The sequence below is a fragment of the Gorilla gorilla genome, chromosome 1 (assembly GCF_029281585.2).
Source record: "Gorilla gorilla gorilla isolate KB3781 chromosome 1, NHGRI_mGorGor1-v2.1_pri, whole genome shotgun sequence".
NCBI classification, from domain to species: domain Eukaryota; kingdom Metazoa; phylum Chordata; class Mammalia; order Primates; family Hominidae; genus Gorilla; species Gorilla gorilla.
The window spans coordinates 150699294-150979163 of record NC_073224.2 but is presented as its reverse complement, the minus strand read 5'-3'; the positions used below and the strand labels follow the sequence as shown (position 1 = coordinate 150979163).

General features: G+C 39.0%; 7 protein-coding genes and 3 long non-coding RNA genes across 25 annotated transcripts; 3 read left to right on the top strand and 7 right to left on the bottom strand.

The window, feature by feature from the left end:
- Window positions 1–6197: 6197 nt before the first annotated feature.
- GBP3 (guanylate binding protein 3) lies at window positions 6198–30505 on the bottom strand. Of its 6 annotated transcripts, none has more exons than XM_063697215.1 (11): window positions 29736–29925; window positions 27599–27810; window positions 22328–22455; window positions 21588–21697; window positions 21118–21320; window positions 20220–20462; window positions 18783–19063; window positions 17940–18152; window positions 16439–16541; window positions 16015–16208; window positions 6198–6749 (listed from the first exon to the last, which is right to left on the bottom strand). In XM_063697215.1, the coding sequence occupies exons 2-11, from the start codon at window positions 27786–27788 to the stop codon at window positions 6726–6728; spliced, it is 1689 nt and encodes a 562-aa protein (XP_063553285.1). In that variant the 5' UTR covers window positions 27789–27810; window positions 29736–29925; the 3' UTR covers window positions 6198–6725. The 6 variants fall into 6 exon arrangements, with proteins under 6 accessions (XP_063553285.1, XP_063553290.1, XP_004026146.5 ...); XM_063697220.1 differs by having other exon boundaries at window positions 18864–19063; XM_004026097.5 differs by lacking the exon at window positions 6198–6749 and adding an exon at window positions 13747–14919 and having other exon boundaries at window positions 29736–30505.
- A 31597-nt stretch (window positions 30506–62102) lies between these two features.
- Window positions 62103–75645, bottom strand: GBP1 (guanylate binding protein 1). Of its 2 annotated transcripts, XM_019026669.4 has the most exons (11): window positions 75021–75645; window positions 72892–73100; window positions 70049–70176; window positions 69171–69280; window positions 68701–68903; window positions 67852–68094; window positions 66630–66910; window positions 65792–66004; window positions 64894–64996; window positions 64466–64659; window positions 62103–63255 (listed from the first exon to the last, which is right to left on the bottom strand). In XM_019026669.4, exons 2-11 carry the CDS (start codon window positions 73079–73081, stop codon window positions 63142–63144), a joined length of 1779 nt encoding a protein of 592 aa, XP_018882214.1. In that variant the 5' UTR covers window positions 73082–73100; window positions 75021–75645; the 3' UTR covers window positions 62103–63141. The 2 variants fall into 2 exon arrangements, with proteins under 2 accessions (XP_018882214.1, XP_063553279.1); XM_063697209.1 differs by lacking the exons at window positions 69171–69280; window positions 70049–70176; window positions 72892–73100; window positions 75021–75645 and adding an exon at window positions 69029–69131.
- Window positions 75646–76052: 407 nt separating this feature from the next.
- LOC109026919 (uncharacterized) lies at window positions 76053–89697 on the top strand. Its single transcript, XR_002005974.3, has 4 exons — window positions 76053–76147; window positions 77066–77126; window positions 78528–78664; window positions 86850–89697. It is a non-coding gene; the product is annotated as an uncharacterized lncRNA (long non-coding RNA).
- A 6402-nt stretch (window positions 89698–96099) lies between these two features.
- On the bottom strand, window positions 96100–96932 carry LOC101131514 (prostaglandin E synthase 3-like). Its single transcript, XM_055351833.2, has one exon. The coding sequence runs from the start codon at window positions 96882–96884 to the stop codon at window positions 96402–96404; it is 483 nt and encodes a 160-aa protein (XP_055207808.1). The 5' UTR covers window positions 96885–96932; the 3' UTR covers window positions 96100–96401.
- A 3253-nt stretch (window positions 96933–100185) lies between these two features.
- On the bottom strand, window positions 100186–120571 carry GBP2 (guanylate binding protein 2). Of its 6 annotated transcripts, none has more exons than XM_055351789.2 (12): window positions 120150–120571; window positions 118061–118260; window positions 113955–114161; window positions 113318–113445; window positions 112354–112463; window positions 109734–109930; window positions 109150–109392; window positions 106172–106452; window positions 104632–104844; window positions 102323–102425; window positions 101836–102029; window positions 100186–100410 (listed from the first exon to the last, which is right to left on the bottom strand). In XM_055351789.2, the coding sequence occupies exons 3-12, from the start codon at window positions 114142–114144 to the stop codon at window positions 100294–100296; spliced, it is 1776 nt and encodes a 591-aa protein (XP_055207764.2). In that variant the 5' UTR covers window positions 114145–114161; window positions 118061–118260; window positions 120150–120571; the 3' UTR covers window positions 100186–100293. The 6 variants fall into 6 exon arrangements, with proteins under 6 accessions (XP_055207764.2, XP_055207739.2, XP_055207746.2 ...); XM_055351764.2 differs by lacking the exon at window positions 120150–120571 and adding an exon at window positions 118974–119725; XM_055351771.2 differs by lacking the exon at window positions 120150–120571 and adding an exon at window positions 118773–119650.
- LOC129524789 (uncharacterized) lies at window positions 111079–113465 on the top strand. The gene is made up of 3 exons (XR_008668716.1): window positions 111079–111481; window positions 112320–112465; window positions 113336–113465. It is a non-coding gene; the product is annotated as an uncharacterized lncRNA (long non-coding RNA).
- On the top strand, window positions 120265–172051 carry LOC129524788 (uncharacterized). Its single transcript, XR_008668713.2, has 4 exons — window positions 120265–120890; window positions 140833–140922; window positions 141577–141791; window positions 171578–172051. It is a non-coding gene; the product is annotated as an uncharacterized lncRNA (long non-coding RNA).
- GBP7 (guanylate binding protein 7) lies at window positions 123987–168289 on the bottom strand. Its single transcript, XM_019027091.4, has 11 exons — window positions 168180–168289; window positions 163999–164207; window positions 156981–157108; window positions 144919–145028; window positions 144518–144714; window positions 142579–142824; window positions 141537–141817; window positions 139808–140020; window positions 133766–133868; window positions 125504–125697; window positions 123987–124649 (listed from the first exon to the last, which is right to left on the bottom strand). Exons 2-11 carry the CDS (start codon window positions 164186–164188, stop codon window positions 124431–124433), a joined length of 1881 nt encoding a protein of 626 aa, XP_018882636.3. The 5' UTR covers window positions 164189–164207; window positions 168180–168289; the 3' UTR covers window positions 123987–124430.
- Window positions 172052–174348: 2297 nt separating the features above from the next.
- GBP4 (guanylate binding protein 4) lies at window positions 174349–191241 on the bottom strand. The gene is made up of 12 exons (XM_019027006.4): window positions 191096–191241; window positions 189407–189601; window positions 187594–187721; window positions 185588–185697; window positions 185189–185385; window positions 183544–183789; window positions 182316–182596; window positions 180859–181071; window positions 179290–179392; window positions 178623–178816; window positions 177526–177758; window positions 174349–176164 (listed from the first exon to the last, which is right to left on the bottom strand). Exons 1-11 carry the CDS (start codon window positions 191133–191135, stop codon window positions 177543–177545), a joined length of 1923 nt encoding a protein of 640 aa, XP_018882551.4. The 5' UTR covers window positions 191136–191241; the 3' UTR covers window positions 174349–176164; window positions 177526–177542.
- On the bottom strand, window positions 191128–266558 carry GBP5 (guanylate binding protein 5). Of its 5 annotated transcripts, XM_063697191.1 has the most exons (14): window positions 266187–266558; window positions 264670–264958; window positions 262974–263081; window positions 261586–261794; window positions 260952–261079; window positions 259638–259747; window positions 259178–259374; window positions 258572–258814; window positions 256913–257193; window positions 255962–256174; window positions 254909–255011; window positions 254446–254627; window positions 210250–210327; window positions 209219–209503 (listed from the first exon to the last, which is right to left on the bottom strand). In XM_063697191.1, exons 4-13 carry the CDS (start codon window positions 261773–261775, stop codon window positions 210283–210285), a joined length of 1692 nt encoding a protein of 563 aa, XP_063553261.1. In that variant the 5' UTR covers window positions 261776–261794; window positions 262974–263081; window positions 264670–264958; window positions 266187–266558; the 3' UTR covers window positions 209219–209503; window positions 210250–210282. The 5 variants fall into 5 exon arrangements, with proteins under 5 accessions (XP_063553252.1, XP_063553256.1, XP_055207793.2 ...); XM_063697182.1 differs by lacking the exons at window positions 209219–209503; window positions 210250–210327 and adding an exon at window positions 191128–191241; XM_063697186.1 differs by lacking the exons at window positions 209219–209503; window positions 210250–210327 and adding an exon at window positions 191128–191241 and having other exon boundaries at window positions 264670–264858.
- Between the last annotated feature and the right edge of the window lie 13312 nt (window positions 266559–279870).

Genomic DNA, 279870 nt, shown 5'->3' with positions numbered 1-279870 from the left:
GGCAGGACTACATTTTCCTTTATCTTATAACCCTACAGTAGTACTAACAAGGACTACTCTAGAAAACAAGACAACTAAGTGTGGGGTTGTAAGTTCCTAAAGACTTTTCCACCTTATAATCCTGCTCTAGAGAATTATGTTCAGTTTTCAGTCTCACGTAAGTATTTTAAATGCAATATTTATGTGTGTGTATTAGAATATTAAACTAATGTTTCCTAGCCAGATAATAATAGCTATACAAACATTAGTTCAACTATTTCAAGAACCGTAATAGAAATTGTACACTTAACCCATGGAAAGGCTGATCAGAGTAAATGTGTGTCTCATTTATCTGTTGTCTGTCTATTCACATACACGTTTGGCTGTATTGATAGCAACTTAACTGTTAGAATTTGTGATTTGAATCAGTCAGATAGTCTTTACAGTCTTTGAACAATTTTTAAAAAGGGAAAATGAATTTTGACTTTACAAATCAGTTTGGCAGCAGAATATACATTCCTCTCCTCTGCACATGGCACATACTCTAAGGTTGACCACATGCTCAACCATAATGCAATTCTCAACAAATTGCAAAAAACTGGAATAATACCAGCCACACTGTAGTACTACAGCACAATAAAAATAGAAATCAATACCCAGAAGATCTCTTAAAACTATAAATTACATGGAAATTAAACAGTGTGCTCCTGGGTGACGTTTGGGTAAACAATGAAATTAAGGCAGAAATCAAAAGTCTTTCAAACTAATGAAAACAAAGATACAACATATCAGAATCTCTGGAACACAGTTAAAGCAGGGGTAAGAAGAAAGTTTATAGTGCTAAACGCCTACATCAAGAAGTTAGAAAGATCTCAAATGAACAACCTAACATCACACCTACAGGAACTAGAAAAACAAGAGCAAATCAACTCCAAAACTAGCAAAAGAAAAGAAATGACCAAAATTGAGCAGACTGAATGAAATCGAGATGCAAAATCCATACAAAAGATCAATGAAACCAAAAGTTGTTTCTTTGGAAGAATAAGATTTAAAGACTATTAGTTAGATTAATAAGGAAAAAGAAGATCCAAATAAACACAATCGGAAATGACAAATATGACATTACCATTGACCTTACAGAAAAAAAAAATACCCAGACACTATTATGAACTCCTCTGTGCACACAAACTAGAAAACCTGGAAGAAATGGGTAAATTCCCAGAAACATATAACCTCTCAAGAATGAACTAGGAAGAAATTGAAATCCTGAACACATCAATAATGGGCTCCAAGTTGAATCAGTACTAAAAAACCTACCAACAAGAAAAACCTGTGGACCAGATGGATTCACAGCAGAATTCTACCAGATGTATAAAGAAGAGCTGACAATAATCCTACTGAAATTATTCCAGAAAAATCAAGGAGGAGGGACTCCTTACTAACCCCTGAGGTCAGCATCAGTCTGATATCGAAACCTGGCAGAGACACAGCAAAAAAACAAAACTTCAGCCGGGTGCAGTGGCTCACGCCTGTAATCCCAGCACTCTGGGAGGCCGAGGCGGGCGGATCACGAAGTCAGGAGATCGAGACCATCCTGGCTAACACGGTGAAACCCCGTGTCTACTAAAAATACAAAAAAATTAGTCGGGCGTGGTGGCGGGTGCCTGTAGTCCCAGCTACTCGGAGGCTGAGGTAGGAGAATGGCCTGAACCCGGAAGGCGGAGCTTTCAGTGAGCCGAGATCGGGCCACTGCACTCCAGCCTGGGTGACAGAGCAAGACTCCGTCTCAAAAAAAAAAAAAAAAAAAGAAAACTTCAGGCCAACATCCCTGATGACTACAGACACAAAAGTCCTTAGCAAAATACTAACAAATCAAATCCAGCAACACCAAAAAGCTAATCCACCATAACCAATAGGCTTTATTTCTGGGATGCAAGGTTGGTTCAAAATATGCAAATTACACGTAAAAACTACAATGAGATATCATCTCACCCCAGTTAAAATGGCTTACATTCAAAAGACAGGCAATAACAAATGCTGGCAAGGATGTGGAGAAAAGGGAAACCTCGTACACTGTTGGTAGGAATGTAAATTAGTACGACTACTATAGAGAATAGTTTGGAGGTTCCTGAAAAAAAAAAAAGACAAAACAACAAAAACTAAAAACAGAGCTACCATATCATCCAGGAATCCCACTAGTGGGTAAATACCCACAAGAAAGGAAATTAGTATATCAAAGGGGTGTCTTCACCCCCATGTTTATTGCAGCAGTGTTCACAGTGCTGGCCCAAAGTTAGTGCTACATGCTTCATGCCAGTTAGATCCCCTAGAGCAATGTTAGGAATATTAATCAACACCAGCTTTTCTAGGTCTTTAAAGAAGGGATACTGATGAAATCCTTTGTGGGGAGTAGAGGGAGAAGATTCTATTATAAATAGCACAAGAATATAAATAATTATCAAACTGGTGAAATAATCAATATGATGTTTAATAATTGTAAACTTTCAGGGAGAAGTGTTAGGAATGGAGTTGGGATAATAAAGTGTATATAAGATGTTCATTCATTTAAAAAAATTATTTATTATATGTATATGTGCCTGGCAACCTTTCTAGACTCTACTGATGCTGTGAGGAACAAAAAAGACAAAGACCCTGCCCGCTGGACCTTATTTTCTAGTAGGGAGGGGAGACAGGCAGTAAGTTTGAACAAACTCATCAGTAATGTAAGGTAGTGATTAAATATTGTGAGGAAAAATAAAAATTCTGGCCACTAGATGGTGCTCATTGCTTTCTTAATTTCTTTCACTTACCCAGTTCATTCAACTGGGTAGGGATGCTGACTGCATGTTGCTCTATTAAAGTTGTGTTTGGGGCCAGGTGCAGTGGCTCATAACTGTAATCCCAGCACTTTGGGAAGCCAAGTGGGAGGATCGCTTGAGCCCAGGAGTTCAAGATCAGCCTGGGCAACATAGCCAGGGCTCATATCTATTATTATTATTATTATTATTATTATTATTATTATTATTATTTTGAAATTGTGTTTGGGTCAAAGTAATAGGTTCTTTTCCTGTCTCCCTTCTCCCAATTTTGATTTGTTTAAATTTGTTTTTTATTTTTTAGAGACAGGGTCTCATTGCTGTGTTGCCTAGGCCGGAGTACAGTGGTGGGATCATAGCTCATGGCAGCCTCGAACTCCTTATTTTTATTTTATTATATTTTATTTTCTTATTTTTAAATGGTTGAAAAAGAAACTATTATTTGGTTTTGAAGGCAGAGTGAAATTTTTCTACTGTGAAGTTTTTTCAACAAAACAGCCTTCCAAAGTGCTGAGATTACATGCATATGCCACCATGCTCAGCTTCCTTAGAGATTTCCAAGGCCTTTTTTTTGTTTTGTTTTTTGTTTTTGTTTTTTTTAAGAGGCAGGTCTTGCTCTGTTGCCCAGGCTGGTCTCGACTTCCTGGCCTTATGCAATCCTCCCTCCTTAGCTTCTCGAGTACCTGGGACTATAGGCACACACTACCATGCCCTACTGGATTTCTCTTTCTTTCCTCCCTCCCTCCTTCCCTCCCTCCCTCCCTTCCTTCCTTCCTTCCTTTCCTTCTTTTCTTTCTCTTTTTCTTTCTCTCTTTCTTTCTTTTCTCTAATTAACTGATAAGGTGAAATAGGGCTAAGACATACTAAAGAGCTGTGTGAACTATCTTGTTATAGGGGGATTAGATTAACTCCTTCCTAAATCATAGATGTGCTCTCCCCTCAATTTCCTGGGTATTTAATTTTCTTTCATTTGTTTAATATATGTATTCAGCATAGACTTTTAGCTCTTTAAGAGAGAAACACAACCATTTTTCCTAGTCCTTGGCGGAGAATCTTGTAGATAACAAATATCTTGAATGAATAAATTCCTCTAGCCTAAGCAATTGCTGTTTTCTATGTAGTCTTACCTAACTTCCTAAAAGGACTGTTTTAGAGTTAGACCGGGGGGAAAATCTATATAATAAAACATGGGAGAACATTAAAGTTAGTCTTTGTTGAGGCTAACTCTAGAAAGAAGGTCTTGAGCCTTCTTTTCTATTGTGAGTAGAAGGAGCATTATAAGAACTACAGGGTGATGGAATCTAAGGAGATACAGGAATTGTGATCCATCCTGACAGTCTCTTGGTCTTAGAGTAGTTTTAATATACAGATCCTGTTCATGCTTTGTTAGATTTATATCTATTTGTTTCCTTTTTTTGTAGCTATTGTAAATAGTATCATTTTTAAAATTTTGGTTTCCAGTTTTTCTTTGCTTATATACAGAAACTGTTGAAGGTTGATTTTTGTGTGCTGACCTTGTATGTTTTGACTGTATTAAATTCATTTATTAGTTCTAAGAGTTTTATTGTAGATTACCTGGGATTTTCTACACAGGCAATAATGTTGCCTGCAAATAAGGACAGTTTTATTTGATCCTTTCTGATCTATATGCCTTTTATATCCTTTTCTTCCCAAATTGCACTAACACTTCCATTGTACTAACAATTCCGGTGTAATGTTGAATGGGAGTGGTGAGAGTGAACATTCTTGTGTTGTTCCTAGATCTGAGGGGCAAAAGATTCAGTGTTTCATCAAGTATGATGTTAGCTGTAGAGTTTTTGCAGATGCCCTTGATCGGTTTGAAGAAGTTCATTTCCACTTCTATTTGCTGAGTTTTCATATGAATGACTGTCATATTTTATCAAGCTTTTTCTTTATCTATATAACCGTGTGATTTTTTTTCCTTCTTTAGACTTTTAGTGTGGTGAATTACACTAGTTGATTTTTGAACTGCTTTACATCCACGGGATGAATCCCACTTGATTGGTGTGCACTATTTTTCTATATTGCTGGATTTGATTTGTTAATAGTTTGTCAAGGATTTTTGCATCTATGTTTATGAGGGTAATGGTCTGTAGTTTACTTTTGTACTGTATTTGTTTAATTTTGTTATCAGGATAATGCTGTGCTCATAGAATGAATTGGGAAATGTTCCCTTTTATATTTTCTGAAAGAAATTATTAAGAATTGGAATTATTTAAAAAATGCTTAGTAAGATTTGCCAGTCAAGAGAACTATCTGGATGTGGAGATTTGTTTTTCAGATTCTTAACTTTTTTACTCCATTTCAGTTTCTTTAGAAATTATATGACAGTTCAGGTTATCTATTTTAACTTGGGTGAGTTTTAGTTGCTTGTTTGTGCTTTTTTCAGAAATTAGTCCATTTGTCTGAGTTGCAGAAGTTATACACATAGAGTTGTCAGAATGTTGAAATGTTGATTTTTAGTTTTACTATTTAATGCATCAAAGATTAAAAGTATTTCTTAAATCTTTATGTTTTTTAAATTTTTTTTGGTAGAAACACTTTATTTGGCTTTGTTAATTCTTGAGCCTGGTCATTTGTAAGACTGATTGGACAGGTTTCACTGAGGGATTTCTGCTTTTTTTTTTTTTTTTTTTTGTCAGGATCTCAGTGTTTGATGTGCTCCTTCCCTGTAGATCAGAGGAGCTTGTATTTCCTTTCACTAAACTCAGAGAAGGAAAACTAGCAACTTATTACTTAAACAAGAGAAGAAATACTTCTGTAAACTGAAAATATTTTTGGCACAGAGACACATACCATACAGGCCAGCAATTGTAGGCCTTAAGCTATGGTAGCTTCAGCAAACAGACAGGAAATGAATAAGGGAAACCTGAAGCACCTTGTCATATAGATAGTGAGAAGGCTACAGGGTCATTCCAAAAGGATTCCAGAGCCAACTTAATCAGGCTCCCAATGGCCAGTACTCCTGGTTGTAGATCCAGGAACAATGTAAGAAAAGCATAGCATTGCATTGCCATTTTCTTGTCATTGTTGCACTCAATGACACTCTCAGACCTACTATGTCAGAAAGTCAGAGGAAGGGTAGGGGCCAGGGAATCTTTATACTTAATAAGGTGATTTTAATGCATATCAGGATTGAGGAGCACTGGTGAAAGCAACATGCCTCCTTGGATAGTGAGCTTTATTTGATTCCTGGAGATATTAAAGAAAAGCACTAAATCAGAAGTCAGATGATATGGATTCGGGTCAGGACATCGATGCTACCAAACTAAGGAGGAAGTAACTTAATTTTGCTGAGTTTCAATTTTCTTATTTTTAAATGGTTGAAAAAGAAACTTTTATTTGGTTTTGAAGGCAGAGTGAAATTTTTCTACTGTGAAATTTCTTCAACAATAAAAAATGTATTTTATTTAATCCTTTGTAACAATGCAGCTTGAAAAAGAAAATACAAAGTATGTATTAGTCCGTTTTCTTGCTGCTGATAAAGATATACCTGAGACTGGGAAGAAAAAGAAGTTTAATTGGACTTACAGTTCCACGTAGCTGGGGAGGCCTCAGAATCATGGCAGGAAGTGAAAGGCACTTCTTGCATGGTGGCGGCAAGAGAAAATGAGGAAGATGCAAAAGCGGATACCCCTGAGAAAATCGTCAGATCTCATGAGACGTATTCACTGCCATGACAACAGTATGGGGGAAACCGCCGCCATGATTCAAATTATCTCCCACTGCATCCCTCCAACAACATGTGGGAATTATGGGAGTACAATTAAAGATAAGATTTGTGTGGGGACACAGCCAAACCATATCAAAGCATATCTACAAAAACATACCATCTATATGTTGTGGTCTTTACTGGTCCCCTATGAAGTTTCAGTTCAGGTGAAGAAATACTGCTTGGCAGCACCATGCTCAACTGTGAAGAGGCATTTCCATCTGATGGGAGAGGAGGGAGTTCATGATTAAAAAGAAAAAAAAAGGCCCCAAAGCAATCAAGAAAGACAGTTATTAATGTGGATTGAATGGCATAACTGCTTTCCTGCTTTTTTCTCATCATGTCATATTTTTTTTTTCCATAAGTTATTTGGGTACAGGTGGTATTTGGTTACGTGAGTAAGTTCTTTAGTGGTGATTTGTGAGATTTTGGTGCAACCATCACCTGAGCAGTACACAGTGCACCATATATGTTGTCTTTTATCCCTCACTCCCCTCCCACTCTTCCCCCCAAGTCCCCAAAGTCCATTGAATTATTCTTATGCCTTTGCATCCTCATAGCTTAGCTCCCACATATTAGTGAGAACATATGATGTTTGGTTTTCCATTCCTGGGTTACTTCACTTAGAATAATAGTCTCCAATCTCATCCAGGTTACTTTAAATGCTGTTAATTCATTCATTTTTATGGCTGCATAGTATTCCACTGTATGTATATACCACAGATTCTTTATCCACTCGTTGATTGATGAGCATTTGTGTTGGTTCCACGATTTTGCAATTGTGAATTGTGCTGCTATAAACATGCATGTGCAAGTGTCTTTTTCAAATAATGACCTCTTTTCCTCTGGGTAGTACCCGGTAGTGGGATTGCTGGATCAAATTGCTGGTAGTTCTATTCTTAGTTCTTTAAGAAATCTCCACACTGTTTTCCATAGTGGCTGTACTAGTTTACATTCCCACCAGCAGTGTAGAAGTGTTCCTGTTCACTACATCCATGCCTACATCTACTCTTTTTTGATTTTTTGATTATGGCTATTCTTGTAGGAGTAAGATGGTATTGCATTGTGGTTTTGATTTGCATTTCCCTGATCATTAGTGATGCTGAGAATTTTTCCATATGATTATTGGCCATTTGTATGTCTTCTTTTGAGAATTGTCTATTCTTGTCCTTAGCCCACTTTTTGATGGGTTTGTTTGTTTTTTTTTCTTACTGATTTGTTTGAGTTCGTTGTAGATTCTAGATATTAGTCCTTTGTCAGATGTATAGATTGTGAAGATTTTCTCCCACTCTGTGGGTTTCTCCCACTCTGTTTACTCTGCTGCCAGACAACCTGCCGGATCCGGAGGGGTAGAAGTCAGTGGCGGGTCTGCAATGGCGGTGATCAGCAGTGGCAGACGGTGAGCAATAGCTCAGCTCGAGCTGGAACAAACATGGACCAGAAGAATGTGCAGTTGCAAGATTTAACAGAGTGAAAACAGAGCTCCCATACAATGGTAGGGGACCCAAAGTGGGTTGCTGCTTCCTGCTCAAATGCCTGGGTTTATATGCTGATCATTGTCCCTCCCCCGTGCTCTCAGGAGATATGTGATTTGACTATTTCTTTACCTCCTGCTTTAGCCTAATTTGTATTTTAGTGAGCCCTCTTTACTATCTGATTGGTCAGGTGTGAGCTGAGTTACAAGCCCCGTGTTTAAAGGTGGGTGCAGTCATCTTTCCCAGCTAGGCTTAGGAATTCTTAGTTGGCCTAGAAAATCCAGCTAGTCCTATATCTCAATATTAAAAAGACAATCCACCATGATCAAGTAGGTTTCGTACCAGGGATGCAGGGATGATTTAACATATGCAAGTCAATAAATTTGATACATCACATAAACAGAATTAAAAGCAAAAATCACATGATCATCTCAATAGATGCAGAAAAAGCATTCAACAAAATCAAGCATCGCTTTATGATTAAAACTCTCAGCAAAATCAGCATACAAGGAACATCCAGTGAGGCACCCATTGCCGCTCCCAATCAGGCTAGAGGCTCGCCATTGTTCCTGCATGGCTAAGGGCCCAGAGTTCGTCCTAATGGAGCTGAACACTAGTCTATTAGAAGCGTGACCCATGGCTTCTAATAGAGCTATAACACTCAACACATGGCCCAGGGTTCCATTCCTTGGAATCCCTGAGGCTAAGCAACCCAGGTCATAGAACAAAAGGTTTGCCACCATCTTGGGAGCGGCCTGCCCAATCTTGGGAGCTCTAAGAACAAAGATCCACCCGTAACAACATGTTGGATTCGGTTAGCTAGTATTTTGTTAAGGATTTTAGCATCTATGTTCATCAAGGATATCAGTCTGTAGTTTTCTTTTTTGGTTGTGTCCTTTCCTAGTTTTGGTATTAGGATGATGCTGGCTTCATAAAATGAGTTAGGAAGGGTTCCTTCTTTCTCTAGCTCTTGGAATAGTGTCAAAAGGATTGGTACCAATTCTTGTTTGAATGTCCATTAGAGTTCTGCTGTGAATCCATGTGGTCCTGGACTTTTTTTGTTGGTAATTTTTAAATTTCCATTTCAGTCTCACTGCTTGTTATTGGTCTGTTCAGGGTATCTTATTCTTCCTGATTTAAGCTAGGTGGGTTTTATTTTTCCAGGAATTTATCCATCTCTTCTAGGTTTTCTAGTTTACGTGCGTAAAGGTGTTTAAAGTAGCCTTGAGTGATCTTTTGTATTTCAGTGGTGTCAGGTTTAATACTGCCTGTTTTGTTTGCTAGTGAAGTTATTTGGATTTTCTCTCTTCTTTTCTTAGTTAATCTTGCTAATGGTCTATCAATGTTATTTTTCTTTTCAAAGAACCAGCTTTTTGTTTCACTTATCTTTTGTAGTTTTTTTAATTTCATTTATTTCTCTGATCTTGGTTATTTCCTTTCTTCTGCTGGGTTTGGGTTTGGGTTTGGTTTGTTCTTGTTTCTCTAGTTCTTTGAGGTGTGACCTTAGATTGTCTGTTTGTGCTCTTTCAGACTTTTTGATGTAGGTGTTTAGGGCTGTGAACTTTCTTCTTAGCACTGCCTTTGCTGTATCCCAGAGGTTTTGATAGGTTGTGTCATTATTGTCATTCAGTTTGAAGAATTTTTTAATTTCCGTCTTGATTTTGTTTTTGACCCAATGCTCGTTCAGGAGCAGGTTATTTAATTTCCATGTATTTGCATGGTTTTGAAGGTTCCCTTTGGAGTTGATTTCCAGTTTTATTCCACTGTGGTCTGATAGTGTGTTTGACATAATTTTAATTTTCTTAAATTTATTGAGGCTCATTTTATGGCCTATCATGTGGTCCATTTTGGAGAAAGTTCCATGCACTGTTGAATAGAATGTGTATTGTGAGGTTGTTGGAAGAAATTTTCTGTATGTATCTGTTAAGTCCATTTGTTCCAAAGTATAGTTAATCCATTGTTTATTTGTTGATTTTCTGTCTTGATGACCTGTCTAGTGTTGTCAGTGGAGTATTGAAGTCCTCCAGTATTATTGTATTGCAGTCTATCTCATTTCTTAGGTTTATTAGCAATTATTTTATAAATTTGGGAGCTCCAGTGTTAGGTGCATATATGTTTAGGATTGTGATATTTTCCTGTTGGACAAGCCTTTTATCATTATATAATGTCCCTCTTTGTCTCTTTTAACCACTGTTGCTTTAAAGTTTGTTTTGTCTGATATAAGAATAGTTACCTCTGGTCGCTTTTGGTGTCCATTTGCATGAAATGGCTTTTTCCACCCATTTACTTTAACTTTATGTGAGTCCTTATGTGTTTGGTGAGTCTCCTGAAGACAGTGGATAGTTGATTGGTGAGTTCTTATCCGTTCTGCAGTTCTGTATCTTTTAAGTGGAGCATTTAGGTGATTTACATTCAATGTTAGTATTGAAATGTGAGGTAATCCTTGCGTTCATAGTGCCCTTTGTTGCCTGTGTACTTTGTTATTTTTTTGTTTTTGTTTTTTGCTTTTGCTTTTTACCTTGTATTTTTGTTTTGTAGGTCCTGTGTGATTTATGCTTTAAAGAGGTTATGTTTTGGTGTGCTTCCAGGTTTCGTTTCAAGATTTAGACCTCCTTTTAGCAATTCTTATAGTGGTGGCTTGGTAATGGTGAATTCTCTCAGCAATTTTGTCTGAAAATGACTGTTTCTTTCCTTCACGTTTGATGCTTAGTTTTGCTGGAAACAAAATTCTTGGCTGATAATTGTTTTGTTTGAAGAGGCTAAAGATAGGGCCGCATTGCCTTCTGGCTTGTAGGGTTTCTGCTGAGAAATCTGGTAGGTTAGTCTGATATGTTTTCCTTTATAGGTTACCTGGTGCTTCTGTCTCACAGCTCTTAAGATTTTTTTCCTTCATCTTAACTTTGGATAACCTGATGACAATGTGCCTAGGTGAAGATCTTTTTGTGATGAATTTCCCAGGTACTCTTTGTGCTTCTTATATTTGCATGTCTAGGTCCCCAGCTAGGTTGGGGAAGTTTTCCTCACTTATTCCCCCAAATATGTTTTCCAAGCTTTTAAAATTCTCTTCTTCCCCAGGAACACCCATTATTCTTAGGTTTGGTCATTTAACATAATCCCAGACTTCTTGGAGGATTTGTTCATATTTTCTTATTCTTTTTTCTTTGTCTTTGTTGGATTGGGTTAATTCAAAGACCTTGTCTTTGAGCTCTGAGTTTCTTTCTTGTACTTGTTCAATTCTGTTGCTGAGACTTTCCAAAGCATTTTGCATTTCTAAAAGCATGTCCAAAGTTTCCTGAATTGTGGATTGTTTTCCTTTAAGCTGTCTATTTCATTGAATATTTATCCCTTCACTTCTTGTATCATTTTTTTGGATTTCCTTGCATTGGGCTTCACCTTTCTCTGGTCCTTCCCTGATTAGCTTAGTAACTAACCTCCTGAATTCTTTTTCAGATAAATCGGGATTTCTTCTTGGTTTGGATCCATTGCTGGTGAACCAGGATGATTTTTGGGGGGTGTTGAAGGGCCTTGTTTTGTCATATTACCAGAGTAGGTTTTCTGGTTCCTTCTCATTGGGTAGGCTCTGTCAGAGAGAAGGTCTAAGGCTGAAGGCTGTTGTTCAGATTCTTTTGTCCCATGGGGTGTTCCCCTGATGTAGTACTCTCCCCCTTTTCCTATGGGTATGGCTTCCTGTGAGCCAAACTGCAGTGATTGTCGTCTCTCTTCTGAGTCTAGCCAGCCAGTGTGTCTGCCCAGCTCTGGGCTGGTATTGGGGGTTGTCTGTACAGAGTCCTGTGATGTGGACCATCTATGGGTCTCTGAGCCATGGATACTAAGGGAGGAAAACACCCCTCATATTGTCTTATGCCCAATTTCTGCCTCCAAAGAAAGAAGAAGTAAAAATTAAAAGGCAGAAATGAAATCCACAAGCAGACAGTTAAGCGCCACACCCTGAGCCTGGTAATTAAAGATTGACCCCTGACCTAATCGGTTATGCTATCTATAGATTACAGACATTGTATAGAAAAGCGCTGTGAAAATCCCTGTCCTGTTCTGTTCCGTTCTGTTCTAATTACCAGTGCATGTAGCCCGCAGTCATGTACCCCCTGCTTGCTCAATCACGACCCTCTCATGTGGACCCCCTTAGAGTTGTGAGCCCTTAAAAGGGACAGGAATTGCTCAATCGGGGAGCTCGGTTGTTGGAGACGTGAGTCTTACCAAAGCTCCTGGCTGAATAAAGCCCTTCCTTCTTTAACCCAGTGTCTGAGGGGTTTTGTTGGTGGCTTGTCCTCCTACAATACCAGTGCCTGTTCCAGTGGAGGTGGTGGAGGGTGAAATGGACTTTGTGAGGGTCCTTGGTTTTGGTGGTTTAATGCTCTATTTTTGTGCTGGTTGGCCTCCTGCAAGGAGGTGGCACTTTCCAGAAAGTATCAGTGGGAGAGGGACTGGTGGTGGGCAGGGTCCTAGAACTCCCAAGATTAAATGACCTTTGTCTTCAGCTACCAGGGTGGATGGAGAAGGACCATCAGGTCAGGGCGGGGCTAGGAGTGTCTGAGCTCAGAGTCTCCATGGCTGGATCTTGCTATGGCTGCTGTGGGGGATGGGGGTGAGATTCCCAGGTCACTGGAGTTGTGTACCTAGGAGGATTATGGCTGCCTCTGCTGAGTCATGCAGGTTGTCAGGGGAATGGGGGAAGCTGGCAGTCACAGGCCTCACCTAGCTCCGATGCAAACTGGAAGGCCGGTCTCACTCCCACTGTGCCCTTCTCCCTGCCAAAAGCTCTGAGTCTGTTTCCAGGCAGAGGGCAAGAGGGGCGGGCTTAAAATTTGGCTGAGGCTTTCTGCTCAGCCAAAAAGAAAAGGACTTTAGTTCTTCACCAGCCTGTGAAGTTTGCATGTTGGATTTGTGCCCTCCCCGAGTTCTGGCAGGAGGCTTCTCACCCCATTCACATTGTTACAAAGTTTGGTTGGAGAATTCCTTCTTTCTGTGGAGTTTTACCTGTTGCTCCTCTGGCTGACCTCCCAATAGATCCCTGTGGTGCCAGGCAGGAATGGCCTGCCTGGGGACACAGTGAGCTCCCAGGGCCTTCCAACTGCTTCTTCTACCCCTGTATTTTGCTCGGGTCTCTAACTTGACTCAGCTTCAGGTAAAGTAGGAAACTCCTCCTGCACACAAACCTTCAGCTTCTCCAGTGGGGGTGTGTGTTCCAGAGAGGAGGGTCTCCCTTTCCCACTTCTGCAGTTGGGGCAGTCAGAATATTTGGAGTGTTTCCTGGGTCCTGCAGGAGCAGTCCGCCTCCTTCAGAGGGTCTGTGGGTCCTCTCCGGATTCATCGTGTAATATTTTGAAACACTACATAATTATTTCAAGATTCTAACATATACAATCTAATCCTTATGATTCTTATAAATGTAAGTAAAATAAGGCAGGTATATAATGAAACTTTGACCAATGTTTCTATAAACAAAGGTCTGCAAACTATAGCTTGTTTGTGCCACCTGGTTTTGAAAATTAAGTGTTATTGGCACATAGCCCCACCCATTTACTTATGTATTGTCTATGGCTGCATTTGTACTATATGCAGAGTTTAGTACTTGAGACAGCTGACCTGCAAAGCCATAAATAATCACTATCTGGTATTTTACAGAAAAGTTAGCCAACCACTGCTATAAAGACTCAAACCTTATTATTTGGTGAAAAACTAAAAAAAAAAAAAAAAATGGAAATAAAAAAACCAGTGAAACTTATTTTATTTCTAGTTTAGTTTATTTCTAGTTCAAAAATAATCTGTAATTGCTGTAAGAAATATCAACCACTTACCTAGGATGTTTGACAATTGGGATGAAGTCTACATATACTAAGTAATAGCAAGACAATTATTTTATTGCTCAAAAAAAAGTCAAAAAAATTCCATATTCCCTTTGGGGAAAATTGGCAGGATTTCAGGTATGACCTTTAAGAATCAGGAAAAGACCAGCCTATGCTTTAGGATTAAAACAATCAAATAGTTAAATTAGTTCAATTTTCTAACATAGTCTTTATCTTCAGTTAAAGTGCATCATTGCATGTTATACATTACTAAAATTACACAGTGCATAATTGTTACCATGTGACTATTTAATTCAGGGTCAACTGTCTAAAGGTCTAAGGTGTCACATTAAGGTTATAATCTAGATGAATTGAACAAGAAAGAAAAGATTTCTTCATTAGCCCATTTGTTTATGATTCAATTCCTACTCATGCTAATGATTTCTTTACCTTCCTATGGAAAATATAAGATTCTAGATCTCTGTATAAGATGGTTTGCTTTAGCTTGAGATCCATCAGTGAGAATTATCCATGGGCAATGTCCAGAAATCACATTATTGCTCATAGACCTTGTAGCCTTGATATAATGGAGAACTGTACACTGTCTTCCCTAGGAAGCTAGGATGGTTGTTTCTGATATTGGGACCCATTGTACGCTTGGCCAAACCAGTGCCCAAATATGTCCCAAGATTTTTACCTAAGACTTTCCTCAGTATCCACTGGTCATCTGGAAGAATAAACTTCTGAGTGGCAGCAACTCATGATCCCTCCTCTGTTGGTACAGAGGTAAATGCATCTTTGTTGCACAATTTACAATCTTTTTAAGGAAAAAACATGATTTTGATAATTGAACTGCATGTTCTTGTAAACTTTTAGAGTTATGATGCAAGATCTAATTATTATCAAATATAGTGACACTTGTTCCAAATTCTAAAATTGTTTCAGTTATGCCTTGGGTTAGGGTGACAGAAAAGCTCTGTTGTTTAGATCTTTAGCTTATGGGACATATATCTCTTGGTTTTTTTTTTCAGGGTCTTCTGTAGCTTTTGTATCTCATTTTGAAGTTGGGTACTTTCACCTTGGCATCTCTCCTTTAGTAGTCGGGCCTGTTCCTAAAAAGGGACAAATGGAGGCTAAATAAGTGTAGCATTAAGTAAATCTCTGTAAGCTATCTAGTTTCCACATGCATTGATTTATTTAGTACTTAATTTTTTTCTTGAAATTTTCTCTACCCTTGATTTTAATTATAGTTTTTCTTGGGCATTTGGGCTATGTGATTATTTCTCCTGGGTTTTCTATAGCCAAAAGAGTTTCAGCATATGCCTTCTGCTCTATTGATGAAGGTCGTGCTTTTTTCCCCCTATTAATTATACAAAACCTTTGTGGGAAATCTTAACAATATATTTGACTTCAAATCTTCCCTATGCATTATAGACTTTTTAACACACCTACCTACACACATATTATTATTATATACACATAATACAGAAATAAGTTACTCTCAAAATCTGATTAGGTATATGAATCTTAGATCAGGAAATTTGATCTAAGTCTCTACTCCCTGTTGGCAGGGGTAGCAGAAGATAGGCAAGGAAATCCGAGTGCCAGACTTACCATATAGAGTTTCTGCACATAGCTCTCAACTCAACACAAACTGTGAGTAGGGCACAGAAAACAGGCAGGAGTGGTAGACTACCCTACAGGTGTGAGGGTTAGGGAGTCCTTCTGCTCATAAAAGTTCTCTTAGAGCCAAAGTCATACTAGATGGGATAGAAAAAATATTACTATGGATTCCACTAAGTGATGAAGATGGGTCAGATATTTACTAGCTGTGTGACACTATAAAAGTTATTTAATATTTTCTGAACCTCTGTTTCCTCTCCTAAGTAATAGGGATAAAGTTCTCGCTTCATATGGTATTAAGCAAGAGATATAGATAAGGCATTTTTATGATGCCTAGCATATGACAGCCATAAGTGGAAGGATACACTAAAACAGGACTGAATGTGACACCCTGCAAATAAACTTTTAGTGACCACATGTAGGCAGTGGCCATTTCAAGTCAGACAGACAGAAACAAGAAAGTACAAGTGAGCAAGCAAAATCCTTCCCCTGGGCTTTATGTTCTCTCTGTCATACTAAGTTTGTGATCAGGAAGAACAGACAGAAAACAGAAAAACGAACCACAAGGTGATGCATTTGGATACCTGAAGTTTACTAGTGAGGGTCTTCTCTTGCTCTTCCAGCAACTGGGCCCTCTCCCTCTCCATCTTCTCAGTCAATTGTTTCACATGTTCTTGATAACTCTTCTCTTTCTCTTCCATCATCTGCTGATACTTTATTTGCATTTCCTCCACCATTTTTGCTGAAGCCTGTGCAGATTCAGCTTTTACACGTTCCACTGTGGAGGAAAAGGAAGAAGAAAAATTTGTGTGGAGTTATTTTGTTGCCTCATTCTTAGTTATACACTTACCCTCCATTGTTGCTGCTGACTGCATATGCCCTACTCAGAGATGACCTCAACAAGTAAGACATGTCTTGCTTTAGTTTATGGAACTTAGGTTTATCCAGTCAAATTATTTAAAATTTGAAAAGCTTTAGGATAATCTGATCCTTTGACTTGCTCCTCACCTTCAATCTCCTTTTCCTTTTCTGTGAGAATCTGGTCTGTCTGTAGAATTGCATCAGTCACAGACTCCTTGGATTTCAAGTATGTCTGCAGAATCTCTTCAGCCTTAGGACCCAGAGAACACAGAGTGAGAAGTAGGAAATGGCTGTAAGCAGGTGTTCCTGTTCGTCTGCCCACCATCTTTTCTTCTGAGAATTCTTCCTCTTGGCCCTGGTGTGCCTGGTGGTCAAGATTCCCTATCACAGGGCCAGATACATGCTCCAAGCTGGCCAATCAGATTACCCTCCTTAGCAGAGTCTTATTTAGGAGGATGATACAGATACTGGGAAATAAGATTCCCTGTCCTTTTCAAATTGAGGGCTCTAAATTTGATGCTGCAGTTCCATATGGGCTGAGCTGAATGGAGAATGAAGCCCTCCTTGAGAGAGCAAATCAGAGTGATTCAGATAGAGGGAGGAAGAGAGGGAGAGAACTGTGGGGATGCAGGGAGGATATTGGGCAGAGAGACAGAGCATGACATTATTTGAAATCTTGGATCCAAATGTCCTTTAAATCCAGTTTGAAACCTAAAATGATGAATTACCATTTTTTTTAAGCAACCATCATTGGGTTTCTGTCTCTTGGAACAGAAAAAAATCCAGCTGTAATGATCATGACAACAACGTGGTGGTTAATCTGATAATTGAATTTATAACTCAATAGTTAATTGACTGCACTCTCTAATTAATTAACTATTTTTTTTTTTTTGAGACAGAGTCTTGCTCTGTTGCCAGGCTGGAGTGCAGTGGCGTGATCTCGGCACACTGCAACCTCCGCCTCCTGGGTTCAAGTGATTCTCCTGCCTCAGCTTCCTGAGTAGCTGGAATTAAAGGTGCCTGCCACCACGCTCAGCTAATTTTTGTATTTTTAGTAGAGACGGGGTTTCACCATGTTGGCCAGGATGGTCTTGATCTCCTGACCTTGTGATCTGCCTGCCTCAGCCTCCCAAAGTGCTGGGATTACAGGCGTGAGCCACTGCGCCCGGCCTAGTTAACTAATATTTGAAAGACAGAGTCTGGCTCTGTTGCCCAGGCCAGAGTGCTGAGGTGCAATCTTGGCTCACTGAACCTCCCGGGCTCAAGCAATTCTCCTGCCTCAGCCTTCTGAGTAGCTGGGACTACAGGCATGTGCAACAGTGCCCAGCTAATTTTTATATTCTTACTAGAGACATGTTTCACCATGTTGCTCAGGTTGGTCTTAAACTGAGCTCAAGCAATCTGCCTGCCTCTGCCCTCAAAGTGTTAGGATTACAGGCTTGAGCCACCGCACCCGCCGACTGCACTCTCTTTGATGAGCACCTGGGACATATCTGATGTAACAGTCTCCCTGCATATGTTATTGAATGAAAGCATGAATGTTATACAGACAAAAAAGCACATCTGTGTGCAGTGAAGCTTGGTCACTTTGGTGTTCGTAGGAGGTAGGTCAGCAGGTTTCCATAATCGACAGATGAATCTTGGTTACCTGTATCCCCTTCCTCGGTTCCTCATAGTACTTTTTCTCCAGGTCTTGTAGCTTCTGAATAAAGAGACGATAGCCCCCTGGTTTCGAATAAATTCCCGCCTTCACTTCTTCTTCTAGAGGACTGAAAATGACCTGAAGTAAAGCTGAGCAACGATCTGATGATGCTTCTTGATTCTGTTTACAAAAGTCATCCCGCTTTTTGTCTAGCTGGGCCTTTAATGTAAAAATAGGAAGTAAAAAGAGTAACAGGGAAAGGATGTTAGCTTGACCTCAGAATTTTGGGAAAGACTTCTGAAAGTAAACAGTCAATGATGCCGGAGAAACTGACAGACTCCTCAGCAGGACCACGCTCTTCCTCCTGACCCCACTTTCTACTGAAATCGCTTTCTCTTTAGAGGTGAGGTTCAGGGCTGAGATTGACAGCTTTATGTCAACCGTTAGAGGAAAGCTCTGCTTTTGCATATTGGACTAATTATTTCATATGGAATAAATGTGGCTGAACAGAAGCCTGCTCAAAATAAATAAGATGAAAATTTTCTTTGCATTTGGCTAGAATATCAAATCAGTCTGAGAAGAGTGGGCATGTAATTTCATTAGAAGCTCTGATTGTCAGTTATACGAATTTAATAAAGGGAAGACCATTTATTGATAAGCAATGTTTTTAAACTTTGAGTCTGAAGTAACAAAATTGTTTTTGTCTGATTATTATGATTACCAAGAACTAGTTGTCACCATTTTAAAATCTAGAATAATTATTTCTGTCAAAATAAATACCAATTTCATTTCTTAGTAGTACTTTGCCTTCCAAAATCCAAATCCATGTAAACGTGTTAGAAAAATTACCGCTAATTTCTTTTGAAACAGATGGTCCACATCCTTGAAAGAGTTCTTCATAAAGACTTCAGTGGCCTCCCTCTCACTAACCCTGTGCAGGTCCAGCAGCTCCTGGAGGGTTTCTGTGGGCAGCTGCACCTTCTGGCCCATCTGCTGGTCATAGTGGGCAATAGCCTTTTGCACTGCGGCTGAGTTCTCTATCTGGGCCAAGGCCAGGACTGCGTTCTCCATGCAGGGCAGATCCCCTCTGCTGATAGCATCGATATAGGTCAGCACCAGGCTCTCTAGACCTACATACAAAGAAGAAATGATAATGTTTCTTATACTAAAGAAAACTCTCTATTCTGTGTAATTCTGAACATGTCAATTTCCACCTATTTTCCTCACAGCATCAAGGTCCTCAGAATCACCTGGAAGCTTGCTGGAAATGCCTATTGTTAGCCTCCGTCCCAGATCTACTGAATTAGAGTTTTCTCTTTGGGTAAGATCCCTAGATGATATGTATGCATATCAACATTTGAGAATCCTTGTTCTAGATGACCTAGGCCTGTGTTAGTTGAATGTTTGCATCCATTTCAACCCCAAGCACCATCAGGAAAGGAACCCATAGCTATTCCATTTATGACTGTTTCCTCAGCTTATTCACAGTAGCATTTGATCAATACTTATGGAACAAATGATACTCTCCTAATCAAATGGAGCCCTCCATTTGGTTTATTTTAGCACAGCATTGTCCAAGAAAACTTTCTGTAATGGTGGAAGTGTTCTGTATGTGCTGTTCAGTATGCTAGCCACTAAGTACATGTAAATATAAGCCTCTGAAATATAGCCATGTGAATTGACCTTTAATTTTTCCTTATTTTAATTAATTTACATTTACATTTAGATAGCCCCACTTGTCTAGCGGCTACTGTACTGTACAGTGCAGGCCCAGTTTACTGTGGCAATTTTAAGTAATAAAACTTTTTTCCTTTGCTTTTCCTATCTTTTCCCACCAAGAAGGTTGACCAACAAAATCTATTAGAAATGTTGGTGTCATCTAGAATTTAGCACAAATGTAGCAGTAGATTGGGATTTTTCAATGCTGATACTAGGTGGAGTTATTCTATGCTCCTTTCATATTTTTTTTTTCCTCTGTCACCCAGGCTGGAGTGCAGTGGCGTGATCTTGTCTCACTGCAACCTCTGCCTCCCAGGTTCAAGCAATTCTCCTGCCTCAGCCTCCCAAGTAGCTGGGATTACAGGCATGTGCCACCATGCCTAATTTTTTTTGTATTTTTAGTAGAGACATGGTTTTGCCATGTGGGCTAGGTTGGTCTCAAACTCCTGGCCTCAAGTGATCTGCCCTCCTCGGCCTCCCAAAGTGCTGGGATTACAGGCATGAACCATCATGCCTGGCCATCCTTTAGTTTTAACAATGAGTGGAAGTACTAGGAAGGGGACTTACGAGGCCCGTTGACCTGGATGCCTCCTGAAAGAGTTTTAGTTTTGGAATTGCTAAAGATGTAGGAACAGAAGTCTGCTACTTGTTGCACAAATTCAGGGTCCAACTCTTCATCTTGTAGTTTCTCAAGCTGGGCAAGCTTCCTGTGGTGAATGGGCAGATCGAAGACAAAACATTTTTTCTTTGGGAAGAACTTCCGGATACAGAGTCGGGGCAGATTAAAATTTTTATCTTTTTCACTGGTACCTAGAGAAACATAATAAAGAAATTTGCCTAATATAAGTGTTTCCGTAAAGGGTCAAATAGTAAATATTTTAGGCTCTGCAGGCTAGGTGGTCTCTTTTCCAAGTACTCAACTTTGTTATTGGAGCATGACAACAGCTTTAGACAATATGTAAATGAATGGGCATAGCATTCTTCCCAAAAAACCTCACTTAGAAAGACAGCTGGCAGGCAGAATTGGCCATCATTTGTCTTAGGCTGCAGTTCGCCAGCATTTGGACTAGTACACTGTTCATGTTCAATCTATGTTCTTTAAGTAAATATCCATTGTCCTTCATATTTTACAGGTAAATACAGAATCACGAACCCTACATAAGGAGATAAAATTTACCTAAATTGTAAAATAGGAAAAAATGAAAGAAAAAGAAACTTGTTTTAGAACACAGGAGAATATAATTTAAAATCTAATCTATTAATTTAGATATTCAGCAAGCATTCATTCCTTTTTTCCTTTTTTCAAAAAACCTTTTCTATTGCTAATAGCAAGCATTAATTCTTAAGAATAGCAAGCTAGAGATATAGAAAACTGTAAATGTGAGGAAACTATCAATAGTAAACTAAAAAATGATAATTTCTAGTGTTTTGTCGTCCTCATTTATCAATGGTACGTCCCTGTTACCTTGTGTTAGCTTCAGGGAATACTCCAGGTACTCATCTGCTGTGAGGGGTTGTCCATCTGCTTCTAAGTCCAGGGAGAAATCTCTCAGTGTCCACACAAAGTCTGGGAAGAAGCTCACAAAGTCAGCTGAATCCTCAACCTCATTCTCATTCTCATCAGGTGAGGATTTTGATCGGATTCGATGTGTCAGCTCTGTCACATAGCTGAGTAGCTAACTAAGGAAATGTGACAAAATGAACAGGAACCTCATCCCATATTAGTTCAACACATTCCCAAACCTTCCATTTTCCTTTGCTCCTAACCTAAGTGTCAATTCTAAAGTGGATACATGGGATCTCTCCTCTGTACTTGCATTATTTTTTGTTTTCTCCTTTTGAGCTTGATTCATCAGGATTCACAGTCAGGCAGCTGGTGTATGAATACAGGTGTCCCCTCTGACCTTGGTGCTGTTCTGGGTCACAAAAGGATACTACAGTTGGTCCATAGCCTGCTGGTTGATGGTTCCCATGCTATTGTACACGAAGGTGCTGCTCAGGAGGACGGCCAGGGCGAAGATCCAGGAGTCATTCTGGTTGTCACCCTGGAAGTCAAGACACACTGGAGTCAGGAGCAAGTTTCATCATCACAGCACTTTCCAGAGTGACAGTAGTAAAAGTATATCATAAGTTAGAGTTTTCTTTTAAGACTAATGACCTATGAAAAGAACCCAAATCCAAACAAAATGATTGTTACTCAGCTGTGGAATGTGTATAGTTTTTTGATTAGTGTTTTTTGGTATACGCTGATTCTCACCAGGTCCTCTTATGATCATTGGCAGACAATTGCAAAATAAACGTTCAAGGTTAGTGGGCATTCTAAGGCCTGAAGTATAATTTAAACTTGCTCAGGCTACTGAATTATAAGTTCTTTGCAGGATAGGACTCGTGACATTGGGTTTATCTGTGCTCCCTTTATGCATCTGTGTTAACTCACATAGCTTACAAACTATGGTTAGTAGAATACTGTGTGTTCACCACCATGCTTTGCTAGGATTCTGTCTTATGAATATTTTTCTCACTTCTGGTTGCTAAGTTTGGCCTTATGACATGTACACAGAAATGAAAAGACAAATTATAGTTAAATGCAAACTCTTCTTTAAGAAAAAACTAAATGGTGCTTAAAATATTCAGAGATGAGGGGCTTATTTCAAAATTGAATCTTTGACCCTTACCTTCTTTACATCTCCCAGGCCCTCAGTGTCAAGCAGGACTAAGGTGTGTTCTGGCTTCTTGGGGTGAGGCACACACCACATCCAGATTCCTTTGGTGTGAGATTTCACTGTGGAGCCCAGAGAGAAGCCTGTAAAGGAGAGATGGGATAAGAAGGGCTGGAGGTTTAATAGCAGGTACTTCAGGAAATTGAGGCAAATGTAGCATCATGATGAATGTTAAGAGAGATAACCAAAACCACAATCAGTACTTACGTTACTTATAATCAGAAAAATAGAAAAATTTGAATATCCAGTACATAAATGGATTCAGGACCTTTCATGATAAAAACAATCAACAAATTAGAAATAGAAAAAAACTGAGGCAGGAGAATCACTTGAACCCAGGAGGTGGAGGTTGCAGTGAGCTGAGATAGCACCACTGCACTCCAGCCTGGGCAACAGAGCGAGACTCTGTCTTAAAAAAAAAAAATAGAGGAATAGAGAAACAGAAAAAAATTACCTCAACAAAACAAAAGACATACATGAAAAATCCACAACCCGCTTCATACTCAATGGTGAAGACTGAAAATTTTCCTCTAATATGGGAACAAGGAAAAGATGCCCACTTTTGCCACTTCTTTTCCACAAAGTACTAGAGGTCCTATCCAGAGTAATTAGGTGAGAAAAGGAAACAGAAAGCATCTAAATTGGAAAGGAAGATGTAAAATAATCTCTATTCACTGATGATATGATCTCTGCAGAAAACTTTAAATATTACACAGAACTGTTAGAACTAATAAAAAGAATTCAGCAAAGTTGCAGCATACAAAATTAACATGCAGAAATCAGTTGCATTTCTATACAGTAGCAAAGAACAATCCACAAAGGAAATTTTGAAAGCAATCCCATTTAACATACTACCAAAAGGGCAAACTACTTCAGAATAAAATTGGCCAGGCACAGTGGCTCACGCCTGTAATCCCAGCACTTTGGGAGGCTGAGGCAGGTGATCACAAGGTCAGCAGATCGAGACCATCTGGCCAATGTGGTGAAACCCTGTCTCTACTAAAAATACACACACACACACACACACACACACACACACACACACACACACACACACACAATTAGCTGGGTGTGGTGGCAGGCGCCTGTAATCCCAGCTACTCAGGTGGCTGAGGCATGAGAATTGCCTGAACCTAGGAGGTGGAGGTTGCAGTGAGCTGAGATTGTGCCACTGCACTCCAGCCTGGTGACACAGCAAGACTGTCACAAAACAAACAAACAAAAAACCCAAAAAACTTAACCATAGAGGGGAATGACTTGTATAATGAAAATTACAAATTTTTTTTTTTTAGAGACAGAGTCTCACAGTGTCATCCAGGCTAGACTGTGATCACTGCTCACCGTAGCCTTGACCTCCCAGGCTCAAGCAATTCTCCCACCTCAGCCTCCCGAGTAGCTGAGACTACAGGCACGTGCCACCAGGCCCGTCTAATTTTTGTATATTTTGTAGAGATGGGGTTTCCCCGTGTTGTCCAAGTTGGTCTCAAATTCTTGAGCTCAAGTGATCTGCTGGCCTCAGCCTCCCAAAGTGCTGAGATTACAGGTGTGAACCACTGTGCTTGGCCAACATTCTTAAAAGAAATTAAGGAAGAGTTAAATAATTAGAAAGACATCCTGTAAAAGTGACATACAGATTCAATGCAATCCCTATCAAAATTCCAATGACTTTTTTTATAAATAAAAATATCAAAAATATCCACACTAACTTTCATATGAAATTTCAAGAGATCCCCAAATTGTCAAAATAATCTCAAAAAGGAAGAAGAAAGTCAGAGGCTCACAGTTTCTGAGTTCTGAAACTTACTACAAAACCAGGATAATCAACACAGTTTGGTATTGGCTTAAACACTGTTATCAACCAATGGAGTAAAGTAGAGAGCCTAGAAATGAACTCTCACATCTATAGTCAAAAAATTTTCAACATGGGTGCTAAAATCATTCAACGCAGAAAGAGGAGTCTCTACAACAAATGACATTGGGAAAACTGGATATTCACATGCTCACATGCCAAAAAAAAAAAAAGTTGGACTGTTAGCTTACACAATCCAAAACGTAACTCAAAATGGATCAAAGAACTAACCATTAGAGCTAAAACTATAAAACTCATGGGAGAAAACAAAGGGGAAAAACAGACAGTAAAAGGAAAAACAGATAACTTTGACTTCATCAAAATGAAAAACTTTTGTGTATCAAATGACACTATCAACAGAATAAAAAGGCAACACATGGAATGGAATAAAACATTTGCTAAACGTGCATCTGATAAGGAATTGATGTCTAGCAAATATAAAGAATTCCTACAATGCAACACAAACAGATTAAAAAGTAAAGAAAGAACTTGAATAGACATTTCTCTGAAGAATGGCCAATAAGCACCTGAAAAGATGCTCAACATTACTAGTCATTAGGGAAATGCAAATTAAAGCCATAGTGAGATACTACTTCACATCCATTAGTATGGTGACTATCAAAAAAATTGAAAAGGGCTGGGTGCAGTGGCTCACGCCTGAAATCCCAGCACTTTGGGAGGCTGAGGCAGGTGGATCACCTGAGGTCAGGAGCTTGAGACCAGCCTGGCAAATATGGAGAAACCCCATTTACACTAAAAATACAAAACTGAGCCATGCATGGTTGCAGGTGCCTGTAATCTCACCTACTTGGGAGGCTGAGGTAGGAGAATCACTTGAACCCGGGAGGTGGAGGTTGCAGTGAGCTGGGATCGTGCCACTGCACTCCAGCCTGGGTGACAGAGTGAGACTGTGTCTCAAAAAAAAAAAAAAATTAAAATAACTGTAGGGAGACCCCGTGAAACTATTGCTATGGAATAAAAGATGAAATGCTCCTGATTATTGTAAATACAAAATTGCATGCAGGATTGTGCAAAGACAATGCCAGGTTGGACTGTCAGAATGAGCCAACAGCGCGTGATGTGCTTCCCCCTGCAGAGAGCGTATGAATGGACGTGCAGTCAGGGAGGTTTCACATCACCAAGATTCCTATCCCAGAAAAGCAGATGTTCATAGCTCTGGGAATGGAATGCGACCCTTGTGGAGAGAGGGGGCACCTGTCCATGTGGATAAGATAGGGCTATAAACGCACTCATCTTGCCATGGCTCTTCTAGGCCTCTTTAGGGTTAAGGCATACTCCCTTCTGAGAATTTCTGGTCTAACCGGTTGTCTAGCTTCACGTCTTGTTTCTATGGATTGTTTGTAACCAGCTTTTGCTACAACTGTTACTGCTGATTAATATCTTGCTAATCATAGGTTATGAAAGGCTGCATTTCTGTTTTAAGGCTCTGTTAGAAATTACTGATGCACACACTATATTGTAAATTCTTATCTCTGTATACTGTACTTCTGCATACAGATGTTATGTTAAAGAATTACTTCATCCCCATTGACCATCTCACCTCATAATCAAACGACCCTAAATCCCTCACTAACCTTCCCCCACCCTCACTAAACTTAATAATAAATGCTGGCATATCCAGTGCATTGGCAGCACCACGGGACCAGAAGGCGGTGACCCCCCGGACCCAGCTTTCACTATCTTGTGTGTATCTATTATTTCTCGACCTGCTGGTCTGCCTGGGAACAAAGAGAGAGCCCCGTTGCATTGCAGGCTGCTGGCCAGATCCCGCAATCAATAACAAATGTTGGTGAATATGAAGAGCAATTAGAACCCTTGTGCATTTCTGTTGGGAATGCTAAATGGTGCAGTCACTGTGGAAAATGATGTAGCAATTCCTTAAAAAATTTAACATGGAATGGCTATATGAGCCATCAATTCCACTTCTGGGTGTATACTGAAAAGGAGTGAAAGCAGGGACTCGAACAGATATTCAGACACCCATGATCCTATCAGCATTATTTGTAATAGCCAAAAGGTGTAAGCAACCCAAGTGTCAACTGACAAGCGAACAGATAAATTAGTATACACATATAATTACTTAGCCTTGAAAAGGAAGAATTTTTTATTTCTTTATTTATTTTTGAGATGGAGTTTTGCTCTTTGCCCAGGCTGGAGTGCAAAGGCACGATCTTGGCTCACCGCAACCTCTGTTTCCCAGATTCAAGTGATTCTCCTGCCCCAGCCTCCTGAGTAGCTGGGATTACAGGCATGTGCCACCATGCCCAGCTAATTTTGTATTTTTAGTAAAGACGGGGTTTCTCCATGTTGGTCAGGCTGGTCTTGAACTCCCGACCTCAGGTGATCTGCCTGCATTGGCCTCCCAAAGTGCTGGGATTACAGCCATGAGTGCCCAGCCAAAAAGGAAGAATTTTGACACATGCTACCACACTGAACCTTGAAGACATTATGTGAATTAGAATAAGCCAGTCACCAAAGGACAAATATTGAATGACTCCACTTATATAACATTCCTAGAGTAGTCAAATTAATAGAGATGGAATGTAGAATTGTGGCAGGAGATGGGTGTAGGTGGGGCTTTTGTTTAATTGGCACAGAGTTTCTTTTGGGGAAGATTAAAAAGTTCTGGAAATAGATGGTAGTGATGGTTGCACAACAATTTGAATTTAATTAATACCACAGAACTACATACTTAATAATGGTTACAAGGATAAATTTTATGTTTATATATTTTTTAAAACAATAAACAAGAATATCCAATACAGACTGAAACATTTTTTCAACCTTAAAGATCAGTGTAAACTTGCTGTTACTATGTGAACATAGGCAGGCGATCTCTTGAGCCCAGGAGCTTGAGACCTGCATGGGCAACATGATGAAACCCTGTCTCTACCAAAAATACAAAATTAGCTGGGTGTGGTGGCATGCATCTGTAGTCCTACCTACTCAGGAGGCTGAGGTGAGAGGATTGCTTGAACCCAGGAAGTCAAGACTGTGGTGAGCTGAGATCTTGCCACTGTACTCCAGCCTGGGGAAAGAGCAAGACCTTGTCTCAAGAAAAAAAAAAAAAAAAAAAAAAAAAAAAGACTAGTCAAGTGCAGTCAGTAGTGAGAAGGGTGAGGAGAAGGAGTAGAACCTGTAACTCATGGTGAACAGTCAATTGAGATAACTCACTACCTTCAGAACAGCCGTGAGCTGATGCTTATCCCCTAGAAGAGTGAAGATAAGGAGCCCAACTGTGAATGGAAAGTTAGCTTATTCCCAGTGCCAGCTTTCTCTCCTCACATCCTCATAATGGATGCTGACTGTGTTGGGGGACAGAAGGGACTTGGCAGAGCTTTGCTCATGCCACTCACCCTTATTCTTCCCAGCCAGCTTGTTCATCAGGTAGGATTTTCCTGTGCGGTAGAGGCCCACAATTGCCACCACCACCACAGGCTGTGTAATGGCAGACAGGATCTTCAGAGCTTCTGGATTCGCCACCAGTTCCCCGTTAGTGTTCTCAATGAGGCACATTGGGCCTGTCATGTGGATCTCTGGAGCCATGTCCAGGGCATTGTTCTCTTGTCTGCAAGGGAAGAGTTGGAATGAATTAGAATTTCCAGTCTTTTGCATTTAGAGGATAGAGTCACAGAATTCCCCAGGATGGCCAAAAGTTTTGTGTGTGTCAGTGAGAGAGATGAGGGAAAATCTGTATCATTTTAAAAAATTATGGAAGTATTATCATCAAATTAAATATTGGTATGACAGTAACTTATCAACAGTCAACTACTCTTGCAACCTAGAACCTTCATTTAATTTATTATGGAAAAGCTTCCCTTGGATTCTCATTAAAAAATTTACACTAGACAATAAATGGAAGATAAAATAGGATATAGAGAATTTTTTTTACATCCTGGCTATATGTAAGAAATTAAATATTGATTTGTTTATTCATGAATTCTTATGGTGAATAAAGAACCCCATGAGTAAATGTTTCATTGTTTGACATATGCCCTTAGGACAATTTCCAGAGATTTTTAAATGTGTTCCTTCCTCCATTTTCAACTGGTTATGCTTATTTCACTGTAATGAGGATCCACAAAACTTCTCACAGTGCCATTCTGGAAGTGGAACCAACGTAACATACTTTTGCAAATTCTATACAACTACATAACCATGTGAAACACATGGCTAGGGACCTTTCCAAGGGCTTTAAAGGGGCACGTGCAAGAGAGGGGCCCTGAAACTTAAGCTTCATTAGCGTCATGATAAGGTAGCCTCTAACTCAGTGTGGGTATAAATGCAAAACTGCCAATACTGAATGTTGCTAAGAAACACGCACGCGCGCACACACACACACACACACACGCACACACACACACATCCCAAAAAAACCAAACCAAACAAACAACAGCAACAACAAAAAACCCCATGAAATAAGGACTGAAAGACCAGGAGGCACATAAAGAGAGCTACATGGGAAGATGTTAAAAGAAAATAAATTTCCAGCAATACAGCTTTAGGTTTTCTGTTTTGTTCTGTTTTTCCATTTTGTAGAGTAGGAGAAAGAGAAATGGGAAGAGGAGAAATAGAAGTGAGGAGGACGAGGAGAAAGGGCTGGAAAGATGAGAGTGAGAGAGAGAGAGAGAGAAAGTGCCAGCAAGGGAGATGTCGGACAAGGTGATGAGTGAAGCTAGTGTTTTGCCAAGGAATTCAGGGGAGGAGTTTTCAGAAGGTGGGATCTAAGTTGTCTGAGTGCATGGGAGAGGTTAAAGTAAGCAAAGATACCGGCTTTAGTAGTGATGCATTACAGGAAATTCTCCTGTGAATTCTCCAGAGGAAAAACTAGGCCACCGCCCTCTCTCTCTCTCTCAAAAAAAAAAAAAAAAAAAAAAGAAAAAAAAAAGGAGAGGAAGCTCTTTAGCCTAGATTATTTCTAGAGAAACAATCCGAAACAAAGTTCAAATGTGTAATAAGAAGTATACTGTTTTCATGAATCTTCCTCTTTGATGCTGGATTTCAGTTTTTTCTTTGTCTATAACCGTGTCAGTGGGCTGCTTACTCTGCATTACCTTTGCTGTTCTTTCCTTCTGGTGAAAAGAACCCATTTGTAGCTCTTTCCATTTCTTAGCTGCATAGGAGCAGGATTCAGCAAGCTCCATCACTGACAATGGAAATGTAATCATGTCCCTAGTCAACACAGACAATGTCAACAAAGAGAAAGACTATCCTAGTGCATTTCAAACTCTCAGTTTAGTTGCTGTCTGCTGGTGCCTAATTCAACACAAGCACTGTAGTGGCACTTAGAGCCATGGTACTTCTGATAACACCATGATTTTATCTGACCTGTGTCTCACATCAGGCTCAGCTGCAGCCTAATTTGGTCCTGGTCATTTTTAAGAAAATGAACTGACTTATAAATTCCTTCCCATCCTTGCCACAACGTTATAGGCTCCACGTCCCTGAGCTGAGGTACTTCAGAGCTGGAGAGGAAGCAATAGGAGTTCTTACCTGTGCTTTTATCTTCAGTCCAGGTAAAGTTGTTTCTGTCACTTCTGTTTTCTTTCGCTGGATCGCTGGACTTTTATTTCACCCCTTCAGTGTTGTGTAGCTTTCTGGATTTTCCTCAGTGATCAAATAATTAGAAGTTAAGCAACCTTTGTAATGGCTTCAGAGCCTAATGAAACTGAAAGTACTTCTTTCAAGGAAGTGACTCAGTAACCATAAATGCAATTTCTGGATTCTGCTAGTAGGAGGGTTTAAAGTCAAGTTTCAAAGTTTTTTTGTTGGAAGAGATCTTTGAGACCATTTATTGTTTTAAAAACATGTCCATTAGGTATTGAAAAAAAATGGAATATATCTCAAGATTGGAGATCTGTTTGAGAATTGTAGAATAAGGAGGCATCACATTAATTTTTAGATATAATTTTCTATAACAAGAGACAATTCACAATGGAGCTGCCTATTCTTTTAGAGGTGCAGTAGGTGAGGAAAGAGCATGTTTTACACACTCATGAACACCTAGTCCCTGGCACTTAACGCCCAGCACACAGTCAGGAGGGGGCTCCATGCATTGTACTCAAGTTCCAGGCTCAGTGCTGACTGCTTTACATGAATTACACTACTTAAATCTCATAACAAGTATTTCCCTGTGATTTTATAGAAACCAAGGCACAGAAAGACTTTATCAGTTGTCTAAACTCATAGCACTATAACTAATCTGAACCCAGGGATTCCTGATCCCAAACTCTCTTCTTGAACCACCTTACTGTGCTGCCTCTGTTTGGTGAGTGAATAATTGTAAAAATATTTAATTTATAGATGCTCTTCCTCTTTTTATTTAGTATACTGTAATTTGCTTTTTCATAAATTGTTTTCTAAGAGCTTCATATGTTATGTATCTATTTCATTCATGACTACTTACATGCAGAATAGGTGGTATTAACTCTATTTTACAGTAAAAACAAATTGTAAAAAACCCTTGTGAGCATTTATTTGTTAATTTAGTTACACACACATAAAAAATTGTACATTATGTATATATGAAATGAAATATATTGTTCTATCTTACTCATATTTTATAAAATAGTTTTATTCAAACTCTTCCTATTCTTCCTGAACACTTTAGCTTCATCATTATTAAAACTACTTTAGAGTATTTTTTTTTTTTTGAGACGGAGTCTCACTCTGTCCCCTAGGCTGAAGGCTGGAGTGCAGTGTTGCAATCTTGGCTCACTGCAGCCTCTGCCTCCCGGGTTCCAGTGATTCTCCTGCCTCAGCCTCCCGGGTTCCAGTGATTCTCCTGCCTCAGCCTCCCAGGTAGCTGGGATTACAGGCACATGCCACCAGGCCTGGCTAGTTTTTGTGTTTTTTAGTAGAGATGGGGTTTTATCATGTTGGCCAGGCTGGTGTCGCACTCCTGACCTCAAGTGATCCACCCACCTCAGCCTCCAAAAGTGTTGGGATTACAGTCATGGGCCACTACGCCCGGTCAAAATCTTTTAACCTATTTTTTCAGAGTATATCATTGTTACTTTTGTCATAATCATTTGAACCATTTAAAATCTCTGCAAATTGTCATAAAAACATATATCAAACAACAAAACATCTATTCAAGAAGAGCCCTACAATTATGGTAGCAATAGCAAGAGTCGATGGTACTTGTTCCACAACCTGCTTCTTCCCCATCTTCAATTCAGATTGTCAAACGTTCCACCACGGTGGGTATGGCCAAGAAGCCTGTGTTCCCTCTTCTTTCATCTTCCAGTCAGGGATAAAATATCCCATTAGGAGGGGCAGTCTATGAGCATTTCTCATTCTGTCCAACACCAAGTTGTAGAAACTAAATTCCTGGTGAGTGTGACCAGAAGTCAAGGGCTTTCAACCTCCCCTGCCCCATTCATACAGTGGAAGGTCTAACCCAGGCTTGTCAGCCTAAGAACACGGGATCTCTTCACTGTGGTTCACATGTAGGGTGGAGTTTCCATGCTGGGAGAGACAAGCAAAGAAGACCAGAGGCTCCCACCCCTGTCCAATGGAAGGGGCCATGGCTCAGAGGTTTTGCCCAGGAAAAGAGGCCATCCATAAAATCAAAGGGCTTGAAAGCTATTCCCCCAAAATACCAACTTTGGTTGAAACAACATGTGGAAAAATTCAAGCATAGAAACTTGAAGAAAATTATTGCTAGCTGATCTACTCTATGAGCAATACTAAAAGATGATTTCAAGCAGAAAGCAAGTGACCTTTTCAAATGGTAATACAAATCCACCTGGACAAATAGTAAGGGAATCATGTAATTATAAAAGACAGCATAAATGTATATTTTTTCCTTTCTCCTTGTAACTTATTTTAAAAAATAAGTATTTTATTGTATAAAAGAGTATGTACATAAGTGTATTTCAAGGCCTATAACATATACAAATGTATTACACTTAACAAGAATGACACAAAGGGAAAAGGTGGGAGCAAAGGTATATTGGAATAAAGAAACAATAGCAGATGTTAATTTGAACCCCTAGAAATAAGGAGAACTTGTAAGTAAGAAAATAAAAATGAAAAGCTCTATAAATGTATACCTTTTTCTTCTGCTTCCTTAAAAGACATAAAATACTATGAATTAGTAATCATAACAGTGTATTATTGAGTTTGTAACATATATAGATGTAATATATGTAATAATAATAGCACCAAAAGAGGGAAGAGCAAATAGTTATAGAGTTATTAGTATAATAATTCACTATCTCACAGGAATTAATTTAGCATAAATTTCAGGCATCCTTTGGTGAGTTATGTATATGATAATGCCTAGAACAATTACTAAGAAAATAATGGGTCTCAAATCAATAACCTAGTCTTTTACCTTGAGACACTGGTAAAAAACCAAACTAAAGCTGAAGCAAGCAAAAAGAAGAAAATTAAAGGTTTTGGAAATTAACAGAGTAGAAACCAATGAAATAAAGAATAGAAGAAAAAAGTAGAGAAAGTCAATAAAACCAAAAGCTGTTTTTAGAAAAGATCAACAAAATTGACAAAGCTTTTAGTTAGACTGGCCAAAAGGAAACAAAACAAAACGAAACAATCCTGAAAAACAACAGAAGACTCAAATAACTAAAATTGAGAAGGAAACAGGAGGCATCACTACTGACTTTACAGAAATAAAAAAGATTGTAAGTAATACTATGAACAACAGTATGTCCACAAATTAAATTATACAAAATAGGTAAATTCCTAGAAAGACACAAACTACCAAAACTATCTCAAGAAGAAATAGATCATTGAGTAAAAGTAACAAATAAAGAGATTGAATTATGTATTCATCGATTTTCATGCTGCTATGATAAAATACCTGAGACTGGGTGATTTGTAAAGAAAAGAGGTTTAATTGACTCAGAGTTCCGCATGGCTGGGGAGGCCTCAGGAAACTTACAATCACGGCGTAAGGCGGGAGAGAGAATGAGAGCAGAGCAAATGGGGAAGCCCCTTATGAAACCATCAGATCTTATGAGAACTCACTCAGTGTCATGAGAACAGCATGGAAGAAACTACCCTGTGATTCAATGATCTCCACCTGGTCCTGCCCTTGACACTTGGGGATTATTACAATTTAAGGTGAGATCTGGGTGGGGACACAGAGCCAAACCATATCAATTATTAATCATAAAACCACCACAAGAAAAGCATAGCCCCAAATGACTTCACTGGCTACTTCTACTAAACAGGTAAAGAATAATTTATACAAGTTTCTTACAACCTTGACCAAAAATAGAAGAGCACAATTTCCCATTCAGTTTGAGGCAATATTACAATGCTATGAAACCCAAAGACATCACAATTAAAGTGTAGACCACTACATTTTATGAAAAAGGATGCAAAAATCCTCAATAAAATACTAGCAAACCAAATCCCACAAAAGTATACCAAAACTTATATGAAGTGGGATTTATCCCATGAAAGCAAGTATGGTTTAACATGTGAAAATCAATTAATATAAAACACCATGTCAACAGAATGAAGGACAAAAACCACATAATCATCTCAATATACACAGGAAAAGCATTTGATAAAATTTGATACCACTTCCTGATAAACACAGCCAACACACTGAGAACAAAAGGGAACATTCTCAACTTTATAATGTCCTATAAAGTTTTATTTTGATATAATTTTAGACTTCAGAAAAGTGGCAAAATAGTACAAAGTTTCTGTACAGTCTTTCCCTCAGTTCCCCATATGTTATCATTTTAAATTTATTTTCTTTCTGTCTGAACTATTCAAGAGTTAGTGACAGACATAATGGCTTTTTATACCTAAAAACTTCAGTGTGTGTTTCTTAAAAAAGAGAAATTATTTTACAGAGCCACAGTATATTTGTGTAAAGTCCTTCTTAGGCCATACACTGTTTTTCTAGTTTTTTATTTATTTATTTTTTATACTTCAACTCTTAAGTTCAGGGGTACATGTGCAGGATGTGCAGGTTTGTTACACAGGTAAATGTGTGCCATGGTGGTTTGCTGCACAGATCATCCCGTCACCTAGGTATTAAGCACAGCATACCTTAGCTACTCTTCGTAATGCTGTCCCTTCCCAAAATCCCACCCCAACAGGCCCCAGTGTGTATGTTCCTCACCATGTGTCCATGTGTTCTCATTATTCAGCTCCCACTTATAAGTGAGAACACAGGGTGTTTGGTTTTTTGTTTCTGTGTTAGTTTGCTGAGGATAATGGCTTCCAACTTCCATCTTCATCCATGACCCTGCAAAGGACATGTTCTCGTTCCTTTTTATGGCTGTGTAGTTAACAGCTGGAATTCTGTGTCTCCTTCTTGGAGGGAAAACAATATGTAACAGACTCTTTAGACCTGTTCTTGCAAGTGTAACATGGATATGTGTCTTTAAGAAGCAAATATTAGTAGTTAATATCTGAATTTCTCTGGCTATCTACTTTACTGGGAAATGATAGAAGGTTGATTCAGGACTGGTGGAATCCTTTGGTGTCATTCTTGAAGCTCTTTAAGGTGAGGGACTGGAGCACTCGGTGTTGGGACTACCTACTCGTGCATTTGTCCCTGAGATAATAAACATTATTCACAAATTTTAAAATGTTCAAACTATTATGAGATCTTGGTTGGCATATCCCAGAACTAAAAGTCTGCATATGGTGTTTAGTTAGTAAATAATGTTTACAAGAACAGATTTATTTACAAGGCATGGTTTCCCAACTGAATGAATATAGAAGAACTCTCAAAATATGTTAAAGACTCCACGGAGCATATGAAGGCTTGAGTTTTTTTAATTCAATGTAAATCAAATAAAAGCACTTACCAAAGTGTTGAAGAACATTTGTTATCATTTTGAATGAATAGTGGCAATTATTGTATTTTAATTGAGGCTTGCTCTACATGAGGTTATGATTGAAAGTGACATTCCTGGAATAATGGATATTTCATAAGAATCATGAAACTGTTAGCTGAATTTGATTCATTTTTACATGACTATCTGGAAAAAAGCCAAAATCAAAAAAAGACAAATGTGTCATCTGTATTCAAAATAGAGTAGAATGAATTAATCAAAACAAAAAATATAAAAATATTTGGAAAAAAGCCAGACCCCCAAATACTAGTCCAGTATTGTAAGTTTTTCATGAGATTGGACAAATACTAATCAATTAACGATTATTATGAGTTGAAGGTATTATAGAAAACCCTGAAAGTTTGTAAATGTTTTCATTTCTTGCCACCTGAAAACAATCTTTCTGTGAGAAAGTGGAATATACATGTTCTGGATGTTTGCAACATTCTATTGGACAGTATTTGTGGACAGTAGTATAACTACATCATATGACAATATAGCTATTATGAAAAGTAAAGATAAAGGATTGCATGCACTTTTTAAATTATACTTTAAGTTCGAGGGTACATGTGCACAATGTGCAGGTTTGTTACATAGGTATACATGTGCCATGTTGGTTTGCTGCACCCATTAACTTGTCATTTACATTAGGTGTTTCTCCTAATGCTTTCCCTCCCCCTGCCCCCCACCCCACGACAGGCCCTGGTGTGTAATGTTCCCCACCCCGTGTCCCAGTGTTCTCACTGTTCAATTCCCACCTATGAGTGAGAAAATGCAGCGTTAGATTTTCTGTCCTTGTGATAGTTTGCTCAGAATGATGGTTTCCAGCTTCATCCATATCCCTGCAAAGGACATGAACTCATCCTTTTTTATGGCTGCATAGTATTCCATGGTGTATATGTCCCACATTTTCATAATCCAGTCTATCATAGATGGACATTTGGGTTGGTTCCAAGTCTTTGCTATTGTGAATAGTGCCGCAATAAACACATGTGTGCATGTGTCTTTATAGTAGCATGATTTATAATCCTTTAGGTATATACCCAGTAAGGGGATGGCTGGGTCAAATGGTATTTCTAGTTCTAGATCCTTGAGGAATCACCATACTGTCTTCCACAATGGTTTATCTAGTTTACACTCCCACCAACAGTGTAAAAGCATTCCTATTTCTCCACATCCTCTCCAGCAACTGCTGTTTCCTGACTTTTTAGTGATCGCCTTTCTAACTGGTGTGAGATGGTATCTCATTGTGGTTTTGATTTGCATTTCTCTGATGACTAGTGATGATGAGCATTTTTTCATGTGTCAGCTGCAAAAATGTCTTCTTTTGAGACTTCTCTCAAAAGAAGACATATCCTTTGCCCACTTTTTGATGAGGTTGTTTGTTTTTTTCTTGTAAATTTGTTTAAGTTCTTTGTAGATTCTGGGTATTAGCCATTTGTCAGATGGGTAGATTGCAAAAATGTTCTCCCATTCTGTAGGTTGCCTGTTCACTCTGATGGCAGTTTCTTCTGCTGTGCAGAAGCTCTTTAGTTTAATTAGATCCCATTTGTCAATTTTGGCTTTTGTTGCCATTGCTTTTGGTGTTTTAGTCATGAAGTCCTTGTCCATGCCTATGTCCTGAATGGTATTGCCCAGGTTTTCTTCTAGGGCGTTTATGATTTTAGGTCTAGCATTTAAGTCTTTAATCCATCTTGAATTAATTTTTGTATAAGATGTAAGGAAGGGATCCAGCTTCAGCTTTGTACACATGGCTAGCCAGTTTTCCCAGCACCATTTATTAAATAGGGAATCCTTTCCCCATTTCTTCTTTTTGTCAGGTTTGTCAAAGATCAGATAGTTCTAGATGTGTGGTGTTATTTCTGAGGCCTCTGTTCTGTTCCATTGGTCTGTATCTCTGTTTTGGTACTAGTACCATGCTGTTTTGGTTACTGTAGGCTTGTAGTATAGTTTGAATTCAGGTGGCATGATGCCTCCAGCTTTGTTCTTTTTGCTTAGGATTGACTTGGCAATGTGGGCTCTTTTTTGGTTCCATATGTAATTTAAAGTAGTTTTTTCCAATTCTGTGAAGAAAATCATTGGTAGCTTGATGGGGATGGCATGGAATCTATAAATTACCTTGGGCAGTATGGCCATTTTCATGATATTGATTCTTCCTATCCATGAGCATGAAATGTTCTTCCATTTGTTTGTATCCTCTTTTATTTCATTGAGCAGTGGTTTGTAGTTCTCCTTGAAGAGGTCCTTCACATCCCTTGTAAGTTGTATTCCTAGGTATTTTATTATCTTTGTAGCAATTGTGAATGGGAGATCATTCATGATTTGGCTCTCTGTTTGTCTGTTCTTGGTGTATAGGAATGCTTGTGATTTTTGTACATTGATTTTTGTATCCTGAGACTTTGCTGAAGTTGCTTATCAGCTTAAGGAGATTTTGGGCTGAGATTATGGGGTTTTCTAAATATGCAATCATGTTATCTGCAAACAGGGACAATTTGACTTCCTCTTTTCCTGATTGAATACCCTTTATTTCTTTATCTTGCCTGGTAGCCCTGGCCAGAACTTCCAACACTGTGTTGAATAGGAGTGGTGAGAGAGGGCATCCCTGTCTTGTGCCAGTTTTCAAAGGGAATGCTTCCAGTTTTTGCCCATTCAGTATGATATTGGCTGTGGGTTTGTCATAAATAGTTCTTATTATTTTTAGATACGTTCCATCAACACCTAGTTTATTGAGAGTTTTTAGCATGAAGGGCTGTTGAATTTTGTTGAAGGCCTTTTCTGCATCTGTTGAGATGATCATGTGGTTTTTGTTGTTGGTTCTCTTTATGTGATCGATTATGTTTATTGATTGCCGTATTTTGAAACAGCCTTGCATCCCAGGGATGAAGTTGGCTTGATCATGGAGGATAAGCTTTTTGATGTGTTGCTGTATTCGGTTTGCCAGCATTTTATTGAGGATTTTCGCATCGATGTTCATCAGGGATATTGGTCTAAAATTCTCTTTTTTTGTTGTGTCTCTGCCAGGCGTTGGTATCAGAATGATGCTGGCCTCATAGAAAGAGTTAGGGAGGATTCCCTCTTTTTCTATTAATTGGCATAGTTTCAGAAGGAATGGTACCAGCTCCTCTTAGTACCTCTGGTGGAATTCGGTTGTGAATCCGTCTGGTCTGTGACTTTTTTTGGTTGGTAGGCTATTAATTGTTGCCTCAATTTCAGAGCCTGTTATTGGTCTATTCAGAGATTCAACTTCTTCCTGTTTAGTCTTGGGAGGGTGTATGTGTCCAGGAATGTATCCATTTCTTCTAGATTTTCTAGTTTATTTATCTAGGGGTGCTTATAATATTCTCTGATGGTAGTTTGTATTTCTGTGGGATCGGTGGTGATATCTCCTTTATCATTTTTTATTGTGTCTATTTGATTCTTCTCTCTTTTCTTCTTTATTAGTCTTGCTAGTGGTCTATCAATTTTGTTGATCTTTTCAAAAAACCAGCTCCTGGATTCATTGATTTTTTGAAGGGTTCTTGTGTCTCTATCTCCTTCAGTTCTGCTCTGATCTTATTTTTTTTGCCTTCTGCTACCTTTTGAATGTGTTTGCTCTTACTTCTCTAGTTCTTCTAATTGTGATGTTAGGGTTTCAATTTTAGATATTTCCTGCTTTCTCTTGTGGGCATTTAGTGCTATAAATTTGCCTCTACGCACTGCTTTAAATGTGTCCCAGAGATTCTGGTCCATTGTGTCTTTGTTCTCATTGGTTTCAAAGAACATCTTTATTTCTGCTTTCATTTCGTTATTTACCCAGTAGTCTTTCAGGAGCAGGTTGTTCAGTTTCCATGTAGTTGTGTGGTTTTGAGTGAGTTTCTTGATCCTGAGTTGTAATTTGATTGCACTGTGGTCTGAGAGACAGTTTGTTGTGATTTCTGTTCTTTTACATTTGCTGAGGAGTGTTTTACTTCCAACTGTGTGGTCAATTTTGGAATAAGTGGGATGTGGTGCTGAGAAGAATGTATATTCTGTTGATTTGGGGTAGAGAGTTCTGTAGATGTCTATTAGGTCCGCTTGGTGCAGAGCTGAGTTCAAGTCCTGGATATCCTTGTTAACATTCTGTCTCGTTGATCTGTCTAATATTGACAGTGGGACGTTAAAGTCTTCCGTTATTATTGTGTGGGAGTCTAAGTCTCTTTGTAGGTCTCTAAGGACTTGCTTTATGAATCTGGGTGCTCCTGTATTGGGTGCATATATGTTTAGGATAGTTAGCTCTTCTTGTTGAATTGATCCCTTTACCATTATGTAATGGCCTTCTTTGTCTCTTTTGATCTTTGTTGGTTTAAAGTCTGTTTTATCAGAGATGAGGATTGCAACCCCTGCTTTTTTTTTGCTTTCTGTCTGATTGGTAGATCTTCCTCCATCCCTTTATTTTGAGCCTATGTGTGTCTCTGCATGGGAGATGGGTCTCCTGAATACAAGACACTGATGGGTCTTGGCTCTTTATCCAATTTGCCAGTCTGTGTCGTCTAATTGGGGCATTTAACCCATTTACATTTAAGGTTAATATTGTTCTGTGTGAATTTGACCCTGTCATTATGATATTAGCTGGTTATTTTGCTAGTTAGTTGATGCAGTTTCTTCCTAGCATTGATGGTCTTTACAATTTGGCATGTTTTTGCAGTGGCTGGTACTAGCTGTTCCTTTCCATGTTTAGTACTTCCTTCAGGAGCTCTTGTAAGGCAGGCCTGGTGGTGACAAAATCTCTCAGCATTTGTTTGTCTGTAAAGGATTTTATTTCTCCTTCACTCATGAAGCTTAGTTTGACTGGATATTAAATTCTGGGTTGAAAATTCTTTTCTTTAAGAATGTTGAATATTGGCCCCCACTCTCTTCTGGCTTGTAGAGTTTCTGCTGAGAGATCTGCTGTTAGTCTGATGGGCTTCCCTTTGCGGGTAGCCTGACCTTTCTCTCTGTCTGTGCTTAACATTTTTCCTTCATTCAACCTTGGTGAATCTGACAATTACATGTCTTGGAGTTGGTCTTCTCAAGGAGTATCTTTGTGGTGGTCTCTGTAGTTCCTGAATTTGAATGTTGGCCTGCCTCGCTAGGTTGGGGAAGTTCTCCTGGATAATATCCTGAAGAGTGTTTTCCAACTTGGTTCCATTCTCCCTGTCACTTTCAGGTACGCCAGTCAAACATAGATTTGATCTTTTCACATAGTCCCATATTTCTTGGAGGCATTGTTCATTTCTTTTTACTCTTTTTTCTCTAAACTTCTCTGCCCACTTTATTTCATTAATTTGATCTTCAATCACTGATACCCTTTCTTCCACTTGATCAAATCAGCTATTGAAGCTTGTGCATGTGTCATGTAGTTCTTGTGCCATGATTTTCAGCTCCATCAGGTCATCTAAGGTCTTCTCTACACTGTTTATTCTAGTTAGCCATTCGTCTAATCTTTTTTCAAGGGTTTTAGCTTCCTTGCAATGGGTTTGAACATCCTCCTTTAGCTCAGAGAAGTTTGTTATTACCAACCTTCTGAGGCCTACTTCTGTCAGCTTGTCAAAGTAATTCTCCGTCCAGCTTTGTTCTCTTGCTGGCGAGGAGCTGTGATCCTCTGGAAGAGAAGAGGTGCTCTGGTGTTTAGAATTTTTCCATTTTTCTGCTCTGGTTTCTCCCCATCTTTGCAGTTTTATCTACCTTTGGTCTTTGATGTTGGTGACCTACAGATGGGGTTTTGGTGTGGATGTCCTTTTTTTTTTTTTTGGTTGATGTTGATGCTATTCCTTTCTGTTTGATAGTTTTCCTTCTAACAGTCAGGTCCCTCAGCTGCAGGTCTGTTGAAGTTTGCTGGAGGTCCACTCCAGACGCTGTTTGCCTGGGTATCACCAGTGGAGGCTGCAGAACAGCAAATATTGCAGAACACTAAATACTGCTGCCTGATCCTTCCTCTGGAAGCTTCTTCCCAGAAGGGCACCTGGCTGTATGAGGTGTCAGTCAGCCCTTACTGGGAGGTGTCTCCCAGTTAGGGTACACGGGGGTCAGGGACCCACTTGAGGAGGCAGTCTGTCTGTTCTCAGAGCTCAAACACCATGCTGGGAGAACAACTGCTCTCTTCGGAGCTGTCAGACAGGAAAGTTTAAGTCTGCAAAAGTTCCTGCTGACTTTTGTTCAGAGGCAGCAGGCCTTGTTGAGCTGTGGTGGGCTCCGCCCAGTTTGAGCTTCCCCAGCAACTTTGTTTACCTACTCACGCCTCAGCAATGGTGGATGCCCCTCCTCCTGCCAGGCTGCTGCCTTGCAGGTCAATCTCAGACTGCTGCACTAGCAGTGAGCAAGGCTCCATGGGCATAGGACCCATGGAATCAGCTGCGGGATATAATCTCCTGGTGTACCGTTTGCTAAGACCATTGGAAAAGGCAGTATTTGGGTGGGAGTTTCCCATTTTTTCCAGGTACAGCCAGTCACAGCTTTCCTTGGCTAGGAAAGGGAAACCTCCCTGGCCCCTTGCGCTTCCCAGGTGAGGCGATACCCGGCCCTGCTTCAGCTCACCCTCTGTGGGCTGCACCCATTGTCCAACCAGTCCCAGTGAGATGAACCATGTACCTAAGTTGGAAATACAGAAATCACCCATCTTCTGCATTGATCACGCTGGGAGATGTAGACTGGAGCTGTTCCTATTTGGCCATCTTGGAATGGAACTTCTTTGCATGCACTTTTTAGAAATCATTTATAAGTAAATAGACTGTGTCGTATGGTACTCATTCCATGTAGCTCTCTCGTTTTTCTTTTTTTAATTTCAGATTATGTCTTGTATTACGGAAATCATTCAATTTTTCACCAGAGAATAAGGTGAGTTTCTTGAAGTTGTTGAATAATTCAGTTTCTTTCAAGTTATGTTTTCTTTTTTTTTTTTCTTTTTTTCTTTTTTTATTTTTTTTATTTTTTATTGATCATTCTTGGGTGTTTCTCGGAGAGGGGGATTTGGCAGGGTTACAGGACAATAGTGGAGGGAAGGTCAGCAGATAAACAAGTGAACAAAGTTCTCTGGTTTTACTAGGCAGAGGACCCTGCGGCCCTCCGCAGTGTCTGTGTCCCTGGGTACCTGAGATTAGGGAGTGGTGATGGCTCTTAACGAGCATGCTGCCTTCAAGCATCTGTTTAACAAAGCACATCTTGCACCGCCCTTAATCCATTCAACCCTGAGTGGATACAGCACGTGTTTCAGAGAGCACAGGGTTGGGGGTAGGGTCACAGATCAACAGGATCCCAAGGCAGAAGAATTTTTCTTAGTACAGAGAAAAGTCTCCCATGTCTACCTCCCTCCACACAGACGCGGCAACCATCCGACCTCTCAATCCTTTCCCCACCTTTCCCCCCCTTCCACTCCACAAAACCGCCATTGTCATCATGGCCCGCTCTCAATGAGCTGCTGGGCACACCTCCCAGACGGGGCGGTGGCCGGGCAGAGGGGCTCCCCACCTCCCAGCAGGGGCGGCCGGGCAGAGGCGCCCCCCACCTCCCGGACGGGGCGGCTGGCCGGGCAGGGGGCTGACCCCCCCCACCTCCCTCCTGGACGGGGCGGCTGGCCGGGCAGAGGGGCTCCTCACTTCCCAGTAGGGGCAGCCGGGCAGAGGCGCCCCTCACCTCCCGGATGGGGCGGCTGGCCAGGCGAGGGGCTGACCCCCCCACCTCCCTCCCGGACGGGGCGGCTGGCCGGTGGGGGGCTGACACCCCCACCTCCCTCCCCGACGGGGCAGCTGGCCGGGCGGGGGGCTGACCCCCCCCACCTCCCTCCCGGACGGGGCGGCTGGCCGGGCGGGGGGCTGACCCCCCACCTCCCTCCCGGACAGGGCGGCTGGCTGGGCTGTGGGCTGACCCCCCCACCTCCCTCCCAGACGGGGCGGCTGGCCGGGCTGAGGGGCTCCTCACTTCCCAGTAGGGGCGGCCAGGCAGAGGCGCCCCTCACCTCCCGGACGGGGCGGCTGGCCGGGCGGGGGGCTGACCCCCCCACCTCCCTCCCGGACGGAGCGGCTGGCCGGGCAGAGGGGCTCCTCACTTCCCAGTAGGGGCGGCCGGGCAGAGGCATCCCTCACCTCCCGGACGGGGCGGCTGGCCAGGTGGGGGGCTAACCCCCCCACCTCCCTCCCGGATGGGGCGGCTGGCCGGGCGGGGGGCTAACCCCCCCACCTCCCTCCCGGATGGGGCGGCTGGCCGGGCGGGGGGCTGACCCCCCCACCTCCCTCCCGGACGGAGTGGCTGGCCGGGCAGAGGGGCTCCTCACTTCCCAGTAGGGGCGGCCGGGCAGAGGCGCCCCTCACCTCCCGGACGGGGCGGCTGGCCAGGCGGGGGGCTAACCCCCCCACCTCCCTCCCGGACGGGGTGGCTGGCCGGGTTGGGGGGCTCCTCACTTCCCAGTAGGGGCGGCCAGGCAGAGGCGCCCCTCACCTCCCGGACGGGGCGGCTGGCCAGGTGGGGGGCTAACCCCCCCACCTCCCTCCCAGACGGGGTGGCTGGCCGGGTGGGGGGCTGACCCCCCCACCTCCCTTCCGGACGGGGCGGCTGGCCGGGCTGGGGGCTGACCCCCCCACCTCCCTCCCGGACGGAGTGGCTGGCCGGGCAGAGGGGCTCCTCACTTCCCAGTAGGGGCGGCCAGGCAGAGGCGCCCCTTACCTCCCGGACAGGGCGGCTGGCCGGGCGGGGGGCTGACCCTCCCACCTCCCTCCCGGACGAGGTGGCTGCCGGGCGGAGATGCTCCTCACTTCCCAGATGGGGTGGCTGCTGGGCGGAGGGGCTCCTCACTTCTCGGACGGGGCGGCCGGGCAGAGACGCTCCTCACATCCCGGACGGGGCGGCAGGGCAGAGGTGCTCCCCACATCTCAGACGATGGGCGGCCGGGCAGAGACGCTCCTCACTTCCCAGATGTGATGGCGGCCGGGAAGAGGCACTCCTCGCTTCCTAGATGGGATGGCGGCTGGGCAGAGACGCTCCTCACTTTCCAGACTGGGCAGCCAGGCAGAGGGGCTCCTCACATCCCAGACGATGGGCGGCCAGGCGGAGACGCTCCTCACTTCCCAGACGGGGCGGCGACCGGGCAGAGGCTGCAACCTCGGCACTTTGGGAGGCCAAGGCAGGCGGCTGGGAGGTGGAGGTTGTAGCAAGCCGAGATCACGCCACTGCACTCCAGCCTGGGCACCACTGAGCACCGAGTGAACGAGACTCCGTCCGCAATCCCGGCACCTCGGGAGGCCGAGGCTGGCCGATCACTCGCGGTTAGGAGCTGGAGACCAGCCCGGCCAACACAGCGAAACCCCGTCTCCACCAAAAAAATACGAAAACCAGTCAGGCGTGGCGGCGCGCGCCTGCAATCGCAGGCACTCGGCAGGCTGAGGCAGGAGAATCAGGCAGGGAGGTTGCAGTGAGCTGAGATGGCAGCAGCAGCTTCGGCTCGGCATCACAGGGAGACCGTGGAAAGCGCGGGAGAGGGAGACCGTGGGGAGAGGCAGAGGCAGAGGCAGAGGCAGAGGCAGAGGGCTAAAATCTATGTTTTCTTTTTGTGTTAGTCTTATAGAAGGAGTGCTTTAAGCACACAGCTCAAGTTAAAAAAAAAGTCTAAATGGGATAACTGCTTTTGGCAATGACCAGGAGAGGAAAATCTGGAATGGATGGTAGAAGAGAGAGATGATGAATATCAATTATGGCCTTGAGACAAGTTGCAGGAGTGAAGTCTGGGGCGTGTGCTGTTAACTCCTGTGTGTTAGGTCCTTTATAAATTGCAGCTGGTCACTAACATGAAGAATTGACAATGGATTGAGTTTAATGTAGGGCACAGTCATCAGAGTGGTGAAGGGGTGAACTGTATCAGATGCATGTGATGCATTGACTCCTTCTGTCAAACTCTCTTCTCATCTCAGTTGTGGCAGTGCTGGGCAGTTCAAAGGAGGCCTGGACTCATCTCAGGCTTATAGCATGTTGTATTAGGTAATATAAAACCTGTATCTGCATAAGAGATTACAGGGTTTATGGGATTGGTATACCCACTCTGTAACCTGTCCCTCCTGGCCTCTCTCAAACATGCTGAGCATGTTCATGTCTTAGGCCTATACGCCTGCTGTTCCTTTTGCTACTTATGCTGTTTCTCCAGATATCCAGGCGACTTCCCCCCTTACTACTTTAGGTCTTCCCTGAACTGCCACCTCACTGATGCTATTTCTGTTCCCCTGGGTCAAATTGCTATATTCTAAATTGCCAGCTCTTTTGCTCCCTTATCGCTGCTTCACTTTTCTTCATGAAAGTTGTGGTTATTTGATATTCTGTATGTTTTACATTTTTGTTTATTACTTGCTAGAATGTTTTGTTCCTTGAAGGCAGATATTTTTTGTCTAACTGCTTAATCCTCTCTAGCACCTCAAATCAGTGCCTGACACATAATGAGCCTTTAATAAGTATTTGTTAATTGAATAAATCAAAACTGTGGAAGTGAACATGTTGGTTCGTTATGCTCATTTTCAAGATTTTTGAGATATGTTATAGAATTTTCCTCTGTAAATATATGCAGTCCCTCCCACTCCTTCAAGTGTTTATCACGTCTTTCACCTCTTCCCCATCAGGTGGAATCAGTATTTTTAATCTTACCTCCATTAATAGGTATAAAATGACATGTTTTCTAAATAAGCAGTTTTAACATTTCAACTCAAAAATAATATATATTTAGATAACTATCTTTTTTTAGTAAATGATTATTTTATTTTATTAAAATTTTTTTTTATTATTATACTTTAAGTTTTAGGGTACATGTGCACAATGTGCAGGTTAGTTACATATGTATACATGTGCCATGCTGGTGTGCTGCATCCTTTAACTCGTCATCTAGCATTAGGTATATCTCCTAATGCTATCCCTCCCCCTCCCCCAACCCCACAACAGTCCCCAGAGTGTGATGTTCCCCTTCCTGTGTCCATGTGTTCTCATTGTTCAATTCCCATCTATGAGTGAGAACATGCAGTGTTTGGTTTTTTGTCCTTGTGATAGTTTACTGAGAATCATGATTTCCAATTTCATCCATGTCCCTACAAAGGACATGAACTCATCATTTTTTATGGCTGCATAGTATTCCATGGTGTATATGTGCCACATTTTCTTAATCCAGTCTATCATTGTTGGATATGTGGGTTGGTTCCAAGTCTTTGCTATTGTGAATAGTGCCGGGACATTTTTATCTTGTAGTATATAGGCTTCCTTGAGGCGATGAAGCCTGAGTTAGAAGGAAAATGCATTTGGTATCTACTACATGGTAGTCATTGTGCTAAATTCTTTACAGGTGTTATTAGTTAATTCCATTCTTCAGTACAGGCTTATGATGTAGGTAGTATTTTTGCATTTTAAAGACTAGTAAATACAGTTTAAATATGTTTAATGGCTTTTTTTTTTTTTAAATTTTTTGAGACGGCATCTAGCTCGGTAGCCCAGGATACAATCTCGACTCACTGCAACCTTTGCCTCCTGGGTTCCAGCGATTCTCTTGCCTCAGCCTCCCGAGTAGTTGGGATTACAAGCATGCACCACCATGCCTGGATAATTTTTGTATTTCTAGTAGAGACGAGGTTTCACCACGTTGGCCAGGCTGGTCTCAAACTCCTGACCTCAGGTGATCCGCCCATCTCAGCCTCCCAAAGTGCCAGGACTACAGGCGTGAACCATTGCACCCGGCTGTTTAATGGCTTTTTAATACCAGTTTATCAGGCCACAAGGCCCTGACAGTTGATTGATTTGAGGTTTCTTCAAATGATGAATCGGCGTGTTTAAGAGGATCAAATTGGGTTCGTAGGTGGTTCTATATTCTGCCAAGGTGGACTGAAACATTCTGGTGCTATATGTCTCTCTCTTTACTCTTTCTAACTGTGAAGTCTGATTAGTACTTATAAATGAAAAGTCTCAGGCTCCCTTCCACTTTTTGTTGTGAGTGAAGGATTTCTGATATCAATTCAGAACAACTTGAAACTGTTTTTTTTTTGAACACATGTCAGATTGAAAGTGGAAGCAGGGACAAGTTCTTCATTTTTGGGAGATAGCCTAGATGTTAAGAAAACTGCTCTTTTCTGTTTATTACGATGAGGTGGGAACAGTTTTTGTGCATTTTGTTTTTACATGAGACTGCTTGAAAAATTTTCTAGGGACTTTTAAATGGTGGGTAGATAGAAGCAACATTTCCACTTTCCAGTTTACTTGGTTTGCAGTCTATGGAATCCTTGTATCCTTCTAATAGATGACCACAGATCAAATTAATTCATAATTTGGTATTATTATACAATACAATAACTTATGTATGTATGCTTAGTGTTTCAAAGATTGTCCCAAATATAAGAATCCCACGAACAAATTCTGAATTTCAGGTATGGTATGTTTTTATATAAAGCTGCTTTTTACATAAAGAAGACTCTGAATTTCAGGTATGGTATATTTTTATATTAAGCTGCTTTTTACATAAAGAACTCCAGGCAGCATGCTGTAGGGTACACAGCAGCAGAGATCCATTGATTCAGCTGGGGTTACTTAGTCTCATATAGAATGGAGGCATGACCTGCAAGTTACGAAAATAATGAACCATATTTATGTGTGCGTAAGGAGAGCAACGTTCTGTGTGCACAGCACTGGGCTGGATGCTGAGGGTATGAAGACTAATTAGACACAACCACTGCCCTCAGTAGGACTTACTCCAGTGGGTAAGAGTGACTTGCACCCAAATTATAAAATCAAAGGATTAGAGAGAATAGGAAGAGAAAAGCACTGAACACTAAAATATGTAGCCTCAGATCACAAATTTGAACATTTGAAACTTTTGCTCATGAGGAATTTACCCTGATGTCACTTATGTGAAATGGATTAAATTTTAGATTTCTAAAAAATGACTTGACAATAAGAACAGACACATAGACCAGTAGAACAGAAGAGAGAAATCAGAAATAAATCCACATATTATAGCCAACCTATTTTTGACAAGGAGACCAAAAACATACATTGAAGAAAGGACACCCTCTTCATAAATGGTGCCAGGCAACCATAAAACTATTAATACTAGAGGAAAACATGGGGGAACACTTCAGGACATTGGTTTAGGCAAATATTCTATGGGTAAGACTTCAGCAATGCACCCAATAAAAGCAAAAATAGACAAATGGGACTTTGGTACTTAAGTGATCCTCCTGCCTTGGCCTCCCAAAGTGTTGGGATTACAGATGTTGAGCCACTGTGCTTGGCCCCATAATAGACTTGTTTCTAAGATCCACTCCTTTTCCATTCTAGCAGAACAAGAGCCTAATTTTTTTAATTTTTGTTTTTAAGTTCCAGGGTACATGTGCAGGATGTGCAGGTTTGTTACACAGGTAAATCTGTGCCATGGTGGTTTGCTGCACCTATCAACCCATCACCTAGGTATTAATCCCAGCATGCATTAGCTATTTTTCCTAATGAAGAGCCTGATTAAAAATATAAAACCTTGGTACCTAAACCTCAGAGTCCTCCAAATACATAATTTAATTTAAGCTGCATGCCTCTGTTTTTTTTGTGTGTGTATGTGTGATCTATTTTGCTGTAGAGTTTCCAAACCAACTGTGTCTGTGCACTATTTGGAACTCTCACAGGTTTTATACAGTTTCCTTTTTTACTTGTAGCAGAATGGTTATTGGGTTGGCATATTATAAAAATGCCAAAAAAAGTTATATGTATTAGTGTCTTGTCCCAAAATTTCTGATAGAAAGGGAAATATGTGTATTTGTAAGCAGATTTAAAATGACTGTTGAAACAGAGATGGGACTCCAAGAATTTAAGTATCAGCAGAAACCTAAGCAAGAAAAAATGACTGTTAAATTCCTTTGTGAAAGAAATTTTGTTTGTTTTGAAAAACCAGATAGTGAGTAGAGGGAAGAGGATAGAACATGGGAGAGGACAGTTGGGAACTAGCAAGGTAGAAGTGGGCTGGGCTGGGCTATTGTGGAGTGAAGGGCTTGTGGTTCTCCTCCAGGTTATGAGATCAAAGAAATCTTTTTTTTTTTGAGACGGAGTTTCGCTCTTGTTGCCCAGGCTGGAGTGCAATGGTGCGATCTTGGCTCACCACAACGTCTGCCTCCTGGGTTCAAGTGATTCTCCTGTCTCAGCCTCCCGGAGATCAAAGAAATCTTGGGGAACAAACTTTCCACACCCACATCTTTAACAAAATCTCCTACGCTCGAATGTACTGTTTCAATTGTCTTACATTTGGAAGTGAGGGTTAGATGAGGCACCATGTCCAGCTCTATCTCAGATTAAACTGCCAGCCCCAAACTGAGAGGTCTTCTTCATCATGATTGGAAAATGTATATCGGAAGGGATCAGTCGGTGACACAGCATTTTCTCAGCTAGCCCTGGAAAACCACCCAAACGTCATAGAAATATAAGGGAAATGTCTGCTTAACCTACTCTTTCTTTTGGGAGGGCATGCAGTTTAGCTATTTGAGTGAGTATTTTGTTTTTGTTCCAATACTTGATTTTAGCAGAGCAAATGAGTCCATCATGCATTAGCAAATAAAGTCAGCTCTGAAAGTGAATTCTCAGGGAAGGGAATGGAGGCACATGCTAGAATTCTTGTACTGTTCTAAGTTTGTTATTATGTCTCATGTGGAAGTCAGAATGTCCTGGAGACTGACTCCTGGTTTGGCTTTGATATAAGCACTGGAAGATGAACAAGAGATGAGGTGGTGGCAAAAAATAGGGATGATCTTAGACAAATTGAAACACTAAAAACAGCCTAAGTATGTTTCTTTTCTTTTTCTCTTTCTTCCTTCCTTCTCCCCTTCCCCTTCCCCTTCCCCTTTCCGCTTCCTCTTCCCCTTCCCCTTCCTTCCTCCCTCCCTCCCTTCCTCTTTCTCTCTTTCTTTCTTTCTTTCTTTCTTTCTTTCTTTCTTTCTTTCTTTCTTTCTTTCTTTCTTTCTTTCTTTCTTTCTTTCTTTCTTTCCTTCTTTGTCTTGCTCTGTCACCTAGGCATAGTACAGTGGCATGATCTCAGCTCACTGTAACCTCTGCTTCCTGGGCTCAATCATCCTCCTATCTCAGCCTCCCAGGTAACTGGTACCACAGGCACATGGCTAATTTTTGTATTTTTTGTAGAGAAGGGTTTTTGGCATGTTGCAACCTCTGCTTCCTGGGCTCAATCATCCTCCTATCTCAGCCTCCCAGGTAACTGGTACCACAGGCACATGGCTAATTTTTGTATTTTTTGTAGAGAAGGGTTTTTGGCATGTTGTCCAAGATGTCTTGAACTCCTGGGCTCTAGTAATCCATCTCCCATGGCCTCCCATATTGCTAGGATTGCAGGCTTGAGCCACCATGCCTGGCCTGCCTCCATATGTTTCAATGCAAAAGCACAAATGTTGTATCCATATTAAATAGCTATTCAAGTACACACATACACACACGTACAAATGATTATGTGGGAAAGAATATTAAGAGATTGCTGGAGGCCATTATCCTTAGCAAACTAACACAGGAACAGAAAACCAATTACCCCATATTCTCACTTATAAGTGGAGGCTAAATGATGAGAACACAGAGGGGAACACACACACTGGGCCCTATCAGAGAGTGGAGGGTGGGGTGGAGGGAGAGTATCAGGAAAAATAACTAATGGGCACTAGGTTTAATACCTGGGTGATGAAATAATCTGCATTAAAACCCCCCATGACACAAGTTTACCTGTGTAACAAACCTGCACATGTACTCCTGAACTTAAAATAAAATTTTTCTTAGAAAGGAAGGAAAAGAGGAAGATGAAAAGGAGGGAGGGAGGAAAGGGAGGAAGGGAAGAGGGAGAGAGAAAGGAAAGAATGGGAAAAATAAAGAGGGAGAGAAAAATGAAGAGATACATCCATACATAGATAACATAATTTTTCTTAACAAAAGTAAAATAAGATTATAAGAATGTGGTCTGTAAATAACACTACTGAGTCATAAAAATTATTAAATATATGAGTCATGAAAAACCACAATGTGTTACCACTACACATCTGCCAAGTGGAAAAAAGGCAAACTATATTGAGGCTTGATGAACTTGTGGAGCACCTAGAATGTTCATACATTACTCATGTAAATATAACTTAGTACCGCTATGAAACTGACAGTATCTTCTAAAGCTGAACATATACATTTATAGAAATCCATTTCTAAATACACACACATGAAGAACTGAACATCTGTGAACTAAAAGATATGCACAAGAATGTTCATAACACTACTGTAATAGACATAAAAGTGAAAGTACTCAAATGTTCATCCAGAATTGAGTGGGGCTGAATGTGGTGGCACATGCCTGTAATTCCAGCACTTTGGGAGGGAGGTCAAGGCAGGTGAATCTCTGGAGGCCAGGAGTTCAAGACCAGCCTGGGCAACATAGTGAAACTCTGTCTCTACTAAAAGTACAAAAATTAGCTGGGTGTGATGGCACACGCCTGTAATCCCAGCTACTTGGGAGACTGAGGCACAAGAATTGCTTGTACCGGGAGGCAGAGATTGCAGTGAGCAGAGATTGTGCCACTTCACTCCAGCCTGGGTGACAGGGTGAGACTCTTCCTCAAAAAAAATAGTTGAATAGATGATTTATGATATAGTCATATAATAAATAAATACTATACAACAATGAGAAAAATTGACCTACAGCTAAACACAAAAATATTGACCAATCTTACATTTACTCAATCTTATATTTATGCAATCTACTATTGAGTAAAGGGCACTGGATACTAAAAAATACGTATTTTATGATTTCATTTATATGAAGTACCAAAACAGGATAGTAATCTTCATGGGTGTAGGAGGAGGTGGTAGTCTCTGCTTGGGAGCATGACAAGGGCTTCATGGCAACTGTTATATTCTGAATTTTCTTTGAGTGCTGGCATTCTGGATATGTTTCATTTGTGCAAATACATAGAGCTATATATTTATGATGCCCACTTTTCTATATGTGTATTTATGCTCCAAAGTAGTTTACTTAAGTCATCTAACAATATCTAGAAATAAGTCTAACAAAATATGCAAGGACTATACACCATGAACTATGCAGTATTTCTGAGAGAATTAAAAGGGCTAATAAATGGTAGGACATGTCATCATTAGGGATTGGAAGACTGATTATTTTATGAATCTCATTTCTCCACAAATTTATCTATAGATTGAATGTAATTGCAAGACTCATACATAGAGCGAGTTGACTTATAGAAACTATAGTGAAAGGATAATCTTTTCAATAAATGGTGTTAGTATCATGGGATTCTTGGGTTATCACTTCACCAGCTGGAAACCTCTGTGGCCAGTGGATCCTTTGCCTGAGTTTTTCTTGGGCTCACTGGGCTTGTTTCACCCCTTCAGTCTGGCAGGCTGCGCTTGGCTTACGCTACCCTCCTGGATCCCGTGCCTGCCAAGAGTGAGCTGAGTGGGGAGGGGTGTGTGAGTGAATGAGCATGGGGTCCAGCCACTGCTCATAGCCAGGCATGCTGGCTGTGGCAGGGTGGGCAGCTCCAGGCACTGGCATGGGCGCTGGCTCCCTGCGAGGCTGAAACTGGACCAGGCGAACCATAAGCAGCTTCCATGGCTGGCACCAGGGAATGCGGTGGTGCCCAGAAGCTTGGAATCACCAGAAAGTGTGAAGCCCCAAAGAGGTTATCACAGCCCTGGCTTGGGGAACTTCTAGGTCTGGGATCCCCAAAGGGCCACAGCTCTTCTCTCCTTCTCTCTTCTCTCCTTCTCTCTTCTCTCCTTCTCTCTTCTCTCCTTCTTGTTGCCCACAACATGGTGAGCAAGGGGGGTGTTTCAGCCTTGTTTGTGTTACAGCTCTTTCAGCTCTGCCATTTGGCAAGTCCCTAGTTTTTGTCCTGTGTCCAGGAAGAATGAGGTACCTAGACAAGTGGAGGGTGAGCAAGATAAAGACGAGCTTTTTTGAGCAGTAGAACAGCTCAGAGGAAACCCACAGTGGGTAGCTTCTCTCTTCAACTGGGATGTCCTGATGAGTGTTCAGCTCTCAGCAGAGAGGAGACCCTGGAGTAGGTAGCTCCTATCTGCAGCTGGTAGTCCCAATGTCTGCTCAGCTCTCAGCAGAGAGGAGAACCCAGAGGGGGTAGCTCCTCTCCACAGGCAGGTCATTCTGTCATCTCCTCAAGTCTGGCTGAGCCCAGGGTTTTTATGGGCTTCAGCGGGGAGGAAGTGTGTGCTGATTGGTCCATGAGTGGCCATGGGTGGGCCTGGAAAAGGCAGCATAAGTTCCCACTCTGGTCTGCAGGACTGGCAGCCCAGCTCCCAGGCTTCAGGCCTTCCCTGGCTTGAAGGTGGGGCTTCACCAAGGGCCTACCTGTTTCCACCCTGCAGCCTGTCTGCCTCCTGCTGCTGCTTATGTAACCCAGGCTTTTCCTGCTGAGGGGTGCCTATAAGCCAGCATTGAGCTGCCCTCAGCCTGGCCTCAGCCTCCCTCTGGTGCTCGGTGGTGCACAAAGTCTGGACGAGGACAAGGCAGCAGGGGCTAGTGTGTCAGGGCTGCCCTAAGTGTGTGCACACCTGGCCAGGTTGCAATAGTACCTAGTCTTGGCCTCAATTTTGCTCCAGATCAGAGCAGGCACAGGAACAGGGAGAGGCCAGGAAACAGGAGCAGGCATTTCCAAGCCTGCTGGGACAAGAGGGACTTCCTGGGCCCCTGGGAGTGCAGAGATGCCTGGGTCTGCAGTTGCAGCTTGGGTGGCTGCAGCTGCGGCTTGGGTGGCTGCAGCTACGCCTGGAGCTCATGCCTGCTCCCACTCCTCAAGAGCACAGGGATGTCCAGGCTTGGAGCCATGGCTGGGCAGCTGCAGCTGTGCCCAGGGAGCATGAGGCTCCTGCCCTGCCAACTCAGGAGCGGGCCGGCCTTCCACCTGTTTCTGGCTCCCTCCGGCTCCATGGAGCATGCAACCCTGGCCACACCTCCCCAGTGAAGCCAGTGTCATGGCAGCAGCCACTCTAGATGGGCCATGGCTGCCATCATTAGGGCTTTACTATACACATGTTAAAAAGTAATTAAACGTGGTTTCTACCCTCCTGACATTAAAAACCAATCAATTCCAGGTGGATTATAGATATAGTTGTGGAAGACAAAACAATCAAACTTTTAGAAAAAGTCAAAGACATTATTTTCAGGTTTTCCCATTTGGGAAATGTGATACAAAACTATTCAGTTTAAACAAAAAAATCAATACCTTTAACTATTAAAATTGAGAACTGCTATTTATCCAAAGATACAATGAAGAGACTGAAAGGCAAAGATTAAAAAAAGACTAAAGATTTAAAAAATTAAATATGTATACACACATGAATGGAATATGTGAAAAAGTCTCCAAGTAAAGAAAAAAGGACAATTCACTAGAAATAGAAGAAAAGTCTTAAACAGTCTCATCCCAAAGAAGATATCCTAATGAACAGTGGACATGAACAGGGGCTCAACTTCGTTAATTATCTCTCATTCTCAAGGAAAAGCAAATTAGACTGTGAATAAAATCTCCATGTACCCACTAGGATGACTACAATTCAAAAGGCTGACCTATCCAGGTGAAGATGAGAGTGTGCAGCATTGGAAATTCTTACACATTGCTGGTGAGAGTATAAATGGTGACAACTGTATTAAAAAACTATTTGATATTATCTACTATAAGGTGAAAAATGCATACTATATGTTTAATAATTCCACTCCTAGTTATCTATAGTGAAATATTATTACAGAACCCAAAAGCTTGCATGAATTTTAACACATAATATTGAGTTAAAGAAGTCAAACAAAAAACAAACCATGGTATATATTTCAGTTTATATAAAGACAAAAAGCAGACAATAACAATCTGTGATGTTCCAAGTCAGGTAACATTTCTGTGTTAGTATCTGCTATTGCATAAGAAATATGCTCCCAAAGTAGTGACTTGAAACAGCACTGATTGTCTCATATTTTCTAAAGTTCACAAGAATCTTTTAGGTAAGGTTTAGCTGTGTCTTCTTGGTGGTTTCTCACAGGCTGCAATCAAAGTGCCTCCTGGGCTTTAGACATCTCAAGGCTTTTCTGGGGAAGAATCCACTCCCCAAACTCAGTCTCATGGTCATTGGCAGGATTCATTTTATCATTAACTTGTTAGACTAAAGTCCTCTGTTCCTTTATGGCTGTCGACTAAAGGTCATCCTCAATTGTTTGCCATGTGAGATTTCTGCCATGATAACTTCCTTCATCAGTATGAGCAAGCCATGAGAGAGAGAGGGAGATAAAAAAGAAAGGGGAGGAGAGAGAGAGAGTGAGAGAGTGTGTGAGCTAATGAGAAAGAGAGAGACACATAGAGAGAGAGTAAGCAAGCGATAGAGCACATGGGCTAGCAAGATGGAAATTTGGATGATGCTATGACTAAGATTCTGAGGGTATGTGCCAAAATTTAGTTCCTTGAATTCGTTCCTTACATGATAGTGTGAGAACAGATGAACTTCTCAAAAATCATCCACTGTAAGATTATAATTTAGCTATTATTCCTTTTTTATGTTGTTTTTCATTTTATTTTTAAAAAAGTAAAAGTCACCAAGACTGGAGTAGATCTAGAAGGGCAAAAGTGAACACAGCAAATTAGGAGTCTAGTGTGGAATTCCAGGTGAATGACAATATGGACTTAGACTAGAAAGGGTGAGGTTCTATTCAACTCTAGGTGCATTTCCAATTTAGAGCTAACAGGATTTACTGTTGAATTGATTTTGAGGACAGAGAGGAAAATAGGGATCAAGGATGGGGTTAAAGGAATTATATTTACCAAGATAGGGGAGACTGTGGGAGGATGAAGTTTAGGATCACAGGAGAAATCAAGAGTTTTGGTTTGGATATGTAAAACGAGATATTTATTGGACATCAACGTGGGAATGCTAAACAGGCAGTGAAGTTAGAGCTGTTAATTTGGACATGTTGAATAGAGATTTGCTGAAGCCAAGACAGTGGATTAAAGAAAAAAATGGGCTCAAAAACTGAAGAGCTATAATATTTAGAAATTAAGCAGTAGAAAGAATTCAGAAAAGGAAATTGAAAAAGAATGGCCAATAAGATAGAGAAAAACAAAGACTGTGTGCTACATAAGCAGCCCAAAATATGAAATGCCTGAAGAAGGAAGGGATGCTTATCTTTGTCATATTGCTGAGACATAACATAAGATGAGAATGGAGAATCGACAATTCGGCATATCAACATGGAGCAGGCAGGTCATGAGAGGGGCTAATTGTGTGGGACACTTGATATTGAGATTATGGAGGGAGGTTTAGTTACTGGTAAAGAAAAGGTTGAAGCTGAGGTGAGATGATAGAAAAGACTTTCTCAGAGGTCAAGTAGCTGAGAGGCTGGGGTATTAGATGCTTGTCTACCACATGCAAAAAGTCCCAAAGATTAATAACAAGAGTAGTGGTAAAGAGAGGAAGAGTCAGGTGCTAAAATATTCAGTGAATAAAGGGGTTGGGAGATCCAGAATACCTAGAGCAAAGGAGTTGTGAGTAATATAGCCTGATGACATGTGTTTCACTTTATGTGTTTTGTTGTTTTGTGGGTTTCCAGGAGATTTAGAAGCTAAAGAAAGAGGATAAATGATTTGGAAGCAAAGATAAGAAGGAAGAAGGGTATGTAATCTACGTCACTTCGAGCTCTGTCACATGAGGAATAATAGAGGAAAAGCAGGGCGTCGCCCCTAGAGGGAGGTGCTAGCATCTCTGCCACTCCTCAGTTTGTGAGCTTTCTATGCCTTATTTCATCATCTTCTCAATGAGCACATCAATATCCAATTCATATTGTTTTGTGAGGCTGAATTGAGATAATGTACATAGAAGTCTTATTTTGAACACTGAAAATTTGGTAAAACTTTCCATTAAGTGTTAAATATCAACACATTTCGTAAACATGGTATTTAAATATATGTTCTTTCTAAAAAGGTTTCCAGAGCATAAAATTTGTAATCAGGTGTGAATGTGTGATCTTTTATGTAGCTATAATTAATATTTTTCATAATTTCTGTTTTGATTTTTTTTTTTTATGAGACAGAGTCTGGGTCTGTCACCCAGGCTGGAGTGCAGGGGTGCAATCTCAGCTCCCTGCAACCTCTGCCTCTGCAGCTCAAGTGATCCTCCTGCCTAAGCCTCTTGAGTAGATGGGAACACAGGTGTGCACAACAACCTCTGACTAATTTTTTTTATTTATTTTTATTTTTCTCTGTAGAGATGGGGTCTCACCATGTTTCCCAGGCTGGTCTCAAACTCCTAGATTCAAGTGATCCACCTGCCTTGGCCTCCCAAAGTGCTGGCATTATAGGCATGAGGCACCATGCCAGGCCTGTTTTGAAATTTCATACATATTTATAAAACATATTTTCAGGATGAGAGAGTATACGAAGAAGTTACATAGCATTGTGTATCTGTATAGAATAAAAATAGTCTAAATCAATGTTGTCAGACCATGGCTTTATAGACACCATCTTCTAGTCAAATCACTCATCTGTTTTTACCCAGTACTCATGCTGTGGGAAAAGTGTAGGGGCACAGAACAGTGAACACTTTCGGGAATGTTGGAATCATTCTCTATTAGAATTTTATTCTTATACAAAATGTTGGTGAATCAGTCTGGATTAGGTCATGGAAACAACACCACCATCAATCATTACGGAAAGAAGGTGTGGCATGTGGGAATTTTAAGAATATAGGGCAAACAGGAAGTGGGAGAGATGGGGTTTCAAGGTCTGATAAGGGAATATTTGGTGGGATAAAGAAATAGTGATGAAGCACTTCAGCCTGAAGAGACTTCTTAGAAACCTATCAGGCCCATATTTCCTTCTCCCAAAAGGCAAAAATAGTACTTAAGTTATCCTCACCAGGAGATTTGGCTACAGAAATGAATAACCCAATTTTTAATCTATTCAGCTAGTCTCACCACTGCTACCCAAAGAGCTACCTGAGAGTCTTGGAGACACAACTGAACACCAACGATAATCTTTAGATTATAGCTAGGGATATTACCAAAGATGTGATTTACCCAGAAGGATTAACTCTAGCAAAGCAGCTAGATCAGGAAGGTTACTGGGGTCCGGGTTTGGACTCTGCCTTGCTTGGAATGAATATATGGTCAGAAATCTTTCTTGTACTGTTAATAGAATGACCTGCTCCACTGGCCAAACCATCAGAGCACAGCAGAAGTCCCAAACTCCCTTGCTCATGTGGTCCTAGACAACTACATTGTTTTCGACTATCTCCTTGCTGTACAGGGTGATGTTTGTGCTGTTGCTAACATTTGCTGCTGCACCTGGGTAAATACATCTAGTTAGATTGAATTGGAAACATCTAAGATCCTAAAGTTAGCCAAATCTCTGAATGGGACACCTTCAAAAAGCCTCCTGGCTGGACTTCCTGGCTTGAATTTACAATTTCCAGATATTTTCAGCTGGCTTTTGTCTCTAGTCTAGGATACCTTCTGTGTTCCATCCTACAGATCTTAATGATCCTTCTATTTGGGCTAATCATTTGGGTACTCTTTTGAATTGTTCTAGCCTGTTTTTTTTTTGTTTGTATTGTTTTGTTTAGAGATGGAGTTTCACACTTGTTGCCCAGGCTGGAGTGCAATGGTGGGATCTCGGCTCACTGCAACCTCCACCTCCTTGGTTCAAGCGATTCTCCTGCCTCAGCCTCCAGAGTAGCTGGGATTACAGGCACGCACCACCACACCCGGCTAGTTTTGTATTTTTAGTAGAGATGCATTTTCTTCATGTTGCTCAGGCTGGTCTCAAACTCCTGACCTCAGGTGATCCGCCCACTTCGGCCTCCTAGTGTGCTGGGATTACAGGTGTGAGCCACTGCGCCCAGCTCTTCTAGCCTGTTTTAACAGATATCTTCAAGAGACTTGGATCATGCTGACCTAACCCATGAGACTTTAAATTTACTCCAGACAGGAACCAGAATCAACATAACCTACGAGACTTTGATTAGAATCTAACAGGTACCTGAGTGCCTTTGTAAGTAAATGGCTCTAGTTGCTCAACTGGCCACTGCTCTGCCACCAGGATCCCTAGAAGAGGCCAGATAAACCTGAAGCACGCAGCTAATCACTTCCATGCCGTGATGGAATGCAGTGCTGTCTGCCAACAAGTTTGAGCCAGTCTTTCAAGATGCATCCTGAGTGGCTAACTGGACCTGCATTTCAAGTTGAGCCAAGGGACCATTTGCTAACGAGGGGACACACACATGTTCTGAGTTCACCCAAAACACATACCTTATTATTTTGGGGCTTTTCAGCCCACCTGCCTCTGCTAATCAGGGCTCAGCTGTATTGACCCATTAGAACTCAGCTGGGCTGACCAATCAGAACTAAGTGAGTTTCGAGTTTTAATTCTCAATTGAATGAACAGACCTGATTGGGAACCTGCGTGGGAACTTTGGCTATTAAACCTGAGCATTCTTTCTGTTCTCTGGAAGAAATAATGTTTAAGTTGCTAACACTTTATGCATTTTCCTAAAATTGAATCAAACAACTCCTTTTGAAACATAACCCTGATATCAGGGAAGTCGTACAACACCGTGCTAAACAATTTTATACCTCTAACCAAGGTCTGTGCCCTAATCAGCAGGAAGTGCCAGAGTGTCTGTCACCCATTCTCCCTCAAGAATGAGAAATGAACAATGAAAAAAGGGGGATTTGAAAATGCAGAACCAGCCCAATGGGGTTCAAGTTTGTGTAATAAAATAATGCATTGTTTTACCGTTGCCACGGATTCCTGGTTTCAAGTTATGTTACCTGAGCATGCCCAGACACACTCTGCATGCAACCACGGTGGAACCTAAGTACTTGGACCAATGAGCAGGGCTGATTTAAGAAGGAGACACCTCAGGGCTTAATCTGTGATCTGATCAGATCCAGCCCTGACATCACCTCATGGCACGATGCAGTCAGATCTTACCTCATTACCCTCTGTCTATAAAACCTGCCCCAACCCGCAGATCTGAGAGACAAATTTTTAGATATGCTTTCCCCCATCTCCTTGCTAGTTGAATAAAAATAAACCTTTCCCTCTACAAAACCCTTGTGCTTCCTTGTTTGGCTTTCCATTGCAATCAGGCAAACGGCCTCCATTGGTTTAGTTAACTAACACTCCCAAGACTCAAGGAGCTGCCGCGCAGCACTATTTTGAGAGCCCAGCCCCCACCAGACTGTATCTTGCTCTGGGGCCCAACAGCCCCAGCATCTCCACTTCCCTGGAGCCCTGCGGACATCTCTTCATTTCCACCCAGAGGGCTGCAACTTTGTCCCGTGGGCTGAATCCAGTGGTGCAGTAAGGAACAGGCAGTGCACCATACCAGGGAGGCTGCCCCCAGGACAAAGGGAGCCCAAATGCACACTCTGCAGTTTCTGAAAGCCACTTGCCTGGGGCCACTGCCACTGACAGCAACCCTCTCAACCTTCCACCCGAAGCAGGGCCACCAAGCATCTGCATGTGCCTCCAATGGTCCTGGAGCTGGTCTGCCCAGACACTGTTCTGTGTCCTGAGGACAGGCTCTCACACCACCCATCACGCAAACATGGTGCCCAGGGCCTGGGGATCATGCTGCCTCAACTGTAGCTGCGGGCGTGTGCCCACAACATCAGGAAGTCTGACAGCAGGCCCAGGTCACCTGCCACTGGCACCCAAGCATGCCATCCAGGAGCTTGGTGATTGTCCGGCCTCACTCGCCATAGCCTGCACCCTTGCACACCATTGGAGGGCCTAAGGATGGGAAAGCAACATGCCTCCCTGGAGAGAGCTTGATTCTGTTCTGGCATATGTTAGAGAAAAGTACTAAACCAAGTCAGATGCTTTGGAATGTGGTCTAATTTTTTCTTTTTTTTTAGACGGAGTCTCGCTCTGTCGCCCAGGCTGGAGTACAGTGGCGCGATCTCGGCTCACTGCAAGCTCCGCCTCCCAGGTTCACGCCATTCTCCTGCCTCAGCCTCCCGAGTAGCTGGGACTACAGGCGCCCGCCACAACGCCCGGCTAATTTTTTGTATTTTTAGTAGAGACAGGGTTTCACCGTGTTAACCAGGATGCTCTCCCTCTCCTGACCTCATGATCCGCCCTCCTCGGTCTCCCAAAGTGCTGGGATTACAGGCGTGAGCCACAGCGCCTGGCCAGAATATGGTCTAAATATTAATACTACCAAACTGGGGAGGAAGTAACTTAATTTTGCTGATTTTTCATTTTCTTATACTTTATTGGTTTACAAAGAAACCATTATTTGCTTTTGATGGCAGAGTTATTCTTTTCTACTGTGAAGTTACTTCAACTCATAAAAATGTATTTTATTTACACCTTTGTAGCAATGGAGCTTGGAAGAAAATATAAAGCATATCTACATGAACATTTCATCTAGTATTCTGTGTTCTCACCTGGTCTTCTATGAAGTTTCAGTTCAAGTGAGGAAACAGCACCATGCTCTATTGTGAAAGGAGGCATTTGCCATGTGATTGGATCACAGGTAGTTCAAGGTAACAAAAGGCCTCAAAGCAATTAGGAAAGACAGGATTATTAATGTGGATTTAATGGCATTAGCTGCTTCCTTGCTTTTTTCTTACTGTGTTATTTTGAATAACCGCATAGTTTTTTCAAGATTGTAATATATATAGTCTAATCCATATGATTTTTATACATGTGAGTAACACAATGCAGGTATATAAAACTCTGACCAATGTTTCTGTAAAACAGAGTTCTGCAAGCTATGGCTTATGGGTGCCATCCTGTTATTGAAAGTAAAAATTGATTGGAACATAGCCACACCTATTGGTTTATGTATTTTCTATGGCTGCGTTTGCACTACATGCAGAGCTGAGTAATTCAGACAGAGACTGTATGACCTGCAAAGCCATAAATCGTTACTATCTGGTATTTTACAGAAAAGATTACCAGCCATTGCTATAAAGACTAAAACCTTATTTTCTGATAAAAATAACTGCAAAAAAGAAAATCAGAAATAAGAAGCCTAGTGAAATACATTGTATTTTCAGTTCAAAAATAATTTTTAATTGCTATAAGAAACATCAACCACTTTCCCAGGACTTTTGACACATGAGACAAAGTCTACATATACTAGGTAAACACAAGAGCATTATTAAATGGGTCAAAAATGTCAAAAAAAATCCCATATTCTCTTCTGGGGAAACTCAGAAAGATTTCAAGTATGAGTGTTAAGAATTAGAAAAGACTAGCATAAGCTTTAACATTCTAAATAATAAGTAATTGAATTAGTTCAGTTTAGTTACACAGCATCTTTTAAAGTCCATCTTTGCAAATTATAAGTTGCTATAAATACATTGTGTATTTGGCATTATGTGAATTTGTTTAATCCAGTGTCAATTGTCTAATGGTCTAAAGTGTCCCATTGAAGTTATAATCTGGATGAACTGAACAAGAAGAAAAGTTTTCTTCTTTAGCCCAATTGTTTATCACTCAATTCCTACTCCTGCCCATGGTTTCTTCCACCTTCCTCTGGAGAACGTAAAGAGATTCTAGATCTCTGTATAAGGTGGTTTGCTTTAGCTTGAAATCATCAGTGAGGACAATACATGGGCAATGTCCAGAAATCACATTATTGCTCATAGACCGTGTAGTCTTGATCTAATGGATAACTGTACATTGTCTTCACTAAGAAGCTAGGGTGGTTGTCCTTGATATTGGGACATTGTAGACTTGGCCAGACCAATGCCCAAATATTTCCCAAGACTTTTACCTAAGACTCTGCTCAGTATGCATTTGTCTACTGCTGGTCATCTGGAAGAATAAACTTCTCCTGAGTGGTACCAGCGTATGAGATTTCCTGAGTTGATACAGAGGTAAATGCATCTTTGTTGCACAATTTACAGTCTTTTTTTTTTTAAGAAAAAACATGATTTTGATCATTGTACCACATGCCTTTATAAACTTTTGGTGTTATGATGCAAGATCTAATTATTATCAAATGTAGTGACGCTTGTTCCAAATTCTAAAATTGTTTCAATTATGCCTTGGTTAGGGGTGACAGGAAGGCTCTGGTCTTTAGCTTATGGTACATGCCTTTCGTCGTCTCATTTTCGTCTGGAGATTCTGTATCTCATTTTTCATTATTCTGCTTTCTTTTTGAAATCCCTCTTTTAGTAGTCGCTCCTGTTCCTAAAAAGGGACAAACGAAGGCTGAGTAAAGTGTAGCATCAGGCAAATTGAAATATTCTATCTGGTTTCCACATTCAATGATTTGTTATTTAATTTTCTCTGAGTCACGCAAGATGTAAATGTCATACTTTGGCCTATTATTGACCAAAGCACAGCCATGTTCCTTACCCTATTATGTATATGACATAACACCGAAATAAGCAAAGTATCCTCAAAATCTCATAAGGTATATGAATCATGGATTAGGAAATTTGGTCTAAGCTGCCACACCTTGGTGTCAGGGGTAGCAGAAGACAGGTAAGAAATCTGAGTGCCAGGCTGACCATACTGAGTTTCTGCACATAGCTCACAACTCAAAACAAACTGGGGACAGGACATTAAAAATAATCAGAATTAGCAGAGTATCACACAGGTGTGAGGGTTAGGAGCCTTTCTGCTCATAAAGGTTTCTTAAATCTAATTTCATAGTAGGTGTCACAGAAACAAATAATCATTGTGGATTCTGCTAAGTGATGAAGACAGCTCTGATATATTTACTAGCTGTGTGAACTTAATTATTTATTCTTTTTGGAACCTTTGTTTCTTCTAAGTAATAAGGATATAGTTCTTGCTACATATGTTATTAAGCAAGAGATACAGATTTTTTTTTTTGGAGTCTCGCTCTGTTGCCCAGGCTGGAGTGCAGTGGTGCGATCTCAGCTCACTGCAAGCTCCGCCTCCTGGGTTCGCTCCATTCTCCTGCCTCAGCCTCCTGAGTAGCTGGGACTACAGGTGCCCGCCACCACATCTAGCTAATTTTTTTGTATTTTTAGTAGTGACGGGATTTCACCATGTTAGCCAGGATGGCCTCAATCTCCTGACCTCATGATCCGCCCACCTTGGCCTCCCAGAGTGCTGGGATTACAGGCGTGAGCCACCATGCCCCACCGAGATACAGATATTTTAATGATGCCTAGCAGATAATAGCTGCCTTGAAATGAAGGATATACTGATAAAGGACTGAATGTTACACAACTGCAAATAAAAAACCTTTAGTGACCAGACTTGGCAGTAGCCAGTCACGCTGGACAGACAGGAATTGAAAAGTACAAATAAGCAAGCAGGGTCCTTACCCTGGGCTTCATGTTCTCTCTGCCACACTAAGTTTGCGATCAGGGAGAATGGAGAGAAAACAGAAAAACAGAAACCTCAAGGTGATGCAATTAGATACCTGAAGTTTAAGAGCGAGGGTCCTCTCTTGCTCTTTCAGCAACTGGACCCTGTCGTTCTCCATCTTCTCAGTCAGTTGTTTCAAGTGTTCCTGATAACTCCTCTCCTTCTGTTCCATCATCTGCTCATTCTTTCTTTGCATTTCCTGCAACATTTTTGCTGAAGCCTGTGCAGACTCAGCTTTCACACGTTCCACTGAAGAGGAAAAGGAAGAAGAAAAATTTGTGTGGGGTTATCTTGTTGCCTCATTCTTCCTTCTACACTTACCTGTTGTTGTTGACTGCATATGCCCTACTCAGAGATGACCTCGGCAAGTAAGACACACCTTTGTGGATCTTGCTCTAGTTAAAGGGTCCCATGTTTATCCAGTCAAGTTATTTCAATTTTTGGAGCTTTTGAGGCCATCTAATCTCTTAACTCACTCCTCACCTTCAATCTCCTTTTCCTTTTCTGTGAGAGTCTGGTCTGTCTGGAGAATTGCATCAGTCATAGACTCCTTGGATTTCAAGTATGTCTGCAGAATCTCTTCAGCCTTAGGACCCAGAGAACACAGAGTGAGAAGTAGGAAATGGCTGTAAGCAGGTGTTCCTGTTTGTCTTCCTGCCATCCTTTCCTCTGGGAATTCTTTCTCTTGGCCCTATTGTACTTGGTCAAATTCCCTGTCGGAGCGACAGACACATGCTCCTGGCAAGCCGATCAGAGCATCCTACTTAGCAGTCATTTTTAGTAGGCTAATATAGATACTGGGAAAAGGAGAGTCTCTGTCCTGTTTAGATTAAGGGCTCTAAGTTTGGAACTGTTAATGCTGTGGTCCCATATGGGCTGAGCCTGCTGGGGAATGAAGCCATCATTGAGAAAGCAAATATCAGAGCGACTCAGATAGAGGGAGGGTGGGAGGGAGAAAACTGTGGGGATGGGGGAACACTGGACAGGGAGACAGTTCATGATGTTACTTGAAACCTTAGACCCACCTGTCCTGTAAAGCCAGTTTGCAGCCTAAATCAATGAATTACTATTTTTGTTTAGCAGCCATCATTAGGTTCCTGTCTCTTGCAACAGGAAAAGCCCAGCTGTAATGATGACAATAATAACTTTGTGCTTCATCTGCTAATTGAATTTATAACTTAATAGTTAATTGACTGCACTCTCTTTGATGAGCACCTAGGACATATCTGGTATAACAACCTGTTTGCATATGTTATTGAATAAAAGCATGAATGTTATGCAAACAAAAAAGCACATCTGTATGCAGTGAAGCTTGGTCACCTTGGTGTTTGTAGGAGGCAGGTCAGCAGCTTTCCATAATTGACAGATAAATCTTGGTTACCTGTATCCCCTTCCTCGGTTCCTCATAGTACTTTTTCTTCAGGTCTTGTAGCTTCTGAACAAAGAGATGATAGCCCCCTGGTTTCGAATAAATTCCCGCCTTCACTTCTTCTTCTAAAGGACTGAAAATGACCTGAAGTAAACCTGAGCAACGATCTGATGATGCTTCCTGATTCTGTTTACAAAAGTCATCCCGCTTTTTGTCTAGCTGGGCCTTTAATGTAAAAATAGGAAGTAAAAAGAGTAACAGGGAAAGGATGTTAGCTTGACCTCAGAATTTTGGGAACGATTTCTGAAAATAAAAGTCAATGATGCTGGAGAAACTGACAGGCTCCTCACCAGGACCACACTCTTCCTTCTGACCCCACTTTCTACTGAAGTCGCTTTCTTTTTGGAGGTGAGGTTCAGGGCTGAGATTGATAGCTTTATGTCAACTGTTAGAGGAAAACTCTGTTTTTGCATATTGGACTAATGATTTCATATGGAATAAATGTGGCTGAACGGAAGCCTGCTCAAGATAAGTAGGATGAAAATTTTCTTTGTGTTTGGCTAGAATATCAAATCAGTCTGAGAAGAGTGGGCAGGTAATTTTATTAGAAGCTCTGGTTGTCAGTTGTATGCATAAGTAAAGGGAAAATTATTCAGGAAAAAATGTTTTAGAACTTTGGGTCTGTAATAATACAGTTGGTCCTTCTGACTGATGTGATCACAAATCTGTTGTTTTCACCATTATGGAAGCTAGGAGGAATTACTTCCGTCAAAATAAATAATAGTTTTCTTTCCTTGTAGTACTTTGGCCTCTATGACCCTAAACCGTATACATTTGAGACAAAAATTACCGCTAACTCCTTTTGAAATAGATGGTCCACATCTTTGAAGGAACTCCTGATGAAGACTTTAATGGCCTCTCTCTCACTGTCCCTGTGCAGGTCCAGCAGCTCCTGGAGGCTTTCTGTGGGCAGCTGCACCTTCTGGCCCATCTGCTGTTCATAGTGGGCAATAGCCTTTTGCACTGCAGCTGAGTTCTCTATCTGGGCCAAGGCCAGGACTGCGTTCTCCATGCAGGGCAGATCCCCACTGCTGATGGCATTGACGTAGGTCAGCACCAGGCTCTCTAGACCTGCATATGGAGAACAAATGATAATGTTTCTGGTGGTAAAGAAAGTCTCTATTCCATGTAATTCTGAGCATGTCAAATACCACCTATTTTCCTCACAGCATCAATGTCCTCAGCATCACTTGGAAGCTTGCTGGAAATAGACTCTCAGATCCTGTCCAAGATCTATTGAATTAGACTTTTGTCTTTGGTAAGATCCTCAGAAGATACGTATGCATACCAACATTTGAGAGTTCTTGTACTAGATTACATAGACTTGTGTTAATTGAATGCTTGCATCCATTTTAACCCCAAGCAACATTAGGACAGGAACCATATCTATTTCATTTATATCTGTATCTTCAGTCTTTTCATAGTAAGCATTTGATCAATATGTACGAAACAAATGACACTATTCCAATAAAAAAGAGTCCTCCATTTAGTTTATTTTATTGCAGTATTGTTCAAAAGCGCTTTCTGTAATGCTGGGAATGTTGTATATGTGCCTTTCAGTGTGCTAGTCACTAAGTACATGTAAATATTAGTCCTTGAAATACAGCCATGTGAATTGACTTTTAAATTTTCCCTATTTAAATTATTTACGTTTATGTTTACAGAGACACACTTGTCTAGGGGCTACTCTATTGCATAGCGCAGGTCCAGTTCACTAGGGCAATTTCAAGCAATAGAACGTTTTTTCCTTTGGCCTTTTCCTAGACTGGAAATGTGACTAACAATATATGTTAGAAACATTGGTGCCAACAGAATTTAACACAAATATAGCAGTAGATTGGGATTTTTCTTTTTTCTTTTTTTTTTTTATTATACTTTAAGTTTTAGGGTACATGTGCACATTGTGCAGGTTAGTTACATATGTATACTTTTCAATGCTGAAACTAGGTGGAAGTTATTCTATGCTCCTCTAGTCTTAAACAATGAGCAGAAGTACTAGGAAGGGGACTTACGAGGCCCGTTGACCTGGATGCCTCCTGAAAGAGTTTTAGTTTTGGAATTACTAAAGATGTAGGAACAGAAGTCTGCTACTTGTTGCACAAATTCGGGGTCCAGCTCTTCATCTTGTAGTTTCTCGAGCTGGGCAAGCTTCCTGCGGTGAACGGGCCGATCAAAGACAAAGCATTTTTTCTTTGGGAAGAATTTCCGGATACAGAGTCTGGGCAGGTTAAAAGTTTCATCTTTTTGACTGGTACCTAGAAAAACATTTAAAAAATTATAAAATTGCCTAATGTAAGTGTTTCTGTAAAGGGCCAAATAGTAAATATTTTAGGCTCTTCAGGCTGGATGGTCTCTTTTCCAAGTATTCAACTCTGTTATTGAAGCATGACAACAGCTTTAGACAATATGTAAATGAATGGGCATAGCATTATTCCGAAAAAACCTTATTTACAAAGACAGCTGGCAGGCAGGATTTGCCATGATTTGTCTTGGGCTGTAGTTTGCCAATGCTTGGACTAGCACATGGTTCATGTTTTAGTCTATGTTCTTTAAATAAATATCCATTGTACTCCATACTCTATGGCTAAGTAGAAGATCACAAACCCTAGGCAGGGAGATAAAATTAACCTAATCACAGCATACACAAAGGTGAAAGAACAAGAAACTTGTTCTAGAACAATGACAAATGTAATTTAAAATAACATCTATTAATTTAGATATTCAGCAAGTATTAATTTCTAGGAATAGCCAGCTGAAGACATAGAAAACTGCAAATGCTGGAAAACTAGCAATAGTAAACTGAAAAATGATAATTTCTTGTGTTTTCTCATCCTCATTTATCAGTTGAAGCTCTCTGTTACCTTTCTTCAGCTTCAGGGAGTATGTCAGATACTCATCTGGTGTGAGGGGTTGTCCATCTGCTTCCAAGTCCAGGGAGAAATCTCTCAGTGTCCACACAAAGTCTGGGAAGAAGCTCACAAAGTCAGCTGAATCCTCAACCTCATTCTCATTCTCATCAGGTGAGGATTTTGATCGGATTCGATGTGTCAGCTCTGTCACATAGCTGAGTAGCTAACTAAGGAAATGTGACAAAATGAACAGGAACCTCATCCCATATTAGTTCAACACATTCCCAAACCTTCCATTTTCCTTTGCTCCTAACCTAAGTGTCAATTCTAAAGTGGATACATGGGATCTCTCCTCTGTACTTGCATTATTTTTTGTTTTCTCCTTTTGAGCTTGATTTATCAGGATTCACAGTCAGGCAGCTGGTGTATGAATACAGGTGTCCCCTCTGACCTTGGTGCTGTTCTGGGTCACAAAAGGATACTACAGTTGGTCCATAGCCTGCTGGTTGATGGTTCCCATGCTATTGTACACGAAGGTGCTGCTCAGGAGGACGGCCAGGGCGAAGATCCAGGAGTCATTCTGGTTGTCACCCTGGAAGTCAAGACACACTGGAGTCAGGAGCAAGTTTCATCATCACAGCACTTTCCAAAGTAACAGTAGTAAAACTATGTTCATATGTTAGAGGGTTTTTTTTCTTTTTTCTTTTCTTTTTTTTTTAACACTAATGACCTATTAAAGGAAGACAAATACACAAATGATTCTCAGTAGGATGTGGCTTTTGGGTAGTTTTTCGACGAGTGTTTTTGGGTTACCATGATTCTTACTAGGTCTTCTAATGATCATCAACAGATAATTGTAAAATTAAAATTCAAGGTTGGTGGGCATTTTAAGGCCTGAGTACAATGTAAATTTAAAATTTTCTCTTCTTTTTTTCAATAATAGAATTCACATATAAGATTGGTACTATTAGTTGCTATTTTATCGAATAATTAATATACACCTGAAATGTATTATCTTATTAAATATTCAAAATAATACTATATGGCCAACATAGGTCTTTTCCATACATTTTAAAGATTAGAATGCTGAGGTGAAAATAAGTCAGTTTTCTCAGGCTACTGAATTAGTGACAGAATTTAAATTTAAATACAAAGTCACGGGGCTTTAGCACCCAAATTCTTAACTAAAGTTCTGTGCAGGTTAAGACTCATGACACTGGGATTATTTGTGCTCCCTTTATGCATCTGTGTTAACCCACACATATTACAGCCTGTAGTTAATAGTTAATAAACAATTAACCACTGCATAAAATATTCAGAGAAGAGGGGCTTACTCCACAACTGGATCCTTGAGTCTCACCTTCTCTACATCTCCCAGACCCTCGGTGTCCAGCAGAACTAGGATGTGGCCTGGCTTCTTGGGGTGGGGCACACACCACATCCAGATTCCTTTAGTGTGAGACTGCACCGTGGAGCCCAGAGAGAAGCCTGCAAGGGAGAGAGGAGACCAGAGATGCGGATTTAGTAACAGGCATTCTGGCAATTGAAGGAAAAAGTAGTATATTTAAGGTTAAGAGAGAGAACTGAAACAACAATCAGTATTCACCTTACTTACTTACAATCAAAGAAATAGGAAATTTGAATATCCAATGCATGGAAACATTCAGGAGGCTTTCATGATAAAAATAATCAACAAAGTAGAAATAGAAAGACAGCACCTCAACATAATAAAGGCCATATATTAAAAACCCACAGCTCACTTCACATTTAATGATGAAACGTCATAGCTTTTCCTATAACATCATGAACAAGAAAAGGATGCCTGCTTTTGCCAATTGCATTCCACAGAACACTGCAAGTCCTATCCAGAGTAATGAGACAAGAGAAGCATAAAGGAGGCATCCTAATTGGTAATGAAAAAGTAAAATTATCTCTGTCTGCTGATGATAGTATCTAATTTGTAGAAAACATTAACTATCCCACAAAAAACTATTAGAACTATTAAAACAATTCATCAAAGTTGCAGCATGCAAAGTCAATATGGAGGAATCAGTTGCTAGTGTAAAAAGTAGAAAAGGAAATTTTGGAAACAATCCGATTTAACAGCATCAAAAGAATAAACTACTTAGGAATCAGCTTAACCAAGCAGGTGGAAGACTTGTAGAGTGAAAACTTCAAACACCCTTTAAAGAAATTATAGATGACATAAGTTATTAGAAAGACATCCTGTGTTTATGGATTGGAAGACTTAATATTCTTAAGATGTCACTACTACCCAAAGTGATGTACAGGTTTGATATAATCCCTACCAACATTCCAATTACTTTGTATAAATAGAAAAATCCACCATAAATTTCATATGAAATTTCCAGAAATCCCCTAATTATAAAAATAAAAAGGAAGAGCAAAGTTGGAGTCTCACAGTTTCTGAGTTGTGAAACATATTACAAAACCATGTGTGGTACTGGTATAAAGACTGACATATAAACCAATAGAATAGAAAAGACAGCCCATGAATAAACTCGGATATATATGGTCAAATGATTTCCAGTACGGGTGTCAAGATCATTTAATGAAGAAAGGAGAGTCTCTTTAACAAATGATGTTGAGGAAATGAGATATCTCCTTAAAAAGTTGGGCTACTACCTTATAACTTACAAATATGAACTCAAAATGGATCAAAGAACCAAACATTAGAGTTGAAACTATAAAAGTTGTAGAAGAAAATAAAGGGTAAAAGTTTTATAATATTGGATTTGGAAATTATTTTTTGAATAAGAAACCAAAACTATAGACAATAAAAGAAAAAATAGATTAGTGGGACTTCAGCAAAATTTAAAACTTTTGTGTATTAACGGACACTATCAACAGAGTTAAAAAAGGCAACACACGGAATGTAAGAAAATATTTTCTAAACATGTATATGATAAGGGATTGATATCTAGAAAATATAAAAAAATTTACAAAGCAACAGAAATAAACAACCAGATTAATAAATGAACAAAGGACTTGAATAGACATTCTCCCAAAGAAGATATACAAGTGGCCAATAAGCACGTGAATAGATGCTCAACATCACTAGTCATTACGGAAATCAAAATCAAAACCACAACGAGATACTACTTAACTTCCATTCATATGGCCACTATAAAAAAAAAACCACTGAAAAAAAAATGTTGGTGAGGATGTAGAGAAATTAGAACCCTTGTGCATTTCTGTTGAGAATGTAAAACGGTACAGTCACTGTGGAAAATGGTATAGTGATTTCTTAAAAAAAGTTAACATGCAATGACTGCATGAGCCAGCAATTCCCCTTCTGGGTATATTCCCAAAAGAAGTGATAGCAGGGACTTGAACAGATATTCAGACACCCATGTTCCTATTAGCATTATTTATAATAGACAAAAGGTGGAAGAAATCCAAGTGTCCGTTGACAGATGAAGAGATAAATTAGTATACACGTACAATTACTAAGCCTTAAAAAGGAAGAGTTTTGACACATGCTAACACACTGATGAACCTTGAAGACATATGAATTGAAATAAGCCAGTCATAAAAGGACAAATATTGAATGATTCCACTTATATGAGGTTTCCGTAGTAGTCAAATTCATAGAGATAGAATGTAGAATGATGGCAGGCAATGGGTTTATGTGGAGCTTTTGTTTAGTTAGTACAGAGTTTCTGTTAGGCAAGATGAAAGATTTCTGGATATGGATGGAGGTGACAGCTGTATAACAATGCAAATTTCATTAATGCCACAGAGCTGTACACTTAAAAATGGTTACGAGGTTAAATTTTATGTTTTTTTTACAACAATAAAAAATAATATCCACTACAGACTGAAACATTTTTTCAACCTTAAAGATCACTGTGAACTCTGTTATTGCATAAAAATTGTAATAAACATTGTATAGTTTATTATAGTTATTATGATGTACATTAATTATTTTTATTACTGTCTTCCTCCTTTTAGGAGAGGCATAATTTGTGCTTTTGAAATGGAAACTAAGGTATCATGGGAATAATTAATGAATTGATTCTTATCCCCTAGAACAGCATGAAGATAAGGAGCCCGACTGTGAATGGAAAGTTAGCTTTCAGTATTCATCCTCATCTCTTTCTCTCCTCACATCCTCATAATGGAGGCTGACTGTGTAGATGGACAGAAGGGACTTGGCAGAGCTTTGCTCATGCCACTCACCCTTTTTCTTTCCAGCCAGCTTGTTCATCAGGTAGGATTTGCCTGTGCGGTAGAGGCCCACAATTGCCACCACCACCATAGGCTGCGTAATGGCAGAAAGGATCTTCAGAGCTTCTGGATTTGCCATCAGTCGCCCATTAGTGTTCTCAATGAGGCACATTGGGCCTGTCATGTGAATCTCTGATGCCATGTCCAGGCTGTTCCCTTGTCTGCAAGAGAAGAGGTGAAATAAATGAGAATTTCTAGTGTTTTGCAATTATAAGGGAGAATCATAAGATTCCCCAGTATGGCCAAAAGTTTTGTGTGTGACAGCAAAAGAGATGAGGCAAAATCTGTATCATTTGAGAAAGTTATGGAAGTATTGTCAAAGTAGCTCATTATAAAAAATGTTAGCATGACAGTGACTTATCAACACTCAACTACTCTCACGACCCAAATATTTCATTTAATTTATTGTGGAAAACTTTCTTTTTGGATTCTTATTAGATATTTTCACTAGTCAATTAATGGAAGATAGAATAGGATTTAGAGGATTTATTTGCATCCTGGCTGTATGTAAGGAATTCAATATTGATTTACTTATTAATTCTCACAGTGAATAAACATCCAACACAGTGAATCAGTATGCATAGTTTGATGTTTACCCTTAGAAAAATTTCCAAAGATTTTTAAATGTGTTCCTTCCTCCATCTTCAAATGGTTATGCTTATTTCACTGCAATGAGGATTGACAAAGCTTCTCACATTGCCATTCTGGAAGTGGTAACAATGTAACATACTTTTGCAAATTTTATAAAACTATACAACGATGTGAAACACATGGCTAGGGAACCTTCCAAGGGCTCCTAAGGGTCATGTCCAAGAGAAGGCCCTGAAACTTAAGCTTCATTAGAGTCACGATAAGATAGCTTCTAAGTCACTGAGGGTATGAATGCAAAATTGCAAATACTGAATGTTTCCTCCAGATAATAAGGATTAAAAGATCAAGAGGCAGATAAAGAGAGCTACCTAGGAAGTTGTTCAAATAAAATATATTTCCAGCGATACAGCTTTAGGATTTCTGTTTTGTTCTGTTTTCCATTTGGTAGGGTAGGAGAAAGAGAAATAGAAAGAGGAGGAATAGTAGGAGTGGAGAGGAGGATAAGGGGCTGGGAATGTGTGTGTGTGTGTGTGTGTGTGTGTGTGTGTGTGTGTGAGAGAGAGAGAGAGAGAGAGAGAGAGAGAGAGAGAGAGAGAGAGAGAGAGGAGCTGTCAGACCAGAGGCGATGAATGAGGCTAGTGTCTTGACAAGGCATTCAGGGGAAGACTTTGCAGAAGGCAGGATCGAAGTAGTCTGAGTGCATGGAGAGGTTTAAGTAAGCAAAGATATTTTCTGTAGAGATGCATTACAGGAGAATTAAAGAGGAAACACTTTAGGCCCTACTCTCTACTAAAAGAAGACAAAATTGGAAGCACTTCAGTGAAGCAGTGGGGTTGAATTTCACTTCTAAGGGACAGGGGATAAGTGGGCACTAGGAAATTAGTGAGTCTGGACTATTTCTAAAGAAAGTAATCCATTCTGAAACAAAGTTCACAAGTGTAATAAAAAGTATACTGTTTTCATGAATCTTCATCTTTCAGGCTGAGTTTCAGTTTTTTCTTTGTCTTTAACCATGTCAGTGGGCTGCTTACTCTGCTTCTCATTTGCTGTTCTTTCCTTCCATGAAAAGAACCTGTTTGTAACTCTTCCATTTCTTAGCTGCATAGAAGCGGGATTCAGTCCATCACTGACGATGGAAACGTAATCATATCCCTAGTCAACATAGATAATGTCAACAAAGAGAAAGACTATCCTAGTACATTTCAAATGCTCAGTTTAGCCCCTGTCTACTGGTGCCTAATTCAACACAAGCACTGTAGTGGCACTTAAGGCCATGCTGTCGCTGATGACACCAGGATTTCATCTGACCTGCGTCCCACTTCAGGCTCATCTTCAGCCTAATTTGGTTCTGATGATGTTTAAGAAAATGAACTGACCTTTATAAATTCCTTCCCATCCCTGCCACAACCTTATAGGTTCCATATCCCTGAGATGAGATCCTTTGGAGCTAGAGAGAAAGCTGCTTGATGAGAAGTAGTAAAAGTTCTTACCTGTTCTTTTTCTCCTTAGGTCACGAGGACTGGCTTCTAGCACTTCTGTGTCTCTCACTGGATCCCTGGACTAATATTTCACTGTTCGGAAGTTGTAGGGCTGGGATTTCTTCGGTGATGAAATATTTAGAAGCTAAGCAGATTTGTAATGGATTTAGAGTAATATGAAACTGAAAGTACTTCGTTCAAGTCACTGACTCCACTACCATAAATGGAATTACCGGAGTGTGCCAGCGGGAGGGTTTAATGATTTCTCAATCAGAAGCTTCAAATTTTTTTTGTTGTTGTTGGTAATCTTAGAAACCATTTATTGTCTAACAAAATGCCCATTAGATTTTGAATACAATGATACATGTCTCATGGATTGAGTCAGTTTGAGAATCCTAGAATGAGGAGGCGTCATGTTAATTTTCAGATACAATTTCCTAAAATAATAGACACACTCACAGTGGAGCTGCCTATTCTTTGAGAGGTGCAGTACATAAGGAAAGGACATGTTTAACACACTCATGAACACCTAACCCCGGCACTTAATGCCCAGCACACAGTCAGGAGGGGGCTCGCTCCATGTGTTGTACTCATGTTCTAGGCTCAGTGCTGATGGCTTTACATGAATCACACAACTGAAAACTCATAATATTTCCTCATGGTTTTATAGAAACTGAGCACAGAAAGACTTTATTAGTTGTCTAAAATCATAACACTGTAACTAATCTGAACCCAAGCACTCATGATCCCATACCCTCTTCTTGAACCACTTCACTATGCTGCTTATTTACTAAGTGAAAAATTGTAGAAATATTTTATTTATAGGTTTTTTATTTTTAAATTTATTATAGTGTGATTTTATTTTTATAGATTGTTTTCTAAGAGCTGTTTGTGTTTTATGTCTAATTCAGTAATGACTTCTAACATACAGAATAAGTGGCATTATCTCTATTTTACAGCAAAAGCAAATAAAATAGTAAAAAGCCTGAGTGAACATTTCATTTAAAAATATATTTATAGTGACGTGGTTTCACTTTGTTGCTTAGGTTGGTCTTGAACTCCTTCCTTCAAATGATCCCCCTCCCTCGGCCTCCCAAATTGCTGGGATTATAGGCATGAGCCACCAGACCCAACCTTGTGTGAGTATTTCTTTTTTTTTTCTTTTTCTTTTTCTTTCTTTTTTTTTTTTTTTTTTGAGATGGAGTTTCACTCTTGTTGCCCAGGCTGGAGTGCAGTGGCACGATCTCGGCTCACTGCAACCTCCACCTCCTGGGTTCAATCAATTATCCTGCCTCAGCCTCCCAAGTAGCTGGGACTACAGGCATGCACCACTATCCTGGCTAATTTTGTATTTTTAGTAGAGATGGGGTTTCTCCATGGTGGTCAGGCTGGTCTCGAACTCCCGACCTCAGATGATCCACCCACCTTGGCCTCCCAAAGTGCTGGGATTACAAGTGTGAGCCACCAGGCCCAGCCAAGCATTTCTCACTTACACATTAAAATTATATATTAGATGTATATAAATTGCAGATATAGTGTCTTTTCTCATTCATACTTTGTAAAATAATTTTATCTAAACTCTATCATCCTTCCTTAACACTGTAGCTCCTTTATTATTAAAACTACTTTAGGCCGGGTGCGGTGGCTCACGCCTGTAATCCCAGCACTTTGGGAGGCCGAGGCGGGCGGATCACGAGGTCAGGAGATCGAGACCATCCTGGCTAACACGGTGAAACCCCGTCTCTACTAAAAAAAAAAAAAATACAAAAAATTAGCCGGGCGCGGTGGCGGGCGCCTGTAGTCCCAGCTACTCGGGAGGCTGAGGCAGGAGAATGGCGTGAACCCGGGAGGTGGAGCTTGCAGTGAGCCGAGATCGCGCCACCGCACTCCAGCCTGGGCGACAAAGCAAGACTCCGTCTCAAAAAAAAAAAAAAAAAAAAATAAATAAATAAATAAATTAAATAAAATAAATAAAACTACTTTAAAGTCTTTTACTTTTTAGAGCATAACATTCTTACATCTGTCAAAATTATTTGAACCATTTAAAATCTCTGCAGATTGTCCTGGAAGCATTCATCACAATGAAACATCTATTCAAGGAGAGCTCCTATAACTCTGGTAAGAATAACAAGAGTCTGTGGCACTTGACCCTTGGGCCTCTTCATCCTCATTTTCAGTTCGGGTTGACAAAAGGTCCACTACTGGGGGCTATGGAAAGAAGGTGGGGCTGCCTCTTCTCTCACATTCTGAGCAGGGATAACATATCCCATCAGGAGTGCCAGTCCACCAGAATTTTTCATCCCCTCCAATAGTGAGTTGTAAAGACTAAATTTCTGGTGAGTGTGACCAGAAGTCAAGGGCTCCCAAACTTTCCCAGTCCCACTCATAGAGCAGAGGCTCCATAACTGCCCAACAGGTTCTCCTTGCCTGTTGCCTAGATAGAGCTGATTTATCAAGACAGGGGAATTGCAGTAGAGAAAGCGTTTAATTCACACAGAGCTGGCTGTATGGGATTCTCAAGTTTTATTATTACTCAAATGATTCTCCCTGAAAGTGTGGGTATGGGGGTTTCTGAGGATAATTTGGTGGGTAGGAGGTTGGGGAGTGGGGAGTGCTGATTGGCTGGGTTAGGGATGAAATCACAGGGCATCAAAGCTGTCCTCTTGCATGAGTTGGTTCCTGGGTGGGGGCCACAAGACCAGATGAGCCAGTTTATTGACCTGGATGGCAATTGGAGAGGTCTGGAATCTTGTGGCCTCTAGCTGCATGACTCTCAGACCACAATTTCTAATCTCATGGCTGATTTGTTAGTCTTGCAAAGTCGGTCTAGTTCTCAGGGAAGAAGGGGTTTTATTTTGGGAAAAGGCTAACTAAATTCCTTCCAATGTCAGTTCGGCCTATGCTCAGGGATGAACAAGGACAGCTTGGAGGTTAGAAGTAAGATAGAGTCAGGTCAGATCTCTTTCACATAATAATATTCTCAGTTATAATTTTTGCAAGAAGATTTCAGCTTTAGCTCAGGAATGGCAGAATGAGAAACCCTGGCCTGTCACCCTCACTCTGGTTCACTTGTAGGGTGGTTTTTCCATGTTGGGAGGGGCAACTGGCAAAGAGCAGAAGCTACCACCTCTGCCCATTCGAAGGGGTCATGGCTCAGAGATATTTTCCAGAGAGAGAGAGGCAGTCCATAAAATCAGAGCTCCAAAGCTTTTCCCACAGAAACTGACTTTATTTGAAAAAGAGTATGGGCCGGGGGGGGAGATTCAAGCCTGGAAACATAAATAAAATTTACTACTAGATGACTGACTTTACAAGAAATACTATTAATAAAAGAAGGTTTTCAGGCAGAAAGCAGATGACTCCAGATGGCAATACACATCCACATGGACAAACAAAGAGCACCAATAAGATAATTATATAGTTATAAAAGACTGTATAAATGCATATTTCTTATTTCTCTTTTTAACTAATTTTTAAAAGACAGTTGTATAAAGCAATATGTATATAATTGTGTTTCAGGCTCATAACATATAGAAACGTGATATACTTAAGAACAGGACAAGAGAGGACAGTAGGAGCGAAGCTGCATTGGAATAAAGAAATGACAGCAGATGTTAACTTGAACCCCCAGGAATACATTAAGAGAACCTGAAACTGTAAGTTAACATAACAAGCTCCATGCATTTATACCTTCCCCTTCAGCTTCTTTAAAAGACATAAAATTATGTGAATTAATTATAACAATGTATTATATTGTTTGAACATATATTTAACGTATTTAATATCAAAAAAGTGAGAAAAACTAGTATTTTTAGACTTATAAGAGTAAAAATTTTCTCATTGGAATTGATTTAGCATAAATGTGATATATATTCTCATAAATTACATATATGATACACTCTAGAGAAATTAGTAAGAAAATATTAGAACTCAAATCAATAACCTAATCTTTTACCTTAAGATGCTGGTAAATGAAGAGCAAACTAAATCCAAAGCTAGCAGAAAGAAGAAAATAATAAAGAATTTTGGAAATAAAGAGTAGAAATTAATGAGATAGAGAATGTAAGACAGAAGTAGAGAAAATCAATAAAATCAAAAGCTGTTCTTAGAAGAGATCAACAAAATTGGCAAAAAAAAACCTGTTTTGTTAGACTGGCCAAAACAAAACAAAAAACCCAGCAGAAGAACAGGAGACTCAAATTACCAAAATCAAGAATGAAAAGGGGGACATTACTTCTGACCTTACAAAAATAAAAAATATTTTAAGGTAATGCTATCAACAACTGTATGCCAACAAATTAAATTAGACATAATGGACAAATTCGTAGAAAGACTCAAACTACCAAAACTGCCCCAAATTGAAAGTGAAAGCAGGGACAAGCTCTTCATTTCTGGGAAATAGACTAGATATTAAGAAAACCACTCTTTTCTGTTTAGTGCAATGTGTTGGGGACAGTTTTTGTGCTTTTTGTTTTTATGTCAGACAGCTGGGAAAGAATATTTAGGGAATTTTTCATTTAGATGGTGGGGATGAGGAAGCATCATTTCCTTACTTTCAGTTCACTTGGTTTGCAGTCTATGGAATCCTTCTAGTAGATGATCACAGATCAAATTAATTCACAGTTTAGTATTATTACATGATGCAATAATTATTGTATATATGCCTAGCAGTCTCAATATCAGTATCCAATGAACAGACTGAATTTCAGGTGTGGAATGTTTTTATAGTAAGCTTATTTTCACACAAAGAGCTCTATGCAGCTGCCCGTAGAGTGCATAGCAAGAGGGATTCAGTGATTCAGCTGGGGTCACTGAGCCTCATATCAAATGGACGCAAGACCTGCAAGCTAGAAAAACGACCATATGCATGTGTGTGTATAGAGAGCAAATACACTGCATGCACAGCACTGTACTAGGTGCTGAGAAGTGTACGAAGATTAATTAGACACAGGCACTGCCCTAAACTGGACTTACTCTAGTGGGTAAGATTGACTTGCACTCAAAGCATAAAAGCAAAGGCCTGGCGAGGAGTGGAAGAATGGAGCACTGAACACTGAAATATGTAGCCCAAGATTGCACATTGGAAGATTTCAAACTTTTATCCATGAAGAATTTCCTTTCATGTCACTTATGTGAAATGAGTTGAGTTTTAATTTTATAAAAAATGACCTGACAGTAAAAAACAGACACGTAGACCAATGGAACAGAATAGAGAATTCAGAAATAAATTTACATATTTAAAGTCACCTTATTTTTGACACAGAGGCCAGCAATATACATTGGGGAATGTATGTTCATAATTGATGCAGGGAAATGTGGATATTAATGTGCTGTATGAAAAATCAATTCAAAATGGATTAAATATTTAAATGTAAGACCCCCAGCTTTAAAACTATCACAGAAAAACATAGGGAAAATACTTGTGGACATCAGTCCAGGCAACAATTTGATGGGTAAAACTTCAATAGCACACTCAACAAAAGCAAAAATAGACAAATGAGACTGTTAAACTAAAAGGTTTTTGTGCAGCAAAGGAAAAAATCAACAGAATGGAGAGTCATCTTATGTAATGGGATAATGTATTTGCAAGCTATTCAACTGACAAAGGACTAATATTCAGAATATACAAGAGTCTCAACTCAAAAAAAAACAAACAATCTTATTTTAAAAATGGGCAAAATATATGAATAGACGTTTCTCAAAAGAAGACATACAAATGGCTAACAAGTATATAAAAAGTGCTCAACATGTCTTAGATCTGGCAGGATGACCGAATAGGAACAGCTCTGGTCTGTAGCTCCCAGTGAGACCAACGCAGAAGGTGATTTCTGCATTTCCAACTGAGGTACCCTGTTCATCTCATTGGGACTGATTAGGCAGTGGGTACAGCCCATGGAGAAGCAGGGTGGGGGCGTTGACTTAACTGGGAAGTGCAAGGAGCCAGGGTCCTCCCTCCCTCAGCCAAGGGGAGCCCTGAAGGACTGTGCTATCCAGCCCAGATACTATGCTTTTCCCACGGTTTTTGCAATCCACAGACCAGGATATTCCCTCTTGTGCCTACACCACCAGGACCCTGGGTTTCAAGCACAAAACTGGGCAGCTGTTTGGGGAGACACCGAGCTAGCTGTAGGATTTTTTTTTTTTTTTTGTATCCTAGTGGCACCTGGAACCCCAGCAAGACAGAACTGTTCACTCCCCTGGAAAGGAGGCTGAAGCCAGGGAGCTAAGTGGTCTTGCTCAGTGGGTCCCACTCCCACACAGCCCAGCAAGCTAAGAACCACTGGCTTGAAATTCTCACTGCCAGCACAGCAGTCTGAAGTTGACCTGGGACAATGGAGTCTAGTGGGGAGACGGGCGTCCACCATTAGTGAGGCTTTGAGTAGGCGATTTTTCTCCTGACAGTGCTAAGGAGGCTGGGAAGTTTGGACTGGATGGAACTCAGCACAGCACTGCAAAGCAGCTATGGCCAGACTGCCTCTCTAGATTCCTCCTCACTGGGCAGAGCATCTCTGAAAGAAAGGCAGTAGCCCCAGCTTATAGATAAAAAAAACTCCCATCCCCCTGGGACAGAGCACCTGGGGCAAGGGGCGGCTTTGGGCACAGCTTCAGCAGATTTAAACTTTCCTGACTGCCGGCTCTGAAGAGAGCAGCAGATCCTGACAAGGAGGATTCTCCCAGCAAAACGCTCGAGCTCTGCTAAGGAACAGACTGCCTTCTCAAGTGGGTCCCTGACTAGGAGAGACCTCCCAACAGCGACACCTCATACCAGAGAGTTCCAGCTGGCATCAGGCCGGTGCCCCCCTGGGACATAGCTTTTGGAGGAAGGAGCAGGCAGCAATCCTTGCTGTTGTGCAGCCTCTGCTGGTGATACCAGGCAAACAGGGTCTGGAGTGGACCTCCAGCAAACTGCAACAGACTTGCAGAAGAGAGGACTAACCATGAGAAAAAAACGAACAGAAAGCAATAACATCAACATCAGCAAAATGGACCCCCCCCCCCCACAAAAACCCAGTCCAAAGGTCATCAGCCTCAAAGATCAAAGGTAGACAAATCCACAAAGATGAGGAAAAACCAGCACAAAAATGCTGAAAATTCCAAAAACCAGAATGCCTCTTCTTCTCTAAATGATCCCAATTCCTCTCCAGCAAGAGCACAAAACTGGACAGAGAATAAGTTTGACAAATTGAAAGAAGTAGACTTCAGAAGGTGGGTAGTAACAAACTCCTCTGAGCTAAAGGAGCATGTTCTAACCCAATGCAAGGAAGCTAAGAACCTTGATAAAAGTTATGGGAACTGCTAGCTAGAATATTCAGCTTAGAGAAGAATATAAATGACCTGATGGAGCTGAAAAACACAGCACGAGAACTTCCTGAAGCATACAAAAGTATCAATAGCCAAATCAATAGTGGAAGAAAGGATATCAGAGATTTAAGATTAACTTACTAAAATAAGGCGTGAAGTCAAGATTAGAGAAAAAAGAATAAAAAGGAAAGAACAAAGCCTCCAAGAAATATGGGACTGTGAAAAGACCAAATCTACGATTGATTGGTCTACCCAAAAGTGATGGGGAGAATGAAACCAAGTTGGAAAACACACTTCAGGATATTATCCAGGAGAACAGCAAGACAGGCCAACATTCAAGTTCAGGAAATATAGAGAACACCACTATGATACTCCTTGAGAAGAATAACTCCAAGACACATAATCTTTAGATTCTCCAAGGTTGAAACGCAGAAACACACGTAAGGGCAGCTAGAGAGAAAGGTCAGGTTGCCTACAAAGGGAAGCCCATCAGGCTAACAGTGGATCTCTCTACAGAAACCCTACAAGCCAGAAGACAGTGGGTGTCAATATTCAATATTCTTAAAGAAAAGAATCTTCAACCCAGAATTTCATATCCAGCCAAACTAAGCTTCATAAGTGAAGGAGAAATAAAATCCTTTCCAGACATGCAAATGGTGAGGGATTTTGTCAACACCAGGCCTGCCTTACAAGAGCTCCTGAAGGAAGCACTAAATATGGAAAGGAAAAACTGGTACCAGTCACCACAAAAACATACCAAAATATAGGGACCATCAACACTATGAAGAAACTGCATCAACTAATGTGCAAAATAACCAGGTAGCATCATAATGACAGAATCAAATTCACACAGAACAATATTAGCCTTAAATGTAAATGAGGTAAATGCCCCAATTAAAAGAAACAGCCTGGTAAATTGGATAAAGAGTCAAGACCCATTGGTGTGCTGTATTCAGGAGACCCATTGCACATGCAAAGACACATATAGGCTCAAAATAAAGGTATGGAGAAAAATTTACCAAGCAAATGAAAAGAAAAAAAAATGCAGAGATTGCAATCCTAGTCTCTGACCAAACAGACTTAAAACCAACAAAGATCAGAAAAGACAAATAAGGGCATTACATAATGGTAAAGGGATCAATGCAATGAGAAGAGTTAACTATCCAAAATATATATGCACCCAATACAGGAGCACCTGACCTAAAGAGAGACTTAGACTCCCACACAATAATAGTTGGAGACTTTAACAGCCCACTGTCCATATTAGACAGATCAATGAGACAGAAAATTAACAAGAATATTCAGGACTTGAACTCAGCTCTTGACCAAGCAGAGCTAATAGACATCTACAGAGCTCTCCACCCCAAATCAACAGAATATGCATTCTTCTCAGCATCACATAGTACTTATTCTGAAATCAACCACATAATTGGAAGTAAAACACTCTTCAGCAAATGCAAAAGATTGGAAATCATAAAAAACAGTCTCTCAGACCACAGTGCAATCAAATTAGAAGTCAGGATTAAGAACCTCACTCAAAACTGCACAACTACAGGGAAATTCAACAACCTGCTCCTGAATGACTACTGGGTAAATAATGAAATTAAGGCCGAAATAAAGAAGTTCTTTGAAACCAATGAGAACAAAGAGGCAACATACCAGAATCTTTTTAGCTGGGACACAGCTAAAGCAGTGTTAAGAGGGAAATTTATAGCACTAAATGGCCAGATCAGAAAGCAAGGGAGATCTAAAATTGACACCTTAACATCACAATTAAAAGAACTGGAGAAGCAAGGGCAAACAAATTCAAAAGCTAGCAGAAGGCAAGAAATAACTAAGATCAGAGCAGAACTGAAGGAGATAGAGACTCAAAAAACCCTTCAAAAAATCAATGAATCCAGGAGCTGTTTTTTTGAAAAAGTTAACAGAATAGATAGAACACTAGTCAGATTAATAAAAAAGAAAAGAGAGAAGAATCAAATAGACACAATAAAAAATGATAAAGGGGATATCACCCTTTATCTGATCCCACAGAAATACAAACTACCATTGGAGAATACTATAAACACCTCTAGACAAATAAACTAGAAAATCTAGAATAAATGGATACATTCCTGGACACATACACCCTCCCAAGACTAAACCAGGAAGAAGTCAAATCCTTGAATAGACCAATAACAACTTTTGAAATTTAGGCAATAGTTAATAGCCTACCAACCAAAAAAAGTCCAGGACCAGACAGATTCACAGCCAAATTCTACCAGAGGTACAAAGAGGAGCTGATACCATTCCTTCTGAAACTATTCCAAACAATAGAAAAAGAGGGACTCCTCCCTATCTTGTTTTATGAAGTCAGAATCATCCTGATTCCAAAACTTGGCAGAGTCACAACAAAAAAAGAAAATTTCAGGCCAATATCCCTGATGAACATCGATGTGAAAATCCTCAGTAAAATACTGGCAAACCAAAACCAGCAGCACATCAAAAAGCTTATCCACCAAGATTAAGTTGGCTTCATCCCTGGGATGCAAGGCTGGTTCAACATACGCAAATCAATAAACGTAATCCATCATATTAACAGAACCACATAATTATCTCAATAGATGCCAAAAAGGCCTTCAATAAAATTCAACACCCCTTCACGCTAAAATTCTCAATAAACTAGATATTAATGGAACATATCACAAAACAATAAGCGCTATTTCTGACAAACCCATAGCCAATATCATACTGAATAGACAAAAGCTGGAAGCATTCCCTTTGCAAACTGGCACAAGGCAAGGATGCCCTCTCTCACCACTCCTATTCAACATAATATTAGAAGTTCTGGCCAGGGCAATCAGGCAAGAGAAATAAATAAAGCACATTCAAATAGGAAGAGAGGAAGTCAAATTGTCTCTATTTGCAGATGACATGATTGTTTATTTAGAAAACAGCATCATCTTAGCCCAAAAATCTCTTTAAACTGATAAGCAACTTCAGCAAAGTCTCAGGATACAAAATCATTGTGCAAAAATCACCAGCATTCCTATTCACCAATAATAGACAAGCAGAGCGCCAAATCACGAGTGAACTCCCATTCACAATTACTACAAAGAGAATAAAATACCTAGGAATACAACTTACAAGGGATGTGAAGGACCTCTTCATGGAGAACTGCAAACCACTGCTCAAGGAAATAAAAGAGTACACAAACAAATGGAAAAACATTCCATACATACTTATGGATAGGAAGAATCAATACCGTGAAAATGACCATACTGCCCAAAGTAATTTTCAGATTCAATGCTATTCCCATGAAGCTACCACTGACTTTCTTCACAGAACTAGAAAAAACTACTTTAAATTTCATATGGAACCAAAAAAGAGCCCGTATATCCAAGACAATACCAAGCAAAACGAACAAAGCTGGAGGCATCGTGCTATCTGACTTCAAAGTATACTACAAGGCTATAGTAACTAAAACAGCATGCTATGGTACCAAAACATGTATATAGACCAATGGAAGAGAACAGAGGTCTCAGAAACAACACCCACAACTACAACCATCTGATCTCCAACAAACCCGACAAAAGCAAGCAATGGGAAAAGGATTCCCTATTTAATAAATGGTGCTGGGAATACTGGCTAGCCATATGCAGAAAATTGAAACTGGACCCCTTCCTTACACCTTACACAAAAGTTAATTCAAGATGGATTAATGACTTAAATGTAAAACCCAAAACCATAAAAACCCTAGAAGAAGACCTAGGCAATACCATTCAGGACATAGGCATGGGCAAAGACTTCATGACTAAAACACCAAAAGCAATTGCAACAAAAGCCAAAATTGACAAATGGGATCTAATTAAACTAAAGAGCTTCTGCACAGCAAAACAAACTATCATCAGAGTGAACAGGCAACCTACAGAATGGGAGAAAATTTTTGCAACCTATCCATCTGACAAAGATCTGGTATCCAGGATCTACAAGGAACTTAAACAAATTTACAAGAAAAAAACAAACAACCCCATCAAAAAATGGGCAGAGGATATGAACAGACACATCTCAAAAGAAGACATTTATGTGGCTAACAAACATATGAGAAAAGGCTCATCATCACTGGTCATTAGAGAAATGCAAATCAAAATCACAATGAGATACCATCTCACGCCAGTTAGAATGGTGATCATTAAGAATTCAGGAAACAACAGATGCTGGAGAGGATGTCGAGAAATAGGAATGCTTTTACACGCTGGTGGGAGTGTAAATTAGTTCAACTATTGTGGAAGACAGCGTGGCTACTCCTCAAGGATCTAGAACCAGAAATACCATTTGGCCCAGCAATCCTATTACTGGGTATATACCAAAAGGATTATAAATTATTCTACTGTAAAGACACATGCACACCTATGTTTATTGCAGCACTATTTACTATAGCAAAGACTTATAACCAATCCAAATGCCCATCAATGATAGACTGGATAAAGAAAATGTGGCATATGTACATCATAGAATACTATGCAGCCATAAAAAAGAATGAGTTCTTGTTCTTTGCAGGGACATGGATGAAGCTGGAAACCATCATCCTTGGCAAACCAACACAGGGACAGAAAACCAAACATCACATGTTGTCATTCATAAGTGAGAGCTGAACAATGAGAACACATGGACACAGGGAGGGTAAGATCACACATCGGCCCTTGTTTTGGGGGTAGTGGGCAAGGGAGGGAGAGCATGAGGACAAATACCTAATGCTCGCCGGGCTTAAAACCTAGATAATGGGTTGATAGGTGCAGCAAACCACCATGGCACATGTATACCTATGTAACAAACCTGCACGTTCTGCACATGTATCCCAGAAATTAAACCTCACTAATCATCAGTGAAATGCAAATCAAAACCACAATGATATATCATTTCTCCTCAGTTAGAATGACTATTGAAAAAATTAATGCAAATACTAATAAAGATGAGGAGAAAAGAGAACTCTTATATGCTATTAGTGGGAAAGTAAATTAGTAAAGCCATATGAAAAACAGTGTGGACCTTTCTCAAAAACACTAAAAAGATGGAACTACCACATGATTCAGTTTTTTCCACTATTAAGTCTTTATCCAAAGGAAAGAAGGAAACAACAGACACTGGGGCCACATTGAGGGTGGAAGTTGAGAGGAGGGAGAGGATTGAAAAACTACCTGTTGCATAGCATGCCTATTAACCTGGGTGATGAAATAATTTGTACACCAAAATCCCATGACATGCAATTTAGCTATATAAGAAAACTGCACATAACCTAAAAGAAACCTAAAATAAAAGCTAAAAAGGAAATTAGTATATAGAAGAAATATATGCACTCCATGTTTATTGTAGCACTATTCAAAATAGCTGATACTGCATCAACCTAAATATCCAACTACAGATGAATGCATAAAGACAGTATAGTGTAGCTACACAATGGATTAGTATTCAGTCATAAAAGTGAAATCCTGTCATTCAAGACAACATGGATGAGCCTACATAATTAAAATGAAATAAGCCAGGCACAGAAAGATAAATACTCACACATATGAAAGCTAAAATAAGTTGAGCTTATGGAAGTAGAGATTAGAACTGTGATTATTACAGGCTGGGAAAGGTAGAGGGGAGAGGACAGTAGGGAGAGGTTGGTTAACAGCTACAATATTATAGCTAGATGGGGGAATAAGTTTAAGTGTGCTATAGTATTGTAGGGTGAATATAGTTAACAATAATTTATTGTATATTTTCAAAATGCTAGGAGAGAGGATTTTGAATCTATCTAACACAAAGAAATTATAAATGTTTGAGGTGATGAATGTGAGAAACATGCTCACCTGTCCAAACCCGAAGAACTGACTTAGAGGCACGAAGAACAGTGAAAGTGAGACTTAATAATGGTGTTGCAAGATCGGGCACATGGTAGACAGGCACACATGGGGCAGTTACAACAGGTAGTTTATCTCCTAGCATGCAAGTCCCTACCCCAGTTCCTTGATGGTTGAGTACTATGGGGTTAAAATCTTCCCAGACATCGCCTAAGTTTCAATATCCCCCTTATAAGGTTATACTCCCTCCCCTTCCCAGCTTAAGTTTTGATTTCCCAATAATGAAACTTTATTCCCTTTTATGTGCTGACCCCTCATCTACATTCTGTTTGCTTATTGTGAACTTCTAGGTGCATAAGCCATGCGGTTTGTTCCATTTGCCTGCCAGTACTTACATTTATTGTGTCTTGAAAGTGGACCATTTAAAATGTTTTCTCACAATGAATATGCTAATTACTCTGATTTGATCATTACACATTATGTATATGTATCAAAATATCACTCTATGTCCCATAGATATGTATAACTATTATGTGTTAACTAAAAAAAAATAGCCTGATGGTTGTTCTTATATACACTTAAATTTGTTTCTCAATCATCTATTCTGTTCTATTTTCTGTTTATTCTAGTAAACTCAGTAGTACACTAAAATGACTTATGTTGTGTTTTAACAATGGAGCTAATTCTTTTCCAATACATTGTTTTGGCTCCTATTATTAACTGTTGTGGGAAGTCAGGGACCCCAAACGGATGGACTGGCTGAAGCCATGGCAGAAGAATATAAATTGTGAAGATTTCATGGGCATTTATTAGTTCCCCAAATTAATACTTTTATAATTTCTTACACCTGTCTTTACTGCAACCTCTGAACATAAATTGTGAAGATTTTATGGACACTTATCACTTCCCTAATCAATACTCTTTTGATTTCCTATGCCTGTCTTTAATCTCTTAATCCCATCATCTTCGTAAGCTAAGGGTGAATGTCGCCTCAGGACCCTGTGATGATTGTGTTAACAGCACAAATCGTTTAAACAATATGAAATCTGGGCACCTTGAAAAAAGAACAGGATAACAGCGATGTTCAGAGAACAAGGGAGATAACCTTAAAGTCTGGCTGCCTGTGGGCTGGGTGGAACAGAGCCATATTTCTCTTCTTTCAAAAGCAAATAGGAGAAATGTCGCTGTATTCTTTTTCTCAGCAAGGAACATCCCTGAGAAAGAGAATATGTTCCTAAGGGGAGGCCTCTGAAATGGCCACTTTGGGAACGTCTGTCTTTTACAGTTGTAGATAAGGGATGAAATAAGCCCCGGTCTCCTGTAGCGCTCCCAGGCTTATTAGGACAAAGAAATTCCTGCCTAATAAATTTTGGTCAGACCAGTTGTCTGCTCTCAAAGCCTGTCTCCTGATAAGATGTTATCAATGACAATGCGTGCCCAAAACTTCATTAGCAATTTTCATTTCACCCCGTCCTGTGATCTCACCCTGCCTCCAACTGCCTTGTGATCTTTTGTTGCGCTTGAAGCATGTGATCTCTGTGACCCACAACCTATTCATGCACTCCCTCCCCTTTGAAAATTGCTAATAAAAACTTGCTGGTTTTACAGCTCAGGGGGCATCACAGAACCTGCCGACATGTGATGTCCCCCTGGACACCCAGCTTTAAAATTTCTCTCTTTTGTACCCTTTCCCTTTATTTCTCAGACCAGCTGACACTTAGGGAAAATAGAAAAGAACCTATGTGAAATATCGGGGGTGAATTTTCCCCAATAATTAACCAATTTTTCTGAGTGAAAATTAGGATCACTTTGTGAATTGCACCAGCACTGGATTTGTACTGGATGTGTGCCAAATATACACTGATTTATAGATACTATTTTTAGTTAACTGCCTTTGTTTTCAATCATGGCTTCTTGCTGTATGTATTTCATGGCCACGTGGAATTGTAAGTCCGATTAAACCTCTTTGTTTTGTAAATTGCCCAGTCTTGGGTATGTCTTTATCAGCAGCATGGAAACAGACTAATACACATTGTTTTGGCTCATCCTTCCATTTTTGAACAGAAACTAGGATCATATTATGAAGTTCCTACAAAATTTTCATTGGCATTGTATTGGATACAGTAGGCCAATATAAATTGATCAATAGATATTTAATATTTTTACTTCTTTGCTTTCACTTTAGATCATGGTCTGTTGCTCCATTTATTCTAAACCCTTTTTTTAGTATTGGCAGTTCTTCTATGTTTCTATTCAAATTCACATTTTATGATCAATTTATAGATATATTTAAAAATTTTAAATTTATATTTGATTGAAACTTTCCAGTGAATTTTTAAAACTAGATATTGTTCTATAATGGAATGACTTCAACCGGGAGCCTAAGGCAGATTCTGTCATGTAGAGTTCCATGAGCATATGTAGTATTTTTAAATGAATTAAATTTGCATAATTTTTGACATGGCATTACCGTTCAGTTCAATTCGCTGTTATCTTACAGATAGTACATGCTTTTGGACTTACGGATAGTGTATTGGACTTTTCTGGCCTCACAGAGTGGTGAGTTTTCAGTCCTCATGGAACTGGCATCCATTAGGACAAATTTTGCTGTGGGTCAGTCACCAATAAAACCAGATGAGCGTCTCCTTCCATTTAAATTTTTGTCCTCAGAGCCCAGGCTTCATCCATAGAACATTTTTTTTTCTAATGTTCTTCCTGCTGGAGAGTGAAGATTACTGGGTCTACCTTTGGAGAGGGTCAGCTTTCAGGTTGGAGGCACCAGACATGAGGTGCACAGGCATTACCTTCTTACAGACTGCCACCAGTCTCATGAAGTCATCTTGTTACTGCAGCTTGGACCCTGATTTCTTGGCTCTTGTGTAAATAGAAATTAACACTGGACCAAACAGAAATTTTTATCAGGCAACATTTAATAGGCTTGCAGCCTGAGCAAGGCAAGAGAGCAACATACAGGAAAGGGATCCCCATTGCTAGCTCTCCAAAGGGCTTAGCTCTTGTCATTTAAGGAAGTTGAGGAGAAAAATAACTGATATGTAGGCATGTAGAGGTGGGGAGTTTTTAGCACCAAAGATGACTCGGTCCTTCAGAAGCCACTCTGAGGAACATTTGTCTTGAATAAAACTTCATTTTAGAGGCACCTTCAAAAAGAAAGAGGATAAAATTTCTCTGGCCCAATGGGTAGCACTTTTGGTTGATATGCAGAAGTCTCCAAATGCAATTCTGAATAAAAAACTGCTTCACTAACAAATTCATTGGTCAAAGCCAATGAGCAATTTGAAAAAATTAACTAGTAACAAATGACTAATTTTATTAGTAAATCCTGCTCTTCTTTGCCTACATCTACCTCCCCATATTCAGCTTTCTCTATTCCCCCTTATATTTCTAATTTCCCTGCTTCAACACCTCATACTCCTTCCTCCTCTTACTCAGACCTCTAGCTTTCCCCAACTCTCCTGAAACCCCCAAATGCCAAGGACCTCTGATACAGGTCACATTTGACAGTTTACTTTAAAAGTAAACGGGCTTCCAAAGGTATTCATGTTGGGGAGGTCTTGTAATTCATGGCAACATCCTGTCCCTGAGTAAAAAATATTAACATGAAGAGTCCTCTTCCCTTCTTCTAAACTTTCCTATATGTTCCTATAAAAGCCTTCCAACTTGTAGCAGATTCTGGAAAATTCCCAACTGTGTTGGTGTGTCTTCCAGGATTTATCCTCATATTTGTCTTCCAATATACTTTTATCAAATTTTTTGTCTCAGCCTTATTTTGGTGGATACTTCTAAAAATTCTTTCTCATGATCCAGGTATGAAGGGAACTATGAAGTTTAAACTTTGTACTGAATTAAGCTGAATTAAGAACTCTAATAAAATATTTCCCTAAACTCAAATAAGGTTGGCAAATATTCATAGAATTTAGAATTCTTTTGGATGAACATGACCCAGGGTTACCTGATTGTTATAGATGGAATGTTTTTGCTTTGTTCCCCCAAACTCAACTGTTGAAGCCCTAACTTCCAGTGTGACAGTATTTGGAGATGGGCTCTTTGGGATGTAATTAGGGTTAAATTAGCTCATGAGGGTGAGGACATCCAGATGGAATTAATGACCTTATTAGAAGAAGAAGAGATCTTTCTCTTCTTGTCTGTGAAAAAGCAGAGAGGAAAGGCCAGATGAGGACACAGTAAGTAGGCAGCCATCTGCAGCCCAAGGAGAGAACACTTCCCACCCTCTAGAACTGTGAGAAAATAAATTTCTGTTGTTTAAGCCACCCAGTATATGGCTTTTTTTTTTTCTGACAGCCCTAGTGTTGCAGGACTTTTCCTTAGTTCAGCTAAAGACGGGGTTCTTGTCCATCCCACGGACATGAAAATTTAGGCTTCCAGGAGGTTTAAAGGGTGAGTGAAGCAGGGTTTTATTGTGTGAAAAGGGAAAAAAGAGGGGAAACAGGGACTCTCGCAAAGCCAGAGTCCCTCTGCTAGAGGGCTTCCTGCCAGGCACTTGAATCTGAGGTTCCACCCAGGAAGAGGAGGGGCCAGGCTCGGGCTGCTCCCTGCTGCAAACGTCCTGAATTTCCCCAGGCTCCACCTCAGCGGGCTGGCTTGTTGGAGTTTCTCCAGGACCCCCTCCCACCTGGCTGTCTCACTGGCAGTCTAACACACTGACCTATGTGTGACCTATATCAACTTGTAGTCATGTTGGTTAAAATCTGAAATGCTAAATCCTGGGTGACAAAAGCTGGTTATGCTTTCCTGGAAAGGGAGCTACAGAATCCTTCTTTCCACAGTAAATCTGAGGGTCAAAAAAAAATTTTTTTTTAAAGGCTATAAGAGTAGGTTGAAGTCTCCTAAAAGCCAGACCTGAAACATTTCCAACAAAAATTAATTGGGCTGTAATTCAGTCATTCAAACTGATGAAACTATAGGAGATTTTCAGAATAGACTAGAAAATACCTTCCAACATTTGTAAGCTAAGGAAGATGTCCAGGTAATAGCTACTCTTTCATCTCATTTCGCCAATGGAGTTAAGCCTGAAATTGGAGACCACATTTGAAAACCAATTAGAATGGAAATAGCCCCTTTATCTGCAGTACAATACCTGGCACAGCATTTTGAAAGGGCTTTAGAACAAAAATTAAGCAGGTTCCAAAATAAACTTGTAGCACTACTAATCCAACAGCTAGGTTACCCATTTTATAACAAGTGACTTGTTGACAAGGACATGTTTGGATATTGTTAATAGGACATAGGAAAGAAGATTGTCCCATCTTACAAGAGAAAAACAAAGACGGAAAAATTCCTAATTCAGATCAATCGATGTTCTCACAAAAACCAGAGAAGGAAAAACCATCCAATATTCTGCCTTATGCTAAACACTCACAGTAAATACAATACTAATATAGATGGTCAACTTCATCAATTCCTGGTAAATAAGGTTGCTACTCTTTCTACATTAAACCCTGCCATCTTTGCTCAACCTTTTCTTTGGAGTAAGTGTATTACACAGGTGGTATTTCCAATACTCCACAGATTTTCCCTGTATCTCAGCCCTTAACTGTAACTATTGGGGTTTGACTGCATAAACATTCCTTCCTATCTTGTGATACCACCCCTGCATGTTTAATAGGAAGAAATTTACTTTGCAAATGGAACTACAATATTAAATGCACTTCAAAGAGACTATTTTTTAAGGTTGCAGAGAACACTTCTATTCATAATCAAGTTGTGTCTGCTCAAGATGCAATTTTGCCTTCTCCATTATATTTGATACATATTCCAGATAAGGATCTTGACCTTATATCTGGCTGGATCTTTGTGTTTTTATTTCACCCCAATAATGTCCTGGAGCTTTCCAAGTTACCTTCTGAGAACAGATAATTAGAAGGAAAGATAACAAGGAACCTCTGCAATAGACTAGACAAACTGAACCTGAAAGTCCTGAGTGCAAAGCAGTGGATTAAAACTATAAAGAATTTTCTGGGAGCTGTGCTAGTAGTTGCATTAACATCTTCAAATTTTATTTTTGGAAGAAATCTTAGATACCATTTGTTGTTGTTTTTAAAAGTCCATCATATCATGTGAAATATAATCTCACTTACTTCAGGTTTGGGTGACATTTTGAAAAGCCAAGAATGAGGAGGAATCATATTGTTTTTAAGTCTAACTTCCTCAAATATTTGACATACTCATATTGGAACAGGTTAGTCACTTAGAGATGCAGCAAGTGAAGGAAAGGACATGTCTTATATACTGATGAGTGTCTAGCACCAAATTAAGGATGTAGCCTTCCATATGTATTTTGATTAAAAGAATGAAACTGGGAGTGGAGCATGAAGGTCAGAGATGATGTTCTTATTAAAGGCTTTTGAGATGTATTAATAAATTTGCCTCCATCCCTTCACCATCCCCCGAAACAGGTGGAATAAGGCTTTTTAATATTAACTAAATTGAGAGGTAGAAAATGGCATGCTATTTTCATAAGTCTTTAAATATTACTGAGATGAATTATATTTTCATATAGTAATTTTTAAATCTTACTCTCACCTTATAATACATAAGTTTCATTGCAGCATTGAACCCTCGGTTAGTGTTATAATAAAAAGTATATTGCATTCAGGCTGGGTGCAGTGGCTCACGCCTGTAATCCCAGTGCTTTGGGAGGCTGAGGCAGGCAGATCACTTGAGGTCAGGAGTTCCAGACCAGGCTGGCCAACATGGCAAAACCCATCTGTACTAAAAATACAAAAATTATCTGGGCATGGTGATGTGTGCCTATCATCCCAGCCACTTGGGAGGTGGAGGCAGGAGAATTGCTTCAACCCGGGAGGCAGAAATTGCAGTGAGCTGAGATTGCGTCACTACACTCCAGCCTGGGTGACAGAGTGAGACTCTGCCTAAAAATATATATATATATATATATATTACATTTAGTGCGTATTATACAGTAGATATTGTGTTAAATTCTTTATAGGTATTATTTATGAAATTTAATTTATTCCTCAGTACAAGCTTGTTGATGTAAGTTATCATCCTCATTTTACAGCAAATATACTACTAAGACTTTTTTTTTTAAGTCTTCCAACAGTTTATTAGAAAGAATGTAGGCATTTAAAAAAATCCCCACTGTCATGAAGATAAATTGAGGTTTTCAGCCCTGGTATAAGCTGAATCAAAAAAAGAAATAAAAAATCCGGCCGGGAGCGGTGGCTCATGCCTGTAATCCCAGCACTTTGGGAGGCTGAGGGGGGCAGATCACGAGGTCAGGAGATCGAGACCATCCTGGCTAACACGGTGAAACCCCATCTCTACTAAAAAATACAAAAAATTAGCCAGGCGTGGTGGCGGGCGCCTGTAGTCCCAGCTACTCGGGAGGCTGAGGCAGGAGAATGGTGTGAACCTGGGACGTGGAGCTTGCAGTGAGCAGAGATCGGGCCACTGCACTCCAGCCTGGGTGACAGACAGAGACTCTGTCTCAAAAAAAAAAAAAAAATACAATAGTGTATTAAACATTTTTCACTCATTTGCCATACTGACAGTGCAAATACAAATCTGGACTAAATGTACAGACTCTCAATCAACAATGTACAGCTTTCTTCGTCTTCCATGCTAAGAGATGAAAAAGCTTAAGGGTCAAACAATACCAAATGTACAGGCTTCAAAAACCATCTAAGTTAGGGCATTCTCTAGTTTTAGCTAAGATACACCTGGAACACTGACAAGTGATCACTTACATAGAATAATGTGAAGTAAATTTTTTGAAAAATAAATTTTAGTGGAACAATCCTGAAGGATAACACCAGAGGAATAGCAGGTTACCAGTAAGGTGTCAGCCAATTTGTTCAGCCACTTTTGAATCCATGTTCTATAATCTAAAATTTAGCTCTCTTTCCCTAAGCTGAGAGCTTCCTATCATCATGTCAGTATCTATATTATGAAGAAAAGGAGACTTAGGTGAGATGTTTTTATTTATCACAACTGCTGCATTAATTGCCTAGGACCTCAACAGCTTCATGAAAGTCTGGGAAATGTTCATGCATAAGGTTATTGCCTTAGCTGACTTAAAATTGCCCCCTACAATGGTACATATCAACCCTTAGTGAAGCCCTTTAAAAAACAAACAGGTTGAAAAATGGGTTAAAGTAGGCAGCTACAGCATCTGCTTTTAGATCAACTCAGGAATTCTCTCAATCATGAAATCTTGCAGAGAAGTTATTTTTCTTTCTCAAAACCCAGGTGATGACAATATTCCTTACTCCAGATCTGGCATTTTTTCATCATCACTGTCTCGTGAATCATCATCTGCTCCATCTACTTCTGGTAAATCTACATCCTCATCACCACCCATGTTATTCATCATCTCAGAGAAACGATCAAAATTAGACATGTCTTCATCTGAATCATCTTCCCAGTCTTTCCAATTATTGAAGTCAACACTAAGCCAATTAAGCTTTGCCCTTTCTTTTGTTAACCTTGGCCATGACTGTCCAGATTCTCCTTTTCGTAAACAACATAGAATTGATCTGTCCGTTCTTTTATGCTTGGAATCATTTGTATCAATACAGTGAAAAAGATCAATTTCATTTAAATGCTTAAAATTATCACTTCCTCCGAGACAACTGAATGTAAGTTTGGATTTTTCAAAATTTACATTAACATCCTTACTGTCTTCAACACAAAACTCAATGAAGACATAGTGCCTTCGATCGTACCACTTTGCAGAAGCAGGCTGCATTGTGAACGGGGCAGGGGGAGGGGCGAAAGGGTGGGCGGGCCTCTCTGGCGGGGTCTGCTGCTATGGAGTCCACTTCTCTCCAGTGGCGACTCCGCGTTTTCTTCCCGGTCGCGGCCTCTTCTCGCTTCCCTCAGGCGACGGCAGCAGTGGCTGGCTCGACCTCGGTCCCCAGAATGCACTGCGCAGACTACTAAGACTTTTAACCACATTTTATGACAGTTCATAATGCCACAAGGTTCTGGCACTTGGTTCAAATGATAACTCACTTTGTTAAAAAAAAGAAGGTTAAATTATGTTTAATAACTGCTCCTTGTTCTTCAAAGTAGGCTAGAAAAGAAAGTGGACTAGAACAATCTGGAACTAAGTATGTGTATCTCTACCTTTCCCCTCCAATTCTGAATGTTTGATTATTCATTTTCTAAAATAATAGTACTGAGAGATTGTGTAAGTCTTACACCAAGTTGTATCTGGGGCATATAAGATGAGTTAAAGAGACTGATCAGAATAGATTAGCAATGGAGAACTCTTTTGAGAGACTTATTGGTGTGCATTGATATCCACCCTCTCTTTATCTCTGCTCATTTTCCCCATAGGGCAATGAGAGGTGCTTCTTTCTTACTATCTTTACAAACTAAGTAGCATTGGGCACTTAAAAGATCCTCTTGAAAAGCTGATATGTGCTCTTTGGGGTTTGGGGACACTAGTACTGGTGACCAACTCATGCCTAAAAACATCTAAAAGTGATAGTCTGGGATGGAATGGTTTGTGGCAAAATAGGAAAGAAAAGACAGTTGGGGGCATCCTGTTCCTACGGTGTATGGCTAAACTGGTGCGCATGAGTTTTTCTCATGGGTATAATCACTGGGGTGTTCTGGACTTGGGTCATATTGAAGGAAATCCTGCACAAGATGTCAACATGTCAAGAGGCATTGATCTCAACACCAAGAATATATTGAATGAGTGGATCTCTAGAAGAGAGAATTTGAGGAAAGGAATCAGAAGTGGACTACAATAGGGACGTGCTATTGGGAGGTCCTGGCAAGGGGGATCAGCAAAGAACCCAAATCATCCTTAAGGACTTAAGCCACCACCAGAAGGTGCCAACACCAGATCAGTTATGTATCATGTAAGGTTTCTTTTCCTTAATTCCCTGCACTCTAATGTTAACAACTTGAAGGTATCATCAACATGAGCTAGTGTACCCAGTCGGAGGTAGAGCTGGAAATGAAAATAAAAAGCCGTACACCTTTCTCACTGTGTGCCTGTAAGGCTGAATCAGGCCTGGGCTGTGTGACTGAGTGGAATTTGAGGGGGAGCAAGATACAAAGGGAGGAACTTTAAATCAAAACTCAGACATTTAAAAATTTAGGTCAAATGTTATTTTTTTATTTAGAAAAAGAGACTTCATTTATCTGAGAGTGACTAATGAACAAACAGGAAAGAAATGTTCTGATTAAGTAAAAGGGGAATTGTAAGAAAGAATAAAGTTGCTTTTTGCTTTCACAGAACTAGATACAAAATATTAACTGTTTGAAAGGTAAGAGCAATAACTAAACTGAGGCATAAACAAGATAAATCTTAAATACAGAACTAATATGTTGTATTGTGTTCCCAGGGTTGGGGAATAGGGAGTACCTATTCTATGGTCCTATTAAGTCTTTCTTAAGTATCATTGTTAAAAACTAAGAATAACTTAAAGAATATTAACAAAGTGCATGACATGAAACAACAGTGGAAAGATTAAAAGAACATTGAAAAATAATGACAAAAAAGATGAGAAGAGTGTTGTATCTGATGTACACAAAAATACTAACTGAAGTCTTAGGTTATTCCTACTATAAGATTTATCTCCATACATCTGCGTGGAAAAACTGGTTGACTTAAACATACAGGAAAATTTCCCACGTTATTAGTTTCTTCCTCCAAAAGTAGAAGACAAAAATACTCTAATTCTCAGACTTTCCCATGGGTAGGCATATGATTTAGATTCTTCCCTGCAGATTGACTTTTGTGAGGCTTAGCTGGAGATGTGAGCAGCTCAAAGATGCAACTTTTCATGGGGTAGGGGAGTGTTTGTTTACTGAAAATGTGAAGGTGGTGGCATCCATTTACTCATAGCTGACACTGCAGAAGCTTCCAGCATTTCATCCAGAGATCATGGTGCTGGTTCATGGTAGCTGTGTTGTTTTCCCGTGAGATGCCTTTACAATGGTAGTATTATCCTCGGTGGAATAGCTGTAGAGTATGGCTCCCTCACAATTCAGGAGCATCGGTGTGCAACCTAATGGTCTTAAAAAGTAAATTACTTTTTACTTAAATTGCTGAGCAGATTGTTATTTGCCATGAAGAACTCTGAATAATACACATCCTGAAACAATTGTAGTAGGATAATGTTTTGTATTAATGAATTATTCTTGATTTTTCAATCTGTCATTTTTTTTTCCTAGTAAGTCATTTACTCTGAGTAGCTTTGAGGATATAAGGTCATAGCAGAGGGGCAGAGAGAAAAATGCAGTCAAGTTTTAGGCTTTATAGGATTTTATAGTCCTGGTCCTCAGAAGAATGGAAAGTAATTTGAGTTTGAGTTAAAGCTTTCCTTTCTGTGATTGTAGAAATTATTTTCTAAACTTCAGGAAAGAGAAAAGACTAAGAAAGGGAGACTAGAGAAGAGAGATCTAGGTGGCCTGGGAATGGGGCAGTAATTACCTAGAGGGTTTACATGGACAGAGAAGGTGGAGCCTCTACTCATATATGCATTCTGCACAGAGGCAACCACTTTCTCTGCTAGTGCCCACAGATCATGCAGCCTCCACCCAAATGAGAACTGTGCACTGTCTGTACTTTAAAGCCTAGTTAAGTGTCCCAGATCTCCTTTATTTGCAGCCAGCATGCCATACAAAGACCACTTGGCAGGAGTGATGCTCAACTGTGCTCCATGGTTTGTTTGGTCTCATCACATTTTCATCATATTCACAACACTTCAGTCCTATCCTACGACCATAGTTAAATCCCTGAATAAGAGCATAGGACTGAATATACAGTAAGGGTGGTGCATATGAGAGAAGAAAATCTACCCGGAACAGAAACTGCAAGATATCTCATTGGAAAATGCATCCCAGTTACACAATATCTCTCTTGAGTCCTTGTGTATGATTTCAAATATAGGATTTAGTTAAAGATCATATTAAAAGTTAGTACTATAAATAAGCATGAGTTGAGAATTGCTCTGTAGGTGAAACATTGACCTCATACTTAACCTTTACTTTGCAAACTTTACGGTTCAACAAAAATGCATGCATCGTGATTTTGAGTTAAGTTTAATGGCAGTTGTTTGACACTCTGAAGTTGCTCATTCATCTTGTTTCTTGGGGAGAGGGAGCTGGACAGGCAAATTTTGCTCCTTGGACTTTTAGAGTATGTTACATATTGGGTCCAATGATTTGCTTCTCATCTGGATATCCCATATGTCTTTTTGAAGTCTCTTGCTCTCATTCTCGAATCCCTCCTTGAGAAGGCGTTCCTGTTCCTAAAAGGGAAAGTGGAGACTAAGCCTATCCAGCTTAACACATTTCCACCAAATTAGTTCCCCTTTTGGTACTTATATTGATCCTTCAAGAATTTTTGACACTTGTTTTTGAAATGCTTTCTTCCCTTAATTTCCATTCTATCACACTCTTCTGAGTCTCCTATACCTGCCAATAATTTTTCTATGATTTTTTTAGCTTCAAAAATGTTGTTGTTCTACAGTTTCTAAAATATTAGTGACCCAGTGTTTTATTCCTCGGTCCCTTCACCATTTGCACTCATACAACACAGTCTTTCTGGAAAAACCATAACTTTCTCTTGTTCTTTTTGTTGTTGTTGTTCATTTCTGATCTATATAGTATGGACTCTTAAATATATATCTAGGAAGGTATGAAAGATAGATGATTTCCAATTGGTAGGTTACTACATAACTCAAGACTAGGGCAAGTGTTTGATCAGGGAATTTAGTACAGGTCTCCAAAATTCGGAGGTAACAGAAATAAATTGAGGAGATCAGGGCTTACAGTGGCCCATAGGGTATTTCTGGGCAAACGTAAATGTGGAAAAGAGCCCAGAGAACAAGAAAGTATTGGCACCATGGGCACTTAACCAGTGTGCTTAAGTGGGTAGATGGTTAGGGAATCTTTCTTTCTTTTTTTTTTTGAGATGGAATTTGGCGCTCGTTGCCCAGGCTGGAGTGCAATGGCGCCATCTTGGCTCACTGCAACCCCTGCCTCCCAGGTTCAAGCGATTCTCCTGCCTCAGCCTCCTGCATAGCTGGGATTACAGGCATGCGTCACTATGCCCAGCTAATTTTGTATTTTTAATGGAGACGGGGTTTCTCCATGTTGGTCAGGCTGGTCTTGAACTCCCAACCTGAGGTGATACGCCCCCGTCGGCCTCCCAAAGTGCTAGGATTACAGGTGTGAGCCACTGCACCTGGCCTGGTTAGGGAATCTTTCTACTCATAACAGTGCTTCCAGACATAAAGTCTTAGCAGGCATGACAGAAACAAAATCCCCATGGATCCCTCTCAGTAGGAAAGACTGGCTAGATATTTCTCTAGGTAGTCTGATGCAGAAAAGTTACTTATTGCTCATGAGATTATAATTACTTCATTTAGCAAATGAGAAACTAATAGTTCCTCTAACATTAGAGGAAAATTTGATCACATAATGTAAAATACTTGTGCAGTGCCTAGCAATGTTTATTAGTGATAGCATAATAAAGAATTCCCTGTGATTGTATCCTACAAGTAAACAGTCTTTACTAACCAGAGATGACTGGCATAAAAATAGTTAGGGAAGGAAAAATGTAGTAGTGTCTGGGCTAGAAAGTTTTTTGGGAGGCATTAGGTTCTCAACCTTATACTTCATTTTCGATATGGGGCACTGGAAGAGAAAATTGAGATGATGCAATTGAATACCTGAAGTTTAAGAGCGAGGGTCTTCTCTTGCTCTGCCATTAACTGGGCCCTGTCCCTCTCCATCTTCTCAGTCAATTGTTTCACATGTTCCTGATAACTCTTCTCTTTCTGTTCCATCATCTCCTCATTCTTCTTTTGTATTTCCTCCAACATTTTCTTTGCAGCTTCTGCAGATTCAGCCTTTATACGTTCCACTGTGGAAGAAAAATAAGCAGAAAAAAATATGAATATTCAATTGTAGGTGTTCCCTTTTCCTTTCCCTCGTTTTTGTTTGTCTTATCCTTACATCATTGAGAAAACTTCTTGTAATTTTGCCTTGGGTAACCAGAAAACCAATGATCATACAGATTAGTTAAGAAAACTCTCATAGAACTATGAATGATACTTGCCATTCTTTCTCTACAAGAATAATTCCTGGTGGACCAATATTGCTAACTAACATTTTGAGAGCTTTCCGACCATGTAGAGTGTTTTCAGCTGTTCTCACCTTCAATCGCTTTTTCCTTTTCTGAGAGTGACTGATCAGTCTGTAGAAGTGCATCAGCCACATCCTCCTTGGACTCCAAATATTTTTTCAGCACCTCTTTGGCCTGGTTATACAGAGAAAGGTAGAATGAAGAAAGAGTGATTGTGGGTTAGATCCAGCAATCCCACCACTGGGTATCTACCCAGAGGAAAATAAGTCATTACACAAAAAAGATACTTGCATACGCATGTTTATAGCAGCACAATTTGCAATTGTAAAAATATGGAATGAGCCCAAATGCCCACCAATTAATGAGTGGATAAAAAATTGTTTCATATATATGTAAAACATATAATACCCCCCCACACACACCATGGAATACTACTCAGCCATAAAAAGGAAAAAGACAATGGCATCCATAGCAACCTGGTTGGAACTGCAGACTATTATTCTAAGTGAAGTAACTCAGGAATGGAAAACCAAACATCCTATGTTCTCACACATAAATTGGAGATAAGCTATTATATGAGGCCACAAAGGCATAAGAATGATACAGTGGACTTTGAGGACTTGTGGGAAAGGGGGGGGGGCAAGGGATAAAAGACTACACACTGGGTACAGTGTACACCAAAATCTCAGAAATCGCCACTAAAGAACTTATTCATGTAACCAAACACCATCTGTTCCCCCAAAAACCTATATGAAATGAAATAATTTTAAAAACTCTACAATATCTCTAATGAAAATTGATGCAAAAATCCTCAATAAAGTACTAGCAAACCAAATTCAACAATACATTAAAAGGATCACTCATCATGACCAAGTGGGATTCATCCCTGGGATGCAAGGACGGCTCAACATATGCAAATAAATCAATGTGATAAATTCTATCAACAGAATGGACAGAAACCATATGATCATTTCAATTCAAGCTGAAAAAACATTTGATAAAATTCAATATCCCTTCACTAATAAAACATTAAAAAAACTGGGTATAGGTGGAACATACCCCAACATAATAAAATCCATATATGACAGACTCACAGCTATTATCATACTGAATGGGAAGAACAACAAAAATACTTTCCTCTAACATCTGTAATACAACAAATATGCCTACATTTATCACCATTATTTGCCATACTATTGGAAATACTAGCGAGAGCAATCAGTAAAGAGAAAGAAATAAAGGGCATCCAAGTTGGAAATGAAGAAGACAAACTCTCCTTTATTGCAGATGGTATGATCTTATATTTGGAAAAATCTAAAGATTCCACACCAAAAAAACTATTAGAACTGATAAACAAAAATAAGATCTGTTATTTGCAAGAACGTGGAACCTGAGGTCATCATGCTAAATGAAATAATCCAGGCACAGAAAGAAAACCATTGCATGTTCTCACTTATTTGTGGGATTTGAAAATCGAAACAATTGAATTCATGAAGATAGAGAGTAGAAGGATGGTTGTCAGAGGCTGAGAGGGGTAATGGGGTGGTAGGGGGAGGGAGGTGGGGATGGTTAATGGGTAAAAACAAGTAGAAAGAATGAATAAAATCAAGTATAGCACAACATACTTGATAGCATAAAACTTGATGGCACAAAAGGGTGACTATAGTCAATAATAATTTAATTGTACACTTTAAGATAACTAAAAAAGTGTAATTGGATTGTTTGTAACACAAAGGATAAATACCTGAGTCGACAAATACCCCATTTTCAATGATGTGATTATTGTGCATTTCATACTTATATCAAAACATCTCATGTACCCCATAAGTATATACACCTACTATGTACCGTATGTACCCACAAAAGTAAAAAAATAAAAAAATTACAAATTTGGGATATTAGTAATACATATTTTATAGAATTGCTCTGAGTGTTAAATGAATAAGGCTCTCAGCCCAGTTCCTGGAACACAGTAAGTGCAACATAAATGTTAACTGTTATTATTATTTGTTCATAAGCTATCATTTGCTAATTGCCTGTGTGTACTTTGACAGAGCTTGATCTTTTTTTTTTAACTGCCATATCCCCAGCAACTTGACAAGTTCCTGGTATATAGTTAGGTCAAAATAAATAATTGTTGAATGACTAGATGAATAAATAAATGAGTCAATTCGATAAACCTCTTTTTGAGGGCTACATCTGTGCTTCTGAGGAGGAATTCCTATTATGGTGGGCTCTCTTATTGAATGAATCAGTAAATGGAAAAATGAAAGGCAGAGGCCCTAGGCACCAGTTGCAGTGCCATTTACCTTCTTCCCAGTGGGCTTTAAAAGCATCCCCTCAGCAAGTCCCAAGAAATGGTACCCACTGTGTAGTTTACCTGTATCCCCTTCCTTGGCACCTGGTAGTACTTATTCTTCAGCTCCTGCAGCTTCTGAGTAAAGAGACGGTAACCTCCTGGTTTAGAAAATGTTCCCTGCTTGACATCTTCTTCTAAAGGGCCAAATATATCCTGAAGTAAAGCCATGCAACAATCTGATGATGCTTTGGAATTCTGCTTACAAAAGTCATCTCGCCTTGCTTCCAACTGGGCCTGTGAAGTGACAAAACAGCACAGATGTTTCAGTAAAGCCATGAGGAGGATGTTAACTATGTAGAGACTGGAAAATGCTTCTCCTTCAGAAATTGTGGCCCTCTAAATAGGGCCATGCTCCTCACATTGCTGTTAGATCCTAGAATATCCCTAAGTTGTGCTTATTGCAGAAATTTATCTACTTCTCTGTTTGTGATTTCCTAAAGCTCCTTTCTCCCAGTTTTCATGTTTCAGAGAATGATTCTCAAAGCACATACACTATTTCATATGAAACTTTTATCTTTCCAAGTCTCTCATTTCAGGAATAGTTCTGAGCACAAACACTGGAGTCAGGCAGCCTGCCTGGAGTTCCCGGATACACTACACTGTGGCTTGTGACACTCAGTCTTTGTGAACTGAGGATTCCTTGTCTGTGCAGCAGAGGAACAATACCCATCTCATAGATTTCTCTGCAGGGTTATATGAGGTGATGTAAAGTATTAAGCCCAGGGACATTTTAGAAGTGCTCAGTAAGGAGTACATGATTATTTAGTACATTCTTTAATATAAGAATATTTTTGTGTATTTTCTCAACATAAGGCTAATGAAAGTAATGAAGATTGTGCCATAGGTATTTTCAGTATTTAGAAAGTCTCATAGAACAGCACATTTATCTACATTAAATCACTCAAGATAACTTAACTATGAAGCTTTCTCTTTCCTCCTTAGGTTGGAAGGGTGACAATTGCTGACATTGGCTATCTAGCTTCACCAGAACCTCTGACTGTAGCAACGTATCATTTATAAGATCCCGCCTTCCTAGCTAGGGAAAGGACTTTCATTTGTCAAGTGGTCATTCTGCATGCAAAAATACTTTGTTCACTTGGAATGAGGCAGACATTAAAAACATTCTCTAATAAAATTTATATAATTAATTTCTCTTTCTTGGCCTTCTGAATATTTTACCATTGGCTCACATTTAAAAAAATCATTAGGGTTATTTAAAAATAATTTAGTCCCCACTGATAATTACCAGGGAACATAAAAACAATGTATTTTTTAATTTAAAAGGACAAAATAAGTTAAAATAGTCTTTAACAATGCAGTTGTACCATCTACTTACTTTCTTAAAATATGGGACCCAGAGAGGAAAAACAAAAGCAAATTTTAGTAAAAAATTAGGTGTCTTTTTTTAAAGGTCTAAGGCTATGCACATTCTAGTCTTTTAATGATTATTTCAAATATGTACACATAACTGAGTGTAACTATTTTGGGGTCTAGAAAGAATTATTTTCCCATGAAGGGCCCATATTTTTCTGCCTCTCATGACGTAGAACACCAAATATACCCCTAATTTCCTCTGGAATATTTGGTCCACATCCTTGAAAGAGTTCTTCATGAAGACTTCAATGGCCTCTCTCTCACTGTCCCTGTGCAGGTCCAGCAGCTCCTGGAGGGTTTCTGTGGGCAGCTGCACCTTCTGGCCCATCTGCTGTTCATAGTGGGCAATAGCCTTTTCCACTGCGGCTGAGTTCTCTATCTGGGCCAAGGCCAGGACTGCGTTCTCCATGCAGGGTAGATCCCCACTGCTGATGGCATTGACGTAGGTCAGCACCAGGCTCTCTAGACCTGCAAAAGGGAATTTTTAAAAAAATGTCCCACTATCAGTTGGTGGGACAGAATATTTTGTGTGCTTTTCAAGTGAGTGTCACAAATAATACTTTTAAATAAGTTTTGGATAAAGAATAGTAATGGAATAATTTGTTAACCTCTAATTACAGAGGAAATTGAAGTTGCTTTTCCTATTTCCTTCACCCAAAAGGAAGATATTGAAATGAATAGGTTAGGATATTTTGGGGCTGAGATACTAGGTCAATGTGTTTTCTTACCTTTCTTTTCTCTCACCTCTCCCTCTATTCCCTTTCTCTCTTCACTACTAATTTATGAAAAAAGTCAATGAGAAAACTTAGCCTTTTTATTTTTATTAATTTTAGTGGTGCAGAGCACTAGTCACTAGTCTGGTGTCTGGCTTAGGTAAACATGTCTTCTTAGATATTCTCTCATCAGAACTACAGATAGGGTAATCAACTCATCGAGTTTGCCAGGGCTTTGCTGGGTGTAGCACTGAAAGTCTCACATGCCAGGAAAACCTCATCTTAGGCAAACTGGAGTGGTTGGTCACACAAGAGATGATTCTTTTTGACTCAATCCTGGATGTTCTCATCTCTCTGCAGTTTTAAGTACCATCTGTATGGATGGCTGGTGTATTTTGTTTCCTGCTTTGACATTTCTTTTAAACTTTGGATTAAAAATAAGTTTTGCACCTTATTTTTAATGCCTATCTTATATTCCTTACTGCCTAAATCAGAAGAAACTCAATATTAAATAATCTAAATATCAAAACTTCATCCACTCTGAAAAACTATTTCTCCTCTTGATGCTACTATCTCATTAAATAACACAGCCATTCAAGCAATTGCTAAACTCGAAACGCTGGAGACAGGCTTCGCATTTCCTTCTTATTCCCTTCATAAATCCATATTCCCTCTATCAACAGGCCTTTTAGATTTAATATCCAAAGTATGTTTGGATCTTGTCCATTTTCACCATTTTCACTGTCATAATCTGAGACTAACCCAATGCCCATTTATGGCTCAACCACTGCAAATAGCATCTATCCTCTCATTCCCTCCCTTTCACTACTCCAACAAATTATCTACAAAATATTCAGAAAGATATGTATAAACATAAATTAGATAACCTTTCCTCACTGCCAAAAATTCTTCAAGATCTTCTCTAGAGCTTAGACAAACTCTAATCTCCTCAAAGTCCTCTGCCAGTCCTTTCAAGACCTGACCCCTTTATACCCCTCCAATTATGACACCACTCTTATTCAGTCTTCTCTTGTTCCAATCGCCTGTCTTTCTTCTATTTTTGTTTAAAAAATTGAGATGGAATTCTGGTCTGTCACCCAAGCTGAAGTGCAGGGCATGATCATAGCTCACCATAGCCTTGAACTCCTGTGCTCACACTGGGTCCTCCTGCCTCAGCCTCCTGAGTAGCTAGGACTCTGGGCAAGCACCACTGCACTTGGCTGATTTTTAATTTTTTCATAATGATGAGGTCTTGCTACTTTTCCCAGGCTGGTCTTAAACTTAAACTCCCGGGCTCAAGGAATTCTCCCACCTTGGCCTCCCAAAGTGCTGGGATTACAGGCATTAGCCTCCTGTGTTCTATTTTCTTGAAGTTGCAAAGTTCTTTCCTGCCCTAGGCATTTCCACATTACATTATTTGCTATAGAGCTATTCCTCTATATGCTTTGGTTAGCTCTTAACCATTTATTTTATATATATATATATATATTGGAGACAGGGTCTCACTCTGTCTCCCAGGCTGGAGTGCGGTGGTGCAGTCTTGGCTCACCACAACCTCTGCCTCACAGGCTCAAGTGATCCTTCAGACTCAGCCACCTGAGTAGCTGGGATTACAGGTGTTAGCCACCATGCCTGATTAATTTTTGTGTTTTTAGTAGAGGAAGGGTTTCCCCATGTTGCCCAGGCTGGTCTCAAACTCCTGAGCTCAAAGTGATTCACCCACCTCAGCCTCCCAAAGTGCTGGGATTATAGGCATTAGCCACCGTGCCCAGCCAACTCAATCATTTTTAAGTTCTCATCTTACATGTGACTTTCACAGACAAGCATTCTCTCACACTCTAAATTATATCTCCCTGCCTCTCCCTTTACTCTTTCATAGCAGCCTATTATTTTTATGCATTGTGTTAACCACTATTTATCATTATACTTTTTTTTTTTTTTACTTTTTACAGAAGTATCTTTTGCTCCTATTATGTTGGAATGAGGATAAAAGTCACATTTCTTTTATCCATCATTATACTCAGTGGTTGGTACATTACATTATAGGCATTCCCTAAATATTTTAGAATTGCTGAACAAGAGAATTGTACTGCAGTTAAGTTAGTGGCAAAGTCTCACTTATATATAGTATTTGCTTTTTTCTTTGTTGCTCAGTATATATATCCTGGATGTTTATTTGATAAAGAGGGAGCTGAGAAGTTGGTGGAGAAGTTTACCATAATATAATTCAATTCTAGTTCTTTTCTTTTTTTTTCTCCTTGCAAGGAATATGAGATGATACTATAGTTTTAGTTTTCATGTAAAATTTATAATATGATTTTCATGTTGTATTTTCCTTGCCACCAATAGACTATGCATTTGTCAGAAGTGACCCTTATGCTTTCCATTTTATCCTCTACAATGGGCAGAAGGAGAAAGTCCAGGTAGGAAGTGGGTAGAGAGAGTGACTCACGAGGCCCATTGACTGGAATGCCACCTGAAAGAGTCTTGACATTGGAATGGCTGAGGATGTAGGAACAAAATTCTGCAACTTGTTCTATGAAATCAGGGTTCAGCTCTTCCTCCTTTAGCTGCTCTAGGTGAGCAAGGTACTTCTTAGGAGCGGGCCAATCGAAGACGAAGCACTTCCTCTTGGGGAAGAACTTTCGGATGCACAACCGAGGATCATTAAAGCTTTTACTTTTTTTATCAGTACCTACAGGAATGAAAATTAGAAGTAGTAAAACTTCAAATTAATTACTTCAAATATGATCTTTCAATTTTATAATTTTCACAAAGCCCATGTAAGAAGGAAATTAATTAGGAAGAAGAAATAAAAAATTAAAGGGGTAGAGAAAGGAAAGTCTCCAAGAAGAGGTAGGTAATGCAATTTAAAATTGGTTCCAACTGATATAGTCAAGCAATGTTTCCATTTCCTCTAGCAGAACAGTCAGAAAAGTACAGTTAAAATTATAATTTTTAGCACTACACAGAAATGGTTATTTTGATATTATTTGCTCTCTATTTATTACCCAACCAACCATCAGACCCAGTAACCTTTTCTTAGCTTTAGCGAATGCTCCAAGTAGTCATCAGCAGTGATGGGTTCTCCATCTACTTCCAGTTCCAGGGTGAAATCTCTGAGAGTCCACACAAATGCTGGAAAAAAGCTCACAAAGTCAGCTGAGTCGTCTACAGAATTGTTACCAGGTGAGGAGTTTGCCTTGATTCGATCTGTCAGCTCTGTCACATAGCTGAGATGCTAAATTAAGAAAACTACAGAAAACGCCACTCTTTATACTACATTTTATCCTAATGCTTACCTAAAATAATTTGGTTTCTTTTTATTATCTCATTCATTCATTCACAAACATTTATTTACAGAATTCATTCACTCACAAACATTTATTGAGCACCTACTATGAACCAAGCACTGCCCTAGGGACTAAGAACGCCGTAATGAATGAGACAATGCTACCATTATAGAACTTACATTCTAATGATGGAGACAAACAATGAACAGGTAAACAAAAATATAATAAATTATCAGGTATTGATAACAATTGTCTTGAAGGAAAACAAACTGGGCAACTAGCTCCTAATGTATTTTTAGAAACTAGCAACCAATAGACATTCATCTAATACTCTGGTGTCTCCCAAATCTACCAATAAGGAAGGCAGAGAATAATTGTGTGTATCTGCATGTGGTGCTGGTTTATGTAGTTTTCCAGGTAAATTATCTCTGACATTGTAGTTGAGCAGTGATCTGAATGAATTGAAGAAACCAGTCATGTACAAATCCATTGGAGGAACATTGCAGACAGAGATCACAGACCCTGCAAGGCCCTTAGATAGGAAATTACTGAGTGTGTACAACATATATCAAGAAATCCAGTGTGGTAGGGCAGAAGCCTTAAAATAAATAGAGGTTGGGATATGCAAGCTCTGTAAACCAAAGTAAGAAGTTTGAAATTTAATAGAAAGTTAATGGGAAGTCATTGGTGGGTATTAAGTAAAGAGAGGATATAGTATCGTTTGTTTTTTTTTTTAAATCATACTGGCTGGCATTGCATCTGTGAGTCAAGTGTGTATGCAAAAACAAACAAACAAACAAAACTAATACAAAAAACAATTAGGTAGTTGAAAAGATAACCAAGATGACAGGCAATGGAGGAAGTAGTGAGAATTGGCTAGTCTAGAGAAATAACTTTGATAGTGGAGCTGAAGGAGTTCGATGATTAATAATTTCCAAAACATAAGGAATGGAATCATCCAAGATGATTCCTAAGTTTTTGATCTGAGCACTTCTATGAATGATGTGGGAATTTATTGTGATTAAAAAGACTGGGAAGGAGTTGTTTTGGACAGGAAAATTAAGTTTTGTTCTGTACACTTTAGGCTCAAGATGTCTCTTACACATCTGAATGGAGATGTTGCACCAGAAGCTGGATACAAAAGTTTGAATTTGCTCATGCTTGGGAATACAGATTTGATGATGATAAACACATTGGTGCTACTGAAAGCCTTGAAGCTGGATGTGATCATCTGGGGACTGAAAGCAGAAAAAGAAAAGAGGCACAAGAACTTAAGTGTTATAATATTTAGAGGCTAAAAGGAGAAAGAGGATAGAGTAAAGTAATCTGAAAAAGTCTACCAATAAGGAAGGTGGAAAATTAGGAAATGTGGTATCCTAATAGGAACCAATTCCAAGTGAAACAGGCATTTCAGAAAGGTGGAAGGGATCAAATTTATGTAATGCTCCTAGAGAAATAAAAGGCTTATGGAAGATTGGAAGATCAAATGAGGTGAGAACTGTGCATTACATATAGGAATATGAAGGTGATCTTGATGAAATCTAATTCAGTATAATGCTTGAAACTAAGCTAATGGAAATGGTGAAGTCACTGATAATGAACTAGGTTAAGTAATGTGTGAGAGTGGAGAATGACAATAAGGGTGGAGAGTTCCAATAAGGTGATGGAACTGAGACACCAGGGTGTTAAATAATTGTCTATTGGTTGCTATTCTCTAAAAAGACACTAGGAACTAAAATCTTTAATGAATGAAGGATGTATTTATTTATTGGAACGTTGCTAGATAATTGCAACAAAGAATAGTGGTGTAGTCTGAGGGCATATATATTAAAGAAGATTCTCTTTTTAACGGTAAAGGAATGAGAAAGTGTCCAGAACTCTAATAATGGAGCAAGAAGGATACCTAACTCATCTCTTACACTTATGATATGCAAGGTATGGGATTAAAAATAGTCATCACGTAAGACCACTGGAGAGGTCTGTAGGAGAAATAGTATCTATAGTGTATAGCTAGGTATCAGTTAGAAGGCAACACTTAGAGCAGATGATAAGAATATAGAGAGTTGCAGAAGTGAGAACATGAGTTCTAGAGGACATTGAAGGTTTGGACAGGCATAGGAGATTAAGTCAGATAGAGGATATACAGAGTCTTGGGTGGCTGAGTATCTAAAGAGACATGTAACTGGGAAGACTTGAAGTTCAGATGGAGATTGAGATAGAATGAGATGTTCAGCATAATGAGATTTATTAAAGAGAGGACTTATGAATTCTTCAGTACCTGTCTGTCTGCCTCTGTACTTGGTGAAAAAATGAAGCTGTTATTTTCTAGGTTTACTGCTGTTCTGGACCACAAAAAAGGATACTGAAGTTGGTCCATGGCCTGCTGGTTGATGGTTCCCATGCTATTGTACACGAAGGTGCTGCTCAGGAGGATGGCCAAGGCAAAGATCCAGGAGTCATTCTCATTGTCACCCTGTAAGTCATTGTAGAAGCCACACAGAAGAATGACTAGCAGAATGTACAATCAATTCAGATAGCTGAAGACTGACTGAACTCCAACTCTGTCTCTCATTAGTTCTGAAAACTTAGGTAACTCACTTCCTTATGCAGTATTTTTTTTCTACCTGTAGAACAAATTTATAATATTTATGATGTATAATTTAAGGTGTTATATATAAATATATGTCAGCAGGAAACACATGAGCACTTGGTAGCAGAAGCTATTTTGATCAGCTACTAAAATTCAAACTGGTATCCTAAACTTAGTTTATGACCCTATTCCATTTCCATGGCACATCATGGTAAGACATTTTTTACACAGTGGTTAAAATAAGCTCCTTTAATAAAAGCTTTCTATGTCTAAGATTTATAACAGTAGTAATATATTATCCTTAATGAGCAAAGATGTTATCATTAGATTTTACACTTTGCTTCTCTTTCTACTGGTGCTGCTGTGGATGTGAACGTTTTTACTACCTTTGTGGGATCCCACTGTAAAAAGTCAGACATGTTTGTAAAACGTCTACTGAAGTTTATAAGCACCTTCAGCAGCCTCACCAAAACATTTTACTATAATATGAAAGAGAAATAACTGAAAACATCATTAGCCATTATTTCATAGGTTTACCCATAATTAATCAATTGAACTTATTGTGCACTCTGAATGCTTATACCACACAAATTTTAAGAAATAATATATTAATATAATTAACTAGAGCCCTAAATAAAGGAGTAGGAGTGATTGTGCAAAGATAGTTATCGATCTGACCTGGTTTATGTAGATTTTAATCTACCTAAGTGAAATTTTTAAAATACTTATTTTTTTACCTTCTCTATATCTCCCAGGCCCTCAGTGTCGAGCAGAACTAGGGTGTGTTCTGGCTTCTTGGGATGAGGCACACACCACATCCAGATTCCCTTGGTGTGAGACTTCACTGTGGAGCCTAGAGAGAAGCCTGTAGAAGAAGGAGAGGATAAAAGGGAAAAGAGATTACTTAGTAGGTGTTTCTGGAAATTGAGATAAAAGTTAACATACTTGAAGTTAAAAGAGATAAAAGAAAATACAACTGGCATAAATCTTAATTACAGTCCTGGAAACAGGAAAATTAGATATTTAATACACACTGAAACATTCATATTTTTCTTAAAGTTCATTGAAAGCTTGCTGTCACTACACGAACATTTTAATAAATGTTTTATAAGTCATTATTATAGAAGTTAATTTTCTTTATTAACATTGTGTTCCTTCCAGAAAGGCACATTTATACTCTTAGTATAAAATAAAAGTAAAGTGGGAAGAGTCAGTTGACTGTAATCCTCCAAAGTCAATGTAAAGAGCCCATTAATAGACTGAAAGTTAGCTTTCAACATTCATTCTCATCTCTTTCTATTCTCACATCCCTAAGCTGGATGTTCGCCGTGTGTACGGACAGAAGGGGCTTAGAGCTTTGCTGGTGTCACTCACCGTTTTTCTTCCCAGCCAGCTTGTTCATCAGGTAGGATTTGCCTGTGCGATAGAGGCCCACAATCGCCACCACCACTACAGGCTGCGTAATTGCAGACAGGATCTTCAGAGCTTCTGGATTCACCACCAGCTGCCCTTTAGTGTTATCAATGAGGCTCAGTGGGCCCGGCAAGTTGATCTCTGGAGCCATGTCCAGGGTGTTGTTGCCTTGTGTGCAAGGAAAAAGATGAAATGGAAAGCAGTTTTTAGGTAGCTAGCTATGCTGAACTTTACAATATGGATTAAATTTTTGTTTTCTATGCTTGAACATTTTTTCATATACGTTTTTTAAAGCCCGGTTTCTCTTTAAGGCTGTCTTACAAATTGGTTCACTGGCTTTCTTTAAAAATAACTTTATTTTGAAATACACTTACAGAAAAGATGTACAATGGGTCTTCTTTGAAGTTCCCATATATCATTTCCCCTAAAGTTAAAATTTTCCATAACCATAGAACAAGGATTTTAACATTGGTAGAATGATAACTAATCTACACTCCTTATTCACATTTCACCAGTTTCCCACTAATGTCCTTCTGCTCCATGATCCAATCCAGGATTCCTCATTGCATTTAGTCATTATGTTTCTGTATTTTCCTTGCATCTTTGCTATTTCCTTATTCTTTCCTTGTCTTTCACGTCTTTGACATTTTAGAAGTTGACTGGCTATGATTTTGTAGAATATCCCTCAATTTGGGTTTTTTGATGTTTCCTTATTATTAGATTGAAGTTATACATTTTTTTTTGCAAATGTCACCAAAGTGATGTTCTGCCATTTTCAGTGTCTTGTATTAAGGGATTCATGATGTTGACATGACTTTTTCTGGTGCTGTGACCTTAACTTTGATCACTTGGTTAAGGTGTTCTCTGCCAGGTTTCTCTACCACAAAGTGTTATGTACCATTTCGTCACTAAAAAGTACCATTTGAAGAGACAGTTTGAAGACTATGCAAATAAAGATTCATCATACTTCCATAATTTTTTCAGTCACTATTTTTAGCATCTGTTGATAATTCTTGCTTATAACTTACTGTGATGTTTGACTAAAAGTAATTTTCTATTTTCATTCCTTCTACATTTATTAGAGTTCTAATGTGAGCAAGAACTGCCCTTTCTCCTCTATTATTTTATTTACTTATTTAATCATTTAGTTGTATCAGTGTAGATCTATAGTAGATCAGTGTAGATTTATCATATGGGTAACACTTTACTATCACTATTTATCTCATTGCTCAACTCGTCCCAGATTAGTTCACTGAGAGCTCCTTCAAGCTGTAGCCCAGGTTCTATGGACGTGCTTCCATCATATTTTCAGTGTGTCTTCCCTTCTGGCATTACAATATATTCCAGGCTTATCTAATATTTTTTCTGCTTCAGCCTTAGAATCGACCATTTCTCCCAAGGGCTCTAGTTGCTTTCATTGGATAATGGTAGATAGACAACAAGATTATCACACTAGGTGTAGTCATTACTTCTAGGCCCTCTCAGGGGGAAAGTTAAGAAATCTATGTTTGTATACCAGCACATGAATACACACATCTACATTTATTTCTCATCTATCCATTTCTATATATAAGCTTAAGTTTCTTCTGATATTTCTAATTCCAATTCAACAAAACAAAACCTATTCATGTTTTCCCCTTGTTTTTAAAACCTTTTCTCTGAGTGTGTCATTATACATAATAAATTTAGTTATTTGCTCAATTCTAGTACATATAATTTGTTTTAAAGTTACTAACTCATAAGTGTTTGAAAGATAAATTTGCTAACTAGAGTGCACTATTAGTTAAAAGTTCTTCTTGTCTTTGGTCTTACACATACAGTCAAAACACTGTATTCCAAAGTTGCTTAGACTACTATTTCCTTCTCCATTCTCTTTGGTGTAGTTAAATTATTTATTTGTAATATAGTTAGGTTCATTTGTTGGTTGATTTTAAGTATGCATTTATTTTTGAGTATGCGAAATATCAGAGTTCTGAAAGTCAGAGCTTTACAACAAGCTGTAGTCAGAGAAGTGTCACTTTCCCTTCATCTTGGCACTGCATTCCCATTCCATCTGTCTTTCTATTCTTTCCACTTCATGCCCACTTATCCTCCATAGATATCCAATCTTGTTAGTTTCTAGTTTACCTTTCTTGGACCTTTTTTTCATTAATGAGCATATACATGTATATTTTCTTATTCACATTTTCCAACATAAAGATCACATCACTTAGAAATATGGGAGTCTTTCCATATCAGTTAGTAGGAAGATTTCTCAATTCTTTTGACAGGCATCTACTCCATTTATGTGGACATAGCACAGTTTATTCAACCGTTCTTTTATGTATAGACTTTTAGACTGTTTCTAATATTTAGCAATAACAAACAATGCTGCAATGAAAACCTCTGCTAACCTTGTGAGTGTTTATTTTTATATTGCTATAGGAGTAACTTTAGGATAGCGTCCTATAAGTGAGATTGCCAGGTCAAAAGGTAAGAGCATTTTATTTTGTTGGATATTGCCAAGTTCCTCTCCAGAAGGATGTATCAGGTTGAATTCCCACCAGATCATCTTGTATCTCACTGTTCAGAAAATAGATTTTTTTTCTAGATATGTCACATTTTCTGACTTAATTACAAAATTTTCTTTGGAAACTTTTCACATTCACGTTTAGATATTTGGACTGAGCAAAGCTGAGCTCACTAAGCTCATGTACACAGTAATAGGAACTTTTACCTGGGGAATCTTGTGTCATACATATCTCCATACTTTGAAACATAGATATCATTCTAACCCAGCCTTGGTCCTGATTTCTTCCAAGCCCCTCTACGGACAGGGTCTGGTCAGACTGTGGGACTCAGGTTACCCAGTGGCTTCTTCCTATCACTATGCAGGAAGCCCTTTGAGCTACCACAGGACATCACTTGTTCTTAATATTTGCTGTGAATCAGCATTCACCTGTTATTCACTCAAGCTTGGTATCTCAAATCTGACATGTAGAAAATCTGCTGATTTTTTACTCAATTATGTTACCAGATTTTAACCTCTCTGTGTTTTAAGACTGATTCTTTATTAACTGCATGTATATCAGTTTGCATATTGCTTTCAGTTATTTCAGGTAATGAAGCCAGCATCAGGAAACATTCTCTGATGAACCAGGGCTTGTTTTTTTCTGACTTCTGCTTCATGGAGAGCAGTATATACACAATTGTAGGCATATCCTGTTTAACCAGGCCTTGATAATTTGATAATTTTGTAAATTTAAAATGAGCAAGAAGACTTCCTGTAGTAACATCTTAATTTGTGTTTTTGCCTTGAATGTCTCGATCCCTGTAACTTAAAATGATCATGATATAACATTTATAATTTCTTTAACAATCATAGACTGTAAGCATTACAGCTTTCCTTCTTCTATAATAAAGAGTGCTTTGTTTATAATATGGAGTCGATTACTTCTGACTCGCTCTGATGAAGGCTTATATCTAATTATCTGTTTCCCATCCCTTCAGGGGACAATGGCAAAAAAACTATTTATTTTTCTGTGGTCAGGACCCATTTTCTCTTACAACAATGGCTCACAGACACTTCTGGCAAGACTTCTGTTTCATTTTATAGCATGATGTAAACCACCTTAAAATGGGAATCAATCAATGACTGACTCAGAAAAGTAGCTGCACAAAGATTGTATAAGCTCCCTGATTATAATAACTTGTTCCCTCTCTTTGCAGATCCCAAGTTGCCTACCTTCATTTACTAGAGCTCTACAAGTGGCAATAATGAATGTGATGGAGCCCTAAATTTATTAAGCAGATACTAATAATGATAAAGTTAATTTAAGATGGTGTCAAGAAAGAAATAACAATTTAGAAACATTCCCATCTCTCTATGTAGGCTCCACCTCTGCTGGAGACTAGTTCACAGCAGGAGCAGAGAGCACTAAGGAACCTGCAGCCACTTGATAGGGCCAGGATAGTATGTGGACTTGTGTCCCACAGCAGGCTCAGCTGCGGCCTATCGTGGGAATGGTCAATTTAGATAAAACTGATGAACCCTGGTAAATATTTTCCCACCCCTGCCCCAGTCTTACCCAGATCAGAGATCCTTTAGCATTGGAAAGAAGATTGTTCCAATGTGAAAGTCGAGTCCTTTTCCTCCTCTCTTTTCTTCTGAGTTTGCCTGCACTGCTTTCTCCCTCTTTTTTCTCTCACGGTAACTGTGGACTTTTACTTTACCCCTCCAACGTCCTGGGGCTTCCTCCAACGTCCAGGCTCTGTCAATGTCAGAGACCTGACGAGAGACAAGAAAAAGAGGTAACCTCTGCAAAGAAATGGACTAATATAAAACAAAGTATCAACTAAAGCAGTGACTCATTCACCATAAAAGGAATTGCTGACAGCTGTGCTGGTAAGAGGGTTTGTCATGATTTCTCAACCAGGAACTTCCCACTTTATCATTGGAAAAGATCTTAGAGACTGCTTGCTATATTAAGTTTTAAAAACCCCTTCATTGGGTCATTTAAAATAGTGCTATTTATCTCATGTTTGTGGGCCAGTTTGAGAAGCATGTGGATGAGAAAGCCTCATATAATATTTTCTTAGGTCCAATTACCTTGAATATTAGCTTGAGCACTGTTAAGTGCCCTGAGGGAATATCTATGTCTTATATACTTTTGAATTATCAGCACCTTACCCAGGTCCGGACACATAACATTTAATAAATAATAAATAATGATGAAGGTAACTCTTATTTATTGCACACTTGACACAGACACAGTGATAACTTCTTTATATAAATCATACCATTGTATTCTTATTTTGTATTTATTTTTTAGAGACAAGTTCTTGCTCTGTTGTCCAAGCTGGAGTGCAATGACAATCATAGTTCACTCTAACCTCAAACTTCTGGGCTTAAGTTGTCCTTTTGCCTCAGCCTTCTGAATAGGTGGGACTACAAATGAGGCATCATACCAGCGTGTGTGTGTGTGTGATATGAAGTCTTACTATGTTGTGAGGCTGGTCTCCAACTCCTGGTCTCAGGTGATTGTTCTACCTTGTCCTCCCAAAGTGCTGGGATTACAGGTTTGAATTACTGCACCCTTCCCTCTTGCATTCTACAGTAATTTCACCACAATGTTACCAAGAAATTTAACAACTTGTTAATACTACAGAGCTACCAAGTAAGGTTTGAACCCAAGTCTTCCTCTAAAACCCATATTATTGTGTCCGGAATTGGTGGGTTCTTGGTCTCACTGACTTCAAGAATGAAGCCACGGACCCTTGCGGTGAGTGTTACAGCTCTTAAGGTGGCGCGTCTGGAAGTCTGTCCCTTCTGACGTTCAGATGTGTTCGGAGTTTCTTCCTTTTGGTGGGTTTGTGGTCTCGCTGGCTCAGGAGTGAAGCTGCAGACCTTTGCGGTGAGTGTTACAGCTCTTAAGGCAGCGCATCTGGAGTTGTTTGTTCCTCCCGGTGGGCTCGTGGTCTCGCTGGGCTCAGGAGTGAAACTGCAGATCTTCGCGGTGAGTGTTACAGCTCATGAAAGCAGCGTGGACCCAAAGAGTGAGCAGTAGCAAGATTTATTGCAAAGAGCGAAAGAACAAAGCTTCCACAGTGTGGAAAGGGACCTGAGCAGGTTGCCAATGCTGGCTCCAGCAGCCTGCTTTTATTTTCTTATCTGGCCCCACCCACATCCTGCTGATTGGTAGAGCCCAGTGGCCTGTTTTGTCAGGGCACTGATTGGTGCGTTTACAATCCCTGAGCTAGATACAAAGGTTCTCCACCTCCCCATCAGATTAATTACATACAGAGTTTCCACACACACGTTCTCCAAGGCCCCACCAGAGCAGGTAGATACAGTGTCGATTGTGCATTCACAAACCTTGAGCTAAACACAGGGTGCTGATTGATGTGTTTACAAACCTTGAGCTATATACAGAGTGCCGATTGGTGTATTTACAATCCCTGAGCTATACAGAGTGCCGATTGGTGTGTTTACAATCCCTGAGCTAGACATAAAGGTTCTCCAAGGCCCCACCAGAGCAGCTAGATACAGAGTGTCGATTGGTGCACTCACAAACCTTGAGCTAAACACAGGGTGCTGATTGGTGTATTTACAATCCCTGAGCTAGACATAAAGACTCTCCACGTCCCCACCAGACTTAGGAGCCCAGCTGGCTTCACCTAGTGGATCCAGCACCGGGGCTGCAGGTGGAGCTGCCTGCCAGTCCCGCGCTGTGCACTCGTATTCCTCAGCCCTTGGGTGGTCCATGGGACTGGGCACCATGGAGCAGGGGGTGGTGCTTGTCGGGGAGGCTGGGGCCGCACAGGAGCCCATGGAGTGGGTGGGAGGCTCAGGCATGGCGGGCTGCAGGTCCCAAGCCCTGCCCCGCGGGAATGCAGCTAAGGCTTGGTGAGAAATCGAGCGCAGCGCCGGTGGGCTGGCACTGCTGGGGGACCCAGTACACCCTCCGCAGCCACTGGCCCGGGTGCTAAGTCCCTCATTGCCCGGGGCCAACAGGGCTGGCCGGCTGCTCTGAGTGCTGGGCCCGCCAAGCCCACGCCCGCCCTCCCGGAACTCCAGCTGGCCCGCCCACCCGGAACTCCAGCTGGCCCGCCCACCCGGAACTGCAGCTGGCCCGCCCACCCGGAACTGCAGCTGGCCCGCAAGCGCCGCATGCAGCCCGGGTTCCCGCTCGCGCTTCTCCCTCCACACCTCCCTGCAAGCTGAGGGAGCCGGCTCTGGCCTTGGCCAGCCTAGAAAGGGGCTCCCACAGTGCAGTGGTGGGCTGAAGGGCTCCTCAAATGCCGCCAAAGTGGGAGCCCAGGCAGAGGAGGTGCCAAGAGCAAGGGAGGGCTTTGAGGACTGCCAGCACGCTGTCACCTGTCATTATCAGCAACTTCACTAAAATACCTCTGTGTTTGGTGAGTGAACAACAATAACGTTTCTTATTTATCAATTACTTTCTAGGCTAGATTATTTACATATATTATTTAAACAACACAATACTGCTTCAAAATATGGGGTGTTTGTTATTCCCTTTGTCCAAGGAGGAAAAAGAGAGATTAACTAATGTTTAACTAAAACCATTGAGCAACTTCAAACTAGCAAGTCATTATGTGAGATTCTAACTTGAAAAATCAATTTAATTAATATCACGTTATATCTGTGTTCCACGCTGTCTCTAAAAGAAAGAGAAAAAAATAGAGAAGAGAGTAAGATCGTGTATGTGTGTGTGTGTGTGTGTGTGTGTGAATACTGGTGACATTGAAAGTGAAAGTAGAGCAGGGTTATTTCAAAGTAGAAGCAATTCTAGGAAATCAGCTGCTTTTTTTCTTCTCAACAATAAAATCTATCGTTTATATCGGGGAACCATAAAATAGCTCCAGGGACAACTGAATCTTTGTGAATTATGTATAGTTTAAGGGTAAAGATGAATACTTGTTTATTAGCTAAAAGAGCCCTTTTTTCTAAGTTTCTGGCCCTTCCTTCACTATGCTAAACATTGTAATTGCCCTGTGAGCCAAAGGCAGTAACTTCATTCCAGGGTGATTATCATAGGTGAGAAACTTGAGGAACACAGGGGCCATGTGGTGTCCAGTCCCTCAGAGAGAACAGGGTAAATTCAGACAAGTGTGCATGTTCTTTCTAATTCAGTGACTCCCTTCTGCACTAGTTTCTAAACTTGTATCCTTTATTTTGAGAGCTCTAGAAATTGGGAATACAGTGAGGATATGGTAAATTGGGGCCATATTGGAGGGTAGCTTATGTACTTAGCTCACACCTGAGCTTATGTGGTGGGTTTTGTGCTTGGAACTAAACCTAAGTTGATGAAGAAGACCTAGCACCTGAGATCAAAGGTGGTAGATGGGTGTAAATAGGCATTTTCAATGTTACAATTATATAACATCTTCAATGGTAGGAGTGACAAGATGGTGCCATGGCAAAACTGGGAAGGGCATCTCATCCAGCCTTGGAAAGTTAGGAAGTAGGACACTTTAAGGATGAGCGGGGGCTGAGAAATAACAGATATAGTGTGAGGAAGCAGGGTTTTAAGAAATCTTTGCCCCTTTTGCAAAGGCCCTCAGTCACGAGAATATGCCCAGCTTATGGACTTATAAGGAGTTCATTCGAGTTCATTCAAGTACTGAGAACTAGAAAGCCAAAACAAATTCCTAAAATGTTGAGTTGAAAAAAAAATTTCCTTCTACTTCATCGTCTTTATAAATATGGGACAGCATTTAGAGACCATTCCAAGCAACATCCCAGGGGACTTTGTATCTGAAAGTATACTTTGGAATAAACTTTGAAATCTTTATTGAAAGGTCACAATAAAAACGAAATTAGGATGCATGTCTCGTGCCCTTTTTAGTTCCTTGTTCTGATGAGTGAGCTTTTCCTGTTGAGCTGACTTACGCTATTTCTAGTGGTATTAATCACTTTCTTCCTATCATGGGAACTCTCCCATCCATTCATTATTATTTCCTTTTTAATTTTAATAATAATTTTTGTCTATGTTTGAATACATATCAATAATAAGTTCGTATAAAATATTAAAGACACAGAAGATCACGAAGTATGATTTTTTTTTTGGTGGATTAGTATATAGAAACTGCTTTCGGCTCCCTGAGAGGCTGGATGGAGGTGGAGGCTATGTGCTTGCGGTGCTGGTAGAGGTGCTACAATAGAATGTAATTTACTATGGTGCTGAGGTCACCCTGGTTAATGCTGCCTGCGTGAAGAGGACAAATGCATAGAAAGACTCAAGAGAGTGGGACAAAACCATATTGACAAAAGAGTGAAAGACTTCTGGAGTGCACACATCAGAGGAGCTTCCTTCTGGCTTCATAATGCCTTGGAAGAGGAAAGAACAAGAGATTTTCATAAGAATTTGCAATCACTGCTTGGCCTCCCAAAATCTTGAACAAATCAGATCAAAGATCAAATCCATGCTGTGGCAGCAATTCTTTATAACTAAATGGAGCTCCCTATATGGAATACAAAAAAGTATGACTTTATAAGTAGTTTAAAATCCTTTAATGTATCCTTTTTTTCAACTAAGTATATTATATTTGTGTTCATCTTGACAATCTTATCTTTGTTTTGCTTTTGATATGCCTGACAACCCACTTTAAGACTGATTATTCCAGTCCTTGATAATAGAGTCTATGTAGTGGATTTGGAGTTATGAAATACAAGTTGAGGTCATAACTTGGCAACCTAACGGATGATCTTGGGCAAATAGATTAATCTCACTATCTTCCTTTTATTATCCATAGATAATAACATTTGCCTTTCAAGGTTATAGTAAGAACTAAATGAAATCTGTATTTGTTAACCTAAAGCACTCAACAAAGATAATAAATATAACATTAATGCAATCAATTTTTATAAAAAAAAGGCACAGAAGAATATATGATGTGAAATGAGTTATTTTCTAATTTCTCACCTCAACTATTCAGGTTCATTCCTGCTGTGACCATGTATACTAGATAATTTTCTATTTTTCCAGAAGGAGATAATAATATATGCACACATTTATTATTTTCTAAATTCAGTGGTAGTAATTATACATGCTTCCTGCATCATTTTTTTTTTTTTTTACTTAGGATACATCTTGGAGACTTGTCATTGTTAGTTCAAATAGAGCTTCTCCCTTCATTTTAGTGGCTGTAGAGTATTCCTTTACGAGTGTTTCCCAAGATTTCTCTTATCAGTACCTGAAAGAGGGGCTTTAATGTTTTTTTCAGTCTTTTGGCATTACAACAATGATGCAACATAAGTACTATTTTATATATACCATTTTCAATTTGAGTAAATCAATCTATATGATAGACTTCTAAATGTGGAAATGCTAGATCAAAGGTATGTGCACTTAAATATTTCATATATGATTCCAACAGTTCACACTCTCACTAGCAAATATGAGACACTGACAATATCCTCAAACCCTTGCCAGCTCAGTGCCTTGTCAAACTGTTCTTTCAAGCCCATGATAAATTGAAGCAAGAACCTCATAGTTTTTCTTTGCACAACTTTTATTGTCAGTAAAATTAAACATTTTTATTATCATATTTTTGTCCGTTTAAAATATGTGGTGTTACTCTCTTCTCACTGATTTGCAAGAGCTAATTATAACTTAAATTATCTCTGTGACTATAACATTAATTGAAAATAATTTCTTTATCTTACCATTTGTCCTTTTGCTTTACTTAAATCTTTTCTAGGAATAATTTTATCTTCTAACTTGTTCCCCATTTCTATTAATTATTACTTTAGTCAAAATTAAGTTTGTTTTTATGAACTTCAGGCCATAATATTCTTTGAAATTTGCTTTTTAATTTTAAACTTTTCTTAAATGAAACTGCAATAACACATATACTTTTAAAATGAGCAACAGTGTTATACCATTTTAACAAAAGAAACCTCAGCTTAGAATTTTCTTACCAGGATTTCTCAGCCTATTACATAAATGAGCTAAGAATTTTCATTCCTAAATCAGCTAGCTTAGCAGCCCCAGGTAGTGCTGCAATAAATATACTGCCAGCCACATCAAGAATCTGTGAAAACACTGAGGGCTCTTCATTTTCAGCTGCTTCAATCTGTTCTTTCAGTCGATTAATCTCTTCATTTAACGACTCAAATATCTCTTTAAATCCTTCAGTAAGCGGTTCTTCTAGGACCTATAAAAGTAAAAGAGCCTACTTTTGAAAATCCCCAATTTTCAAGAGTCCGAGTTTTGTATTTAACAATTTCATTAGTTAAACACGTGTCCATTTCTCTAACATCTTAGAAAATCTTTGATGAGTTTATCTGACATTTCCAGATGACTGAACCTAAATAAGGGGAGTATCCATGATTTACACCTTTGTGACATTTCCTCAGCACCATCTCACTGGAGGTGGAGAGGAATTTTGTTCCAGCACAATGAATGCCCTTTGAGAGGGAATGCAGATTTAATTCTAATTGATTCCCCTTTCCACTGATATAGCAAGGCCATGCTCATCTAGCAAATAATGGAGACTGCTGACCCTGTATAAAACACTGGTTGTCAAGCTCCAGTTTGGGACAAGGAATAAGTTTTACTCTAGTTGTATAGGATGAGTCAGGCAGATACAGAAAGAAATGGAGCAATTTGAGATCATTCAGTATCATTTCATATCAAGCCAAATCTGATACTTTCATCCAGATGGATGTATTTTGGGTCCTTTTGATGGTTGTGCCAAGAATCCTAAGGGCTGGTGGACTAAGGTCCTAATTAATTGGGGCACAGTGAGACCATCCTATAATCACCACAAACAGCAGCCCAGCACCCTGGGGGATGTCATGTGTACTCTCCAAAGTCTAACATGACAGAAAGTGCTGGAGTCTTGTAAACTTACAGGCTTCAGTAGAATTCATATGTATTTGAAATTTAAGTGAAATATATCTTTTGTGTTTCCTTCTGGAATCTTGACTGAGCTTAAAATTTTGGCTCTTCCCTAAATGAGGAACTGGCATTGTGCCTCAAGCACTGCCAAGCTTCATCCAGACTCACCTTCATCTTGTGACTCAGCATCTTTCTCAGTTCTCTCATATAGTTTTCCCTTTCCCTCTCCATCTTCTTCTTGAGTTGAGCTATGTTTTCCTGGAAGCTTCTCTCTTGAGCCTCCATCATTTGCTGCTGTTCCTTCTGTTTTTGTCTTAGCAGCTCCTGTTCCTTTTCAGCTGCCTCCTTCTTAGCCTGCTTAGCTGTTCCACCGAGGTTTTACGGAGGGAAGAAAATAACAGTCAGGTGGGAGAAGAACCATCATGGCTAAGTAGATGGAGTCAGGAAGAGCTTCTCCCACTGAGAGACCAGATCATAAAGAAGACTGATAAACTCCAAGCAGGACTTCAGAAGGAAGGCATTGAGAGTTGATGAAGGAAGGATGCAGACCCAAGGCTGAAGGGAGAGGAAGCTGGGAACCTTGCACAGGTTGCCAAGCACCAAGACTCATTCCTAATCCTGAGCAGCTCCTGGGGAAGGGGTGAGGTAAATTGGTGTGAAGTGGCCCACTCTCGCCATGGACCTCTGAAATCCTAGCTTTAGGAGACCCCACAACTCCCATAGATGTTTGAGCTGGCAAAGAGAGCTGCTTGGAGACTTGGTAGGGACAGGACTCTGGCCAGTGTGGAGCCTAGATATTTGGCACAGGAATGGCTGCAGTGGAGCACAACCAGGAACTCCCATCCCCCAAGGCTTGCCATGCCCAAATACATGGCCTTGGCTTTTGTCGACCATTGGTCCTGGATAGAACTGGGCTATCTTGCCTGTGGGACGGATCCAGTATGGTCTGAGCACCTCCCAGTCTGCTAGCCTCTCTCATGGTCCCTGCCTGGCTGCATCCACTTAAAGTGCAATGTCAGATGCCTAACTGAAGCACTTCCCAGCAGCCATCACCATATCTTCTTTGCTGACATACCCTACCTAACCATCATAGAGCTTCAGCAGATGGGCTCACACCAGTGTGCAGTCAGTGCACCCTCTCCCCACTGTTTTGCTGGCACACACTCGCTTGCAGCCTCTCACCACCGCTTTGCTGGTACACATACCTGTGCAGACCCTGTCAACCTGCCACCACCAATGCACATGCACAGAACCTGCAGCATTACTGCCCTGCTGCTGCTGCTCACCAATGACCTTGGACCCCACTGCTACTGCTCTGAGAAAGTACTTTTGCCAGCACTCCTCATTGGTGTGTTGTTGCCAGTTAACCAGTAGCAAGTTGGCCTCTGCAGCACAGCAGGTGCTTAACCTAGAGGGGCCAGAGAACAAAGCCATGGGCCTGGTCCCAACCTACTAAGGTTCAAGCCCCCAGCTCAGGAGTGCTGATCTGAGCCTTGGACCCTTGAAATCATCCAGAAAAAAAAAACCCCGGTCAAATGAACCCAACTTATACCTGTTGAATCTTCAAAAGAATAAAACAAAATAAAAGCCAAAAACCCCATGAAAGAAACAGACACTTCAAAGACTAAAGGAATATCAGCTCACACAGATGAGAAAGAAACAGGGACAGAACTCTGGCAACTCAAAAAACCAGAGTGTCTCTTACCTCCAAATGAGTCCACTAGCTCCTCAGCAATAGTTCTTAATCAAACTGAAATGGCTGAAATAGTAGATATGGAATTCGGAATCTGGATGGCATTGAAGATTATCGATATTTAGGAGACAGTTGAGATACAGTCCAAGGAACTGAAGGAATTCAGTAAAATGACTCAAGAACTAAAAGATGAAATAGCCATTTTAAAAAAGAGCCAAACTGATTTGATAGAGCTGAAAAACATGCTACAAGAATTTCATAATACAATCAGAGTATTAAATGTAGAATAGACCAAGATGAGGAAATAATCTCAGAGCTCAAAAACCCATTTTTCAAATCAACTTAGTCAAACAAAAATAAAGAAAAAAGAATAAAAAAGAATCAACAAAATCTCAGAGAAATATGAGATTACATAAAGAGACCAAACCTATGACTCATTGGCACCCGTGAAAGAGAGGGAGAGATAGCAAGCAATTTGGAAAACATATTTGAGGATAATGCCCATGAAAATTTCCCCAACCTCACTAGAGAGGTTGACATTCAAATTCGGGAAATCAGAGAAGCCCTGTGAGATCCTATACAAGATGACCATCCCCAACACATGAAATGGTCATCAGATTTTCCAAGGTCAGTGCAAAAGAAAAAATATTAAAGGCAGCTTGAGAAAAGGGGCAGGTCTTCTACAAAGGGAATCCCATCAAGCTAACAGTGGAACTTTCAGAAGAAACCCCACAAGCCAGAAGAGACTGGGGACCTATATTCAGCATTTGTAAAGAAAAGAAATTCCAGGGAAGAATTTCATATCCAGCCAAACTAAGGTTCATAAGAAAAAAAAAATCCTTTTTAGACAAGCAAATGCTAAGGGAATTTGTTACCACCAGACCTGCCTTACTCAAGCTGCTGAAAAGAGCATTAAACATGAAAATGAAAGACCATTATCAGCCACTACAAAAGCACACTTCAGTACATGGGTCATTGACACTACAGAGCAATAACACAGTCAAGTGTGGATCAAATCCACACATATCAGTATTAACTTTGACTGTAAAAGGGCTAACCACCCCAATTAAAAGGCACAGAGTGGCAAGTTGCATAAAGAAATAAGACCCAACTGTCTTCTGTGTTCAAGAGACCAATCTCATATGCAATTACACCAATAGGCTCAAAGTAAAGGGATGAAGAAAAATCTATCAAGCAAGTGGAAAACAAAAAGAGCAGGGGTTGCTATGCTTATTTCAGACAAAACAGACTCCAAACCAATAATGATCAAAAAGGATAAAGATGGGCATTACATAATGATAAAAGTTTCAATTCAATGAGAAGACTTAATTATACTAAATATGTATGCACCCAATACTGGAGAACCCTAGATTCATAAAACAAGTTCAAAGAGACCTATGAAGAGACTTAGATAACCACACAATAATAGTTGCAGTCTTCAACACTCCACTGACAATATTAGACAGATCATTGAGGCAAAAAACTAACAAAGATATTCAGGACCTAACTTGACACTTGACCAAATGGACCTAACAGACATCTACAGAACACTCCACCCAACAATAACAGAATATACATTCATCTCATCTGCACATGGCACATACTCTAAAATTGACTCCTTGCTCTGCCATAAAGCAATTCTCAACAAATTAAAAAAAAAACCCAAATCATACCAATGCTGTCAGACCACAATGCTGTAAAAATAGAAATCAATACAAAGAATATCTCTCAAAGCTATACAATTACATGAAAATTAATCTGCTTCTGAATGATTTGGGGTAAACAGTGAATTTAAGGCAGAAATAAATTATTTGAAATTAATGAAAAACAAAGATACAACCTACCAGAATCTTTGAGACACAACTAGAGCAGTGTTAAGAGGAATGTTAATAGCACTAAACGACTACAGTAGAAAGTTAGAAATATCTCAAATTAACAATCTAACATTACACCTTGAGGAACTAGAAAAACAAAAGTGAACCAAGCACAAAGCTAGCTGAGACAAGAAATAACCAAAATCAGACTTGAAGTGAACCAAGTGGAGACAAGGAAAACCATACAAAAGATCAATGAAACTAGTGGTTCTCTGGAAGAATAAATAAGATGGATACACTTCTAGTTAGACTAAAAAAGAACAAAAAAAGAGAAGATCCAAATAAACACAATAAAAAAATGACAAAAGGGACATTGCTATCAACTCCACAGAAATACAAAAAATCCTCAGAGACTATTATGAACACCACTATGCACACTAACTAAGAAACCTAGAAGAAATGGATAAATTCCTGGGAACATACAACCTACCAAAAGTGAACCAGGAAGAAATTGAAACCTGGAACAGACTAATAACAAGTTCCAAAATTGAGTCAGCATTAAAAAGCCTACCAAGCAGAAAAAGCCCTAGACCAGACAGATTCATAGTCAATTCCGCCATACATAGAAAGAAGAGCTGGTACCAATTCTACTAAACTATTCCAAAAAAAATGGGGAGGAGGGAATCTTTCCTAATACATTCTATGAGGCCAGCATCATTCTCATTTTAAAAACCTGGCAGAGACACAACAAAAAAAGAAAAATGCAGGACAATATTCCTGATGAACATGGATGAAAAAATCTTCAACAAAATACTAGCAAACCAAATCCAGCAGCACATTAAAAAGCGAACCCACCACTGTCAATTAGGCTTTATTCCTGGAATGCAAGGTTGATTCAGCATATGCTAATAATAAATTGATTCCTCACACAAACGGGACTCAGAACAAAAACCACATGATCTTCTCAATGGGCACAGAAAAGGCTTTTGATAAAATTCAATATTTCATGTTAAAATATCTCAACAAACTGGGCCTCAAAGGAACATACCTCAAAATAATAAGAGCCATCTATGAAAAACCCACAGCCAACATCATACTGAATGTGAAAAAGCTGGAAACATTTCACTTGAGAACCAAAAACAGACAAGGATGCCCACTCTCAACAACTCTTATTCAACATAGTACTGGAAGTCCTAGCCAGAGAAATCAGGCAAAGGGGGAAAAAAAGTTATCCAATAGGAAGAGAGGAAGTCAAACTATCTCTCTTCATAGACAATAGAATTCTGTAGTTAGAAAACTCCATAATTTCTGCCCAAAGTCTCATCCATGTGATAAACATCAGCAAAGTTTCAGGATAAAAAAGTAAATGTACAAAAATAAGTAGCATTTCTACACACCAATAATGTCCAAGCTGAAAGTCAAACCAAGAACACAATCCTATTCACAATAGCCATTGTGAATTAACCAAGAATAAAATACCTAGGTTTACAGCCAATCAGGGAGGTGAAACATCTCTACAATGAGAATTATAAAACACTGCTGAAAGAAATCTGAGACTGCACAAACAAATGGAAAATTATTTCATGCATATGGATAGGAAGAATCAATGTTGTTAAAATAGCCATACTGCCCAAATTGATTTTACATATTCAATGCTATTCCTATCAAACTATTGATGACTTTTTAAAAATAGAATTAGTAAAAACTATTCTAACATCCACATGGAACAACAACGACAAAAAAACCCTGAGTAGCCAAGGCACTCCTAAGCAAAAAGAACAAAGCCAGAGACATCACATGACCTGACTTTAAACTATATTACAAGACTACAATAACCAAAATAGCATGGTGCTCGTCAAAAAACAAAACAGACACATAAACAAATGGAAAAGTTTAAAGAAAGCAGAAATAATACCACACACCTACAACTATCTGATCTTTGGTAAAGCTAACAAAAAAAGCAATGGAGAAAGAATGCATTATTCAATAAATGGTGCTGGGTTAACTGGCTAGCCATACGCAGAAGATTGAAACTGGACCCCTTCTTCTCACTATATACAAAAATCAACTCAAGATGAGTAAACTTTAAAACTATAAAACCACCAAAAGAAAACCTAGGAAATACCATTCTGGACATAGGCACTGGCAAAGATTTCATGATGAAAACTTCAAAAGCCACTGCGACTGAACAAAAAGTTAACAAGAGGGACCTAATTCAACTAAAGAGTTCATGCACAACAAAGGAAACTATAAACAGAGTAAACAGACAACCTACAGAATGGGAGAAAATATCTGCAAACTATGCATCTGACAAAAGTCTAATATCCAGAATCTATAAGGAAGTTAAAGAAATTAAGAACAAAGCAAACAACCCCATTAAAAAATGGGCAACGGACATTGACAGACATTTATCCAAGAAGACATACACATGGCCAGCAAGCATATGAAAAAATGCTCAACACCAAAACAGAGATATAGATCAATGGAACAGAACAGAGCCCTCAGAAATAATGCCACATATCTACAACCATCTGATCTTTGACAAACCTGACAAAAACAAGCAATGGGGAAAGGATTCCCTATTTCATAAATGGTGCTGGGAGAACTGGCTGGCCATATGTAGAAAGCTGAAACTGGATCCCTTCCTTACACCTTATACAAAAATTAATTCAAGATGGATTAAAGACTTACACGTTAGACCTAAAACCATAAAAACCCTAGAAGAAAACCTAGGCAATATCATTCAGGACATAGGCATGGGCAAGGACTGCATGTCTAAAACACCAAAAGCAATGGCAACAAAAGCCAAAATTGACAAATGGGATTTAATTAAACGAAAGAGCTTCTGCACAGCAAAAGAAACTACCATCAGAGTGAACAGGCAACCTACAAAATGGGAGAAAATTTTTGCAACCTACTCATCTGACAAAGGGCTAATATCCAGAATCTACAGTGAACTCAAACAAATTTACAAGAAAAAAAACCCCACCCCATCAAAAAGTGGACGAAGGATATGAACAGACACTTCTCAAAAGAAGACATTTATGCAGCCAAACAACACGTGAAAAAATGGTCATCATCACTGGCCATCAGAGAAATGCAAATCAAAACCACAATGAGATACCATCTCACACCAGTTAGAATGGTGATCATTAAAAAGTCAGGAAACAACAGATGCTGGAGAGGATGTGGAGAAATAGGAACACTTTTACACTGTTGGTGGGACTGTAAACTAGTTCAACCATTGTGGAAGTCAGTGTGGTGATTCCTCAGGGATCTAGAACTAGAAATACCATTTGACCCAGCCATCCCATTACTGGGTATATACCCAAAGGATTATAAATTATGCTGCTATAAAGACACATGGACACGTGTGTTTATTGCGGTACTATTCACAATAGCAAAGACTTGGAACCAACCCAAATGTCCAACAACGATAGACTGGATTAAGAAAATGTGGCACATATACACCATGGAATACTATGCAGCCATAAAAAATGAAGAGTTCATGTCCTTTGTAGGGACATGGATGAAACTGGAAGCCATCATTCTCAGCAAACTATCGCAAGGACAAAAACCAAACACCGCATGTTCTCACTCATAGGTGGGAATTGAACAATAAGAACACATGGACACAGGAACGGGAACATCACCCTCCGGAGACTGTTTTGTGGTGGGGGGAGGGGGGAGGGATAGCATTAGGAGATATACCTAATGCTAAATGACGAGTTAATGGGTGCAGAACACCAACATGGCACATGTATACATATGTAACAAACCTGCATATTGTGCACATGTACCCTAAAACTTAAAGTATAATAATAATAAAATAAAAGAACTGAAAAAAAAGAAAAATGCAAGTAGAAAGCACATGAGATATCATCTCATACCAGTCAGAATGGCTGTTACTAAAAAGTCAAAAAATAACAGATGCTGGCAAGGTTGCCAAGAAAAGGGAATTCTTAAACACTGCTGGTGGGATTGTAAATTAGTTCAGCCACTGTGGAAAGCAGTTTGGAGAGTTCTCAAAGAACTTAAAACAGAACTATCATTTGACCCACCAATCCCATTACTGCGTATATACCCAAAGGAAAATAAATCATTCTACCATAAAGACACATGCATGTGCATTTTCATCGGTGCACTATTTGCAATACCAAAGACATGGAATCAACCTAAATGTTCATCAGTGGTGGACTGGATAATGAAAACGTTGTACATATATGCCTTAGAATACTACACAGCCACAAAGTGAATGAAATAATGTTCTTTGCAGCACTGTGGATGCAGCTGGAGGTCAATACTCTAAGGGAATTAATGCAGGACTAGAAAACCAAATATCACATGTTCTTACTTATGAGTGGGAACTAAATATTGAGTACACATGGACACAAAGGGACCAATAGACACCAGGACCTACTTGAGGGTGGAGGATGGGAAGAGGGTAAAGATTGAAAAACTACCTATTGGGTACTATGCTCATTACCTGGGTGATGAAATAATCTGTACAACAAATTCCCATGACACAATTTACCCATGTAACAAACCTATTTATGTACCCTCTGGACCTAAAATAAAAGTTGGAAAAAAAAAAAAAAAAGAAAGTAACAGTCTTGTCTGAGTTCTACTCTCCTGGGTTCAGAGGCCAAAATGACTTTGAAAAAAGCACCAAGGTAGGGAATTGAGAATCTCTGAATTCTGTCACTAGCCATGTCAGAAAGAGCATGTTTAAGAATGTTGTGGGAAGAAACTAAGTGGCTGGATGTTCAGTCCCAACTCCCCTTGTTATTTTCAGTTTTAGCAGAGCATTTGTTCCCTATGAGAAGAAAGCTCCTGATATAAGGAAAATCCTTTTTTCTGAACATCAAGAGAGTGTTGCAAGAACCTACCCATTTGCCTGAGAGCTGAGCCCTGCCCCTGTACCTGCTATGGCCTTCTCTCCAGCAGTGAGGGCTTTGTCTGACTGCAGGATGGATTCCTCTATAACCACCTGTGACTGCAGGAAGCTCTGGAGGACCTCGTCTGCCTGAAGAACCAAGAAGGAGCAAAGACCTGTCAGGCAGCAGAAATCTTGTCTTGTGATGAGGAAATTATTGTTCAACAAAGCCACAAATCTAACCTTGTAAACTTCAGATTATTCTTAAGATTCCACAGTGGTTTCTTTCCTTCCACAGCCACAACAAAAAGTCCAAGCTCTTTGCTGAGACATGAAAACCCTGTGTAGCAGCCTCCCTCCTGCCTATCCAGCCTCTTCTCCCAGGGATGCTGCTCGCCACCCACCCCCGGTGCAGACAACCAGATTTCTATGCAGTTCTACAAACATACATCCTCCATAGTTTGCATTATTTGCTTTCTTTTTTCTTCTGCCTGAAAGCCTGTCTACCCTTTTCAAATTAGGATACCATCTATTGATACTTTACCTAATAGCTCTTACCTCACTGGAAGCTTTTCTAGGCTAATTATTTATTTATTTATTTATTTATTTATTTACTTACTATCACTGTTAAGAATGTTGATAATAGTTCATTAAAAGTAAACAATGTATTCAAATTTAATTTAAAAAGTTAAAACCTTAAAAAGACCGAACAGGTAACTGTTTAGTCTATTTACAGGAGTAGTGGTGAATACAATGGAAAATTAAACAAGTTGAGAAACTTTTTTTTCTCTTTTGAGACAGTCTCACTCTGTCACCCAAGCACAAGTTCAATGGTATTATCACTTCAACCTTGAACTCCCGGGCTGAATGCTGCTGCCTCAGCCTCCTGCATAGCCGGGACTACAGATGTGTGCCACCGCAGCTGGCTAATTTTATTTTTTATTTTTGTAGAGATGGAAGTCTTGTCATGTTGCTCAGGATGGTTTCAATCTCCTGGTCTTAAGCAATCCTCCTACCTTGGCCTTCCAAAGCGTTGGGATTATAAGTGTGAGCCACTGTACCTGGCCTGAGAAACTTTAAGAATTTGAAACTTTAAGGGAGTAACATGGCTGTCCAAAATGGGAAATTACCAATCAAGGAAAATACAACACTGCATAGACTTAACAGTCACACATGGGAAGGAAAAAGAGGCATAAATACCTCGGCCAATAAGTGATTAGTGACTGAAATTTGGGTGTGTGGGGCACATCACAGAAGGAAGGACCTAGGCATTTTTGACGGTTATTTTCCTTGTTCCCTTCTTTCAAAAAAAAATTTAGATACATGGGTGTGTTAGGCCATTCTTGCATTGCTACAAATGCCTGAGACTGGGTAATTTTTTTTCTTATTGTGTGATTGTAGCTTATTCATTTTCATTGTGATATAGTACGCCATTATGTGAATACACTAGTTTACTTGTTCTATTGTTGATGGACATTAGGGTAAAATTTCAGTTTGGTGCTATTGTGAATGATACTGTTGTGACCATTTCTGTCCCAGTCTTTTAAGTGAATGTATATATCTAGGAATGGATTTGCTGGGTCATTTGGTATTTGTTTTTCAATTTTAGCAATTAAAACCAAACAGTTTTCCAAATTGATGTTCTGATTTATACCTCATTAGCAATGTGTGAGAATTCCAGTTGCTTCATATTCTTGTCAACACTTGGAATTTTGAGTTCTTAAATATTAAACAGTCACCTTCTTTTCATTTTGTGAGGAAATTGAAACTCAGATAAGTGAAATTACCTGACCTGTACTAGGCTTTGTTCTGAGAATGCAAAGGACCTTGCAGTTCAGAATTAAGCACTTTTTTCTGTTTAACTGGTAGGGACTTACGAAGTAAAAAATCATACTCAGATTTGATATATATATATCTTTCCAAGGAGGATTACAAGTAGCTATTTATTTTTATCTGATCTGAATTTAAAATAGTTTTTTGGACAGTACTGTTTTAGGGTGAGTGAGCAATAATGATTTAGGTATAGAGTTAGGATCTACATTTAATTTTTTTTAATTTAACTTTTAAGTTCGGGGTAATTTATAAAGCAAAGAGGTTTAATGGGCTTATAGTTCTGCAAGCTTTACAGGAAACATGGCTTCTGGTAAGGCTTCAGGAAGCTTTTACTCCTGGTGGAATGTGAAGCAGGAGCTTGCATGTCACATGACAAAAGCAGGAGCAAGAGAGAGCGAGAGAGAGTGGTGGGGGGAGGTGCCACATACTTTTAAATGACCAGACCTCCAGAGAACTCACTATCACACAGACAGCAGCAAGCCATAAAGGATCTTCCCCCATGATCCAAATACCTCCCACGAGGCCCCACCTCCAGCACTGGGGATTACAATTCAATATGAGGTTTGAGTGGGGACAAATAGCCCAACTTGATCAATGGGGTTCGCATGCAGGTTTGTTACATGACTATATTGCGTGATACTGAGGTTTGGGCTTCAGTCAAAACAGTCACCCAGATAGTGAATGTAGAACCCCAAAGGTCGTTTTTCAACCCTACTTCCCTCCCTGCCTCCTCCCTCTTGTATTCCCCAGTGTATATTGTTCCCGTCTTTATGTACATGTGTATTTATTGTTTAGCTCCCACTTACAAGTGAGAACATGCAGTATTTGGTTTTCTGTTTCTGCATTAATTCACTTAGGATAATGGCCTCCAGATGCATCCATTTTTCTGCAAACAACATGATTTCATTCTTTTTATGGCTGCATAGTGTCTCAAGGTATATATGCACCACATTGTAAAAATCCAGTCCACTACTGATGGGCGCATAGGTTGATTCTGTGTCTTTGCTATTGTGAATAGTGCTGTGATAAACATATGAGTGCGGGTGTCTTTTTGGTAGAATGTTTTATTTTCCTTTGGGTGTATACCTAGTAATGGGATTGCTGGGTTGAATAATAGTAATAATTCTATTTTTAGTTCTTTAAGAAATCTCCAAACTGCTTCCCACAGAGGAATTTACAATTTGCAATCCCACTAGCAGTGTATAAGCGTTCCCTTTTCTCTACAACCTCACCAGTATGTGCTATTTTTCCCTTTTTAATAATATAGGCTAATTTCTAATTTTGTTTTACAAGTTTTTTGAAGTTGATTGATAAGTAAAAATTATGTTTAAGAGGAACAGCATGATATTTTGATATATGTATACATTGTGAAATGATTATTATAATCAAGCTAATATATCTGCACCTCATGCAGTTATCTTTTTTTGTGTGTGTGTGGTGGGAACACAAGGGACCTACTCTCTTAGCAAATTTCTAGTATACAGTACATTGTTTTAACTATAGTCACCATGCTATACACTAGGCATCCAGAACTTACTCATCTTATAACTGAATGTTTGTACCTACTGACCACTATCTCCCCTTTCCTCCCACCCCTCTCTGTCTGGTAACCACCCATTCTACTCTCTGTTAATGTGACTTTCACTCTTTTTTTTTTTTTTTTTTTTTTTTTGAGATGGAGTCTCGCTCTGTAACCAAGCTGGAGTGCAGTGGTGCGATCTCGGTTCACTGCAACCTCCGCCTCCCAGGTTCAAGTGATTCTCCTGCCTCAGCCTTCAGAGTAGCTGGGACTACAGGCATGCACCACCATGCCAGGCTAATTTTTGTATTTTTAGTAGAGACAGGGTTTCACCATGTTGGCCAGGATGGACTTGATCTCCTGACCTTGTGATCCACCTGCCTCAGCCTCCCAAAGTGCTGGGATTAGAGGTGTGAGCCACTGTGCCTAGCTGACTTTCACTCTTTTTAAATAATTTCACATAAAGGTGTGTCATGCAGTATTTGTCTTTCTAAGAATGGCTGATTTCACTAAGCATAATGTCCTCCAGGTTCATTCATGTTGTTGCCAGTGGTAGGATTTCTTTCTTTTTAGGATTGAATAATACTTTATTTTATATATCTATATTTACATATAGATATGCATATATATCACATTTTCTTCACTTGCTCATTTGTGGATGGACACAGGTTGTTTTCATGTCTTGGCTATTGCGAATTATGCTGCAATGAACATGGGAGTGAAAATATCTCTTTGAGATAGTGACTTTAGTTCCTTTGGAAATACAACCAGAAGTCCACCAATAGCTGCTAAACTAATAAATTCAGTAAAGTTGGAGGATACAAAATTAGCATACAAATTCAGCTACATTTCTATGCACTAAGAACAAACTATATGAAAAAATAAGAAAATCACATTTATAATAGCATCAAAATTATAAAATGCTTAGAAATAAATGTAACCAAAGAGGTAAAAGATTTGTACACTGTCAATCATAAAATGCTGATGAAATTAACTGAAGAAGACATAAAATAAATGGAGAGATATTCCATGTACATTGACTGGAAAAATTAATATTGTTAAAATGTTCATACTATCTAAAAAAAATCTACAGGTTTACACAATTTCTATCAAAATTCCAATGGTGTTTTTTCACAGCAGTAAGAAAACCAATTATAAAATTCATATGGAACCATAAAAGACCCCAAATAGCCAAAACAAGAAAAACAGAGCCAAAGGCATCATACTATCTGACTTCAAAATCTACTACAAAGGTATCAAGTAGCGTAATGCTGGCATAAAAAGAGACATCTAACTCCGTGGAACAGAATGGAGAGCCAGGAAACAAACCCACACATTTACAGTCAAAGACTTTTTAAAAAAATGTGTCAAGAGTACACCATGAGAAAAAGATAGTATCTTTAATAAATGGTGGAATGGTGGTGGGAAAACTGGACCCTTGTACTACACACAAATGTCAACTAAAAATTGGTTAAAGATTTAAACATAAGACCAGAGACTGTAAAACTCCTAAGAGAAAACCCAGGAAATACTCCTTGACACTGGTCTTGGCAATGATATTTTTGAATTTCACACCAAGAGCACAGGAAACAAGTGCTAAAAGAAACTAGTGGGACTACATCAAACTAAGTTACCACTCAATAAAAAAAAAAGGAAAAAAGAAAAGGCAACATACAGAATAGAACGTATTTGCAAACCATATATCTGATAAGTGCTTAATATCCAAAATATATAATGAGCTCATATAAATCAATAGCAACACAACAAAACAAAATACAACAAAACTGATTTTAAAAAAATGAGCAAAAGACCTGAACAGACATCCCTCAAAAGAAGACATTTAAATGGCCATCAAGTATGTGAAAGCATGTTCTGCATCACTAATCTTCAGAGAAATGCAAATGAAAAACCATAATGAGATATCACCTCACACAGAATGATGATTATCAAAAAGTCAAAAGATAACAAGCGTTGGCAAGGATGTGGAGAAAAGGGAACCCTTAGACACCGTTGGGAGGAAAGTAAATTAGTATAGTCATCATAGAACACAGGACAGTTTCTTCAAAAAGGAAAATCCTGAGCTTCCAATGGCGTTCAAGTACATAGATCAGCCCATCAGCTCCACCACTTGGTGATTGTGTCATCTTAGGAAATTTATTAGCCTCTCCATGCATTAACATTTCTCAATTGCCTATGTGGAAGATAGTAGTAACTAATTTACATTATTCTGAGAATGAAATTGATAATCCAACAAAATCACCTAAAATAATATCTGATACACAAAATGAATGCTCAATGTCTATGAACCATTCATTTCATCATCACCATCATCATCACCACTATCAAAGTATACCAATATGATAACCACAATCACACCATATCCAATTGAGTATTAATTTGTCCATCTTGTGTAAAACCATAAGATTCTGAAAACAAAGTTTTTCCTTTCATAGTGTATTTCTGTACTTAGCACAAAAACTATGACATTATTTGATAAATAAAAGAAATGGTTTGTTTCATCCAAATTTCTGATTCTAAATCCTCTTTGGGAAAAAAATAGTTCTGTTTTAGTAAGAGTAGCTAAATAATTGTGGATTTTAAGATTTAAAATATCAAGGTATTGCCATGCTTCAATTTTTGTCGATAAATGGTGCTGTGTTCTTAGATTTTCAGAAGAGGCAACAAAGACCCTCTGACTATCCTCTGTCATCCATCCCCTTCTCCCCTTATTCCTCACCTTAACTCCTTTTCTGGGCACTAGTGTATAGTCCTGTTCAATCTTCTTTTTTGCTTCTAAGTAGATATTGTGCCCCCCCGGAACAAAGAAAGTTCCTCTTGAAATACTTTCCGTCAAGAGCTCTGAAAGCCGCTTAAGCTCAGCCTGACAATATTTGGCAGATGCCTTTTCATTCTGCAGCACAAAGTCTTCCTTCTTTTTCTCCATGGTGTCCTGCCAGAAAAGTGTAGGGAAAAACAGTAGAAAGAAGCTGTTAGAAGGGAAGGTCCAACTGTGATCCTCTTGGAAGAAGTAGTCTCATGGCCTCAGAGCAGGCTGATCTATGGTGTAGACTAAGAGTCAGAAGACTTGTTTTAGTTCCAGTTCTGGTCAATTCTCTGCATGACCTGTAGAAAGTTCATGAACTCTATCTTTCCTTCAGCAAAAGTATGATTAACAGTGATCTAACTATAAACAACAAGCAAGGGACAATTCAGTTGTGGCAGTAGTAGTGTCCTTAGAGAACACGGATTGCTATGGATAAAATGTGCACACAGAAAATCAACCCTTCTGGTATAATCACATCCCAGTAATGACTTAATTGTACCCTGAACAGAGCTTGGAACTCTTTTGAAATTCTTCCAAAAAGGATCTTAAAATGTGAAGATATGGGAACATTATTATTTTTTGCTTACACTTCTAAGCTATGATTGCATCTGGGTTTTCTCAATATGTACTAAGGGATTTCTGTCACTTGTGGACTGGTAATAGACAGACTGAAAGAAGGCTATTCAATAACACTGCCAATGGCAGATTTAAGATATCCCCCAGGATTTCCCCTCCGAGGTTTCCACACTCTCCATAGTCCCTGGGCTTATTAATATGATGGAGTGTACTCCAGTGTTTAGGTAACATTATATGATATCTGTTGACTTTAGAAATGGAGAGTATTCAAGTAGTACTGAGTACACTCAAGAAAGTATTTAAGAATTACCAAATTACATGAGCTCTTTGAAAGCAGAGCTTTTTTGTTTACCTTGAGGCAGAAGAGGAAGCCAGAGAAATTAGAAACAAGAGAAACATTTGATGCATTATTGCTGACTTGAAGATGGAGAGAGGTTCCCCTGAGCATACAGGTAAGAAGTAAGCTCAATCAACACCTTGTTTTCAGCTTGTGATACACTGAGTGGAGCACACAGATGCCCTAAAAAGAACTTCTGACTTACGGAGCTGTGAGCTTAGGCATTTTTTCCACACTCAGAGTCAGGCAAGTGCTTCTTTATTTTACCTTTTTAAAATAAAAAAAAATTCTATATGTATAATGCTTACATCAGGTTATTTTGAAATGTAACATAATCTGTACAAGAATTCTGTTTAACTTGTGTAGATTATGAAATTACTAAATCAAGCTAATTAACATATATTAACTCAAATATTTGTCATTCTAAATACTATTCTCTTAGTAATTTTCAAGAATGCAATACATTGTTATTAAATGTAGTTAGTATGTTCTATAAATGTGTTGTTAAATGTGCTACAATCATAATTTCTTATGCATGATAGAAAATTAATAAATTTCCCATATTTTAGAAAAATAAAAAACTGTAGCCCATTAAATTCAGTCACATAAAATAATCCAAGCTCCCTTTACCACGAGAAGGAGATGAACCATGGCATTAAAAAGGTGGACTATAAGTATCATTCCAGAAAGGCAGGAATCAAGAAAAAAAAAAATACAAAGACAGATTACCACAAGCTTCTTCTGAAATTCCTGGCTTTTATCTTTGAAGGAGTACTCCATGAAGACTGCAATGGCTTCCCTCTCACAAACTGCATGCACGTCCAGCAGCTCCTGGAGTGTGTCTGTGGGGAATCTCACTTGCTGGGCCATCTGCTGGCTGTAGTGGTTGGCTGCCCTCTGCACGGCCGCTGAGTTCTCACACTGGGCCAGAATTGCCATTGCATTCTCCAGACAAGGAGTCGCTCCACTGTTGATGGCATCCAGGTAGGTCTCCACCAGCATCCCCAGCCCTGAATGATTTAGGAAATTTAGGGAATAGATAGAAAGTTTTCACTCATTGTTTTACAAGTGGTATGTATCAGCATTCTAAAAATCAGAAAAAATTCCATTTAACATGAATTTTCCCTCCTTCTCCTTCTTTCAATTCTACTATTACTACTACTACTACTTTTTATGGAGTCACTTTCTTACGATAACATGACTGTTGTTCCTATTTATTCTTTCTATTTTGTTCTCCAGCTCATCACATTACAAAGTTAATTACTAATCACAAACAATATGTAGCAAGGGTTTCTTGAAAAAAAAAAAACTTTTCTGCTTAAGTAAAAATTTAAAAGCGTTTATTCAGCGAAGTAAATTATATCATTTGTGAATCATAATTCTGAATGTAAATGCAGGTGCTTTTATAAAAACACTTAAGACAGTGCCAGAACATCAAACCCTGTGAGAAGCTCTTTTCTGTACAGAGCACTAAAAGACTGCACGGGCAACATGTTCATGAAGCCAGCTTTGTTTATAAGATTATGCTGAATTTTGTATCTCAAAATCTCAATAGGCTTGCAGAAACTCATGACATGCTACTTACTTTCTGTTTTGTGTAAATTCACAATACAGCTTTTATACCCTCACTGAGAAAAAATCCTTCACTTATCCCACACCTCATAACACAGATGTTATCTCCTTACCAGTTGTTCATACTTATAAGCTTAGTTTACTAGTTTTTGAGATACAGTAGGCCTCAGTAAACACCCATATAGGGAAATAGACTCACGGTTTCCAGTGACAAGGATTCCCTCTCTCAGGGTCTTGGTCTTTGCATGGGTGAAGATATAAGAACAGAAATTTTCTGATTGCATCTGGAAATTACTATCCAGTTGGTCTTGTCGTACTTCTTCAACATGGAGTAAGAGTTTTTTGTCATTTATTGGCCGGTCAAAGACAAAGCACTTCCGTTTTGGAAAGAAATGCCTGATCCACTCCCTGGGCTTGTTAGAATTTTGGATTTGGGGATTCTTGCCTGCAGAATTAGTGAAAAAGTGACTACTGAAGAACAGGTTTTAAGCGAGCCTGAAGATTTTCATTTCCAAAGTTCCTTCCATCAATCACTACAGTCTCTTGTGTCTGTGAATCTACTCTATGTAATCAAACCTCTCATGCAACCAAACTTATGCTAATCTACTTAAGGTATGAAAAGTCAATTTCTGCACAAAGCAGAGTCAAAAAGGTACTTCTGGAAATGAAGGGAATGCGTCCACCTCAAGTGAAGGAATTTGTGGTTGGTTTCCTCAGCCACTGTATGATGTCTGGTAGACTGATGATTTTTTAAATGTTTGTTGAATTATGATTAACTAAAATATGATAAGAAGTACTTTCTTTAAAAATTGTATATATTTAAGGTGTTATAACATGATGTTTCGATATACATGTACATAGTGAAATTACTACTAAGTAAGCAAATTATATATCCAATACTTTCTATACTTTTCTTCCCTTTTTTTGTGGTAAGAGTACCTAAAATCTAATCTCTGTAAATTTTAAATGTAAAATACAATATTGTTAAGGATAGTTCTCCTGCAGTATATTAGAGCCCTAGACTTTCCCACCCTATATAACTTCAAGTTTGTACCCTTCACCCACATGTCCTCATTTCCTCCCTCACCATTCCCTGGTAACCACTGTTCTACTCTCTGTTTCTATGTATTTGACGTTTTGAAATAGAATCCATATTGAAATGAGGTCCTGTCATATTTTTCTTCCTGTTTCTGGCTAATATTACATAGCATCATGGACTTTCTCAATCTTACTGTCCCCATGTCAGAAATGAAATGTTGGGCTTAAAATTTAAATGCTAGAAACAAGGACAAGATGCGGCTGGGAAAAATGTTGGAAAGAGAAGGAAAATACTCAGGTCAGATTATATTAGGTCTAACATTGTCTTGCAGAGGGATTCTGTGACATATATCAGTTATTCAAAACAAATATTTGTTGAAAGGATGAACAAATGAACAAGGATGGATATTGATTGCAGGTGCCAACAGGTATCCACTCCACTAAATATAATCTGTTTAACAAATGTATAATAGATTGACAACATATTATATGAGACTGTAGAATGAAGTAGGTGATGTTACGAAAACGGTAAAATAAAGGATTTGACAGTCCTACTGGAAGCATATGTCTGTGTATTTTTTTTTTTAATTTCCTGAATCATTAACTGTATGAATCTCCTTTTTCTCTAAAGGTTATAACTATCCAGGCTAATAAAATAGACTGAGTGAAATATATTTCCAAAATTGGATCATTTGACCTCTTGCGATTCTGTGTTTACCACCTTCCACGCTTATTAGTTAATTTTCTCCAAATAGAATAGGAGGAGCACTTGAAGTTAATAAGTAACACAAATATATGAGTCTTAGGATGTGATAATACTAATTGTAATCCTCAATATATTTTTCATGGTACTTATTGGTCTAAAATCATTTGATAGAACTTTGAGATTTAAATTTCCTCAATGAATTTTAACCTCAGCCTCTGGGAAATTTCAAGCAAAAATAACCACAAAAATCATAATTACTTGTCAATCACCAACCACCATGAGCAAGGGCCTCAATCCAGTCCAATATAAAAATTTGTGTCAGGTGTTGAACGGTAGGTCCTAGTTGATCCCACGCGCTACTGAACCTTCTCCCATCTAGGCCATGCTCTGATACCTGAAATCAGCTTCAAGGCATTCTCCAGGTACTCATCTTCTGTGATGGGGTGTCCATCTAACTTCAGCTCCAGGGTAAAATCTCGAACAGTCCAAATAAAGTCTGGAAAGAAACTCACAAACTCGCTGGAGTCCTCAACTTCATCAGGTCTGGGGCACGATTTTGCCCTGATTAGCTCTGTTAGCTCAGTCACATAGCTGGGATCTCAGCTAAGGAAGGAGTAGCACCCTACACCATCATTTCCACATCTCACTTAGAAACAAGTTTTATACACATTCCCTTTTGCACTGTTTCTCTTCTTACTCAACCAGGACGACTGAGTCACAACAAAGAAGACACAGTATCAGTTTCCATTCCCCTAAACTCCATAAAACCTGGCTCTTCACTTCCTGGAAGGATACTGCAGCTGCTCCAGGGCCTGGTGGTTGATGGTGCCCATGCTGTTGTAGACAAAGCTGCTGCTTAGAAGCACAGCCAGGGCAAAGATCCACGAGTCACTCTTAGGGTCACTCTAGTGTTAAAGAAAAAAAAATGGAAGCCACAGTTTAGATACATCTCAAGGTCAACTACTTGTATCCATGTAACCAAAACTGAAGTCATTCCAGTTTTCCCAAAATGCTGTGTCTAAAGGAAACACAAATGTAAGCTTTATATGCTTGCCAGCATGATTCAGTGAAATTATATAAATCAGCTATAGAAAAAGTGCTTAAACATCTCTATTTGCCCTAAAAATATTGTTAATGTATAAAGCCAATCACACGGTAAGTAAATATATTTCTTCCTTTATGCTTTATCAGTGGTGCTGTAACCATTATGAGGAGAGCATCTTGGTATGAAGTCTCCTGAATGATGCTCTCTACTTTTTGTATGCAATAAACTTAAATTTTTCCAAACTTAATCTGATATTGTTTGTGACACTAGAAAGCACATTACAGTTAGGACTTAAGAGTCTCCTTTTGATTCATTCACTTATTAATTCATTCATTTGGTTGTTCATTCACTATTTCAGCTGTAGTATATATAGCTGAATAGAAGGGCATGTAATATGAATTTTGAAGATCATGTTAAAGTCAAGCTGTATTTTTGCCATTTATATTGATTTTCTCAGGGCTTCTCTTTCTTTAGATATTAAAAGTAGCAATTGACACTGTCAATGTGTAAAATATTTAATGCAGTGCCTACAGCATAGTAAGTATGTAGTAATTAGTGAACAATAATACTTTTGCAAATTTTCTCAATCATGCCTATATTAGGAATGCCAATGTTAATCAATTGAATTCACCAAAAATTGTTCAGCTATGTACAAAATGCAGATGCTGCCTTTGGTTTTGTGGATGCAAAGTTCCATAATCACAAGAAGATGACTTTCAGGAGTGGCAGATAGCATTGTCAACATAAAAATGCAACCAAGATGATAACTTCTGCCAGGAGTGGAACAAAAGTCGTAATGTAAAAAACAAAACAGACAACAATCTAAAAAATGGGAAGTGGGAAGGAAGGAAAATAAAGCGAAACAAATGCTCTGTGAGTTCAAGCAAGAAGTTACTATGTCTAACTCAAATAAGATGGCAGTAGGTTGAAACGAGCTGGACGTTAAGGAGTACATAAAATCAGGACTTGTGGAAATGAAAGAATTAAAAAGGTGAGAGACCCAACAGAACCCAAGTCAAAATTGTTAGGGTATGATCATATAATGACATTACAGAGTTATTTAATTCAACTGAATGAGTGAATAGGTATGTGGAGAAGACAAGGGTGGAAATAATATTCAGGGCAAGACATGAAGGTCCCTTAAATAGAATTAAATGCTGATCAAATCCACAAATTCCAAGGCCGACAAGTAATTTTGCTTCCATCAAGCATGTATATATTTGTATATTTTGGTCCCTTGAACAGTCATACTTTTGCAAATAAAAAAGTTTATGCCCATTACAATCTATTTCAAATCAATATTTTATCTTTGTTGTACACTGAAATGATGATTGATAACTTTAGTACTGTATGTTTAAATTCACTGTTTCTAAATGAGACCCCACACACATTTATAATTTTTGCAGTATGAAACCCAAAAATTCTATTTTCTTTTTTTCTTTTTTTTGAGATGGAGACTTGCTCTGTTGCCCAGGCTGCAGTGCAATGGTGCAAACACTGTAGCCTCCACCTTCCGGGTTCAAGCAATTCTTCCACCTCAGCTTCTGAAATAGCTGGGATCACAGGCACCTGCCATCATGCCCAGCTAATTTTTGTATTTTTAATAGAGATGGGATTTCACCATGTTAGCCAGGCTGGTCTTGAACTCCTGACCTCAGGTGATCCACCCACCTTGGCCTCCCAGAGTGCTGGAATTACAGGTGTGAGCCACCACACCTGGCCTCTATTTTCCTTTTTTTTTTTTTTAACTTTAAATTTAAGTTCAGGCTTACCCCCAAACTAAATAAAATAAAATAAAGAAGTTAAAAAATATTTTAAGTTCAATGGTGCCCCTGAACTTAATGAAATACCATGAAAGTTAATAAAATTTTAAAAAAATAAAACATTCCTGTCTGACAGCTTTGAGGAGAGTAGTGGTTCTCCCAGCACGGAGTTTGAGATCTGAGAATGGACAGATTGCCTCTTCAAGTGGGTCCCTGACCCCCGAGTAGCCTAACTGGGAGGCACCTCCCAGTAGGGGCCGACTGACACCTCAAACAGCCGGGTGCCCCTCTAGGACAAAGCTTCCGGAGGAAGGATCAGGCAGCAACATTTGCCGTTCTTCAATACTTGCTGTTCTGCAGCCTCCACTGGTGATACCCAGGCAAACAGGGTCTGGAGTGGACCTCCAGCAAACTCCAACAGACCTGCAGCTGAAGGCCCTGACTGTTAGAAGGAAAACTAACAAACAGAAAGGACATCCACACCAAAACCCCATCTGTGCATCACCATTGTCAAAGACCAAAGGTAGATAAAACCACAAAGATGGGGAGAAACCAGAGGAGAAAAGCTGAAAATTCTAAAAATCAGAGCACCCCTTCTCCTCCAAAGGAATGCAGCTCCTCACCAGCAATGGAACAAAGCTGGATGGAGAATGACTTTGACAAGTTGAGAGAAGAAGGCTTCAGATGATCAGTAGTAACAAACTTCTCCAAGCTAAAGGAGGATGTTCGAACCCATCGCAAAGAAGCTAAAAACCTTGAAAAAAGATTAGATGAATGGCTAAGTAGAATAAACAGCATAGAGAAGACCTTAAATGACCTGATGGAGCTGAAAAGCATGTCACGAGAACTACGTGATGCATGCACAAGCTTCAGTAGCCAATTTGATCAAGTGGAAGAAAGGGTAACAGTGATTGAAGATCAAATGAATGAAATGAAGTGAGAAGAGAAGTTTAGAGAAAAAAGAGTAAAAAGAAATGAACAAAGCCTCCAAGAAATATGGGACTATGTGAAAAGACCAAATCTCTGTCTGACTGGTGTACCTGAAAGTGATGGGGAGAATGGAACCAAGTTGGAAAACACTCTTCAGGATATTATCCAGGAGAACTTCCCCAACCTAGCAAGGCAGGCCAACACTCAAATTCAGGAAATACACAGAATGCCACAAAGATACTCCTCGAGAAAAGCAACTCCAAGACACATAATTGTCAGATTCACCAAACTTGAAATGAAGGAAAAAATGTTAAGGGCAGCCAGAGAGACAAGTCGGGTTACCCACAAAGGGAAGCCCATCAGACTAATAGCAGATCTCTTGGCAGAAACTCTACAAGCCAGAAGAGAGTGGGGGCCAATATTCAACATTCTTAAAAGAATTTTCAACCCAGAATTTCATATCCAGCCAAACTAAGCTTCATAAGTGAAGGATAAATAAAATACTTTACAGACAAGCAAATGCTGAGAGATTTTGTCATCACCAGGCCTGCCTTACAAGAACTCCTGAAGGAAGCACCAAACATGGAAAGGATCAGCCAGTATCAGCCACTGCAAAAGCATGCCAAATTGTAAAGACCATCTATGCTAGGAAGAAACTGCATCAACTAACTAGCAAAATAACCAGCTAACATCATAATGACAGGATCAAATTCACACATAACAATATTAACCTTAAATGTAAATGGGCTAAATGCTCCAATTAAAAGACACAGACTGGCAAATTGGATAAGGAGACAAGACCCATCAGTGTGCTGTATTCAAGAGACCCATCTCATGAGCAGAGACACACATAGTCTCAAGATAAAGGGATGGAGGAAGATCTACCAAGCAAATGGAAAACAAACCAAAAAAGCGGGGGTTGCAATCCTCATCTCTGATAAAACAGACTTTAAACAAACAAAGACCAAAAGAGACAAAGAAGGCCATTACATAATGATAAAGGGATCAATTCAACAAGAGCTAACTATCCTAAATATATATGCACCCAATACAGGAGCACCCAGATTCATAAAGCAAGTCCTTAGAGACCTACAAAGAGACTTAGACTCCCACACAATACTAATGGGAGACTTTAACACCCCACTGTCAACGTTAGACAGATCAATGAGACAGAAAGTTAACAAAGATATCCAGTAATTGAACTCAGCTCTGCACGAAGAGGACCTAATAGACATCAGAGCTCTCCACCCCAAATCAACAGAATATACATTCTTCTCAGCACCACATCGCACTTATTCCAAAATTGACCACATAGTTGGAAGTAAAGCACTCCTCAGCAAATGTAAAAGAACAGAAATTATGACAAACTGTCTCTCAGACCACAGAGCAATCAAACTAGAACTCAGGATTAAGAAACTCACTCAAAACCACTCAACTACATGGAAACTGAATAACTGTCTCCTGAATGACTACTGGGTACATAACGTAATGAAGGCAGAAATAAAGATGTTCTTTGAAACCAATGAGAAGAAAGACACAACATACCAGAATCTCTGGGACACATTTAAAGAAGTGTGTAGAGGGAAATTTATACCACTAAATGCCCATAAGAGAAAGCAGGAAAGATCTAAAATTGACATCCTAACATCACAATTAAAAGAACTAGAGAAGTAAGAGCAAAGACATTCAAAAGCTAGCAGAAGGCAAGAAATAACTAAGATCAGAGCAGAGCTGAAGGAGATAGAGACACAAAAAAACCCTTCAAAAAATCAATGAATCAAGGAGCTGGTTTTTGGAAAAGATCAACAAAATTGATAGACCACTACCAAGAGGAATAAAGAAGAAAAGAGAGAAGAATCAAATAGATGCAATAAAAAATGATTTAGGGCGTATCACCGCCGATCCCACAGAAATACAAACTACCATCAGAGAATACTATAAACACCTCTACAAAATAAGCTAGAAAATCTAGAAGAAATGGATAAATTCCTGGACACACACACCCTCCAAGACTAAACCAGGAAGAAGTTGAATCTCTTGATAGACCAATAGCAGGCTCTGAAATTGAGGCAATAATTAATAGCCTACCAACCAAAAAAAAAAAAAAGTCCCGGACCAGACAGATTCACAGCCGAATTCTACCAGAGGTAAAAGCAGGAGCTGGTACCATCCTTTCTGAAACTATTCCAATCAATAGAAAAACAGTGAATCCTCCCTAACTCATTTTATGAGGCCAGCATCATCCTTATACCAAAGCCGGGCAGAGACAAAACAGCAAAAAAAGAGAATTTTAGACAAATATCCCTGATGAACATCAGTGCAAAAATCCTCAATAAGATACTGGCAAACCAAATCCAGCCGCCCATCAAAAAGTGTATCCACCACGATCAAGTTGGCTTCATCCCTGGGATGCAAGGCTGGTTCAACACATGCAAATCAATAAACGTAATCCATCATGTAAACAGAACCAAAGACAAAAACCACATGATTTTCTCAATAGATTCAGAAAAGGCCTTTGAGAAAATCAACAGCCCTTCATGCTTAAAACTCTAAATAAACTTGGTATTGATGGGATGTATCTCAAAATAATAAGAGCTATTTATGACAAACCCACAGCCAATATCATACTGAATGGGCAAAAACTGGAAGCATTCCCTTTGAAAAGTGGCACAGGATGGGATGCCCTCTCTCACCACTCCTATTCAACATAGTGTTGGAAGTTCTGGCCAGGGCAATTAGGCAAGAGAAGGAAATAAAGGGTATTCAATTAGGAAAAGAGGAAATCAAATTGTCCCTGTTTACAGATGACATGATCGTATATCTAGAAAACCCCATTGTCTCAGCCCAAAATCTCCTTAAGTTGATAAGCAACTTCAGCAAAGTCTCAGGATACAAAATCAATGTACAAAAATCACAAGCATTCTTATACACCAATAACAGACAAACAGCCAAATCATGAGTGAACTCCCATTCACAATTGCTTCAAAGAGAATAAAATACCTAGGAATCCAACTTACAAGGGATGTGAAGGACCTCTTCAAGGAGAACTACAAACCTCTGCTCAACGAAGTAAAAGAGGACACAAACAAATTGAAGAGCATTCCATGTTCATGGGTAGGAAGAATCAATATCGTGAAAATGGCCCTACTGCCCAAGGTAATTTATAGATTCAATGCCATCCCCATCAAGCTACCAATGACTTTCTTCACAGAATTGGAAAAAAAAACTACTTTAAAGTTCATATGGAACCAAAAAGAGCCCGCATTGCCAAGAGAATCCTAAGCCAAAAGAACAAAGCTGGAGGCATCACACTACCCGACTTCAAACTATACTACAAGGCTACAGTAAGCAAAACAGCATGGTACTGGTACCAAAACAGAGATATAGACCAATGGAAAAAACAGAGCCCTCGGTAATAATACCACACATCTACAACCATCTGATCTTTGACAAACCTGACAAAAACAAGAAATGGGGAAAGGATTCCCTATTTGATAAATGGTGCTGGGAAAACTGGCTAGCCCTATGTAGAAAGCTGAAACTGGATCCCTTTCTTACACCTTATAAAAAAATTAATTCAAATGGATTAAAGTCTTAAATGTTAGACCTAAAACCATAAAAAGCCTAGAAGAAAACCTAGGCAATACCATTCAGGACATAGGCATGGGCAAAGACTTCACGTCTAAAACACCAAAAGCAATGGCAACAAAAGTCAAAATAGACAAATGGGATTTAATTAAACTAAAAAGCTTCTGCACAGCAAAAGAAACTACCATCAGAGTGAACAGGCAACCTACAGAAGGGGAGAAAATGTTTACAATCTACCCATCTGACAACGGGCTAATGTCCAGTATATACAAAGAACTTAAACAAATTTACAAGAAAAAAATCAAACAACCCCATCAAAAAGTGGGCGAAGGATATGAACAGACACTTCTCAAAGAAGACATCTATGCAGCCAACAGACACATGAAAAAATGGTCATCATCACTGGCCATCAGAGAAATGCAAATCAAAACTACAGTGAGATACCATATCACACCAGTTATAATGGCAATCATTAAAAAGTCAGGAAACAACAGGTGCTGGAGAGGATATGGAGAAATAGGAACAATTTTACACTGTTGGTGGGACCGTAATCTAGTTCAACCATTGTGGAAGATGGCGTGGTGATTCCACAAGGATCTAGAACTAGAAATACCATTTGACCCAGCCATCCTATTACTGGGTATACACCCAAAGGATTATAAATCACGCTACTATAAAGACACATGCACACGTATGTTTATTTTGGCAATATTCACAACAGCAAAGATTTGGAACCAACCCAAATGTCCATCAACGATAGACTGGAGTAAAAAAAACATGGCACATGTATACCATGGAATACCATGCAGCCATAGAAAAGGATGAGTTCATGTCCTTTGCAGGGACATGGATGAAGCTGAAAACCATCATTTTGAGCAAACTATCACAAGGACAGAAAAGCAAACACCGCATGTTCTCACTCATAGGTGGGAACTGAACAATGAGATCACTTGGACACAGGGTGAGGACCATCACACACTGGGGCCTGCTGTGGGGTGGAGGGAGTGCGGAGGGATAGCATTAGGGGATATACTTAATGTAAATGACAAGTTAATGGGTGCAGCACACCAACATGGCACGTGTGTACATATGTAACAAAGCTGCACATTGTGCACATGTACCCTAGAACTTAAAGTATAATAAAAAAAAAATGTACCTTAACTTCCTCATCTGTGAAGATTTTAAAATTTCACTTAGGGAGGAAGCAAAGTGAAGAACACAGATTTCACAGATGGGATGCCTGGCTCAGATTCCAGCTTGACCGCTGGTAGCTGTGTGACCGTGGGCAAGTTTCTTGACCTCTCTCTACTCAGTGTCCTTATCTGTTGAGTAGGGATAATAATAGTACATATTTCATAGGGTCGTTGTATGATTAAACAAGTTATTATTTATTGAGTGCTTAGAATAGTTCCTGGCACATAGTTAGTGCTATATGTGTTTAGTAAATAACTAAAATTAGAAATAGAGGTGACAAAAAAGAAATAATTTCATCACAATAATGGCTTATTGCTTTCCTTTCCAAATGCTTAAAAACAACACTTAAAAAATTTCTTTTGAAAAAATAGAATTAGTATGTTTTGGCTTTCATACTGCACAACAGGGTTTGTTACATGGGTAGACTTGTGTCGTGGGGGTTCGTTGCATATATTATTTCATCTCCCAGGTATTTAGCCAAGTACCCATTAGTTTTTTTTCTTGATCTTTTCCCTCCTCCCATTATCCACCCTCAGATAGGCTCCAATGTGTGTTGTTTCCCTCTATGTGTCCATGTGTTCTCATCATTTAGCTCCCACTTATAAGTGAGAACATGTGGTATTTGGTTTCCTGTTCCTGCATCCATTTGCTAAGGATAATGACCTCCAGCTCCATCCATACCCTGCAAATGATCTTGTTCTTCTTTTATGGCTGCATAGTATTCCATAGTGTATATGTACCACATTTTCTTTATCTAGTCTATCATTTATGGGCCTTTAAATTGATGCCATGTCTTTGCTATTGTGCCATAATGAATATTCATGTGCACATATCTTTATAATAGAACAATTTATAGTCATTTGGGTACATACCCAGTAATGGCATTGCTGGGTCAAATGGTAGTTCTGTCTTTAGGTCTTTGAGTAGTTGCCACACTGTCTCCCACAATGGTTTAACTAATTTACACTCCCACCAACAATGGATAAGTGTTCCTATTTCTCTACAACCTAACCAGCATCTGTTATTTTTTGACTTTATTAATAATAGCCATTCTGACTGGTGTGATCATGATAGTATTGTGGTTTTGATTTGCATTTCTCTAATGGTCAGTGATGTTAAGTTTTTTTTTTTTTCATATGATTGTTGGCTGCATGTATGTCTTCTTTTGAAAAGTGTCTGTTCATGTCCTTTGCCCACTTTTTAATGTATTTTTTTGTGTGTGAATTTGTTTACATTCCTTATAGATGCTGGATATTAGTCCTTTGTCAGATGCAGTTTGCAAATATTTTCTCCCATTGTTTAGGTTGTTTGTTTACTCTGTTGATGGTTTCTTTTGCTGTGCCGAAGCTCTTTAGTTTAGTTAGTTCCCATTTGTCAATTTTTGCTTTTGTTACTACAGCTTTTTTGGTGTCTTCATCGTGACATCTTTGCCCATGCCTATGTCCTGAATGATATGGCCAAGGTGGTTTTCCAAGGTTTTTATAGTTTTGGGTTGTATATTTAAGTCTTTAATCCATCTTGAGTTAACTTTTGTATATGGTCTAAGTAAAGGGTCCAATTTCAATCTTCTGCATATGGCTAGCCTGTTATCCCAGCACCATTTATTGAATAGGGAATCTTATCCCCATTGCTTGTTTTTTTTTTTTTTTCAGGTTTGTCAAAGATCAGATAGTTGTAGTTGTGCAGTCTTAAATTCTGGGTTATCTGTTCTGTTCCATTGGTCTATGTGTCTGTTTTTGTACCAGTTCCATGTATTTTGGTTACTGTAGCCCTGTAGTATAGTTTGATGTCGAGTAGCATCCAGCTTTGTTCTTTTTGCTTAGAATTGCCTTGGCTATTTTTTGCCTGAGCTCTTTTTCGGTTCCATATGAATTTTTTAAAAACAGTTTTTTCTAATTCTGTAAAGAATCTCAATGGTAGTTTAATAGGAATAGCATTGAATCTATAAATTGCTTTGGGCAGTAAGGTCATTTTAACAATATTGATTCTGTCTGTCCATGAGGAAGGAATGTTTTTCCATTTATTTGTGTCATCTCTGATTTCTTGGAGCAGTGGTTTGTAGTTCTCCTTGGAGAGGTCTTTTACCTCCCTAGTTAGCTGTATTCCTAAGCAGCAATTACGAATGGGAGTTTGTTCCTGATTTGGCTTTCAGCTTGACTGTGGTTGGTGTATAGGAATGTTAGTGATTTTTGCATATCGATTTTGTATCCTGAGACTTTGCTGAAGTTGTTTATCAGCTTAAGAAGCTTTTGGGCTGAGAATAGGGGGTTTTCTAGACATATAATCATGTCATTGGCAAACAGCAAGAGTTTGACTTCCTCTTTTCCTATTTGGATGCCCTTTATTGCTTTCTCTTGCCTGATTGTCCTGGCCAAGTCTTCCAATACTATGTTGAACAGGAGTGGTGAGAGAGGGCATCCTTGTCTGGTGCTGGTTTTCAAGAGGAATGCTTCCAGCTTTTGCCCATTTAGTATGATGTTGACAGTGGGTTTGTCATATATGGCTCTTATCATTTTGAGCTATGTTCCTTCAATACCTAGTTTATTGAGAGTTTTTACCATGAATGGACTTTGAATTTTATTGAAAGCATTTTCTGCATCTATTGAGATAATCGTGTGGTTTTTGTCTTTATTTCTGTTTGTGGGATGAATCACATTTATTGATTTGCATATCTTGATCCATTCTTGCATTCCAGGGATAAAGCCTACTTGATCATGGTGGATAAGCTTTTTGATGTGTTGCTGGATTTAGTTTGCCTGTATTTTGTTGAGGATTTTTGCATTGATGTTATCAAGGATATTGGCCTGAAATTTTCTCTTTTGTTGTTGTATCTCTTCCAGGTTTTGGTATCAGGATGATGCTGGCCCCATAGAATAAGTTAGGGAGGAGTGCCTCCTCCTCAATTTTTTGGAATATTTTCAGTAGGAATGCTACCAGCTTTTCTTTGTACATCTGGTAAATTCAGCTATGAATCCATCTGTTTCTGGGCTTTTTTTTTTTTTTTTTTTTTTGGTAGGTAGGCTATTTATTACTGCCTCAATTTCAGAGCTTGTCATTTGTCTGTTCAGGGATTCAATTTCTTCCCAGTTAAGTCTTGAGAGGGTATATGTGTCAACAAATTTGTCCATTTTGTGTAGATTGTCTAGTTTATGTCCATGGAGGTTTTCTTAATATTGTATTTATGTGGGGTCAGTGGTAACATCCCCCTGTCGTTTCTGACTAATCCTATTTTCAATTTATACTCAGACTAATATAAATAAAGGAAAAGACTGCACTGAATACTATAAAGCAAAATTATCTAGAATTAGCCAATTTGCAAATTTTTGTGTGGGGCTAGCTCACACTATTCTAGAAGTCAGTGATGACTACATTGCCTAGCCCAGTAAATTGGGTAAAAATTTTATAAATGTTCCCGGTATAGCTGGTGGTTTTCTTTTCTTTTTCTTTTTTTTTTTTTTGTTTTTTTGTTTGTTTGTTTGTTTGTTTTGTTTTTGAGATGGAGTCTCACTCTGTCACTCAGGCTGGAGTGCAGTGGCATGATCTCGGTTCACTGCAACCTCCACCTCCTGGGTCCAAGCGATACTCCTGCCTCAGCCTCCTGAATAGCTGGGATTACAGGCGCCCGCCTCTGCGCTGGGCTAATTTTTGCATTTTCAGTAGAGATGGGGTTTCACTATGTTGGCCAGGCTGGTCTCGGACTTCTGACCTCAGATGATCCACCCGCCTCGGCCTTGCAAAGTGTTGGGATTACAGGCGTGAGCCACCGTGCCCGGCTAGCTAGTGCTTTTCTATACATTTAAAAACAGGTTATTTCAGTGAAACTCTATTTTCCTGATTCTACCTTCAAGCCTACGAACCCCACACACCTTAACTAGTAGTACCCATTAATCCCACAGGTTACAGCTTCTTCCAGGAAGCTTTCTCCTAAATTGTATCATTAGGTTAGGCCCTCACTTTCAGCATCTGAGCACTCTAAATGGTCACAATGTTGTCTTCGCCACTAGGCTCTGAGCATTTACCTGGTTCATTGATTAGCGTAGAGCTTTGAAATTCAGGATTCTGTATTAATATAGCACACAGCCCTAGACTTCTGCCATGCAGTAAGTATTTATTAAATTTTATAATTCATCCAACTGTTAAAAATAAGATGTATCACCAATAGTCCAAAATATTTGTGCTTACCAAGAAAGTAAGTTCCAGGAAATGAAATTTAGCTTTGTTTCCCATAATCAGATTTGTGATTCAGGAATAGGCCAGAGAAGTTGGATTGATACTATGCATAAAGACATAAATAGAGAATCAAAGGTAAAGAAGATTTCTCTATGTCTCTTTCTTACCTTTTCCATATCACCCAGGCCCTCCGTGTCCAGAAGGACCAGGGTGTGGTTTGGCTTGGAGGGGTGGGGCACACACCACATCCAGATGCCTTTGGTTTCAGACTTCACTGTGCAGCCCAGAGGGAAGCCTTCAAGGGAAGAGGAGAAACAACATATAGTGACAGCAGAATCCAGGCAGACAAGGCCTATACCAGTTAAATGTATAGGAACGTTAAGTTCCTGGCAGGGGAAACGGGTTGCTTCCATTTCAGCAAAGACAATCAATCAAATCTTTATTTGTATAAATGACTTTCTCAGGAAGTACTTGGGTCCCCTATTCACTTCATATCTATATGGGCTCAAATAAGTTATATTACAGAATTAATGTAAACTCTATTAACCTGTTCCTATGGTCTGAACATACCATATGTTCAGAACCATATGAAAGAACATCCTCCTGTCATACGTTGGAATTTCAGTGAAGTCTGAAACCAAACCCCAAGGTGATGATATTAAGAAGTCAGAAGTGGGCTGTGTGTGGTGGCTCACACCTGTAATCCCAACACTTTGGGAGGCCGAGGCAGGTGAATCACAAAGTCAGAAGATAGAGACCATCCTGGCCAACATGGTGAAATCCTGTCTCTACTAAAATACAAAAAATTAGCCAGGCATGGTCGTGCACGCCTGTAGTCCCAGCTACTTGGGAGGCTGAGGCAGGGGAGTCGCTTGAAACCAGGAGGCAGAGAGATTGCAGTGAGCTGAGATTGTGCCACTGCACTCCAGCCTGGTGACAGAGTGAGACTACGTCTCAAAAAAAAAAAAAAAGCCAGAAGTGATTAAGTCATGAAGGGTCATGTCCTCAGTAATAAACTTAATGCCCTTATAAAAGGCCTTGAGGGATGAGTTCATGTCCTTTGCAGGGACATGGATGAAGCTGGAAACCATCATTCTCAGCAAGCTAACGCAGGAACAGAAAAACAAACATCACATGTTCTCACTCCTAAGTGGGGGTCCAACAATGGGGACACATGGACACAGGGAGGGGAACATCACACAACAGGGCCTGTTGGGGGGTGGGGGCTAGGGGAGGGATAGTGTTAGGAGAAATGCCTAATGCAGATGATGGGTTGATGGGTGCAGCAAACCACCATGACACGTGTATACCTACGTAAGAAACTTACATGTTCTGCACATATATCCCTGAACTTAAAGTATATATATAAAAAGACCAATTTCATTGTTCCTTCTGCCCCTTCTGCCATATGGGGACAGTGGGAAACCCCCTCTATGAGTAACAAGCCCTCACTAGACACTGACTCTCCTTGTGCCTTAATCTTGGACTTCCCAACCTCCAGATCTACGAGAAATAAGTTTTTATTATTTATAAATTACCCTGTCTAATGTATTTTGTCATAGTGGCAGACACAAACTAAGATACCTGTGTATTTTTATGCAACACTCAAGAGGAAGAAAAAAGCATGCATTCATAAGTAAAATTAGAGAGAGGGCTGATACAAGAGGTCCGGGTACTGGGTTCATCTTCATGTAGTGATTCTTTTTCCTTATGCAGGTCCCACGTTAACAGAAGGATATCCAAATAGAGGAGATTCTGACATGGGAAGGACAGTATAAAGCATCCACTCTAGTATAGTCTGTTGAAATGGCTTCCAGGAGTGGAGTAGTGAGAATAAAATCTTGAAATGTAGTTGAGGAGTCTGTGATTTGAACCCCTGAATATGTAGCCCAGTAGACCAGATTTGTTAGTAACAGAACCCACTGAAGTGTTTCAGATGGATGATGACAAAAATCAGGAAAATATTTAAGAAAATCCACGAGGCATTAGAATACCGCAGGAATTAAAAAGTTATACCTTGGACTAGTAAAAGAGTTCTAGAATTTTAAAGGCGGAAAGTGTGAAAGTTGTCAGCATCAAAATGCCAAACTTGAATGAAATGAAGTCAGCAGACCATGAAGGAAAATCTCTCGCACACACTTTCCTGTGATGGGAACTGCCATTGAAGATGTTGCCAATCCACAACCTTGCAACAAAGGCTAATGTTCTGAGGACATCTTTCCAGTAATAGCCAGTCCTAACTGTAAACTTGCAAGTGGTCTAACTTGCAATCAGAGTCCCTGCAATCAGGGTGCCTTCTGTGAAGACTCTCTCTTGGCAAGAGCCAGCACACATATTAAGTCCTGTGAGTAAGCTCCTGTAAACAAATAAACTTTTGTTTCAGAACACCCTGCATGTACTTCTCCTTTTTGTCTTTTAAAGTTTCCCACTGTCTCAACCACCCTGGATGCACCTATGATTTATTATAATGTGCATACCTGAATTTGGTATGCATATGGTCCCCTGCTCATTCTTAAATAAACTCATTTCTTTGGAGAACTACTTTCTCTGTTGTTATTTTAGCTTGACATAATCTGGCATCAGAAGTAGGACCCAAAGTGAGCTCATCTTGGAATGATCATCAGCCCCTGAAACCATGCATGGTATTCACTTGTTGAGCCCTTTGATTTCTTCATTTCCACAGCTGACCTTTTCTACTGTGTTGAGTCTCCCCTTGGGTTAAAATCCCTTCTTTTTGTCTAGTTCAGGATCTTATTTGGATAAGGTCACCTCAATAAAAGGCCTTGAATCCCTTCTTAGCCTAAAAACAACTTTGTCTTTTCTGGGAAGCCCTTCACGAGATAAGAACATTGTCCTTCTGGTGAGTACTCTGTGTTTTTTTGTTTGTTTGTTTTAACTTCTGCATGCCTGGTTTAATATTTTGTTTGGTCTGCCTGCTTGATTTAAAAATTTGGTGAATTGAGTGTTTTCTTACTTATGAACATCTGCCAAGAGCAAAAATAAACGTACCAAACATAGGCATGGGTTGACCAATTTAAAGCAATTAAAGCAGTGCCATCATTAATGAGGGACTCCAGTCTCTGAAGATAAAGTATTTTGTGTGAAGGTAAACTGGCCATGAATGGACAAGGTTACCATTAGAGCATCTGCCACACTTAAGAAAATGTCCATGCAGCAGGGAAAATGTGGTCATGGGTTGGACAACTAAGGCAATGACTGTCCACCAACTAAAATAAATACCCTGGACCAGGTACATTGTGAAACAAAACACCAGTCCAAACTCCTGACATTCCCAACCAGATTCATAGGATTTTATTTTTTTCTCTTCAGAGATTAATGAGAAACAAAATGAGATACTCAAATTTAAAGGCATGTCAGAATAATCTTTCTCCTGGGACTCTAGCCAGCTATATTTATGGTCTATCTCATGCACACTTCTCAATTGATGGAGAAATTACACCAAAAGTAGTTTAGAATTACAATGGCCATTATGTGGAACATTCCAGATGAACTTTCAAGAACTGCACTTTAAGAAGAGCATTTAAAATTGGAAGGGATCCCAAACATCTCAGAAACAATGAGATGTATTTCTGATTGGCATATAGAGGCTTCTAACTTCTCTATTTTTGCTCTATTTTTCCTCTTACTTTTTCGCTTGGTTACCTACCCATTCCTAAGGAGAAAAAAAAGGAAAAGAACTAGATAAGTATTTATAAAAGTTAGGCTCTCCAGTCAACTAGGTCTGCTTTTTAACCCCTTTGTGCTTTGGCCAAAATCTAGAGCTCAGAGTAATAATAGGTCTCTCTGTGAGAAGAAAATGTCTTCACTTCCATATGGACCAGAGAAAACAGAAAAACTGAAAATAACCTTTTAAAAAATATTCCTAAAATATTTTCCACCCATGCTGACTAGTTGAGCAAAGCAAAACGCAAACAAAAGAAAGGTAAATTTGTTACTAAATTCAAGACTGCTTGGAGCATTTATTTTTCCACCAGCTCTAGCTAAAATATAAACACCTGATGAATTAACCACTATACTCATTTGAGACTGAATTTTTTTTAAAAGGAAGACAAATATTTTTATACTTAAAACCAAACTGGCCAGGTGTGGTGGCTCACACCTGTAATCCCAGCATTTTGGGAGGCCAAGGCGGGTGGATCACCTGAGGTCAGGAGTTCAAGACCAGCCTGACCAACATGGAGAAACCCTGTCTCTACTAAAAATACAAAAAACAACAACAACAACAACCAAAAAAACGGTAGCCAGGCATGGTGGTGGGCTCCTGTAATCCCAGCTACTCAGAAGGCTGAGGCAGGAGAATCGCTTGAACCCGGGAGGCGGAGGTTGCGGTGAGCTGAGATCGCGCCATTGCACTCCAGCCTGGGCAACAAGAGCGAAACTCCACCTCAAGTTAAAAAAACAACAACAACAACAACAACAAAAACTCCTGTGGAAACTGCAGTTTACCCCAGATTTAGTCCACAGCCTCCATAGAATTAACAGTTAAAGGCAAATGGAAAATCTCAAAAGGTTAGCCATTTGAGCAAGTAACCTTAACTTATTCTATTTTTTCAGAAAAATAAGTTTGGATTTAGCTGTCCTTTTTACAAACAAGTGAGTTTGTATCTCTGTTTTACCATGTTATGACTAAAATTTTTAAAGTGAAAAACCCTGTGACCTTTGCTTGTGTATGTATGTATGTTTGCATGTTTTGTGTATGTAATAATTTTCTTCCAAGATATGTGAAAGAGCTCTATTTAATTGGCTTAAAGTGTCAACGAAGCAAACTTAAAAGAGCCTCATGACTGTTCTTGCTGTACTTGTGTAAATAATCAGGCTTTGTTTGATGAGGTTAAATTTATTCTGCAAACAAAGAAACCTTATCTTGGTAAAAACTGGAATGACTAGAGGAGAAAATTTATGATTAAGAAAGGAAAACTATAGTTCATCTGTTATTAGATTGCAGCCCTATGCATTACTTTTGAGTTTATTATTATTTATCTACAACCTGGACTAAATTTTGAATTCTTCCAGGTTCGTCCAACCCAATTTTCTGGCCTGGAATTGCTAAAATAAAAAACTGCTCTGTTCCTGAAGCTCTATACACTAAAGCTACACAACTCAATGTAAATTTCAAGGGATGAGTCTCATGTCTCATGTTTGGGCCACACAAAAAGTTCACCAAACCACTCAATGCCATACCCAAAGACATTTAGTATGTAAACCAGTATGAGAAGTTGATGGCTTCATGCTATGGACAGCTTTTTCTAAGAATGATAGAACAATACATATAAAAATGAGATTCTTATCCTTCTTAAATTTTCTTTGCTTGTGCCTTCTTTTTCACTTGACAGGATAATGCTATAGTTATAATTTCATAATCAGCAGCTTCTGTGCGTACTTGATGGAATGTTGGATCTGTCATGCCAATCCCAAATCTTTACATGAACTAACAGATGCTTGTTTCCATGTAGTGAATAACTTCAGCAATATTCCTAACACAACTTTTTGTTCAAATTGTACCAGTGATACCTTTTTACAGAGTTAGCACTCTCGGCTTTAATTTAACCAAGTTATGAGATGCTAAATAATAGAATCACTAATCAAACTACATAAAAGACTCAATGCCTATAAAAAATCTTACCCAGTTCCACATGGTCTTTTAATTTGTTTAATTGGCCTCTTGGTTCAGAACCATCATCCAAAATGAATTTGTTATGCTCCTGTTGGTTTTGCTTTGCATTATTTTCTTTAAGCTTTGTACCTGTTACCTGTCTGACTTCTGCAGAAACGACACTCCTAACAGAATAATGCTGGCTCAGCACTTAAAGAATATGCTGAAAACGTGGAATTGAAAAAATTGACTTAATAATGAATTCCAGGTAGAATTAGCCTGAAACCCACTCCTTCCAAACCTCCTTGTTGCTCAAATGTGGCTAAAACGGTTTTGAAAATGACTCCCAGTCACCAATCACTTTCCCCTGACTTGGGACCAAACCAACCAAATCAAGTGCATCCAAACACTAAGGAACACAAAGTATAAAACTACAGGATGATCGATCAGAGATGCTTTCAGAGAAAGATCTTGATCAAAGGGGGAACTGCAAAAGTTGTCAGAAGCAAAATGGAGTCACTTATGCCAAACCCTAACAAAATGGAGTCAGGAGTTCATGAAGGAAGGGCTTTCATGTATACTTTCTTGTAGTGGAAACTGCCATTAGGACATTGCCAAACTACAACCTTGCAACAAAGGCTACTTCTGTACTTCCAGTAATAGCCAGTCCTAACCACAATCTTGCAAGTGGCCTTACTTGCTGCCATCAGGGTCCCTGCAGTCAGGGTTCTATGCATAAAACTCTCTCAAGCAACAGCCAATGCACATGTCCCCACCTGCAATATGATCCTGTAAACCAATGAACTTTCATTTTACATCAACTGGCATATATGTCTCCGTTTTGCCTTTAAAAGTTTCTCACTGCCTTAACATTTCCAGATGAGTTTATTATTTGTTATGGCATGCATCTCCAGAATTTATAAATCCCCTGCTTATTCCTGAATATATTCATTTCTTTGGAGAGTGACTATCTGTTGTTATTGTGAGTTAACAGAGGAACTCAAGATATGGTAGTCAAATCACTCATTTCCTGAATGATGAAACTGAAGAGTAGAAATAGTAACTGATTGGCTTAGTTAGAAAGACATACAAACTACACTTTAACATCAGCCTTCTGACTGGTAGCTTGGTGCTTTGTAAGCCACACTGAGCCCCTGACACTGGACAACAGTCTCATGTAAAAGAGATAAGAGAAATTATAACCAATAGTGACCTTAATTACAAAAAATAGAGAAATTAGAATATCCAATATGGATTGAAACATTCATTTTATCTTAAAGTTCTGTGGAAACTTGCTATCACTACATAAATATTTTAGTAAATAATGCATTATTAAGTTAATTTTTTTATTAATACCTTATTTATATATGAAATGTGAAAATAAAGGCAAAGTGAGAAGAGTCAGTTGACTCCAATCCTCCAGAGTGAATTTGAAGGATTCACTGATGAATTCAAAGTTAGCTATCAATATTTATCCCAACACTAACTTTCTCTCATCCCATCTTCATACTAGATACTGACTGTGTAACTGGACAGATGGGGCTCATCCATGCTTTGCTGGTGCCACTCACCTTTGTTCTGCCCAGCCAGCTTGTTCATCAGGTAGGATTTGCCTGTGCGGTAGAGGCCCACAATTGCCACCACTACTACAGGCTGTGTAATGGCAGACAGGATTTCCAGAGCTTCTGAATTCACCACCAGATGCCCTTTAGTGTTCTCAATGAGGCACACTGGGCCTGGCATGTGGATCTCTGATGCCATGTTCAGGGCGTTCCTTTGTCTGCAAGGAAAAAATGAAATGGAAAGTAATGTCTGGTAAGTCAGTTGAGCTGAAATCTACAATAGGGCATAAATTTTTTTTTCTATTCTTGAACATTGTTTCTTGTGCATTTCTAAGACGACATGTGGCCCTTTAAGGCTGTCCTATAGACTGGGCCACTGTCTGCCCTTTAAAATAATTTCATTTTGAAATAGACTTACAGAAAAGATGCATGATAGGTATGAAGAGTGCCCATACACCACTTCCCTGGCTTCCCCTAATGTAGATATTTTACTTAACCATAGAACAATTACTGAAACCAGGGTTTTAGCATCAGTACAATGATAACTAATCTACACTGCTTATTCACATTTCACCAGTTTCCCACTAATGTCCTTCTGCTTCACGATCCAATCCAGGATCCCTCATTGCATTTAGTCATTATGTTTCTGTAGTTTTCTTGCATCTTTGATAGTTCGTTATTTGTTCTTTGTCTTTCATGTCTTTGACATTTTAGAATAGCACTGGCCTGTGATTTTGAGGAATATCCTTCAATTTGGAGTTTTCTGATGTTTCCTCATTGATTGAAGTTATGCATTTTTTTTTGCAAATGTCACAGAAGTGATGTTCTGCCATTTTCAGTGTCTTGTATTAAGGGATTCATGATGTTGACATTACTTTTTCTGGTGCTATGGCCTTAACTTTGATCACTTGGTTAAAGTGCTTGCTGCCAGATTTTGCCACCTTAAAGAGTTATGTGCCATTTTGTTACTAAAAAGTTTCCATTTTGAGAAACAGTTTGGAGACTATGCAAATACAATCTCATCATACTTTTTTTTTTCAGCTACTACTTTTAGTTTTTATTGATGATTCTTTTTGTGGTGTTAGACTAAATAGGATTTTCTATTATAGTCATTCTTTCTATATTTATTAACTGGAGTTCTACCGTGAGCAAGGGCTGTTCCTTCTTTATTTATTTTGTTTGCTCATTTAATCATTTACTTGTATCAATGCAGACTCAGAGATATTAGTTTTATTCTGAGGGTTTCAATACTTTACTGTCAATATTTATTTTGTTACTCAACTTGTCCTAGATTTTGTCATTGAGAGCTTCTTCAAGCTGGATCCATTTTTTTTTTACATGCTTCCATCATATTTTCAGCGCTTCTTTCCTTTTTGGCTCCACAACATATTCTAGAAAAAATATCTGTATTTTTCCTGCTTTATCCCTAGAATCTAACATTTCTCCCAGTATCTTTGGTTTCTTTCAATGGATAATGGTACTTTGACACCAAGATATCACTCTAGGTGTGTTCATTATTTCTAGACCCACTCAGGGGCAAAGTTAAGAAATATACGTATGTATACTAGGGCACATCTATATTTATTTTTATCTGTACATTTCTATAATAAAGCTTGAGATTCTGTTGATATTTCCAGTTCCAATCCAACACATCTGAGCTTATTCAAGCTTTTGACTTTCCTTTTTAAACTATTTTCTCCAAGTAAGCCAGACTTTGGTCTTCTAACACATAATACATTTGTTTCCTTGCTCAGTCCTAGTATATTCATATAGTAGTTTCAAAATTGATAATAAGTCTGTGGAAAAATAAATTTACTTCCTATAGAAAATTATTAGTGTACAGTTCTTTTGGTCTTTAGCCTTATATACACACTCAAAACATTGCATTCCAAAGTTGCTTAGGTTAGCTTTTTCCTTCTCCACCTTCTTCAGTATGGTTAAAGTATTCATTTGTAAAACAGTTAGTTACATTTGTTACTGTTTGTGTTTCAGTTTGGCCTCCTTCACATCTTGGTATCTTGGTTGATTTTAAGTATGATTTATTTTTTGAGTTTGTGAAACATCATGGTTCTGAAATTCAGAGCTTTTCAAAAAGTTACAGTCAGAGAAGTGTCACTTTTCCTTCATCTTACCACTCCACTCCCATTGCAGTGGTCTTCTATTCTTTCTACCACGTTCCCACCCATCCTCCATAGATACCCAATCTTGTTAATTTCTGGTTTACGCTTCTTGGGTTTTCTTTTCTCAAATGAGAATGTACATATTTTCTTTTTCACATTTTCTAACACGAAGATCACATCATATAGAAATTTGGAAATCCCTCCACGTCTGTTCATAGAAAGCTTTTAAAATCCTTTTAACATGTATCTACTCCTTTATGTGGATTATACCCCAGTTTATTCAATCACTCTTCAATGTATGGGCGTTTAGATTGTTTCAAATATTTTGCAATTACAAACAATGCTGCAATGAATAACTCTGCTAACTTTATGCATGTGTATTTTTATATTGTTACAGGAGTAATTTCAGGATAGAGTCCTACCAACGGGATTGCTTGGTCAAAAGATGAGAGTATATAATTTTGTAGATATTGCCAAGTTCCTCTACAGAAAGTTGTACAAGGTTGCATTCCCACCAGCTCATCTTGTATGTCATTTTCTAGAAAATGGAATTTTTCCTAGGTGCCCCGCTTGCTCTTCTGACTTAATTACAAAATTTCCTTTGGAAGCTTTTCACGTTCACATTTAGATCTTTGGACTGAGCAAAGCTGAGCTCGCTGAGCTCATGTATATAGTAATAGTAATCTTCACCTGGGAAACATTGTGTTATACATATCTCTATACTTTGAAACATAGATACCATTCTAACCCATTCTTGGTCCTGATTTCTTGCAAGCCCCTCTGTGGGCAGGGTCTGGTCAGACTGTGGGACTCAGGTTACCCAATGGCTTCCTCCTCTCACTGTGCATCAGCATTCACACGTTATTCATGCAAGCCTGATAGCTCGCACCTGACACTTACTCTGTTGATTTTTGACTCGATTATGTTAACAGATTTTGAATTCTCTGCATTTGAAGATTGATTCTTTATTACCTCCATGTATATCAGTCTGCATATTGTTTTTAATTATTTCATGTAATGAAGTCACAGCATGAAACATTCTTTGAAAAACCATGGCTTGTTTTTTGTCTGATCTCTGCTATATAGAGAGTAGCATATGCACAATTGTAATCATGCTGTCTTTATCCAGGGCTTGATAAATTAAATATTTTGATAATTTTGTAAAGTTAAAAGGAGTGAAAAGCCTTTTTGTAGTAATGCTTTAATTTTGTGTTTTTAAGTTGAATGTCTCAATCCTTGTAACTTATGTGATCATGATACAAAATATATAATCTCTTTAAGATACAAGCAAATATAGATGATAGATACTGCAGTTTTATTTTTTATCCTATAATAAAGAGTGGTTTGTTTCCACTGTAGAGTTGGTTACTTCTGACTTGTTCCTCTGGAGGTTTATATTAAATTATCTGGCTTCCCATCACTTCAGCAGAAGATGGAAAAAAAGCCGTTTATTTTTCTGTGATCATGACCCATTTCCTCTTATAGCAATGGCCTACAGGATCTGCTGGCAAGCAAGAAGGGCAAACCAGAAACTAAAAAGATTGGGTATCTATGGAAGATGAGTGAAAACAGAGTATGCGTCTGTCCAATTCTATAGCATATACTATGCTACCATAACATAGGAATCAATCAATCACCGGCTCAGAAAGGTGGTGGCACAAAGATGTTATAAGGTCCTCGATTATAATAATGTGTTGCCTCTTTTTGCAGATCCCAAGTTGCCTACCTTCATTTACCTAGAGCTATAAATGTTGGGCCCAATAAAGAAAGTGACAGAGTCTATTAGGCAGATATTTAAAGATAACAGTAATTTAAGATGGTGTCAGAAAAGAAATAACAATCTTAGAACACTGGCTTCTCTGAATATCTGTTCCACCTCTACTGAAGCCTAATCTGACACAGCAGGAATTAGAGCACACTAAGGTACACACAGCCACCTAAGAGGCCAGGATTTCATCTGGACTTGTATCCTGTAGCTGGCTCAGCTGCAGCCTATCTTGGGGATGGTCAACTTAGAGAAAACTAATGGATCCTTATAAATCATGAAATCCTTATAAGTCGTAGTCTTACCCAGAGTAGAGATCCTCTGGACTTGGTAAGAAGGCAGCTTCAATGAGAAAGTTATGAGTCTTTATTCTCTTCTCTTTAGTTCTGAATTTGGCTGCACTGATTTCTCCCACTTTTTTTCCTGGTGGAACTCTGGACTTTTACCTTACCTCTCCAATGTCATGGGGCTTTCCAGACTTTCTAGAGACCTGTATTTATACATGTAAAAAACAATACAACCTCTGCAAATAAATAGAGTAATATGACAGTCCATGATTTAGCAACCATAAAAGAAATTGCTGACAGCTGTGCTAGTGAGAGGATTTGACATAATTTCTCAAACAGAATCTTCCAATTTTATTATTGGAAGAGATCTTAGAGACAGCTTGCAATTATTAAAAAAACTTCAATGAATCGTTTAAAATAATGACATTCATCTCATGTTTGTGGGCCACGTTGAGAAGTACAGGAATAAGAAAGCTTAATATAATATTATTTAGCTTCAATTGGCTTGAATATTAGACTCTTTTAAAATGGAACTCATTATTTGTGTTTAATAATGAGGACTCTAAGTGCCCTGAAGGAATGTCCACGTCTTATACATGTTTGAATTATTAGCACCTAACTCAGGTCTTGGCACTTAACATTTAATAAATAATAATGAAGATAGTACCCGTTTTGTTTACATAGATTATCCCATTGTATTCTTATCACAAATACTTTTACCACAATGTTAAAAGAGGGATTTAATAATTTGTTACAATTACAGAGCTACTAAATAAGATTTGGGCCCAAGAAGTCTTGCTGTCAATCACTTCATTAAAATACCTCTGTTTGCTGAGTGTACAATAACAATGTTTTCTCCTTATCAGCTCCATTCTAGGCCATATTCTTTACACATACCATTTTAAATATCAAAATACCTCAAGATAAAGGTTGTTTATTATCCCCATTGTCCAAGGGGGAAAAATAATCAGAAAACGGGTAATTAATATGTCTAACTAAAGCCATTGAGCTACACACCAAGGTAGCAAGTAATTGAGTGAGATTCAAACTTGAAAATCCATTTGGTTAAAACCACATTAATTCTCTACTGTACATTGTCTCTAAAAGACAGGAAGGTGAGAAGCGGGAAAGAGAGAGAGAGAAATGGAGAGCAGAGAGTAAGACCTCTGTGTGTGTGTGTGAATATTGATGAGATTTAAAGTGAAAGTAAGGCAGGGTTATTTCAAAACAGACTATTGCTAGGAAATCACCTGCTTCTTCTAAGTAATAAAATCTATTGTTTATATCATGCAAACAAAAAATAGCCCCAGGCAAAACTGAATCTTTGTGAATCATGTATAATTTAAGGGTACATAAATTTATAAGAAAAAAAGATCCCACTTTCCCAACTTGTGTTTTTTTTTTTTTGAGACAGAGTTTCTCTCTTGTTGCCCAGGCTGGAGTGCAATGGCACAATCTTGGTTCACTGCAACCTCCACCTCCTGGGTTCAAGCGATTCTCCTGTCTCAGCCTCCTGAGTAGCTAGGATTACAGGCATGAGCCACCAAGCCCGGCTAATTTTGTATTTTTAGTAGAGATGGAGTTTCTCTATGTTGGTCAGGCTGATCTCGAACTCCCAATCTCAGGTGATCCACCCGCCTCAGCCTCCCAAAGTGTTGGAATTACAGGTGTGAGCCACCATGCCAGACCCCAGCTTGTTTTTAGAGTGTTTCTTTAGAGACAAGTGGGCCAGAGTCCTTTCTTTAACCTTTTGAATACAAATAGAGCTTTCTAGGGGCTAAATATCATCGCCAGCTTTACAACCCAGAGATGTCTTCAAGAGTCTGGGCTCCATGCCTTTTGAAATGGAAATATCCAGAAAGACAGAGACCCAGGCTTCCTGACACTTTGGGAGCTTAAGCCTGGTGCCTATCCTGTCTGTAGCCATTTCTTCCAAGGGAGATAAATTTTAATATTCTTTCAGATAAGCAAATGGCCACCACATTTCCAAGGTGAGCATACGATGAAGAATACAACAAAGGTATAGCAAAGTTCAGGATGTACCAGCAAATTGTGTTGTCAATTCTCTAATGGGAAAACAGGATGGCATTGATCCTAGGGAAACATGTTATATAAACCAGCTAAAAATAGTGCAGTGTAAATGCTGGGCGAGGTGGCTCACACCTGTAATCCCAGCACTTTGGGAGACTGAGGTGGGTGGATCACTTGAGGTCAGGAGCTTGAGACCAGCCTGGTCAACACAGTGAAACCCCGACTCTGCAAAAATACAAAAAAATTAGCCAGGTGTGGTGGTACATGCCTGTACTCCCAGCTGCTAGGGAAACTGAAGCAGGAGAATCGCTTGAACCTGGGAGGCAGAGGTTGCAGTGAGCCGAGATAGCACCACTGCACTTCAGCCTGGGTGAGAGAGTGACAGTCTCTCTCAAAAAATTATTTTATAAAACATGAATAAGAAAAGACATTAAAATTAAAATGACTAATGGTCACCATTATTATGTAATTGAGACTACTAAAATAGTTTTACATGCAAATTGTGTAAGAAGAATAGAATGTGTTTTTTTTTTTTTTGTAAAAGGTTATAAGAAGGCATGGAAAAGTAAATTATTGCCTAGGGTTAAAAAATTGTTTTAAATTAGATAAGATAAAGCTGAAAGTTCAAATAAGTGGTGGAAGGTTTCTAAAGATCTTGCAAAAGAAATTCTCTGTGTGAACATATTGACTAAATTCAAAAAGGTATTATATTGTTTTTCTGTAAACTGAGCATTAAAAGTACAATAAGGTTTTCTTAAAGCACTAATTTGCTCTTCGGCAAAATTTGTAAAGGGTTATAAAAGGTTTTTACTTCTTTAAAATTTCTGAGTCAACCTTTTGGCAAAATAAATCATTCATGGTAATCTGGAATTCTATTTCATAATATCAAGTGTTTTAAACTCCGAACATATTTAACAGCCTTCCCAAAATCAAACTTCAGTTTCAAAATTGTCTTTCCCGATGCCTGGCTTTTTGGAAGGATCAGGGGGCCCCTGAATCACCCAGAGAAGAGGTAAACAGGATTATTTAACATATTTAGGTACATAGTATTGCCAAAATGTTGTTCAATCTTCTTTAGGTTATATTTTTGTGAATAATGCTAATATATGTCCCAAAATTGTATGAGATTTCTAAAATTTTTAATGTCTAAGTACATGCTGTCAATTATAATTATAGTTATTATATTAAGTTATAGTAGACCACATAAATAACCAAATTTCCTTGTATAAAGCTACTAATCTAAGTAGAACAAAAAAATTAATTGAATAACCAGGTTTTGTTTTTCCTCTTGCAAATGTCTGTAACGAGCATTCTTAACAGCATAGGTATCCACCTCCTGAAGTTCCAGTTAAATCTTTTAACCAAATTCACTGTCTCTCACCTAGAGACCATCAAGCTTCAGAAGATCATGTGACAAATGTTCCAGCCAGTTCCAGTTGAAGACACCACCCCTGGCCATCAAGAAGCTACCCTGCCTCCACTAGACAGAGCAGGGTGAGAGTTCCGTGATCCCCAATAGGTAGGGACTTTGCTTCAAGCCAGCATGAAGCAGTTACAGAAGAAAGACCATTAGTCACCCCACCTCCCATAAAGATTTATGGGGATGACATCTCTCAGGGAGGAAATGAGGCAGGAAAATAGGATCTGGAGGCATAGAACATAAGGCCTATTCACACTTCAGCTATGCCGGGAAATATTATCTCCATTTACATAGGGCATACACAAAGTAACCAATGGAAACCTCTAGAGGGTATTTAAATCCCCCAAAATTCTGTAACAGGACCCTTGAGCCCCTATGCTTGGGCCCACTCCCACACTGTGGAGTGTACTTTCATTTTCAATAAATCTCTGCTTTTGTTGCTTCATTCTTTCCTTTCTTTGTGTGTTTTGTCCAATCCTTTGTTCAAGATACCAAGAACCTGGACACCCTCCACTGGTAACAATAAGCTTGAGGAACATAAAGTCAATGGAGTGTCCAGTCCCTCAGAGAGAACAGGGTGGCAGATTAAGACAACTGGGCATATTCTTTCTGACTCAGTGAGTCTTTTCTGCATGACTTCCTAAGATTGTATATTTTATGTTGAGAGCTCTAGAGATTGGGAATACAGTAAAGATATGGTAAATTGAGGACCTACTGGAGGGTAGAATATGTACTTAATCAACCCAAACTTGAGCCTCTGTGCTGGCTTTTGTAGTTGGAACTAAAGATAAGTTGATGAGGAAAATGAAGCACCTGAGATCAAGAGGTGGTAGAGAGAAGTAAATAAGCATTTTCAATTTCACAGTTATATAAAAAGTTCAATGGTAGGAGTAACAAGTTGGTGCCATGGCAACCCAAAAGGGGCATCTCACCAAGCCTCAGAAAGTCAGGAACTAGGACATCTTAAGGATGAGCAGGATTTGGTAGACAAAGGATAGAAGGTGAGGAAGCAGGGTTGTTTTTTTTGTTTTTGTTTTTTTTTTTTTGAGACGGAGTCTGGCTCTGTCGCCCAGGCTGGAGTGCAGTGGCGCAATCTCAGCTCACTGCAAGCTCCGCCTCCCAGGTTCACGCCATTCTCCTGCCTCAGCCTCCCGAGTAGCTGGGACTACAGGCGCCCGCCACCACGCCCGGCTAATTTTTTGTATTTTTAGTAGAGACGGGGTTTCACCGTGTTAGCCAGGATGGTCTCGATCTCCTGACCTCGTGATCCGCCCGCCTTGGCCTCCCAAAGTGCTGGGATTACAGGCGTGAGCCACCGCGCCCAGCCGCAGGGTTGTTTTAAGAAGTCTTTGTCCCCTGCAAAAAGGCCCTCAGTCAAGAGAATACTAGTTGACAACCCAGGGAAAGTTGTATTTGACCATATATTTGGGGATAAACTTTGAAATCTTGTTGAAAGGCCATAATAAAAACAAAATTAGGATGCATGTTTTGTGCCCTTTCTAGTTCTCTGCTCCAAAGAGAAGATGTTTCCTGTTGAGCAGACTTATGCTATTTCTAGTAATTTAATTACTTTCATCCTGTTGTGGGACCTCTCCCATCCATGTATTATGATTTCAATTTTTAATTCGAATAATTGTATTTATCCATTTTTGAATACATGATGAATTTACATAAAATGTTGAAGACATATATGATGTAGAGTTACCCTCTCATTTCTCACCTTAACTATTCAGTTCCATTCCTGGTATGACCAGGATACTAGCATATTTTTTATTTTTCCAGAGGGAGCTAATAATGTACACACATATTCATTAGTTCCTAAATTAAGTGGTAGCAGCATACTTTCTGCATCTTTTTTTTTTCTAATGATATATCTTGGATACTTTCTCATAGTAGTACAAATAAAGCTTCCTTTTCCATTTTAGTGACTGTAGAATATTCCTTTGAAAGTATGTCCCAAAATTTGCCTCATCGGTAAGTGACAGATATATATATATTTATATACCAAATATATACCAGATATATTTATATTTATATACCAAATATAAAAATAAAATAGATATATTTAGTTTCACTCGTGTCTGTGTGAAGAGACCACCAAACAGGCTTTGTGTGAGCAATAAAGCTTTTTAATCACCTGGGTGCAGGCCGGCTGAGTCCGAAAAGACAGTCAGCGAAGGGAGATAGGGTTGGGACCGTTTTACAGGATTTGGGTTGGTAAAGGAAAATTACAGTCAAAGGGGGTTGTTCTGTGGCGGGCAGAGGTGAGTGTCACAAGTTGCTTAGTGGGGGAGCTTTTGAGCCAGGATGAGCCAGGAGAAGGAATTTCACAAGGTAATGTCATCAGTTAAGGCAGGAACAGGCCATTTTCACTTCTTTTGTGATTCTTCACTTGCTTCAGGCCATCTGGACATATGTACATGCAGGTCACAGGGGATATGATGGCTTAGCTTGGGCTCAGAGGCCTGACATTTAGTATATTTACTAAATAAATATAAATAGATATTTACTAACTATAAGTATATATTTACTAAACATATACATTTATATTTATATGTACTATATAAATACCCAATAGTAGAATTGCTAGACAAAATGTATGTACATTAAAATTTTGATATACAATTCCAACAGATCACTCTCACTGGCCAATATGAGACACAGTCAATTTCCCTAACTCTGTGCCAGCTCAGTGTCCTGTTCTTCCATTCCTATGACAGAGTTGAAACAAGAACCTTATAGTTTTCCTTTGAACAACTTTTATTGTTAGTAAAATTCAACATTTTTAATCTCATATTTTTGTCTATTTAAAAAATGTGGCGTTAATAACATTGAAGCCGAGAGCCAAATCAGGAATGCAATCCCATTCACAATTGCCACAAGAAGAATAAAATACCTAAAAATACAGCTAACCAAGGAGGCAAAAGATACATATAATGAGAATTACAAGATACCCCTGAAAGAAATAAGAGATGTCACAAACAAATGGAAAAACATTCCATGCTCATGAATAGGAGCACAGCTTTGTAAATAAAGGACATAGGGTGAGGAAGCCGGGTTGTTTTAAGAAGCCTGTGTCCCCTGTGAAAAGGCCCATGGCATATCTTGTAGAATTACAAGGAGTTTATTCTGTAGCAGGATGAGCCGCAGACAAAACTTCTCAGACACCGAGTTGTAGAAGGAAGGGCTTTTTTCAGCTGGTGGCATCGGCAAGCTGCTGCCTTAAAATCCGAGCTCCTTGAATGCACAATTTCTGTCCCTTTTAAGGGCTCACAACACTAAAGATTTCACATGAAAGGGCCAGGATTGATTTGAGCAAACAGGCGGTACATGACAGGGGCTGCATGCACTGGTGGTCAGAGAGAAACAGAACAAGGCAGTGAGTTTCCAAATGTTCTTCTATACAGTGTCTGGAATCTATGAATAACATCGGTTTCTAAGTTATGAGTTGATTTTTAACTACTGGGTTTAGGCCAGGCAGGCCCAGGCCTGGTTTCGGGCCTGGTGCTGGGCTGCCTGTCTTTGGTTTTACTTCCTTGTTGTTTTTTCTTAAAACAGGTACTGAGTATCAAACAATATAAAACAATATAAGAAGGTCTCTCTCTTCCCTCAATTCTAGCTGCAAGTTTTGAGCACTAGACAGCAGAAATAAATTCCTAAAATGTTGAGTTGAGCAAATAGTTCAATGCTATCCCTATCAAACTACCAATGACATTCTTCACAGAATTAGAAACTACTTTAAAATTCATATGGAACCAAAAAAGAGCCTAGCCAAGGCAATCCTAAACAAAAAGAACAAAAGGGGAGGCATCAAGTTACCAAACCTCAAACCATACCACAGAGCTACAGTAACCAAAACAGCATGGTATTAGTACAAAAACGGACACACAGATAAATGGAACATAACAGAGAGTCCAGAAATAATGCTGTACACCTACAATCATCTGATCTTGGACAAAGCTGACAAAAACAAGCAATGGGGAAAGAAGTCCCCATTTAATAAATGGTGCTGGGATTACTGGCTAGCCATATGCAGAAGATTGAAACTGGGCCCCCAGCTTACTCCGCATACAAAAATCAACTTAAGGATTAAAGACTTAAATATAAAACATTAAACTATAAAAACTCTGGAAAATAACCTAAGAAATACCATTCTGGACATAAGACTTGGCTAAGATTTCATGATGAAGATAACATAAGCAATTGCAGCAAAAACAAAAACTGACAAAGGAGATCTAATTAAATTAAAGAGCTTCTGCACATCAAAAGAAACTATTGGCCAGATATGGTGGCTCATGCCTAAATCCCAGTACTTTGGGAGGCTGAAGCAGGCAGATTGCTTGAGCTCAGTAGTTCAAGACCAGCTTGGGCAACATGGAAAAACCCATCTCTACAAACAAATACAAAAAATTAACTGGTCTTGGGTGTAAGCACCTGTAGTCCCAGCTACGTGGGGGGTTGAGGTGAAAGGACTGCTTGAGCCTGGGAGGTTGAGGCTACAGTGACCCATGTTTGTGCTACTGCACTCCAGCCTGGGTGTCAAAGTGAGACCCTGTTTCAAAAAACAAAAACAAAACAAAACAAAATGAAACAATTAACAAAGTAACAGACAACCTACAGAATGGTAGAAAATATTTGCCAACTATGCATCCAACAAAGATCTAATATCCAGAATCTATAAGAAGCTTCAAAAAATTTACAAGCAAAAAACAAGCAACCCCATTAAAAAGAAAGTGGGCAAAGAACATGAACGCATTTCAAAAGAAGACATATATGCATTTAAAAAGCATATAAAAATCACTCAACATCACTAATCACTACAGAAATGCATACCATCTCACACCAGTCAGAATGGCTGTTACTAGAAAGTCAATAAATAACAGATGCTGGCAAGGTTGTGGAGAAAATGGAACACATACACTGTTGGTGGGAGTGTAAATTAGTTTAGCCACTGTGGAAAGCAGGTTGGTGATTCCTCAAAGAACTCAGAATTACCATTCAACTCAGCAATCCCATTATTCCCAAAGGAATGCATATTCCCAAGGAAATATAAATCATTGTACCATAAAGGCACATGCACGTGTATGTCCATTGCAGCACTGTTCACAATAGCAAAGATAAGGAATCAACCTAAATGTGCATTAATAATAGGCTGGATAATGAAAATGTGGTATATACAAACACCACGGAATACTATGCAGCCATAAAAAACAACAAGATCATGTCCTCTAGCAATATGGATGGAGCTGGAAGCCATTATCATAAGCAAACTAACACAGGAACAGAAACCCGAATACCACATATTCTCACTTATAAATGGGGGCCAAACAAAGAGAACACATGGATACTAAGAGGAGAACAAGAGACACGGGGGTCTACTTGAGGGTGGAGGTTGGGAGGAGGGAGAAGATCAGAAAAAAACCTATTGGGTATTATGATTAATAATTGTGTGATAAAATTATCTGCACACCAAACCCCCATGACATGCAGTTTACCTATGTAACAAACCTGCACATATACCCCTGAATCTAAAATAAAAGTTAAAAAAATTAAAAATTGTGGTGCTGCTCTCTTCTTATTAATTGGCAAGAGCTAATCATAACTGAAATTATTTCTGTAACTATAAATTGCAAATGGTTAATGGCTTCTTAATCTTACCAGTTGTCTTTTTGCTTTACTTAAATCTTTTCTAGGAATAATGTCACTACTTCTGACTTGTTTCCCATGTTTATAAATTATTAGTTCAATCAAAATTGTTTGTTTTTTGTGGATGTCAGGCCCTGATATTCTTTGATAATCACTTTTTAATTTTAAACTTTTCTTGAATGAAACTGCTATAACACATATACTTACAAAATGAGCAACAGTGTTATGTTATTAAAATAAAATAAACCTCATTTTATATTTTCTTACCTGGAATATTCAGGCTCTTAAATACGTGAGCCAAGATATTTTGTCCCTACTCCAAGTAGCTTAGAAGCCCCAGGTAGAGTGACAATCATTATGTTGCTAGCCATGTCAAGGATCTTTAAAAGCCTTAACTGTTCATTTTTAGTGCTTTCAATTTTTTCTTTCAGTTGATTAATCTCTTCATTTAACTGCTCAGATTTCTTTTGAAACTCTTCCTTAAGCATTTCTTCTTGTACCTATGAAAGGGAAATAGTCCACTTTTGAAAATCTCCAATTTTCTTCAGGAGTCAGAGTTTTGTATTTAACTAATTTAACGTTTAAGCATATGTGTCTGTTTCTCTATTATCTTAGAAAACTCTTTGATGAATTTGTGTAACATTTCCGGATGATTGGACCTGAATCATGGGAGAGTATACATGGTTTACCTTTTGTGACATTCCCTAAGCAACATCTCACTGGAGGTAGAAAGAAATTTTGTTCCAGCACAAAGAATGCCCTTCGAGAGGGAATGCAGGTTTAATTCTAATTAATTCTAATTTCCACTGGTGTAGCAAGGCCATGCTCATCTAGCAAATAACGGGGACTGCTGACCCTGTATAAAACATTGGTTGTCAAGCTTCAGGTTGGGACAAGGAATATGTTTTACTCTAGTTGTATAGGATGAATCAGGCAGATACAGAAACAAATGGAGCAATTTGTGATCTTTCAGTATCATTTCATATCAAGCCAAATCTGATACTTTCATCCAGATGGATCTATTTCAGGTACTTTAGATGGTTGTGCCAAAAATCCCAAGGATTGGTGGACTAAGGTCCTATTTCATTGGGGCACAGTGAGACCATCCTGTAGTCACCACAAACAGCAGCCCGGGACCCTGGGAGATGTCATGTGTACTCTCCAAAGTCTAACAAGAAGAAGATGCTGGATTCTTGTAGACTTTCGGGCTTCAGTAGAATTTAGATGTATTTGAGATTTTAGTGAAACATACAACTTTTGTGTTTCCTTCTGGAATCATGACTGTGCCTAAAATTTTGGTCCTTCCTTTCCTAAAGAAGCAGGGCATTGTCCCTCAGGCACTGCCATTCTTCACGGAGACTCACCTTCAGCTTGTGTTTTAGCAGCCTTTCATGCTCTCTGAGAAGGTTTTCCCTTTCCTCCTCCAACTTCTTCTCCATTTGGGCCATGTATTCCTGGAAGCTTCTCTCTTGAGCCTCCATCATTTGCTGCTGCTCCTTCTGTTTTTCTCTTAGCAGCTCCTGTTCCTTCTCAGCTGCTTCCTTCATGGCCCGCTCCGCTATTCCACAAAGGTTTTAGAGAGGGAAGAAAATGACAGTTATTCCTGAGTTCTACCCTCCTGAGCTCAGATCAAACCGACTCAGAGAAAAGCACAAAGGTGAGGGATTGGGAATCTCTGAATTATCTCGCTAGCCATGTCTGGAAAAGAATGTTGAATAATGTGATGCGAAGGCACTGGCTGGAGGTTCAACCCCAATCCCCTTGCGATTTTGAGATTTAGCAGAGTATATGTTCTATAGTGGGAGGAAGCTCCCTCCTCTATAGTAAGAGAAAGCAAATTCCAAGTATACAATATATTTTTTAACTATAGTCGCTGTGCTGTACATTTGGTATCCAGAACTTATTAATATTTTAATTCAATGTTTGTGACTTTTGAAGCTCCTTTTAACTGGAATATCTTTTGGTGTGATCAGCGAGAAGGCATTGCAGGAAACTCCCAATCCCTCTGATAGCTGAGCCCTGCCCCTGTACCTGCTATGGCCTTCTCTCCAGCAGTGAGGGCTTTGTCTGACTGCAGGATGGATTCCTCTACAACCACCTGTGACTGCAGGAAGTTCTGGAGGACCTCGTTTGCCTGAGGAACCAAGAAAGAGCAAAGACCTGTCAGGCAGCAAAGATCTCATCTTATGATGGCGAAATTATTGTTCAATAAAGTCACAAATCTAACCCTGTAAACTTTGCATAATTCTTAAGATCCAGTGGTTTCTTTTCTTCCACAGCCACAAGAAGTCCAAGCTCTTTGTTAAGACATAAAAACCCTGTGCAGCAGCCTCCCTCCTGCCTGTTCAGCCTCCTCTCCCAGGGATGCTGCTCACCACCCACCCCAGGGTGTAGACAACCTGACAACATAAATGGGCAGTTCTACAAATACACATTCTCAGTTTTTGATTTGACATCAAAAGCACAGGCAACAAGTGCAAAAATAAGTGGGACTACATCAAACTAAAAATTTCTGCAAAGAAAATAATCAATAAAATGAAAAAGAATTTTCTTCCATACAGAATGGAAGAAAACACTTGCACACCATAAATCTGATAATGGGTTAATATCTAAAATACAAAAGGAAATCATATAACTAAATAGCAAAAATAAACACTCAAAAAACCAATAAATATATTAAAAAATGAGCAAAGAACCTAAATAGACTTTTGTCAAAAGAAGACCTGGCCAACAGGTATGTGAAAGCATGGTCAACATCACTAATCATCAGGGAAATGCAAATCAAAACCACAGGGACATTTTATCTCACACATTTTAGAATGATAATTATCCAATAGTCAAAAGACAGCAAGTGTTGGCAAAGATATGGAGAAAAGGGAATTCTTGGAAACTGTTTGTAGGAACAGAAATTGGCATAGTCCTCATGGAACACAGGACAAAAGTTTCCTCAAAAGGAAAAATTCTGAGTTTCCAATGGCTGTCAAGTACATAGCTCAGCCCTATCAGCTCCACCACTTGCTGGCTGTGTTGTCTTAGGCACTTTATTAACCTCTCCATGCATTGCATTTCTCAACTGCCTATGTGGACGATAGTGGCACCTAATTTACATTATTCCGAGAATCAAACTGATAATCCAACAAAATCACTTCCTCTGATATAGGAAGTGAATCATCAAGATCATCATCATCATCATCATCATCATCATATTAGTACATACCAGTACGATAATCGTAATTGTACCCTATCCAGTCAAATATTAATTTGTCCATCTCAGGTAAAATAATACACTTCTGAAAACATAGTCGTTTGCTTCATAAGGTATCCTCTGTACTTAGCACAAAAACTATCCCATTAATTAATAAATATAATAAATGGGTTGTTTCATCTGGATTCATGATGTTAAATCCTCTTGGAGAAGAAATATTTCTGATTTCTTAAGAGTGTCTAACTAATTGTGGATTTAAATACTAAAAAACTCAAAATAGCATCATGTTCTGCTTCCTCTCCACAAATGGTGCTATATTCTTAGATTTTCAGAAGGGGCAACAAAAACCCTCTGACTATCCTCTGTTATCCATCCCCCATTCCCCTTTTCCTCACCTTAACTCCTTTTCTGGGCACTAGCTTATAGTCCCTCTCAACCTGTTTCTTTTCTTCTAAGTAGAGATTGTGTCCTCCAGGAACAGAGAAAATTCCTCTCAAAATGCTTTCTGTCAGGTGCTCTGAAAGCCGCTTAAGCTCAGCCTGGCAATATTTGGCAGATGCCTCTTCATTCTGCAGCACAAAGTCTCCCTTCTTTTTCTCCATGGTGTCCTGCCAGAAAAATGTAGGGAAAACAGTAGAAAGAAGCTGTTAGAAGGGAAGGTCCAACTGTGATCCTCTTGGAAGAAGTAGTCTCATGGCCTCAGAGTGGACTGGGATATGGTGTAGACCAAGAGTCACAAGAATGATTTTGTTCCCAACTATGTGATCTGTGTGACCTATGGAAAGCCCTTTAACCCCCCAGGGGTCAGGCTCAATATCTGTAAATTTATGTGGTTGGAAGACATAAACTCTATGGTTCTTTTAGGTATAGTATGATTAATAGGGATCCAGCCTCCAGTAATGAGCAGTAAAAAGTTGAATTCTGGCTGGAAGCAAAGTTTCCCCAGAAAACATAGGTTGCTATGTATAAAAAATATACATATGGCAAATCAACTTCACAGTAATGAATTAAGCATATTCTGATGAGAAAAATGAACCATCTGTGTATTTCTTCAATGAGAGTTTGAATACGTGAGGATACAGGAACAGAATTTTCTTTTGTTTGTATTTGTAAGTTACAATCCAGTTGCATTTTATCATTATGAATTAAGAGATTATTGTCACTTTTAGGTCAGTCTGAGACAGACTGAAAGACAAACTTTCAGTAAACATGCCTACGGTAAGTAGATTTAAGATGTCCCATAAGGTTTCTCACTCCTTGGTACCCACACCTGCATAGTTCCTGGGCCTATGAATATGATAGATACTAATCCTGTGATTAGATTATGTTGTGTAGCACAAGTTGACTTTGAGAAATGGAGTGTGCCCTGTTGGGCATGACCTAATCACATGAGCCCCTTAAAAGTGGTTTTCTCTAGCTGGTGTGAGAAGAGGAATTCAGTGAAATTAGAAACATAAGGATTTCATGCATCATTGCTGACTTGAAGATGGATGGGTTTACCCAGAGCCTCTATATGAAATCTAAGCCTCTTTGACACCTTGTTTTCAGTCTGTGGCACACTGAGCAGAGTACCCAGACACCCTGACAAGGACTTCTGACCTACATAACTATGAGCTAATAACGTGTGTTGTCTTAAGCTGCTAAACTCATGATAATTTCTTTTGCAGCAATAGAAAAAAAAAAGTGACAATCCTCTAGAAGAAGGGTTACCTATAGCCCATAGAGCCCTGTTATTCACAAGAAACCATGGTCTTTCCACAGTGGTAAGGAGATGAACCATGGGGTCAAAAAGCTACACTTTATGCATCATTTCGGAAGGGCAGAAATCAGGAAGGATAAATGCTAAAAGTACCACAAGCTTCTTCTGGAATTCATGGTTTTCATCCTTGAAGGAGTGCTCCATGAAGACTGCAATGGCTTCCCTCTCACAGGCTGCATGCACGTCCAGCAGCTCCTGGAGCGTGTCTGTGGGGAGCCTCAGTTGCTGGGCTATCTGCTGGCTATAGTGGTCGGCTGCCCTCTGCACAGCCGCTGGGTTCTCAAGCTGGGCCAGTGCTGTCACTGCATTCTCCAGACAAGGTACTGCTCCACTGTTGATGGCATCTACATAAGTCACCACCAGAGTCCCCAGCCCTGAATCACATATATTTAGGGAAAATTTACAGTTCTTACTCATTATTTATACAAGTTTTAAGAGTCAGCATTCTAAAAATTACAAAAATTCTAATTATCTTGAAGTTTCTTATCACTCCTCTTCTTTATTCTCTTCCTCTTCCTTTTTCATCTTCCTCTATGAATTCAACTCTTTATAATAACATCCCTATTTTTCCTATTCACTCTTTTTTATGGCTCTTGGATTCACATTACAAAATTAAATTACTCATTGCAACCAATATGTTTTTGTGTTTTATGGAAAAATACATTTCCATTTAAATACCATATAAATGAGTTTGTTAGCAGGGAAAGTAAGTTATATAATTTGTGAGTCCTACTTCCAAATAAAAATGCAAGTCCCCTCATTTCTTATTCTTTACAAGGGAACTTGCATTTTTATTTGGAGACAAGAAATTTTTATTTGAAGACAGTAACATAAACCACTGAACCAAGCACAGGCCCATCTCACCATAGGGAGTGGACGACTACACAGGTTGCATGCCATGAAGCTAGCCCCGTACTTAATATGACATTTAAATTTGTTTCTCAAACTCTCAATGAGCTTGCATGGAACTCATGGCCTGATGTTGATTTCCTGACTAATGTAAATTTATAAAATATATTATATATCTTCACTGAGAAACACTAATCCTATAGGACTTTTCCTCATCATGCACATTTCTCTCCTTAGGAGTTTGTGTTTATGCCATTAGTGTATTAATTTTGTGAGATATATTAGGCCTCAAGAAAGTTTCATATGAGTAAACTTTAATTAAGAAACATTCATTTCTATGTGTGCAATGAACATCTCCTTCTCTGCATTCCTATGCAGAAGCAAACAATATTATTGAAAAACTTGCAGTCATTACAGCTTCAACACATCCTGGACCACAGACAGACATGCTTTGGGACAAAAAAAGACTCACGCTTTCCAGTGACAATGATTCCCTCTCTCAGGGTCTTGGTCTTTGCATGGGTGAAGATATAAGAACAGAAGTTGTCTGACTGCATAAGGAAATGCCTTTCCAGATTTTCTTCTGGCACTTCGTCCATATGATTTAAATATTGTTTGTCATTTGTAGGCCGGTCAAAGACAAAGCACTTCCGTTTTCGGAAGAAATGCCTGATACACTCTCTAGGCATGTTCGAATTTTGAATTTTGGGAGTCTTGCCTGTGGAATTGTAAAAAAGAGTGCTCACTGAAGAGACAGCCTGCAGGCAAGGGGGCTGAGGACTTTTCCAGGGATCTTTGCATCCCTGCAGCTCCCCTGCCTTGTAAATCTTGTTTTATGCAATCATACAAAACAGCCTTGTGCTAATCCAATGAAAGCATGGAAAATCCATTTTTGTACAGGAGCGAGAGTCAGGAAAGAACTCTTGGAGAGGAAGGGAAGACATCTACCACAAAATGAAGAAACTTATGACTGGTTTCCTTGGCTTTTGTGTGCTAGCCAGTAGACTATGTATTAAATGTTTTTGAATGATTAATTAAATGGAGCAGTTGTCAGAAATACTTTCTGATATTACAGTCCTATGTCAGAAGTGAAACATGGGCCCTAAATTAAAGCAACGCTAGAAATAAGAAAAATATGTTTCTTAGAAAAATATCATGAAGGTGAATGATACCCAAGTCAGTAATAAAAATAAAAAGTATTTCAAACCCAGAACCCCAAATTATAAACACCATAAATATGTTTAGAGATTCCTTTATCTGAAAAATCCAGAGTAAAGTTAATCCAGATATAACTTGGAGACCTCACCACCTTTCAATGTCAGATTATATTAGGTCTCACATTGTCTTGCAGAGGGATTCTGTGGCATATATCAGTTATTCAAAACAAATGTTTGTTGAAAGGATGAATAAATGAACAAAGATGGATATTGATTGTAGGTGCCAACAGGTATCCACTCTGCTAAATATAGTCTGTTTAACAAACGTATAATAGATTGACAACATATTTTATGAAGCTGTAGAATGAAGTAGGTGATGTTATGAAAATAGTAAAATGAAGGATTTGACAGTCTTACTGGAAGCATATGTGTTTTTTTTTTTAACTTCCTGGATCGTTTGCTGTATAAATCTCCTTTTTCTCTAAAGGATGTAACTATCCAGGCTAATGAAATAGATAGGGTGAAATATATTTCCAAAGTTAGATCATTTGACTTCTTGTGATTCTGTGTTTACCAGCTTCCAAGCTTATTAGTTAATTTCTCCAAATAGAATAGGAGGAGCATTTGAAGCTAATAAGTAACACAAATATATGAGTCTTAGGATGTGATAATATTAATTGTAATCCTCAATATATTTTTCATGGTACTTATTGGTCTAAAATGATTTGATAGAACTTCGAGTTTTAAATTTCCTCAATGAATTTGAACCTCAGCCTCCGGGAAATTTCAAGTAAAAATAACCACAAAAATCATGATCACTTGTCAATCACCAACCACCATGAGCATGGGCCTCAAATCAATCCAGTCTAATGTAAACATTTGTGTCAGGTGCTGAATAGCAGGTCTTAGTTGATCCTACCCCCCACTGAACCTTTCCACATCCAGGCCATGCTCTGATACCTGGAATCAGCTTCAAGGCATTCTCCAGGTACTCATCTTCTGTGATGGGGTTTCCATCTAACTTTAGCTCCAGGGTAAAATCCCGAACAGTCCAAATAAAGTCTGGAAAGAAACTCGCAAACTCGCTGGAGTCCTCAGCTTCATCAGGTCTGGGGCAGGATTTTGCCCTGATTAGCTTTGCTAGCTCAGTCACATAGCTGGGATCTCAGCTAAGGAAGGATAGCACCCTACACCATCATTTCCACATCTCACTTAGAAACAAGTTTTATACACGTTCCCTTTTGCACTCTGTCTTTTCTTACTCAACCAGGACAACTGAGTCACAGCAAAGAAGACACAGTATCAATTCCCATTCCCCTAAACCCCATAAAACCTGCTCTTCACTTCCCAGAAGGATACTGCAGCTGCTCCAGGGCCTGGTGGTTGATGGTGCTCATGCTATTATAGACAAAGCTGCTGCTTAGAAGCACAGCCAGGGCAAAGATCCACGAGTCATTCTTAGGGTTACTCTAGAAAGCATATAAAGCAAAAGACTTAGGAATATTCTCTTCATTCATTCATTCATTCATTCATTCATTCATTTGGTTGTTCATTAGCTATTTCAGCTGTATGATAGTTGAATAATAGGGTAAATAACAAATTTTGAAGCCAATGCTGAATTCAAACTTCATATTTAGATTTTTACATTAATCCTTTTCAGGCTATCGGTTCATTTAGCAGAAATGAATGACATTGTCAATGTGAGTAACATTCAATAAAGTGCCTAGAACATAATAGGTGCCAAGTAATCAGCGTGCAATTATTCCATTGCAATTTTGTTCTCACTCATGGCATATTAAGGCCACAAATGCTATTCAGTTAAGTTCAAAAACTTTACATTGTGTATCTGACAAAATGCAGACCCTGCATTTGGTTTTGTGGATATAAAGTTCCTCACGACAGTCCCTGCCTTCAAGAAGATGGCTTTCTGGTGCAGCAGATAAACATGTCAATATACAAATTCAATCAGAATAATAATCACTGCTGGGGGAGGAAAACCCAAAGTTATAAAGTATAAAACAAATAAAAAGAATGGAGGGGGAGGCACATAAATGTGAATAGTTACTCTATGAATTCAGGAGCAAGAAGTGATTATGTTTGACAGGCATATGAAGGCAGCAGTTTGAAAATAGTTGCACTTCAAAAAGTTGATAGAGTGTGGACTTGTGAAGAAGGACGGATAAAGCAGGTGGAAAGATCAATAGAAGCCAAGTCAGAATTGTCACAGCATGGTCATAAAAGGGCATTACACAGTTATTTCATTTGCCTGAAGCAGTGAGTATGCATGTTGGTGAAGTGGAAGAGGAGGCTGGAAACAAGATTCATGGCAAGACATGAAAGGGTTTTTAAAAAAATTTAGATGGTCCCCAAATCACATTACAAGTTCTAAGGTCAGCTAGTAGTTCTGCTGCTGCCATCAGTTTATATTTTGATATATTTTGATTGCTTGACAAATGTAATTAGACAAAAAGAAGTTTATGAAAACTACAACATATTAAGAATAAATGTTTCACTTTGATATTACACTAAGAGAATAATTCAGACCTTTAATACTGAAATTTAAAGTTCAGAATTGCTAAGTTGGTGCTTCCTTCCCTCAACTCCCTTTTTTCAATAATGGAAGCCAAGGATCTACTGCTGCTACTTTCCATTCAGACATAAGACTAATGCAAATAAGAAGAATGGACTGATTGCACCTAACACTTTAAGACAAAATACCTAAAGTTATCTCACTTACAATATTCTTTGTGGGTCTAATTCATGCTATTAAAGAAGTCAGTGGAGAATTAATCTCCAAAGCTCAGAGAGTTGAACCAAAATGTTAGTGATAAAATTAATGCTTTTCTGAAAACTACTGAAATAGATTCCTTCACTAAAACCCTGTTTTTTCATGGTCCCCTCCCCCAACCCCACACGCCTTAAATAGTAGATCCCATTGTTCCCATGGGTTACAACTTTCTCCAACAAGCCTTCTCTAAGTTGAATGACTGAACTAGCTTCTCACTTTTTGCATCTGTGAAACCCTGTACTTATCATACCCCATATTTCTTGTCTTCACAACTAGGCTCTTGGCCTTTACCTTGTTTACTGTTTTATCTGTAGTACTCAGTACAGAGCCCTGGAATTCATCTCTTCAATACATATTTATTAAATTATATCATTTACTCCAGTGTTAAAAATAAGAAGATCTACTCTTAAATATGCCTCAATACTTGAAATTAATAAGGAAGTCTGAGGAAACAGAATTTAGCCTCATTATTCATAATTAGATTTGAGTTTACAGAGATATGTACAGAAGTTGAAGGGAGCTGAAAAAATTAAAAGATGAGAGGTCAACCATGGGCGGTGAAGTTTCTCTGCCTTACCTTTTCTACATCGCCCAGGCCCTCGGTGTCCAGAAGGACCAGGGTGTGGTTTGGCTTAGAGGGGTGGGGCACACACCACATCCAGATGCCCTTAGTTTCAGACTGCACCGTGGAGCCCAGAGGGAAGCCTGCAGGGAAGAGGAAAAATAACAAACAGTAACAGTGGATAGACCAGGATGTCCCGGGATTACACCGGTTAAACTTGTAGGAATGTTTAAGTGGCTGACAGGGGAAAAGGGTTGTTTCCATCTCAGGCAGGACAACTAATCTGACCTTTATATGTATTAAGAATTTTCTCAAACTTGTTTTCTTTCTTAAACTTGTTTCGTAGACAGCGGTTCAGTCCCTAATGGTGCCAAGCTGCTGAGCCAGAGAGGAAGTAGGACATTAGGGGGAAGAAATGGCTGCATGGTCTTTCTTTAAAAACAGAAGCACCTAACAGAGCCATAGGTAGATTGTCTTAAAAGTCAGTAAGAACCAAAAGAGAAACCTGGTAGGAAAAAATAATTAAAAAAAAAAGCCTTCACAAAATAAGAAATGAAAATGGCAATTAATATGTGAAAAGGTACTTAAACTTATTCATAGTGAAATAAATGGCATGCAACAATACATTCTACAGGGCAGCACAAGTTAAAAGGCTTTATGTTACTGAATTTTTCGCAGGATGTAAAATTCTCAGTCACTGCTAATAAGCATGTAAATTGCATCTGAATTTTGAAAAGCTATTCGACTTGATCTAGAAATTTTATGTACTCTCTGATTCAGAAATCCCACTTCTGAGAATATTACACAAAGGAAGATTTTGTACATGTGCACCAGGATATAAATAATAGAGTATTAATGACAGCCTTATTCATTAAAGATAAAAACTGGAAAAATACTAATTTTCAACAATAAATAAATGTACTGTCCTTAGGTAGCGGCATACTGTCTGAGGGTATAAATAATGGGTACACATAGTAACTAGAGAAAACTTATAAACTTCTTATTGAGCAAAAGAAGCAAGACATCCAAAAATACACACAATATAATTTCCTTTATGTAAAGTTTAAAAGCAGACCAAACTATTTTTTAGAATGCATATATATTATGTAGAACCATTTTTAAAAACCAAGAGTCAAAGAAGTGTGCCCTGAAAACAAAAACACTGGTGAGTTCTAGTGAAGGTATGACAGGGTATGATTTTTGGATGTTTAGGTTCGGTAATGTTTTATTTCTTGATCTGGATAGTGATTTCTCATGTATTCACTTTACATTTATTAACTTCACTGTAAAGGTAGGTTGTACATACTCTTCTTTATGTGTCATAGTTCACATATTAGAAAGACTAACTAGAAGGGAATATAATTTATCAGAGTTTTGCCATGAAACGCAGCAAAAAATTAGAAATGGTAGCCCAATTTAATTAGAGGATACACAAGAATTATAATGCCTGTCCTTCTTCATATTTATTTTTTAAAACAGGATCTATTAAACTATATTTGTGTGCTATTTGAAGTGACCAGGTATCCTACACAAAAGTGATGAATGAGAAAGAAAGGGAATAATTGCTGGGGCTGAGCCCCTGAAGAGGTGAGCATAGATGGGATGAAGAAGACCCATGGAACAGATCTTTCGATAGGGTTGAGATGATTCTTTACTATTGGACTAAAGAGTGATATATATTTGAGATTGTAAATTTAGTGGTGAGAATTAGAAGTTTTCTTCACTGGGAGAAGTCATGCCCTTCTTTAGGATGACCCTAGAGGGGGTGTGATCAGCTGTGTTCTCACTGGTTCCAAGTAAATGGCTCCTGTCCTAGGACCACACTCACCATTGCGCTTTCCTGCAAGACGATTCATGAGATAGGATTTTCCTGTGCGGTATAGCCCTACAATGGCCACCACTACCACGGGCTGAGAAATCTTGTCAAGAATCTCTAATGCCTTTGAATTCACTGTCAGCTGCTCTTCCTGGTTTTCCACTAGACAAATGGGGGCCATCATGATGGATTCAGATTCTGGATAACCTGTAACCCAGAAAAAAAAACTCAGTAGAATACAAGATCTTGAAGTCATCCCTAAGGGCTACCTAAGGCACATACAGATTAGCTTTTTGCTTGTGGAATGGTATATAAAATTTCTACGTTTTAATGGTATATAAATATATTTCTACGTTTAATGGTATATAAAATTTCTACGTATATAAAATTTGTACATTTCTAATGGAAAAATATTTAGTTTAGCATGTCAAAGACTAGTACAGATCTGTTATGTACATTATTTATGATTCTTACAAGAACGCTAAAAATGCCTTGTCAAGGTGATGCATAAAATAAACAGAATAAGAAAATCAAGGCACTGATGGCAGAGCCACAGGAACAGTAAACTCCTGGAATAAACAGGGGCAGGATGTTACAAAAAGGAGATGAGGAGTGGTTAGAAAAGGCTCCAGGCATTCCAGAAGAATTTGCTCTCTCATTAATTTAATAAAGAGTATTGCGTACCTACCATGTGCTAATTAACACCATTCTAGATTCTCAGCAACAAGCAAGGAACATAATTGATACAAACTTCTGCTTCTTGGAGCCCTATTTGTTGTAACCCAGCGAGTTACAGAGAAACGCCACACTCTGAGACGAATTCAGGAGTCCTTTATTAGCCGGCGACCGAGAGACAGCTAGTGCTCAAAATTCTCTCGGCCCGAAGAAGGGGCTAGATTTTCTTCTATACTTTGGTTTAGAAAGGAGAGGTTGGGGGGAGGGGTCTAGTTAAAACAATCCTACAGAAGTAAAGTAGGCAAAAAGTTAAAAGGATAAATGGTTACAGGAAAGTAAACAGTACTAGGTGCGGGGGCTTTAATTCTATCACAAGGTGATAGAAGCGGGGCTTTGGGCTTTATCAATCAGACACAAACGCGGGGGCTCTGGGTGCTATTAACCGGGCGAATTCCTGGGAACTGCGGGTATGGCTTGCCACAGTACCTTATCAGTTAATTGCATTCTTGGATGTGCTGGGAGTCAGCTTGCACAAGTTAAGTCCCTGAGGAAGCGGGTGGGTAAGGGGCTGCAAGTGAAGGAGCCAAGATGGAGACTGTCTGGCTCTCTTAGCTAAGGGAGAGTCAACTCAGGTTAAAACAAGGTAGGGTATCACATATTCTAGTGGGGGACAGAAAATTAATAAAACAAGCAAAAAATGTGTATATGTATACTAGATGATGGTATTTCGCAGGAGAAAATGCCACAGCTCTGGGAGGAAGCCCGAGGAGGAGCAGCGCATCCTGGAGACACCGGTGCGCCTCTGGTCGCCGCCTGTGGACCGCCTAGAGACGCTGGGCCACACGGAGCAAAGCACTCAGGGGTTCAAGCAGCATCAGACTTCCCCGCGAGGTTCCTCCACTGCCTTTGTCACCCGCCAGTGTGAAGTCTCCAACCTCCCCGTGTGCAGTCTGCGCTTGGGAATTTGTTGTCGTTTGTTCTTTAACCCAAATACACTTGAAAGGTAAAGCTTAAGAGCAAACTTACCTGGTGTGGGCACTGCAGCGTGAAGAGTTCTCTCACCCATTGCTCTGTCCTCCTGCGCCTGGATCCTCGAGAAACGGACTGTTCTTAGAAGCTGAAAGTCCAGCCGGATTTACAGACATCCAGATAAGAGTCTGTGAGAACCGAAACTGAAAGAACATGCACTTTGTGGGGAGTTGACTGTTGGGGATTTTCCTGTTTATCAAGACAGGAAACTAAAGGAGCTTGAAAGTGCTGGTTCCTCCACACCAGACTCCTGAAACTCAGGTTTGTCCCTCTTCCACCCTTAGCTTAGGTATCTTTCGCCTCCAAAATGAATATAGAGCAGCAGACATGAATGTTTTTTCATCTACCTGTCTCTCAGGGGTAATTTTGTCAGGGAAGAAATTTGAGTTTTTGTTTGCTTTTATTTTTTTTTACATGCTTATATGTTTTTGTTTCTCATCTCTTTTCTTAAAGTTATTTTTTCATTAACCATAAAATGTGTGTGTGTTTGTGTGTGTGTCTATGGATATCTATGTATCCTCTAATATTGTTGCCCAGAGGTGCAGTGGTGGCAAGCAAATACTCTTTCAAAACACAAACATCTCATTGAAACTGGATCTTTTGGAGGACAGGAGGATGACTGGACCATAAAAAGCATAATTTATAATTAGGAGTCTTTCCCAGGCTACCAGAAAAATGGACTCAGTTCCTAAAATGACTAACCAGTTTGTTAACAGAGTTTGGGAAATCTATCTGAAATAAATGGGTAATGATTCCCCATTTGTGCCTATCCCTTAGATCTTCCTATTTGTTTAATAATGTCTGATTAAACATTTGCATATTAATAAGTCCAAAATTTTAGGCACTTAATCAGGTAAAATTACTGGTGCCAATTTTGATTCAAAACTTAACATTTATTTCCTATAAGCAATATTGAAAGTGAAAATAAAGCTAAGTCAAGTTTTAAATAGGACTAGTAATAGAAATCAGGTGTTTTTTTCTCTTACCATTTTTTAATGTCAGGAAGTCTCTCTCTCTTAAAAAAAAAAAAAAAGAAGAGAGAAGAAAAAGAAAAAGTACAGGGATGACTGAATCCAGGTAAATGTGTTTGAAACACCTGAATTTCACCAGTGGCACCCCTTTCCAGATAATCCAACGTTACTGACTTCAGATAATCATGGAAATGTTAATCAAGAAGAAATTTAGGCTGGGTGTGGTGGCTCACTCCTGCAATCCAAGCATTTTGGGAGGCCAAGGTGGGCAGATCACTTGAGTCCAGGAATTGGAAACCAGCCTGGGCAACATGGGGAAACCCCATCTCTACAAATAATAATAATAATAAATTAGCTGGGCATAATGGCATGTGCCTGTTATAATAGTCCTAGTTACCTGGGAGTCTGAGGTGGGAGGATGACCTGAGCCCAGGAGGTCAAGGCTGCAATGAGCCATGGTGGTCCCACTGCACTCCAACCTGGGCAACAGAGTGAGATACTGTCTCAAAAAAACTTGTTAATTCACAGTTGTATGTATAATGATTGCACATAGCAATATGTCTATGCACATAGAAAATACACATAGCAATATGTCTGTGTTACACAGATAAAAGTCTATAAGTGTTCACCCAACCCCTACCTCCTTAAAATTAGTACTTCTAGCTCAGGTGATTTTTAAAAATGTCTTTCTGAATTATATGAATTTTTAAAGACTTTTTTTATAATCACAGATATGCACACACATACTCATAAAAAGGAAATAACTTTTATTTTGATAAAGAGTCTGAACATTTTTTGAATATTTTTCCATATCAGATTTTGAGCTTCTTATTTACACATTTTTTGAATATTTAAAGTGCAATGTCTATATGTTTTTGTATTTTGTGGTTAACTTGTAATTCATTTGCAAGATGTATCAAATAAAACAGTTTTTTGAAATGAGGGTGTTTTACTGGCTCACTGATTTTGGAAGGAAACTGGAGGAAATGAGTTGCAGATGTTTTTAATCTCACTGAGCAAGGCAAGGAGACAGAAAGTTATGACGTTAGTAGATCATACAGGGCAAGTGATAATGTTATCTGTGTGTACTTACTTTAATATAGTTCAGAATAGTCAGTGTCGTGTGTGTGTCTGTGTTTTTACAAATTGACATTCTGGAGGTAGTGATAAGCATATTAATGGCCCAATCCGGAATGATCTCCTGAAGAAGAGGTACCCTGTTCTGTGTCAACACCAAATTCTTATCAACTGGCATAAAGGATGTAGAAGTAATAATAACACCATTGTTGTTTAACAGAGGTGATTGGTTCAAAAAATAAGCATGAAGAAGTGTCTTTGTCTGTTTGGGCGTCTATAACAAATAAGTAAATTGGGTAAGTTATACACAACAGAAATTTACTTCTCACATTCTTGAAGGCTGAGAAACACATGATCAAGGCATGGGCAGATTGGGGGTCTGATAAGGGTATGCTTCCTGGTTCATGGTTGGTGGCCCCTTGATGTGTACTCACATGGTGAAGGGCAAGACAGGTCTCTGGAGTCTCATTTATAAGGGCACTAGTCTCACCAGTTTCATTCTCATGACCTAAGTTCATTCTCACTTCCTAAATGACCCACTGTCTAATACTATCACATTGGTGATTAGGTGTCAACATTGGTGATTAGGTGTCAATATACTTTGGGGTGATGGGGAGGTGCAAACATTCAGACCACAGTAAGAATGAATAAAATCAGGCAAGCCTCCAGGCCTATGCCATCTGTGCAGTGTTCCAGTTGAAGAGCTCTGCTTTTCACACTCCATAGAGGATTTTGCCACTTGGTCTAACTTCAAGGCCAGTCACAGAGCCTCACCATATTCAACTTGGAATGAACTCTGGCTTCAAAGGAGCAGCGTCCATAGGCTAAGAACACATTACATGACTATTTGCAGCTACTTGCTATCGAATTTTTGACACAATTTAATCCAGGATTTTTTTAGTGTCATGTAACTGAAACAAAAATGGTATCAAGTTTTGGGGGATGGGGATTTATGACTTCTCTGAGTTCTAACCATAAGAGGCATTTCACACTTTTAAAAATGATTCTATAACGCTTCACATTACTATTTAATTACTGATCAAAGCCGATCTACTCAGTAGTACCCAGGAACAACACATTTTCTTTGAAATTAAATAAAAGAGAGTATATTAGAAAGATGAACTAAAGCATTCAAATGAAAATGTGGGGCTCATCATTAAAAAATCATCAAGAAATTCAATATAATAATTTCAAATCAAGCATTGACTTTTCTGAGGCTATGGTACTACATGACTGCATAATTTGCTTATCCCTGAAGACAGAACTATACATAAGATTTTTTTTTCTGAAAAACACTCTTTTCTCTCTTTTCCCTTTCCTTTTCTCTTTTCCTCTTTTTCCTTCTTTCATTTGCAATAATGCCAAAGATCTGTTGTTAATTTTGATTTAGACTCAGAGTAATGTAAAATTAGGAGAAATCATACATTGCCCTTAATACTATGAAGATCGAATACCTAAAATTATCTTATTTACACTATTTTACATAGGTTAAGTTCATGCTTTTAGAGAAGTCAGTGAAGAGTTAATCTCCAAAGCCCTTAGACTTGGAACAAAACCTTTATGATGTTCCTGATGTAGCTGAAGCTTTTATGGAGATTATTTAAATACATAACTTCACTGAAACCCTGTTTTCCGAGGCTTATGTTTCCAAATCGATCACTCTCGTGTGCTTTAACTGATAGCTCCCAGTGATTCCACTAGTTACGGTCTAGATGTTATTTCCTCCAAGAGGCTTTATTTGGTTTATACAACTGAACTAGATCCCTACTTCTCTGCATCTATGACACCCTGTTCCAATCACACTGTATGTGTGGTCTCCCTAACGAGGCTTTAGGCTTTTATCTTGTTTACTGCCCTTTTATAGTATTTAGCACAGAGCCCTGGAATTCAGCTGCTCAATAAATATTTATTAATTCTATTGTTCACCCCAGTGTTAAAATAAGATCTTATCTTAATATTCCAAAGTATTTGAGCTTACCAAGGAGAAAAGTTCAGGGAAACAGAACTTAATCTCATTCTTCATGATTCATATTCACATTTTGCAGAAATATTACAGATAAGCTGAATCAAGGTAGCCAATTAAATGTTGAGAATCAAGAGTAAAGAAGATTTCTTCATGACTCTGCCTTAACCTTCCTGCATAACCCAGACCCTCAGTGTGGTTCTGCTTGGAGAGAGTCCTACATCCAGAACCCCGGGTTCCAGACCTCATAGCAGAACCCACACAGAAGCCTGCTAAGGAAGAATACAAAGCAACAGTACAGTGACAGCAGATAGGACAGGCAGCCCCAGGTATAAATTTGGTTGTAGGAATTGGAAATTATTTTATAGAGAAGAGTTGGTCTCTTTCTTATAATAACCTTAGAGTTGGTGTGATCAGGCGCATTACTATGATTCCAAACTAATGGTCTCTGTCTCAAGACCGGACTCACCATGGTTCTATGCTGCAAGATGATTCATCAGGTAGGATTTCCCTACACACTGTAGCCCTACAATAGTCACCGTCACCACAGGCTGAAATATCTTGTAAATAATCTTTACTGTGTCAGATTAACCATCAGCTGCTCTCTCTGGTTTTCCACTAGACAAACAGGGGCCATGGTAAGCTGCAATCAGAAGAGTCTCTCAGTGGATAAGATTCCAAAGTCATTTCTAATGGTTGTCAAGGCATGAGCATATCAGCTTCCTGCTTGTGGAGCCTTTGTATCAACTTCCAAGGGAAAAGTATGTAGACTTGCACTGACAGATCATAGAGCTCTTTCTCCAGTATGCCCATTACTGTTGGTAAAATTGATGATAATGGGATATAATTGGTGCCTAAAGTCTCATTCTTCTAAAAATAATATTCTAGCTAGTGAATTCCTCTCTATATCAATGCCTGGTGCAGATGCTTTATGTACATTATGCATTGATCCTTAAAAGAACCATAAATTAAAGTATTTAATCTCTTCTACTAGATGAAATAAAGGCAGTAAAGATATAGGCAAAATGATTGGTTACATATTCCATAGTCAGTGGTTGAAGCAAGAATTGAACGGTGATCTATTTTTCTCACTGTATTACTTGCAAAAAACTAACCCGTCAGAATCAACTTCCTAAAATAAACACTTTTACATATATAATAAGTGATATGGTTTGGATTTGTGTCCCTGTCCAAATCTAATGTCGAATTGGAGGAGGGGCCTGGTGGGAGGTGATTGGATCATGGGGGCAGATTTCCTCCTTGCTATTCTCATGATAGTGATTGAGTTATCATGAGATCTGATGGTTTAAAAGTGTGTGGCACTTTCCCCTTTCCTCTCTCTCTCTCTCCTGCCACCGTGTGAAGAAGGTGCTTGCTTCCTCTTTGCCTTCTGCCATGATTTTAAGTTTCCTGAGACCTCCCATTCATGCTTCCTGTTAAGCCTGTGGAACTATGAGTCAATTAAATCTCTTTTCTTCATAAATTACCTAGTCTCAAGTAATTCTTTATAGCAGTGTGAGAATGGAAATACAGAAAATTGGTACCAAGCGTGGGGTACTGCTATACCTGAAAATGCAGAAGTGACTTTGGAACAGGGTAACACAGAGGCTGGAACAGTTTGGAGGGCTCAGAAGAAGACAGGAAGATGTGGGAAAGTTTGGAACTTCCTGGAGACTTGTTGAATGGTTTTGACCAAAATGCTGATAGTGATATAAACAATGAAGTCCAGGCTGTGTGGTCTCAGATGGAGAGGAGGAACTTATTGGGAGCTAGAGTAAATGTCACTCTTGCTATGGTTTAGCAAAGGGACTGGTGCCATTTTGCCCTTGCCCTAGAACTTTGAATTTGAGAGAGATGATTTAGGGTATCTGGCAAGAGAAATTTCTAAGCAGCAAGCCATTCAAGATGTAACCTGGCTGTTTCTAAAAGTGTACTTTCATATGCATGAAGAAAGATAATCTGAAATAGGAACTTATATTTCAAAGTTTGGAGAATTGCAGCCCAGCCATGTGATAGAAAATAAAATCCCATTTTCTGGGGAGAAATTTAAGCCTACTTCAGAAATTTGCATCAGTAAAGAGAAGCTGAATGTTAATAGCTAAGACAATGGGGAAAATGTCTCCAGGGCATTTCAGATACTTTTATGGCAGCCCCTTTCATCCCAGGCCCAGAAACCTAGGAGGGAAGAATGGTTTTGTGGGCCAGGTCCAGGGTCCAGCTGCCCTGTACAGTCTTGGGACATGGTGCCCTGTGTCTCAGCTGCTTTAGCTCCAGTCATGGTTAAGAGGGGCCAAGGTACAGCTCAGGCCACTGCTTCAGAGGGTGCAAGCCCCACACCTTGGCAGCTTCCATGTGGTGTTGGGCCTACGCATGCCCAGAAGGCAAGAGTTGAGGTTTGGGAACCTCTGCCCAGATTTCAGAAGATTAATGGAAATGCCTAGATGTCCAGGCAGAAGTCAGCTGAAGGGGCAGAGCCCTCATGGAGAACCTCTAATAGGGCAATGCAGAGGGAAAAAGTGGGATTGGAGCTCCCATACAGAGTCTCCACTGGGGCACTGCCTAGTGGATCTGGGAGAAAAGGGCCACTGTTCTCCAGCCCCCAGAATGGTAGATCCACCAACAGCTTGCACTGTGCACCTTGAAAAGATGCAGGCACTCAACATCAGACTGTGAAAGCAGCCGTAGAGGCTTTACCCTGCAGAGTGATGAGGGCAGAGCTGCCCAAGGCCTTGGTAGCCCACCTCATGCATCAGCACATCCTGGATGTGAGACATGGAGTCAAAGGAGATTATTTTGGGCTTTAGGATTTAATGACTTCATGCTGTGTTTCACATTTGCATGGGGCATGTAGCCCCTTTGTTTTGGTCAATTTCTCCCATTTGGAATGGGAGCATTTACCCAATGCCTGTACCTCATTGTATCTTGGAAATAACTAACTTGTTTTTGATTTTACAGGTTTGTTGGTGGAAGGGACTTACCATGTCTCAGATGAAACTTTGGACTGTGAACTTTTGAGTTAATACTGCAATGAGTTAAGACTGGTGAGTGTTCAATAGCAAAGACTTGGAACCAAACCAAATGTCCAACAACGATAGACTGGATTAAGAAAATGTGGCACATATACATCATGGAATACTATGCAGCCATAAAAAATGATGAGTTCATGTCCTTTGTTGGGACATGGATGAAACTGGAAACCATCATTCTCAGCAAACTATCGCAAGGACAAAAAACCAAACACCACATGTTCTCACTCATAGGTGGGAATTGAACAATGAGAACACATGGACACAGGAAGGGGAACATCACTCTCCGGGGACTGTTGTGGGGTCGGGGGAGGGGGAGGGATAGCATTAGGAGATATACCTAATGCTAAATGACGAGTTAATGGGTGCAGCACACCAACATGGCACGTGTATATGTAACAAACCTGCACATTGTGCACATGTACCCTAAAACTTAAAGTATAATAATAATAATAATAATAATAATAATAATAATAAGACTGGTGAGTGTTAAGAAGGCATAATTGTATTTTTCAATGTGAAAAGGACATGAAATTTGGGAGGGACCAGGGGCAGAATGGTATGGTTTGAATTTGTGTCCCCACCCATCTCATGTCAAATTGGAGGAGATGCCTGGTGGGAGGTGATTGGTTCATGGGGGACAATTTCCTCCTTGCCATTCTCATGACATTGAATGAGCACTTATGAGATCTGATGGCTTAAAAGGGTGTGGCACTTCCCCTTTCTCTTTCTCTCTCTCCGCCGTCACCATGTGAAGAAGGTGCTTGCTTCCCCTTCGCCTTCTGCCATGATTGTAAATTTCTTGAGGCCTCCTAGTCATGCTTCCTATTAAGCCTGTAGAACTGTGAATCAATTAAACCTCTTTTCTTCAAAAATTACCCAGTCTCAGGTAGCTCTTTATAGCAGTGTGGAATGGACTAATACAACAAGGTTCTTGACAGAGAACGTACAAATGTTCTCTATTGACTAATCACATGTAAACTTATAATTCATAGTATTATTTGAATGGATCTGTTATTCCTGCAGGATCGTCAAACCACTGATACGTTTTCAGACCAACCCATCTATTTACAGATATGAGTCTAATTGGAAACTTCAGTACATCTTATATATTGTGACATGCATAATCTTGACATTCAGTTGTTATCCTTATTTTTTATTCATTATATATTTTATGAGCCCAATGCCATGCCCACTGTTGGCAATGTGAATTAATAAGACAGAATGACAACCTTCAAAATGCCATAGAATCTGCATCAGCTGGATTTAGTTAATCTATGAGTAATAGAAAAACCTAAGCAAATGGTGGCTTAAAAAGCTGAAAGTTTATTGTCCTTTCTTATATAAGTACTGAGATAAAGAGTCCTTTGTTCCATTTCACAAAGTTATTAGAATAATGGTTCTCTCTATTTCCTGCTTCAGCCATCTTTTAATGTGCCACCTCCCTGTCCCAGATGGCTTCCCATCACATGGACTTTCCGTCCAGCAGAAGAATGGAGGGAAGAGGCTAGGTCCTTAAAAGGGCATCTCCTGGATACTGATCATGCACACATCACTTCAGCTCACATTCAGGTTTCTAGAATTACATCTGATGGCTGCCCTAATGCAAAGAAGTCTAAAGCATTTTCTGTCTCTAATGGGTTGCCATATATCCATGTAAAAATCAGGTTTTCTGTCACAATAGAAGAAAAAGATGGATACTGGAAGGCCAATGCCAGCTTTTGCCATGGTAGCAAATAATATCTCAAGAACTTAGGGTATATTGGACAAAAAAGACAATAAATCATTGGTTGCCTTATAAGCAGGAAAAGTGCCATGATAGATATATGCATAATATGGTGTCAAAGTAAAAAGAATGGTGAACTAATATAGATTGAAGGAAGAATGAGTCAACAGAAGTTTCTGAAGTGGCGCAGAAGCAGAAGATAGAGATAAGAACAAGCAGTAGCAGGCTAAGTAAAAATGTTTCAAGGAGAGTGTTAAAAGTGAGAAAAACATAATACACAATTATTATTATTAAAGTGAAAAAGACATATCAAGAAAGACTTCCAGTATTTCATCTTGCGTAGCTGAGTAGATGTCAAAAAATAAAAAATACAGGCACAAAAGTATCTCAATGTTAAGCATGTAATGAAAAAATTAGTTTCTTAAAAGAAAAAAAGATGGACCATATTGTTTATTCTAACAAAATGTGGAGAGAAAATATAATGCCGAAAAATTATGTAGGGAGCCATTCTTTATCCAAAAGTTATGCTTGGTTACTGTTAAATATTTCATTCAGTGTTTCAAATGAGGTAAGAGGGTTGGTATGCATACTACCATTCACTTGCTCCAGGTGATACAGAGCTCTACTTAGATATTACACAGACTTACAACAATGACACCTCCCTCTATAGTGAATACACCTCCCTCTGGTGAAGTAGAAGAAGCTCAGATGTTCCTAGAGACCTCGGCTTTGACTTGTAGGAAGACTCTGCTCAGATCCCTTCCCATTAAGCACCAGGATGGCCTGAATGACTGTACAAAGCAACCCCACCTTAGGCAGAAGGCTGGAAGCAGTTTGAGGACACATGAAAGATGCTTAGCATATTTTAGAGAAAATGAACAGACAAAGCGTTTTGAAGGTTATCCATCTCTTGGTATCAAGAAACACTCTACCCATTGAGATGAAAACAATAAGCCTATATGTGTCTTGGTGTCAAGAAACAGCCTACCCACTGAGATGAAAACAATCAAAGTAGAGCTTTTCCCAGATGTAGGGCTCTATGCCATTTGGACAGACCATCATACTCTCTCACTACCAGCTTTCTTCTTTGCCAGCCTAAAAACAGTATACTTTTCTTCCAGTTAGATACATTAATTCCTGAACAAAAATCTCTGTCTAGGCACTGTAAAGACAGGTTCTGCTCTGTATTGAGAGAGAGCTACGTTTTTTATCTCTCTTGCTTCTCTCACTGTCACTTCTGCACTGGTTCCTGCTCCCAACAATACATGAAATCTATTCTCATCAAGGTCACTGATCCCTCCATTGCATCTCTCAAAGACACCTTCCCTGACCATCCTATATGTAAATGCAACCCCCAACACTCTATATCCCCATCTCCCACTTATTTTTCCCCATAACCCTTACCAACATCTAACACATATACTTTTACATACTAAGTGATATATGAGTATTTGATTTTTTTAAAATCAGCTGTCTAAGAAGACAGGGAGGATGGAATTCCAAACGAAGATTAAAGACTGACTTTGGACAGAAACAGTGACACTGTTCTCATGGATGCAAGCAAGTGCAGGGCATATCCCATAAAGAGGACAAATAGGCGAGAGCTGACCCAATGGGAAGAGGTGATAGGGAGGGAACACATGGATGATGTCATGCAAGAGGAACCCAGAGCTGTCCTGGGATTGTTACAGAAACACCAGGGGTTTGGTCTCGGTCTTGCTGATTGCTGCACAGAAAGCCAATCATCAGATGATTATTGCCAAGGAAGATTGTTCCTTGTTGTGTCAGTGATTGGCTTTCTGTGTGATGAGCAGCAGAACCTAGACTGAACCCATGGTGTTTCCATAACAGAATTTGGTTCCCTGACTGGGAACACCTTGCTTGTGGCTCCACTGCTGAAGGCTAAGAGTCTCAGAAGCCCTGCTAAGCAGCTGCCTGCCCATTTCTGGCTGGAAGTGAGTTTTGGTTTCTTTCTGGTCCTGCCACAGCCAGCCCCGACCAAGTTCCTGATTGTCTAGGAAGAATTGCCTCTGAAATTTGGCATCTGCATCCAGATAGGTGAGTGTCCTTTGAGGGCCCAGACAGCAGGATCTCCTCCTCTCACCTAGGGAAAATTTTAAAGGGTATTTCCATTTGCAGGTTGAGCAAATCCAACTGCCTGGGAGAGGGAAACACTCTGACTCTTTCATTATGGACACTCTTGTGGCTTGTTTGTTGCTGCAGCAGTTGGATTGTATTTCGGTGATAGTGTGGGTTTGACATAGTCATGGGAAATTAGAAATTGATAAACTGATATTCTTTTCTGATACTGTTTAGCCCCAGTGTTCTTTGGAATCTGAAGTTTGATGTTAAATGGGAAAGCAAGATGGTGTTCCATGTATTCAGGCTTTTATATTGCTGTTCGAAGCAGGGTTGGGCTGGTTAGTAGGTTCCAGGTGCTGTTCGTCTGTGGTGTTGTTTGTCTGTGGGGCTGTTTGGCCTCAGTGCTCTTTGGAGTCTAGGGAGGTTTGGCCCTTAAAAGTCAAACTGCCATAGAAACTGCTTACCCAAAATTTTGGTTCATAGCTTTCATTGGATTACCTCTCAGGTCAGGGCTAACAAAGTTCAGCCATGTGAACATGTTTGTAGACTGGTGAGTTTCTTTGTTATCTCATGGCTAGAGTACCAAGGTAAGAGGTATTGGATCTTTGTGTGCATGTATACATGTCTAGATGTGTTTATGTGTATGTACATTTATTATGTTGTATATGGTGTCTACCAAATTAACTTATAAATAATAGAGTACTCATAAATTAAGTAAATAAGTCCAAGCAATTGTCAAGTTCATGTGACTGAAGTGAATCTTTACTGAACAAGTTGGCTTTAAAATTGTTGGTAAAATAAAAAAAGAAATGTCTTAAAATGTCCATGTAGTTAACTTTAAGGTTCTTCTTTAAGTGAACACCTGATATTCACAGGTTATAAAATGGTAAACAAGGAAATAAGTGATGCATAAATAACCTAGATATGCTAAAAATAAGTAAAGTAAAATAATAAAGTAAAATATAAAGAATAAGTACCTTGGGTGAACTTCTTGTGCAATGTAAAATCTTAAAATTATTTTTGATGCTCATTAGATGCCTAAGTAATTTCCAGTTAAGAAAGGGTTATGATATGGGAAATATGTTTCCCAAGATTGTGGAATTGTTTTCATCTATAAATTGCTAATATCTGATAGTTCAGGATTTCTTGTTTCCTAGGGTTTCACTAAAATTTAAGGTTACTAAGGATAAGAATTATGGTTAATATATAATTCTGTATATAAAATATACCAAAGAAGCTGAGCTCTTATTGAGAAAAAATTATTTTGTCAAATTCAGAAGTTATCTAAAGGCTAATTTAAATTATAGACTTAAAACAGTTATTTATGAAAGAAGGTAGAAAGGAACTAGTAAGTAGCAGACAGAGATGTGAAGAAAGCTATGGATGTGAGGATATATTTTTGATAATGAAGGTTATAAAGAAAAGATAATAATTTTATATGAAAATGGATCTTATATGGCGTATTTTTGTCCTAAAATGAAATGACTGGTTATTTAAAAAGAAAGGAAAATTTAGGACAGAACAGAAAGTCTAAGCATGCCATAGGTGATCTAGGTAAGTCACATGTCATTTCTTCCCTGTTTCTCTGTGTGTCTACCTTCATGCATATACAGGGAAAACAGAAAGTTGAAAAAATTTAGATAGTAAAATATTCTTTAAAACCTGATAGAAACTTGAAGAAATTTGGCTAATTAACATTGCTCATGGTCAAAGCTCTTAATCTTGGTGAAGATAACTTAAGAAATATTGTAATGAAATATATTAGTAGTTTGGTAATTCTTTTTAGTATAGTTAAGCATGAGCCCAGATTTAACATAGAGCCAAATTTTACATGAATGATGCATTGCTTTGTTTTATACTGTGTTTGCTCTTCTGCATAGAATATACTAGCACTAAAATACTTACTGGTCATGGTGCCTAAAGTGAACCTGTTTTTTTTTTTTTTTTTTTTTTTGAGATGGATTCTCGCTCTGTCACCCAGGCTGGAGTGCAGTGGTGCGATCTTGGCTCACTGCAAGCTCTGCCTCTTGGGTTCAGGCCATTCTCCTGCCTCAGCCTCCCGAGTAGCTGGGACTACAGGCACCCGCCACCACACCTAGCTAATTTTTTGTATTTTTAGTAGAGACAGGGTTTCACCATGTTAGCCAGAGTGGTCTCAATCTCCTGACCTCGTGATCCTCCCACCTCGGCCTCCCAAAGTGCTGGGATTACAGGCATGACTCACCATGCCCAGCCACCTAAAGTGAACTTCTTAATTGCACACAATGTATAGTGGTATTGGTGGACTTAAAGATATTAATTTGTGTACCAGGAACAAAATATCTATTATGTGTTCATTTTTGGCTCTGAGTAACACTTTAGCCTTCAAGGTTAACTGAGTAGGAGAGAACTTTGGGGTTAGTTTCCAGTTTATTTGCTTTTGCTTTTAATTTTCACTTATTTTTGTTTGTTCTCCTTTGGGTTGTACTTATATACACACACATATAAAACCATTGATGCTTTTTGGTTTCTAATGGAAGGTTTTTATTTGGCTCTATGACCATGCATTTTGTTTCCTATACATTTGTAACAAATCATCATTTGTTCTATTTATCTATTTATCTAGAATTCCTAAGCTGCCTTTGTCAAGCAAATATTGATAAAGCACACCAGCCATTTAAAATTTGGTAGATTTGCTTACCTCTAATGATCTAGAGAGCTACAGGAGCTTTAAGGTTCCTGGCAAAAAAAAAATACTTAATTTTATAAGTTCTGAGCAGTAAGTGTACTTTATTAATTTTGTTATTTGAAAAAGTAGGTGAGAATAAAAATTTTTAAATGGTGTTTATTTTCAAGATAATTCAATTCAACCAATAAATTGAGTTGGTTTCAGATCTTTTCCTTTAGTTAATGAAGAAAAACTGTGATATGGGTACAAAGTTTTAGGAAAGATTGGCTTTGTCCTTAAGGAAATTATATTGATTGGAATTTCTCTCTTAGTTGTGTTTACCATTATTAAAATTAAGTGACAGTCACTTGGATGAAGTAGTAAAACAATGTGAGACTTTCTAATGATCTTTGATCTCAAGCCATTTATCATGGGCCTTGATGTGTGTACTTGAAAACAAAATATGTACTAGTGTTCCACTGATTTGAATATTTTATTGGTCAAAGTCACCTAATCATTTGTCAGTACTGTATCTAGAAAGCAATCATGGAAATATGTGATGATGCCCTTTTAAAAGAGCTGAAGGAGACATTACTGTGTGCTTACCCTTACTTTGTTTATATTTTGTTGTATAATATTTAAATGCAAACAGTTTGTTTATTCATCCTCATATTAAATTTCCCAAACTGATTTTTTTGCCTTACCATTCTTTTAAATGATGGAGAGGAAAGTTACTTGTCTTACTTTGATAAGTTTGGCATAGAGCTTATCACATTTCTGATGCCTTTGGTCACAGTTATGTTACTACAGTGCTAGCAATTAGACACATGCAGTGAGTAACCTAACTACTCTAATACAGTGGTTTGAAGTGCTACAGGCAGTAGCTCTTAGATACCAAATCACAGTGTTTTACTTTGTAATATGTTAGAGAGAATGATAGAACTTTCCATAGTACAAATATTCTATTAACTAATCCTTGTGCTGTTATCTTATAGGTCTTTGACCCCTGGGTCTGAAAAAGGCACTGACTTCTGCCGAATCTTAAGCTTTGACATCACTCAAAGCCTCATTTTCAGACCTGGGAGAAGGTGACAATCAAAATGAACTGCCTTCATGAAACACAGGACCAGAAATTAAAACTGTGGTATCCCCCTAGGCCCAGGGGCTATTGCAGAAGAGGTTGGCAAGTGAGATTGTAAGGGCTGATTTTGAGGGGTAAGATTAGTTCAGAGGTTTTCTTTAAGTTAAACATTAGTATCAAAAGCACGTTAATGCAAGCATCTGGGCCTTGCATCAGACTAACAGAGGTTTTCTTGGAGCATTGATCTGCTCTTTAATAGAAAATTGTAATAGGCTATAAAATACTTATGGAAATACCCTATGGTCAAAAAAATTAAAATTAGATAGATTTGTTGATAAGGTTTTATTAAAGTTAGCTTTAACATTAAAAATACACCATACAAAGGTAAAATATGGCTTTCTCTTTTGAACAAAATTTTCATGTAAAAGATAAGAGAGTTTTGTTTGCCTTTTGAGTAAAACTACAGAAGAAAAAAATGGTGGGAGAAAGACAGATTTAGTTGGCCTCATGCTGTCTTTCTTGGGTCTTATTGTTTAGGAAACTGAGTCTCCTATCAAAGAGAAAACATTTTTGTATCATAATTTTGGCAAAATGAATGACTGTTTTATGGTATCTTGTGATCCTATTTTGTGATATCAAGTGTTTTAAACCTTTGATATTTGACAGACTTTCCAACAGCAAAATTTCAAGTTCAAATTAAGTCTTTTTGACCTTAAACTAACTTTTTTTGGATATTAGGTTTCCTGAAGTCCAAGAAAGACGTATTAGGTTTATTTATGTTAGAATTATACAGGAAGCATTGTCAAATTTGAAGTGGTATTTAACTTTGGGTTTTATTTATATAGAAATATTGTTAATATGTGTTCCAAGATTGTATGACATTCCTGAAATTCTTATGTATGTTAATATATGTTGTCAGTAATAATTATGATTATTATGTTAGATTATTGTACACCACAGAAATAACCAAAGTTCCATGTCAACTGTGTGTCTCACTATGGTTGTCCTAAGGCTTTTGTCATCCACAATTGTTTTACTTTGATTCTTCTCAAAAAGTGACTTATAATTAGCTGCAGTCTGGGCCTTGCTTCTTTGGGGGAGTTCATGAAAATGACTCTTGAATGCAGGTTTCTGATAGCTTTGGAGATGGTGCCACTGGATTAGAGAGAAAACTTGCTGGACTCTAATTAAAAGGCTAATATGTTCAAAAAGTTTGCTAACACAATATGAAGCAGAGCAAGAGTTGATTGCACGGACGGAATAAAGGGAAGACTGAAATAATTTTATGGATTTTTTTGTTTGAAATATTACCAATTCTTTTTCTTTTGTTTTTCAGTCTGGAGAATTTTTTCTTTTGCACTATTTATGGCCTTCAAACATACTTTTATGTCTATTGAGTACAGTATACTTTGGTAACCAAATTTGAGACATATTTCTCTCTCTGCCCAATTTCTCAAGAATTTGCAAACTGTAAATTTTCTTAATTTATGGCAATGTGTTAGTTTGGATATGTTTAGTAAGAACCTGTTTTATAATGGGACACAGTTGGAGGAACTGGTTATTTTCCCAGAGCTTTGACTGAAATGGCCTTGTGAGAGGTTTCAGCAAAGCTAATTTAGGAGAGCCTATGCGGTCAATGATTCTTGCTGTACTTTGTGTGGGTAATCAGACCCAGTATATGAGCCTGAAGTTTATTTTGCAGGTAGGTTGGTCCTGCCGTGATTTGTCTTTAGTGAAAGTAGGGGACTGGAGAGAGAAAAAAATGTGTTTTAGAAGAAAATTATAGTACTGAGTTAATCTTTGATTCTTGGGTGGCCATGTAGTCACCCTGAATAGGGAGCTGTCTATGATGCCCCTCCTCAGCAGGAAGCGCCAGAAAGATCAATGACCAGATTCCCCATGATTGAGGAACTGATAAATAGAAAGGGGGGACTGAAACTGGCCTAATAGTCCCATAGACAGGTTTTTATGATAAACATAGAAATTGATCCTTCTGGTCTTAAAGCTTGAAACTTACATGTTTTATCTGAGTTTGTTCCTCTGGAAAGGATCCCAAGACCTCTCAAAAAGTATCAAAGAACTGAAACTCAGCAAATCATGGCATCAAGACAATGAGACACCAGGCCCCTCATTTATCCTGATTGCCTCCTTACTCCTTTCGAGTTCTTGTTTTCTCACACATAGTTACATCCTTCCCTGCTATATAAACCCCTAATTTTAGTTAGTCAGGGAGATGGATTTGGGACTGATTTCCCCTCTCCTTGGCTTCAGCACCCCGGTAAAGCTTTTTTCCTTGGCAATAATCATTGTCTCAATGATTGGCTTTCTGTGTGGTGAGCAGCAGGACCTACATTTCTGTAACAGGATGTTACAGCACAGATTCTGGAGACTGCCAGAATTCAAACCCTTGGGTTCAAATCACCTATTTCCTATAAGACCATGGAGCTGAGCTTACCTCTCTAAGCCTCAATTTTCTAATCAATGTTATTGGTAAGCAGTAATGATTGCCTGATTTATTACTGTACAGGTTAATAAGAAGTGGGCTCTCAATAAGTTTTCATTACTTTGCCAGTATTAATGTACTGTTTCTAGAATGGCCAAGTTGGGTAATGAGTTAATACATTCTGTAAGGGGTACATTACCAAGAAAAATTTTTTTAGGGAAAAAGACTCTCAATTGGGCTTTTAACGGACTCTCTTTTTTTCTTTATTTCTTCTAAAAAAAAAAAACAACTAGATACATGTGCAGAACGTGCAGGTTTGCTACATAGGAATACGTGTGCCATGGTGGTTGGCTGCGCCTATTGACCCATCCTCTAAGTTTCTTCCCCTCACCCCCCATGCCCCCAACAGACCCTGGGGTTTGTTGTTCCCCTCTCTGTGTCCATGTGTTCTCAATGTTCAAGTCCCATTTATGAATGAGAATATACAGTGTTTGGTTTTCTGTTCCTGTGTTAGGTTGCTGAGGATGATGGCTTCCAGCTTCATCCATATCCCTGCAAAGGACATGATCTCATTTTATGGCTGCATAATATTCCATGGTGTCTATGTATCACATTTTCTTTATCCAGTCTATCGATGATGGGCAGTTGGTTGGTTCCATGTCTTTACTTCTTTTCTTTACTATTGTAAATACTACTGCAATAAGTGTACATGTGCATGTATCTTTATAATAGAATGATTTATATTCCTTTGGGTATATACCCAGTAATGGGATTGCTGGGTCAAATGGTATTTCTGATTTTAGATCCTTGAGGAATTGCCATACTGTCTTCCTCAATGGTTGAACTAATTTACATTACTGCCAACAGTGTAAAAGCGTTCCTATTTCTCCACAGCCTCACCAGCATCTATTATTTCCTGACTTTTTAATCATCACCATTCTGACTGGTGTGAAATGTCTCATTGTGGCTTTGATTTGCATTTCTCTGATGATCAATGATGTTGAGATTTTTTTCATGTTTGTTAGCTGCGTAAATGTCTTCTTTTGAGAAGTATTTGTTCATATCCTTTGCCCACTTTTTGATGGGATTGTTTTAACAGACTCCTTTTTCCAATTTATTTTCTTTTATTGCTGTGGACAGGAGAAATTGTAGAGGTTTTTTAAATATATCTAAAAAAGCTTTAAGAGGGAGTAGACATGCTTACAAAGTTTTTTTTTCTTTTTTCTTTTCTGCAAAGCAGGATGAAGGTATACAAGGTAAGAAGCTTTTAACTCTAAAGGAAATAAGTAGAATTAGATAGCTCTGTTAGCTGAGGGTAGATCATCAGTGGCTTCCAAAACTTACTGTCCATGAGAATTATCTGGAGTGATGGTTACAAATGCTCCAAACCTGTAGTTTCAAAAAGTGCCACAAGTTATTCTGATGCACTTTAGTCATGGACCACACATTTATGAACAGTGCTCCATAAACAAATATGCTTATACCTTATTGTTATTTTTAACAATTTGTAAGTGTGACATTGAATTATTCCATACAATACAGCTTTGTAGTATCTACAGAATATTATTCATTGTGGATAATTAAAAAATAATTGAGCCTCTGTTTTAGTATTTAAATTTTCTTAAGGTAAGGACCATTTTGTTGTTGTTGTTGTTGTTTCTCCAATGCGATGGCAAAGGACAGTCAGGCAATGTCTAAGGAAGAGAGATGAAGCAGGCTGGGGGTGGGGTGGAGAAAGCTATTCCACCCAGAGCCTCTGTGAGGGGGCTGGATTTGGTCTCTTTGTTTGAGAAGTGACTACATCTCTTATTGCACAGAGAAGGGTAGGATGCATTCTTCCATGTCCTAGTTAGGGTTCTTTGCTACAGCCCTGAGTGGATACCCAAGGAGGAGGAGGAGCAGTGCATCCTGGGGATGTTGGGAGTGCACTGTCACCTCAAAGCCAACTCTGGACTAAATGGACATACTGGTTCTCTAGAAGCAAAGCACTCCACAAGCCATACAGCACAGGGCCACCTGCATGGTCCTCCAGCTAACTTAGCCCACCCTCTAGTGCAGTCTGTGTTTGGGAATTCATTGTTGTTTGTTTGTTAACCCAAATGTACATGAAAGGTAAAGCTTAGGAGTGAATTTACCTGGTGTGGGCCCTGCAGCCAGGGGACAAGTTCCTAGCCGCCCTTGCTGAGCCCTTCAGCTCTCCTGTGTCTGGCTCCCTGCAAATGAAATGTTCTTTTTAGTAGGTGAAAATCAAACCAGATATTGTTACCAAAACACCAGGGGTTTGTTCTAAGCCCTGATGCTCACTGCACATGAAACCAATCACCAAGATGATGAGGATTGCCAGGGAAGAAGGCTTTAATTGGGTGCTGCAGCTGAGGAAATGAGAGCTCAGTCTCAGATCCATCTCACTGACCAACTAAAATTAAGGGTTTACATGGCAGGGAAGAAATGTAACTATGTGTGGAGAAATAGGAACTAGGGAAGAGTAAAGAAACAATCGTAATTAATGAGGGTCCTGGCATCCCATTGACTGGATATGATGATCTGGTGAGTTTCAGTTCTTTGATACTCTTTGAGAGGACTGGGGGTCCTTTCTTGAGGAAGGAACTCAGATAAAACAAATGTAAGTTTCAAGCCCTAAGACCACAAGTGCCAACCTCTATGTTTGTAAGAAAAAACTGTCTATGAGACTATTGGGTTGGTTTCAATATAAGCCATCCAATTAAGAATCCAATGAGGAAAACTGAAATTGAAAAGACATGCATTTCTTGTGGATTTTTCTGTTCACATTTTCACTGTTTTTGCTGAGGCAGGAGGTTGTGTGGCATGAGACAGTGTGTCCAGAATTGGTTCCTTCCAGTGGGTTCTTGGTCTCGCTGACTTGAAGAATGAAGCCGTGGACCATTGCAGTGAGTGTTACAGTTCCTTAAAGATGGTGTGTTCCTTCAGGTGTTCAGATGTGTCCAGAGTTTCTTCCTTCTGGTGGGTTCACGGTCTCGCTGACTTCAGGAGTGAAGCCACAGATCTTCGTGGTGTTACAGCTCATAAAGGTAGTGTGGACCCAAAGAGTGAGCAGCAGCAAGATTTTTTGAGAAGAGTGAAAGAACAAAACATCCACAGCGTGGAGGGGAACCCGAGCAGTTTGCCGTTGCTGGCTTGGATGTGGCCAGCTTTTATTCCCTTATTTGGCCCTGCCCATGTCCTGCTGATTGGTCCATTTTATAGAGCACTGATTGGTCCATTTTACAGAGTGCTGATTGGTCCATTTTTACGGAGTGCTGATGGTGCATTTATAAACCTTTAGGTAGACACAGAGCACTGATTGGTGCGTTTTTACAGAATGCTGATTGGTGCATTTGCAAACCTTTAGCTAGACACAGGGCGCTGATTGGTGTGTTTACAATCCTTTAGCTAGACAGAAAAGTTCTCCAAGTCCCCACCTGACCCAGAAGCCCAGCTGGCTTCACCTCTCAACAGGAAGAAAGTCAGCTTCTTCCACACTGGGCTTTAGAAACCAAGATTTGCCCCTCCTTTAGCATTGGTAAAGGTTTCCTTGATGATCCCAAGAAATACAGTGCATTCCCCTTACAGTGGGAATGTAAACAAAGCAATGGTATGCTGAAAACATAAAACATCCTGGCTCAGGAGTAATTCTGTGAGGGAAGAAGCTTGTTTTTTAAATTAAAATTTTTTTTAATTCCTCATTTTTTCTTTTTATCTTCTTTTTTTGAATATATATATTTAACACAATGTTATTTTCACTAGCAATCAAAATACTCATATGTGTGTTTGCATGTACACATTCATGTATATTTTTCTATGTGCATACTTAACTTCATGGCCATATATTGCAGCGGGATAATTTAGGAATCAGAGAGACTGAGGAGTTGAAGAGGATACTTATTATTTATTATTTAGGTGCACCAGCCCAGTCAGATTAACATCCAAAAAAACTGAGCTCCAAACAAAGAGTCTGGTTACCTTTTAAGCATTTTGTGGGGTGGGGGAGATCTGTGCAGGGGGAAGCATATTATAGAAGCAGGAAACAAAGACAGTTATTTAATTGAGACATGCATTACATCATTTCTTACTTTTCAAGGAAAAACATGTTTTACAACTTGAGTTTATCTGCCTAGTGGCCTTGCAGCTGCACAGCTAGAAAAACAGGGTCTTCACAATGCCTGGGAAAGGGAGAGATAAGGCTCACTAGCCACAGAAAAACAGGCAGTTAGGTTTTAAAGGACTTCATATCTTTCTCTTCCTCAGGGGGAATTGGGTTTTCTTACATACAACTGAGTTTTTGCTTACACATTCTTTAATTTCTTTTAATTCCTGTTTCAATATAACAACAAAAGCAGCTAGATAAATATAAACCTTAGCTAAATTGCCAGTGGTTTATCTAGTAAAATTTAATCATACAATATTTAGACCTGAAAGATACATTATAACTCTAAAAGTATGTGCAATAATATTAGAATTTTTTTGAAATCTTGTAATTAAACTTGGCAGACTCAAGAATCAAACCTAATCTGAGATAATTATAGTGGTCCCATACTTTCTGAGTCATAAAGATTGATTTAGAGGAAGAATGAGCATATGACCTAAAACCAAATAAAAGCAGTCCTTCTTCAGTTACCTAGATCCAAAAAGTTTCTCCCTCTCTCCCTCTCACTCTTTCTCTTATTTTAGATAACTTTCTTTTTCTCTCATCTCTCTCATTTTTTAAAATGAGTGTATAAAGATGTGAGTCTAGAGACCCAGAATGTAAAGCCAGTTAGTTTTTTGCTCCAAAACATGATTTATGTTATTTTCAATGGAGGAAAAATAAGTAAATTTGGAGTCCTACTTCCAGCTTCCATGACTTGTAAATGCCACAAGGAAAAAAATCTTTTAAAATCATATTCCATAAGTCTAACCCACAAAAATATGAACAGGTAAAAGAATAACTATTAAAATGGTTTCTTACGATAAAGGAGTTTAATGAGCCTTGATTTAATGAAAATGACTTTTTAAGTATTCTACTAATTTAACTCTAGAACCAGTGATTTGGAACAACTTGTTCATTACAAATTCTTCAGTCAGGAAAAATGTGGAGACAAAGAAACAATGGTCTTTTAAAGATAAGATTCATAGCCTTGGGGAATTCTAGAATAGGAGAGTATAGTCACTGTGAAAACCAGTAAAACTAAGGCAAACTAAAACCACCTAGGATATTATTGGGCATAGAAATAGACAGGATAAAGACAAGGCTTTTAGAACTACCCAAAAAGTCAGGCAATGGAACTCACTTGTTGAGTTGGCTGTGATGTCACTTTTTCAAGATGAATTGGAGATGCATCACTTGAGAAAAGTATACCCTCAATTCAGTCTTATTGTACCTGGAACATGGAGCTTAAAGGGAAAACTGAATTTAACAGATCTTTTAATTTGCAGAATAGACCAATGGGAAGAAATTGTCTCAAGTTAGGCTATTATATTGCAATCCTAGTATAGCATATTTATGAGTTTATAAAAGTCTACAGTGTCTCAGGCTGCTTTTGGAGAGACAAAGGCTAGTCTTCTGTGCCTCATGTCCAAGTTGGTTCAGGCTATGCTGCCTCACTTCATACTTCCACCCTTCCAGGAAGTAAGTGTTAGCTTTTTGACACATCACAGATAGAGACTACAGACACCACTCAAGTTATAGCTTTAGACGTTTGTTTATTTATCTCATTGCCTTTATCTCATTACATATTCATTGCTCTGACTCCCTTAGAGAACAGGTCCAGTGACTTGCAAAGGAGACTCTTGGGAAAAAGCATGTCATTCTTCTTCTGGAGATCCAATTGGGAAATGCCTTAACAAGAGTTAGCTGGTTTGGTCCCTTCTGACTCTCAACACCTGCGGTTTAGTATAGGGAAGACATATGTATGTACATTGTTTTTAGGCCATACGTCAAAAACTACCCCCTTTAACACACAACACTTGTCAGAGATTATCTATTTTAGATTTGTTACTTGGGAGTCAGGTCTCACTTCCCACCAACAGTGCTCAAACTAAACCCTCACTTTGCACTAACAGTGCTCAGACTAAACCTCCTCAGATTCTATTTATAAAAGCAAAAAGTTATTCCTTGCTTAATATTTCCTTTTACCATTTGCAGGAGTTGGGGGGTTATCAAAGAGTTTACATATTCAAAGTTTATAGACGTTAATATTGTATCTTGTGTGTGGGAGTCTTTATGTCCATTAAAACTACACTGGACAACCATCCTCAAGACAGAGAGTCATCAGATTGCCCAAGGTTAATGTAAAATAAAAAATCTTAAAGGCAGCTAGAGATAAGGGGCAGGTCACTTACAAAGGAAACTCTATGGAGCTAACAGTGGAACTTTCAGCAGAAACCTTACAAGCCAGATGAGATTGGGGGTGCATTATCAACATCCTTAAAGAAATAAAATTCTAAACAAGAATGTAATATTCCATCAAAGTAAGTTTTAAAAGCAAAGGAGAAATGAAATCCTTTTCAAACAAGCAAACATTAAGGGAATTTGTTACAACTAGACCTGCCTTACAAGAAGCCCTACAGGGAGTGCTAACCATGGAAGTGAAAGAACAATACCTGGCACCTAAAAAAACACGCTTAAGTACATAGGCCATTGACACTATAAAGCAAAAATACAATCAAGTTTACATAGCAACTAGCTAACAGCATGATGACAGGATCAAATCCTTATATACAATAATGATTTTGACTGTAAATGGGCTAACCGCCTAACATAAAAGGCACAGAGTGGTAAGTTGGATAAAGAAGCAAGACCCAATTCTATGCTGTATTTGAGAGATCCATCTCACAAGTAATGACACACACTGGCTAGAAGTAAGGGGACGAATAAAAATCTATTAGGCAAATGGAAAACAAAAAAGAAGATCTAATATATTCTTATATCAGACAAATCAGACTATAAACCAAAAACAAACAAAAAGGACAAAGAAGGACATTAAATAATTATAAAGACTTCAATCTAACAAGATATACATGTCTTAAATATAAATGCACCCACCATTGGAGCACCCAGATTTGTAAAACAAGTTCTTAAAGATCTATGAAGAGATGTAGACAAGCACACAATAATAGTGGGAAGCATCAACACTCCACTGATGGTGTTAGATAAGATCATTAAGGCAGAAAACTAACAAAGATATCCTGTACTTAAATTCAACCCTTGACCAATTGGACTTAACAGACATCTACAGAACACTCTATTCAACAACAACAGAATATATATTTTTCTTCTCTGCACATGGCACATGCTCTAAGAATGACCACATGCTCGACCCTAAGGCATATTTAAACAAATTCAAGAAAATCAAAATCATACTAACTATATTATTGGACAACAGTGCAATAAAATTAGAAATAAATACAAAGAAGATCTACCAAAACAATACAAGTACATGGAAGTTAAGCAACCTGCTTCTGAATGACTTTTGGATAAAGAATGAAATTAAGGTAGAATTCAAAAAATGATTTGAAACTAATGAAAACAGAGATCCAATATGCCACAGTTAAAGCAGTGTTTTGCAACACAGTGTTTGCAACACAGTTAAAGCAGTGTTAAGAGGAAAGTTTATACCACTAGATACCTACATCAAGCAGTTAAAATGATATCAAATTAATGACCTAATGTCGCGCCTAGAGAAATGAAGAAAACAAAAGTAAATCCACCCCAAATCTAGCAGATAAGAAATAACCAAAATCAGACCTGAACTGAATGAAATTAAGATGAAAAATTCATACAAAGGATCAATAAAACCAAAAGTTGGTTCTTTGAAAGATTAAACAAGATTGACAGAGCAATAGGTAGATTAGTAAAGAGAGAAGATCCAAATGCAATCAGAAACAACAAAGCTAAAATTACATCCAACCCCAAAAAATACAAAAAATTATCAGAGACTATTACAAACACCTCTCTGCGCACAAATGAGAAAACCTAGAAGAAATAGGTAAATTCCTGGAAACACACAGCCTCTCAAGTTTGAACCAGAAAGAAATTAAATTATTGGGCCGAATAAGGAGTTTTGAAATTGAATAAGTAATAAAGACTACTGATCAAAAAAGCCCTCAACCAGACAGATTCACGGCCAAATTCTGCCAGACATACAAAGAAGGACTAGTACCAATCCTCCTGAAATTATTCCAAAAGATCAAGGAGGATAGATTCTTCCCTAACTCATTCTGTGAAGCCAGCATCATTCTTTTAAAAAACATTTAATTTTATTTTAAGTTCTGGGGATACATGTGCAAGATGTGCAGATTTCTTACACGGGTAAATGCTTGCCATGGTGGTTTGCTGCCCCTATCAACCCATCACCTGGATATTAAGCTCCACATGCATTAGCTATTTATCCTGATGCTGTCCCTCCCACCATGACCCTGACAAGCCCCCGTGTGTGTTGTTCCCCTCTCTATGTCTATGTTTTCTCATTGTTCAGCTCCCACTTATGAGAGAGAACATGCAGTGTTTGGTTTTCTGTTCCTGTGTTAATTTGCTGAGGATAATGTCTTCCAGATCCATCAATATCCCTGCGAAGGACATGATCTCATTCCTTTTTTATGACTGAATAGTATTCCATTTCTTTATCCAGTATATCATTGATGAGTATTTGGGTTGATTCCATGTCTTTGCTGTTGTGAATAGCACTGCAATAAACATATACATGCGTGTATCTTTATAATAGGATGAATTATATTCCTTTGGTTATATACCCAGTAATGGTATTGCTGGGTCAAATGGTGTTTCTGGTTGTAGATCCTTGAGGAATTGCCACAGTCTTCCACAATGGTTGAACTAATTTACATTACCACCAACAGTATAAAAGCATTTCTTTTATTTTTTTTTATTATACTTTAAGTTCTAGAGTACATGTGCACAACATGCAGGTTTGTTACACAGGTATACATGTGCCATGTTGGTTTGCTGCACCCATCAACTCATCATTTACATTAGGTATTTCTCCTAATGCTATCCCTCCTCCAGCCCCCCAACCCATGACACACCCCAGTGTGTGATGTTCCCTGCCCTGTGTCCAAGTGTTCTCGTTGTTCAATTCCCATCTATGAGTGAGAACAGGCGGTGTCTGGTTTTCTGTCCTTGTGACAGTTTGCTAAGAATGATGGTTTCCAGCTTCATTCATGTCCCTGCAAAGGACATGAACTCATCCTTTTTTATGGCTGCATAATATTCCATGGTATATGTGCCACATTGTCTTAGTCCAGTCTATCATTGATGGACATTTGAGTTGGTTCCCAGCCTTTGCTCTTGTGAATAGTGCTGCAATAAACATATGTGTGCATGTGTCTTTATAGCAGCATGATTTATAATTCTTTGTGTATATACCCAGTAATGTGATCTCTGGGTCAAATGGTATTTCTAGTTTTAGATCCTTGAGGAATCACCACACTCTCTTGCACAATGGTTGAACTAATTTACACTCCCACCCACAGGGTAAAAGCGCTCCTATTTCTCCACATCCTCTCCAGCATCTGTTGTTTCCTGACTTTTTAATGATCACCATTCTAACTGGTGTGAAATGGTATCTCATTGTGGTTTTCTTTTGCATTTCTCTGATGGCCAGTGATGATGAATATTTTTTCATGTTTTTGCCCATTCAGTATGATATTGGCTGTGGGTTTGTCATAAATAGCTCTTAAGCTCTTAATATTTTGAGATATGTTCAATCAATACCTACTTTGCTGAGACTTTTTAGCATGAAGGGCAGTTGAATTTTGTCGAAGGCCTTTTCTGAATCTATTGAGATAATCATGAGGTTTTTGTCATTGGTTCTGTTTATGTGATGGATTACGTTTGTTGATTTGTGTATGTTGAACCAGTCTTGCATCCCAAGGATGAAGCCAACTTGATCGTGGTGTATAAGCTTTTTGATATGTTGCTGGATTCGGTTTGCTAGTAACTTATTGAGAATTTTCGCATTGATGTTCATCAGGGATATTGGTCTAAAATTCTTTTTTGTTGTTGTTATGTCCCTGCCAGTCTTTGGTATCAGAATGATGTTGGCCTCGTAAAATGAGTTAGGGAGGATTCCCTCTTTTTCATGTGCCTGTTGGCTGCATAGATGTCTTCTTTTGAGAATTGTCTGTTCATATCCTTTGGCAACTTTTTGATGGGGTTGTTTGCTTTTTTCTTGTAAATTTGTTTAAGTTCTTTGTAGACTCTGGACATTCGCCCTTTTTCAGATGGATAGATTTCAAAAATTTTCTCCCATTCTGTAGGTTGCCTGTTCACTCTGATGGTAGTTTCTTTTGCTGTGCAGAAGCTCTTTAGTTTAATTAGATCCCATTTGTCTATTTTGGCTTTTGTTGCCATTGCTTTTGGTGTTTTAGTCATGAAATCCTTGCCCATGCCTACGTCCTGAATGGTATTGCCTAGGTTTTCTTCTAGGGTGTTTATGGTTTAAGTCTAACATTTAAGTCTTTAATCCATCTTGAATTAATTTTAGTATAAGGTGTAAGGAAGGGATCCAGTTTCAGCTTTCTACATATGGCTAGCCAGTTTTCCCAGCACCATTTATTAAATAGGTAATCCTTTCCCCATTTCTTGTTTTTGTCATGTTTGTCAAAGATCAGATGGTTATAGATGTGTGGGGTTATTTCTGAGTCCTCTGTTTTGTCCCATTGATCTATATATCTGTTTTGGTTCCAGTACCATGCTGTTTTGGTTACTTTAGCCTTGTAGTATAGTTTGAAGTCAGGTAGCATGATGCCTCCAGCTTTGTTCTTTTTGCTTAGGATTGTCTTGGCAATGTGGGCTATTATTTGGTTCCATATGAACTTTAAAGTAGTTTTTCCAATTCTGTGAAGAAAGTCGTTGGTAACTTGATGGGGATGGCATTGAATCTATATTACCTTGGGCAGTATGGCCATTTTCATGGTATTGATTCTTCCTATCCATGAGCATGGAATGTTCTTCCATTTGTTTGTGTCCTCTTTTATTTCATTGAGCAGTGGTTTGTAGATGTCCTTCACATCTCTTGTAAATTGGATTCCTAGATATTTTATTCTAGATATTTTATTCTGGATATTTTATTCTCTTTGTAGCTATTGTGAATGGGAGTTCACTCATGATTTGGCTCTCTGTTTGCCTGTTATTGGTGTACAGGAATTCTTGTGATTATTGCACATTGATTTTGTATCCTGAGACTTTGTCATTGGTTTTGTTTATGTGGTGGATTACGTTTATTGATTTGTGTATGTTGAACCGGGCTTGCATGCCAGGGATGAAGCCGACTTGATCGTGTTGTATAAGCTTTTTGATGTGCTGCTGGATTTGGTTTGCCAGTAACTTATTGAGGATTTTCACATCAATGTTCATCAGGGATATTGGCCTAAAATTCTTTTTGGTTGTTGTTGTGTCCCTGCCAGGCTTTGGTATCAGAATGATGTTGGCCTCATAAAATGAGTTAGGGAGGATTCCCTGTTTTTCTATTGATTGGAATAGTTTCAGAAGAATGGTGCCAGCTTCTCTTTGTACCTCTGGTAGAATTCGGCTGTGAATCCTTCTGGTCCTGGACTTTATTTGGTTGGTATTGGACCTTATTTGGTATTCAGAGATTCAATTTCTTCCTGGTTTAGTCTTGGCAGGCTGTATATGTCCAGGAATTTATCCATTTCTTCTAGATTTTCTAGTTTATTTGTGTAGTGGTGTTTATAGTATTCTCTGATGGTAGTTTGTATTTCTGTGGGATTGGTGGTGATATCCCCTTTATCTTTTTTTATTGCATCTATTTGATTCTTCTCTCTTTTCTTCTTCATTAGTCTTACTAGTGGTTTATTAATTTTGTTGATCTTTTCAAAAAACCAGTTCCTGGATTCATTGACTTTTTGAAGGTTTTTTTTTGTGTCTCTATCTCTTTCAGTTCTGCTCTGATCTTAGTTCTTTCTTGCCTTCTGCTAGCTTTTGAATTTGTTTGCTCTTGCTTCTCTAGTTCTTTTAATTGTGATGTTGAGGTGTCAATTTCAGATCTTTACTGCTTTCCCTTGTGGGCATTTAGTGCTATAAATTTGTCTCTACACACTGCTTTAAATATGTCCCAGAGATTCTGGTCTGCTGTGTCTTTGTTCTCATTGGTTTCAAAGAACATCTTTATTTCTGTCTTCATTTTGTTATGTACCCAGTAGTCATTCAGGAGCAGGTTGTTCAGTTTGCAGGTAGCTGTGTGGTTTTGAGTGAGTTTCTTAATCCTGAGTTCTAATTTGACAGCACTGTGGTCTGAGAGAGTTTCTTGTGATTTCTGTTCTTTTATATTTGCTGAGAAGTGCTTTACTTCCAATTATGTGGTCAAGTTTAGAATAAGTGCAATGTGGTGCTGAGAAGAATAGATATTCTGTTGATTTCGGGTGGAGAGTTCTGTAGATGTCTATTAGGTCCACTTGGTGCAGGGAAGAATTCATGTCCTCGATATCCTTGTTAACCTTCTGTCTCATTGATCTGTCTAATATTGACAGTGGGATGTTAAAGTCTCCCATTATTACTGTGTGGGAGTCTAAATCTCTTTGTAGGTCTCTAAGGACATGCTTTATAAATCTGGGTGCTCCTGTATTGAGTGCATATATATATTTAGGATAGTTAGCTCTTCTTGTTGAATTGATCTGTTTACCATTATGTAATGGCCTTCTTTGTGTCTTTTCATCTTTGTTGGTTTAAAGTCTGTTTTATCAGAGACTAAGATTGCAACCCCTGCTTTTTTTTTTTTTTTTTTTTTTGCTTTCCATTTGCTAGGTAGATCTCCCTCCATCCCTTTATTTTGAGCCTATGTGTGTCTCTGCAGTTGAGATGGGTCTCCTGAATACAGCACACTGATGGGTCTTGACTCTTTATCCACTTTGCCAGTCTGTGTCTTTTAATTGGGGCCTTTAGCCCATTTACATTTAAGGTTAATATTGTTATGTGTGAATTTGATCCTGTCATTATGATGTTAGCTGGTTATTTTGCTTGTTAGTTGATGCAGTTTCTTCCTAGCATCAATGGTTTTTATGATTTGGCATGTTTTTGCAGTGGATGGTACCGGTTGTTCCTTTCCATGTTTAGTGCTTCCTTCAGGAGCTCTTGCAAGGCAGGCAGAATCTTTCAGTGTTCACTTGTCTGTAAAGGATTTTGTCTCTCTTCACTTATGAAGCTTATTTTGGCTGGATATGAAATTCTGGGTTGAAAATTCTTTTCTTTAAGAATGTTGAATATTGGCCCCAATTCTCTTCTGGCTTGTAGTTTCTGCTGAGAGATCCACTGTTAGTCTGATGGCCTTCCCTTTGTGGGTAACCTGACCTTTCTCTCTGGCTGCCCTTAACATTTTTTTCTTCATTTCAACCTTGGTGAATCTGACAATTATGTGTCTTGCGGTTGCTGTTCTCGAGGAGTATCTTTGTGGTGTTCTCTGTAGTTCCTGAATTTGAATGTTGGCCTGCCTTGCTAGGTTGGGGAAGTTCTTCTGGATAATATCATGAAGAGTGTTTTCCAACTTGGTTCCATTCTGCCCGTCATTTTCAGGTATACCAATCAAACGTAGGTTTAGTCTTTTCACATAGTCCCATATTTCTTGGAGGCTTTGTTCATTTCATTTTACTCTTTTTTCTCTAAACTTCTCTTCTCACTTTATTTCATTAATTTGAACTTCAATCACTGATACCCATTCTTCAACTTGATTGAATTAGCTACTGAAGCTTGTGCATGCATCACGTAGTTCTCATGCCATGCTTTTCAGCTCCATCAGGTCATTTAAGGTCTTCTCTACACTGTTTATTCTAGTTAGACATTCGTCTAATCTTTTTTCAAAGTTTTTAGCTTCCTTGCGATGTGTTGGAACATGCTCCTTTAGCTTGCAGAAGTTTGTTATTATCGACCTTCTGAAACCTTCTTTTGTGAACTCATCAAATTCATTCTCCATCCAGCTTTGTTCCATTGCTGGTGAGGAGCTGATATTCTTTGGCAGAGAAGAGGTGCTATGGTTTTTAGAATTTTCAGCTTTTCTGCTCTGGTTTCTCCCCATTTTTGTGGGTTTATCTACCTTTAGTGTGATGTTGGTGACCTACAGATGGGGTTTCCGTGTGGATGTCTTTTTTGTCAATGCTGATGCTATTCCTTTCTTTTTGTTAGTTTTCCTTCTAACAGTCAGGTCCCTCAGCTGCAGATCTGTTGGAGTTTGCTGGAGGTCCACTCCAGACGATGTTTGCCAGGGTATCACCTTGGAAGGCTGCACAACAGCAAATATTGCAGAACAGCAAATATTGCTACCTGATCCTTCTCTCTCAAAGCTTCATCCCAGAAGGGCACCTGCCTGTATGAGGTGTTAGTCGGCCCCTGCTGGGAGGTGTCTCCCAGTTAGGCTACACAGGGGTCAGGGACCCACTTGAGGAGGCAGTCCATTCTCAGAGCTCAAATGCTGTGCTTGGAGAACCACTGCTCTCTTCAGAGCTGTCAGACAGGGATGTTTAATTCTGCAGAAGTTTCTATTGCCTTTTGTTCAGCTATGCCCTTCCCCCAGAGGTGGGTTCTATATGGGCATCAGCTCTTGCTGAGCTGTGGTGGGCTCTGCCCAGTTCAAACTTCCTGGCCGCTTTGTTTACCTACTCAAGCCTGGGCAATGGCTCATGCCCCTCCCCCTGCCAGGCTGCTGCCTCGCAGGTTAATCTCAGACTGCTGTCCTGGTGGTGAGCAACACTCCATGGGCATGGGACGTGCTGAGCCAGGTGTGGGATAGAATCTCCTGGTCTGTCATTTGCTAAGACCATTTGAAAAGTGCAGTATTTGGGCAGGAGTGTCCCATTTTTCCAGGTACAGTCTGTCACTGTTTCCCTTGGCTAGGAAAGGGAAATCCCCTAACCCCTTGTTCTTTCTGGGCAAGGCAATGCCCTGCCCTGCTTCAGCTAACCCTCTGTGGGCTGCACCCACTGTCCAACCAGTCCCATTGAGATGAACCTGGTACCTCAGTTGGAAATGCAGAAATCACCTGTCTTCTGTGATGATCTTGCTGGAGCTGCATATTAGAGCTGTTCCTATTCGGCCATCTTGGAACGGACCCTCCAAAAGCATTTCTATTTCTCCACAGCTTGGCCAGCATCTGTTGTTTCTTGTCTTTTTGGTAATTGCCATTCTGACTGGCCTGAGATGATACCTCCTTGTAGTTTTTATTTGCATTTCTCTAATTATCAGTGATATTGAGCTTTATTTCACACATTTGTTGGCCACATAAAAGTCTTCTTTTGAGAAGTCTCTGTTCATGTCCTTTGACCACTTTTTGATGAGGTTGTTTTTTTCTTGTAAATTTGTTTAAATTCCTTGTAGATTCTGGATATTAAACCTTTGTAAGATGGGTACATTGCAAAGATTTTCTCCCATTCTGTAGGTTGTCTGTTCACTCTGATGATAGTTTATTTTGCTGTGCAGAAGCTCTTTAGTTTCATAGATACAATTTGTCAATTTTGGCTTTTGTTGCCATTGCTTTTGGCAATTTAATCATAAAATATTTGCCCATGCCTATGTCCTGAATGGTATTGCCTAGATTTTCTTTTGGGGTTTTTATGGTTTTGGGTTTTACATTTAAGTCTTTAATCCATCTTAAGTTAAGTTTTGTATAAAGTGTAAGGAAAGGGTCCAATTTCAGTTTTGTACATATGGTCAGTGAGTTTTCCCAACACCATTTATTAAATAGAGAATCCTTTCCCCATGGCTTGTTTTTGTCAGGTTTGTTGAAAATCAGATGGTTGTAGATGTGTGGTCTGATTTCTTATATATCTAGCCTGTTTCATTGGTCTATGTGTCTGTTTTGGTACCAGTACCATGATGTTTTGGTTACTGTAGCCTTGTAGTATAGTTTGAAGTTGGGTAGTGTGATGTCTCCAGCTTTGTTCTTTTTGCTTAGGATTATCTTGGCTATACAGGCAATTTTTTGGTTCTAGATGAATTTTATAGTAGTATTTTCTATTTCTGTGAAGAATGTTAATGGTAGTTTAATGGGAACAGCATTGAATCTATAAATTACTTTGGGCTGTATGGCCATTTTCGTGATATTTCTTCTTCCTATCCATGAGCACAGAATGTTTTTCCATTTGGTTGTGTCCTCTCTTATTTCCTTGAGCAGTGGTTTGTAGTTCTTCTTGAAGATGTCCTTCACATCCCTTGTTAGCTGCATTCCTAGGTATTTTATTCTCTTTGTAGCAATTATGAACAATTGTGAATGGGAGTTCATTCAAGATTTGGCTCTCTGTCTATTGTTGGTATATAGGAATGCTTGTGATTTTTGCACATTGATTTTGTATACTGAGACTTTGCTGAAGTTGCTTATCAGCTTAAGGACCTTTTGGGCTGAGATGATGGGGTTTTCTAGATATAGGATCATGTCGTCTGCAAACTGAGATAATCTGACTTTCTTTCTTCCTATTCGAATACTCTTTATTTCTTTCTCTTGCCTGGTTGCCCTGGCAAGAAATTCCGATACTATGTTGAATAGGAGTGGTGAGAGACAGCATCTTTGTCTTGTGCTGGTTTTCAAATGGAATGCCTCCAGCTTTTGTCCATTTAGTGAATTTGTCATAAATGGTTCTTATTGTTTTGAGTTATGTTCAATCAGCACCTAGTTTATTTTAACATAAAGTCATGCTGAATTTTATCAAAGGCCTTTTCTGTGTCTATTGAGATAATCAAGTGATTTTTTCATTAGTTTTTTTGTGTGATGAGTTACGTTTATTGGTTTGCATATGTTCAACCAGGTTTGCATCCCAGAGATAAAGCCAATATTATCATGGTGGATAAGCTTTTTGATGTGCTGCTGGATTTGGTTTGCCTGTATTTTATTGAGAAATTTTGCATCAGTGTTCATCAGGGATATTGGTCTGAAGTTTTCTTTTTTCATTGTGTCTCTGCCAGGTTTTGATGATGATGCTGGCCTTATCAAATGAGTTAGGGAGAAGTCCCACCTTTTCAATTGTTTGGAATAGTTACAGAATGAATGGTGCTAACTTCTCTTTGTGCCTCTGGTAGAATTTGACTGTAAATCCATCTGGTCCTGGACTTTTCTGGTTGGTAGGCTGTTAATTACTGTCTCAGTTTCAGAACTTGTTATTGGTCTAGTAAGGAATTTGATCTTCCTGGTTTAGTCTTGGTAGGTTGTATGCATCCAGGAATTTATCCATTTCTTCTATATTTTCTAGCTTTTTTTGTGTGTAGAGATGTTTATAGTATTCTTGGATGGTTGTTTGCATTTCATTTTTTATTCTGTCTATTTGATTCTTATCACTTTTCTTCATTATTAGTCTAGCTAGTGTTTTATCTATTTTATTAGTTTTTTCAGAAAACCAGCTCTGGGATTCATTGATTTTTTAGGGGTTTTTTTCTGTCTCTATCTCTTTCAGTTCCACTCTGATTTTCGTTATTTCTTGTCTTCTGCCAGCTTTTGGATTTGTTTGCTCTTGCTTCTCTAGTTCTTTTAGTTATGATGTGAGGGTTTTGATTTGAGATCTTTCTAGCTTTCTGATGTGGACATCTAGTGCTATAAATTTCCCTCTTAACACTGTTTTAGCTGTGTCCCGAGATTCTGATACATTGTCTCTTTGTTCTCATTGGTTTCAAAGAACTTGATTTCTGCCTTAATTTCATTATTTACCCAGCAGTCATTCAGGAGCAGATTGTTCAATTTCCATGTAGTTATGTGGTTTTGAGTGAGTTTCTTAATTTTGAGTCCTAATTTGATTGCACTGTGGTCTGAGGGACTGTTTGTTATTATTTCAGTTCTTTTGCATTTTCTGAGGAGTGTTTTACTTCCAATTATGTGATCAATTTTTTAGTAAGTGCCATGTGGAACTGAGAAGAAAGTATATTCTGTTGTTTTGGGGAGGAGAGTCCTGTAGATATCTGTTGGGTCCACTTGATCCAGATCTGAGTTCAAGTCCTGAATATCTTTGTTAATTTTCTCTCTTGATGGTCTGTATAGTATTGAAGATGGGGTGTTAAAGTCTCCCACTATTATTGTGTGGGAGTTTAAGTCTCTTTGTAGGTCTCTAAGAACTCGTTTTATGATTCTGAGTGCTCCTGTATTGGGTGCATATATATTTAGGATAGTTGGCTCCTCTTGTTGAATTCATTCCTTTACCATTATGTGATGCCCTTCTTTGTCTTTTTTGACCTTTGTTGGTTTAAAGTCTGTGTTGTCAAAACTAGATTGCAACCCCTGCTTTTTTCTGCTTTCCATTTGCTTGGTAGATTTTCCTCCATCTCTTTATTTTGAATCTATGTGTGTCTTTGCACATGAGATGGGTCTCTTGAATACAGCACACTCATGGATATTGACTCTTTATCCAATTTGCCAGTCTGTGTTTTTTGACTGGGGCATTTGGCCCATTTACATTTAAGGTTAATATTGTTATGTGTGAATTTAATCCTGTCATCATGATGCTAGCCGGTTATTTGCATACTAGCTGATGCAGTTTCTTCATAGTGTCATTGGTCTTTGTACATCAGTGTATTTTTGCAGTGGCTGGTACTGGTGTTTCCTTCCCATATTTAGTGCTGCTTTCAGGAGCTTTTGCAAGGCAGGCCTGGTGGTGATGAATTCCCTCAGCATTTACTTGTCTGGAAAAGGATTTTATTTCTCCTTTGCTTATGAAGCTTAGTTTGGCTGGATATGAAAATCTGGGTTGGAAATTCTTTCCTTTATGAATGTTCAATATTTCCCCCCACTTTCTTCTGCCTTGTAAGGTTTCTGCTGAGAGGTCCACTATTAGCCAGATAGACTTCCTTTGGTAGGTGACCTGGCCTTTCTCTCTGCCCTTAACATATTTTCCTTCATTTCGACCTTTGAGAATCTGATAATTATGTGTCTTGGGGCTGAACTTCTTGTGGAATATCTTACTGGGGTTCTCTGTATTTCCTGAATTTGAATGTTGGCCTGTCTTGCTAGGTTAGGGAAGTTCTTCTGGATGATATCCTGAAGTGTGTTTTCCATCTTGGTTCCATTCTCCTCATCTCTTTCAGGTATTGCAATCAATCATGGGTTTGGTCTTTTTACATAGTCCCAAAGGTCTTGGAGGTTTTGTTCATTCCTTTTTATTCTTTTTTCTCTAATCGTGTTTGCCTGCCTTATTTCAGCAAGACTGTCTTCAAGCTCTTATATTCTGTCTTCCTCTTGATCAGTTTTGCTATTGATACTTGTGTTTGCATCATGAAGTTCTTGTGCTGTGTTTTTCAGCTCCATCAGGTTATTTATGTTTCTCTTTAAGCTGGTTATTCTAGTTAGCAGCTCGTGTAATCTTTTATCATGGTTCTTAGCTTCTTTGTATTGGGTTAGAACATGCTTGTCTAGCTCAGCAAAATTTGTTATTACCTGCTTTCTGAAGCCTACTCTTGTCGGTTTATACATCTCAGCCTCTGGCCAGTTTTGTGCCCTTGCTGGGAGAGTGTTGTGATCATCTGGAGAAGAGGCACTCTGGCCTTTTGAGTTTCCAGTGTTTTTTCATTGATTCTTTCTCATCTTCATGAGTTTGTTTAGTTTCAGTCTTTGAGGCTGCTGACCTTTGGATGGTGTTTTAGTTGGGAATTTTTGGTTGACGCTGTTGTTGTGGCTTTCCATTTGTTTGTTTGTTTGTTTGTTTTGTTCAACAGTCTGGACCCTCTTCTGCAGGGCTGATGCAGTTTGCTGGGGGTCACTTCAGGACCTATTCATCTGGGCCCCTTTGCACCTGGAGATGTTACCCAAGGAGGCTGGAGAACAGCAAAAATGGATACTTGCTCCTTCCTTTGGTATCTCTGTCCTCGAGGGTCACTGTCTTGATGCTAGTAGGAACGTTCTTGTATAAGGTGTCTGGCCACCTCTATTGGGAGGTGTCACCCAGTTTGGGGGTATGGGATCTGGGATCCACTTACCAAAGCACATTGGCTGTTTCTTGGTGAAAGGGGTGTGCTGCACTGCAGGGAGACCCATTTGTCTGGGCTGCCCACATTCCTTAGTGACAGCAGGAGGAAAGACTAAGTCTATTGGAAAGCATGGTCACTCTTCCCTCTAGGGGCTCAGGCTCAGGGCAATCAGAGTTCTGTCCCTAAGCCCTTGGCTGAAGTTGCTGGAGTTCCTGCATGGAGGCCCTGCCAAGTGAGGAGAAAAGGGCCATGGGCTGACCTAAAGACATAGTCTGGCCACAATCTGCCACAGCTGGTGTGCTGCCTTATGTGGAATACCTCTTGGGACCAAGCTGGCCACTCTCCCCAGCACCAGCAGGGTAAAAAAGGTGGCCTGGAGCTGTAGTGATGGCTGCCACCCTAGCCCCAAGCCAGGAGTTCAGCATCTAAGGCGGCTAGCAGCCTTAGGTGATGGCTGCCGTCCCTCGCCTGGGGAGGTCAGTTTTCTTAGGCTGCAGGTAGCTGCAGTGATGATGGCCACTCCTCCTTTGGGGAACTCAGTTGTCTTAGGCAGCAGGCAGCTGCAGTGATGATGGCCGCCCCTCCTCCTGGGAACTTGGTAGTCTTATGCAGACTCCAAATGAGTGGCTGTGGAGAATCTGTGCGGCTCTGTGATTGGGACCCAAGGCCCTGGTGGCATGGGCTCACTAGTGGGATCTCCTGATATGTGGGTTGCAAAGATTCACAGAAAAAGCATGGTTTTCCAGGCTGGGTAGCATGCTCACTCAACACCTCCTTTGGCTGGGGGTGGGGGCTCCCCTTGCCCCATGTGGCTCTCAGGTGGACCAATGCACCACCCTGCTTTTTCTTGTTCTCTGTGGGTCATGCCGACTGCCTAGTCAGTCCTGATGATAGAAGCTGGATACCTTGGTTGCCGGTGCAGGATTCGTGGGGTGTTTTGGTTCTTCTTGGTGGGAACCTTCAACCACAGCTGCTTCTAGTTGCTCATCTTGGCCCTACCTTGGCAGTATCATTTTAATACCAAAACCTGGCAGAGACCATGAAAAAAAGGACTTCAGGTCAATATCCCTGATGAGCACAAATGCAAAATTCCAGCACAAGTACCATCAACCATCAGGCCCTGGAGCAGGTGTATAGTATGTTTCCAAGAACCAAACCATCACATCTCATTGAATTTACAGAAATTTCAACCAACAGTGTTTCTTCTTTCCTTCTACCCAATTGTCATAGTTGAAAAGAAGATAGATGGCAAAAGTTGATGTTTAAAAACGTGTTTCTGGATGAGCATGGTGGCTCATGCCTGTAATCCCAGCACTTTGGGAGGCTGAGGTGGGCAGATCATGAGGTCAGGAGGTCGAGACTATCCTGGTTTAACAGGGTGAAACCCCATCTCTACTAAAAATACAAAAAATATTAGCCAGGTGTGGTGGCATGCACCTGTAGTCCCAGCTACTGGGGAGTTGAGGCAGGAGAATCGCTTGAACCTGGGAGGTGGAGGTTGCAGTGAGCCAAGATCGCGCCACTGCACTCCAGCCTGGGTGACAGAGTGAAACTCTGTCTCAAATAAATAAATAAATACGAATAAGGTTTTTCTAAGTGAGTCTTGGAAATTGTGGTGAAGGGCATTTCTCATTCCTTGGGTAAGATCCTAGCTATGTGACTCAAGTAAAAGCTCTAATCCGGGCAAAATTCTCTTTGACCCCTGATTAAGTAGATCACTTCACAGGGTTTGTGGTCTTTCCAGACTTTGCTTGGGCTGTATGAGATGTCATGCTGGAGCTGAAGTTAGGTTGACACTCCACAACAGAAGATGAGTATCTGGAGAATGTCTTGAAGCTGATTCCAGATATTAGCATGGACTGGGTGGTGAAAAGTTTAGCAGGAGTGTGGAATAAACAAAGGCCTGCAATTCGGCACCTGACATATATGTTTGTATGAGCCTGGATCGAGGCTCATAGGAGTGGTGGTTTGTAATTGACAGATGGTCATGATTTTAGTGGTCGTTAATACTTGAAAATCTCCAGTGACTGGGGTTTAAATTCACCGAGGAAGTTTAAGACTCAATGTTCTATTCAACAATCTTAGACCAATTTGTACCATGAAAAATATATCCAGATTATAATATATGCTATAACTTCCTAAGGCCCAGATACTGTTTTCCTTATTAAGTGCTTCTCCTGTTCTTTGTTGAGAAAAATATCTTAGCAAATTTGAAGTGTATAAACATAGAATCACATGAAATAAAATGACCTAATTTTAAAAACACATTTTACACAATATGTTTTAGTAGTACCTGGTTAGTTATATCCTTGAAACAAAGGATATTTATACAATAAATAATCAAGAAAAAATATTGACATATCTTTCCATTTAGATTGTCAAATCATTCATTTTACCTTTCTCATAATATCTCCCTTTTTATTCTACAGCCTTACATACTAGGTAATCATTTTACTATTTTACACTTCTTATATATACTGTTATTTAGCAAGGTGGATAACTGATAGGATCTAAAGAAAATATCAATTTTTTCTTTATCCATTCATTTATTCAATCATTCAACAAATATTTACTGAATACTTTTGTTTGCCCCTGGATCACTCTATAAGTTTCTGTCAAATCTAAAAAGCTCTGATATTGGAAAGCAAAGAGGTCTTCAAATTACATCTGACTCTTCAGAATTTTAATAATTAACATTACTCTATAATTCTATTAGTTATAGAATTTTAGACGTTAACATTACTCTTTAGAATTTTCAGGTAAAGGAATATTTATGGTGTGTGCCTGTTGGGGCTGATATTTATAAAAGTTTTTCTTAATGAAGTTGGGTATCATCTGTCCTTTTACTGTAATTTTTCCCAACAGTATCCTATCCTTTTTTGGTATCTCTTTTTAAAGTCCTACCTCTTTTTTCTTACAAAGATACAATAAGACCAGAAAAGTACTTCTAACCCTTTTTCTTCATTAGCGAATCATTCAATAAATGTTTGTCAAATACTTAATCCGTGAAGTCTATACAACTACTGAGGAAACCAAACATAAGTTGATTCCCCACACCACATTGGATAGATACCCCTTTTGTTTTCCAAAATTACCTTCTTGTCTGTTGTCTCTGAACAGAAATGGATTTTGCTTGCCTTAGACAAATGGCACGACATTGATTTGCAATGAGGTATGACATTATTGAATTAAAGGAGATTTACAGAAGAAGGAGGTACTAAGATGCAAAAATCTGCAAATGAAAATCCTCAGCCCCTTGACTGGCTGATCTGCTGTTTTTTGACTTTTTAATAAAAACTATTCTAACTAGTTTGATATGGTATCACACTTTGACTTTGTTGAAGAGCAGGTGGTTGTAGGTATGCGATGTTGTTTCTCAGTTCTCTATCCTGTTCCATTGGTCTACGTGTCTGTTTTTGTATCTTTACCATGTTGTTTTGGTTACTGAGCCTTGTAGTATAGTTCGATTTTGGGTGGTGTAATACCTCTGCTTTGTTCTTTTTGTTTAGGATTGCTTTGGTGATTTGGGCTCTTTTCTGGTTCCATACAAATTTTAGAATAGATTTTTCTGCTTCTGTGAAAAATGACATTAGTAGTTTGATGGAAATAACATTGAATGTGTAAATTGCTTTGGGCAGTGTGGCTATTTAACAATATTGAGTCTTCCTACCCATAAGCATGAAATGTTTTTTCACGTGTTGATGTAGTCTCAGATTTCTTTCATCAGTGTTTTGTAATTCTCATTGTAGAGATCTTTCACCTCCCTGGTTAGCTGTATTCATAGTTAATTTATTTTTTTGTGGCTATTGTGAATGAGACTGCATTCCTGATTTGGCTATCAGCTTAGATGTTATAGGTATATAGAAATTATACTGATTTTTGCATGTCAATTATGTGTCCTAAAGCTTTATTGAAGTTGTTTATCAGTTCTAGGAACATTTGGGCCACAGACTATGAGGTTTTCTAGGTATAAAATCAAATCATTTGCAAAGAGAGATAGCTTGACTTCCTCTCTTCCTGTTTGGATATGTGTCCCCCCACCCCCACCCCCAACCTTGCCTGATTACTCTGGCTAGTACTTCCAGTACTATGTTGAATAGAAGCGGTGAGAGTAGGCATCTTTGTCTTGTTCTGGTTCTCAAGGAAAATACTTCTAGCTTTTGCCCATTCAGTATGATCTTGGGAACAGATTTGTCGCAGATAGCTCTAGTTATTTTTAGGTATGTACTTTTGATCCTTAGTTTGTTGAAGATTTTTAACATGAAGGCATGTTGAAAGACTTTTCTGTGTCTATTGAGATGATCATGTGGTTTTTAGATCTTTTTATGTGATAAAACACTTTTACTGATTTGTGTATGTTAAACCAACCTTATATTCAAGGAATAAAGACTACATAATCATTGTGGATTAGCATTATTATGTGCTGCTGGATTTGGTTTGAGGAATTTTGCATCTGTGTTTATTAGGGATATTGACCTGAAGTTTTATTTTTTCATTTGCCTCTGCTAGGTTTTGGTATCAGAATAATGCTGACCTCATAGAATGAGTTAGGGAGGAGTCCCTTCTCCTCAACTTTTTGGAAGAGTGTCAGTAGGATTAGTATCAGCTCTTTTTTATACAGCTGGTAGAATTCAGGTATGAATCCTTTTAGTCCAGGGCTTTTTCTGTTTGGTAGGTTTTTTACTACTAATTCAATTTTGGAACTCATTATTGGTCTGTTCAGGGTTTCAGTTTTTTTCCCTGTTCACTCTTGGGTGGTTGTATATTTCCAGGAATTTATCTATTTCTTCTAGGTTTTCTAGTTTGTGTGCATAAAAGTGTTCATAGCAGTCTCCAGGATTTTTTTTTCTTTTGCATACATGTTGGTTCTATGGTAATGTCATCTTTGTCATTTCTGATTGTGTGTATTTGGATCTTCTCTCATTTTTTCTTTATTAGCCTAGTTATCACTCAATTTATCTTATTTATTCTTTAAAGAACCAACTTTTGGTTTCATTGATATTTTGTATGGCTTTTCTCATCTCCATTTTGTTCAGTCAGGTCTGATTTTGGTTTTTTTCTTCCATCAGCTCTGTGATTGGTTTGCCTTTGTTTTTCTAGTTCTTCTAGATGTGTCTCTTAAAGACATCCTACACTTGGATGTTGCCTCTTCATCCAACTTGCCACTCTGTGCCTTTAAATGGGGTGTTTATCCCATTTACTTTCAAGATTAACATTGTTATGTGTGGATTTTGTCCTGTCATTATGTTTTTAATTTGTAGGTTGTTAATTTGAGAGCTTTTTAACTTTTTGATGTGGGCCTTCAGTGCTATGAACTTTCCTCTTAACATTGCTTTAGCTGGTTTGCAAAGATTCTGGTATGTTGTATCTTTGTTTTTATTGGTTTCAAATAATATCTCGATTTCTTCTTTAGTTTCATTGTTTACCCAAAAACCCTTCAGGAGAAGATTGTTAAATTTCTATCTACTTGTATAGTTTTGGTAGATCTTCTTTGTATTGGTTTTTATTTTTATTGCACTGTGGTTCAATAGTGTGGTAGGTATGATATTGTTTTTCTTTTCTTTGTTGAGAATTGCTTTATGGTTGAGTGTGTGGTCCACTTTAAATGTGTGCCTTGTGCGAATGAGAAGAATGTATGTTCTCTTATTGTTGGTTGGAGTGTTCTGTAGAGATCTGTTAGCCCTTATTGGTCAAGTGTCAAGTTTGTCTCAAATATCATCATTAGTTTTCTACCTCAATGATGTAATACTGTTCATTGGATGTTGAAGTCTCTCACTATAATTGTGTGGTTATCTCAATCTCTTCGTAGATCTCTTAGAACTTATTTTATGACTCTGAGTGCCCTAGTGTTGGGTGAATATGTATTTAGGATAGTTAAGTTTTCTTGTTGAATAGGACACTTTATCATTATGTAATGCCTTTCTTGTCCTTTTTGATCATTGTTGGTTTAAAATTTGTTTTGTCATAAATAAGAGTAGCAAACCCTACTGATATGGTTTGGAAATGTGTCATCACCCAAATCTCATGTCAAATTGTCATCCCGAGTGTTGAAGGTGGGGTCTGGTGGGAGGTGACTGGATCCTGGGGGTGGAGTTCTCAAGCATGGTTTAGCACTATACTCCCTTGGTACTGTATAGTGAATGAGTTCTCATGAGATATGTTTCTTTAAAAGTGTGTGGCACCTCCTCCTTCTCTCTCTCTTCCTCCTGCTCTGGCCTTGTAAGATGTGCCAGCTTCCTCTTCACTTTCTGCCATAATTGTATGTTTCCTGAGGTCTCCCCTGAAGCGAAGCAGATGCTGCCAGAATTATACTTCCCATACAGACTGCAGAACTGTGAGCCAATTACACCTCTTTTCTTTGTAAATTACCCAGTCTCAGGTATTTCTTCATAGCAATGTGAGAGCAGACTAATACACCTGCTATTTTTTTTGTTTTCCATTTGCTTTATACATTTTTCTCCATTCCTTTACTTTGAGCCTATGGGTGTCATTGCATGTGAGATGGTTCTCTTGAAGACAATACACAGTTGGATCTTGCCTCTTTTTTTTTTTTTTTGAGATGGAGTCTTGCTCTGTCGCCCAGGCTGAAGTGCAGTGGTGTGATCTCGGCTCACTACAAGCTCTGCCTCCCAGATTCACGCCATTCTCCTGCCTCAGCCTCCTGAGCAGCTAGGACTACGGGCACCTGCCACCATGCCCAGCTAATTTTCTGTATTTTAGTAGAGACGGGGTTTCACCATGTTAGCCAGGATGGTCTTAATCCCCTGACCTCGAGATCTGCCCGACTCGGCCTCCCAAAGTACTGGGATTACAGGTGTGAGCCACCGCGCCCAGCCTGGATCTTGCCTCTTTATCCAACTTGCCACTCTGTGTCTTTAAGTGAGATGTTTAGCCCATTTACTTTCAAGATTAATACTGATATCTGTGGATTTTATCCTGTCATCATGTTGTTAGTTTGCTGTTATGTAGAATTTATTGTGTAATTGTTTTATAGTGTCAATGGTCTATTTACTTAACAGTGTTTTTGTGGTTGCTGGTACTGGTTTTTCATTTCCATGCTTGGCAGTTCCTTAAAGAGCTCCTGTAAGGCAGGTCTGGTGGTAACAAATCCCTTAACATTTGCTTATCTGAAAAGGATGTTATTTCTCCTTTGCTTATGAAGCTTATTTTGACAGAATATTAAATTATTGGATGGAATTTCTTTAAGGATGCTGAATATAGGTCTCCAATCTCTTCTAGCTTGTAGGATTTCTGCTGAAAGGTCCACTGTTGGCCTTATCCATTTTTTTTTGTTTGTTTTGTTTTTTACCTGCCTCTTCTCTTTAGCTGCCTTTGATTTTTTTCTTTCACATTGACCTATGAGACTCTTATGACTATGTGTCTTGGGGATATTAATCATGTATAGTATTTCACAGGGGTTCCCTGAATTTCCTGAATTTGAATGTTGACCTCTGAATGGTGAGGTTGGGAAAATATTAATAAACAATATCCTCAAATATGTTTTCCAAGTTGCTTGCTTTCTCACCCTCTATTTCGGGGATGCCAATGAGTCATAGGTTTAGTCTCCTTACATAATCACATATTTCTCAGAGGCTCTGTTCACTTTTCAAATTATTTTTTCTTTATTTTATTCTGACTGAGTTGATGCGAAGAACTGGTTTTTGAGCTCTAAGATTCTTTCATCAGCTGGGTGTATTCTGCTGTTAATGCTTCCAATTATGTTATGAATATTTTTATATACTTTAAGTTCTAGGGTACATGTGCTCAACATGGAGGTTTGATACGTAGGTATACATGTGCCATGTTGGTTTGCTGCACCCATCAACTAGTCATTTACATTAGGTATTTCTCCTAATGCTATCCCTCCCCCAGCCCCCTATCCCCCAACAAGCCCTGGTGTGTGATAGTCCCCACCCTATGTCCAAATGTTCTCATTGTTCGATTCCCATCTATGAGTGAGAACATGCAGTGTTTGGTTTTCTGTCCTTGTGATAGTTTTCTGAGAATGATGATTTCCAGTTTCATCCACGTCCCTGCAAAGGACATGAACTCATCCTTTTATATGGCTGCATAGTATTCCATGGTGTATATGTGACACATTTTCTTAATCCAGTCTATCATCGATGGACATTTGGGTTGGTTCAAAGACTTTGCTATTGTGAATAGTGCCTCAATAAACATATGTGTGCATATGTCATTATAGTAGCATAATTTATAATCCTTTGGGTATGTACCCAGTAATGACATTGCTGGGTCAAATGGTATTTCTAGTTCTAGATCTTTGAGGAATCACCACACTGTCTTCCACAATGGTTGAACTAATTTACACTCCCACCAAGAGTGTAAAAGCACTCCTATTTCTACACATCCTCTCCAGCATCTGTTGTTTCCTGACTTTTTAATGATCACTATTCTAACTGGTGTGAGATGGTATCTCATTGTGGTTTTGATTTGCATTTCTCTAACGACCAGATGAGCTTTTTCTCATGTGTCCACAGGCTGCATAAATGTCTTCTTTTGAGAAGTGTCTCTTCGCATCCTTTGCCCACTTTTTGATGGGGTTTGTTTGTTTTTTTCTTGTAAATTTGTTCTAGTTCTTTGTAGATTCGGGATACCAGCCCTTTGTCAGATGGGTAGATTGCAAAAATTTTCTCCCATTCTGCAGGTTGCCTGTTCACTATGATGGTAGTTTCTTTTGCCATGCAGAAGTGCTTTAGTTTAATTAGATCCCATTTGTCTATTTTGGCTTTTATTGCCATTGCTTTTGGTGTTTCAGTGATGAAGTCCTTGCCCATGCCTATGTTCTGAATGGTATTGCCTAGGTTTTCCTCTAGGGTTTTTATGGTTTTAGGTGTAAGATTTAAGATGAGAGTAGGGGCCGGGCATGGTGGCTCACGCCTATAATCCCAGCACTTTGGGAGGCTGGGGTGGGTAGATCACAAGGTCAGGAGATTGAGACCATCCTGGCTAACACGGTGAAACTCTGTCTCTACTAAAATATAAAAAATTAGCCAGGCATGATGGCAGGCACTTGTAGTCCCAGCTACTCAGGAAGCTGAGGCAGGAGAATGGCATGAACCTGGGAGGCAGAGCTTGCAGTGAGCCGAGATCATGCCACTTCACTCCAGCCTGGGCGACAGTGTGAGACTCTGTCTCAAAAAAAAAAAAAAAAAAAAAAAAAAGAGAGAGTGGGTGCCAATATTCAACATTCTCAAAGAAAAGAATTTTCAACCCAGAATTTCATATCCAGCCAAACTAAGCTTCATAAGTGAAGGAGAAATAAAATCCTTTACAGACAAGCAAATGCTGAGAGATTTTCTCACCACCAGGCCTGCCTTACAGGAGCTCCTGAAGGAAGCACTAAATGTGGAAAGGAACAACTGGTACCAGCCACTGCAAAAACATGCCAAATGGTAAAGACCATAGATGCTATGCAGAAACTGCATCAATTAATTGGCAAAGTAACCAGCTAACATCATAATGACAGGATCAAATTCACACATAGCAATATTAACCTTAAATGTAAATGGGCTAAATGCCCCAATTAAAACACACAGACTGGCAAAGTGGATAAAGAGTGAAGACCCATCAGTGTGCTGTAATCAGGACACCCATCTTACGTGCAGAGACACACATAGGCTCAAAATAAAGGGATGGAGGAAGATCTACCAAGCAAAAAGAAAGGAAAAAAAAAAACAGGGGTTGCAATTCTAGTCTCTGACAAAGCAGACTTTAAACCGACAAAGATCAAAAGAGACAAAGAAGGCCATTACATAATGGTAAAGGGATCAATTCAACAAGAAAAGCTAACTATCCTAAATATATATGTACCCAATACAGGAGCACCCAGATTCATAAAGCAAGTCCTTAGAGATCTACAAAGAGACTTAGACTCCCACACAATAATAATGGAAGACTTTAACACCCCACTGTGAATATTAAACAGATCAATGAGACAGAAGGTTAACAAGGATATCCAGGACTTGAACTCAGCTCTGCACCAAGTGGAGCTAATAGACATGTACGGAACTCTCCACCCCAAATCAACAGAATATACATTCTTCTCAGCACCACATCACACTTGTTCTAGAATTGACCACATAATTGGAAGTAAAGCACTCCTCAGCAAATATAAAAGAACAGAAATCACAACAAACTATCTCTCAGACCACAGTGCAATCAAATTAGAACTCAGGATTAAGAAACTCACTCAAAACTGCACAACTACATGGAAACTGAACAACCTGCTCCTGAATGACTACAGGGTAAATAACAAAATGAAGACAGAAATAAAGATGCTCTTTGAAACCAAGGAGAACAAAGACACAACAGACCCGAATCTCTGGGACACATTCAAAGCAGTGTGTAGAGGGAAATTTATAGCACTAAATGCCCACAAGAGAAAGCAAGAAACATCTAAAATCGACACCCTAACAACACAATTAAGAGAACTAGAGAAGCAAGAGCAAACAAACTCAAAAGCTAGCAGAAGGCAAGAAATAACTAAGATCGGAGCAGAAATGAATGAAATAGAGACACAAAAATCCCTTCCAAAAATCAATGAATCCAGGAGCTGGTTTTTTGAAAAGATCAACAAAATTGATAGACCCCTATCAATACTAATAAAGAAGAAAAGAGAGAAGAATCAAATAGACACAATAAAAAATAATAAAGGGGATATCACCACTGATCCCACAGAAATACAAACTACCATCAGAGAATACTATAAACACCTCTACACAAATAAACTAGAAAATCTAGAAGAAATGGATAAATTCCTCGACACATACACCCTCCCAAGACTAAACCAGGAAGAAGTTGAATCTCTGAATAGACCAATAACAGGCTCTGAAATTGAGGCAATAATTAACAGCCTACCAACCAAAAAGTCCAGGACCAGACAGATGCACAGCCAAATTCTACCAGAGGTACAAAGAGGAGTTGGCACCATTCCTTCTGAAACTATTCCAATCAATAGAAAAACAAGGAATCCTCCCTAACTCATTTTATGAAGCCGGCATCATCCTGATACCAAAACCTGACACAGACACAACAAAAAAAGAAAGTTTTAGACCAATATCCCTGATGAACATCGATGCAAAAATCCTCAATAAAATACTGGCAAACTGAATCCAGCAGTACATCCAAAAGCTTATCCACCACAATCGAGTCGGCTTCATCCCTGGGATGCAAGGCTGGTTCAACATACACAAATCAATAAACGCAATCCATCACATAAACAAAACCAATGACAAAAACCACATGATTATCTCAATAGATGCAGAAAAGTCTTTCGACAAAATTCAACAGCACTTCATGCTAAAAACCTCAGTAAACTAGGTACTGATGGAACGTATCTCAAAAAAATAAGAGCTATTTATGACAATCCCACAGCCAATATCATACTGAATGGGCAAAAACTGGAAGCATTCCCTTTGAAAACCAGCACAATACAAGGATGCCCACACTCATCACTCTTATTCAGCATAGTGTTGGAAGTTCTGGCAGGGGCAATCAGGGAAGAGAAAGAAATAAAGGGTATTCAATTAGGAAAAGAGGAAGTAAAATTGTCCCTATTTGCAGATGACATGATTGTATATTTAGAAAACCCCATCGTCTCACCCCAAAATCTCCTTAAGCTGATAAGCAACTTCAACAAAATCTCAGGATACAAAATCAATTGCAAAAATCACAAGCATTCCTATACACCAAGAACAGACAAGCAGAAAGCCAAATCATGAGTGAACTCCCATGCACAACTGCTACAAAGAATAAAATACCTAGGAATCCAACTTACAAAGGATGTGAAGGACATCTTCAAGGAAAACTACAAACCACTGCTCAATGAAATAAAAGAGGACACAAACAAATGGAAGAACATTCCATGCTCATGGATAGGAAGAATCAATATCATGAAAATGCCCATATTGCCCAAGGTAATTTATAGATTCAATGCCATCCCCATCAAGCTACCAATGACTTTCTTCACAGAATTGGAAAAAAACTACTTTAAAGTTCATGTGGAACCAAAAGGAGCCCTCATTGCCAAGACAATCCTAAACAAAAAGAACAAAGCTGAAGGCATCATGCTACCTGACTTCAAACTTTACTACAAGACTACAGTAACCAAAACAGCATGGTACTGGTATCAAAACAGAGATATAGACCAATGGAACGTAACAGAGCCCTCAGAAATAACACCACACATCTATGACCATCTGATCTTTGACAAACCTGACAAAAACAAGAAATGGGGAAAGGATTCCCTATTTAATAAATGGTGCTGGGGAAACTGGCTAGCCATATGTAGAAAGCTGAAACTGGATCCCTTCCTTACACCTTATAGAAAAGTTAATTCAAGTTGTATTATGAAATTTTTGTAGTGAGTTTTCAGTTCTCTGAGATCAATTTTGTTCTCTTTGAAAATGGCTATTTTATCTTTCAACTCTTGAATAGTTTACTGAATCCTGCCAGGACTTCCCTGCATTTTAGTGCTGAACTGGACCCAGAGCCAGTAGACTTGTGGGGCATGTGACCTACTGAGATACCAGCTAAGGTGGCTAAAGGAGTTCTGGCATCACCCCTTCCCTAACCCTAGTCTGCACACAGCTCATGGCAACAAAAGGGACCCCTTCCTTCCAGTTAAAAAGAGGAGAGGAAAAAATAGGGAGGACTTTGTCTTGCATCCCAGTTACCAACTCAGCCATAGCAGAATAGGACATTGAGTAGAGTTGTGAGGACCCTTTTCCAGGCCCTAACTCCCAGATAGCATTTCTAGACACACCATGGGCCAGAAGGAAAACCACTTCCGTGAAGGGAAGTCCTCGCAGGATTCATCACCTGCTAATTTAAGAGCCTTTGGACCCTGAATAACTAGTAGCTATGCCCAGGTACTACGTCAAGGGCCTCAGAAGACTGAGACTTGCTGGCTTCATGTGAGACTCAGCACATTCACAGCTTTAATGGCTAAGAGACAAGACTTCTTCTGCTTGAGAAAGACTGAGAGAAGAGTACCAGGGACTTTGTCTTGAACTTTAGGTACCAGGTCAGCAACAGGAGGGAAGAGCACCAGGAAGGTTCTTGGGGTCCCCGATTCAAGGACATGGTTCTTGGGTGGCATTTTTGGATCTGCCCTGGGCCAAAGGGGCACCCGTTGCCTTGAATGGTGAGTCCCAGGGCAGGCAGCATTCACCATAAGCTGATGAAAGAGCCCTTGGGCCTTAAGGGAACATTAGCAGTAGTCTAGCAGTCCTCCCTGTAGGCCTGTGGTGGTGGCAGCCATGTGGTGAGGCTCATCTGCCTTTGGATATATGAAGCAAGAGTAGGAATGACTGTGTCCTGTGGGTTGAGTGCTAGCTCAGCTGCAGTATGATAGAACACCAATTAGACTCCTAAGATTCTTGATTCTAGTCCCTGGCTCCTGGACTGCACCTTCAAACCTGCCTGGAAGCCTGGGGGAACTCACTTCCTAGAAGGAAAAAACACAGGCCTAGTTGACTTTGCCACCTGTTGATTGTAGAACACCAGGGTCCTGAGCAAACATAGACAGTAGCCCAAGAGTAGCAGGCCCATGCTGTGCTGGCTTCAGACCTGACCAGTGCAGTAATAGTGGTAGTGGGCGCAGTGGTGCTGTGTCATTCCACCTTGAGCTTCAGTTGGCTCATAACAGACAGAGAGACTCTATTTGTTTGGGAAAAAGTGGGGGAAAAGAACAAGAGTCTCTGCCTGGTCATTCAGAGAATTCTAGATCTTGTCCAAGATCATCAATGCACTACCTCTACAAGTCTGGAAGAACCACAGAATTATTGGGTTCTTCCGCATTTTTTTTCTACAGCACCCATATTTTTTTTGAAATATCTGGAAAGCCTTCCATAGAAGGATGAGTACAAACAAGTCCAGATGGTGAAGACTGCTATAAATACCTAACTCTTCAATTTCCCAGAAACAAACATCTGCAAGTATCCAGACAATCCCGGAAAACATAATCTTACCAAACGAACAAAATAAGGTACCAAGGACCAGTCCTGGAGAAATAGAGATGTGCGATCTTTCAGACAGAGAATTCAAAATGCCTATGTTGAAGAAACTCAAAGAAATTCAAGATAACACAGAGAAAGAATTAAGAATTCTATCAGATAAATTTCACAGAGTTTAAAATAATTAAAAAGAATCAAGCAGAAATTCTGGAGCTGAAAAAAATGCAATTGGCATGCTGAAGAATGCATGAAAGTCTTTCCCTAGCAGAACTGCACAAGCAGAATAAAGAATTAGTGGGCTTGAAGACAGGCTAATGAAAATACACAGTCAGAGGACACAGATGAAAAAAGAATAAAAAACAATGAACCATTCCTACAGGATCTAGAAAATTACCTTAAAAGGGCAAATTTAAGATTCATTTACTTCAAAGAGGAGGTAGAGAAAGAGACAGAGGTAGAAAGCTTATTTAAAGGGATAATAACAGGGAATTTCCCAAACCTAGAGAAAGATATCAATATTCAAGTACAAGAAGATCATAGAACACCAAGCCAATTTAACCTGAAGAAGACTACCTCAAAGCTTTTATCAAAGTCCCAAAAATCAAGGATAAAGAAAGGATCGTTAAAGCAGCAGGAGAACCTAAACAAATAACATACAATGGAGCTCCAGATACATTTGGCAGCAGACCTTTCAGTGGAAATCTTAGAGGCCATGAGAGAGTGGCATAATGTATTCAAAGTGCTAAGGAAAAAAGATACTTTTACCCTAGAATAGTATATCTGGTGAAAATATCTTCCAAACATCAAGAAGAAATAAAGACTTTCCCAGACAAACAAAAGTTGAGGGAGTTCATGAACATCAGACCTGTATAAAAAGAAATGCTAAAGGGATTACTTCAATCAGAAAGAAAAGGACATTAACAAGTAGTAAGTAATCATCTGAAGGCACAAAACTCACTGATAATAGTCAGTATACAGAAATACAGAAAAACACAGAATATGATTACACTGTAACTGTGGTGTATAAACTACTCTTATCCCAAGTAGAAAGACTAACTGATAAACTAATCCAAAATAATTAACTACAACAACTTTTCAGGATATAGTCAGTACAATAAGATATAAATAGAAACAATAAAAAGTTAAAAAGTGGGGGGACAAAGTTAAAGCATAGAGTTTTTACTAGTTTTCTTTTTGCTTGTTTGTAGTTTGTTTATGCAAAAGTTTTGTTATGAGCTTAAAATAGGAGATTATAAGACAATATTTGCAAGACTTATGGTAACCTCAAACCAAAAAACATACAACAGATAACACAAAAAAGAAACAGCAAAAAACTAAATCATATAACCAAAGAAAATCACTGTCACTATAGAAAGACAGGAAGGAAAGAAAGAAGTAAGAGAAGACCACAAAACAACCAGAAAACAATGAAATGGCAGGAGTACTACTTATCAATAATAACATTGAATGAAAATGGACTAAATCTGCCAATCAAAAGATGTGGCTAAATGCACAAGACCCACTGATGTGCTGCTACAAGAAACACACTTCACCTATAAAGACACTCATAATCTGAAAACAAAGGGATGGACAAAGGTATTCCATGCCAATGGAAACAACAAAACAAGCAGGAGTAGCTATACTCATATCAGGCCAAAATAGACTTCAAGACAAAAACTATAAGGAAAAACAAAGCCAGTGAGTATGTCATGATAATGGGGTTAATTTAACAAGAGAATATAACAATTTTAAGTATATATGCACCAAACACTGGAGCATCCAGATATATAAAGCAAATATTATTAGAGCTAGAGAGAGAGACTGCAATACAATAATGGCTGGAGACTTCAATACCCCACTTTCAGCACTGAACAGATCTTCCAGACAGAAAAGCAACAAAGAATCATTGGGCTTAATCTGCACTATAGACCAAATGGATCGAATAGATATTTACAAAATATTGCATCCAATGGCTGCAGAATACACATCCTTTTCCTCAGCTCATGGATTATTCTCAGGAATAGACCATATGTTAGGTAACAAAACAAGTCTTAACACATCTAAAAAATTAAAATAATATCAAGCATCTTCCCTAACCACAATGGAATAAAACTAGAAATTAACAAGACAGTTTTTGGAAACTATAAGAATACATGAAAATTAAACAATGTGGTCCTGAATGACTAGTGTGTCAATGAAGAAATTACGAAGGAAATTGAAAAACTTTTTGAGACAAATGATAATGAAAATACAACATAGCAAAACCTATGAGATACAGCAAAAGCAGTACTAGCAGGGAAATTTATGGCTATAAGTGCCTACATTTAAAAAAAGAAAAACTTCAAAGAAACAACCTAATGACTAATCTTAAAGAAGTAGAAAAGCAAGAGCAAACCAAACCTAAAATTAGAAGAAAATAAATAATAAAGAGCAGAGCAGAAATAAATGAAATTGAAATGAAAGTAACAATACAAAAGATCAATGAAACAAAAGTTGTTTTTTAAAAAATTAAACAAAATTAACAAACCTTCAGTCAGACTAAGAAAAAAAAGAGAAAGTACTCAAATAAACAAAATCAGAGATGAAAAAGGAGACATTATAATGGGTACTGCAGAAATTCAAAGGATCATTAGTGGCTACTATGAAAAACTATATGCCAATACATTGAAAAATCTGGAAGAAATGGAAAAATTCCTAGACACATACAACCTACCAAGACTGGACAATGAAGAAATCCAAAACCTGAACAGACCAATAACAAGTAATGATAGTGAAGCCATAAGAAAAAGTCTCCCAGTAAAGAAAAGCCTGGGACGCAATGACTTCACTGTTTAATTTAAAGAAGAGGTTATACCAATTATATTCAAACTATCCTGAAAAATAGAGTAGGGAGGAATACTTTCAGCGTCAGTTAATGAGGCCTGTATTACCTTGATCAAAATCAGACAATGACACATAAAAAAGAAGAAAGCTACAGGCTCATATCTCTGATGTGTATTGATATAAAAACTCTCAAGAAAATACTAGCAAACCAAATTCAACAGTACATTAAAAAGACCATTCATCATGACCAAGTGGGATTTATCTCTGGGATTCAAGTATGGTTCATCCTACAAAAATTAGTCAATGTGATACTTCATATCGACAGAATGGAGGACAAAAGCCATATGGTCATTTCAGCTAATGCTGTAAAAGCATTTGATAAAATTCAACATCCCTCCATGATAAAAACCCTAAAAAAACTGGGTAAGGAAGAAACATATCTCAAGATAATAAAAGCCATATACAACAAACCCACAGTTTTTATGACACTGAATTGGAAAAAAACCTGAAAGCCTTTACTCTAAGAACTGGAACATGACAAGGATGCCCACTTTCACCACTGTAACTCAACACAATACTGGGTGCCCTAACTAGGGCAATCAGACAAGAGAAAGATATAAAGGGCATCCAAATTGGAAAGCAAGAAGTCAATTTATCATTATTTGCAGATTATATGATCTTATATTTCAAAAAACCTAAAGACACCACCAAAAAAACAATGAAAACTGATAAGCCAATTTAGTAAAGTTGTAGGATATAAAATCAACATACAAACATCAGTAACATTTCTGTATGCCTACAGTGAACAATGTGAAAAATAAAAGTAATCCCATTTCCAATAGCCACAAATAAAATTAAATACTCAAGAATTAACTAAAAAAGTGAAAGATCTCTATAATGAAAATTATAAGACACTGATGAAGGAAATTGAAGAGGACAGAAAAATATGGAAAGATATTCCATATTCATGGATTGGAAGAATCAATATTGTTAAAATGTTCATACTGCCCAGAGCAATCTACAGATTCAATGCAATCTCCATCAAAATACTAATGACATTCTTCACAGAAATAGAAAAAAATAAAGCTATCCCAAAATTTATTTGAAACCACAAAAGACCCAGAATAGCCACAGCTATCCTGAGCAAAAAGAACAAAACTGGAGGAATCACATTACCTAACTTCAAATCACAGATCAATAGCAACCAAAACAGCATGGTAGTGGCATAAAAACAGACACATAGGCCGGGCGCGGTGGCTGACGCCTGTAATCCCAGCACTTTGGGAGGCCAAGGCGGGCGGATCATGAGGTCAGGAGATAGAGACCATCTTGGCTAACACGGTGAAAAACGCTCTCTACTAAAAAAATAAAAAATAAAAAATTAGCCGGGCATGTTGGCGGGCGCCTGTAGTCCCAGCTACTGGGGAGGCTGAGGCAGAAGAATGGCATGAACCCGGGAGGCGGAGCTTGCAGTGAGCTGAGTTCGCGCCACTGCACTCCAGCCTGGGCGACAGAGCGAGACTCGTCTCAAAAACAAAACAAAACAAAACAAAAAACAAAAACAGACACATAGACCAGTGGAACAGAATAGAGAACCCAGAAAGAAATCCACACACCTTTAGTAAACTCATATTCAACAAAGATGTCAAGGACATACACCGAAGAAAAGACAATCTCTTCAATAATTGATGCTGGGAAAACTGGATATGCATATGCAAAAGAATGAAACTAGGCCCCTATCTCTTGATATATACAAAAATCAAATCGAAGTGGATTAAAGACTTACATCTAAGACTTCAAACTATAAAACTACTACAAGAAACATTGGGGAAACTCTCCAGGACATTGGTCTGGGCAAAAATTGTTTGGGTAATACCCCTCAAGCACAGGGAACAAAAGCAAAAATGGGTAAATGGGATCATATCAAGTTAAAAAGGTTCTGCACAGCAAAGGAATCCATAAACAAAGTGAAGACACAACATAGAGAATGCAAGAAGATACTTGCAAACTACCCATCTGACAAAGGATTAATAACTAGAAAATATAAGGAGCTTAAACAACTCTGTAGGAAAAAATCTAATTATCCGATCAAAAAATGGGCAAAAGATTCGAATAGACATTTCTCAAAAAAAGACATACGAATGGAAAACAGTCATATGAAAAGGTGCTCAACATCATGGATCATCAGAGAAATGCAAATCAAAACTACAATGACATCATCTCACCCCAGTTAAAATGGCTTATGTCCAAAAAACAGTCAGTAACAAATGCTGGCAAGGATGTGGAGGAAAGGAAGTCCTTGTACATTATTGGTGGGATTGTAAATTCATACAACCACTAAGGAGAACAGTTTGGGGTTCTCAGAAAACTAAAAATTAAGCTACTATATGATCCAGCAATCCCACTGCTACGTATATACCCAAAAGAAAGAAATCAGTATACCGAAGAGATATTCCCACTCCCATGTTTGTTGCATCACTTTTCACAATAGCCAAGATTTGGAAGCAAGCCAAGTATCCATCAACACATGAATGCATAAAGAAAATGTGGTACTTTTACACAATGGAGTGCTATTCAGCCATAAAAATAATGAGATCCTGTCATCCGCAACAACTTGGATAGAACTGGAGATCATTATGTTAAGTGAAATAAGCCAAGCATATTAAAACAAACATTGCATGTTCTCACTTATTTGCAGGATCTAAAAATCAAACCAATTGAATTCATAACCGTAGAGAGTAGAGGATCTCTACCAGAGTCTGGGAAGTGTAGTGGGGTAGGGTGATAGGGGTGAGGTGAGGATGTTTAACGAGTACAAAAAATATAGTTAGAAAGAATGAATGAGACCTAATATTTAATAGCACAAAGGGAAGATTATAGTCAATAATAATTTAATTGTACTTCTTAAAATTACTAGAAGTGTATAATTGGATTGCTTGTAATACAAATGGTAAATGCTTGAGTAGATAGATACCCCTTCTCCATCTGATCATTATGCACTGCATGTCTGTATCAAGGCATCTCATGTACCCTGTAAACATATACTCCTACTATGTACCCACAAAAATTAAAAATAAAAATTTAATAAATAAGAAAAGCTGGATATCCATTCTCTAAGACTTCAGTGTTACAGAGGGAATTTTATATTTACATGCACAAGTGTATATGTTCCAGAATGTTCCGATTGGGCACGGTGGCTCATACCTGTAATCCCAGCACTTTGGGGAGCCAAGGTGGGTGGATCACCTGAGGCCAGGAGTTCAAGACCTGCCTGTACAACATGGTGAGACGCTATCTCTACTAAAAATGCAAAAATTAGCCAGGCACAGTGGTGTGTGCCTGTAGTCCCAGCTAGTTGGGAGGCTGAGGCATGAGAATCGCTTGAACCTGGGAGGCAGAAGTTGCCGTGAGCCGAGATCATGCCACTTCACTCCAGCCTGGGTGATAGAGTGAGACTCTATCTCATAAAAAAAAAAAAGAAAAAAAAAAGAATGTCCTTAATAACATTTCATAAGGTAAACCTGAAAATCCAGATATGTATTAATAGTAGAATGAATTAATTGTTATCTTTAAACAGTAGTATATAGCTTACAACTACATACAATGAACTAGATGAATATTATAAAGATTTTATTAACAAATGAAGCAAGGCATAAAAGAATACAAACAATGTAATTCCATTTAAATAAAGTTTGAAAACAGGCCTAACAAAATTACATTACTTAGGAGCTCACGTTTATAATAAAATCCTAGAAAATAGTTGTGAAAGTTGTGATATTAGTTGGCTCTAGCAGGGTTGTCAGAAGTTGTCATATACACCTATAGAGTTTTAGTAATGGTGAATGTATGTACCTGGGTTGTTACTTGTGCGTTCATTTTGTAATTTATTTATATTGAATATTGTACGTTTTATGTTTTTTGTACTCTTCAGTATGTGTCACATTTAATAATTTTGAAAAACAGAGAATGGTATGTAACTAACTAAAATATTGCTTTGAAAGGGAACAAAGATTGTGTTGAAACTGAGTGAGACATGGGGTCAAGAGATATTTCAAGAGTTTTGAGTCACATTTAGAAAGGCCCTCTCCTCTACAGGTTTATGACGAACACAACCTTGATTTCTTCAAATGCATTTTCATAGTTTTTCATTTTATATTTTATCAATTTGGGTGTGGTTCCTTTTTCTTATTTTAGTGTGTTGTGTGTGAGGTCTGGTTACAACTTGATCTTTTCCTATATGGTCATCCAGTAGTCCCAACCTACTAAGAAGTCTATCTTTATCCTGTATTATTCCTATAAAGTCTATTTTTTGGACTTTCTATTCTGTTGGTGATCTTTATACGCTAGAGTCATTACCATATTTTCTCTACTTCATTTTAGAAATTTCTTTACCTGCTTATTTTGTGCTGAATTCTTATACATTGTTTTGAAGCTATGCTTTTGATTTCAATTATTTTAGTAATTCCTTCTAAATTTTAACACATTATTCAGTATTTCTATGTTTTCTTAAGTATATTAGTCCATTTTCATACTGCTATGAAGAAATACTCAAGACTGGGTAATTTATAAAGGAAAAGAGATGTAATGGACTTGCAGTTTCACATGGGTGGGGAGGCCTCACAACCACAGCAGAAGGTGAAAGAGTAACAAAGGCACATCTTACATGGTGTCAGGCAAGAGAGCATGTGCAGGGGAATTGCCCTTTATGAAACCATCAGATCTCAGGCGACTTATTCACTATCATGAAAAAAGCACAGGAAAACCCACTCCCATGATTCGATTACATCCCACCTGGTCCCTCCCACAACACGTGGGCATTATGGGAGCTATAATTCAAGATGAGATTTGAGTGGACACAGCCAAACCGTATCACTAAGCAAGATAAGAAAGTACCACAAGATGGTTATTAATGTGGGGTCTAAATTCAAAAGGCCTTCTGTGGTACTGCCCTTAATTTATTTAATTTCAATGCTTTAACAATAACTTTAATAATGATAACACTAACATACATTGATAATATTGTTTAAAATAACAATTGCCATAAAACAATACTAAATGTTTATAAGGTTTTTATGAGCAACAGGTGAATTACTACAGTGACCATAATAAAGTGATACATAATAAATTCCAAATATCTCTTAGCTGGTATGAATAACTATTCATAGTATTAACTAATAAAGATTTTGTACTTGTTTCCTATTGCTGCTATAACAAATTATTACTAATTTTGTGGCTTAAAACAACAGAAGCTTATTATCTTACAGTTTTGGAAATCAGAAGTCTGTGAAGCTTAAATCAAGATGTTAACAAGGCTGCATTCCAAATGCAGGCTCTAGGAGAGAATCTATTGCTTTGCTTTTCACTACATTTAAAACTAAATCAGTTGATTTCACAACAGTAAGACAAAGAAAGTCAGAAAATATAAGCTACTTACTGGTAGTTTCAAGAAATCATCAATGTTTACCTTACAGTGCCTTTTCTTGTTCTTTTGCACCCAGTGACAGATCTCTAACCTATGAGATCAGAGTATTTGGGGATGAGTGGGATCCAGGGAAGCTGGTGGGGAAGAATATCTGTGGATCACTAATGAAAGCAGCATGCCTCTCTGGTTTTTGGTGGGGGAGATATAATAGAAAAAGTTAAATTAAATTAGACTAGAAATCAACTACTTTGTAACATGGTCTAGGTTAACAGTAACAAGGTGTGAAACCTTAAATGACTTAATTTTGCTGAGTCTCAGGATTTTAAAAAATTTCTTTAAGATGGGTAATAAAGATATCAATATTTAATTTGGAGATAGAGCTATTCTCTTTACTGATAACATTTCCTTGGATGATAAAATGTATTTTTTTCTTTATAAATTGCACAGCTTGAAAAGGTAATTATAGGGTATTGCTAGACAAATGCTCAGTTGAATATGCTGGTACCTTCTGAACCTCAGTTCAAATCTAGAAATACTGCTGAGTAGCACCACATCCTATCTGATATGAAAAATTCCTCATATTAAAGCTCTTCAAAGAACAGTAAAAAGAGCAGACACTAAAATTTTTCGGCTTTTTTCTGTATATAAGTAAGTCATATTTTGGGTGACTAAAAAAATTCAAGCTCCTATCATATTACCTAAGCGGAAAATTCCTTATATGAGTAAGTACTTATAAGGGAGAAAAACAGAGCTTTGTGTAATGTTTCTATAATTTAAACAAAAAAAAATTTTACTGGAGATATACAAAACAAAGTAACAAAAAGTACATAAAAAGATGTAATAAAGTGTGTTTTAATTCTAGTCTTAAAGCAATTCTTAATCTCCTTAGGGAAATTCAGTCTTTCTCTATAGACTTTTAACTTTGAGAAAAATACAAACAAAGGAACTGATTTATGGTTTTCCAAAAATGTTTTTATGGTTAAAATCTGTACAAACAGATATATTTATATAAGTTACATATTTTAAGAAAAATCAGTCATTTTTCATATATAATTGCAAAGAATTAAGATCATTTAACTTTAGCACTGTAAGTAAGCATTAAATTAAATGCACTCAGATTTTTGGCACATTATATGGCATTCCTTATACCACATATTTATAAGATCTAAAGGATTATAAACATATTACACATAATAATTAAGTCCAATATAAATTGTGTTCAGGTTATAAAATGCCCTATTTGAGTTGTGCTCTTGGTGAGGGTGAACAGAAAAGAAAAGGCTTCTTCTTTAGCCGTTAAGCCTATGACACAATTTCCATGCTGGTAATTCCTTTCATCTTCTGAAGAATCTCTATTTTATTATAACATTATTGGCTTCCAGCTTGGAATTTCTCTACACAGATTGTCTATTGACACTGCCAAGGAAACATCTCACTGTCCATAGAATAGCAGCCTCCACCCGGTTGAAAGCTGCACATTGTTTCCACTTTACCATTGGTACTTCCCTCTGATGGCATCCAGCACATGACCATTAGCCTGAGTGATGCCCAACTGAGCCCAGACTTTGGTCAAGTTCCTTCCGACTGAGCCCAGTTAGGGACACCCTGCCCCCAGAGGAGTATAACAAGCCCCCTCCCCTAGCTGCCCTGCAGCTTATTTTTCTTCAAAAGGTCGCCCCCACCCCAAGTTCCCAGAACTTAGGTGCCGCTATAACCACCCCTAAGCTAAACCACATCCTGGTACCGAGCCAGGCGGGGGCAAAAACTGACAAACTGCAGGATGTGGCCGTACTGGGAGGAAAAGTCTCCACAAATGACCTTGCCCCACCGACACCCTCGCACACACACACAAAACCCCTGCAGACCTACTTATACCCCTTAGCCTATAAGCCCGGTGGCTGCCTCCTCAGATTTCTGTGGAGCAGCCCGGCAGGTTAATAAATTTGCTTGCCAGACTTTGGGTCTTCTTGTCCTTTCTCTTGGCTAACCTTATAAGCCCATGTGCATAACTCCCTCTAGGTCAGCGGTCCCCCAACCTATTTGGCATCAGGGACCAGTTTCGTGGAAGGTAATTTTTCCACAGAGGGTTGGCGGGGGTTGGAGGTGGGATGGCATTATTGGTTTCTGGTTTATATTGTTCCACAAGGATCACACAACCTAGATCTTTTGCATGCACAGTTCACAATAGGGTTCCCACTCCTGTGAGAATCTAATGTCACTGCTGATCTGACAGGAGGTGGAGCTCTGGCTGTAATGCTCACTTACCTGCTGCTCACCTCCTGCTGTGTGGCCTGGTTCCTAAAAGGCCACAGACCAGAGCTAGTCTATGGCCTGAGGGATGGGAAGCCCTGCTCTAGGTAACATAATCCCCTTATGAGAAATTAGACAGATGGCATTGAGATGCAAGGGAAAGCATCTCCTGATGAAACCATCCCAATATCACGCACAAATGAAGGCAGTGATACAATGTCCCTTATACAATTTATAATCTTTTAGAGGAAGCAATAATCGTTTAAACTATTGGACTACTGGGATGTACATTTTACCAGATACCAGCATCATAATCTTATAACTCTATATGAAAGTTTGAAAAAATAATTATAAAGTTTATTTAAATGTTGATTGTCCCAAGGTCTACAGTTTCTTTTCTGTTGTGTCATCAGTGACAAAGAGTAAAAAAAGGAAACTCCCATATTTAGCACTTTAGAGTAAAACACATGGATCATCGTTATTAACAGTCCTCTGGGCGTGCTGGAGCTCATTGAGAAGGCTTCTGCTTTGAGCTTGGAATGTTGTGCTGAGCTGTGCAGCCTGTTCCCAAAGAGTGATAAATAGAAAGTAAGATCAAGCTTCTTACTGATTGCCTAAATCACTCACTTGTCCTTACTTCTTTTCATCTACAGTAGCAATAAACAGTTCCTGAATATCGCTCTTCCATTCACGTGCATCTAACCTATTTCTGTAATTATTCACCCTCCTTGTCTTTCTCTAGCTCCAGAAATGGTCATTTCTCATCCCTGGAATATTGGTGTCCCTAGGATTCCAAACCAAAGCTCCCTTCCCCCTTAAACCACACAATCTCCTTGGGCAATCTTAGTCACATCTTGACTTCAATTCTCATACACACACAGGAGACTGTCAGATATATTTCTAAGAGAAGAGGCTGATACAAAAACAGTGTATCTAAGTGACATCGGAATCAGGTGGGCTGTCCAATCTTTAGATAAGAGAATTTGTTCCAGGTCACCACAGAAGTAGGAGAAAAGAGTGAAGACATAAATAACCACATGCTGCTCATACTGCTCTTTAGGAAGGAGCTGCAATCAGAAATATTTTAGAGTAACTTCTGAAAAACTAGTACCTACAAACTGGCAAGCCAAGGGGAAGAATTAGGATGTCGTTTGTCTCATTAGGGTGCTGACATAGGAATTTTACACCAGGTCTGCAGAAGCAAAAACACTGCAGATTCCACTCATTTGGAAGGCAGTTTTGTTAATGTGCTAGGCTTGTGTGATATTTGCATTGATTATCTCTTTGAAACCCCACTTATCTGAAAAATGAGGACACAGTAGTTCTGCTTTACAGTGAATGGATTAGATGAGATAATGCATGTAAAGTGCTATGACAGTGACTGATAAATAATAACTACTGGAGAGTGCTTGGTAACTACTGACAGTGATTGGTAAATAAAACTAAAGGACCGGATGAAACAAACTGGCAAATTAAAGGCCTTCAGAACAGAGATGATCAAGGCAAGAACAGGGGCATAGACACAGTAACATGAAATCAGATTAACAAAGTATCTATGACCAAAGCAAAAGATCATCCAGGACAATTAACAAGTCAACAGGAAAGACCAGTTACGGCAGCCCAGAAATGCCTTGGTTTTTATTTAACAACATATAGTGCTTACTCTGTATCGAGCACCATTTAAACACAAATATTAACTCATTTAATTATCAAAATAACCCTATAACATAGATATCATCACTGTGTCCATTTTACACAAGAGGAAAATTAGGCACAGAGGTGATAGATAACTTGCCTAAACCATATACTTACTAAGAGGTGGAGCTTGGATTCATACCCAGGCTTTCTGGCTCCAGACTCCTTGCTGAGAGCCACAAGATCTTGCTGCCTCTCCCTCTTTGCCACTGCTACATACTCTCATCGTTACAGGCAGGGGAGAGATGAAACAATTGATGAATACCTGCATCTGTTGTTCCTGCATTTTCTGTTGCTCTGCCAGCCAATTTTGTTTGGCTATCTCCATTTGTCTCACTTGTTCCTGATGGAGTCTCTCCCTCTCCTGCATCATTTGCTCGTTCTGCCTTCGAATCGCCGCCAACCTTTGCGCTTCAGCCTTTGCAGCTTCTGCTTTCACTTGTGCCTCTGAGGAGAAAAAGATAAACTTCTCTAGGATTAATGTGCCTCTTCCTTCTGCCTCCCACTTTTGTTTGTGATTGTTCCAACTTCCTGGATAAAATTCCCAGGGGTTGTTTTTCCCTTCCAGGTAACCACAGTACAGGATCATGCCAGTCAGATATGCTTGAGGAGCTAAGAAGCATCTTCGCCATTCTTGCTCTAGTTTAACATCCCATGAGGGCCAGGCCAAATTTATTTAAAATTTATAGATTTTTTTCTATCTTGCATAATTTCCACTTTCTTCTCACCTTTCTTCTTTTTTTCCTCCTCTGTGAGAGCCTGGTCAGTCTGTAATATTGCATGACTCACAGACTCCTTGGACTTTAAATATTTCTGCAGAACTTCTTCAGCCTAGCAACCCGGAAAACATGCAGTTAGAAGCAGGAAATGGTGATTAGGAATGTTGTAAACATCTTTGTTTTGTTCCTTCCAGCAGCATCTATTCCTCATAGGAGAGGCTTGCCATAGGAGAGGCTCCATAGGAGAGGTGGAGCCTATACAGGCTTCCACCCTGCACTTGGTGGAACTGCCAATTGAGACTGGAGAGGCTTGTGGAACACCTGCTCCTGTCACAAGTTTGGCCATGACTCCATGGTCAGTCAGAGCATGCAAGTCCACTAGATGCAAAGGACTTGTTCACAGGGAGAAAAATACTGCAAAGAGTATGAAAATTGATGATGCTTTTGTGTTTGAATGACAGATATATGCTGGGGAAAAGATGCTCTCTTTCCCCTGAGACTGAGGGCAGTAAGGACTAGTTAAGCTTGGACCTGTTGGTGTCACCTTTATTGTCATGTGGGGTGAGCCTGCCTGGAAATGAAGCCAATAGTCAGGAAAATGAAACAGAAAAATGACAGAAAGGAGGAGGAAAAGGGATAATATTGTTTAAAATTCTGAATGCATCTATACTTGAAACTAAATTAAAATCTTTTGCTTTTAGTTTGTGTAAGCCAATGAATTACTGGTGTTTCTTAGGTTCGTTTCAAGTATTGGCATTCTGTCCAATGTAACCAAAAAGGCCTCTTTGTTGCAATGAATGTTGATGGTCACAAAGCAAGTCTGGTGATTATGGTGATGGTTCAATTTAACCCCACTGCTACCATTAGATATAAATTCTGTGCGAGGAACACCAACACCAGGCACATTGTTTTTCCATAAATGCTTATTCAAGAAAAGGATTACTACTAGACAGAGATGTAAACCTCATCTGTGTGCCTGTATACATGGCAATTTTCCTGTTCTCACTGGTTTTACAAAGAGGTCCCTCAGCAATTCTCCACAATAGGTAGAACTAGGGATACCTGTATTCCTTTCCGAGGCTCCTGATAGTACTTTGCCTTCAGTTCTTCTGTTTTCTGAATGAAGAGATTATGGCCTCCTGGCTTAGAATAAATTCCCTGCTTCACTGCTTCTTCTAGAGGACCAAAAATATCCTTAAGTAAAGCCGAGCAATGATCCGAGGATGCTTCTGAGTTCCGTTTACAAATGTCATTCTGTTTTGCATCTAGTAGAGTCTTCAAAGAGACAAAAACCCATGGAAAAGATGTTAGCAATACTTCAGTATTTCTGGAAATAATTCTGAAAAAGAATCTATTTTTTTTCTACAAACTTAGAGCAAGACACATATAAGCAAGACTATATCCTTCCCACCAAACCTGGAAAAATTCCAAGGATGATACTCTATAGAAAAATGACATTTACTTTTGGGTTTGAATCTCTTGTTATTTCTGCTATAGGTGTAATCTTCATGCCACAGACCTCTAGCTTCATGCTTTAATTTTAAATGCAGCCTACTAGTTTACAACATTCCTTCCAGTATTTCAGTGTTTTACTCGGGATTTCCAGTGATAAAGTTCGAAGCAGAATAGTTGGCTGGAATGATACCAACTTATTCTATTAATCCTGGATACATCATATTTTAGTGGATTAAACTGGTAATTCTATATGCTTGATTAATAAAAAAGAAAATTTAATACTTTGCAAATGCAATTGGCCAAAGACAAAATTAATTAAAATTCAGTTCATGGGTATAACATGGTAAATGTATGCATATGGGAAAACTTCAGAATCTACAAGGTCCAGAGTAATTACATGTTTGCTCATTTGTTTTCAGAATAAAAGTGGTATCATGGCTATATATTATTATTTTCCAATCTAGTATTTTTTTTCTTAGCTAAGTCCTATTTTATCATTCAAAGCAATACTTTGTCTTCTTGACCTTAATCCCCATGAACTAGAAACAAAAATATCACCTCCAATTCTTTCTGGAAACTTTGGTCTACATCCTTGAAAGAGTTTTTCATGAAGACTTCAATGGCCTCCCTCTCACTGGCCCTATGCAGGTCCAGCAGCTCCTGGAGGGTTTCCATGGGCAGCTGCACTTTCTGGCCCATTTGCTGGTCATAGTGGGCAATGGCCTTTTGCACTGCAGCTGAGTTCTCTCTCTGAGCCAAGGCCAGGACTGCATTCTCTATGCAAGGCAGATCCCCACTGCTGATGGCATTGACATAGGTCAGCACCAGGTTCTTTAGACCTTCATGGAAGAAAGAAACGTTTATATTATTTGCAAAGGAAGAACACATGATCGATATAGTAATTTCTGAGAATGTACATTTAATAGTTGCATTGCCTGAAATTGTTTAGCATTATGGACAGTAGTCAAGTGGCCCAAATAAGTTTATTTGGGAAACTGTGCTAACAGGAAGCCAAGTTTTTCATTCTTTGGGAAAGGAAACTGTGTTCAAATAAGAAAATAGAGGAAATTTCAAGGTGTTTGTGATAGTCTACAGTTCATCCTTCTCTGATGGAGAAATGAGAAGATGATCATATAAAAGTCAAACATATTCATTTGACTACAATGCTATAGGCTTCTATCTCTTCAATCTTCCCTTTTTCCCTCAGCTTTCTGTTCTCTTCAGAATTCCTTTTTCTTTTTATTTATATATATATATTTATTATACTTTAAGTTCTAGGATACAGAATTCCTTTTACTATTTCACTTTAGTATAGTTAAGCTAGTATGAGAGCTACCCTCCTCTAAAAAAGTGCAAAGTTTGGGAGGCCGAGGCAGTCGGATCACGAGGTGAGGAGATCGAGACCATCTTGGCTAACACGGTGAAACCCCACCTCTACTAAAAATACAAAAAATTAGCCAGGTGTGGTGGCGGGTGCCTGTAGTCCCAGCTACTCAGGAGGCTGAGGCAGGAAAATGGTGAGAACCCAGGAGGCGGAGCTTGCAGTGAGCCAAGATCACGCCACTGCACTCCAGCCTGGGCAACAGAGGGAGACTCCACCTCAAAAAAAAAAAAAAAAAAAAAGTGCCAAGTAAGCAATTTAAAACAGGTTTCTCTTAATGTTTGTTTGAACTTTCCTGTTTTACGTCCTTGTCATTTGCACACTTTTGTTTCCAGTCAACTTCCTTCTATAATGTAGCAATTATTTACACAGAGTTCTTAAGAAAAAGTAGGCCCAAAAGTCTGCTTAGATTTCATTTAGGGTTTTAGACAATTTGGGCCTTTGTTTAAAGTTTGTTATCAACCAAGTTTCACTTATACAGGGAACATGTATGTCTTGTTCATCTTGTGCCTATCAAATACTGTGACACATAATAAAAATCCAATGTATTTGTTGAACAAATGCTGCCAGCCCATGTGGATTAATCCAGTTCAACAGATCTTTAATTTTATCTTATCTTCAGGTTTTGTTCCTATTTTATGTAACTTTAAAGGTATTACTACACATACTTAGTAATATGTGATACCCACTGAAACTTAATAAATATGATATATATGATTTTCACAGTAGCAATTGCCTATGCATTTGTCAACATTGACAATGCAAGGATAATCTTATAAAAAGTGTCCCTTATAGTTTACATTAAATTGAAGGAAAATCCTAAAAATAATACTCACGAGATCCATTGACCACGATGCCACCTGGAAGAGTCTTGGTCATAGAATGGCTAAAGATGTAGGAACAGAATTCTGTCACTTGTTGCACAAATTCAGGCTCTAGCTCATCATCAGGCAGTGTTTCAAGTTGTGCAAGCTTTTTTTGGTGAGCAGGTAAGTCAAAGATAAAGCATTTCTTTTTTGGAAAGAACTTCTGTATACACAGACGGGGCAAACTGAAATTTTGAACCCTTTGATCACTACCTGGAGAATAAAAAATGGGATTTATTTAGCATAGACTTTGCATTCATTTTCATTTATTTACCTCGAATAAATGTCCTTCCACCTGATGTCACTTAGATTAATATATCTTCATAAACCCTAAGTAAAAAGCAAAATGGTAACTAATCAGGGAAAGTAAAAAAGAAAATTTGTTCTAAGAACGAGGAAAAATGCAATTTAATATTGAATCTACTTGTTCATTATAAACAAAAATATTTATTATTTATTTTTTAGGAGAGCTGGGTGAATATATATAGAAAACCATAAATTTAACCACCTAAACTAAAGAGATAATTTCTTAGATTACTTTTTTAAAAATCTTTCTAAAACTGAAGTCCCTGTTACCTTGCTTTGGCTTTAGGGAATTCTCCAGGTATTCTTCTGGTGTGACAAGTTGCCCATCTATTTCCAGGCCTAAGCAGAAATCTCTCAGAGTCCACACTAAGTCTGGGAAGAAGCTCGCAGAGTCAGCAGGATCTTCAACCCTGTCAAGGTCGGATGAGTTTCTTGCCTTGAGCAGATCTGTCAGTTCTGTCACATTGCTGAGATGCAGTTAAAGAAAACTGGCAGAAATAGGACCGCATCTAAACCCCTACTTAATTCCATTTTCCCCCAAACCTTTATTTTCCCCTATGAGTCTTAACCAAATCATCATTTTATCAGTAAATATAAGGGCTCCTTTCTTTGTACTTTTAATGTTTATCACGTTTCCATTTTTGTGATTCACAAGGTCTCACAGACACGCAGCTGGTAAATAGACGAGTTCTGTCGGACTTTGGTGCCACCCTATACCACAAAAGGATACTGCAGTAGGTCGATAGCACCCTGATCAATTTTGTTCACAGTATTGTACACAAAGGTGCTGCTCAGTAAGAGTGCCAGTGCAAAGATCTGGATATCATTCTTGTTGTCAGCCTAGAAGTCAGACCAAATTTAAGTCATGTCTCATGGGATTCCCAGATGAGCAATATTTAAAAATAGGCTCTTGTCATAAATGTTTAACAAGACAAAAGAAAAAGATTGTTAGAAATATTAACTTTGAATAGTTCTCTTGTTAACACTGATAATTTTATACTTATCCATATCTTATTAACTCACCAGTCCCTCTACATATTTGCAAAACGGATAGTTAAAATTAGTGGGGTGATCAGAGTACTTAAAACCAACATTTTCCAGCACATAAAACAAAATTGGCCTATATACCCAGTACATATACCTATTTTATTGAATAACCAGTATCAATAATGCAGTTCACATTAATGATCTTATCGAATTCTAAAAAATAGTGCTGTGAGATGGGTTTATAGTTACTATCTCCATTTTGTAGGTAAGGAAACTGAGGCTCAAATTGTGGCTTGTCATCTTTAAGTCCTGGCAAATCAAAAACAAAGACAAAAAACACACACACAGAAAAAAAACAATGGAAGTTCAAGAGAAAGATCCAGTTGTGTGCTGGAGCCAACTCATACCAACTCATGACAGCAAATTGTGTGCATGTCTTCCCAAGTCTGAGTTTAGTGAATTAACTTTGTAGCTTGAAATCAATTATGATGGGAGTATTCAGAAAATATAGTCAAGTGCTACAAATCATGGTTGTTTTTGTTTTTGTTATTTTGTCCTTGATCTGGTTGTTAAGTACTTACCAGCATATAACTAGGAAAGGCCCATGTATCTACTGTTTTTAAGTAGTGAGTTGAATAAGAAAGACCAAAGAAAAAATAAAACATTTGGAGAGACTTACTTCTCTTATCAAAGTCAGAAAGCTACAAGTGCTAGAGCTCTGATTGGAACACAAGTTCATTTAAGAACAGAACCCACTATTAACTAGTATAATCTACAGGATCAGGCTTGTAACAGTGATTTCATATGCATCATGTTTATGCATTTGCGTTAATTGCCTAGCTCAACATCAACACTGCTCTTCTAATACTGATTCTGGCTTATAAATGTATTTTCTCACGTCAGGCTTCCAAACTCTGAATATTAAAAATACAAAGGAAAACAATGGGGGATATACATTGGTCAAGTGGAACTACAAATTTAGAAAAATAAACCCAAAATCTCCCTGTGAAAAGAGAGTTCAGAGATTAGGAGGTTAAAAAAAGGAATCCTTCCTTACCTTCTCTACATCTCCCAGGCCCTCGGTGTCAAGCAGAACTAATGTGTGATTTGGCCAGTTGGGATGGGGCACACACCATATCCAAATTCCCTTGGTGTGAGACTGCACCGTAGATGCAACAGAGAAGCCTGTCAGGGGGAGTGAGAGGTTGTAATAGAAGAGAAACTCTGGAAATTGGGGATTTGCTTGATCATTCAGCTAGAGTTTAAGGAAAGCAAGATGAGGAGACAGCAGAATGTACAACCAGTATTGATTTGAATGATGATGCAGAAATGGAAAAACAATATCAAATACCATAGGTTGGAACTTTGATATTAAAAAAAATTATGCTACTAAGATGTTGCTAGTTTATAATTATGTATACGGGAATTACTTCATTGATGTCTTACGCCTTACAAGGAGAATATATTATACATTTTACAAGAAGAAATCAAGGCAGAAAAAAAAAAGAGGTGATATGTCAGGAACAGAGAACTGGTCTTCATCTTCCAAAAGATAAAAAGACCAGCTGTAGCCTAAACATTGGCTTTTAATATTCATCCTCATGTCTTACTCTCTCCTTGCTTCCTCATACTGGATGGTGACTGTGTGAATGGACAGAAGGGTTTGGCAGAGCTTTGCTGGTACCACTCACCCTTGTTCTTCCCAGCCAGCTTGTTCATCAGGTAGGATTTGCCAGTGCGATAGAGGCCCACAATCGCTACCACAACTACAGGTTGCGTAATGGCAGACAGGATCTCCAAAGCTTCCTGATTAACCTTCAGCTGCTCATTAAAGTTCTCGATGAGGCACATGGGGTCTGACATGTGGATCTCTAAAGCCATGTCTAGGATGTTACTTTGCCTGCAAGGGAACAGATGGGATAGGCTGGAATTTCTAGTGTTTGTTTAATAAGCAAAGGAAGTCATTTTGCTTACTGAACCTGGGGACATACTACTCCCCAGCATTGCCTAAGTTTCTGGAAAAAAAATGTTTTAAAATAAAAAGAGTCCTATAAAATAGAGAGACTTTATTTTAAAATAAAAATAAGTCCTAGGCCCTTTATATGTCTACTATAGGCCATTCTACTGGTTCTTAAATATTTGATAGGCATACGAAAATCCATTTCCTGCGTCTAACCTACTAGTTTGAATCTAACTCTTATTCCATTGGTTTTTGGCTTAGTTATTTTTTTAGTTTTTACCTCCCTGGGTTCCTATATTAATTCTTTATGATGTTCTTTATTAATAGATTACACTGTTCCTTTTACTTTGTGTCAACTTCATTTTTTTCAGTTAGATCTATGTCCAGTCAAACTGCATTACATTAAATACTACCAAGTCATTATGCAGCATTATCTAACAAATCATAGTTGTTTGCTTCTTAGTGATATACTTGAAATTTTTTACATAGTTACTAATGTGCTTTATTAAACCAAAACTTCAAAGCATGATTATTTTATGATTGACTGAATGAGTAAAACAACTTCCTTTAATAATACTTAACCTATTTTTTTCTAACTTCTGAGCATCAATCCCTATAACCTAAAGAGTCTCTGGTTAAAAAAATTTTTTGAGCTATATGAGAAAAAGCAAATGCCATAAAAATATGCTTTCCTACTTTGCCTTATCATAAAGGATAGTTTTCTTCCATTTTAAAGGTGGTTATTTACTAAAGAAGCTAAAACTTCACTATCCGCTTGACGAGTTCTTTCACTAAAATCTTACAACGAAAAGGTTTGGATTCTCCATCTCTTTACTAGCAAATTTCAAAAACTGTCATTTTACAATTAGGAAGACCCATTCTCCCTGCTTCCTCATAGCTAATGCCCTGGAAATCATTATGTTGACATAAATTAAAACAGAAACTGCTTGGCAGCAGAAAATAGGATATCCATTTTCAAATGGTGTAGCACTAGGACATGGGAGTCAGGAAATGCCTAGTGCAAGCCTGACCCAGAAAGAGGCAATTCTGCAATAAATTTAGTGACTCAAATGGCAGATCTCTTCTCATTCTAATCTACTTTCAATGTAATATTAGTACCTTATATTTGTAGAATTCTGGTTGCCTGATTTGTATGCAGCGGAGGCCAGAATAATTTGTCCACTAGAAAGATATGGGCACCTTGAAGTGATGATCTACAACAATTAGCTAGAAAAACAAAAGATACATAAGCCAAATCTATAAGCAGATATTGAGAGCTTACAAGACCTTATGCTTTGGGATGATGTCACTAATGGGAGAGGGAATGAATGTGTCTTGAGTGTTCAGACTTTCTTATGAATGACAATAGCATTGTATAGCTATATTAATAATAGTATTTTACATGTTGTCCCCTAATGTCATCTGGATAGCATCTTTAATGCTTTTAGTAAAGCCAAATTTCTAAAACATTATTGCAGATTTAATGTGTTCAAGCCACAAACATAACTGTTGCTCTGTTATTCATAACTTAGTGTTCTGGGATGCATTCTCCCTAACTGCTTGAGCCCTATAACCTTTGCAAATAAAAACAATGCAAGAATGGTTCAAAATACACACACAAAATGCACATTTTTCCCTTGCCTTAAATTAGACTTGATTTCCAACCCCAGCCCTACAACTGGCTATCTGTATCTCTCTGGCATTTCACTGAATTCTTTCAGCTTGTTTTCTAAAAAAGTAAAAGTAAATAAACAACTATTTATTAACATCAGTATAACTGCTGGCTTATGAAAGAGAAAGAGCGAGCTGCAGGAGATTTTAAAACGTTCAAGGAAGGAAAATGCCCAAAAAAAATACTAAGAGAAAATGCTCAGAAGTGGTAGTGGAAGGATTTCTGAAAGAAAACATCTGTTTTCAGCCATATGATTCTAGTTTGGGTTTTGCGCCTGCATTTGTATATGTAGTTGTTATTGTTTGCTTTTGCTTATTTTGCATAGTTTCTGGTTTGAATTTCAAGGAAAAGGAAAAGGCTCTTATTAAGGATATAAATGGAAATCAAACTAGTACAAAATGCTTGAAGTATGTGTCATGGTAAGAAATTCAAAGGAGAGAATTTCAACGAGTGAACAGTTGCCAGACAGTATTGAGGGGTCCAGTTGGGCAACTGTTAAATTAGGTGATTCATAATAGTAAAGGCAATAGAGTAGTAGAAGCAGAACCCAACACAAAAGGGGTTAGTTAAGTGAGTAGATGCCAAGAAACCAACATGAATTAAGTCAGGGCTATTGCTAAAGGAAGAAATCTACTTTCAAACAAAGTACAAGACTATGACTAAAAATACATTACTGTTTTCATGAAACTTCTGGGTTTCAACATTTTTTTCTTGTCCTTAATGTTTGCAAGCTACCCACATTGCATCATATTCATTGTTCTTTCTCATGAAAATAATAACTATCATAGTTCTTGAAACTTTCATGCTGAAGTTCGAGTCAGTTTAATCAGATTTTATGAAGGACGAAGGTAACTTAAGTGGAAATTATGAACCTGAATAAGTCATAAAATTGCAAAGGACGAAAAATAATTTGAAGGCATTTCAAACTTAGTTTAGTCACCACACACATTGATGTCTAATTCAGCAGGAGGCAGACACAGCTGGTACTTAATGAATTCTGCTGCCTGTCTAATAAGAATACAATTTATTCTTTACTGAGGTCTGATATACCATATCAGGATAAGCTGCATCCTATCCTTTGTAGAATGTTTCTAAAACCAACTGAATCTTGCAAATCTCTTCCACCTCTTGCCCCAGTCTTACCGTGTCCGGAATTGGTGGGTTCTTGGTCTCACTGACTTCAAGAATAAAGCCGCGGATCCTAGCGGTGAGTGTCACGGTTTTTAAAGGTGGCGTGTCAGGAGTTTGCTCCTTCTGATGTTCGGATGTGTTTGGAGTTTCTTCCTTCTGGTGGGTTCGTGGTCTGGCTGGCTCAGGAGTGAAGCTGCAGACCTTCGCGGTGAGTGTTACAGCTCATAAAGGCAGTGTGGACCCAAAGAGTGAGCAGCAGCAAGATTTATTGCAAAGAGTGAAAGAGCAAACGTTCCACAGCCTGGAGGGTGACCCCAGTGAGTTGTCACTGCTGGCTACTTCTCTTATCTGGCCCCACCCACATCCTGCTGATTGGTGCATTTTACAGAGAGCTGATTGGTCTGTTTTGACAGGGTGCTGATTGGTGCGTTTACAATCCCTGAGCTGGACGCAAAAGTTCTTCACGTCCCCACTAGATTAGCTAGATACAGAGTGTGGATTGGCCTATTTACAAACCTTGAGCTAGATACAGAGTGCTGATTGGTGCATTTACAAACCTTAAGGTAGATACAGAGTGCTGATTGGTGCATTTACAATCCCTTAGCTAGACATAAAGATTCTCCAAGTCCCCACCAGATTAAATAGATACAGAGTGCTGATTGGTGTATTTACAATCCCTTAGCTAGACATAAAGATTCTCCAAGTTCCCACTAGACTCAGGAGCCCAGCTGGCCTCACCCAGTGGATCTTGCACCGGGTGGCAGGTGGAGTTGCCTGCCAGTCCTGCTCCATGCACTGGCACTCCTCAGTCCTTGGGCCATGGATGGGACAGGGTGCTGTGGAGCAGCGGTCGGCACTCCTCGGGGAGGCTCAGGCAGTGCAGAAGCCCATGGCGGGGTGAGGTGGGGAGGGGGAGAGGGGAGGAGGCTCAGGCATGGCAGGCTGCAGGTCCCCAGCCCTGCCCCACCTGGAGGCAGCTAAGGCCCTGCAAGAAGTGGAGCACAGCAGCTGCTGGCCCAGGTGCTAAGCCCCTCACTGCCTGGGGCTGCTCCAAGTGCAGGTCCTGCAGAGCCCAAGCCCACCCAGAACTCGCGCTGGCCCTCAAGCACCGGGCGCAGCCCCAGTTCCCACCCCTGCCTCTCCCTCCACACCTCCCGGCAAGCTGAGGGAGCCAGCTCCGGCCTCGGCCAGCCCAGGAAGCAGCTCCCACAGTGCAGCGGAGGGCTGAAGGGCTCCTCAAGTGCCGCCAGAGTGGGTGCCCAGGCAGAGGAGGCACCGAGAGCGAGGGAGGGCTGCAAGGGCTGCCAGCACGCCGTCACCTCTCATTACCTTGATTATAAAATCGGGAGAAGAGGTATTTTAGAGCTAGTAAGAAAACTGCTTCCATGAGGGACTGGGCACAGTGGCTCACGCCTGTAATCCCAGCATGTTGGGAGGCCGAGGAGGGTGGATGACGAGGTCAGGAGATCTAGACCATCCTGGCTAACACGATGAAACCCCGTCTCTACTAAAAATATACAAAAAATTACCTGGGCATGGTGGCGGGCGCCTGTGGTCCCAGCTACTCTGGAGGCTGAGGCAGGAGAATGGCTTGAACCTGGGAGGCAGAGCTTGCAGTGAGCCGAGACTGCGCCACTGCACTTCAGCCTGGGCGACAGAGCAAGACTCTGTCTCAAAAAAAAAAAAAGAAAGAAAAAAAAGAAAAAAGAAAGCTGCTTCGATGAGAACTTGCTGAGTTTGAACTCTCGTCTTTTACTTTCACTGTGGTGATTTCTCATTTACTTTTTCTTCACTCAGTCCTGGGGGTTTTGTTCTTCCCACCCCGTTTTCCCTGCTCAAAAAAGGAGACAATTTGAATACAAAATATGGAATAACAGAAAGGGGGATTTTTGAAAGTTCTCTATAGGAAATAGAAACCAAAAAGGAAATTCAGTGACTAAGCCAGATGACAAAGGGAATTGCCCAACTGTTGCCTAGTGTAGATAGGCTGGATGTATTTGACCTGACTTCTTGGAAACTGCATGTTTCCTAGAAACTGCAGAGAATCCTTTGAGTGCCAGCCATACTCCTCCCTGCTTCCGTTGTTGTTACTAGAAGAGAAATTTGAGATCTTTCACAGTTGTTCAAAGTATGTGGTATTTCAAACCTAGCTTGAAATATGTTGACATTCATCTCCAGTTTGGGAGTAGGCCAGGGGAAGAGCTCATATGATTTTTGAGGTCTATTGTTGTGAAATGTTAGAGCTGCTCACACAGGACTAAGTTTATTACTTTCGCAGTAGGTTCAGTAGCTGAGACCTTTAACTCACAGGCAAGGACAAAGTTTTTGGCACTTAGTACATGATGAATGATAACAAGGATATTATTTATTAGACATTTGTAATGCCCTGGACAGGTTTCACTACTTTGTGTGGATTATTCTATTTTAATTCTCCCAACAAATGCTTTCTTCCAATTTTACAAAAGCTAGGACACAGGGAGATTTAGTAACTTGCCCAAAATCACAGAGCTACTAATAAATGGATCTTAAGACTGAAACCCAAGCACTTTATTGTAGTCCTTTTGTGTTTGCTGAGTGAATCATCATAATCATCATCATTATTACTGTCCCTTTTTAATAAATGGATTCTAAGATCTGGACACTAAATATCTCATCCTGATTTCAATCCTACAAGACAATTTTTTTTCTATCTTTATTTTACAATGAACAGAGTGGCTGTTAGGCTGTATTTTTGGAGCTTTAGTTCCTAGACAAGGATTTGTGAGCAAGGGATATTTATTTGGAAGGTGCTCATAAGAAACGGGGTAGAACAGTGGGAAAGTGAAAACTGGAACGGAATGAAGCCAGTGACTGGGAACGTATCTAGCAGGTTTTGTTGTGGGAACCAGGAGTTAGATCTCCTCAGGTAACTCTAGGAAACAATGTAAAATCTGCCTCCAATTTCCCTCTTGGGTGGGTTAGAAACCTGGGGTACTTTTCTTCCAACTTCCTTTCATTTCTGGATAAAGACTGGTCCTGAAAGCATAACCCCCTTGCACTCCTGACCTGGCCCACGTGTGGGCTGAGAAAAAAATCCTTAGATGAAGGATCTCTGATGTTTGCAGTGAGATGCCATTGGAATGTGCAAGGGTGAGTGATAAAGGGAGATGGCCTTCACAGATGTTGTGGGTATCCCATCCATATTGCCCCTATCTTATGCAAAGATCAACCTTTCCTTAATGGCTTCTTCAATTTTGTGGCTGGTCGTTAGTTTAAATATATATATATACACACACACACACAATAGGAAAGTCTAAGCTATAGTCCTCTTTGCTGCAACTGATTTTGTGATCATAACTGATATTCAAGATCTTCTCCTCTATTACCCATTATAGGTTTTGCTCATACTTGATCAGGAGTTCTCCTTGTCTAGGTTGCCTTCTCAGTGGAGAGAAACATTTCTTCATTTCTGAGAAACCAGAAGACCTATTTCTGTGCTTTAATAAGGCTGTAGTTACTTCCAGTGCATCTTAACAGGCCATGCAAGCACCAAGAGTATCCCAGGGAATCCTGAGTGCCAGCTATACTCCTCCCTGCTTCCATTATGTACTATTTCCTCACAGAAACCATAATCATTTAAGCTTGCCAGTAGATCAATCCTTTTAATTGCCTGCTGGCTTGTCTACAAACATGAAATTCATAAAATGACCAGGTGGCAGCTATAGTTTCAGATTTAGTAGAACTTTACTATGACCCCTGGTAGAAAAACTGCTTAACTTCACCCTGAGAACTGGCCCTCTAGTCCAGCAGACTAGACAATGGATCACAAATTCACAAATAATTCAACGGAGAATACTCCTACTTTTAACGCTTTGGTTCCCAGGCTCATATATTCCAGCTAGCATATAATATCCTTTAGTTATCCAATTATATACTGCATATTGAATGACAGTCCCCAACCCCACAATGGTCTCTACTGGCCATTCCAGTTTTGTTAGGCTGGCAGCTTTTCGATGATGTATAAGGACTAGTGGATTCCATGGTTACATTCGCATTGTTGTGCCTCTTTATTGTAAAGTAAAACTTTCAAAACTTTCTCTAAGTGGATGTTTAGTAGGATTTCATGACATTTAAACAGACACTGCAAGTCCTCGAATAGTTGCTGGCTGAACCACTCTCAACAGGGGAATATCCATACCCAGGATTTATGTCAATTTCAGTAAAAAAAAAAAATCACGGACTCCTCCAAGGTGCAAAAGGACTGATTTGATCACCTTGACATCTAGTGGTCTGGTTGGTCTTCTTGAAGGGTGGTATTATACTGAAGGCTCAGTGTCAATTTTTGTTGTCTTTGAGCCAATATTTAACGTGTAGTGAGATTGGCCTTGGTGAGAGGAAGCCCAGGTTGATGGGTCCATGCAAAGATTTCATCCCTGCTACCGTATCTGTTCTGTGCAAACACTAGGTAGCTGAGGATAAAGCCTGGCTCAAATCTACTGGATAAGTCATTTTAGCCACCTGGTTTGTTCAGTGTCTCTCTAAAACCTATATGCTCTGGTTGACATTGACTTAAGACATAAAGATCCACACACTTTATGCACTCATTCCTATAGATTTACCTACAGACCTGTTTATTTCTGATCCTACAATTGTGCCAAGGCCAACTATATAAACCATTCTCCACTGCTCAAGATTCTGTATATAGCCTTACTTCAGGCCACTTCTTCCTTTACACAAAATTGCTTACCTGTTAACTGTTTAAAATCTGTCCACAAAGAACATTTCACAACAATATTTTTGGGGGCCATCCCTAGCTGCAGCAGCAATGTATTTCAATTTGGTTTCTATAAATAATAGACATTGGAGACTACAGAAGATGGGTAGGTAGAAGTGGGGAGAGGGTTGAAAAGTTACCTGTTAGGTACAATGTTCACTATATGGGTGATGGATACAGTAAAAGCCAAGATTCCACTGCTATAGAATACAGGCATGTAAGAAATCTGCCTTTGTACTCCCTAAATCTATACCAATAAAATTTTTATGAATAAAAATAAACAAAAACTAATCCAACTAAAATTCTAACTATTGTAAAAATTAATTAGTATTAAAACTAAAAGTAAAGATATTTTCAGACAAAAAAGTAGGAAAACCCAAACACTGGAATTAGAACAGATAATTTTATGCCTGGAGTTATGTTCTCAGGTATGTTGAAAACTTCTTGTATACACTTTCAAAATTCCACTGGCCTCATATCTTACTACATCCTCTGCTGACATCACCATTTCAGCAGCTTTGCACAGGCATCACTGGGTTGGTGCTTCATATTTTCGATGCTTCTGCAGCTAGTATTCCAGCAAGTACTTGCTCAACACCTTTTCATGTACAACACAGAACTGTGAGAAAGTTATCATGCATGATAGAAGCCAATGAGGAAATGCCTTTCTTTCTTGTTTTCTGTGTGTTCCATTCTGACGTGCCTCTCATAACATGTTTTAGAGAACAGTGGTGAAATGGAATAGCGGTGACCCACAGTGGTGACCAAATCAATAACATTATTTCATTGGCCTATCCTCCTTTCCTGTTTTACTTCCCTGATCCTCTCTCCTGTTTCTTTATATTTTCTTTTAGGGTCATTTTTCTAAAGAAAACTCTTTTTAGCCAGGCCTTTCTCTCAGGCTCTGAATTTGGGAGAACATAGAATAAGACAGATGGTAATGGAGATCCTGGCACGCAATTCCACAGGGTTGGAATTTTAGAGTGAATCACTAATTGGCCAAAGATCCATAAAGTCTATACTGGCAGTAATAAGTGGAAAGATGGTAACTCCTTACATGTAGGTGAACTGGAATGAGACGCAAGTGGAAAATGAAGTGTTGGGTTAGGCTGTGGGCCTTTAAACGGTATATGGGTCTTTGGTAATTATAAGGATGTTAGAGTCAGCTGACATTTGTTAATTGCCTGAAAAAGCCATGGAAAAAGAAAATAATAAGCTATGAATGTTCCTTGGGGTCCCTAATCTGCCATGTAAGAAGTCCAACTACCCTAAGACTGTCATGCTGAAGAGACAAGACCAAATGTAAGCACTATAGTTGATATTCACAAATGGGCTCAAGCCTCTAACCATTGTCAACAAGGCCACAGACACGTGAGTGAGGCCATCCCGGCCCACAAAATCAGTGCATCTGTTAACGAAATACCCAGGATCTGCAGCTGGAACCATTTGGAGTTAAAGCGTCACCCAGTCAAGCCTAACCTGAGTTTCTGACTGGCATAGTAATGAAATCATTGTATGTGTTATACAATATTGTAGTTAACTGCAATAAAATATTTTTTATTTAAAGCCACTAAATTTTGATGTATTTATAAGTAGCAATATGTAACCAGAGCATGGGTAAGTATAATTTACCTCGACCACAATAAGGAACTAGAGTTGTTTTTAATTTTTTGGAACACAGGGCATTGCTTGTTTTTTTCAAGCGATGAAACCACGGTAGCAGCAACCACCACAGTTAAAAAACAAAATGAAGGTAACTTAAGGGTTTAATCTTCTTAGGGTGAGGTTTGGCTCAGTTTACAAACAAATTGCAACATCCAAAGTGCTGCCTGAGGATTAAAGAAATCTCAAATAGGTGGTGCTATGGTTTGAATGTATGTGTCCCTTCAAAATTTATACACTGTAACTTAATACTGAAAGTGATAGTATTAAGAGGTGGGCCTTTTAAGAAGTGATTACATCATGAGCACGCCACCCTCACGAATAGGATTAGTGTTCTTATAAAAGAGGTTGAAAGGGGTGCCCTAATCCCTTTTGCCTTTTTCCTCATGTCAGGACACATACATTGCACCATCTTGGAAGCAGAGAGTGAGCCTTCACCAGACATCAGATCTGCTGGTGCCTTGATCTTGGACTCCCCAGCCTTTAAAACTGTGAAAAATAAATTTCTCTGATGTATAAATGACCTAGTCTGTGATATTTTGTTACAGCAGCATGGAAGGACTAAGATAAGTGGTATAAGAGGCAGATGAAAAAGGGATAAAAGACTACAAATTGGGTACAGTGTATACTGCTGTGGTGATGGGTGCCCCAAAATCTCACAGATCACCACTAAATAACTTACTCATGTAACCAAATACCACCTATTCCCCAAGAACTTATGTAAATAATTTTTCAATGACACATGCCATAAAAAACATTCAAACCCCTATAATTAAAGAGTTCAGATGTCTTCATAAAAACAATCAATCAAAGTCTCAAAATCTGCTCTTGTAAGCAGGAGATAGTTTTTCCTACTAACCTTTTGTTAAATGTCAACAATTCCCAGCTGATAAGACCTTGAAAGAGATTCTATGATGGGCTGTCCCACTGGAGAGGGCAAGTGGATTGAATGGTATTATGAGTTGGACTGTACTAGCACTCCTTGTATACCACTTCAAATGTATCATGGATCTACTTCACACTCCAGGTTCTGTTATTGGAACCAGTCCTACATGGGCTGGGACAAGCTTCATGCTGATGAGCACTTTGCTTCAGTCCAGTGCCCTGTGGCATTTGTTTCTTGCCATGAGGCTTTTCAGATCCTGCAGCACAGATCTCACACTAAAACACACTTAGCACTCATTCTCTCAAAAATTGAAACATAAGCCAAACTTTATCAATAAAAGATGAGAGCTGATGGATAAATTCTTTCCTTTCTCAACTTGTTGGGGGAATGGTTCTGAAATGCATTCTGTAACATTTCTCAAGACTCCATTTGAATTGACATCTCTATCACAGCAGTGCTGAATTGATAACCCATTCTTTGATTGACTTTCCTTCCTTCCCTGTTTCATTCTATTTCTCATTTCTGCTCCGTAGAATCATATTCCCAATTAAGCCATCTACAAGCAAGCCTTTATTTTGGGCATTTCAGGCTATGCTTTGAAGGAAATTAAAGCTAGACAACCAGGAATTTATTATTTTATATATCAGAATACCAATATTAATCAAGTTTATTAAAGTGAACTTAGGGTATACTTTTATTCCTACTCTACTTTCTGTTTGCAATTTATTTCACTTCTAGTAACAATTTGGATTCCATACTGGACATCTATGTACTTAGTTATCTAATTATATATATAATATATATATAATTTTAATATATAATATATATAATTATAATATATTATTTATAATATAATTATATATATGTAATATATATAAAGTGACACCTCTACTTTTAAAATAGACCCAGACTCTGACCACTTTTTGGCCCCTTTCCTGCCACCTTTCCAGTATGTCACCATTATCTCTCATTGAGATGATTACAGGAAACGCCAATATGACTCTCTGCTTCTACTCTTTCCCTATTTCAGCATTTTGTGTGGTTCTTTTTACATCGTAAGTTAGATAACGTAATTGCAATGCCCCAAATTTCCAAATGACTTGCAAATCTTTAAAAGATCCTTAAAAACGAAAGTCTTAATATTGGCTTAATAAATCTTTCTCCTAACCTCTTCTGCACCTCACTTCCTACTGCATGCTGCTGCCTTCTTGCTGTTCCTTGACAGGATTTGTCCTATCCAAGATGTTGCACATGCTAGTCATAGTACTTACAAAACTCTTCCTTCAGATATATACTGCTACTCACTCTCTTCTTTCAAACGTTTTCCCATCAATGGTGTATGGTATCCTGTATGAACACTCAAATTCATAAACTTCTCTCTTCCTCTGACTCAAATTTTTATTTCTCCCCTCTTTTTTTCCATGGGACTTATCATCATCTGATGTATTTTGCTGATTTATTTATTTATTTATATCCTATATAGCTCCTTTAGAAAGTTTCATGTGATGGGTCTTTGTACCTGTTTTGTTCATTGCTATTATCTCTAGCACTTCAAATACTACATAGTATAAAACAGATAGTTAACAAATACTGTTTAAATGAATTAACAAATAGGTGAGTAAACAAATGACCTGTGGTATATTCAATATTTGTAAAATATGACACAAATTCAAGGTAGAGACTTAACTCAGTCACAGTCTCTAACAGATCATCTCCCCGCTGATCACAGTTCACTAGTACAATGGTGTTCACCTAAACCAAGCTAATATAGTGGTGCTTCCTCAACTTAGGACAAGTGATTTGGACTCTTAATGATATGAGAAGACTGGTCAAGCAAACATACAAATATATACTTAGACACATGTAGTAAATCAGTAGTTCAGAAGATCCTGACTAAGCTAAGCAATCAGGATAAATTTGCCAAATTGAAGAAGAGATAATATTGGGAGCAGGACAGCTATTTAAGGAGTTTTAAGTCATATCCTATATGAGAATAGATGTACCTTTGCTCTGATTAAAAGAGAAGTCTCTCCTGATAAAAGGAACATCTTGTGAACACTAACATGGTGAATTAGTTTGTTTTCACACTGCTGACAAAGACATACCTGAGTCTGTGCAATTTACAAAAGAAAGAGGTTTATTGGACTTGCAGTTCCATATGGCTAGGGAAGCCTCACAATCATGGCAGAAGGTGAAAGTCACATCTTACATGACGGCAGACGAAAGAAGAACCTGTACAGGGAAACTGCCCCTTATATTACCATCAGATCTCATGAAACTTATTCACATATCATGAGAACAGCATAGGAAAGACCTACCCCAATGATTCAATTACCTCTCACCAGGTTCCTCCCACAACATGTGGTAATTCAAGATGAGATTTGGATGGAGACACAGCCAAACCATATCATCTGGTCTCAAAAATGAAAAGATGCAATTATTTGGAGATAAAATCGAAACAGGTACTGAATGAGAAGAATGAATGCTGCTCAAAACTGATTAATGTTAAGAAAATTAGATCAAGAAATTCTCCTCAAAAGCATAGCAAATGAATATAGACCCACCATGAAAGAAAACACACAGAGAATAAATCCAGGAGGTGCATTATCTGCATTATAGGAGTTCCAGATGGAGGAATAGAAGCAAAAGGATTCCCAAAAATAATTAAAGAATACCATAAGAACATTATCTTAAAAGACAAATATTTATATCTATCCTGGTGCAGTTTCCAAAGTCCAAAGATAATTAAAAGTTTTCCAATGGACTATTATTTACCTATAATGTAAGGAGTATCAAGCTTCTCATCCCTAAGGCTATAGAAAACATGATCTGGTGATGTAGAATTTTATTATTATTATTATTATCATCATTATTTTGAGATGGAGTCTTGCTCTGTCACCCAGGCTTGAGTGCAGTGGTGCTATCTTGGCTCACTGTAACCTCTGCCTCCAGTGTTCAAGTGATTCTCCTGCCTCAGCCTCCCTACTAGCTAGGATTACAGGTGCACACCACCTTGCCTGGCTAATTTTTGTATTTTTAGTAGAGTTGGGGTTTTGCCATGTTCACCAGGCTAGTCTCAAACTCCTGACCTCAGGTGATCCGTCCACCTCGGCCTCCCAAAGTGCTGGGATTACAGGTGTGAGCCACCACACCTGGTCGAATTTTATGTAAAGAAAAAATGCCATTTATAGATACATGCAAAATAAATACTTTTCCTAATAGTGAAGAACTTGTAAAGTTTATGATACATGACATTCTTGATAGAGAAATACAAAAACATATGATCATTATTGATGGCAGTAAAAGTATGGTAAAACCTAAGTAACACCTGGTAATGTATTTGGAAATACATTACAAATGCTAAAAATATTTTTTTCTTAGAAAATGTCTATTTAGTGTTTAAGTTTCCTTGTCTGCAGAAGGGGATATTGAATAGGTGATCTCACTGCAAAGCCCTGCTCTGCTGTGTTCCCTTCTTCAACCTGAACTTTGTCTAGCTGGGTCAGTTGGCCCCAGTCTCTTTCTCAGGCCACTATTTGTTCTCAAAGTACACTATGACTTGTAGACAACACTTCAGCCTCTGAAGACCAACACACTGTAGTTCTGCAAGATCAACAAATTGACTCCTACCTAATTCCTGAGCTCCTATAACCCACTGAGTAGTCATGTCTTATGAATGGGCTTCTGTGTCCCCCATTTCTGAGTCCATATACTGTTAATGGCATCTCAGCATCTCACCACCTCTTTGTACTTGGCCCTGGCTTGTTTCATGATAGCCCACCTCTGAGGCACTGGAGCCCTGGCCATAAATTCTTCTCTGAACACAATGCTCTAATTGCTGTACCAAGTTTGGAACTTCCTAGAGACTTGTTGAATGGCTTTGCTCAAAATGCTGATAGCAATACGGACAATGAAATCCAGGCTGAGGTGGTCTCAGATGGAGATAAGGAACTTATTGGGAACTGGAGCAAAGGTGACTCTTGTTATGTTTTAGCAAAGAGATGGGTGGCATTTTGCTCGTGCCCTAGAGATTTTGGAACTTTGAACTTGAGAGAGATGATTTAGGTATCTGGCAGAATAAAATTTTTAAACAGCGAAGCATTCCAGAGGTGACTTGGGTGCTATTAAAAACATTGAGTTTTATAAGGGATGCAGAGCATAAAAGTTCAGCAAATTTGCAGCCTGACAATGTGATAGAAAAGGAAATCCCATATTCTGAGAAGAAATTCAAGCCAGCTGCAGAGATTTGCATAAGTAATGTGTAGCTGAATATTAATCCCCAAGACAGTGGGGAAAATGTCTCCAGGGCATATCAGAGGTCTTCTCAGCAGCCCCTCCCATCACAGGCCCTGAGGCCTAGGAGGAAAAAGTGGTTTCCTGGGCCAGGCCCAGGGTCCCCATGCTGTGTGCAGCCTAGGGACTTGATGCCCTGCCTCTAAGCTGCTCCAGCCATAGCTAAAAGGCACCAATGTAGAGCTCAGGCTGTGGCTTTAGAGGGTGCAAGCCTCAAGCCTTGGCCACTTCCACGTGGTGTTGAGCCTGCCAGTGCACAGAGGTCAAGAATTGGGGTTTGGGAACCTCTGCCTAGATTTCAGAGGATGTATGGAAATGCTTGGACGTCTGGGCAGAAGTTTGCTGCAAGGGTGGGGCTCTCATGGAGAATATCTGCTAGGGCAGTGTGGAAGGGAAATGTGGGGTCAGAGCCTCCACACAGAGTCCCTACTGGGGCACTGCCTAGTGGAGCTGTGAGAAGAGGGCTACCATCCTCCAGACCCCAGAATGGTAGATACACTGATAGCTTGGACCATGCGCCTGGAAAAGCTTCACTCAATCCCAGCACATGAAGGCAGCTCAGAGGGAGGCTGTACCCTGCCAAACCACAGGTACAGAGCTGCCCAAGACCATGGGAGCTCACCTCTTGCATCAGCGTGACCTGGATGTGAGATACGGAGTCAAAGGTTATCATTTTGGAACTTCAAGGTTTGACTGCCCTGCTGGATTTTGGACTTGCATGGGGCCTGTAGCGCCTTTGTTGAGGCCAATTTCTCCCATTTGGAATGGCTGTATTTACCCGATGCCTGTACCTCCATTGTATCTCAGAAGTAACTAACTTGCTTTTGATTTTACAGGCTCATAGGTGGAAGGGACTTGTTTTGTGTTAGATGAGACTTTGGACTATGGACTTTTGAGTTAATGCTGAAATGAGTTTAGACTTTGGGCTATTGTTGGGAAGGCATAATTGGTGTTGAATATGAGGACTGGATTTGGGAGGGGCTGTGGTGAAATGATATGGTTTGGCTGTGTCCCTCACCCAAATCTCATTTTGAATTCCCACGTGTTGTGGGAGGGACCCAGTGAGAGATAATTGAATCATAAGGGCAGGCCTTTCCTTTGCTGTTCTCATGATAGTTGAATGGGTCTTATGAGATCGGAGGGGTTTTAAAAAGGGAGTTTCTCTGCACAAGCTCTCTCTTTGCCTGCCGCTATCCACATAACATGTGACTTGCTCCTCCTTGCCTTCTGCCATGATTGTGAGGTTTCCACAGCCTTAGTGACTAAGACATAGTCACTGTCTTAGTCTGTTTGTGTTGCTACAGCAGAATCCCTGTTTCATTAAAAAACAATTGAGAGACGTTTACTTGGATAATGATTCTGATGTCTAGAAAGGCCAAGGTTGGGCAGATGTATCTGATGAGAGCTTTGTGTTATGCCCATTCATGGAAGAAAGAAGAAGCAGGGGTGAGTGTGTGCAAAGAGATCACATGGGGAGGGAGAAAGCAAGGAAGAAATACTGAGGAAGGTAAACTCTTTTTAACAACCTGCGCCCTTGGGAAATAATCTACTCCTGCAAGAGTGAGAATTTACTGGCCCCAGTGGAAAGTCACTAATCTATTCATGAGGGATCTGCCCCCATGACCTAAGCATCTCCCACTAGCCTCAATTCCCAACACTACCACATGCGGGATCAAATTTTAACATGAGCTTTGACAGACAGAAACCACATCCAAACCATAGCAGTCACCTACTGAAACAAAACATATTTTCTACCTCAAGCATACCATCTCAAACTGCATGCCCTCCCAAAGGAAAAAAAAGCAAATTGAGGACTGATTCTCATTATTTTCCTGTAATATTTGGGTGGTTTCAAGGGCATGCTGAGACCACGCTGGGCCACTGCCGATTCTTGCTGTATGACTATTGTAGTAATGATGAAGGTGACCTCATTTTCTGATGGTTGGGGTAATTATTTAATCTGAGAAAGCAGGATATAGCACCTTCTGTAGCCTTCACTCTCAAATAGAAGACAATCAAAAAAGCACATATGGGTGTAATAGATTTTACTGAAGATATGCATATGGGCAGCCGTGTTTTTCCTATGTTTCCTTTGCCCATCACAAATTGAGGGGACCCTCAAGCTCTCACTATACTGAAGAATATCCCCTTTCCGCATTTCTACCTTCACTCTATCCTCTTCCTCATTCTATCTTCTTTCCTCCTACCCACTACTTTGCTTTTAGGAGCAAATAAAAATTCTCCCACAGAGCAATTTGGCATAATTTGTTATTAGGTTTCCTCTAGTACTTCAATCCTTATATTTTCTCTGTCCGCTCCAATAGACACATCATGAGGTTTTACAAATGTGAGCATTTCCCTGTCTAAGCATGTTGGGGTCAAATGTTCAAATAATAAAACTCAGCTTTACCTTTTATAATATGTTATTTCAGTAGCTATTTTGCTGCAGGAGAGGAGGAGACTGTCTGCCAAAACAATGACAGTTGCAAATAGTGCAGACACTGGACTTTGGAAACTCTGTGGAAAAATGTACCACAGGAAGACAGAAGCATAGGGTTTAAATTGAATAGACATTTTGAGAAGTCTAGGAAAGTTCCTATCTAAGCAGTAGCTGCACATGCCATAAAATTTGTCTGGACCTTGAAGCACAGGTGGCCCCAATGGAAGAATGTGATATCTAAAGAGTGTCTGCAGAAGCACCCAACAGAATAGTGGTTTAATTATCCTTGCATAATTTTTTTATGTGGTGTGCTGCAAGTTTAGATTTTTTTAAAAAAATCATGTTTTTGTTTTTCTAGAACAGAAAAGCAACTGATTTCCTAGAATTGAGCCTAGTATGTAGGTAGCTCTTTGTTGCTTTCAGTTTCAATATGAATTATATTTCAGGAAATGTTTTAAGTAGACTTGAATTGGCCCAAGAGGCTGCTTTTCTGGCTGCAAAACCGTTACACTAGGTCATTTTAAAGCATAATGTCTGAAAGCGTATACAATTTGGAGGGAATAAGGGAGAAACATCATTATTTTAGACTTCCAGCACCTCTTTGTTTGTTGTTGTTTTTCAAGTGCCATGCACTCAGCCCTTAAAAATGTTTGTACAAACAAGTTTATCATTATAAGAAGCTGAAGACAGGCCTCTTCCCAGGGCTGACTTAATAACTTGGTCATCATTTTCAGTGGTCTTCAATTCATTCTCCATGTGCTAGACTCAGTGATTTAAAACACACACACATAAATTGAATTATGTCACTTTTTTGCACAAAAGTCTAAAAATATTCCTATTGCACTTAGGCAAAAGTCCTGTCTCCACACTATGGCCTGCAAGATTCTACACGATCTGGTTCCTGCCTGTCCCTCTCTAAACCCAGTCTATTTCAGCTTCACTACATGAACTTTCAGTCTGGATCAAACATGCCAAGATATTCCCTAATCAGGAACTTTGCACAAAATCCCTCTGCCTGGCACTTATTTTCCTTTCCTGACTAAACCGTACTCACTAAAACCTCAACTCTGCTTTCCTCAGGGAAATATTTCTGACCTGCTAATCTAAATTAGGTCACTTTTCTACATTTACTTGTGACATTCTGTGCTATTCCTTTACAATGCTTATCAGAAATTAAAA

Bases quoted from the DNA above. Each gene is read 5' to 3' on its own strand.
- GBP5 (XM_063697182.1), bottom strand. From the start codon at position 261,775: ATGGCTTTAGAGATCCACATGTCAGACCCCATGTGCCTCATCGAGAAC. The intron at 261,080-261,585 runs GTGAGTGGTACC...TCCCCCTGACAG, and splicing joins GCTGGCTGGGAAGAACAAGG to GCTTCTCTGTTGCATCTACG. The intron at 259,375-259,637 runs GTATCCTTTTGT...ACTGCATCTCAG, and splicing joins GGTGCTATCGACCTACTGCA to CAATGTGACAGAACTGACAG.
- GBP2 (XM_055351789.2), bottom strand. From the start codon at position 114,144: ATGGCTCCAGAGATCAACTTGCCGGGCCCACTGAGCCTCATTGATAAC. The intron at 109,931-112,353 runs GTATCCTTTTTT...TTAGCATCTCAG, and splicing joins CAGGCCATGGACCAACTTCA to CTATGTGACAGAGCTGACAG. The intron at 102,030-102,322 runs GTGAGAACAGCT...TTTCTTCCACAG, and splicing joins AAAGGAAAAAGCGATTGAAG to TGGAACGTATAAAGGCTGAA.
- LOC101131514 (XM_055351833.2), bottom strand. From the start codon at position 96,884: ATGCAGCCTGCTTCTGCAAAGTGGTACGATCGAAGGCACTATGTCTTC.
- GBP7 (XM_019027091.4), bottom strand. From the start codon at position 164,188: ATGGCATCAGAGATCCACATGCCAGGCCCAGTGTGCCTCATTGAGAAC. The intron at 142,825-144,517 runs GTATCAGAGCAT...CTAATTCTGCAG, and splicing joins TGCCTTGAAGCTGATTTCAG to GCAAGAATCCCCAAATCCAA. The intron at 125,698-133,765 runs GTACAGGGGCAG...TCGGTGGAACAG, and splicing joins TGGAGAGAAGGCCATAGCAG to CTAAGCAGGCTAAGAAGGAG.
- GBP3 (XM_004026097.5), bottom strand. From the start codon at position 27,788: ATGGCTCCAGAGATCCACATGACAGGCCCAATGTGCCTCATTGAGAAC. The intron at 22,456-27,598 runs GTGAGTGGCATG...TCTCCTTTACAG, and splicing joins GCTGGCTGGGAAGAATAAGG to GCTTCTCTCTGGGCTCCACA. The intron at 14,920-16,014 runs GTATCCAAATGC...GTCCCTTTTTAG, and splicing joins CCCTCACTAGTAAACTTCAG to GAACAGGCCCGACTACTAAA.
- GBP1 (XM_019026669.4), bottom strand. From the start codon at position 73,081: ATGGCATCAGAGATTCACATGACAGGCCCAATGTGCCTCATTGAGAAC. The intron at 70,177-72,891 runs GTGAGTGGCATG...TCTCCCTTGCAG, and splicing joins GCTGGCTGGAAAGAAAAAGG to GCTTCTCTCTGGGCTCCACG. The intron at 63,256-64,465 runs GTATCTAATTGC...GTCCCTTTTTAG, and splicing joins CCCTCGCTCTTAAACTTCAG to GAACAGGAGCGACTACTAAA.
- GBP4 (XM_019027006.4), bottom strand. From the start codon at position 191,135: ATGGGTGAGAGAACTCTTCACGCTGCAGTGCCCACACCAG. The intron at 185,386-185,587 runs GTATCCTTCTGG...CTGAGATCCCAG, and splicing joins CAGGCCCTGGAGCAGCTGCA to CTATGTGACTGAGCTAGCAA. The intron at 181,072-182,315 runs GTACTTTTAGCA...TTTTTCTGGCAG, and splicing joins AATTCCAGAAGAAGCTTGTG to GACACCATGGAGAAAAAGAA.